Source organism: Corylus avellana, chromosome 7, assembly GCF_965113065.1.
Source record: "Corylus avellana chromosome 7, dhCorAvel1.hap1.2, whole genome shotgun sequence".
NCBI classification, from domain to species: domain Eukaryota; kingdom Viridiplantae; phylum Streptophyta; class Magnoliopsida; order Fagales; family Betulaceae; genus Corylus; species Corylus avellana.
In genome coordinates, this window is record NC_142496.1 from 21707576 (window position 1) to 21951160 (window position 243585).

The following is a 243585-nucleotide window of genomic DNA, read 5'->3' on the forward strand; positions in this document are numbered from 1 at the left end:
AACGCCGCCATATTAATTAAATTTATAACAGTATTCTAGAGAAAAGTACCACAATTAGGAAAAATAATAAGGGTTTAGGAGAAGGTTTTGTCAGAAAGATGTTAAAATGGAATCAAAATGAATTACAACTTATTCTTCAAAGTACTGATATATTTGATTAGTTATTGCACTTACAAAATGTTAAAAAAGGAAGAAATATATATTTTTGGAACAAGTGGCTCATATTCTACTACTGGCCCATTGTGTGTAATTAGTTTATGTGGGCCTGGAGACAAATAAGTTGTGGGGGATATTTTGAGATTTTTCAAAATGCTTACAATTAGGGTTTTCCTATAAATATGTTATGTTGTAATCTTAAATCATTGAATAGTAAAATATAGCGGCACTCTCTCCTTTAGATGTAGGCACATTACCGCACCACGTAAATCTGTGTCTTGAGTCTTTCTTGATCTCTCTCTTCGATTTTATATTATTCATCATTGTTGTGCACGGTATATATATATATATATATATATATATATAACTTTTTGTTTTCACTAAAAGGAAAATGTAGAGAAATTCTTGGAAATGAATATTTAAATAAAATAGTAAAAACTAATTAATTAATTAATGAGTCGGATATAGGTGCATGACGTCACTTTTACCAAAGCCAAATTCCTTTTCGACGTCGATTTTAGAGCATGTTGGAACATGACGTCTCTCACTATCTTTCGTTTCCCTATCCCTTGTTCTTCACCACAATCCAATTACGTACAAGGGTGTTTGGTGTTCGTTGGTATCTAAAATGATGTTGTGCTCAAGCAGCCATAACTTCTGGATTTGTTTAGATTGTTAAATGAAATATGAAAAGCTCAAATTTTAAAATATGAGAATCTCATGTTTTAAAAAATTTAAGAGAATCTCAATCCATCTTTTTATGAGTTTTAAAGGGATCGGAGTTCACTATATGCGGTGTCACATTACACTACAAAAAAATAGATGTTTTTTGACGTGGCAAACAGTAACTTATGTTTGCCACGTCAAAAACTTTTGACGTGTCTAAGCAGACACGTCAAAAAATATATTGTTGACGTGTCTTATTTTAACACGTCAAAAAGTTTTGACGTGTTAAACTAACACGTCAAAAGTTTTTGACGTGTCAATTCCACACGTCAAAACCTTTTGACGTGTCAAATTAACACGTCAAAAACTTTTGACGTGTTAGTTTAACACGTCAAAAAGTTTTGACCTGTCAAATTAACACGTCAAAAGTTTTTGACGTGTCAATTCCACACGTCAAAAACTTTTTTTAATAAAAAAAAAATGTAACATTAATTTTGATCTAAACAAATATGCATTAAAAAACAATTAATGTTAATTGGCATAAAAAATTAGTTTTTATTGTCATTAGTATAAATTATGGTTTATTATCATTAGTATAAATTATAATTTTTATTGTGATATATATATATATATATATATATATATATATATATATATATATATATATATCACATGCATGCCAATTAATATATAAATATATGCATGCATAAGATAATATATATATTTATTATAAGTTTTTGACGTGCCACACACGGCACGTCAAAAACTTTTGACGTGTCATGCATGGCACGTCAAAATGTTTTGACGTGTCAAGCATGACACGTCAAAAAAATATTAATTTTATATATATATATATATATATATATATATATATCAAAACTAATTTTAATTTTGATATAAAAAAATATGTATTAAAAAACAATTAATGTTAATTGGCATAAAAAAATTAATTTTGATTGGATAGGAAAATTATAGTTTATCATACTAGTATAAATTACTTGGTATATATATATATATCATGCATGCATAAATTGATCAGTCTAGTAATATTAATATGATAGCTAGTCATATTAATTTTGTAAAAATATATAAAACATACTTGATACATTTATTTTATAAGACCCGCAAATCTCATATGAACTCGACAAACACAACATATGTGGTCGGTTAGTTGATACATCTAATTATCTATACATCTAGAATATTAATTAATTTATTCTCTAATTAATTTTAATTGGATAGAGTAAATATATGATAGAGTAAATATAATTTTAATAAAATTTAAATAAATAAAATTTATAATAATTTAAATAAGATTATATATATATATATATATATATATATATATATATATATATTATAAGTTTTTGACGTGCCACACATGGCACGTCAAAAATATTATATATTTATAATATTTTTATAATATATTATAAATTCATTATATTATATAATTAAAAATATAATAATTTATCATATTATTTTTGTTTTATTATAATTATATATGAAATTATATATATATATATATATTAAATCAGAAATATACATATATAAATAAAATATATTTTTTATTAGTCTTTTGACAAAAGGCTAATAAAAGTTATTATTTTAAATTCTTTTAATTATATATATCACACATATAAACGATATTATATATATATATATATATATATATATATAGATAGAGTTTTTGACGTGCTGGGTTTTGGCACGTCAGATATATAGAGATAGATTTTTTGACGTGCTGGGTTTTGGCACGTCAGATATATAGAGATAGATTTTTTGACGTGCTGGGTTTTGGCACGTCAGAAATTTCTGACGTGCCAAAACCCAGCACGTAAAAAATTATTACTGTTTCAATTTTTTTTTTTTTTTTTAAATCTGGTTTATTTTTGACGTGTAACTTTTAGCACGTCAAAAAATTTTGACGTGCTAAATGTTAGCACGTCACTAAAAAAAAAGCGGGATTTTTAACTTTTTTCCCTCTTTTTCCTATCTTCTTTCCCTCTTTTTTTCCCTTTATCATTCTTTTATATATTTGGTCTTTTTTCTCTCATTTCCAGACTCAAGTCTCTCTCTCTCTCTCTCTCAATCTCCCTAGCTTCTCTCTGCAGCCGGCCAGCTCCCTCCAGAGGGAAGAAGAAAAAGAAGAAAAATAAAAGGAGAAGAGAAGTAGATCTGCAAAAAAAAAAAAAAAAAAAAGGAAAAGAGAAGAAGAAGAATAGAAGATAAGAAGATTTTTTGGGTTTGGGTTTTTGATTTTTCAGGTTAATTTTTAGATTTGGTTTTTGATTTTTGAAGATTTTTTGGTTTTGAGTTTTTGAAAATGAAGGAAAGAAGAGAGAGTAAGAAAATGGAGAAAAGAAGACGGGGCAGTAACGAAAATGGAAAATGGAGAAAAGAAGAAAGAAGAGAGAGAGTAAGAAAATGGAGAAAAGAAGAGAGGGAGAGAGTTGGGGGGGGGGAGGGGGGGCAGTAACGAAAATGGAAAATGGAGAAAAGAAGAAAGAAGAAAGAAGAGAGAGAGTAAGAAAATGGAGAAAAGAAGAGAGGGAGAGAGCTGGGGGGTAACGAAAATGGGTGGGGGGGGGGAGTAACCAAAATGGAGAAAAGATAAAAGAAGAGAGGAGAGAGCTGGGGGAGGGGGGGGGGAGAGAACTGACCATATAATTTTAATTGAAAAATAATTTAAATTAATAAATTTTTTAATTAAAAAAAAATTTAATTAAAATATTTTTTTAATGGTCAAAAACTCCTGGTCAAAAATTATCACCATTTTTGTAGTGTTATTTCTCAGCTTAGAGTGTCCTTGGTAGTTGGTTCTATTTATAGTTTCCTCCCCCATTTAAGAAGAGTTTCCTTCATAATTACATCTGGTCGTCCAAATTATAGCAAAACCTGCCTTTCCAACTCACTGTTTTTCTCTCCTAACACATGCAGGCTCATTCGAATAGCCTCAATCTCATTTGAACAAGGTTATCTCTTACCCTTCATGAAATCCTCACTCGGGACTTTTGACTTGACACGTGGCATAATATGGCATTGGACGCAGCATGCTGGCATGGCATTTGGCGCAACACGTAGCATCAAACATGGTTTTGCTAGTGTGGCATGGTAAATCTGAAAAAAGAAATGCAAGGGGTCAATAAGTTCCTTAAATTTGGCTCATATTCTCTTACAATCAACCATTGGATTTGTGGGGTCCACCATTGACTTATGTGAAATTTACATAAGTTTACAAATTCAATGGTTGATTGTAAGAGAATATGAGCAAAATATGAAAAACTTATTGACCCCTAACATTTCTCATTTGAAAATTGGTTGTGCTAACATGGCAAGCTTGTTCGATCGAGAAATTTATTTTTTTTAATTTTAAAATTTTCAATCTATTTTATTTACATTTTCTTGTATCTTTTATTTATTCTTGGTATTACAATTACTTCATTAACGATGTAATTGAGGGGGAAGTAAACCTGTAGTTTTGCAGGTTAAGTGAGCAAATAGTTGATACTTTGATAAAACATTACCAAAAGAGAATTTAATTGAGAGAAGCAGCACATTAAAGGGGGGATTAATGTCATTGTTCATGAACTCTCACAGCACTGTTACTTAAATGTAATATCCTCAACTCTAGTTTAGTTCTAATCATGTTTAGTTAACTTAAGCCAAATGTGATGTCAGACGTATTGCTTAGAATTTGTCCGTTTGAATGTTAAAACGATTGTATGTTTTGCTGGGACAAGAGAGAAACAATGAGACAACAACTACCTTAACTTCCCCTGTTTTGCCTCTCTTTTTTTTTTTCCCCTGCAGAAAATTATAGCAAGTTTCTTTGTTTTCATTAGGCCTGATTTACTTTAGTTTTCCTAGTCTTTCTTGTGTGCTATACTTTCTGGAATATCCAGCCAACACTATCCAGATATTATCTTTGTTATCACTTGATGTTTTTAGTTTGACTTTGATATTTATCTATTGCGATATGATTATTGGATATCTTGTTTTTTATAAGTGAAAAGTCTTCTGTTGTATGCTCTCTGATGAAAGTACAATGTTCTCCTGTATTTTCATTTCTTCCAAATGTGAATAAGGTGACGTGTCATAGAATTAATTACTAATTAATTTTTCTCGAAGTGTTACAAAACATGGAAGATGAGAGAATGTGTATACCTAGCTTTGAGGGTAGTGAGATATTTTTATAGGAGAAGCTCCTTGTCCAATATGGTAGGGTTGATACAATGAAGTGTGATTTTCCTTATAGGTTGCCTTAATGACCGTTTGGGGATTGAAGAGGTCAAGAGGGTGTATAATTTTCTTGTGGAGAAGATTGTAAGAACTACTTTGATTAAACTTCTGTGAAGGTAATTATATGATTTGATGGCGTGATCATCTTACATGTAAAGGTTGCTTAGTGGAATTCACCTATAATTTATATCCCCCAAAAGGCACCATTTTTGAACGAAGAAGAAAGGAAAATGAGTGTTAACATCTCACTGGGTAAAAGCACTAGGACAACAAAAAACACAAAATGAGGTCAACTGCGGGTATTAAAATATTTCTTTACACAAAAGGAATAGATCAACTACGGGTAGTAAAATCATTACTTTATAAGGCGCTGTCCACATCAGAAAGAGCTCAGCCTCTGCTCTGTCAACTCTCTGTATCAACTACGCATGCTTAAATTAAGGAAGGGCTTTTCTTCTGGAAGAACAAAACGAACTTCATCATACGGCATCGTGTGAATAATGTAAACATTAACAATTGACATTTAGTCCGTCCAAGCTACTGACCAAACCCTGATTTGGTGATAACTACAATAAGGGCCATTCTTCTTTTTGGCTTAGAATTTGTTTATCTGAATGTTAAAACGATTGTATGTATTGCTTGGACAAGAACTTTTAAAACAATCAGATAACAACTACTTTTAACTCCCCTGTTTTGCCTCTGTTTTTTTTTTTATTGTTTTCTGCAGAAAAAGTACAGCAAGTCTCTTTATTTCGTTAGGCCTGATTTGCTTTAGTTTTCTGGCTACCCATTGGAAGAATAATTGATATAAATTGAGTTTCAACCTCTCCTGATCATGATGGGGCCCGAAACACAGACAGACGGTCACACATGCATGAGACTTGTGTGTTTCGAAGTCAGGGTCGACACTCACACGCATGGCGGCTAGACTTGGCCTGTACTCATGGAGATTGTTTCTTTAGATTTGGATCGAGGATAGAGAAAACAAGTCAAGTGGATACTGTTCAGAGATTGAAAGCTTAAAGGTTGAGATTAAAAGAGATGGTTGCTTGGAGTAATTAGATTTAGAGTAGGGAAAAACTGGGAACCTGCTCAAAGATTGAAAGCTTCAGGATGGAATCATGGAAATAAGAAATTGTGGAAGTCGGATATATACTTCATTTTCAGTCCCTTCCATTGACATGTTACACTTGAAGAAGCAAAGTCATCATCAGTAGGATTTCTTACACTTGTTTAGGTTGAACTTTAAAGTTGGGAATCACACAATAACTATTTTGTGAGCAGTCTATTTTTTCTTGTCAAATACTGTACTTGGTAAAAGCAAGAAATTTCATCAATGACATTGACAGCTGATTAGTCTGTTAACTTTTATGGTTTTGCCCATCTGTTTAGTCAGCGTTCTTCCAAGTTTATATTGACTCGAATAAAATTTGAATAGAAGACTCAAAGAAAGCAACTTTCTAACATCTTCCTCCTGCAAAGACATAATATTTGCACCAACATATATTATGTTGTTTTGCTTGTGAATTTGCTCCTTCCATCAGTTTTTTAATACAATTTTTTTTTTTTTTTTTTAATATTCAGTCAAAGTTCAAGAATTGAACCCTGCTTCCACTTGAGAAAATCTTAAAAGAAAGCAGTTGGTGGATTGTTATAAATCCACATCGTTTGTGTTCCATCCTGTTCAAAATTCAAAACCAAGATACATGGGTTTCCCTTCCCATCTAATGCTTCAGTCTACCACCTCATTATTTGTCCTGATATTTTTCAAATGCATATTCCTTGGAGTAAGTATTGCTTCAGACAAGGAAGCCTTAATCTCATTCAAGTCTGGCATAAGTCTAGAGCCTCCCAACCCCGTCTTCTTGGGACCAAAACTCATCCCCATGCAATTGGACTGGAGTTGTCTGCAACAAGCCAGCCAACAAAGTGGTTGGCCTTCATTTTCAGGTTTTGGACTTAAAGGGTCCATCACCCCTCGTATTGGCAATCTCTCCTTCCTCCTTTCCCTTCAACTCCAAAATAACCAATTTACAGTAAAGCTTCCTACTCAAATTGTCAATCTTTTCCGTTTGAGAGTTCTGAACATGAGCTTCAACAGCATAGAAGGTGGGCTACCGTCAAATATAAGCCAATTGACCAAACTCCAGATTCTCGACTTGATGGCAAACAAGATTACCGGGAGAGTTCCAGAAGAGCTTAGCTACTTGAAAAAGCTCCAAGTCTTGAATTTGAGAGGAAACCATCTATATGGTGCAATTCCGCCAGCCATAGGTAACCTTTGCTCGCTCACCAATTTAAATTTGGGCACCAACAATCTTAGTGGCATGATACCCAGTAACTTTGGCCGCCTTCAAAATTTGAAGATGCTGGATCTCACCATCAACAATTTGGCTGGCACCATTCCTCCATCAATATACAATGTATCCTCTTTGGTTTCTTTGGTCTTATCTTCAAACCATCTTTGGGGTGAAATTCCCGGAGATATTGGGATTAAACTCCCAAATCTTTTAGATTTGAGATGCTGCTGTAATAAACTCATAGGAAAAATTCCATGGTCTTTGCACAATGTCACCAATATAGAAAACATCCGCTTGGGAATCAACCTTCTAGAAGGAACAGTACCGCCAGGCCTGGGAAATCTCCTGTCTCTTAAAATGTATATTATTGGTTATAATAGGATTGTTAGCTCGAGTAAGGATGGTCTCAGTTTCATTACTTCTTTGAAAAATAGCACTCTCCTCCACTGCTTTTCCATCAATGGCAATCTTTTTGAGGGTGTGATTCCAGAATCAATAGGCAATCTTTCTAAGGTTCTCTCAGAGTTATACATGGGAGGGAATCATATTTATGGTAACATACCCGCCTCCATTAGTCACCTTAGCGGCCTAAATTTGCTAAATTTAAGCTATAATTCGCTTTCAGGTGAAATCCCACCTGAAATAGGCCGTTTGGAGGAACTACAGATGTTACTTTTGGGCAAAAATCGAATTTCTTGCAGTATTCCAAATTCCCTTGGTAATTTCAAAAAGTTATTCCATATAGATCTTTCAGGAAACAGTTTGGTGGGTAAAATACCCACTACTTTTGGGAACTTCAGAGTCTTCTTTCCATAGACTTATCCAACAACAGGTTCAATGGGAGCATTCCCAAAGAAATTCTAAGTCTAAGTAGTTTGAGCACTCTTTTGAATCTGTCTAAGAAACTTTTGAGTGGACCTCTACCTCCAGAAATTGCTCTCCTAGAAAGAGTTGTTACCATTGACTTCTCTAACAACCGTTTGTCTCGTAATATTCCCAGCTCAATCAAAAACTGTAAGAGCTTGGAGGAGTTATTCATGGCCAGTAATATTCTTTCAGGTCCTATTCCAAATACTCTAGGAGAAGTGAAAGCCCTGGACACTCTTGATCTCTCCTCCAACCAACTTTCTGGCTCTATTCCTGCTGAACTACAAAACCTTCTAGCCCTTCAATTCTTGAACCTATCTTTCAATAATTTGGAAGGGGTAGTTCCAAAGGGTGGAGTTTTTAGAGATCTCTCTAAAGTCCATTTGGAAGGCAACCCAAAGCTTTGCTTGCATTTGGCATGTGTCAATTCACAAGGTCGTGGAAGAAAGGGAGCAATAGTTTTAGTTATTACCAGTATCCTACTAACATTAGTCCTATGTGTCATACTTGGCTCACTCTTCTACATAAAGAAAAGCAAATCAAAGATTACAAAAACTTCTGAACTGCTGAAAGGAAAACATCAAATGGTCTCATACAATGAGCTGCGTAGGGCAACTGGAAACTTCAACCAAGAAAACTTCCTTGGGAAAGGTGGCTTTGGGTCTGTGTATAAAGGCTATCTAAGGCAAGGAACTCCTGTGGCAGTTAAGGTCCTTGATCACACAGAGAGGACAAGCTCTTGGAAGAGTTTCTTGGCAGAGTGCAAGGCTATGAGGCATGCTAGGCATCGGAATCTTGTTCGATTGATTACATCCTGCTCTAGCATAGACTTCAAGAACATGGAATTTATGGCTCTGAATTTATGAGTAACAGCAGCTTAGAACTTAGAAGACTGGGTTAAGGGCAAGAAGAAGCACCCAAATGGGGATGCCTTGAATGTTGTGGAGAGATTGAATGTGGCCATTGACATTGCTTGTGCATTGGATTACTTGCACCATGACTGTGAAGTTCCAGTGGTGCATTGTGATTTGAAGCCCAGCAACATTCTTCTGAGTGAAGACATGACTGCAAAAGTAGGAGATTTTGGCCTTGCCCACTTGCTGATGGTAAAAACAGACAATCAACCTTCTATTAGCTCTACACATGTTCTAAATGGATCCATCGGATACATTCCCCCAGGTAATTAGTACTATAAAATCTCTCTCTTCTGTTGGGTGATAGATTACTTTTTCTAAATTTTGTTAACATAATGAATCACCTATGATGCAGAGTATGGTTTGGGAGAGAAACCATCAACGGCTGGAGATGTATACAGCTTCGGGATAATCCTACTTGAGCTCTTAACTGGGACGAACCCAACGCATGAGAGCTTCATTGAAGGCCTAGACCTAACCAAATGGGTGCAGTCAGCTTTCCCCACCAACGCGCTACAAGTACTCGACCCTAAGCTGCTACTGCTTATGAGCAGCCTTTACCATGATGGCCAACCCATAAGCCTTGATATTCAATATGGTTGCATGACCAAAATCCTTGGGGTCGGGATATCTTGCACCGTGGAAACTCGTGATGGCCGTATTAGTATTTGAAGTGCTCTACGGCTATGTTTGGCAACAGGCCGGGCCGGCACTGTAGCTAGAACGGCACTGTTTCAGCTACAGTGCCAACAGCAAAAATTGACTTTTTGCTTAATATTTTTTTTTAAAAGCCAGCCACCCCTTTCTCCTCATTTTTTCTTTTTTTTTAATATTTTACTTTAAAAAAAAAAAAAAAAAAAAAAAAGCAAAAAGTCAATTTTTGCTGTTAACACTATAGCTGGAACAGTACCGTTCCAACTACAGTGCTGGCCCGGCCTGTTGCCAAACATAGCCTACAAGAACGCAAATCTGCAAGAGAGACCCTTTTCAAATCAGCTTCTATATATTGATTTGTTTGAAAAGATTCTCCATCAATCAAAATCACTTTGACTAATTTTTTTGTAAATTTTCCAAGCTAATGTTTACTTGAATAAAAATATAATTAAATTTCGAAACAATTTGAATTCACTCAATAGGATCGGATATGTCTCTCAAAATATATATGGCCCGCCAAGTCTTGAAAATATTTGAAAGAGTGGTTCAATTAAAACAAGTAAGCAAAGGCGCAAATAGGCCCGCCAAGTCTTAAAAATCAACTCACCCGCACCCCGGGAACCGGGTTTACCAAATCCTGAAATTCCCAAAACTTACACTTACACTTAAAAACTCAAAAACTCCCACACTCGCGCGTGCTTTCATCCAAAAGCGCGTTTTTGAAAATAAAAGATTGCCGCTCTCTCTCGCCCATTACATATAGAGCCTTTCACAGCTCAATATTCCTCCTCAGATCCCCACTGCTCTCTCTCTCTCTGAGACCCAAGTCGCACAACTGAGAGAAATGGCGGAGCAAGAGCAGTGCGTGCGGGTCACTCGCGCTATGAAAAGGAGGGCGGCGGTTGCCGGAGCCGAGGACCAGTCCGCTCTCAAGAAGCGCGTGGTGTTGGGGGAGCTACGGAACTTGTCGAACGTTGTCGTTCCGGTGAATCAGAATGCCGGGGTGGAGCCGCTGAAGCCGAAATGTAAATCGAAGGCGAAGGCTAAGAACAAGGGGCTGGCAACAACCGCTGTGAAGGCGACAAAGGAGATTGACACGGCGTCGGGCGGTGATGGGAAGTCGGATGATCCGCAACTGTGTCGAGCTTATGCTTCTGACATTTATGAGTATCTTCGCAAAACTGAGGTAAGAGGGTTTTGGGTATTTTTTTCAATTTTGTATTAGAAATGGGTTTTGAGATTAAGGTTTTGGGGTATTTGAAGTTGGTGCTAATTGTGGAGAGGGGTTGGTGTTTCAGATGGAGCCAAAGAGAAGGCCGTTACCTGACTACCTAGAGAAGGTTCAGAAGGGTGTGACCGCTAATATGAGGGGAATATTGGTGGATTGGTTGGTTGAGGTTGCAGAGGAATACAAGCTTCTTCCAGATACTCTGTATCTCTCCATTTCATACGTTGATAGATTCCTATCCTTGGATGTGGTCAATAAGCAGAAACTTCAATTGCTGGGAGTTTCTTCGATGCTCATTGCCTCGTAAGCCTCCAAATCCTTGAAAAATGTTTGTGATTTCAGATACTTAGTATGGGCTTTCCTCTTACTCACGAATCTTGGTTTTCTTATTCCGATGAGCAGGAAGTACGAAGAGATTAGCCCTCCAGACGTGGCTGATTTTTGTAGCATAACAGATAATACATACAATAAAAAGGAGGTGATTACTTTTACTTCATCCTTTTAATTAATACTCAACCTTCTTTCCCATTTTGGTCTTAGTTTGTCATTAGTGCTGATTAAATTGTGATCCTAAAGGTGGTGAAGATGGAAGCTGATATTCTCAAGATGCTGAAGTTTGAAATGGGCAATCCTACTTTAAAGACATTTCTAAGGTAAGGATACTGTGAAAATACGAGTACTTTTTTTTTTTTTTTTTTTTTTTGTCATTGATGATCTACAAATGCACTAGTATTACCAGATAAATGACTCATTTGGCTGATCTAGATACTTTCTTCCCATTTTGGCTTGCAGAAGTTTCACTAGTGTTGCTCAAGAGAATTACAATGTAAGCCAAACCTCTCTCTCTCTGTGAACCTTTGGTGAATGTTCCCATTTGGAAATTTCTGTTATTGACTCAAATTGTTTTGATCTTTCTACAGACTCCCAATTTGCAGTTGGAGTTCCTGGGCTATTATCTGGCAGAGTTGAGCTTGTTAGATTACAAGTGTGTGAAATTTCTACCTTCCTTGGTGGCTGCATCAGTCATTTTTCTTGCAAAAATCATGATCCAACCAAAGATGCATCCTTGGGTAAGAGCTTGATTGCTGAGACATAATGGTAGTGTAAATTTTGTTTGGAAAGTACTTACAAGTATGCTTTTTTACAGTGCCCAGCATTGGAAAAATATTGCGGATATAAAGCAGCTGATTTAAAGGAATGTGTTCTTATCATTCATGATTTGTTTAATAGTAAAAGAGGAGGTTCTCTGCAAGCTATAAGAGAGAAATACAAGCACCATAAGGTAAATCTTATGCCTAAAAATTTGTAATTGAAGTTGACTTAAATTTTCACATTGTTCTGTAGTCTAATTCCATAAAATTGTTTTCTTGGGAGCAGTTCAAAAATGTGGCAGCTATTCCTTCTCAAGAAATACCAGCTTCTTACTTTGAAGATCTAAAAGAATGACAGATTGGACTTGGGTTTAACTATGGATATCCTAGTAGTAAAAGATTTTGAGTGTGGGCTAATATTGATTGATGGAAGAGTTCTGTGGGATATATCAATTCTCATGAAGGAGGGCAACATTCTTTTGGATGAATACATGGTAGCAGGTTCTGGGATGGCTAAATTCCTGGTGGAGGGGGTGACCAGATTCTGACTACACATGGATCACTAGGGATACATTGCAGCAGCTTCATCATAACCTATTGGAGTACTACTAGAGCCGTCAGCAGCCGCACTCGACATGGTCGAACACTGATGTTGGCGGCCAGCCGGCCCAGTCTATGACTTTGTGGTGGGGTGATTGAGAGTTGCTTCTTCTAATTGTTATTAGAGCTATTTAACTGGAAGAATCCTAACCATGAGGGTTTGAAACTTTGAAGGAAGCATTAAGCCTTGGCAGATGGATGAAAGCTTTCTCATAGCCAACACAAGCAGAATATGACAAATGTGGATTGCCTTGTGTTACAACATTAAAATTTTCACCTTTAACTGGAAACTGTTTGGGGCAGCAATCAAAGGTCTCTGACTGTGGATACCATGTATCAACCATGGGCAATGATGTCCCTGGAAATTCAGACAGCCATGGATGGTTGAAGCTTGAAGATTTAGTTAGGCAGATAGTGTTGATGAGTGAATTTCCATGCTTGAGCTGTTGAGCACTAATTCAAATGTTGTAGATCCGATCATGCCATTAACATAGTTTAGTCCCAACACTTTGTATATTGTTCAACCAACTAGTTTCACATGTTTTAGTGCTACAATTTATACCATTTAAATTTGGTCATTTTGAGTAATGTTACCATTTACGCTTATTTATTACATTGATAATTTTTTATATCAGCTACTTCAAAGTAAAAGATCACTTAAATTGCATTATGTTAATTGATGTGAAATGAAAAATTGGATTAAGGTCATTTGTAGATTTATTGGGGCGAGATTGTTGCTTTAAACTATTAAAAGAATCCACTTTATACTTAGGAAAATTATATCTAAAATCCTTAGGTAAACGCGTTTTTTTAAAAAATTCTCTGAGTATTTTTTTTTGAAAATTTAGTCCTTGGGTCACTCGAAACTACTAAAAAACTCTCTACCGTCAATTTTTGTTAACTTTCGTTAGTCTACTCAAAACTTACCGTTTTATCTGATTAAAATATTATTTTTTTATTAATTTAATTTAAAAAATTCAATCTTAAAAAAAAAAACAAAAAAAAAAAAAAAACAACAACCACCCCTGGCCACCCCGCTCCCCCCCAACCCCAGCCACCCCAGGCCACCCCTTGCACGTTTTAGCTTGAATTTAATTTAGGATTCGCGTGATCATCATCATCATATATATATATATATAGTTGTCTTGGCAATCTAGTGACGGTCATTTCTTATGAAGGTTCTGTTTTCCTGTACTATATATAGCTTTGGCTACACCTGATCATTTCCCCACCCTTCCCTTCCGCCCTTAACAGGTCGAAGCAGAGAAGCCAAATCCAACAATATTTCTAAAAGCTTGCGATTTATTGGGAGTGAAGCCTGAGGATGCTGTACATGTAGGGGATGACCGCAAGAATGATATATGGGGTGCCAGAGATGCAGGTTGTGATGCTTGGCTTTGGGGAAGTGACGTTCACTCTTTTAAGGAGGTAAACTGTCATACACATCTCTTATTTTTCTGGGTATTACTTGAAAAAGAGTTTTAGCCTCTCAATTTTGATGTTTGTAATGACAACTTTAGGAAGAGAACATCAAGGGCAGTCTTCAGTTCATTTTCTTCTATTCTTCTTGCGATTCTTTCAATTGTTTTTCGAAACCAGTTGTTCTGTGTGTGAGAGAGAGAGAGGATGTGAAAATCTTTGTTTCTTGAAATTGCCTCAAATACACTCTTGGAAATTCTATAAGTTCAACTCATCTCTGTTTTAGCTTTCCTTGTTGTCCTTCAAAGCTTCTTCCCATTCTGGAGTTAAATAACAAAGAAGTAGGGTGAGAGGAAGAACGAATGTGAAAGTTCTGAGGGAAAAAGATTCATTTATGATTTCCAGGGAAAAAAAAAATTATAAGATAGAACATGCTATTCAGGAATTTTGAGGAAATGTCCTTAACCCAAAAATGTATATAAAAAAAAGGAGGAAATGATCTTTATGTAAATGGGAAAATTGCTTTGAAATGCAGTAACTAAGTGCATATGTGCGGATCAAGTGTCTTAGCAGAATCATGGGCTGGAAATTTTATTTTATTTTCACTCCTTATAATTGAAATAACAAATGAAAATTACTCTTCAAAGCCTGTTTACTGTTATGGATTTCCTGCAAACTTCCGATCACGTCATTGCGTCATTCGAAGTGTGGCCAGGGGTTGGGGGGGTGGCTAGGGGTGGCACCGCCACCCCTGGCCACCCTTCAAATTTTATTTATTTATTTATTTTTTTTAAGATTGAATTTTTTAAATTAAATTAATAAAAAAATAATATTTTAATCAGATAAAACGGTGAGTTTTGAGTAGACTAACGGAAGTTAACAAAAATTGACGATAGGGAGTTTTCTAGTAGTTTCGAGTAACCCAGGGACTAAATTTCCAAAAAAAAATACCCAAAGAATTTTTAATAAAAGCGCGTTTACCTAAGGATTTTAGATATAATTTCCCTTATACTTATCACAATGTTCTACTAGTTGCACAATCATTACCAAAATTGTTCTTGTATCCAAATTTACAGTCACCTCGGCCTAAATTTGGGCAACATGAGTGTTGTTTGTCCCATAATTCCACTTTGCTACAATATACAAGCCGAATCTTATTTTACAGGCAACTCACTGAGATTCTTTTTGTTAAAATTTAGTTTTTTTTTTTTATATATATTTTGTTAAATGAGATATTTTTTATAAAAATTTGAGAAATACTTTTTTGCATTCTCAATTCATTTTGCATACATCTTTATTGAGTTTGCATGCTCTACTCATTATTAATTATAAAGGAAAAACAAAACATTAATAATGAATTGAGCATGCAAACTCAGTAAAAATGTACACAATATAGAATAGCAATTATTTCAAATTAAGAATATTTTTATTTTTTATTTTTGGTCTTCATTACTCATGAGGATATAAATAATTTGCACTCTTCATGGGATAAAATTACTTGGACCATCATGCAAACTTCAATAGTAGACATGGCAGAATAGTATCTCATCATTTAATAATTATTATGATATAATAATCAAATGGGATAGGCAATCTCCCACAGAATGGAAATTTAAAGTGTAATATTTATTGCATAAGCAAATTACAATCTGTTTTATCACTCTTCTGATGATAGATACAATCACAATATAACCAAATTCTAAAGCACCAATTGCTCACAATCACAAAAATGTCTCTATCATCACAAGAGTTGCTTTAGAATTTAAAGGATAGTGATCAATTGAGTCATGTGTTTTCCTTTTCCAATCTAAGAGCTATGGGTTTGACTAGTTCAGAAAAAAAAAAAAAAAAAAAAAAAAAAAGAGGTTTATTTGTATTTGGGTGGTATTTATTGGGCCTTTCTACGAATTTTGTAATGCTGATATCAAATTATCAAAACTTATAATGTAGATATTATATTTTGAGAGCCCTTACTATCAGGTTTATCATGATAACACCCATTTTGTAGTCTCTAATTACTATGTGACACATCATCAATTTTAAAAAAATTCAAAAAATAAAAGTGAGAACTATCACTCCAAATCAGAGAAAAAAAAAAACCATAGCTGGCAAGACCCACGGCGTGGGTCCGGCGAGACCCATGTCAGGACTAGCCAGCGGTGAACGCCTCAAACCTTGCCGGCCGTGACCCGCCTCAAAACTCGTTTCTAATGTCTCAAAACCCGTTTTTAATACCCCAAAATCCGTTTCTAATGCATCAAAATATGTTCTCTAATGCCTCAAAACCCATTTATAATGCCCCCAAATCCGTTTCTAATGCCTCAAAACCAGTTTCAAATGCCTCAAAACTGGTTTTTGGATTCAAAACTAAAACTTAGAGGTAGAACGTTAACTTTTAGAGATTTTATTACCCTAAAATTTAGTGTATTTTGGTCCAACTTATTTTTGTGCACTTTTTATGTTTTTGCTTATGTGTCGGTTATTGATTGGGGACTGTAAAAGGGGTATTATCAGGATGATCTTAATAAAAGGTTTTCTCTTATATTTTTAGTTCATTTTAATTTCACTTTCTACTTAACTTGATTTTTCAAACCGCTAACATGTGAAATATCTCCTTGGATTATTGTAAAATTAATAAAAATATAAATTTATCCTCAATCAAAAATTAAAATTAAAAAAAAAAAAAACCCACAACGTGGCCATGGATAGGCAAATGCTCACTCTTTTTCAAAAGAAATTTTTAAAAAATAAATTTTTTAATCATTTTAGTATTCTCTGTTAAGATTTAATAAAATAATAATAATCACATTATAATTTTAATAATTCTAGATCAGTAATAAAATAAAGTATGTAAAGGAAGCTTTTTTAAAAGTATTTTTCAACTGCGGGCGGGCTCAGTAAATAAAAACACACTCTTCAAGGGCCCGCCTAAACAAAAACCGCACAAAGTAAAATGAAATCCCAAAACCCTTCAAATTTCAAATGGGAAAAAATGTCCCAAATCCAAAAACCCCCTGAAACATTCAAAAAAACACATAAAACTGAAAAAAAGAGACACACGACAACAAGCGCCAACTCTCACTTTCAAATAACTGAAATGGCGCTCCCTACAATCTACAAAGCCCCCATTTCCACTCACTCCCTTGACCCCTCTCTACTACTCTCTCTCTCCCTCTCTCTCTCCTCCACTATCTCAACTGGGTCTACCTGGGACCATGGTGGCGGAGCAGGAGACCAGCGTGCGCGTCACGCGCGCTGCGAGGAAGAGGGCCGCTGCTGCCATGTCTGACGAGCAGACGCCGACCAAGAAGAGAGTGGTGTTGGGGGAGCTTCCGAACTTGTCGAACGTCGTCGTTCCGACGGCAAACCCGAGTTCTGGCGCGGGGCCGCAGAAGCCGAAATGTAAAACGAATGCGAAGAACGGAAAGAAGCCCGCGACGACGACGGCAAATGCGAAGCCCGCCGGGACAGCGGCAGGAGACACGGATGCCAAGTCGAATGATCCGCAGATGTGCGAGCCTTATGTTTCCGAGATTTATGAGTATCTTCATAAGATGGAGGTAAGTGGGCCTCGGTTGCTATTTCGATTGGTTTGTTAGGAAATGTGGATTTGTAAGTATTCTTTTGATTTGGGTTTTAATTTAGCTTCGTTTCGGGCTCTGGTTCCTAAGGAAATTAAATGAGAAGCTAGAGAAATAAATCATTTCAATTCGAGTTTTATGCTGTGAAGTGATATATCATATGCTGATGTAACAAACAAGTCCGATAGGTCTTCTCTCAGTTCACAGGACAATCAGTTTTCTCTCATGTTATGATAACTTTGAGATTGAAACACTATCGTTTTATTCGTTTAATTTTGGAAATGAACAGTGGCATTAGGGTTTTTTGGTCTATTATGAATATTGGGTTACTGCAATTACGGGGTTAATTTTGGCGACTGCTTATTGGGATCGATATTTTGGGTATGATTTGTTAATGGTTGTGCGCTGAATGGTTGTTGGTTTACTATACAATCAGTTATGTCGATGAGGGTTTGGGTGGACTTGGGTTTTTGATTAATGGGAGCTAAATGTTTTAATGACTAATTGAAATACTCAGGTGGATCCGGAAAGGAGACCGTTACCTGCATACATTGAAAAGGTTCAGAAGGATATCAACTCTAATATGAGGGGTATACTTGTGGATTGGTTGGTGGAAGTTGCAGAGGAGTACAAGCTTGGTTCAGACTCTTTGCATCTCTGCATTTCCTATATTGATAGATTCCTGTCTTTCAATTCTCTGAGCAGGCAGAAGCTTCAGCTACTGGGTGTTTCTGCAATGCTTATTGCCTCGTAAGCCCCAAACTCTGTTCAACTCTTTGAGATTTTGAGATATGAGATTATTCTTCAAATATTACGGGCTTTTCTCACTCACTATATTTGACTATTTGATATTTGACATACAGAAAGTATGAAGAGATTAGTCCTCCTCATGTTGAAGAATTTTGTTACATAACAGATAATACTTATACAAAAGAAGAGGTAATATTAATGTTTATGCTTCTTTTCTGGATATGCCCCCTTTATTGGTATGCGTTTTACCGAGTTTGGTTTGTGTATTGGATTTAAAGGTGGTGAAAATGGAGGCTGATATACTCAAGTCCCTGAAGTTTGAAATGGGCAGTCCTACAATAAAGACTTTTCTAAGGCAAGGACACTATCAACATACTATTTTAAACTATATCAGTGAGTTTTAAAATCCATTAGACTGATTGTTGTTGCTTCTTTCCATTTTGGTTTGCAGACGATTCACTAGATTTGCTCGAGAGAGTTACAAAGTAAGCTAAATAAATCCTGTCTTTGTCTCTCTTATATCACTGTGCAAAAAAAAGAAAAAATGGTAATTTCTGTTATTGACTACTTATTTTCTTGTTTCTTCTACAGACTTCCAATCTTCAGTTGGAATTCCTTGGTTACTACCTTGCAGAGCTAAGTTTATTAGATTATGCTTGTGTAAAATTTTTGCCTTCTTTGGTTGCTGCATCTGTTATGTTTGTGGCGAGATTTATGATCCGGCCAAAGATGCATCCTTGGGTAAGAACTGAAGTTAGTTAAGACTCAATGATTGATGTTTGATTTCATGTATGGAAGGTACTTATCGAGTAATTACATTTGGCAGTGTTCAACGCTGGCAAAGAACTCTGGGTATAAACCAGCTGATTTGAAGGAATGTGTTCTTATTATACATGACTTATATCTGAGTAGAAGAGGAGGTTCTCTCCAAGCTGTAAGAGAGAAATACAAGCAGCATAAGGTATTTTGTCGCATTATTAGAAGAAAAAGGAAAAACAGAAGACTTAAATTTCAATATTGCTGAAAATGTAAAATCTGACATGATTTATTGATTTCCTGGAAACAGTTCAAATGTGTGGCAACCATGCCTTCGCCTCCAGAAATACCAGCTTCTTATTTTGAAGATGTTAGAGAATGACAGGTAGATTGGCAGTTAGGACATGGCTTTTCAAAGAATTAGTTAAAGATTTAGCTGCTTGAGAAGACCTTGCAAACTAGGAAGGAAGATTGGATTTTTGTTGCTGTGGTTTGTCATGATTGATGGAGGCTCTACGAAGTGAAGCCATGAACTGCAAAGGCTTCACTGCTGCAGTGATCTGATTCTTGGTGATTTCCAGTTTGTATCTGAATGCTTTGGTAACACAAAGTCCCACTAACACTAGGTTTTTTTTTTTTTTTTTTTCAAATCTCTTTACAAGGGAGATAATTTGTAAATTTTTTTTTTTTTTTTGTAGTTGGTTGGTCATTTTGGCAAGCTGATTTTTTTTGTAATCCAATTACTGAAAATAAAATTTATCAGGCGCTAAATTGGATTGATATTTTGTTCATTTTAATAAGATGAAGTATAATTTGTCAATCGACCAATTGTTGGGAGGGCCTATATTTAACTGTTTCTAACGACCAGTAGAGAGAATTGTTGTGGACGTGTGAAGGAGAGATGAGAGAGTGATTTGTTTATAATTCAATAAAGCATTGGTATCTACAGTGTTTTTCAATACATTGTAAATACCTTTTGGTGTAGGTTAAATATAGGGTTTTTGATGTAGGTGTGTTTTTATGATCTTTTAAAAAATTTTCCTAAATATAGGAAAGGGAATAATATATAAAGCATCTGCTGCTAGTGCTCAAAGAACTATTTAAGATCCAAGTACCCAAAAGTACCTTCAACCATCGTACAAAGTTACCAACATATGTCCGGTTAAGACTAGGATCAGTTTTTGTTTTTGATAGCCCAAAGTTGAATACTCTTGTTTTTTGCTACCCAATTCTCATCCAATAGAAATTGTTTTCAATTTGACAATAATTTTTGGTTGTACCAAACACGAACAATAGGAAAAACATAATTGGATAAATAAAGGATTACAGGAAATGATTATTACCACTTTTGATCTAAACAGAAGAAGTAGAAGATCTTAAAAATGAAAATGGGATAGGCTCTCCAACAACAGACTCAAAACAAATTAAAACAGCGCAAAAATAATTACAAAAATTAGGAAATGAGACAAACAAATAACCTGATCCTCTCAAGGGACCGCCCAAGGCGATTATAAAAGCAAAAGGGACACAAATTAAGGCAAACCTATTTGAACCCCCATTAGGAACCAGTAACAACCACTGCAAAGAGGCTAAAGCCGAAATGCACTGTCATAGTCCATTATAGGGACAACTAAAAAGAGAGGAACCAAGACATAACAATGCTGAAAATGCACCGTCTTTTTTAGGATGATTTAACACACTAACACTTAATTCAACTCAAAAAATTTCAACTTTATTCAACCAAACTAATAAACAAACATTAAATAAAAATTTTAAAAACTCAAGAAAATTTAAAAAATTAATAAATATATATATTTAGGGGAGGTGGCCGGACCACCCCTAAGAGTCTCGGGGTGGCCGAGCCACGCCCCAAAAGGTGGATTGGGCACTCCCGACCAATTTTCGCTGGTGGCTGAGCCACCCATGTTAAACTGGGGGATAGCCGAGCCACCCCCGAAACCAGTTGGGGGTTCTCCATCCGTTTCGAGGGTGGCCGATCCACCCCCGAGTGGTTTTTCGAAGCCGCCCTCGAATGTTTTTTTTTTTTTTTGTAATATATATATATTAGATTCTTTATTATTATATTTTATATTCTTCAAACAACCAAAACATAATCTCAACTCTTTTTTTCTTCGATATTTGCAATTTTGAATTAAGTTGAGTAAAATAAAAAAAAATCACACACCCAAACAAGCCATAAGCATCTCTAGACCAGGGAAATGACAATGGAATGAGATTTACCATAATGTTTTACTATGACAATGGAGCTTTCTATCATAATGGTAAAGAATCCCATAAATAATGTTACAAATATGAAAGACTTCTTTTTCCAGCGCTACACAGAAAAATAATGTAAAAAGTCCGAGAACCGGTGGATGAACTCATGAGATATCTTTGTTATAAAATTGAAGCATACAATGAGTCATTTCCACAAGAGATGAACTGGAGCTACCATTTATATTAGAAATCCATAATAAATCTGTTCCGAGTCCGAGGTGCATATCACAGATAGCACTGTACAAATGAAAGAAATGTTCCCCCCGTTTCAAGGCCCTCCCATAACGGTGCTTAAAGATGAATGAATTTGATAAGAATATTCAAGTTCTACATTCGGAAATCTAAAACACAAACTATGTTGTTAGCAAAACAAGCAGCAACCTTATCACCTTCCTTGTTCCAGCAAACTTCAAAAATCCCACCATTTCCAGTGTATGTTTTCACAATTTTTGCTTCCTTCACAGACCATATGTGCATGCATTTATCCATAGATCCACTGGCCAAATACTCACCATTAGGGCTGAATGCAACAGAGTATACAGGATCCCTGTAGCAAAAGAACCCCATTTTTCAATTATATAGTATTTTGAGCAATTTATGAAATCAAAAAAGTTTTGCTTCGTAGAGTCTCAGGTGCTCTATCAATTTAGAGGAATTTAGATAACCATAACCAACGAAGCAATGCTGAAAGATGGAAAAGCACACAGCAGAACATGCATGAGCATCTAAGCCAATAATGCAGAGGTATGGATTACTATAGCATTTGATGCTGCAATCATTTTGTCAATGTTTTAGTGGAGGTCAAAAGCGCATAATATCTCTCCAATTTTATAATCAAAGGGGATCTCATGGGAATTCCAACAGGATTTCATCTAAAGTGATGTGCCCTGATCTTGCTGTTTGAATTACTAGACTAATGCTTTAAATGTGACGGGATGTAATGTATCTGTAGTTTTAAGTTCGGTACCTGTGACCATTCAAGCTGGAGATGAGTCTCCCTAGTTCCACATCCCAAAGCTTTATTGTCGAGTCAAAGGAAGCGCTGCTCAAACAGACAAAAAGGGAGAAACAAAAATGAAAATAATAAGGGAAAAATAATTCTTTGCCCCACAGTGCCCGCACTCACAACATGAGTGGTTAGGAGGCTCTTTCATTGCAATAATGACTAGAGAATATTAATCTATAAGTGAGACTAGTTTTTGTATGTATCAGCCCAAGGTTGGAAGAAGACACTGTTCTCAAAGAAAACAACAGAGATAAACCGGCAAACTGAAAAATCTAATAAAAATAAATTTAAAAGGACTATCCATCTAGTGTTTCAGCCACATTCTCCATCCAAGTAAAGCAATATGCGTCTTCTAAGCATTGGAAAAAGTGGCAAGGCTTATATATAGTAGACACATAGTATAACTCAATTTGTTGTTTTTTTATAAGTAATTCAATTTCATTAAAAACACAGAAGGGACCAATCTTAGTACACAAGAAGTATACACGAGAATATAATATAACTCAATTTTAAAGATCACATGCCTCCTAGCCAGACTCTTTTTGATGGGGGCAATAATTCATAATTGGCTTTCTTGGGTTGGAGGTATAATGACAGTCTCAAAGATCCAAGACCACCACCACCGCAGAAAGGCTGGGGCAATGCATGGCCCACCTCCTTTAACTGGATATTGTAGTCAGTTCAATATGGTGCAACAAAAACATAAATATATTACTGTTGCACGAGTATGTGGGTATTGGCTTGACCATCAGCAAAGAAATAGAGAATACATGCTACAATAAGTGACACAACCGAAGTAGACTAATTAGTTAATAAATTCTTCAAATGTTTTATTAATGATGTGTCATATTTATTTTTCCCTCTGCTGTGACAGGGTTTTTTTTGTTGAGTTTGAGAAGAATGGAGGGTTTTTTGGTTTTGGGGTGGTGGTGTTGAAGAATACATCTAATGATGACCTAAAATTGGAATGTAGGAGACATCCCATATTAGAGTAGAGAACAACTGGCCTATAACAAAAATAGCTCATTTATACATCTGAATAAGTACATTTATTAACTATTGGCATGGCAAGCCGACACTATAGAAACTAGTACTGCCCCATCCAGCAACATATAATTCCCTGAATTAAAGTAAAATTAGGTCCTCTTTGAACTAAACCTCTTTACTCCACCATATTGTTACACTCAAATGTGAGACAAGAGCACACGTACCTTGCCAGCAATAACTGCTGATTAGGATTGTTAGTGCCTGGTCCTGTGGGACTCCATCGGATAGTATATATCTCCTAAAAAAAAAAAATCAATTCATCACTAATAACAATCTAGGAATAAACCAGAAAAGCATGTAAAGAAAGCAGGGGAAATTAAATGACAAAAAAGAAGGAAAGCAGAACCTTAATATGCTCCTTCAAATCATGCAAATACTTGTCCTGTTTCATACTCCATATCTGTCAAAATTTTGTAGTAGTTGTCAATCCAGTCCCAGAAAAAGCTTGAAAGACAATTATTAGAGATCCCATTAAACATGGTTGTTCAATACTTTAAAAAAAGACATGTATCAAAAGTATGCGAAACAAGAACTAAATTAGAAATTTGAGTAATCAGGAAAACATGGAGTGGAGGCTAGGTTTTGAGCAAACAAAACCTAGCAGGCAAGACATAAAATGTAAGGATCAATCCTAGCAGATTAAATGCCTAAATGTAACACCAAAAGTCGAAGTTCATAATCATAGGCAATCACCTTTGCAGTGTAATCATCAGAGCAAGAGGCCAACAGTGAACCTGTTGGATCCCATTTGATAGCATTAACTTCACCCTGAAACAGCACAAAAACATGAGTAAAAATCATTGTGTTAATATCAACTTCCACAACAATTTCTTTTTTAATAAGTAATCGCAATTTATTAAAAAGTGCAAAGGGCGAAACCCAAATACACAAGTATAGAAAAGAAACACTTAGCTAGGAGTCACAGACTAAGCTTTAACTCTCTGTTTTTTTTTTTTTTTTCTAGGGTAAATTACACTCCCCTTCTAAACTACCACCCCAATTACACTTACACCTCCAAACTACGACTCACAACTACTCGGACTTATAAACTACTAAAATGTTTTGAGTTGTCCTTTCTGTCAAATTCGACAATTATTTTGGAAGGAAATGGAAAACATCAAACGTGTTAGACATGTGTGCCTGAAATATTTTGAAGTGACTAATTTGTCCCCATCATGTGGAAATGCTTCACTTTAAAAAAAAAAAAAAAAAAGCTACGCAAAGTCTATTTAGATGATGGTGGCCGCTGCTAGGGACCTCCGTTCAGATGAGGGTGGATTCACGGCCAGCCCCCTCTATTCCATTAGGGGATGGCCGAGCAGCCACCCCCATGTTCAATCAAGGGTGGTCACAGCGGCTACCTTCATCTATTCAGATGGGGTGGCTTTTGCTAGGACATTCCCCATGTGTTTTGCTAGGGGTTGGCCACCTTTGCATCAGCTTTTATGTTTTTTTTAATCAATATTTCTAAGACAGTATGATCTCGCACAAATAGGAGTAAATTAGTCACTCCAAAATGTCTCACACGCACCTGCAAGTCACACATAACGATTCTCATTTAAAATAATGGCCAAATTTGACACAGAAGGCATCTTGAAACATTTTGGTAGTTCATAGGTTTGAGTTTCAGAGAGTCATAGTTTGGAGCTTGGGGGGGGGGGGGGGTGGGTGTACAAAATGTAATTTATCCTTTTTATCCATTTTCCAGTGTCAGAAAATGATGGGAGTAAGAACAGAAGACGCCTTGTAAACACCAGGTACTTATTTATTCATCATTTTAGCTAGGCAAGCTTCAAATTGAGGACTTGCCCTACCCCACCCCTTTACCACTAGAACCAAGTGCCAGGAGCATCCAAGTAACGAGGGACAAGCACTCAAGTACACATATCAAAGAAGGCAAGAAATAGAGGTCAATACTTTGTCCCCACCATGGAACCTAACCTAAGTTGGGTAATTGTAGATACTCAACTATTCAATTTTAATGTATTTTTACTGATCGACTCTATAAAAATAAATAAAAAAGCACTTTCCCCGCATTGGGAGGCCTGTTGGAAAGAAGAATGAACAACAGTAGATCACAGAAGAATCCATTGAAAGACATAAGTTGGTTTCCATTAATGACTTACCAAGAATCTATCCCAAAAAGAAGGAAAGAAAGAAAAAAACTGACTCCTGAAGAATTCACATATACAAATTCATGCAATGAACATAGCCTTAAATTTAAGTGGGCTCAATAATAAAAGGTTCAGAAACCAATGAGTTTCTAATCCTGCCATCTCCTAGGCGATTTAAGGAACTAGAGACAACTTTATAAGAGTAAGAGCATATACTGCCTAAAATTATGTCATTGCTCATTAAAAAATGCCTGAAGCACCAGGTACACAACAAGGATCCAAAGACAAAAAAGGGCTAAATTGTCTATCAGTTCAGGAGTTTAATTCAAGAGATGATACAGTGTAAACACAATAGGCATGAGAACTTTGAAAAGCTTTCACATCACTAGGTCAAACCTGATGCCCTGAGAAAGTTTTGATTGGTCGATTCTCTCCAACCTTGCAAACATTTATTGTACTGTCAGTGGAGCATGTTGCAAATGAAAGATTGTTTCGCCAATCCACATCAAGGGTAGGGCCTGAAAAGAGAATTTAGCTTCGTTATCAATAAAAGAATGAGCATAAACCCCCCACCCAAAAGAGAGAGAGAGAGAGAGAAGAATAAGAAGAATAAGGAGTTGTCCATGGCATGATTACATAGATATTCCATATACCACAGAAATAATTGAAATAAAAATTGCAAAGTGGAACCTGAATGAAATTCAAATTGTTGTTTCCATTCCCCGGTCTTTATGTCCCACACAATTGCAGTTTTATCCACACTGCCACTAAGAAGATAATCACCCTTCTTGTTCCACTTCAGAGAAAAGATTGGACCTTTATGTTTGTTTAATGTACTTCTTAACTCCCCTATCAAAGACCGCACCAGTCAATACAGAAATTAATGTTATTGCAAATAAAACAAAGGACCCATGTACTTTTTTAACCTGCTAATTTAACCACTGATAGGGTTCAACGCGAACATGTTACAATATTTCAAAGTGAACCAACTCACCATCTCTACTCCATATTCTTGCTTGCCCATCATAAGAACCTGTTGCTAGTAATGTCCCATCCCCCTACATGAAAAGGGCACAAGAAAGAATAAATACACATGCAGTTGTTCAATTAAAAACTCATGCAATTCAACACCTTATGATAACAAATATGAAGTGAAAGGAAAAAAAAAACTAGCTTGAATTTTAAATTGAATAGTATAAAAGAAGCACATCAACTAGACACTCACATTCCAATCAAGTGTTGTTACATCCTTGCTTTTCTCATTCGTTCTACCTCTGAAATGCTTCAGCACCACAACATTAGCAGATCCATTTTGCGCACTAGAGCTACTAGGTCCATCCGCAATGGTCCAAATTCTTGCGCTTGAATCTCCAGACCTAAATATTGGGAAAAGATATGCATATATTTTTTCAGCATGCAAGCAGTTGGGTGCAAAGAGAAAGAAAAAAGTCAAAGAGCTTCTGAGTTGTGGCACTTTGTTATACTTGATAAAAGCAAAATATCTGTTCCAGCCACTCATTGTAAGACTGGCGATAAAAAACGAGGGTTTTAAAATTAGTACAAAAGAAATCTAATAACTTATTACCATTTTGGCCAACATGGTTATGGTCCATATAAGAAGATCAGGATTTTGAACTGGAAGTGCAGACCTCAAGAAATTAGACAAAGAGGCGCCACATGGAGCAGATCAATTCAGCAAACCATACAGCCCCACTTTTTTATTCGATATAAGGAATCAGAAAAAGAAAAGAAGAAAACGTAAATACTATTACAGCTAATTACTAACTCCAGTGCATTGATCTGGACAGGAAAGAAGAATGATATAAGCAACTTTTAACATTAATTGAGATAATTTGGAACACACTGATGAGTTAATTCCTATTGAAAGCATCTCTTTTGAAGACATTAGACTCACCCAGATGCAAGCAGTGAACCAGATGGACTCCATGCACAAGCAAAAACCTGTTGGCAGTGGAGGAACAAATTCAGGGAATTACAATGCAACCAATTAAAAATGGCAAATAAATGCATGTCACAGGGATATGACCAAACCTCAGAGGTATGGCCTTCCAGAATTGTTACATCACAACTAGAAATGTCACAAGGCAAGGATGTTGAGCTTGTAGAGATATCCATTGGCTCTGGCCCTATTTAGCATATACACAAACATATTAAATGCTTACACGAGAAAATAATATACAATTAGCCACCTAACAGAACAGAAGATGTGGGTGTGAAAGGGTTTGCGTAGGTTTCAGAAAGAGAGAGCGATCTATCTTAAGCATACTACATAAAATTATTCTACCACGCAAAAAATGAGGTAAAATGCAAGGCCTACTGCAGCAATAAAGTAGCTATAAGAATGCAAAAACCATCACAAACTGTGCTTGCATGACATTCAAGTCTTATACTATATAGCACACAGTTACATTGTTGCACAAGACATTGCATACATTTAATTCCCTTGTAGACCATCAGAGCATACAGCATCTGACTAGAAAAACAAAAAAGAAAAATAGGAAATGGATATTCGTAAATGAAGCACAGGCAAGACTACCAATTTGTGGCATCGTTGCAGGCTACATTGCAAGCACTAAGTCCACTTTCACCAGGACATAAGCCCTACAATTTACGGGTCCTTGGAAAGATCAGGCACCTAGAAATCCAGTCAAGATATCTGATGTGGGGCCTATTCAACAAGATCACAGTTATGGAAATACCATAGGCCCTTGGAAGTGAAGAGCTATCTAAGGCAAAAGGCTTGGGCCAAATTCATACCACACATCTTGTATCGACATGCACCAATAACATTGCCAAATGCAGACCTGCAGATGCCCAAGCAAGCTCACAGTCACACATAATCAACATGTAATACAATCCTTGGTCCCTCAGATGCTGACGGCACACTACATTCACCTTTGAAATTAAACACAAACAACAAGACAATCCATTGTCTCCACTTCCTAAAATTTAGAATACACCTTCCCGCGCCAAAGCAAATGGACACTTCAAAAATAGTAAAGCCAAATACAAACTTAAACTAGCACAGAACAGAAAAATATCGAAGACAACCACAAAAAAACTTCACTTCTACCAGTATGCAACCGTCTTTCTAACCAAATATGCATATTCTCTATGTACACAACACAAGTTTTGACAAGAACCAATACACTATCATGAAATGTTCCATCCAAAAGTAATACTCCACAAGTTATCAAACTTCCACAGAGTTATCTGGATTGGGATTGTAATGCCATACATGCTTCAGAATGATGACCACATGAGGATAAGACACAATTTCATAAATAAAATTGCAAGAGTAATGGCAGGCATAGATCACCTCCAAAAGTTCCATTTTCTTCATATTCTGTTATGACCTTATCTTCACACTTTTCTCTATTGAAGTGATCCTGTTGTGCCTTTTCCTTATCTTTACCTTTTTCTCGCTCCCTATCCTTCTCTATCCTCTCTTTATCCTGTTCTTGTTCTTTTTCTCTTCCTTTTTTCTCCTTCTCTGTTTCTTGTGCGTGTTCTCGTTCATTTTCCTGATTGTATTCATTATGATGTTTCCCATTTTCTTCAAATCTATCCTTTTGCAGATTTTCCTTCTTAGCTTTTATGATTTTCTGTAGTTCATAGGGATCCTTTGTAATAAGATCCAAAGGTTGTAGAAATGAGAAATCATCCTCCATGTCACCATTCGTCTGGAGACCTAACAGAGATATAAATCAGCAGAAATTTCTGAAGCATGCATAATTCTAGTAAAAAAAGATATGAAATGAAAACAATCTCTCTCATTTTTTTTCCTCGTGTTAACTGAAAGAGATTAATTACATGAGTTTCAAACTTATTAATAAAAATGCTTACACTACTCAAATCTGCCTCCAGCTCAAGATACTGAATTCCTTTTTGAACAAATCTAACGAGAGCACCTGGTGGAACTAAGTTACCATCAATTGCACTTTTATTGATCCCGCCTTCGTATCCAAAAGCGAAAGCCGAATGTGTAAAACCTGGAGGAAATTATGTATAAGTTAAAGAAACAAATCAAAACAACGTGCGGCCCTGGTATGTAAGTTGTTTAAAAGGTAAAACTATATAAATAATATCCCTCCCAATTTTTTTAATTTGTGATACATGGCATTTAAACTTCCAAATCTTGTGTCCGATGAGTGAAAAAGGCATTACATAAAGACATGAAATGTATTCTCATAAAGTACAAAATTAAATCCAGAGCTCCAGTTACACTTCCAAACTCAACAAAGGCCAACATGAAACTACAAAATTATTCATTTCCTTTGTTAAATTAACAGTTACCATGCCTATGCTTCGTACTTCAGAAAACCATATAAATGGAGTGATCATACTCATTCAAGTTATTTAATATTGAAGACTCAACAACTTTTTAGACATTTGACTTTTACAATATAAATTTAGATTTAAAAAAAAAAATTGTTTAGCGGTCAGCAATTCTCGACGCTAGATGTTCAAAATCTATTCATTAAACCAATCACATTTATTTTTGGGCTGCACTTTTGTCTTGATTCCAAGTTCATGCTAGCGCCAGTATTGCATTCCCAGAGAGAAAAGACAACAAAGGGGTTTGGCAAAGACAGATTTGACCACCTATGCATCCAGTGCTTTCTTACAAAGGGTGTTTTGGGGCATTGCTTAGCTGTCACTTGAAAATTAGCACCTATCTAGACTTGACGCAGCAGGGAAACTATCTAGATAAGTGTTACAGCCCTCAAAAATGACTGTCAACAAAGCTTGATGCTGGCATTAGAGTCATACTACAATTAGTGCTAAAACCGAACCATATCCTGACAAGCTGCCCCAGAAACCTTTTACATTAAAGCGTGAATGCCATTGGTGGCCTGTAATAATCTTTTACTTAAAATGTCCCCAAGATTTTCCTCAATAAAGTTGAACTGGAGGCTTTTTTGGGCATCTTTTGGAGGTTGCATTTTCACATAAGCTTATGAAAATAAAATGGAACCATTACAGCTGTGGTGACCACTAGGCCCATTCGGATTCTGGAGGCATACTTTCAAATGCTACGAAGAATATGGAATAATTCAATTCCCATGGGACTACCAGTCGAAACCCTAGGTTTTTCCAGCCCCAAGTAGGTCTCAGGCTACCCAAATTGCAAGCAATCTGAGCAGCTAATTGTTAGGGATCCAAATCCTATCTGATAAATCATAATTTATCCCAAAAGTTTAAGCTAATAAAAAATGATGAGTTTAATCATTTAATTGATATTTAACTATCTTATGTGTGCACTCAAACTCGTTGTCAATAAGTGAGGCTAACACAAAGAATATTTAATGAAAATGGGAGGCGATTTATGGAGACAACGTTCGGAATGAAGACTTAAATACTTATTATAAAAACTAAAGCTAATAGGAAATGATAAATTTAATCATTTAGTTAATATTTTATCCGTATCATCTACTTGAGTTATCCGTATCCGCATTACTCATGTCGATCAAACGCAACATGGCCAAGGGTATGATTGTGATTGACACTCCAAAATAAAGGAATATCTCTTAAAAGGAGACAAATCTAAGACTTGGACACATCATATCCGACATCCACATCCAAGTCCACCTGTCCACATAACATTGCCTCTTATTGTGTCTTAAAACGTTAGATTAGCCCAAAGAGAAATTTTTTAGGGACCATCAAGGAACAAATTGATCTAACCCATAATTTTATCCAATCTTGTAATCGATTGTTCGTGGATGAAAGGGGGATAAATGGACCCCCTTATGACATAACATTATTCAACTGATGAAGGAAAATAATAATAATTAATTATGTTACACAAAAGAAAGAGAAGAGACCCCATTTTGACAATAGGGATTTTCTTTTTTATAAAGATGACTTCACCTACTTAATGCAATAGAATTAACCACACCCCCCCCCACCCCCCCCTTCCCAAAAAAAAAAAAAAAAAGGAAGTCTACCCCTTTATATGAACTGAATTAACACTACATCCTTTTTCTCTAAGTCTTTTTCCTCCTCATTTCTTTCACAATTTGTAGTTTCCTATATTAATGTGATGTCTTTGGTAATTTATTTAATTTTAAAAATTAAGATCTTTATATGAAGGTGATTGTTGAGAAGTATGGGGTCTAGAAAGGGGATTGGTGTTCATAGGAAGCTTGAGGGCCTTATGTGGTGTGTCTTTGGAGGAATATTAGAAACAGCTGGGTGTCTTTCTCCAACCTTGTCTCTTTCAAGGTTGGGGACAGATCCGGTATTCGCTTTTGGCATGATGTCTAGTGCGGAGAAGTAGCTCTAAAGTACTCATTCCCATAACATTCATTAGCCCGTAACAAAGAGGCTCCAACTCCTCTATCCACTAGAATGCGAGTTTCATCGGGGCAGTCTAAGATTGGGAGTTTGAATCCCTTAACTCCTTTCTCAGTCTGCTAGGCTCCTCAAAAACCCATCTGGAAGAAGTGGATAATATGTAGTGGACCCCAAGTAGCAGAAACGGTTTCAAAGTGAGCAGTTACTATAAAACGTTACAAACTGCAGAGCATTGTTTTTCCTATTGGAAAAGTACTTGGAAGGTCAAGGCCCCTCCCCACATTGCTTTCTCCTTATGGACGACAGCAAAGGGTAGAATCCTCACTTTAATTCCTCATTTTAGTCTTAATTCATTTGGACCGTCTCTACATGGATGTTTTGTCATTCTCACAATAAATGTATCAAAAAAGCCCGCATTTCGTAAAAGAATCCTAAGATTAATTCAAGATTTACAACGCCTACTTTCCAAATAATCTATCTACCGCTTTTACCTCACAACTAAATGCCAACGGGCAACGAGGTCATGTAAAACATTGTGCGAATGGAAAGATAGGAAAACCGAACTCAACCAAAATAGTTGATAAATCACCCATTTTTCCATCCACAATCCGCATGCCCTATAAGATATTGCAGTAAAGGCAATCTTTGTGTAACCTAATCTTTCATTAATAAGAAGAACCAGAATTTTCTTTTTCAAAAAAAAAAAAAAAAAAACCCGAGAAAAGCTTAATAAAGCGAATAGAAATAAGCGCCTGACCTGATTCGTGGAGATAACGGAAAACTAGGTAGTTCAACTCGGCGGAAGTGATGGAGATCATCGTCGTGAAGCGCTGGGGAAGGGGGTGCAAATGCAGAGAGAGAGAGAGTGTGTGTGTATGAAGGGGTGTCTTAACAAATGCAATGGGCTTGTCCGACAGTTACTTGGGCCTAATCTATTCATGGGGAATACGGTTAGAGAGAGTGTTTTGAGCCTCTCCTTAACCCAAAAACAAAAGATGTATTTTGAGAATGGGCTGGGCTGGCCTAGGTTAGGGCTCTTGCGAAATATTCGGTCCAAAACTGAATAGTCCTTTTTTTGTGCAACTCAAATTTGTATTCAGATTTACAAAAAAAAAAAAAAATTAAAAACAAAAAAAAAAATTGTATTCAGCCTAAATAAGTCTCGGAGAAATGCTAATGAAAAACTAAAAACTAAAAAAACAAGATCCCTAATTCAAGCAGTAGTGGAGGAGTACAGTATCGTAGACATCCCCAAAATGATAGGTTTTGACGGGTGAAAATGACTAGATCTAGATCTACGAGCTTTTTAACTGCAACAACTTAAATATACACTATTGGAGCTGGAATTACCGCGGCTGTTGGCACCAAACTTGCCCTCCAATGGATCCTCGTTAAGGGATTTAGATTGTACTCATTCCAATTACCAGACTCATAAGAGCCCGGTATTGTTATTTATTGTCACTATCTCCCCGTATAAGGATTGGGTAATTTGCACGCATGCTGCCTTCCTTAGATGTAGTAGCTGTTTCTCAGGCTCCCTCTTTAGAATCGAACCCTAATTCTTCATCACCCATCACCACCATAGTAGGCCTCTATCCTACCATTGAAAGTTGATAGGGCAAAAATTTGAATGATGCATCACCGGCACGATGGCTGTGCGATCCGATGAGTTATCATGAATCATCAGAGCAATGAGCAGAGCTTGCGTCGACCTTTTTATCTAATAAATGCATCACTTCTAGAAGTTGGGGTTTGTTGCATGTATTAGCTCTAGAATTACTACGGTTATCCGAGTAGCAGATACCGTCAAACAAACTATAACTGATTCAATGAGCCTCTAAAACAAAGCTTCTAGAAACGGAGTAGAAGGCACCAAGCACTACTACTAGAGGGAAGAGAGACAAGGACAGGGATAGTGAAGGGGAGGAGGGACGATGTTTCTGGTAGGTGGTGAATAATGAAAAATGAGTTTTGAAAAGTAACACTTATCATTTTCGCTAAAACTTTGTTCTAAAATACTAGATATTCACCATTCTCATAAAGTCTCTCCTTCCCATCTTTCCTTCATGAAATTGTTCTTACAAAAAAAAAAAAAAAATGTGCACGTATCTCGCTTACTCTAATTTATGTGCTATAGATTGTTAAGTTATGAGGGAACCTGCACCTTTATATTCTCAAAGAGAATCTAGACCTTTTGACAAAATCTAAGCTTGAGAATAAATTTTGCTTAGTTTTATTAATCACTCACCCCTTTAAATAGGAAAATACGATGACATACTATATCTCTTTCAACATAACTCTTAGTTGAAGATAAACTCCTTATTGACGCCTAAACTTGGAGATAAACTCATACTAGATTTAAGCAATAGAAACCTATTGCCATAAAAACACCACACCTTAGTACTACATAGTCAAACTCTTATGTGAATTATCATAAGATGGGGTAATAACACAAATGTAGTTAGCACTTTTCTTAGGTCCTTTCAAATTTAACTGTAAAACCCCATCCCCTCAAGACTAAGTTTTTTATTTTGTTTCTAAGAAGCATAAAGCATTATAAGGTTTATCAAATTAAACATGAATGGGTTTATATATATATATATATATATATATATATATATATATATATATCACATGATCAAATGAGTTTGAAAGAAAACATTAAGCCAGAAAATATAAAATGAAAAGCTGAATAAAAGAAAAATAAACTCAATAAATTTTAGGTGGTTCGATCTATAATTTACGTCTAGAGTTAAATCCTGCGATTTCATGAACTATACGACATGCAATGACACGTGACTTCATGTGATTATATGAATATATATAGAGAAAACATCACTGCTTGTATTCGACCCTTGATGACAACATCTTTTGAAATAATTTATAAAATCAACAACACACATAACAAATAATTTATAAAATTGTAAAACTTTTGAAAGAGAGAAATGGAATAGATTAATGCTTACACGAATGAAGTTTTTCTTGGTGCTTGGTTTTTCCAGCTTGAGAGGAAATTGACAGAGTGTGTTAATTCTTGAGGAGTTGGGGCTGAAACGAAGGTTTGTGCGTGGTGAAATGCAAAAGCAAGTGGCGTGGGATTTTGAGATAAAGAGAGGTTTAAAGCTAAGCAGATTTTTTGGTGTTTTCAAATTCAAACGTGGATAAGATATATATTTAATGGAACGTATGTATGCATGCATGGATGATAAGGCTTGGCTTTTATCCATTTTACTTAGGGGTGGGTTATGGGTAGGTCGGTGTCTGGGCATTTTCGACCAAAAATAATTTCAACTTTTTCGGTTAATCAGTTAATAGGTGGTCAGTTAAATCAGAGAATTGTAGGTTACAAGTTTTTATTTTAAGATTTATTAACTTTCTTGTAACTACAGAATCAATAAATAATATGTTTTATAAATAAAAAGAAAAGGTAAATTCATGGAACACAAACTAAAATGACAACCACAAATTAGTTAGATAAACACAATAAAGAAAGTTACTAGATAAAATTTAAAATTCACTTGAAAAATTGGCTAACCAACAAAAAAAAATACTGCTTATTAAACTGAACCGATGTCGAAACAATATTTTAATTCTACTTACCGACTGCTGGAAGTCAATTGTCAATCGGTGACGATTCGGTAGCAGTGGGTAAGCAATTGGTAGGCGATAAACGATTAATCTGCCCGCCCCTTCTAATAAGCCATCTTAAGCCTAATTAATCTGGCCTCCATTTCTAATGAGCTCATCATCGAGGGCTATTCTACAAGCTAAGATAGGATTTAAAGTAGGGGTGTCACATGAATCATGTAGACAATTTTCAATCTTCAAATTTATTTTTTGTCATGTGTCTAAAATTGAAAAGAAAATGAGACAAAATTGAAGGAATATAAGCCGATAATGATCTAATCTCCTCAAGCTATCTACAATGGCTTATGCATTTTGAATATCTATGTAAAATGATTAATCAAACTTCTAAAATGCACATCCTTCCGGTTTTCAAATGTATTGTACATTTTGTCTACTATGTTTATCCAAATTAGAAAGCATCGTAGATTAATGATAACTTTTTTTTTTTTTTTATAATTCTCTCCATTTTTTTGTTTTTTTGTATGAATGAATAATATTTTATATCATCATAAACACCAATACAACTCACTTTAATAGTGCTGTACACTACAGAATCCAGACACTATACAAGTATCTTCCCATTGAAGAAAAAAAAAAAAAAACAGAACCACCAAAGACAACCCAAAACTTTCCTTTAAATCCAACTCTGACAAGCAAGATTTCTTCCGTCAGTGTTGGATACCTTCCACAACAAAGAAAGAAGATTTAAATGATTTTAAAAAATAAAAATAGAAAATCATAAAAAAAAAAAATAATTAATTACATTTTTTTTAGATAGAAATATAGAGAATACGGAATAGTCTCTCAGAAAATGTTTGTCAAATGATTGGATTAGACGGATCAAAGACCCAAAAAATTCATCACAAAATCAACTTTAACATTTTTCAAGTCCTTTGCCAAACACATCCTAAACTATGACCTGTCCATTTTCGGTTGGAGTCCAGCCTGGCTAAGGGGCTCGTCATGGCCCATGGGCCACCAATACGAGAGAGAGAGAGAGAGAGAGAGAGAGAAAAGCAAAGTCAGGGAAAATCCCTTTAACCACCGGACTTTCTTGTGTATCGATGCCATTTTCTGGAAAGACATCGGAAAAACCGTTGGGTGTTTAGGCTCACGCATGATTTGACCATTCAAAATCAAACATGTATTTCAATCAAAAATTGTTGTGTTTGTTTATTATATACAAGCATCTTTCCTTAAAAAGGTTGTAATATTTGGAGATGTTGTCCAGCATAATGTAATAGATTTCAGTCTTTTTCAGGTGTAAACTGAGGGATTTTTCTGGGGTAGATCGATGAAGAAACTATAAAAAGTAAATTGACTACTTTCCAAAGCCGACAAGCACCACCAGAACAAAAGAAAAAGCACAAGGGCCAGTATGTGTACTCTACATCTACATGTCAGAAATTGGAGTTGGAAGACTGACCCATAATTGGGGGTCTGAAAGCAAGAACAAAAAGCAAATTAGGCAGGAAAGTTCTCGTGAAGCACAAAGAATAATATAAGGGCCCCCTCGTGAGATGTGTCCCTTGTTTGCAGGGTATACTCAATAATAACCCCACATTTGCCTTTTTATTCCCTTCACTGCCAAACAAAGCGTATAAGCTTTCCCAGTTTCCCTTCTTCTGCCTTTCTGTCTAGTTATCCTCTCCCCGCCCCCCCCCCCCTTTTTTTTTTTCTCCTCTCCATTTTCTCAAGAAAAAGAAGAAGAAGAAGAGGATCTCCCAATATGCAAGTGGGGTGGCTGCGGCAGTTAATGGTCGTGGCTTTTATCTCGTTGTTAGTCTGCGGAGATCAGAAGGAAGCGGCGGTGGCGGTTGGCGTAAACAACCGTTCACCAAATACGCGAGAGAAGCAGCAGCAGCAGCAGCAGCAACGGCAGCGTTTGAGGCATTCATTTGACGTGTACTTCTCAAGCAAGAGGAAAGTACCGAACGCATCAGACCCTCTCCACAACCGGTGAAGCCAAGCCATAGCTTTACTTTTGCTGTTATTATTATTGCTTAAGAGTTTTTTTCTTTTGATTTTTTTTTTTAGGGTTAATTGGAAAATGTGAAAGAAAAGAGGGATTTGAGAAGAATCACATGCACGGTCATGTTGTTCTGTGCATTTTGTCAATGATGAGGGTTGGGTTGTTGCTTTTCCCTATCCATGCTTTCAACTTTTTCCTGCTTCTTTAGGACTTTGATATCCATATATATTCTGTAATATTATTTTTATATATATACCAAAAAATGCGTTAAATATATATGTTATGTACGTATAATGTGATTCGAATATATCAAGTGATCATGAAACTTGGCCTTTTCTGATACGCTTCTGTCACCATTTTCCACACCATTTGTCTTTTGCAGCTTGTCCCTTTTCTCCCTTTTTCATTTTTCTTCTTCTTCTCCTTTATTAATAATTGCTTCTACTTTTCTTTCTCTGCCTCAAGCTCTCCTGTTTGACCTTTGCTTCCTACACCACAATTTCCGGCGTGAGATATTTCCTCAGTTGGTGGCACAGGAGATTTATAATTTTATATACAGTCCGATCATTGATTAGGATGCAGGGTGAAATTTCACTATTCTGCTCCCTCTTCATTGATAATTTCAGGTGTAGAGATCTTCAAATGGTGTTCAAATGACAATTAATTTCGTATGATTATCTTTTTTTCTTGAAAAATCTATAGGGTATTGCCAATTTTACTACAAGAGTCATGTTTTTTTATTTTATTGATATGGCATTTAAAATTTTTAAATGATATAATGCTATATGCATCTTTAAATGCAATAACTTCTTGACATTTTTTTAATATCTCTTATATATTATAATATTTTCTGAAATTGAACTTCCATGAATTGTTGGTTAACTTGTAAAAATATGTTGGATGTATAATCTAGATTAATGATATATAAATAAATCAAATGTTATTAAGGGATCATTAGAGTCATTGAAATTTGTTCACCTTAAATATAAGGGATTAGGATTCTTATGGTAAATTGAGATGTGATAAATTTCTATGTGGGCTTTGTTTATAAAAAATGATTAATGTTAATATATATATATAACCTCATCTTAGAAATTAACTATTAGATTTTTTGACTTATGTGGATTTCACACAAATTCAATGGTGGGCTTTATAAATCTAATAGTTGATCTATTGAATTTAAGAAAAATATTGACGTGAATCATTTCTCTTATTTATGATTCTATTCAATAAGTTTTTCCAAGTAAAGGTTAGGTCCTAAAGTAGAATGCATGGATGTTTGTTAGTTTGAGCATGTTTAAGATTGAGCTAGGGAGTTAAAAAAAATATTTTAGTACTTAAAAATTTGTGTCAAACAAAAAGGGGCGTGATATACATTTTTTCCCGTTCCTTCTTTCATCCTCTCAATTTAAAAATTATTATTGGATTTGCAGGGCTATGCTCACTGATTCAATGGTAATTTTTAAAATTTGGAGGATGAGAGATGGATCGAAAAAGAAATGAATCCTTAAATTTGGAAGGATGGGGAGATAGACAAAAAAGAAATGAATCATTTCCCAAAACAAAGTGCTTGTCCGTTTGGTAAAATAAAAAATTAAAATACACTTCAAACTTTTTTTTTTATAAATATATTTTTTACTCTAAAAATTTTATTTTTCAGCACAATTTTAAACATATTTCTAAATTAGAATATGATGTAAGTTAATTGTTGGTGAAGGAGGATGGAACCAATTGAGGAAAAACGGTTGGTGACGGTCGATAGTGACAAGCTACTGGTAAATAGACATAATTGGTTGTCCATTTCACACTAGGGTTAGCTTTGCCCAAAAAAAAAAAAAAAAGTAGAAATGAAATCAAATGTGTTAAATATACCGGAACTTCACTTACTTCCCATTAACTTTGGCGCATTTTGCAAATACCTTTCTAATGTTCAAAATCTTCCACTTTGGTGTATTGAATTTTGATTTCCTTTCAGTTACCCCAATTCCGTTACGAATTGCAGTTAAATTAAACGGTCAAATATATAAAAAACCTTTATACTCCTACATTTTAAAAAAATTCCAAATTTACCCCTAAAATTCCAAAATTTCAAATTTTTATAAAAATTATTTTTTAATAAAAAAATAAGTGTATTTTAGTTCGATACACCAAAGTGAAAGATTTTGAACATTTGAGAAGTGTTTACAAAATGCGCGAAAGTTCATGGAAGTAAGTACAATTTTCCTTTATATATATATATATATATAGTTAATTTGTAAAATAAAATTGGCGGAATATATAGAAAATATTGGCAAAGCTAACCCTAGCATTTCTCAGAAAATATCCCTTCAAGATTTGAAACTTAAAAAAGCCCTAAATTGCTCAAAGTTGTCTAGCCACCTTATTGACGGGATCACCTAAAAAGAAGGAAGGAAAGATCCATCTATTATTAACAATTATTCTTTATAACATGTTCTGTTCAATTGCAACAATTATTAGGTTTGATACGGACACAACATAAATTTAATTTATGGTCAACTTCTCTCCCACGTGTAAAAAAAATTTGAATTTTAAACCAAACAAATTGTCTTTTTCCCAGATTTTCAGAATCACAATATCCTTTCTATTAATTTTTTTTTAAAAAAATAACACGTAGAAGAGAAGTTGGCCATAAGTTGAATTTATATTGTGACCTTAACATTTTCCTTTATATTGTGTTATAGTTCTTAGTACACATGCAATACTTTATTGTCTTAACACTATATTCATAACATCACGAATATCACATATTTCTTTTCCATTGGCACCACTTTCTTTCTAATATAATGTGTTCCCATTAGATTAAAATCGAAGTATAAAAGTTATTAACTCCAAAATTCATGAAACTCCTTCAATTTTTTTTTTTTTTTTTTTAAATAAAGGAATCTACCACTTGGTCAAGATGATCAAGATCAATTGATGATAATAAAAGCTTTCTAATTAATTAGTTGCGTTGAAAAATCAGGAAAATTTTGGTATATGATTTATGCAACTAGGTATCTAGGGAAAGAGTAAAAAGTTTCAAGAGAATATAAATCTAACAAGTAGAGCTCATCGAGAAGCAAAATTGAAGCTAGTTTGACCGTTGAAAAAAAGTAGGGATGATCGATGACATAAGACCCCGAAGGCTCAGAACTCAGAAGCCGTGAGATTCCAAAGACCCTAAAGACCCTATCCTGCCATCCTCCTCAGTCTGGTCAAAAGAATCAAAACAAGCTCAGATATTCTCAAACCAGTCAAATCAAATAAGAAAGGCATTAATCTTTCCTTCCACTGTGGCGCATCAGGACATATGCTAACGCTCAAAATAGTTTTCTTTTTTTTTTGGCACTATATGCTAAAAATATTTGCCAGTGTAAATGAGCCATGAGCCACATATATATATATATATATATATATATATATATATAATGTTTTTATATTTGGCATGAACCATAGGTCCATAGCATGTTACCAGTACACTCGTACACTCGTAGAGGGTCTCAAATTTTGTAGCGATTAAGAACATGATTACGACTGTGTTTAAGAAATAAAGCTTTTAAGTAAAAAAAATTTTATTTTTAAATTTTTACCAAACATTTTGGCCATTTTTTGGCTTTTTAAATTCTTAAAAGCGCTTCCAATTTTTTACCAAACGGATACTTTTTTCTTCAAACGAATTTTTAAAATGTTAAATGCACTTTTAGACTCGTTAAACGTACACAAAAACATGCCGTAAGTCATTATTTTCTTTTGTGGGAGACCAAATTTATTTTATCTCATACAATTAATATAACTCTTTTTTGTGTGTGTGTGTGTGTGTGTGTAAGTTGACTGAAATTTGTGCATAAGTTATGCGAAGAAATACTTCTTGTGTGGTAAAGGGGCTTAATTAAGGGTCGGGCGCTCTATTTGCAATCTTTCAGCCTTCTAAACTCTAGAGAGAGATAATGAGAAATTAAGGATTTTTGCAAGTTTTTAAACTTCCATTTTAAAAAAAAGGTTATTTCTATATCCTAACCTTATAGAAATAACCTAACCTTCGAGTTCTTTTCGAGATTTAGTCATATTTAGCTCATGTAGTGTTTTATTTCATAGATGTGTATAGGGTTGGGTATCGGTTAAATTAGTGTCAGTATACCCATTTTCGCCCATTGAACCGATCAAGTCGATTAAATTCGTTAATTAACCGACTTTATACTGATATGTATTAATTTTGACAATTTCTGTTAATTTGGTTAATTGTCAGTCCGTTAAATTGGTTAACTTTTATGGGCCAAGCCTATTTTTATGAGCCAAATCCCAAATGGGTATTTTTTTTTTTTTTTCTTCCCCAAATGGCTTTTTAAGGGCTAAGCAATTGTTTATTGGACATGTTTATAAGCACCCTTAACATATTCATTATCTTAGATTATTACAAATTGTCACTAATATAGATAAAATTAAATAAGAATTGATTAATATTGCTAGGACATTACCCTACCATACTTTGGCGATTATATTTTCGGTTAAGTCGATTAAGTCATTTTTGGTTCGATTCAATTCAGTTACTAAAGCCGGTATAAATTTTTATTTGGACTATTGACAATCGGAAGTCAGTAGAGTCAGTAGGCAATCAGTAGATGGTAATCAGATATTTTGCCCACCCCGAAATGCTTGTGTTAGAAGTTTTGTAGGTAAAGTCGGGTTATTGTATGGAAAACTGTAAATTTAGGAATAGAGAGCTTGAGTTGTGTTGTATGGTATGTTCCATTTCGAGTTTTGTGCTACTTAAGAGTAAATGTTTAGCTCATAAATTTGTTGTTGTGCTTAAATTCTTGAGACCTTGAAGCGTTAATTAGGACGAAATTTTAGTGTTTTTTTTTTTTAATTGAATAAGGAAAGGGTTATAGGAGAAGATCCTTATCACTTTTGATCCTAAAGGAAGAAGAAGTGGGTAATCATAAAAACGAAAATGGGGTGGGCTCCCCAACAACAAACCCAAAACAAACTACAAGAGTGCGACAATAATTACACAAGATAGAAAATTGGACAAACAAGTGACACGATCTTCTCAAGGACCGCTCAAGACGGTTACAGAAGCAAAAAGGGTACATACTAAATCTGAACCCCCGCTAAGAACTAGCAACAACCATTGGAAAGTGATTGAAGCTGAAGGGGCATTGTAGTAGTCCATTGAAGGGACTACAACAAAGAAAGAAACCAGTACATATCCGGTTACAAAAGTCTCCACAAAAAGATCAACATGCCAAAAAGCAGGGAGACAACAACCCACAAAAAACACAAGCAGCAGAAAACACAACAAATTCATGTAAGGAATATTTTGTCTATTATGAACAACAAATTGATCGTTATTATTATAGTTTTTAGTTTTATTGTGTTTAAACTTTATGTATGGAATATTTTGTCTATTATGAACAACAAATTCATCAAGAGCTTCTTTATCAATTATTAATTTCTGAGTTTTGAATGTCTACCTTCATATTTTATACCAATCCTACGTAAGATTTGAAAAATACTTATAAACACACTAAAAACGTTTGACAATGAATAGTTGTATTAAAATTAAAATAAACTAATAATTCAAACTAATCAATCTTTATAATTTTTTTTTTAAAAAAAAACCAATACTTAGATTCATAATGATAGCTTGGAATTAATCCACCAATGGCATCAGCGGAGCAGATGACATAAATTATAGGATACTCTTCATTTCATTTGAAGTAAAAAATATTTAGTTAGTTATAGTGGAATGGTATTTTTGTCCATTCAAAAAGTGAAAAGACAAAAATATCCTTTTACTATAGCCCGAGGATCCTGTGCCGGATGACGCAGAGTTGAAAATTGTTCAGTTTGTTTTGCCGGATGACGCAGAGTTGAAAATTGTTCAGTTTGTTTTGTTTAGAAAGTTTAGTTAAGAGTAGCTCAATCAGTTAGAACCACGCCTAATGAAGTGAAAGTAATTGTCATTCTCTCTTGCACGGACATGTAAAATTTTAAAAAAAAAATTAGGCGCCGACGACGAATAATGGCTTTCCATGCATGGAATAGTGATATATATATATATATATATATATATATATATATATATATTCTTTTAACTATTTAAATATTATTTTAATTATATTTTATAATATTATAATACTGCCGTGTATGAATCACTACCCTCCATGCATGTATGTGGAGGGTCATGAAAAGAGTATAACGACAAATTCCAGCAATCTGACTTCATGGATGACGATTGGAGAAGCTCGATCGGCTCTTTCTGTCTCACATTAAAAAGGTAATGGCCGATGGCCGATGGGATTATCTCTTTGCTGCATGCTTTGCCATGGAAAACTTCTACTCTTACCTTGCTTTCTTCCTCTCTGTTTTTTTCATCATCATCATCAAACTTGTAAACTCCCACAACCAAAAACTACCACCGGCTCCATTTTCTCTGCCGATAATCGGCCATGCCCAGCTCCTTAAACAACGGCTCTACCAAACGCTGGACACCCTGTCGTTGCAGTACGGTCCAATACTTTACCTTAAATTGGGTTCCCGGTCTATCCTCGTACTATCTTCTCCATCCCTTGTCGAAGAATGCTTCACCAAGAATGACATAATATTTGCAAATCGCCCCCACACAATGGCAGGGGATCATTTCACTTACAACTCGACTGCTCCCGTCTGGGCCCCATATGGCCACATGTGGCGGAACCTCCGGCGCATCTTGGCTGTTGAGATCTTCTCTCAGATGAATCTCCAGAAGTCTTCCGTCGTCCGACAAGAAGAAGTTCACTCCCTTCTCCGCCAAATATACAGAGCCTCCAACAGAGGACCTCAAAGGTTGGAGTTAAGGTATTTGTTCTCGCTTTTGATGTTCAATATAATGATGAGAATGGTTGCAGGCAAGCCGTGTGTCGGAGAGGAGGCGGCGGCAAGCATGGATTTGGGAAAGCAAAATCTCAAGGAGTTTAAGGAGAATTACTCTGCAAACTTGTCAATTAATATATGTGATTTCTTTCCAGTTTTGAGGTGGGTTGGTTACAATGGGTTGGAGAAGAGTATGATCAGGCTGCAGAGGAAGAGAGACAGATGCTTCAGGCTTTTGATAGAAGAGATTAAGCAAAACAAAGCGAGTTTGTTGAATAAGAAAACTCTGATTGAAACTCTTTTGTCTCTTCATGAATCAGAACCTGAACTCTGTTCTGATAATGTCATAAAAAGCATGGTAATGGTAAGTGATCATATAAATCTTTCCCATTTTTGCTTCATAATGGTGGTTTTGACCACTCTTTTTTTTTTCTTTTTTTTTTTTTTGAAATGGGTTTTTGACTACCTTCTGTACGTCTTGTCTTCACTGTGTTTTTTACATCATTTTTTTTTTTTTTTTTTTGTTTTTACCAAAAGTAACTATCCAGCTCTGTACCAGAACAGGATGCTCATGAAAAGTCCCACATGATCTCAGCAATTACATGACACCTTTAATCATACTATTTAGTGTAATTTTCTAGGAGTGTTTTTTTTTTTTTTTTTCCTGTTACTATAAAATTTGTACCACTCAATTTATTAAATTCAATTCATTACAGCTCCTATAGGTAGGCAAATATTCCAACATATTTCAGTCTGGACCTCAAAATTTATTCCAACACCACTAGAGTATTTAATGTTAAAATATTGATTAAATGATTAAATTTACTTATTCTTGTAAGTTTAAACTTTTAAAACATTTGTTAATTTAACATGGCATTAGAGTCAAAGGTCTTGACCGGAATCGAATTTTGAATATGTCAATTTGCCCCTCATTTAAATTAAATATTTTACGTATTAAGTTTTACCTATTAAAAGGAAGTTTGAGCCTACACATGAGGGAAAATATTAAAATATTAATTAAGTGATTAAATTTACCTCTTTTTATAAACTTAAATTTTTATAACGACCGATAATTTAACATTTAATATGTTTCAGACGATGTTTGTTGCGGGAACAGATACAACATACACAACCATGGAATGGGCAATGTCACTACTCTTGAATCATCCAGAGGCATTGGAAAAGGTTAGAGCTGAGATTGACAACCAAGTTGGGCATGGTCGTTTGCTAAATGACCTTGATCTTCCCAAGCTTCCCTATCTTCGCTGTGTCATCAATGAGGCACTCAGACTATATCCTGCAGTGCCACTTTTGTTGCCTCATTTCTCCTCAAAAGACTGCACTTTGGGGGGATTTCATATTCCAGGAGGGACGATTTTGTTGGTGAATGCATGGGGCATTCATAGGGATCCCAAGGTGTGGGAGGAGCCCAACAGGTTCAAGCCAGAGAGATTTGAAGCGTTCAACGGAGAAAAAGAGAGGTTCAAATTCATTCCGTTCGGAACGGGGAGGAGGGCGTGCCCCGGCGCCGGCATGGCCATGCGGACAATGTCATTGACATTGGGTACTCTCATTCAGTGCTTTGATTGGGAAAGGGTTGGAAAGGAGATGGTGGACATGAGCCAAGGCTTAGGATTTGTTCTGGCAAAGGCTGAGCCTTTGGAGGCTGTCTGTAGTCCACGCCCATCCATGATTAGCATCCTCTCCCAACTTTGATTATATCGTACCCGAGCTGTAAATAAATAAAGCTACTTGTAAACGTATCTAGGTTCCGCTCCATTACAAGTATAGTGTCCGAACTCGACTTGTTTATCGTTCCGATTATATTGTCAGATAAACATCTTTTCTTCTGTCCCTTTCTTTCCCCAACATGTCCCGTTGGTTTCAGTCTTTTATTTTAAATTTGTTTTCTTTTTTCGGTAGGTTCAATGTACTGAGGTGAGGTTGTAATACAACTTTCTCTTATCAATATTTGGCTGGATGTGACAAAATTTGTGGACAAAATTTTGGGTTTGATTCTATTTTATCTGCCTATGATTTCAATGCGACGTTTCATTCTTCAAATGTCTTGTATGGAGACAATTTGACACGTCATGATTGAGGCCTTGGTGAATCATTGATAAAGTATTCCCTTACGATATGAATGTTGGAGAACCAGACATACTTAACTCCATGAAGAAACCAAATAAGCATTTTTGCATGCTATAAGAATGGGCCATACGTCACAAATTAATGTTTATAGCGTACGTCACAATTGGGATAAAGGCAAGCAACCCAAAAAACACAAAGACATTTGAGACGTGATGGGTCTTTCCATAGCCCACGATAGAAAGGGGCGTGGCTGTATGGGCATCCAAAACACCTATTGATCTCTTATGATGGATTTGAGGCCTTTTTGTAATTACTATAAAGGCCTAATAAGTAATGAGTTAGATTATTCTCGGACATACCACATGGACCAAGCCCATACCTGAAAAAAATAACAATGAGGAATTAATAAAATAGTGGTTTCGTTTATGACATACATCTACAAGATCAAGCCCTAAAGCTGCATTGATATTTATAATATAACGTGTTCTTATTTATAGGAGAATCATGTTGGATACGAATAAAATTCTAGTCTAAATAAATTAGTTAGATGATAATCTTTAATTATAGCTAGATTTCAACGATAGTCTTTAAGTGTGACTTAGTGATATTTTTCAACTATAAGTCAATAATAGTTTTTAACTGTGACTATTATTCTTGAACTCCAAGATATACTTTAACAATATATACCATCATCGGGGCTATAGTAAAAGTAGTGAATTGAAGGATAAGATATTGAGTTATATGTTCAATTGGGTCTAAACTTTGGATCCGTGCAAAGCACATCCATCACACGGACCAAATAAGACTGGACTGCGTGGCCCCAAAGAATTAGTAACACATATGAGAATTCAAATTTCAGCCTTAATAGACTTTCACCACCGAAAATTGAGACCTGCACCACTAGGCCAACCTACTGGGGTCTTACTTCACTATACTAATAGCTAAGTTATTAGTCCTCTTCCAACCATGAACTAGCTTTTCTCCATGGAATTCATCCCTCTCTTCCTCAATCTTTCTCCTTTCTTATTCACTGTCAACTATTCCTCTCTCGATTTCTCTCTCCTTCGCAACATGAGCACAATAAGACAAGTGTGGTGGTGGCAACACTCACAAGTACAAAAATGGTGGTTTTTTTTTTTTGGCTTTGTGTAACAGTCTGAGTTACCAGCGAGTATGGTGACAATCTTCGGTAAAATACCATGGAGTGTATATTAAAAGTGAATTGGACTTGTACTTAATTATTCTATTAGAATTTTTTTGGTTGGGATCCCGATCAATGTAAATGAGCCAATATATATATATATATATATTTGGCATGAACCATAGGTCCATAGGTATTGGTATATGCTCGTAGAGGGTCTCAAATTTTGCAGCGAGTAAGAGCATGTTTGAGATTGTGTTTGAAAAATAAAAATTTTAAGTCAAAAAATGTTTTTTTTTTTTTTTTTACAAAATCTTAAAAACACTTGTAGATGTAGTCTCAAATTTTGCAGTGACTTAGAGCATGTTTGAATTTGTGTTTAAAAAATAGAGTTTTTAAGTAAAATTTATTTAATTATTTATTTTCCAAAAGCTTCATTTCTAAGCTTTAGCCAAAAGTATGTTTTGACCTTTTCTTTTCTTTTCTTTTCTTTTGCTTTTTTGACTCTTAAAAGCACTTTCAATTTTTTATCAAATGGATACTTTTTTCTTCAACCGAACTTTTTGAATATTAAACGCACTTTTAGGCTCCTTAAACGTACACCAAAACATGCCCCAAGTCATTATTTTCTTTTGTGGGAGACCAAATTTATTTTATCTCACACAATTAATATAATTCCTTTTTTTTTTTTTTATAAGTTGACTGAAATTTGTGCATAAGTTATGTGAAGAAATACTTTATGTGTTGTAAAGGGCCTTAATTAAGGGTCGACTCTCTATTTGCAATCTTTCAACCTTCGCAACTCTAGAGAGAGAATGGGAAATGAAGCGTTTTTGGAAGTTTTTAAAGTTCCATTTTTTTTTTTAAAAAAAAAAAGGTTATTTATATATTCTAACCTTATAGTATTTGGGGTGCTTTACGAGATTTAGTCATATATTAGCTCATGTAGTGTTTTATTTTCATAGATGCATGCGTACAGGACAGGGTATCAATTAAATTGGTGTCAGTATACCCATTTTCGCCTACCGAACCGATCAAGTTGATTAAATCCGTTAATTAATCGACTTTATACCGATATGTATTAATTTTGGCAATTTCTGTTAATTCGGTTAATTGTCGGTCGATTAAGTCGGTTAACTTTTATTGGCCAAATCTCTTTTTGGGCCAAGCCTATTTTTATGAGCCAAATCTCAAATGGATTGTTTTTATTATTTTTTTTTTTGTGGCCCAAATGGTTTTTTTAGGGCTAAGCAAGTGTTCATTGGACATGTTTATAAGCACCCTTAACATATTCATTATCTTAGATTATTACAAATTGTCACTAATATAGATAAAATTAAATAAGAATTATTAATATTGCTAGGACATTTCCCTACCATACTTTGGCGATTACATTTTCGGTTAAGTCATTTTTGGCTCGATTTGGTTCAGTTACTAATGTTGTTATAAATTTTTATTTCGACTACTGACAACTAGAAGTTAGTATAGTCGGTAAGCAGTCGATAGCGGTCAGTAGGCAATAATCAGATATTTTGCCCACCCCGAGATGCTTGTGTTAGAAGTTTTGTAAGTAAAGTCGGGTTATTGTGATGGAAAAATGTAACTTTAGGAATAGAGAGCTTGAGTCGTATTGTATGGTATGTTCTATTTCGCGTTTTGTGCTGCTTAAGAGTAAATCTTTTTTTTTTTTTTTTTGTAAAAAAAAAGAAGAAGAAAGTGTTGTTGTGCATTCTTGAGACCTTGAAGTGTTGATGAGGATGAAATTTTAGTTGATCGTTATTATAATAGTTTTTAGTTTTATTGTGTTTAAACATTATGTATGGAATATTTGTCTATTATGAACAACAAATTCATCAAGAGCTTCTTTATCAATTATTAATTTCTGAGTTTTGAATATCTACCTTCATATTTTATACCAATCCTACGTAAGATTTGAAAAAGACTTATAAACACACTAAAAACGTTGGGGAAACTTCAGAAAACCCCCCTGAAGTTCCAGCCGATTTGAAAAATCCCCCCTGAATTTCCAAAGCTCTCACTTAGACCCCCTGAACTTTGGTTTTCTCTCACTTTGGACCCCTTTAACATTAAACTACGTCGTTTTGGATGTTTTATACCCATTTTACCCTTCCCCAAAACTATGTCGTTCTAAGCATAATATATATATATATTTAAATTAAAAAAAGTAAAAAATATATATATATATATATAAAATTAAAAAAAAAAAAAAAAAACCGGGGGTGGCTACACTATCTGGGGGTGGTCGAACCACCCCCATGGCCAAGGGGGTGGTCCGGCCACCCCCTTGGCCAAAAAAAAAAAAAAAAAAAAGGGATGGGGTGTTTTTGGGGGTGGCCGGACCACCCCCAAGGGGCTGGGGTGGTTTCGGCCACCCCATACCGGCCGTATAGGGTGGCCGAAACCACCCCCAGCCCCTTGGGGGTGGTCCGGCCACCCCATATGCACCCCTCCCCCCCGTTTTTTTTTTTTTTTTTTTTTTTCCCTTTTGGGGGTGGCCGGACCACCCCCATGGCCAAGGGGGTGGTCCGGCCACCCCCAGACCGGCCAGGGGGTGGCTCTTCCACCCCCTTGGCCAAAAATGGGGTGGTTCGGCCACCCCATTTTGGCCAAGGGGGTGGCTCCAGTTTTTTTCTTTTCTTTTTTTTTTTTCTTTTTTTTTTTTTTTTTTTAAAAAAAAAATTTTAATTTTTAAATTTTTTCTTTTTTAAAAAAAATAAAAATTAATGCCTAAAACGACGTCGTTTTAGGCTGGATAATTTTAGGACACAAAACGACGTAGTTTTGGGGAAGGGTAAAATGGGTATAAAACATTCAAAACGACGTAGTTTAATGTTAAAAGGGTTCAAAGTGAGAGAAAATTAAAGTTTAGGAGGCTTAAATGAGAGTTTTAGAAATTCAGAAAAGGTATTTCAAATCGGCTGAAACTTCATAGGGTTTTTTGAAGTTTCCCAAAAAAAAACGTTTGACAATGAATAGTTGTGTTAAAATTAAAATAAACTAATGGCTTTCCATGCATGTGGAGGGTCAGGGAAAGAGTATAACGACAAACAGCAATCTGACTTCATGGATGACGATTGGATAAGCTCGATTGGCTCTTTCTGCCTCACATGACAGTCAAAAGGTGATGGCCGATGGGATTATCTCTTTGCTGCGTGCTTTGCCATGGAAAACTTTTACTCTTACCTTGCTTTCTTCCTCTCTGTTTTTTTCATCATCATCATCAAACTTGTAAACTCCCACAACCAAAAACTACCACCGTCTCCATTTTCTCTGCCGATAATCGGCCATGCCCAGCTCCTTAAACAACCGCTCTACCAAACGCTGGACACCCTGTCGTTGCAGTACGGTTCAATACTTTACCTTAAATTGGGTTCCCGGTCTATCCTCGTACTATCTTCTCCATCCCTTGTCGAAGAATGCTTCACCAAGAATGACATAATATTTGCAAATCGCCCCCGCACAATGGCAGGGGATCATTTCACTTACAACTCGACTGCTCCCGTCTGGGCCCCATATGGCCACATGTGGCGGAACCTCCGGCGCATCTTGGCCGTTGAGATCTTCTCTCAGATGAATCTCCAGAAGTCTTCCGTCGTCCGACAAGAAGAAGTTCACTCCCTTCTTCGCCAAATATACAGAGCCTCAAACAGAGGACCCCAAAGGTTGGAGTTAAGGTATTTGTTCTCGCTTTTGATGTTCAATATAATGATGAGAATGGTTGCCGGCAAGCCGTGTGTCGGAGAGGAGGCGGCGGCAAGCATGGATTTGGGAAAGCAAAATCTCAAGGAGTTCAAGGAGAATTACTCTGCAAACTTGTCAATTAATATATGTGATTTCTTTCCAGTTTTGAGGTGGGTTGGTTACAAAGGGTTGGAGAAGAGTATGATCATGCTGCAGAGGAAGAGAGACAGATTCCTCAGGCTTTTGATAGGAGAGATTAAGCAAAACAAAGCCAGTTCCTTGAATAAGAGAACTCTGATTGAAACTCTTTTGTCTCTTCATGAATCAGAACCTGAACTCTGTTCAGATAATGTCATAAAAAGCATCGTAATGGTAAGTGATCATATAAATATTTCCCATTTTTGCTTAATAATGGTGGTTTTGATTACTTTCTGTACGTCTTGTCTTCACAGTGTTTTTAACATCATTTTTTTTAAACCCAAAGTAACTATCCAGCTCTGTAGCAGAACAGGATGCTCATGAAAAGTCCCACATGATCTCAGCAATTACATGATACTTTTAACCATACTATTTAGTGTAATATTCTAGGAGTGTTTGTTTCCTGTAACTATGTAATTCGTACCACTCAATTTACTAAATATTCAATTCATTACAGCTCCTATAGGTAAGCAAATATTCCAACATATTTCAGTCATTTACTGTACCTCAAAATTTATTCTAACGTTACTAGAGCATTTAATATGTTTCAGATGATGTTTGTTGCGGGAACAGATACAACATCAACAACCATGGAATGGGCAATGTCACTACTTCTGAATCATCCAGAGGCATTGGAGAAGGTTAGAGCTGAGATTGACAACCAAGTTGGACATGGGCGCTTGCTAAATGACCTTGATCTTCCCAAGCTTCCCTATCTTCGCTGTGTCATCAATGAGGCACTCAGACTATATCCTGTAGTGCCACTTTTGTTGCCTCATTTCTCCTCAAAAGACTGCACTTTGGGGGGATTTCATATACCAGGAGGGACGATTTTGTTGGTGAATGCATGGGGCATTCATAGGGATCCCAAGGTGTGGGAGGAGCCCAACTCGTTCAAGCCGGAGAGATTTGAGGCGTTCGACGGAGAAAAAGAGAGGTTCAAATTCGTTCCGTTCGGAACGGGAAGGAGGGCGTGCCCCGGCGCCGGCATGGCCATGCGGACAATGTCATTGGCATTGGGTACTCTCATTCAGTGCTTTGATTGGGAAAGGGTTGGAAAGAAGATGGTGGACATGAGCCAAGGCTTAGGATTTCTTCTGGCAAAGGCTGAGCCTTTGGAGGCTGTCTGTAGTCCACGCCCATCCATGATTAGCATCCTCTCCCAACTTTGATTATACCGTACCCGAGCTGTAAATAAACAAAGCTACTTGTAAACGTATTTAGGTTCCGCTCCGTTACGAGTATAGTGTCCGAACTCGACTCGTTTAACGTTCCGATTATATTGTAAGATAAACATCTTTTCTTCTGTCCCTTTCTTTCCTCAACATGTACCGGTGGTTTCAGTTTTTTTTAAAAAAATTTGTTTTCTTTTTTCTGTAGGTTCAATGTACTGAGGTGAGGTTGTAGTACAACTTTCTCTTATCAATATTTGGCTGGATGTGACAAAATTTGTGGACAAAATTTTGGGTTTGATTCGATTTTATCTACCTATGATTTCAATGTGACGTTTCATTCTTCAAATGTCTTGTATGGTGACAATTTGACACTTCATGATTGAGGCCTTGGTGAATCATTGATAAAGTATTCCCTTACGATATGAATGTTGGAGAACCAGACTTTTTTTTTTTTTTTTTTTTTTTTTTATGAGTTCATTGCAAGAAACCAAACAACAATACAATAAACTACAAGAGACAACAGTAAGGGGAGGATCCTTCCCACTAGCTAGAGGGGAAAAAGGGAAAGGAGTAGAGGAAAAGGGAATGCTGCCAGAGTGAGATCTGGCTGCGGCCCAACGTGCCACTGAATAGGCAGAGAAGTTTGCACTTCTATTAATTTTCCTAGCTTCCCAGGAGGAAACAATAGGAATAGTTTCTAAGGAGCTGAAAATAATTGGAGAGACCCTCCAATCAAAAACGGAATTTGGATGTTGGAGAGATTGAACCACCACTTCAGAGTCGCCTTCAAGAATAAATCGATCAAGGAGAAAAGTAGTCGCAAGAGAGATAGCTAGCTAGGCTGCCAGAGCTTCCCCCCACATTAGGAGTACATGAGGGACTAATCTTGGAAAGCATATGAATAATATTGCCTTCAGAATTGCGGCAAACAGCTGCCTGGGCTGAGTAAGAATCCCGAATAACAGTATCAAAATTAATCTTAACCTACTTGAGAGAGGGGGGGGGGGGGGGGGGGGGGGGGGGAATCCATTTTTCCACCAGGGCTGGTAATGAAGAATTCCAAGCTTGGAAATGCTCGAGAGAAATTTTATTAATATGCGTAGACACACTACGAGCATCAAAAGAGGCTCCATTGTGAAAAGCTTTATTTCTGTAAAACCATAGAATATCACATGCCACAGAGGTGAAAATTTGGAATTTATGGTGATCCACCAGAGGGATACCAAGAGAACCTCCCGGAGAAATAATAATTTGAATCCATTCCAACAAAGAAGAGAAATTAAAAGCGGTTGAATCCAACGGCCAGAAGGATTGACGCCACACTACACGAGCGAATATACATTCAAAGAACAAGTGTTTCATGGAATCATCTGCCACTTTGCAGAGAGGGCAAGAGAAATCATTAATAGAAGGAAACAATTGACCTATACGCTCCTTAGTTGGAAGAATATTCCATACAATTTTCCACAAAAATAACCTGAGCCTATCATTGAGATTTAATTTCCATAGAGATTTCCAGAACTGAGAAGAGCCATAAGATGGAGAGACATTGAAGATTGTGTTAGTAATAAATTTATAGGCCGAGGAAGTAGAGAAGCGCCCAGGTGTAGAGGAAGTCCATATATAAGAAGGCTCAAGATCTGTAGAGATGCGAATTTTGAGAATCTCTTGAGCTGATATAGGATCAAACAAAGCATGAATGGATGGAGCCTTCCAACTAGTAAGAATGGGATCGATTAAATCCCTTATTTGGAGAGAAGGGAAATTTCGGTTGGAAGGTAATTTTGGCATAGGCTTGAAAGAGGGAATTGAAGGAACCCAGTTTGAGGACCAAATAGGAGAGGATGATGTCCGAGAGACCTTTAGGCAAGCCCTATCTAAGATAAATGGTTTAATTTTCTGGATACCTTTCCAAAGCCAAGATGCTGAAGAAGGGTTTGGAGATGACAGAAAATTCCCATATTTGATATATTTATTCTGAAGTTGTTTGACCCAAAGACAATCAGCATTTGACAGAAGTTTCCAACCCAGCTTGACAACAAGAGATAAATTGAATTCATGCATTCGACGAAAGCCAAGGCCTCCAGCTTCTTTTGGCAAACAAAATGAGCTCCAAGATTTCAGAGAGAGATTTTTGGATTTATCCTTAGGGAAACCCCACCAAATTTTTTTGAAAATTCTGTCCAGAGAAGAGCTGAAAGAAATTGGCAACAGAAAAGAGCTCATGGCTTAAGAGGGAATAGAAGAAGCAACCGATTTAATGAGCACAGTGCGACCAGCTTGGGACAAAGTTTTCGCACGCCAACCCTCAATTTTACATGAAACTTTCTCCAAGATATCTTTAAAGGTTGCAGCTTTAGAATTGCCAAAGAAGAGTGGTAATCAAAGATATTTGGAAGAAATTGAGGCTCTCTTGTAGGGAAAAATACCACTTATACTATTAATAGTAGAAGATGTCGTATTTTTACTGAAATGAACAAAGGATTTTGAAATGTTAATTGCTTGCCCAGACCATTGGCAGTATTTATCTAGACAAGATTTGAGAATTATCGCCTCTGAGGAAGTTGCTCTTGCAAAAAGAATAAGATCATCCGCAAATAGAAGATGAGAAATGGGAGAGCAATTTCGAGCAATTTTGATACCTCTCAGAAGATTATGAGATTCTTGATGGATCAGAAGATGAGATAAAACTTCAGTACCCAGAATAAAGGGAAATGGTGATAAGGGATCCCCTTGACGAAGACCTCTAGCAGGTCTAAAAAGACCAAAAGGACTTCCATTGATGAGAATAGAGAATGAAGGAGAAGTAATACAAATCTTAATCCAGTTAATCCAAGTTGCATGAAACTCAAGCTTAGATAAGATAGCTAGAATAAAACTCCATTCCATTCGATCAAAAGCCTTTTCCATATCAATTTTGATAGCCATTAGACCTCCTCGGCCTTTCTTGGAGTTAATAGTGTTAAAAAGCTCATGTGCCAAAATAGAATTATCTTGAATATTCCTGGAGGGAACAAAAGCAGATTGATAAGGAGATATAAAGTGATGAAGCAAACCTTTGAATCTATTTGCCAGAATTTTCGAGATAATCTTGTAGATGATATTGCACAGGCTGATGGGTCTAAATTGATGCACCGAAGAAGCACCCAGTTGCTTGGGAATAAGAGCAATAAAAGAGTGATTTTGCTCTTTCAGAAGATGATTTTTCCAAAGAAATCCCAAATACTTGAAAGAACCACATTTTTGACAATACTCCAGTATTTCTTATAAAAAAGGGCTGTGAATCCATCCGGACCCGGAGCTTTAGTAGAGCCAATGCTAGATAACATAGAGAATATTTCTTGTTCCGAAGGAATGGCACAAATGGAATTATTTTCCTCAGGAGTGATGTAGTTGTTAAAAAGGGACAGAAGCTCTTCATCTAAATTAGGGCTAGAAGAGGAAAATAAATTCTTGAAATGAGAGGTAAAACAATTACCAATATCTTGTCTCTCTGAGATCCACTCCCCCGAAGGGAGCTTTTGAAAATCAATCGCATTTCTCCTTCTTTTGATGATAGTAGAAGTATGGAAGAACTTCGTGTTCAAATCTTTACAAGTAAGCCAAATTTCTCTGGATTTATTTCTCCACAGAGATTCTTCCTAAAGAAGAAGATCATCCAAATGTTTTTGAAGCAAAACTTCTTGATCAAAAGAGAAAGCAGAAGGCGGAGACTGCTGGATAATATCAAGCTGACAAAGAGAAGATGCTATATGTTTTTGAATATTTCCAAAATGATTGATGTTCCAGTTTTTTAGAGCTGCTTTGGTAGCTTTGAGTTTCTTGGATAAGATAAAGGAAGATGAGCCATTGAAATGAGTAATTCAAGCATTGAAGATAACTGAACCACATTGTAACAACCTCGATTTTAAAAACTCTCATATAAACAATATTAAATAGATTAAAAGAATAAATGAATAAATTAGATCAATGATATATGGATTAATGATATTGAATAACTATTTAGTGTTACAAGTATATTACATTGATTTTTGACATCTTTTGTATATCCATTCAATTCTAAAATTTAGCTTCACTAATATGTTTATGAGCATAATTAAACACAATCTAGTAAATAAATTATTTATATTGGTGTTTAGTGAAGTTAGAAATTAATTTGAAGCTTTGTAGTTTTTGGCCTAAAAAGCAGTGTCTTAATTTTCATACTGTCTAAATGGGATTAAAACTGCTAAAGAAAGATACCAAGGCTAGCCACCTTTGTTGAAAGCTTAAAGTCTTCTAGTAATGATGATTATAGTAAATATCATGATTATAATGATTTAATAAGGCAAGTGGCCAAGTGGGAATGCAAATAGTTAAAGCCTAAGTTGAATTAAAAACCTTGTATAGGCCAAAAATAGACTCAAACGAACTCGGATGTAGTCGAACCAAAAATATAAAATGTTTGTCTCGAAATTCTCTATCTACTCTCAAAATTTCATGTCAATCAGAGTACGTTTGGACATTGAAAAATGGATCGGAATGCACTGCCCTCATTTTGGACGAAAATACTATTTGGTATAGAGTATGAAATATGGACTAGGTTCATTCTTATGGTTAAATACATCTCAACCCTTAGATCAAAGGTTTAAAAATAAATCCTAACCATTCATTCTCTTATAAATAGAGCCTAAGCTATAGTCACTTTCACTTGCTTTTTATTTACAATCTTAGAACAAATAAAATTGTTTGCTCCTCCTTTCATTTTATTTCTTAGTTCTAGTCAAATACCATATAGCCTAGATCTTTCTTGTAGTGTTCAAGTGTTTTTCTAAAACTAGCTACCTAGAGAAGATTTGGTGGAGTTTTACTTCTAAGGATTATTGGGTAAGTGTTTCATGTATAAATATCATGATTTATTGCTTTTATTACTTGTCCTCATTTAATTGTTTAAAGACCCAATAAAGTGTATATTGTAAAATAAAGTAATGGATACAAGTGAATTTATAATAAAGAGCTAGTGGACAAAATCAATTAAGAACTTATAATATTATCTATATATTATTTACTTTACAGTATTTAACATTTACATTCAGTCATTTCTTTTATGTCATTTAAATTTCTGTTCATATTTCTGGCGGTAAGGACCATTTGATCTCATCCCCGAAATATGCATTTAACATTTACATTCAGTCATTTCCTTTATGTCATTTAAATTTCTGTTCATATTTCTGGCGGTAAGAACCATTTGATCTCATCCCCGAAATATGCATTTAACATTTACATTCAGTCATTTCCTTTATGTCATTTAAATTTCTGTTCATATTTCTGGCGGTAAGGACCATTTGATCTCATCCCCGAAATATGCATTTAACATTTACATTCAGTCATTTCCTTTATGTCATTTAAATTTCTGTTCATATTTCTGGCGGTAAGGACCATTTGATCTCATCCCCAAAATATGCATTTAACATTTACATTCAGTCATTTCCTTTATGTCATTTAAATTTCTGTTCATATTTCTGGCGGTAAGGACCATTTGATCTCATCTCCGAAATATGCATTTAACATTTACATTCAGTCATTTAACTAGTATAAATGACTATCTTAGATTAATATAATAAAATGAGTAAATAAAGATGAAGTAACGGATAATAAATAAATATAAAAAGATGAGGGTCTTTAAACAATTTTATTATTGGAGGATGAACTAAGTATTGTTTGTATGTATGTATTATGTGTAGAAGTGGAGCAAAATACTACACTAAGGAGAGTAAGTATGGATATACTTACTGAGTACTAGCTTTGTTTTATTGTTATAGGAATTCTTATTTTGTCTTATTGATATAATTTTGCAATACAACTGCTGCATAATGTGTCTAATAAAATGGGCTGATAAGATAGCCACCTTAAGAACAAGCTGGGTGGATTGCCGCGAGGAACTGTCGGTATCTCAGTGGATGGGGGTATATAACCGTCCAACAGGCCTAATATATAACTAAGCTGGGGCGGTGTAGTTGCCAGCACCAAACAGGTAAACCTCTAAAGTGTGAGGGACATAACGGACGTAAGCGGGCTGAGAGCTCATGAGAAGAGGTTTGAAGAAAGATTATCATAAAACACAAACTAATCTGTCATTACGCTGCATTCACAACTCATTCATTATTATATATTTTAGTCTTTAATCTTATTTGTTCAAACTAGTCTTTTTAGTCTTTATATCTAGGGAAATAGATTACTCACTTGTTTGCCTATGTAAATATGATAACGTCATCTTTACATAGATCTTGATGCAGAGATAGAAAGTGAGGACGATGGTCCTTTTACTGGTTTTGATGGTTGATAGACCATCTGCTGCAGGATTTATGCTTACTCTATGGAGCAAGTCTCATTTATGTTAATCGCTTTTATTATGTATGGTGATGTGTGTAAACTTAATAGATATTACTATGTTAATTTAGGTGCCGTCTGTGGCATATATTTGGTACACCTAGTGTGTACATATGTTGTAATGAAAACTATGTTTCTATTTTATTTAATAATATATCACCTCGAGGTATTTCAGTCAGCTCAACTGTGTTGTGTAAGTTATTCCTAGGTCATAGAAAAAGAAAAAAAATATACATACTCCGCTGTAAGATTGTATTTTCTAAAGTTGCAGCGTCACGACTTCGATATTTGTTAGTCTAAATATCGGGGCGTTACACACATGATGGATCATAGGTCCAAAATTCTTCAAATCGAAAAGGCCGAGGGAGAGAGATGTCTGAAGGAGATGTATCCAAAATGATAAGGTTATGATCCGAAATTTGTGCAGGAAGATGTTGCACAGAAAAATGAGGGAACAAATGAATCCATTAGAATTAGCTATTTCTCGATCCAGACGTTCTTTGATAAGATGATGCTCTTTTCATTTATTAGACCAGGTAAAAGGATTACTAGAGAATCCTAGGTCAACCATACCAAAGGAATCCAGAAAACTATGAAATGGATCATTAGAGGAACAGGCAAAAGGTCTACCACCATATTTTTCGGATTGTGAGAGAATCATATTAAAATCACCAATACACAACCAAGGCCCAAAATAATCCTTACCCACATCCAACATAGATTCCCAAAACCCAGATTTTTTTTTTAGGAGGACCATAAATACAAGAAAGTAGCCAAGGTTTATTAGGAGGATTAGAGTAGCACCAAGCATTTATTGTATTAACTGAAGTCGAAATACATTCTAAATCCACACCATGACACCATGCTAACAAAAGCCCTCCTTTAGAGCCAGAGGGAGGAGCATGCGACATCGAAAAAAAACCTAAGCTATTCAGAACCACAATAGCATGTGAAGTATGAGTTTTTGTTTCAGACAAAAAAAGGATATCTGGAGAATGTTTTCGAATCTTACCCCTTAAGCTACGAATTGCAGAGGCATGGGATAACCCTCTGCAATTCCAAACTAAAACCTTCATGCATGGGGAGGAGGCCTCACCGGGCTCTCCTCCAAACTCTCCAAGTCCATAGGAGTTGAAATAACAGGAACTTGAGACGGTAAAGAGATCGCCTCATGATCATACACAGCATCATTAAAAATACGACGTCTTCCTCTCCTAGCCTTGAAAAAACGACGAGAATTCATCGGGGGAGTAGCCACAAAAGCTACTGGAGAGAAACTGTCTTCAGCAATTGTAACAAGGGAGGATACTACCAAAGCCAAATCTGCACAAAAATCAGGAGCAAATGGCATCGGTGGCTGAGGCATATTTCCCAAAATCTGTCCATGAAGCCCATGAAGAGGGCTGGCCATGAAAGCTTGAACTGGACCTTTAGGAGGTTTAGCGTTTTGAAGCTCCGTAAGAGAAAGAGCTGCAATCTCCAGATTTGAGAGAGTATCCATGAGACATTTTGCCTACAACAAGACTTCTTCAGCTGAGCAAGAGAAATATCATCCTCATTATAAACCCATTTTGATTTTCCTTTTGCTCTTGATTGGATTACTAGGATTGGATAATCAGCCAGAGAGATCCTTGATGACGAGCTGGAGATATATGGAGGTTTTTTTGGGGGAGAAGGAAAGTGGAGTGTTGATGGGGTTATTGGGCGAGCACTTTCTGTAGGAGTAGAGCTATCCAATGAGGAATTAGGAGAAGGGCTAGCCAAGAAAGGGAAATAAACTTGGATAGGAGGGGGGGAGGAAGGTGGAGAAGGGACAACTGAGCTTCCACGGGTAAGGCTATATGGTTTGAAACGTGAAGGGTGAAGAGTATGTGTAGGTATTTTACGTGAAGGGGAGCTGGAGGAGATTTTGGGTGTTTGAAAGTGTGTGGGCTGTGTTGAGAGAGATTGAGTTTGAGTTATAAGTGGGCTTAAGTGAAAAGGAGGGGGTGGCCCACTTAGACTTGGGTTGCTTGAGTTTTGGGCCCAAGTGGAGAGAAAATGTTTGAAGAGGTTTGGGCTGGTTTGGTTTCTAGTTACCATGGGATGAGACTTTGTAACTTTGTCTTCACTAGAGGGAACCAGCTGGGGGTCGGTGGGAGGATAAATATGAAAATAAGGAGGATAGCAGATAGAGTCATTAATGATGGGATATTGGATACATGAGTCATCAGATGTCCTAGGGAGTTGAGATACATCACCTTTGTCCTTAAGCTTGCACATAGATTGAATGTTAGAAGGATATTTCCAAGTATGCTGCGACGTGGGAGAAGGAGGGCCAAGCAAAGGGGTTGAGTTTTCCACATGTAGTACTGGCTCCAGATTAAATGAAGAAGAAGGAAGACCCACTTGATAGGAGGCCACGTGTGGCACTATATTGGATGAATTAGAAGCCACATGAGGAGCCAAAAGAGCTTGTTTGGAAGCCACGTGTGGGACCATTTGAGCATGGTTCTTGCATGAAGCAGCGTCATTCTGAGAGGGCTCAATACTGCAAGAGGAGTTTCCCACATAAGCAACAGAGGACAAACCTGAATCTGAGTCTTCATTCTGGACTGGTGTTACCAACCTTGGGCTGCTATATGTAGTCGTTCGGAGAGAAATAGCATATTTTTCTGGGGGAACCAGATTTTGAGGAGCTGGACAAACACCTTTCTTATGTCCAACAAGCCCACAGAAAACACAATAATCATCCAACCTTTCAAATTTAAAAGCAATCCAATGAGGTTCCAAACCCGAACGTGAAAGATAGAAACCCAGTGCAAGAGGTAGGGATGTGTTAATTTCAACCTTGAACTGGATATATTGTCGACATATAAGACCAACAAATTTGTTAATATCCAGCTCTAAAAGGATCCCTATCCCTTTGCCAATTCTGATGGCGTTTTTGGTTGTCATATATTGATGAGGCAAATTATGCACTTGAACCCAAAAAGAACATAAGAGAAGTTTTACTTCATCTATTGCAAGATTAGGAGACCAAGGTTGAAGAAGAAGGAGAGATCCTCTAACATTCCAAGGGCCTTGATTGATTATACGAGTGAAATCGCTTTCAAGAGGAACCGAAAAAAGTTACTTATTTGGAGCCCAAACCTCCATAGAAAGAGGTGCTGTAAAACTCCAACTCGAAGAGAGAGTTTGACGTACATGGTATGTATTTAGAGGTTTGAGAGCTAGGAGCTTACCAATAAACGCAAAACCTTCTTGAGAGGTTGGGTTACCATCATGAATTTCCAGCTGGTCCGAGTTCTCCCATCCCAACGCCTCAGTCTCGGCAATAAGAGTGTGAAGATCAACTTCTGACGTTACCAAGTCTTCCATAGAGTTGCAGAAAATAACAGAAAAGAAAAGTAGAAAAGATACAGGGTGATCAGTGGGTAGTGTTTAAGAAAGATATAGAAAGATGCAGGATGATCAAGGGGATAATGTTTAAGGAAAAGTAAAGGAATAATGGAGTTAAGGGAGCTGGAGAGGACAAGGTGCTAGGAGTTTTCCATAATGGAAAAAGGGAGAGCTCTGGATGAGAGAGCGAGAACCAGACATATTTAACTCCATGAAGAAACCAAATAAGCATTTTCGCATGCTATAAGAATGGGCCATACGTCACAAATTAATGTTTATAGTGTACATCATAATTGGGATAAAGGCAAGCAACCCAAAAAACACAAAGACATTTGAGATATAATGGGTCTTTCCATAGCCCACGATATAAAGTGGCATGGCCGTATGGGATCCAAAACACCCATTGATCTCTTATGATGGATTTGAGGATTTTTTGTAATTACTATAAAGGCCTAAGTAATGAGTTCGATTATTCTCGGACATACCACATGGACCAAGCCCATACCTGAAAGAAATAACAATGAGGAATTAATAAAATAGTGGTTTCGTTTATGACCTATATCCACAAGATCAAGCCCTAAAGCTACATTGATATTTACAATATAATGTGTTCCTATTTATACGAGAATCATGTTGGATACAAATAGAATTCTAATCTAAATAAATTAGTTAGATGATAATCTTAATTATTGCTAGACTTCAACGATAGTCTTTAAGTGTGACTTAGTGATTTTTTCAACTATAAGTCAATAATAGTTTTTAACTGTGACTATTATTCTTAAACTCCAAGATATACTTTAACAATATATACCATCATCGGGGCTATAGTAAAAGTAGTAAATTGAAGGATAAGATATTGAGTTATATGTTCAATTGGGTCTAAACTTTGGATCCGTGCAAAGCACATCCATCACATGGACCAAATAAGACTGGACTGCGTGGCCCCAAAGAATTAGTAACACATATGAGAATTCGAATTTCAGCCTTAATAGACTTTCACCACCGAAAATTGAGACCTGCACTACTAGGCTAACCCATTGGGGTCTAACTTCACTATACTAATACCTAAGTTATTAGTCCTCTTCCAACCATGAACTAGCTTTTCTCCATGGAATTCATCCCTCTCTTCCTCAATCTTTCTCCTTTCTTATTCACTCTCAACTATTCCCATCTCTCGATTTCTCTCTCCTTCGCAACATGAGCACAATAAGACAAGTGTGGTGGTGGCAACACTCACAAGTACAAAAAGGGTGGGTTTTTTTTGGCTTTGTGTGACAGTCTGAGTTACCAGCGAGTATGGTGACAATCTTGGGTAAAATACCATGGAGTGTATATTAAAAGTGAATTGGGCTTGTACTTAATTATTCTATTAGAATTTTTTTGGTTGGGATCCCGATCCATGTAAATGAGCCAATATATATATATATATATATATATATATATATATATATATTTGGCATGAACGAAATGTTTTTTTTTTTTTTTTTGCAAAAGCTTAAAAACGCTTGTAGATGTAGTATCAAATTTTGCAGCGACTTAGAGCATGTTTAAAATTGTGTTTAAGAAATAGAGTTTTTAAGTTTTTTTTTTTTTAAAAAAAAAAAAGTTTTTTTTTTAAAAAAAAAAAGTTTTTTTTTTTTTTTTTTTTTCAAAAGCTTCATTTTTAAGCTTTAGCCAAAAGTATGTTTTGGCCATGTTTTTTTACCTTTAAAAGTGCTTTTAATTTTTTTATCAAATGGGTACTATATATATATATATATTTGGCATGAACGAAATGTTTTTTTTTTTTTTTTTTTTTTGCAAAAGCTTAAAAACGCTTGTAGACGTAGTATCAAATTTTGCAGCGACTTAGAGCATGAAAATTGTGTTTAAGAAATAGAGTTTTTAAGTTTTTTTTTTTTTTTTTTTTCAAAAGCTTCATTTTTAAGCTTTAGCCAAAAGTATGTTTTGGCAATGGTTTTTACCTTTAAAAGTGCTTTTAATTTTTTTATCAAATGGGTACTTCTTTCTTCAACCGAACTTTTTAAATTTTAAATGCACTTTTAATCTCCTTAAACGTACACCAAAACATGCCGTAAGTCATTATTTTCTTTTGTGGGAGACCAAATTTATTTTATCTCACACAATTAATATAACCCCACCCCCCCCCCCCCCCCCCCCCCCCCAAATTTGTGCATAAGTTATGCGAAGAAATACTTTTTGTGTTGTAAAGGGGCTTAATTAAGGGTCGACTCTCTATTTGCAATCTTTCAACCTTCGAAACCCTAGAGAGAGACAATGAGAAATGAAGGATTTTTGGAAGTTTTTAAAGTTCCATTTTTTTTTTTTATAAAAAAAGGTTATTTATATATTCTAACCTTATAGTATTTGGGGTTCTTTATGAGATTTAGTCGTATATTAGCTCATGTAGTGTTTTATTTTCATAGATGCGTACAAGACAGGGTATCGGTTAAATTGGTGTCAGTATACCCATTTTCGCCTACCGAACCGATCAAGTTGATTAAATCCGTTAATTGATCGACTTTATACCGATATGTATTAATTTTGACAATTTCTGTTAATTCGGTTAATTGTCGGTCGATTAAGTCGGTTAACTTTTATTGGCCAAATCTCTTTTTGGGCCAAGCCTATTTTTATGAGCCAAATCTTAAATGGATTGTTTTTTTTTTTTTTTTGGCCCAAATGGTTTTTTTAGGGCTAAGCAAGTGTTCATTGGACATGTTTATAAGCACCCTTAACATATTCATTATCTTAGATTATTACAAATTGTCACTAATATAGATATAATTAAATAAGAATTGATTAATATTGCTAGGACATTTCCCTACCATACTTTGGCGATTACATTTTCGGTTAAGTCATTTTTGGCTCGATTTGGTTCAGTTACTAACGTTGGTATAAATTTCTATTTCGACTACTGACAACCAGAAGTCAGTATAGTCGGTAAGCAGTCGATAGCAGTCAGTAGGCGGTAATCGGATATTTTGCCCACCCCGAGATGCTTGTGTTAGAAGTTTTGTAAGTAAAGTCGGGTTATGGTGATGGAAAAGTGTAACTTTAGGAAGAGGGCTTGAGTTGTGTTGTATGCCATGGTATGTTCTATTTCGAGTTTTGTGCTGCTTAAGAGTAAATCTTTTTTTTTTTTTTTTTTTTTTGAAAAAAAGAAAGAAAAAGAAAGTGTTGTTGTGCACTTGTGCGTAAATTCTTGAGACCTTGAAGTGTTGATGAGGATGAAATTTTAGTTGATCGTTATTATTATAGTTTTTAGTTTTATTGTGTTTAAACATTATGTATGGAATATTTTGTCTATTATGAACAACAAATTCATCAAGAGCTTCTTTATCAATTATTAATTTCTGAGTTTTGAATGTCTACCTCCATATTTTATACCAATCCTACGTAAGATTTGAAAAAGACTTATACACACACTAAAAACGTTTGACAATGAATAGTTGTATTAAAATTAAAATAAACTAATGATTCAAACTAATCAATCTTTATAATTTTTTTTTTTTTTTTTTTTTTTTTTTAAAAAAGCCAATACTTAGATTCATAATGATAACTTGGAATCAATCTACCAATGGCATCTAGAGGATGTGAATTAGGATCTTGTCCATTTTATTTGAACCGAAGAATATAAATTAGTTAGAGTGAAAGAATATTTATCAAAAAAGTAAAAAACACAAACTCGGCGGTTCATTAGTGGTGAGGATGTTCCCCGCCGATGACTAATGGCTTTCCATGCATGTGGAGGGTCGGGGAAAGAGTATTGTTGAAATAATGATTATGCGGAAATAAGCGGAAGCAATATAGAGAAAATGAACACAAAGAACTTTTGGGCGGTTCGATGTTAGACACCTACGTCCACTACTCATAATACCCCTAAGGGCTACATTGTGCTCATTAACTTAATTTGTCTACAATACAAATGTCCATATTTATAGGGTAATGTCTAAATACAAGTTTAGTAATCAAATCCCCTTAATTTGATTATAATCTTAATATATGGTTACAATCAACTCAAAAATCGAGAATATTTCAATATCAGCATAATTATGAAAAATATAATATATTTTCCATCGAACAGCAATCTGACTTCATGGATGACGATTGGATAAGTTCGATTGGCTCTTTCTGCCTCACATGACAGTCAAAAGGCCATGGCCGATGGGATTATCTCTTTGCTGCATGCTTTGCCATGGAAAACTTTTACTCTTACCTTGCTTTCTTCCTCTCTGTTTTTTTCATCATCATCATCAAACTTGTAAACTCCCACAACCAAAAACTACCACCGGCTCCATTTTCTCTGCCGATAATCGGCCATGCCCAGCTCCTTAAACAACCGCTCTACCAAACGCTGGACACCCTGTCGTTGCAGTACGGTTCAATACTTTACCTTAAATTGGGTTCCCGGTTTATCCTCGTACTATCTTCTCCATCCCTTGTCGAAGAATGCTTCACCAAGAATGACATAATATTTGCAAATCGCCCCCGCACAATGGCAGGGGATCATTTCACTTACAACTCGACTGCTCCCGTCTGGGCCCCATATGGCCACATGTGGCGGAACCTCCGGCGCATCTTGGCCGTTGAGATCTTCTCTCAGATGAATCTCCAGAAGTCTTCCGTCGTCCGACAAGAAGAAGTTCACTCCCTTCTCCGCCAAATATACAGAGCCTCAAACAGAGGACCCCAAAGGTTGGATTTAAGGTATTTGTTCTCGCTTTTGATGTTCAATATAATGATGAGAATGGTTGCCGGCAAGCCGTGTGTCGGAGAGGAGGCGGCGGCAAGCATGGATTTGGGAAAGCAAAATCTCAAGGAGTTCAAGGAGAATTACTCTGCAAACTTGTCAATTAATATATGTGATTTCTTTCCAGTTTTGAGGTGGGTTGGTTACAAAGGGTTGGAGAAGAGTATAATCAGGCTGCAGAGGAAGAGAGACAGATTCCTCAGGCTTTTGATAGAAGAGATTAAGCAAAACAAAGCCAGTTGCTTGAATAAGAGAACTCTGATTGAAACTCTTTTGTCTCTTCATGAATCAGAACCTGAACTCTGTTCAGATAATGTCATAAAAAGCATTGTATTGGTAAGTGATCATATAAATATTTCCCATTTTTGCTTAATAATGGTGGTTTTGATTACTTTCTGTACGTCTTGTCTTCATAGTGTTTTTAACATCATTTTTTTTTTTAACCCAAAGTAACTATCCAGCTCTGTAGCAGAACAGGATGCTCATGAAAAGTCCCACATGATCTCAGCAATTACATGATACTTTTAATCATACTATTTAGTGTAATATTCTAGGAGTGTTTGTTTCCTGTAACTATGTAATTCGTACCACTCAATTTACTAAATATTCAATTCATTACAGCTCCTATAGGTAAGCAAATATTCCAACATATTTCAGTCATTTACTGTACCTCAAAATTTATTCTAACGTTACTAGAGCATTTAATATGTTTCAGATGATGTTTGTTGCGGGAACAGATACAACATCAACAACCATGGAATGGGCAATGTCACTACTTCTGAATCATCCAGAGGCATTGGAGAAGGTTAGAGCTGAGATTGACAACCAAGTTGGACGTGGGCGCTTGCTAAATGACCTTGATCTTCCCAAGCTTCCCTATCTTCGCTGTGTCATCAATGAGGCACTCAGACTATATCCTGCAGCGCCACTTTTGTTGCCTCATTTCTCCTCAAAAGACTGCACTTTGGGGGGATTTCATATACCAGGAGGGACGATTTTGTTGGTGAATGCATGGGGCATTCATAGGGATCCCAAGGTGTGGGAGGAGCCCAACACGTTCAAGCCGGAGAGATTTGTGGCGTTCGACGGAGAAAAAGAGAGGTTCAAATTCGTTCCGTTCGGAACGGGAAGGAGGGCGTGCCCCGGCGCCGGCATGGCCATGCGGAGAATGTCATTGGCATTGGGTACTCTGATTCAGTGCTTTGATTGGGAAAGGGTTGGAAAGAAGATGGTGGACATGAGCCAAGGCTTAGGAGTTCTTCTGGCAAAGGCTGAGCCTTTGGAGGCTGTCTGTAGTCCACGCCCATCCATGATTAGCATCCTCTCCCAACTTTGATTATATCGTACCCAAGCTGTAAATAAACAAAGCTACTTATAAACATATTTAGGTTCCGCTCCGTTACGAGTATAGTGTCCGAACTCGACTCGTTTAACGTTCCGATTATATTGTACATCTTTTCTTCTGTCCCTTTCTTTCCCCAACATGTCCCGGTGGTTTCAGTTTTTTATTTTAAATTTGTTTTCTTTTTTTTTTTTCTGTAGGTTCAATGTACTGAGGTGAGGTTGAAATAAAAACTTTCTCTTATCAATATTTGGCTGGATGTGACAAAATTTTGGGTTTGATTCGATTTTATCTGCCTATGATTTCAACGCGACGTTTCATTCTTCAAATGTCTTGTATGGAGACAATTTGACACGTCATGATTGAGGCCTTGGTGAATCATTGATAAAGTATTCCCTTAATTACGATATGAGTGTTGGAGAACCAAACATATTTAACTCCATGAAGAAACCAAAGAAGCATTTTTGCATGCTATAAAAATGGGCCATACGTCACAAATTAATGTTTATAGCGTCACAATTGGGATAAAGGCAAGCAACCCAAAAAAGTGAAAAACACCAAGACATTTGAGACATGTGTCGTTCTTTTATTGGACTGAGGATGGGTCTTTCCATAGCCCACGATAGAAAGGGGCATGGCTGTATGGGCATCCAAAACACCTATCGATCTCTTATGATGGATTCGAGGCCATTTTTGTAATTACTATAAAGGACTAAGTAATGAGTTCGCTTATTCTTAGACATACCACATGGACCAAGCCCATACCTGAAAAAAAACAACAATGCGGAATTAATAAAATAATGATAGAGATATATGTGGCTACAAGATCATGCCCTAAAATTGCATTAACATCTTATTTCTTTGAGTGATATTTACAATATAATATGTTCATAGGATAATTATGTTGGATACAAATAGACTTCTACTCTAGTTAAGTTAGTTAAGTGATAATCTTTAACTATAGCTAGATTTATTCAATAGTCTTTAAGTGTGACTCAATGACATTCTTCAATTATAAGTTAATAATAGTCTTTAATTATAACTATTATTCTTGAACTCTATGATATACTCTAACAATACCATCATCGGGAGTAAACGTAGTGGATTGAAGGACAAGATATTGGGTTACATGTTCAATTGGGTCTAAACTTCGGATCTATGCAAAGCATTTCCACCATACGGACCAAGTAAAAGATTGGACTGCGTGGCCCCAAAGAATTAATAACGCATATGAGAATTCAAATTTCTGCCTTAATGGACTTTAACCACCGAAGATTGAGGCTGGCACCACTAGGCCAACCCCTTGGGGTCTAACTTCACTATACTAATAGCTAAGTTATTAGTGCTCTTCCAACCATGAACTAACTTTTCTCCGTGGAATTTATCCCTCTCTTCTTAGTTCCTACCCCTCCCGGCCTCCCCTGAACCTTTCTTTCTCCTTTCTTATTCACTCTCAACTATTTCTATCTCTCGATCTCTCTCTCCTTCGCAACATGAGCACAATAAGACAAGTGTGGTGGTGGCAACACTCACAAGTACAAAAAGGGTGGGGGTTTTTTGGCTTTGTGTGACAGTCTAAGTTACCGGCGAGTATGGTGACAATTTTCGATAAAATACCATGGAGTGTACATTAAAAGTGAATTAGGCTTGTTATCAATTATTCTATAAAATATTTTATAAGCTTAACATTCTTTAAAATTTTCTCAGGATCAGGATAAAACAAATCCCATGCCAAACAAATATTGACCTATTCCCTACATGTTTGGACCCCTGAGCCCTACCTCCCAACAAAAAAAAGTACGAACGAAATTAAGAACGAAAAGATGGACCGTCACACATCAGATATAACTAGTAACTTCTAAGTTAACCTATCACTTCAATTCACCCATAAGCTACGCCATCTCCCCCCTCACTCTCTTCCCAATTTCAAAATCCCATATCCCAGAATTGAATCCATACCCTTCGGCCACGCATAATGTCGGACTCAGAGTTGATCACCGCGCCACCACCAGAGGGAGACTCAGCAAAGGAACAAGCGCCGGAGATGGAAGCGGAGCCTCAAGAGAAACACGGCCAAGAGCCGACCAAGAAGCCCAGCAACAACAGCAGCCTCACATTCAGCATATGGCCCCCGACGCAGCGCACCCGCGAGGCCGTGGTGAACCGCCTGGTTGAGACGCTGTCCAACTTCTCTGTTCTCTCCAAGCGCTACGGCACCCTGCCACACGACGAGGCCTCCGCCGCCGCTTACCACATCGAGGATGAGGCGTTTGCCGCTGCCGAAGGCTCCGTATCCGCCGAGGACGATGGCATTGAGATCCTCCAGGTCTACTCCAGGGAGATCAGCCGCCGCATGCTGGAGACTGTCAAGAACCGCGCCGCTTCGGGCTCTGCCGCTGACACCACTGCGCCGCCGACTGCGAGCCCGTCTGTTGCACCCACCACCACCACTGCCAGTGAGGATGAGTCGTCCGCTGTGACCGAATCTTGATCTGTCCCTAGGGTTTAGGGGTTTATGGTATATTAGGGTTTCTGTTATCTGAGATAGTATCTGCTATATTCGGATCTGTTTGATGCTTATTTCAAGATGATGACCCTGCTTATATTATTTATGTTTGCCCGATAATTATTATGAAGTTCGATTTTTTGTTTTTATGATATCATTTAGTCTCTTCTTTTATGTACTTTGAAGTAAATAATAATGTGCTTTAGTCCTTTCCCCCTTTTTTTTGGTTGGAAAATAGGAATTTTTCTATTGTTAATGGTTTAGTTTAGAAGCGCTGAACAATATAAGTATGGGAAAAGGGGATGGATTGTGAAATTGGAGAGAGGCAATTGCAAGAATCCTGGCATTCATGCGTGTGTTCCATTTGCATGTGTGTATAATCATGTCCATTTATCTTTTGCTTCCCTCATTTTTGCATTCTGTACCAAAAATCTGTTAGAAATTAGGCCATTTTGTGTTGTTTGGTTCTATATCTGCTGTAAACAATATACTTAAGTACGGGAAAGTGTACGCATAATTAAGTTGGATAAGTAGAGGATGAAGAAGCTTCAAGGACCTGGAAGTGAGAGTTTGAGGTGTCTTGATTGGGAATTTAGGTACCACCTCTGGTTCATTTTTAGAATACATATTTTTGGGGTTTGTTGAGATTGGTTTTTTGAGCAAGATACACTTCAAGGATATAAAGTGATAGATGATGAATTGGATCTCAAAATTCCTTATCTAAAACTGATTTTCTTTATTCATTCATTTATGTTTAGAATTTTTTCTATAATATTTTCTTATTGGAGCCATGTGTATTAAAAAAAAAAAGTTGCATGTGCTTTGCTTGCTACCTGTGTGTGTGTAGTCCTATTCAGGAACACATGGTATGTGTTTCTTTCCCCTCCTTCAAGTAAGGTGACCTTATGGTTCATCTTCTATGCTGAGGACAGGTTGAGTGGTGCATCATGTGAAGTAATTATCTAGGATATTTTCTTCTATTTTAATCATATCCTACAAGTTCCCTTTAACCTCTCAGAACTATGGTTTTGGTTGTATCATTTCCTAGCATCCATTAACAAATGTGTAGTCCTATTCAGGAAGACATGGTATGTGTTTGGTTCCCCTCTTTCAAGTAAGGTGACCATATGGTTCATCTTCTATGCCGAGGACAGGTTGAGTGGTGCATCATGTGAAGTAATTATGTAGGATATTTTCTTCTATTTTAATCATATCCTACAAGTTCCCTTTACTCCCTCAGAACTATGGTTTTGGTTCTATCATTTCCTAGCACCCATTACCATTTGTTATTACATAGCTTATCTTTATGAATTTCTCAGGTCATTCTCAATTTTTTTTTTATAATTATAACGCTTTTGGTTTCCGTACAAATAATCTAGAATACTTTTGATTTCTATATTTATCCATGATTACCATTTAATTGCATAAGCTCTTCTGTACTGTTCTTGCAATAGGTTTTTATATGGGTCTTTTGCTGAACTTTAGTTAAATTTTTTTTTAAACTACATTTGTTTTGTTTTTATACGGGCATACATCTATGCAGACTTTTCATCTTTAAATAAAATTCAGGATGTTATCAATGCTGTTGAGCTCACTTAGAATAACCTTAAGTCTATGTTCCTATCTTGCTGTTTTGTTGCTGTATAAAGATGCTAGCATAAGGTTCTCTCTCTCTCTCTCTTCTCACGTCGGTGCGTGTAACCGTGTAGCGATCACCTTTTCTGTAGTTCTTCTCTAGGAACGGCCTTAGGCCAATTCTTGACCTCTTTTTCTCTTCTATGGGTGTCTCTGGTTGGCTCTTTGCGGAGGCTAAACTGTTTGAGTTCGTGGTAGATGAGGGGGTCTCCATTCTTCGGATTTTCGAGAGAGGGATTCTCATATATTCTTCTTTGGCAAAGCAAGCAGTTCATGGTTGTTGTAAACAGTAGGGGATTTTCTTCAAGCGGAGGGGTAGAAGGTTTTCATGAAAAAGTTTTGTGTTGGTTCTAGAGAATTTCTTGCTCAATGGGGTTTGAGCAAGCACATGTGTTTCTTGGCTCTTGCGGAGTACGGAGGTGGCAGTCAGAAAGGCTACCTTGTCATCCTAAGAGGCAGAGAAGGCAAGGGGTGGGGTGGTTTTGCCTGCAAGGCCATGCCATTCTTCTCTAGTAACGGGTTGCCAATATCTTATCTTTCCCTAATCAGATGGAAAGGGTGTTTTGGGGCATCCACTTCTGCAGACTTGGGCTAGGGCTCTCCGCTGGCCCAACCTATAGCAGTTGTGGTAGCTCCATCGGCTCCTCCCCAAGAGTCGGTTGTCTCCTCTTATGGCGAAAGGAAGGCGAGTCTCAACTTCCTGGAGGTTTCTCTACTAGAGAAGAACATCATTGGCCACCCATCACCTTCTCCTTGCTTACCCAAGCTATGAGTGTCGCCTCAAGTGCTGGCCAACGATGAAAGAATGTGGCTTAAGGTCGATGGTTTTGTGGATAAGGTGAGCTAGTGGTGGTCATCTTATTGGTTTCAAGGCCCTCTAGCTTTATTCTGTCTCGTAAACTTAAGACTTTGAAAGCTGATTTAAGAACCTGGAATAAGCAAGTGTTTGGCAATGTGGAATCTCAATAAAAAAAAAAAAATCTGTTGGAGGAGTTGTGTGTTCTTGATGATTTAGAGGAAGAGAGTCTTAGATGGTGAAGAGAAATTGAGGAAGACCTTTGTCATTAGGGAATTGGAGAAAGTTACCTTAATGGAGGAGATAAGTTGGAGGCAAAATTCTAGGTGTGGTTAATATCTCACACCTGTTGTTTGTAGATGACACTTTGGTTTGTTGTGGGGCCACTTGGAGCTTGGTGGACAATGTGCAGAGTTCATTTTCACCTGGCACCTATGTGCAGGAGAGAGAGGCTTGGTGGGGAGTTGTGGATGCTAAATTTGGCAATTCATGGGGTGGGTGGTGTTCTAATAAGCGTGTTGGGGCATTTGGGGTGGGATTATGAAAGAATATTAGTACGGGTTGGTGGAAATTTTCAAGTCATACCAAATTTAAGGTGGGAGACAGCTCCAAGGTTAGATTCTGGCATGACATTTGGTGTGGGGATGATGCCCTAAATGAAGCATTTCCAGATTTATATGGTATTGCTTGTGTGAAGGATGTCTCGATAGCGTACCACTTGGAGCTTTTTGGTGGTTCCAATAAGTGGAATGTTAGCTTTGCTAGAGTAGTTCATGATTGAGAGGTGGAATCTTTGCCTTGTTCTTCAGCTGCTTGTATTCGGTTAGTGGGAGATGAGAAGGTGAAGACAAGCTTTGACGGACCCCCTCAAAAAAAGGGTTGTATGATGTTAAGATCTTTCTACAATGTCTTGGTTCGTATTGATGGCTCTCCTTTCCTTTGGAAGAGTATTTAGCAGATTAAGCTCCTTTGAGAGTGGCTTTCTTTGGTTAGTTAGTGGCCCCAAGAAATATCCTTACCATAGACAATCTTAGGAAGCGGTATGTCATTGTGATTGACAAGTATTATATGTGCAAGAGGAATGGGGAGTATGTGGACTATATTCTTCTTGATTGTGAGTTGCTTGTGCCTTATGAAATGTCTTTTTTTAGGCGCTTTGGACTGTCTTGGATTATGCCTAGCTGAGTAATCGACTTGCTTGTTCGTAGACTGTTGGTAACACCCGGAATGCTGTTGTGTTAAAGATGGTGCCTCCTTGCCTCTTGTGGTATGGTGTCTTTGGAGAGAAAGTAATGATAAAAATTTTGAGTCGCAAGAGGACATTGGAGGTTTATTTTTCTATTGTACTCTTTATCTTTGGACAGCTGTATTTATTTTTCCTTTGGTGCTCATCTATCATGATTTTCTTATTCTTTTTTTTTTCCTTGTAGCTAGCTATGTGTTTTCTCTGATATACTTGCTCTGTATTTGGAAGTGTCTTACGCTTATAATGATATTTCGATTACTTAAAAAAAAAATGTTGTTTGTTTATTAGGGAAAAGCATAGCATATGCTTGTGTACGGTCTTGATTGGGTGGGGTTTCTCTGCATGATTCTTGCATCATAACATTGTCGAAATATGGCAATTAGCCGTTTTGGGAACTATTCATTGAATACTTTTCCCTAGGCACCAAGGCAGTCCTACTGAAAGATTATATCTATTGGAGAACTTTCCCCTTGTGTTGCTTATCAAAAAAAAAAAAAAAACAAACAAACAAACAAACTTTTCCCTTGTTGCTGCATCACTCTTTTACGGGACTGCAACTTTCCTTTCTGTGGCATGCATAAATTACATTCTCATTTCTCAGATTGAGCTTGCTATCACAATGACATTTTAGCTAATCTTGCACAAATCTTTCTTGTCCAGTTCTAATTGCAGTTCAAGTATTTTAAAGGTCTTCTGCTTTTCATCTGTGATGAATTCTTCTCTACACGGTAGGAAATAGAGACGGGCATCTTGTGGTTGGTGGATATGCTTCCATATCTGTGCTTACACCTTAGATGAATATGTCTGTGCTCTTATCAGTTCAATGTCCTTATGTAAATACACTATGGTCCGATATACTTCAGGTGAATGTCATCATATTTCTAATAAGTTCTCCAAAATTCAGATGAATGTCATCATGGATAATTGCACTATTACTCTCTTTTATGTTCTTCAAGATGGATGAAAATTATCTGTGTGCTAGATTCTTTATGCCAAACCACGACATCATACTTGTAAGTTTGGCTTTCCCTGTCATCCATCTTGTATATGCCTCTACGATTAGCTTGTTTGCCTTTTGTACTTTGGAAATAATTGGTATCCGTGTAGATTTTATTATTGTGAATGACATATACTCTCTAGATTGGGCATGATGATGTAAAACTACGTGGATATCTTAGCAGCTTGTGTGGACAGGCATTAGAATCTTGTCAGCTGCAACTGTTAAAGAGAATGTGTTTCTTGAGGGTTGAGGTTCTCTTTTACTGGAAATTAAGCTTTCTTTTTATGATCACAACATAATGATTGTTTTTATGGTCTTCGGTAAAGTACTAGGTTTTCATTTGTATTACTAAACATGGTTTACACTCGTACTTGTAGCTTGTGCAAGATGTTAAGCTATATCTTTGTGATCTTAACAAGTCAATTGAGTGATGAAGATTAATAAACACTATAAATTTTTTCCTTATCTTTGTTATCTTAACAAGTCAATTGAGTGATGAAGATTAATAAACACTAAAGAAATTTTCCTTATCTTTGTGATCTTAACAAGTCAATTGAGTGATGAAGATTAATAAACACTATAGAAATTTTCCTTATCTTTGTGATCTTAACAAGTCAATTGAGTGATGAAGATTAATAAACACTAGAAATTTTTTCTTTTTCTTTGTGATCTTAACAAGTCAATTGAGTGATGAAGATTAATAAACACTAGAAATTGTTTAAAACGAAATAGATGAATGTTAGGCTTACAAAATATTTTACAAAAAAAAAAAAAAAAAAAACTCTTACAAAGTGATGAATATGATTAATTTTTTCAAAATTTGAATTCATCTCCTTCTCGGTTATGTTATGTTACATCACTTTTTAAGAGTTTTTTTTTTTGGTAAAATATTTTGTAAGCATAGTATTAATCATTTTTTGATAACCATTAGGCGTCAACCCTTCCACATTTTACACATCATCTTGTTGGTTGGTGGTGATTGGAGTTACACACTTGATTCATTCATCATGTCCTAACCCTTTAGGCGACCTAAGTTTATAAGTTTTTTGCCAGTCCCAAAATAAACTCAAGGCTATCATTTTGGAGGGGAAGAGATTTACCCATTTTCAATTTTCAAGGCTATCATTTTGGAGGGGAAGAGATTACCTATTTTCAATTTTCAGGGGTGAAACTAGCATTTGAAATTTGAGGGTAAAACTAAAAAAATTAAAAATTTGAAGGGGTAAAAATTTAATTTTTAAGGCATTATAAGGGTATTTTTTAAAAATAGATTGGGAAAAATATGGTGGCAACCATTTAGTTCCTCCCCTACCTATGGAGGTTACCGGGTGAATTTCTAGCAATGTCGGGATAGGCAGAGGTCTAGGATAGTACGCTGTCGGAGTGAGACCAGACCGAAATGAACGGAGTGTATGACTTCCAACAAGTCAGATGTCAATATGTCCAATTTAGGCACGTGGCTAGTGGTGACCGGAGCTTTACCCCTGCACCAATAGGCTTGACTCAGTCAGAATGCCGGAGCCGAGAGGTGGGCCTGTGGGTGCGTAACGTTCTCTGAGAAATTTCAACTTTTGCGAATGCCACCAAACATTGCTTTAACACTTTGCATATTTCATGTATATGCCGCGCCCCTTTGACCAGGATGTTGATCCTTGGAGAATATGTTATATCCATTCACACCAATCCATAGCATTCAGGATATGTTAGGTGAATTTATTCTTTTCCCTAAGGGCCAAATGCGTCACAACAACAATTAAATAGAGAGATTTATGGAGAAAATAATCCTTGGAACAAGGTAAGCCTACAATATGAATTAGTAATTGATATATAATTTATAATTCTAAATGTTTAAGTTATTGGAAAATGGTAAGCTTTTTTATTTAACTATTATTTGAACATTCTTGAGCCTAAACTCATTTTCAAACATGACATGCAAATAACACGGAGGTCAAAGGTTCGACATTCTCATAGTTATATCTATTATAATATTGAACTTGTTGAGTAATAATTTTTTTCTTAATGGATCAAAATCTCCAACATTCTATTTAAACACGGAGCTAACAAGCCCGAGACCTGCCTGGGATAAAAAATTATTTTTTCCTTTATTTTCCTATATAAAAAAAAGAATCTGAATTTAACCTAAAATAAGGGAGAAAAGATAGGTTTAAATTCAATACGATTTGATATTATGATAAACTCTCTCTTATTAAAAAGAAAAATAATGTTAAAAATTACATTTTTTATGTTATAAATATCCGACAAGGATGATAGTTATAAAATAAACATGAAGTTTTTAACATTTTTTTTTTAAAAAAAAAAAAACAGCAATAATATTCATATTTCATTACAAGGGTATCATAATTATAGAGAAACTAACAATTTACGAAGTCAAGGGTAGTGGGTGGGGGAATATCTGTCCCTATGTCCTTTGTGATCGTTTTTTGAATTCAATACCGGTGAAGTGTTGACATTTTGTAATTTCTGAATATTACTCTTCTTTTGTCTTATCTTGAAAAAGGAATCCCAGAAAGAAGAAGAAGAAAAAAGTAGGTGAATTTTTTCAAGTTGACTAGATTAGATCCTCCATGTTATGATCATTTATGATGGTTCAATCATCAAACCATTCTGAATTCATCAAACCATATTCATCAGGCAGATTATATATCTATATACTATATATATATATATATAGAGAGAGAGAGAGAGAATTTGCAGGTGATATCACTGAACATATTTGTATTTTGTTTTTGCCAAGATTCAGACATTTTACCTAGTTGATGTAATGTATGGTTTCTACACAATTTCATTGTACCTGGAGCATATATGCTCAAACAAGCCTAATACAAGCACTTCAAAACTCAAAAAGTGTCTAATTTATCAACTATGATTACAGTTTATATGTATGAGAAAATCCTTAACAGATCAAAAAGAAATAAATAATAAGCCACAAATTATGGCTTTGTGCAACAACAACACAAAAGAAAAAGAAAGAATGAGTCGGCTAATGACCAGGGCCTTTCTTGCTGGGTCCAGAAGCCAACCTAAACGCCAAGCTCCTTGCCAAAGGACCATTACTGCTGGAGTTGTTAGCAGAAACCACAAACGTCGAAGCCATTCCAACAGACTGATCAGCTCCGTTGCCACCGCCACCACCTTCTTGTTCGCATGCCGCCATCGATCGGAGGGCTCTGCACTCGCCGACGCCAAATTGCGCCGAGAAAACCAACGTGGCTATACCCAATACAATCAGAAGAGTCTTCATTGATGTTGTTGTTGAGCTCTTGTTCATTGACATCTCTTTCGGAAATGGGAATTTTTCGTGTATCTATCTCTCTCACTTTCAAGAGGCCTTTCTTTTCAAGCTGTTTTTGGTTTGTGCTGCTACAACTAGTATATATACGCAAATGGCTTGCTTCATTGCTTGCGATGGACGGTGAGGACCGTCACAGGATTTCTTTGACTTGGCCTTTTTTATTTTTTGTTTATTTTTTAACGAATTCTTGTACTTGGGAATTCTTTATGCTGTACGAAATTGACTTGAGCAAACACGAGGGCATCTTACATAGTAGATGAAGTCATTAGGGAAGAAACTAGGAAGCAGAAAAAGAATTATGTAGGAAAGAAAGCAAGAAAGCTGTTCATAAAATTAAAATTAAAATAAAAATAAATAAAAAAAAAAGCAAGAAAGCTCACTGCACTTGGTATCTGCTGGTTTTGAAGGGTTTACTTTTTCATGGCCAGATTGTTTCACACGGTTTCGATCCAAACCGTGTACCGCGTAGGAATGTTCATATGAATTATGAGATATATAAACATATGGATCTGTCCACTTTGATTCTTTTTTGTTTTTAATCAACCGTCTCCCTGTTAAAAGGAAGAAGACGGTGGATAAGTGGGGCAATGCCCTCAAATTCGGCAATTTGGCTAACTATCTCTCTCTTTACGATGTTACATGGATTAAAACACGGAAAATATGGTGAACTCCCTAATAACATAAGCAAATGAAGATTATAGTGCAAAAAATACAAGTAAAAAGTAAAAAAATAAGTCATAAAATGACCGTCTTATCTCAATAAGAGATTCAAAAACCGATTTAAGCACGAAAACAGAATAAACAAGTAGAGACATGACCGTCTCGAAAGCTTTTAACCAATTAACCCTAAACCATATCTTCAAAGTGGACACAGACAAGAATATAACTTCGACCCTACTCAATAACTTGCAAGAAAGAAAAGTTCAGAAGTAATGTATATGTATGCCTGCATGTAATGGGTCACGTGTGGAAGCTATACATTGCTGAAAACAGGAAGAAAAGCAGGGCACTCTGTTTTTTTCTTTTGGGATTGATGCCAATTTTAATTAAAAAAAAAAACCCAAATGTGAATTGGTTTTGCAGGAATGCTAAAGTACCTGTCTTTCTTTTAGTATTTTCTTAAACTAGTTCAAAGCGATGGGCTATTTGTCAAAGGGTGGAATTAGTGTCTTCAAATTTTCAACATGCCATTTCAGAACATGCTCTTAGAATGATGTAGAATATTGGGAATTTGCTACCTTTCTTATTTACGGATAGGAACTAATATATATATATATAATTGAATAACAAATGGGGGTTGATTAATTCAAACACTTGAAAATATATTTTCATGTTGGAACTGATGGCTCATATTAATATCAGTGGAATGCCAAGTAGACAGGAGCGCCCCTGCGATACGGTACGGGATATTTTAGAAATTTCTTTAATAAATCCGTACAAATAGGGTTTAGGGTTTTTCTATATATATGTGTATGATGTAACCCTGAATTATTAAGAGTAAAAATACAACCGCCTCTCTGTAGATGTAAGCAAATTGCCGAATCACGTTAAATTTATGTTTTTGACTCTCTCTCTCTTAATCTCTCTTTCTTTTCAATTTTATATTGTTCATCAATTATTGTGCACGGTAACAACATTTCACCTGATGTATTCCTGTTTCTTTCTGCTTAGTTATCAACTATGTTGATGATGTTCTTTTATTAAAGTTTCAAAATGATTTTTTTTTTTTTTGAGTAATAATAGAAATTACATTTTTAACCTGTAATTACTTTATAATATTGACCTGGTACTCACAATAATGATTAATCCATTGAAAAATAGATGGATAAAAAAAATCTTGATTTGTTAGCTATAGTTTGATTTTCTTTTTCCAAGCTACTATATATCGGCGATCAAGCTAGTGTGTTGTGATTGCTTCCCTTTGCTTCTCCAGTTCTCCTTAGGTGGCGTGCGTGCGTACCATTGGCGGGGCCACATTTAGACTGAAATTTTTTTATACCCCTAATAATCTGCTAATGTTCACTAGTCACCCTAGGAAAAATAATATTATTCGGCCCCTCTAAATCATGGAAATTCTTTTTATACCTTAACTAATCTCATGATACTTGTAAACAATATCTAAGCAATTAAGTTATAGCATCTCACATACATTTCCGTTGAGGTAGATATTCCATTCATCCTCAATTAGGAAAAAAAAAAACTACCAAAAGTGAATGAAGCATATAAGCATTTATATAGAGCTTATCAACGTGAGATGAACGCCATAATGCAAATAAACATTTATGTTTTGTTTTGGTTTTTTTTTTTTTTTCTCTCCTTTTTTAAACATAGATAAATGAGAATCAATTATTAAACACAAATTAAAGCTGTCAAACCCTAAAAAGAGAGCAGTGCAGAGTGGGGGGGACTGGGAGGGAGTACTTATGACTTCCTCCTCCCCGCCCCCTTTCTCGTTTCTCCTTTCCCCTCGTTTTTCTCCCCTCCACTGTAGATCGACCAGGGTGCATGTGTCAATGATCTTCGAGGTGTTTTTTAGCCGCACATGGTTGGCCGGTGTTAGCGCGTGGAACGCTTGAGGGTGTGTTGAGTTTTTGTTATTGTATTTTCGTTGTTTTTAAATAACAATGTATCATCTCTAAATCTACTTTTAGTAGCAATCTATGGGGCGAAGTTTTATTCGTTTTCTTAGGTTTTGTTTTCACTTTTTACGAATCCTTAAGAATAATGAAATTGGTTTCCGGTCGGTCTTTTGTTTTTTAATGGTTCATTTTCTTAGAGTAAACCATAAACTGATGAAGGAGGAGTTATCATGCATGCATAAAGAAGAATTGTCACTATGGTAGAGGGAACGGAGGGGATTGGGATTGATAAATTAAACATTAGTAGCGGAGATAAAAAAAAAAAAAGCCATGGAATCAATGACCTAGCAATGAATAGAGACGTAATTCGTCAAAATTTGTTGTAGATTTGAAACTGATTGAGACGATGACCTTTCGTAGATATTGTCTTATAATAGCTCGAGAGGCTATTGTGTATGTCATAGATAATATTTGAGTTGTGAACATTCTAAATTGGATTAAAAAAAAAAAAAAAAAGATAAATGAGAATCAATTAAAAATAAATGTATATCAATAGAAGTTGGATAAAGTATGGCCCCAAAATAAAAGTTGCAGGTTTCACACTGTAATCCAGCACGTGAGCCTCCATAGTATCAGAAATCATGGCATCTCCTCGTGAGGCATGAGGTAATTGTATGCTTCAATCTTAAATATCGGTGGAAATGTTGATATTCATATACATCGTGGGTCATGTGCTTCATATAATAATGACTTTGAAAAATATATAATTTAAATCAACGTACAATAAATTCTACATGTAGGCTGTAGCTCGTGAGCTTGGATCTTCATTTTTCACGTTTGGGGCGCAAGAAGCGAGAAATCCAGCAAGGAAAACGGGTGACAACAGTAGACTAGAGGACCCTGAAGTTGAACCCTCCGGCAAAGAGCCGCCGAGGCCGGAATTTGCCAGTTTGACAGCCATGCATGCCTTTTTGCGGTTTCTGTTGACCTCTCTCCTTCACGGGAATGGCTTCAGACTCAATCCTCTTTAGATTCTTGCAAAATCTCACTTTAATATAAAAAAAAAACCTTCTTAAATTCCATGATTATTATATTTTAATCTTCAACCCGAGCTTAAATAATGATTAGCCATTAGAGAGAAAGGCAACTTCTTTTCATTATTATTATTATTATTATTATTATATACTTCACATACAATAAAACTTCACAAGATGATCATAACTTAGAATATAGATCAGATGTATAATCATTTAAAAAAAAAAAAAAAAAAAAAAGAAGGAACATCTAAGACTCCAAACACTAATGGGTTGAATGGTAAACCTAAAGAAAAGTACTGATACCCATATTTATAATTTAGGCTTCATTTTTTTTTTTTTTTTTTTACATGTTCATATAAAAGAGAGGAGTGAAGATTCGAACTAGTGACTTCCACTTTATAAAACGTAGTCCTCAGCCGATTGAGCTACCTCTTAAGGGGACAATTTATAAAGCATGATCTCATACGAAGTCTTTCACATTACTTGTCTAAATTACTAGCACTTTAGACACGTAATCGCCTTGCATCTTTATTCATATTTAGGGATATTCCTCTTTCTAAATGCCGGGTACATTTAAGGAAATAGAAACCTTTTATCCCAATATTTGATCCCAAGTTCTTAAGGTGTAACTTAATTAATCAGTTCATCAGTCACCAGAATTAATGCCCTTTCACTGTTAAAATGTTGATTGAATTAATATATAGTTTATAGCAAGTTGCTATATATGTAGAAATAAAATAAAAGAAACCCCATAAGAGTCCAAAAGTCATCCTTCAATTCTTCCACTACAAAATCAAAGGCCATGTCCGGATGTCCCCCCTCTCGGCTGCCTCTTCACCTATAAATACACCTAAAAAGCATCCTTTGAGGCTCATCATAAGCAGCTAGCTAGCGACAACTAAATTTCACAATTAAGGAACAAACTAAACAGCAAGAATGAAACACTTTTGTTCCATGATCCTCAATTCCATCTTCACTGTGATTTTCCTCCTCCTCATCCTCCTTTTATCTTCCACAGATCATGTGGAGGGCTTCAGGCCATTAATGGATCATCCTCCTCCTACTTCCTCAATCAACTCCTCGTTTGCAGCCGAGGCATACAGTGGCCCCAGTAGAAGAGGAATTGGCCACAAATGATTCCTCAAGTCAAAGCCTGCCTGCGTTTTGTCGTGATCAAAATATGTTTGATGTCTTTAATTCCTTTTCCTTTTTTCTTCATTTTTCTTTGTATTACAGATTTTTTTGAAGAGACATGTCATAGTTGTGGTGCATTAATTCTTTGTATTACAGATTGTACGAGGAAGCCTAGTGTTCGTTGTACGTATCAATTACTCTTTGCTTATGCTGAAAATGAGAGAGGAGGGAGGGAGACATGCATGGGTTTTGAGGAATTGCGAAAGTGAAGGTGTCATTGTTTGAATTTGTTATATAGAAAGAATTTGTCTTCCCTTTAATTTTAGTGTTAAATACAAATAGTACTTTACTACGTACTTTATCAAAAGCTCCTTCAATTGTCGAAAATAACAAATTTAATCCATGTATTTTTCACCTTTATCAAAATGGTCCTCTCTTGAAACAGTTTTTTTTTTGGCAGTTATTGGACCGGTCCACTTCGATATAATCATGAACTAAGCCTAATGACAATATAATTTGCTAATCAGCCAAGCCTAAATTGATTAGGAAGACCGAACTGAACCTATCAACGATAAACAGGGGAACGCCAAGAGTGGTCGCATTCCGTTACAGCTAGAAAATGACAAAGGCATGAGCTAAGGAAGTGGGGGAAACGCGGGAGGCTCAATCGTTGAAAAGCTCGTTCATTTTTTTATTTTAGCCAAACACTCTCCATTTCCATTTTCCATCTCCATCTCTGAAAAGTACGTTCATTTTATTCTAGCCAAACACTCTCCATCTTCAAAAGGCATCAAAGTGACTCCTGGGGCCAAGAGGGCCAAGAGCATGGTCCACATCAAAGTGACTCCTGGGGGCCAAGAGCATGGTCCATTGGGTAGTCCAGATGTTCACGTTGGTTGCCCATTGACAGAAGGAGAACAGTCGTTGTACGGCCCAGAAGATGGCTTGCTGGGCCGTCACACGTCCATATCCAGGTTGATTGGGCTTTTTAAGCATACTGCTTTGTAATCCAGGGTCCACTCCAGATATTGAATAAAAATAAAATTGATGGAATAATTGGCCCATGCAGGTCTCGAACCTGCGACCTTCGCGTTATTAGCACGACGCTCTAACCAGCTGAGCTAATAGGCCACTTTTTCTCATTCCTTTATTAAATAATTTTTTACTTTTTAAAATTTTCCCAATAGAGTACCAAGCCTCTTTGTTCACCACCACTGGCTTTCGTGCTAGGTATCACAGTATGTGAAATTTAAAAAACCAATTGTTTACCTCTTTTTGGAAAATAATAAAGGCTCAAATAGGTATAAATTAGTTTTTGTAAATTTGAAAAATAGGTGGCATATGAGGTGTTTAAAATTTCGCATGGGTCAGTTAGGCATGTTAAAATGTGCCAAATTCGCTATATTATGTGGTATTTGGGACACGTGTTGGGTCTTAAAAGCTATTGACATATTATGTCGGTTTTAAAAAAAAAAATGAACAGAAAGTGCAAAAGTCATTATTTAAAATTACGACAAGTATCACTTGTAATACTCTTTGGAACCGAAATATCTCTTTGATTTAGGCCTTTATAATAAGTACCAAAAATACACTAGTCACTACCCTTTTCAAGGAGGGTGGACGGGCAGAAGGGCAACGGCCGCGCTTAACTTTTTCTCTTCTGTTATTTTATGGGGTTGTTTGACAAACAGCACCACCTCCCCCAAAATACTATTCGCTTTAATCTTTAAAAAAATCAACATCAAAACATTCTTACTTTTATATCATATCATTCACTTTTTATATCACATTATTTACTTTTTACTATTATACAAATAAAAAAATTACTACAAAACAAAATATTTTTACTTTTTAATACTAATTATTATTATTATTATTTTTAAGTGAAACTTTAATTAGCATTAAAATTTAAATATGATAGATATAAAAAATAATTGTTCTAAAAGATTCGAAGAAGTCAAATACTTCTTTTAAAGGTAAATAAAAGGAGTAAAAAAAAAAAAAAAAAAGTAAATAAGGGGGGAGGGGGCCTCTGATCTGAGCAAAAGCTAGTAAAGATCCGGCTACAGACACAGTGAGGCTAAAAATGCCAAAAACGTCGTTGTCGTAAGCGATCCTGAAAATATTTGGTTGGAATATCTGTTGCAATTTACAAACAACATTTCAGTGTAGCTGTAATCAAACGTGGACTTATTCCCGGCCACTCAACTTTCCTTCATCTTTATACCTTCAATTATTTCTTTATGCCCTTGCCCTTATCTTAACAGTGTTTTTTTTTTTGGTCCAATCAATCACTGAACAGTTCTAACTTCACAAGTTAAGCTCAGGTAAAATCCTTTTAGGCTTATTAAATTGTATTAATCAATAATTATTGTGTCTCAGATTATCATAATTTTGTTATTATAGGGGTAGAGTGCTTTGACTTTTCGGTACTTTTGTGAGGAAATATGGATCAAATGATATGCCTTGGTTCCAGACATGTGAGGAAATGATAAATAGAAGATTTTTGGTATATTTTTCAGAGTAATGTTAAGGATTATTATTATTATTTTTTTTTAATCTTTTAAAGTTGATGTGACTTTTAAAATCATAATTAAATTTTAGATGAATCATACTTAATTTTTGATCTGATGATTTTGAAAGTCACATCAACTTTAGGAGAATAAAAAGATGATCTCTACCATTATTCTATATTTCAGGAAACGGATTGTAAATTCGATTTTGTAAGGAAACAAAAAAAAAACAAAGAACTTACCTTTTCTCTCTAAGCAATAAAGGGAAAAGGGAGGGAGGAGGAAAAAAAGAGTTCATGGTTTTATTCCTTACTTAAATGACATTCATACGGAAAGTAGTAATTTGTGTTTGTGTGTAGAGATAAATATATGTTAATTTTAATATGATTCATTTAATTAAATGAGTCAAACACATAAATTATAATTCGTTAATTTTATGTTAGGTTCGTATTGGATTTGCAAGTTATATAAAAAATTGATAGTCCTATTATCGCGTATTGGGTTTAGGTTGTGTCGAGACATAGGTATAAGATTATTATTATATATGTTAATCTTAACTCAATCTATTTAATTAAATAGGATAAACTCCTCAGCCATATAACTCGCTAAGTTTGTGTTGAATTTGCGAATCATGTCAAAAATTTGAAAGCCTCGTTCATACCAATTTCTAAACTAATAAGCTGGTAAGAAGAGTAACAATTTTTTTTTTTTTTTTTGAATGGAAATCTTGTCATATTTCATTGATAAAATATCGAGAGCATAAAGCTCATCATACAACGTAAAGCTCTAATAACTCATAACCAAAAACTATGAGGTTATAAAATAATAGATATAGTCATAAAATTCTTACAAGTAAGTATTATCTATGACTTTAGCTTTCACTAACTCATGTATAATTACAGTTATGAAACAGATCTGTTCCAAGCAGTGGCGGTCATGGGGAAGCCACATTAGGGCCTATGAGGGTTGTGGCTCCCACGAGCCTTTCATTTTTTTAAAAAAAAAATTATAATTAAGGAAAATTTTGAAAATGGCATCTACATCTTTGTCATTTTAAAAAAAAAAAAAAAAAAAAAAAAAAAAACACTTTTAAGTGATGCTCACTTGGTCTTTTGAAAATCAGTGTCTTTTTTTTTTCTAATCACTCTAAAGTTTTTTTATTGAATTATTGGTAACCATCTAATGAGTAAATAAGGCAAAAATGATATATTATTTTGGTTGCATCACCCATCAAGCACTATTTGCTATTTAGAGAATATTATAAGATTCATATAAAATTAGCTTGTAAAAAATTTTGAAAGATATATGTTTAGAAAAAAAAAAATTAAAAGTTTTCATAATCAAAGCAAAAAAGTAAACACTTCCACGGTATATAATTTATTCCATGATTACTTGTGTGTGTTTGTTTGTTTCTACTCTATGATTGTTTATTTGTTGTTTATCAATTTGGTTGTCTCTTATGTAATTGTAATTTAGATTTAAAAATTTAGGTTCATGAATCACAACGTCAAAATTAAAAACTATCCATTCAAAATAAAAGAATTTGACTTTCCAAAAAGTAATACACCATTGGATTTTAATGATGAAACTTCAAATCTTAAAGGGCTGCTGAAGAATATCATTCTAAAACTCTAGTAGTGAAAACGTAACGGAAAAACATTCATTTTTTTTATTATTTTAAATTGTGTTTTTCATATTTTTAATTTGGCATTTAGAATAGTAAATTTCTGACTCCGCTACTAGTTCTGAGCAAACTAGTTCTACAATATTGGTAGCCCAAATTTTTAAACTTTATTTTCCGACAGTGAGAGATATCCCGCACACCGATCTACTCCTCCTCGGCCTAAAAGGTCAAGAAAACAACTCACGTCCTCGACCCAAAGACTAGGACAAAAATAACGAAAAGTTAAAACAAAAAACTAAAAAAACAAAATCCCCAATACAAGAGCAACGGTGGAACACAGTATCATGGACATCCCCGAGAAGATACGAATTGGCTAGTGAAGATGAGTATATTTAAGTTTAAAAAACTAGATCTAAGATCTAGATGTACAAAATAAATCTAAAACAAAACCCTCAAAAATGGAGTCTAGAAAAGATTACCCAAAAAACACCCTACTACTAGAAAAAATAAGGGAGTAGGGAATAACGAGTAAGGAGTTACTATTAACTTTCAAAATATGAAGAAACATTGGTGGTGATGTTGAAAAATGTTTTGATGTAACAAAAATTGTGAAGAAGTTTTGAGGTTTTTTTTTTTTTTTTTTTAAAAAAAAAAATTCTAAAAAAGAAGAAAGTCAAACCTGAGAGTTGAGGATTTAAGAGTGATTTTTGATTAGTTGTGCAACCCACGTTTTGTGCATCAAAATTCCAAAGGAGTCCTTGCTTCCATAAACCAACGGAGGCGGAATCCCCAAGACAAGCGGTAGAAAACAAAAGAAAAACAGCATAAAAGCTAATGTGCTTTGTTTGTTAACAGTAGGACAGGCACAGCGCACGCCGGGACAAAATCGTCAATTCGAGAAAGAACCGAACCGCATTCATTTCTCATCTTGTCGTCTTCGAAAACCCCCAAAGTGCTGGCAGGTTGCCTACTCTCCCCCCCCACCCCCTATAACCATCCTCCCACCCCCCTCTACCTCTTCCCCTCGTTATTTCCCCCTTCTCCCCTACACATCACATGCTCCAACCCACTCACAAATCATTCGTTTACTTTACCAATTGACTAATCTTACCATTACCCATTACCATTACCCATTACCATTAGCATCTTCTCTCAATCTTCACTCCCAACTCACAAACAAACCCCAGACAGGCGCACGGATTTATAGGGATGAAGCGTGCAATGGCTGACGGTGAGGCTAGGGAGAAAGGGGAGGACAAGAAGATGAAGAAGATCAGAGTTGAAGGAGAAGAAGAGGGAGGAGGAGGAGGAGGAGAAGAAGAAGAAGAAGAAGAGGGAGAAGAAGGGGGAAGAGGAAGTGGGTTTGTGAATCTGGATGAGAATCTGCTGTACGAGGTGTTGAAGCATGTGGACGCGAGGACGCTGGCGTCGGCGGGCTGCGTGAGCAAGCTGTGGCACAGGACGGCGCAGGACGAGCGGCTCTGGGAGCTGATCTGCACCAGGCACTGGGCCAACATCGGCTGCCCCAAGCAGCAGCTCCGATCTGTGGTTCTCGCTCTGGGGGGGTTCCGTCGTCTCCACTCCCAATTCCTCTGCCATCTCTCTAAGCCACAATCATCGGGCTCGTCTGCTTCTTCATCGGCTTCGTCGTCGTCGTCGTCTTGGTCTCCCTTCGCGCCGATGATCGGGTCGAAGCCGCCGACTCGGTGGGGAAAAGACGAGGTTCATCTCTCGCTTTCGCTTCTCTCGATTCGCTACTACGAGAAGATGAATTTCAATAACAGAGGCAGATGACTCGTAATTCTCCATAAATATTTCTAATTGCACTTTTTTTATCTTCTTGGCTTCGCTAAATGTAGCATTGGGTTTCCTTTTCTGGTTTGGATTTGATTTGGGTGTTGAGATCTAGTTTTGTATGGTTACTATGCTTCAGCGTTTCCCTGTTGACTTTTGTGATTGTTGTATAAATTGAAATGGAATTGTGAAATTTGTGCATAAATTCATAATAATGTAATAATTAGGCGTATCCTTTGATTTTCATTCCTTAGCTCAATTGGGTTTCCGATAAATTCGTGTTTGGATGCGAGGAAAAATGGGGATGAACCTGACCAGAACTTACTCAAGTGTTTTTACCCGAAGTACATACATACAGGTGGATAGGAGGGTTTGGAAGATGCATTTACCCAAATAGGCACAAAGAGACAGAGCCAAATGGTGCAGTAAATGTCTGGAACTGGCGACAACCTGTCTGGATCGTCCTATAGCCTAGTTTGCTAGAGACACATAGATGAGTCCGTATGAGATTAGATCTGTTAAAAAAAGCCAAAATCCTCAGGAGGACGAAGTTGTCTTATAGTTCGTCCCTATCCTTTGAGAGGAGCAGCCATGGCTTTACCCTTTACCCTTTTGGTTGCTTGCGGTGTTTTTATAGTTTATATCTCTGGACTCTGGGGGTTTTGATTTTTGTCTCTCATTGCTTGTATCTCTGTTGAATGTATTTGATAATAGTATTTCAGTTAGGGTCGACCATGCGCTCTGCTGTGATTCCAGAATGTGGCAGATTACCTACTTGACCATGAGTGCCTCTTTTTATGGGCCTAGGTGCTTGTATAAAGCATACTTCTTTGGTTGAGCTTAATTTATAGGGTTGAAATCTACATTCACAGCAGGAACCAATACCTGCCCGAATGAGAGAGAAAGGAGTGCGGGGTTCGGGTGCCCCGGGCAGCCAAGTGCACTCATCTTTTACCCAAATTTCTTAGAATTTTGGACAAAGAATTTCAAGTGATCTCGATCCTCAACAGCTCAACTTGGAGTAATGTTAATGAGATTGCTTTTGATTAATCGAGTTTTTAAGCAAAAAAAAATGTTTTCTTTTTTATTATTTTTGGACTTTTAAAAGTTAAAAGTGCTTTTAATTTATTTTATTTGGATTTTTTTTTTTTTTCATTTCAAACAAATTTTCTGAGTGTTAAATCACAATTGGACTCAATTTTTGGCTCCCAAGGTTTTTTTTGTTTTTTCTTCTAAAATCAAAGAGTCATAGTACAAGATAGTATTAGGTAGATCATAGAAACTGCCAAAAAAGAAAAATACAAAACACAAAACTTGTCCTTTTCCTAGATCATAGATTCTAAATGAGTAATGCCAGAAGCTTGGGTTAGGGTGTCCAGTAGTACTTCTCATCCTTTTGTAGAAATTAATATGAAAATATCTTTTTTTTTTTCGTTTATTCTCTTATAATTTTTCTCTACCCTTTTGCCTTTTGGTCAGGGCCCTGGCCTCCGTGTAAAGACTTCATTCATTTATTCAAATGGGAATTCCATGTAAGGACAAAAGGGTATAACGTGGCAGATTAATCGAGATGCCGGTACTTCATGCTCAAGACCTTCTGCGCATTTAAATTTAATGCCTCGTTTATTCAACACAGACAGCTTTGAAAACTACATGTGCAACAGGAGCTAACATTTGAAATTAATTTCTCGGTTTAAATAAATAAACTAAAAGTATTTAGGTATAAAATTACTTTAACAACCTCCATATTATGCAAATCTTCTGACCTTTTGGGCTTGGAAACAGGATAAGCTGTAGATCCTTCCATTCATTCTCGAAAAATGCTATATTTACCAAATTTTATCTCTAAAAGTTAATTCTCAAATGACGTATTATCATTTCATGAGATTGTGTGACACATCAGTTGAAAATTAACTTAAAAAAAAAAAAATGGTAAATAAAGCATTTCTCTCATTAGATTGGGTGGTCACACTCGTCTCAGTGTGGTGGTAGGAGGTGACAGACAATTTTTTTGAGTTGACATGACAAAATAGGAGTGTACTAATTAAGGTAGCATCATTCCTTTTGGTCTGCTACAACCATTAGAAGACTAATTGTGTTCAAATCACATAGGCATAAAGGTAATCCTCGTGACTCAATATTTGAATAATCATCCAAGATGCATGTGACGATGTTTTTTAGCTTCATGCCATTGCAAGATTGTGATTTTGAAAGTGTGAATGGATTTTGGTCTCCCGTGCTTTTAGAGTCAATATTATATATATATGCAGGGACTAGGAGGCGCAGAAAAAAACAAAAAGAAGAAATTGAACTAGAATCACCCTCTTTCAAAGTCTGGAGAAAGTGGTGGTGTTTTTCTCTGATTCAGATTATAACAGTGTTTTTTCTGCTTCCACTTATATGAGTTTGTCTCTATGTTTCTTTTTTGCTTCTGAAACCGCCTTACGCGGTACTTTTGAGAGGATCGAAACACTTGTTTGTCTCAAATTCAATATTTTGTATATATTTTTGCACTGTATTTTTTTGTTTTAGGGCTAATGCTGGGAGCCCACCCTCGGTGTTTTGATCTGTTTGTACCATTTCCTTATATGATTAGAAAAGAAAAAGAAAAAGAAAAGTCTAAATTCCTTCAACTCATCCACGTGTTTGAATGCGCAATGCAACTTGATTGCATGCACTACTATATGTATTCATAGGACGGCAACCTGCGGCAATTACACAAATGATATAACCCAAAATCCAAAGCATTAACCATTGAAATGGCCAGAATCCTCAAGCCTCTCGGCTTCTTCGTTGTTCTCTTACTAAGTTCTGAGCTTTTCATGCCGGCAGCTCGTCCTCCGGATGCTGATAACAAGCCTCGCAGTTCCATAATCGAAGGGGTTGAGATTTTCTTTGACGGTCGTTTGGATGTAAAAGGGATCAAAACTGGGGGACCAAGCCCAGGGGGAGAGGGTCATGGGATCACGAATGCTCGGAATCTAGGAGTGGTCAAGAACTCTGGACTAGGTCCTGGTGTGGGGCACTGAGTGGCTACAAGCCACCAGCACCATTCATGTTGATTCTTTCTATTTCTTTTATCATGCAACAATGAAATTGTTTGATATCTGATTGTTTTTAGTGAACTTTTCTTTTTGGATCATTGTTCTTATCCTTCGGGATATCGGCTTTTGAATTTTACCAAGTGGGTTAGAAAAATAAAATGCTGAGGGGTAGGGGGCCTTGGGCCGGAGGGCTAGTAGGCCTTGGTGGGTCTACTTGAACTTCTGGTATTTCACATCACCGCACCTCAAATAAGTGAAGTCTCAATCTCTTAATAAAGTTTGGAGAAGTTTTAAATATTTGCAAATATGATAAAAAAAATTCAATGGTCTCTAAGGGATAGTTTAATTAGTTAAGGACTACATTTTATGAAGCATAAGTCATTAGTTTAAATCATTCTCTTCCTTTTATCTCTCTTTATGTGGACATATCAAAAATTAAAAAGTAAAAAGGAAAAATTACACTTTACTCCCTAAAGTTTGGGGTGTTTTTCAATTCGACCTTCAAAGTTTTAATTTTGGCAATGCACTCTCCAAACTTCCAAATTTTTGTAATTCAACCAATGTTATTCCAAAATTCTCATATAGCCCCTAATTTTTATTTTATATATATATATATATATATATATATATAAACAAAATTGAGGGTGCAAAAATGGCCAGATGACCTCAATTTTTTTTTTTTAAAAAAAATTAGGAGCAATATGGGAAGTTTGGGATACAATTGGTCAAATTATAAAAATTTAGAATTTTGGAGGGTGCGTTTTCAAAATTAAAACATTAGAAGTTGAATTGAAAATCGTCCCAAACTTTAAGGAGTAAAGTGTTCTTTTCCCAAATAAAAAAAATCAATGATGTCGATAGCTAGGCGTTGGTGTTGGCCTATTATTGATGAACAAAACTTCCACCACGACTGGAAAATGAACTAAACCACTACTATTGGATAACATGAACGGAAAAAACTCAGTGGGTGCTTATACTTCAACCCCATTATTGACCAGATAACACAATAAAGATGAGTGTTTTTCTTTAGTTGAACATTTCAAGAGGTCTTTCCATCAACCAATTGTGATGAAATTTCGCTCCACAACAATTCTATCAGCACCCAATTGAATAATTTGTCTTGGTATCTGTCAATTTTTGCATCACTTTCATTGACAGTTAATGGATTGCACTCGAGTAAAAAAAAAAAAAGAAAAGCACAAAGGAAAGTTGTAAGTAATGGTTGAATGTTCTTTTCGAATGGCATTATTGCCCCCACTGGCTTGTTGCATCTCCTTAGCGTTGACTTGGAAATCACAAGTAAATGAGAGTCTTGCTTCAAGGTTCACTCATTTCTTTTGAGCTATCGTGAAGTTCATTCATGGCTGCTCTAATCTTGGTCAGCCTCTTCTCTTTGGGATTATTTGTTCCATTGATATCATCAACAGCTGATACTCTGAGTAAAGGTTCATCTCTCTCCACAGAGAAACCAGAAGATGTTTTAACTTCACCAAATGGGGTCTTCTCTGCAGGCTTTTACCCCGTCGGCGACAACTCCTTCTGCTTTGCCATATGGTTTACCCAGCCATATTCCCAGAGTCCTCACCCCACCATAGTTTGGATGGCCAACCGTGACCAACCGGTAAACGGAAGGCGCTCAAAGCTCTCCCTCCTTAAAAATGGTAATCTTATCCTAACCGACGCCGGTAAGTTCACCGTCTGGGCCTCAAACACTCTTTCAAGCTCTTCAGCACAATTATATCTCTATAACACCGGTAATCTTGTTCTACGTACTTCGGAAGGTGATATTTTGTGGGAAAGCTTTGATTTCCCCACAGATACCCTTCTTCCCCAACAGCAACTCACCAGAAACACAAAGCTTGTCTCCTCCAGAAGCCAGAGCAACTATTCCTCTGGTTTCTACAAGCTTCTTTTCGACTACGACAACCTTCTCCGCCTTCTCTACGACGGTCTTGAGATTTCCAGTACTTATTGGCCTGATCCATGGCTTGTGAGCTGGGATGCCGGAAGGTCCACGTACAACAGCAGCAAAATCGCAGCGATTGATTCATTGGGGATGTTTATTTCGTCTGATAATTACACTTTCATGTCAGCAGACTATGGGGTTGTGCTTCATAGAAGATTGAAACTTGAACACGATGGAAATATTCGACTCTACAGCTGGGAAGAGGAGGAGGAGACGTGGGTTGTTTCATGGCAAGCCATTCAGAAACCTTGCAGGATTCATGGCATTTGTGGGGCTAACAGTATGTGCAGCTATGGTGCTGGTGATGGTGGAAGGAAATGCTCCTGCCTTCCAGGATACAAGATGAAAAATCTGACAGATTGGTCTTATGGGTGTGAACCGGAATTTGATCTCTCTTGCAACAAAAAAGACTCTGGCTTTCTGCTGCTATCCTCTGTTGAATTCTATGGTTATGATTATGGGTATTTCCCAAATTACACATTCGGTGAATGCAAGAATTTGTGCTTGCAATTGTGCGACTGCAAAGCTTTTCAATTCAAATTTGACGAGGGTAAAGGTTTTTCGAAATGTTACCCCAAGACTGTATTGCTGAATGGATATCGTTCGCCGGAGTTCGAGGGAGACCTGTATTTGAGAGTGCCGGAAAGCAATCTCCTCTCCTACACCAACAATTCTGCAGAGGACTTCCGCTTGGATTGCTCGAGTGAAGGTACAGTGCAACTGGACAGAACGTACGGAAAAAGCAGAGGAAATCGGACACTGAAATTGTTGCTCTGGATTGCATATGTAGTGGGAGGGCTTGAAATCACCTGTATCTTTTTGGGGTTGTCTCTCTTGAGGCACTGGAGAAAGGGAAAAACACCATGATTTAGCTTGCTTTGGTCGTAGTGGCTTTAGATCCACGGTGCTCTGTTACATATTTATAGTGTAATAGAGCATGATTGTGTAATGTATGATGCAAAAATAAATAAGAAAAATGTAATATGTTAAATTAATACATTAGCAATCATGGGAAATTCAATAAAGAAGATTGTGACATGAGAATTGTGATGCAAGCAAATATAACAAGAAATCGTCTGGATTTCAATATCCTCCTCAACCTTGTCGCGAAAGTTTGAGTTTGGAAGAAAAACTGATTGTGTTTTTTTTTTTTTTTCTTTTTTGGGGGGGGGGGGGGGGACTGTTTGGAAGAAGAGAATAGAAGATTTATTTATTTATTTATTTGTTCCTTTTATGTTACATGGAGTTTGGTTGGGCCTAATCTATACCTGGCGCGCCAGTACATTGGGATTGGGCCGGTTGCGAATAGAAATGTACAAGGCTACTTTATGCCATTATTTTTTTTTAAGCCGAGAGAGAAGGTGATGCCATGCAAATTAGAAGGTATAAATTTAGACTTACGTGGTGCAGAGAATGCTAGATTTTTACATGTTTTGAAGGATGCCAATAATGTTGCGCATGTGCTTGTAAAATTGGCTACCAGCCATGTCATGTTCTCTACTTGGTTAGGGGATACCCCTCCAAGTATTGGTGACATTGTAAGAAGGGAACAATTTCTTCTTCTTGTGTGATCTTCTTTGGATCTTTTTGAATAAATGAATATCTGTATATTCCTTAAAAAAAAAAAAAAAGTACTTTAAGCCTAGACTTTTAACAGTATGTTTGAGATTGTAATTTTAATAAGTACAATTTTGATAAATTACACACAAAGACCGTTACTCTTAGAGAATAACTTCAATAAGGTTGTCAGGTTATGGCACAAATCCACTCTTTTGTACCCACCAATCAAGAAAATGACACTAAGCATGGAACACTTTAAAAAAAATAAATACAACCATTTGATTATATCAAATTTAATTATTTATTTTTTTTAAAAAAAAAAACAGATTTAGAGGACGGCAAAAACCCACTGCAAAGGGAGTTGGCTCATGGCCACTCATGGCCACATTTGGGTTGGCTGGGGGTGGTGCTTGGCCAACCCCCCCATGGGCTAGGGGTGGCAGTAAGCTGCCCTGCGGACCACACCTGAGCCACGCCTGAGGTGGCTGGGGGTGGCCGCTTCTATTTTTTTTTAAACTTAATTAGTTTTGTAATTTATTTTTTTGCTCATAATGGGCTTAGGTTTTACATCCTGATTGATGGGCACCAAGGTATAAAAGTTGCTCTCTGGACCTTAAGCCATGAAAAATTGGTCTGAATTTTAAAACTGCTGTAATAAGAATAAAAAACGTTGTTTGTTTGGTAAAGTAAAGTAATTTACAAAGATTTTGTAATTAAATTATTTGTAAACTTGAATCTTCAACAGTTGACTGATTTCTTCGGCTGGCTAACCGTTACCGAGTTAAACAAAACGACGCTGATGATGCACTAATCTGGAAACTGAAATATTCGAACAAAGGCGGCGCGTATACTCAACGCCTATACATTTTCACTTCACCGTTTTCAATAGTAAACCCAATAGTAAACTGTAAACCCATAGAGAACCCACAAGTCCTCCACTCCTCGCAGACAAACTTTCCACGAGAATCGCTCAGATGGGAAGCTCCAAGACTGGGGTTACCGACTCCTCCGCCACTGAATCCGATGGCGCCATCACCAAGACCGATTCTGACATGGACATTGACGACGCCGGCGACCGCGATTACCCTCCTAACACCGATTCTTGCCCCTTCTCGGAAGGAGAGAAGGTCCTGGCTTTCCATAACCTTTGCGTTTACGAAGCCAAGGTACTCTCTTTGCTTGAAGATGGTTTTTGGAAATTTGAAAAAGTACGAAATGGAAAACATAGATTATGATCGATTTTTGCTTTATTTTGTTTTGTTTTTTTTTTTTTAAAAAAAACGAAGTATTCGTCTAAAAATAAAACATAAATTGAAAGCAAAAGCTTCACCTACTCTTGATTGGCTCGGATTAAGTTTTATTTTCTTCAAAAACCATGATCAATTTTTTGTTCATATTGCAAGAACTACTATTATATATGATCACGAAATAGACAAAACTAATATGATCACGAAATAGACAAAACTAATATATATGATCACGAAATAGACAAAACTAATATGGAGACAGAAAAGGAAATAGAGATGGAGATAATAACTGAAGAGTTGGAAAGGAATGAAAGAAAAAGGATGCAAACAAGAGCAGTGCATCAAAAAGGAGAGAATTATGATGGGGGGACCATTCAAAACTGAAAAACCCATGGGAAAATTGGTTCTTTGAAACAGCGAGCGCAGATCAATGGGAAAATAGGTGTAAAACCACCTATGTTAGCAGCGAAAGAGGGTATTGTAAAGTGGTTATCGAGCCTAGTTGGACAATTTCTAGATAAGCCATTACCTTTTTTTCTTGTTAAGAAGTGGATAATATGTTGATTCAGTGAGGAAGGGTATGAGAATGGTACGTACATTTTCATATTCAATGGTCAGAAGACTAGAGATGCAGTGTTGGAAGCAAAGATTTGTCATATTGCAAATAAGCCATTAATCCTAAGAAAATGGCAACCAGGTATGCAATTACTAAAGCTCTCATTGCCTTCAGTACCAATTTGGATAAAACTAATTCATTTGCCAATGGGATATTGGAATCAAATTTGTTTGAGCCATGTGGCGAGTGGAATTGGAAAACCACTATATGCAGATTCTATTACTGAGGAATAGATGAGGTTTGAGGTTTGCGAGGATATTAGTAGAAGTAAATACAGAATCAGAATTTCCAAAGGAGATTGAAATACAAGGAAATGATGGGAGAATGATTACTGTGGGAGTTGAATATCCTTGGATACCGTTGAAATGTAATAAATGTCAAACTTTTGGGCATGCAGTCTATTCATGTCTGAAGGGAGAGAGGAAGGTATGGATACCAAAGAATAATGGGAATCCGAATGGGCTAAAGAGGGAAATGGAAGTAATGTAGAGGGAGAGTACGATGAGGGTTAGAAGTAACATGGTTTTGATAGAATCATAAAGAGGCCAACTAGAGAAAATAGAACGATAATAAAAGAAAGGGAGGAGAAAGCTTGGTCTAATTCATTTGTTGAGATTAACATTTAAAGATGAAGAAGGAATGGAAGAAGGGGAAATATTGCTAGTTAAGGAGCAGGGAAGGAATATACAGAAGATTATAGAGGAAGCTTTAACTGAAGAAAACATAAGGATGTCAATAAGTAGAGATAAGGGGAAGAATAAGATAGGGGAAGGAGAGGAGAATATTCACCAACACAATGGAAATAGTAGTATTGAACACAAGAGGTCTTATTGATCTCTTAAAGCAGAGGAAGGTAAGAAGTTTTGTAAGAAGACTAAAAGTTTCTTTAATCTGCATCATTAAAATAAGAGTGAAAGTTGATAAAGCTGTGAAGATAAAGGAAAATAGAGTCCCGGGTTGGAGATTTTTGCATAACTATGAAAATCATCAGCTGGGAAGAATATGGGTATGATGGAATTTAGAAGAGTTAAAAGTTAATCTAATCAGTAAAAATGACCAGGTAATCAGTGCTGAGAAAGAGGAGATGCGGTGGATACAAGCTTTTGTGTATGGTGCAAATACAAGAGTGGGAAGGAGGCCTTTGTGGAATCATCTGTTTTCTGTGAAAACTAAGATGAATGGAGATCTGTGGCTATTGGCCTAGGGATTTTAATGTTGTAAAGAATATGAGAGAAAAATGGGGTAGAGAGAAATTGAATAACTATGAGTTGGCGTTTAGTGATTGTGCTAACAAGGTTGAAGTAATTGATCTGGCATTTAGTGGATGCTTTTTTATGTGGAATAATAAAAGAGAAGGCGAGGAATTTGTAGCAAGGAAATTAGATAAAGTTATGTCAAATGAGGTATGGTTGGAGAGGTATGGGAAAACTGAAGTTGAATTTTTGGAAGGAGGAATCTCACATCACTCACCTGCTGTTATTTCAGTAGGTAAATTGCAGGGTTTTGGTCCAAAACCTTTCAAGTTCTTTGGCTTTCTGGATTGGGTTGCTGAGGGATGGAATTTAAGGATGGAAAGGGTTCCTATGTTTAAGTTGTATGCCATTGTTACTTATCAAAAAAAAAAAATGTTGTATGCCATTGTTGAAAGGGATATTTAACAAAAGAATGTGGAGCTATATGGAGGGATTAAACAGAAGGTGATGCAAGCCAGAATGCGTTTGGAATAAGCTCAAAGGGAAGTAATCTCGTCTTCTGGTAAATCTGAAAGTTTGAAAAAAGAAAACGAGTTTGTATCAAAGCCAGAATGCATTTTGATTTGAGCTCAAATCAAACAGCATTTGTACAAAAGAGAAGCATTTCAGAAAATGTTCTGCTGGCTCAAGAAGTAGTGAGAGGTTATCATAAAAAGGGGGGGCAACCGAGGTGCACTATAAAAGTTGATATGATGAAGGCATATGATTTAGTGAATTGGAAATTATTCTGCAATGTTTAGCATGTTTTGGAGCTCCCTCTAAGTATATAAAGTGGGTTAGAGAATGTATTACATCTCCTCGGTTTTCTGTGGCTTTGAATGGTACAATGGTTGGCTATTTTGAAGGAAAAAAGGGATTAAGGCAAGGGGATCCTATGTCACCATATTTGTTTGTAATTGCTATGGAAATTATGTCAAGATTGATGGATGAATATAGTGGGAATGTAAAAGCATTCACTTTCCATCCTCGTTGCTCGAAGATCAAGCTCACTCACTTATGCTTTGTTGATCATCTGCTGTTGATCTTAGCGATAAATTTGAAGTCAGTTAATACCATTAAAAAGGCGCTCCATGAGTTTCTGTATATGTCAGGTTTAAAAGCAAATCCAGAGAAGAGTACATTTTATTGTTCAGGTGTATCTCAGCTGATGAAGGAGCAGTTAGCTGATTGTCTACAGATGAAAGAAGGGAAGCTACCAGTTAGATATTTGGGAGTTCCTCGATTTCAACAAAGTTAGGTGCTGTAGATTGCTCAATGCTCCTGGACAAAAATAAGAAGGATGGGGCCATTTGTTTTTTCAGTGTGGATACAGTAAGAAAATATGGAGAGAAGCTATGAGGAGATGTGACTTAGCTGATCTACCAACAGAATTGGAGGAAGTTCCGAGCCGAGAGTTGAAAGAATCAAAGAGAAGAGTTTAAAAGAGAATGTCTGCAAATTGGTTTATAGTTCAGTAGTGTACAATATATAGAGAAGTGGAAATGAAATCAAGCATGGGAGCCGGCCAAGAATAGAGGAAAAGATACCGCAAACAATTATATGGGAAGCAAAAGCAAGGATCTTGGGAAGGGGAAGATTTAAGAAAACAACAGACTTTAGAAATTTGTTGTAATTGGGGTATAAGTGAAAATATATTGTCATAGTAGGAGTCGTGTATAAGGGGTGGGGTGGGGGAGACAATGTAATATAAGAGTGTATGCTGCTACTATGTGGCATCAGGTGGTTCGGCTGATTAGTTGGAGAGTCTGTAAATGTGTGTTTTTCCTTTGAGGAAATATCTCATTCATAAAAAAAAATAAAAATTGTATGAACATTAATTGATTGGTTTCAAAATTGGTGCACTTTAAACCTTTGGTGGGTCACTGTTAACAAAGAAAGCAGAAATCCCTATGACCTGTACTTTGAACCTATTTGGAACCGAATAAATTGGCGTCTTTATATTAAAAAGAAAAAAGATGTGAAGGTTTTGTTAGGATTTTTTTGGGGTACTAAAACTGCTTTTCAGCTTTTAGTATTCAGGTCAAGTGGTTTTAGTTTCCAGTCTCAAGTGCAGCTTACTCAAGTTTTCGTTGCTTAATATAGACACACTTTGAAAGTATATTGTGGATATTAATAGAATTAGAAACTCATGGTTCATGCTGCGTCAAAAAGATTGCAAACCCAAGTGCAGGCTATCGCAAGTAATAAATTCTCGATAAGATTGAGGTCGATCCACAGGGAATGATAGATACTCGAGTAAAATTTCTATTATCATGTAGAAAAATAAAATGAGTTGATTGTTTGTTTTCCACTAAGAGGTGGAGCAATGGAGTGATTAAATTAACAAAACTAAATTAAGTAAAATAGAGCTAAGGAAAAATTTATGGAAAGCACTAGGGCTTCAAGGATCCACCTAGCATTCTATTACGTATTCTTGAGACATTTTTAACTCAACTAGGTGGAGAATCAACTCTCCTAATTGGAAGATTTAACAACATGGGTTTGATTAAAAATAAAGTCAATTGAGCATGGGTTTGATTAAAAATTTGATTTCATTTACATGTTAAGAGAGATTAAGCATTCACTATAAGTTTGAATCATAACAAATCAAACAATGTAAGCATTTGATATAAACAAAAATAATAATGAACCAAAAACTAATCAACATGAAATATTTCTCAAATTAAAATCATTTCCAACATTCAATCATTATTCCATGAAAAACATTAAACATAGTCTCAAGAACATATAATAAAAATACTAGGCTTCACACATAGCCCTAGCTAAAAGATTAGCCACTCATAATCATGGAAATAAATTCCATCATTAAAGAGCTAAACATTAAACAAAACAAAATAAAATAAAAGATAGACACTAAGAAAATGAAAATGTGCTTCTGGTGGATCAGGAAAGAACCCAGCTTCAGACTCTGTTCCAGCTCTCCTCCTCCCCAGTCTGTCTTTTGTTTCAGGCTCTAGCTCCCTTTAAAAAGAAAAGTTCTTGATGTAGTAGCTTGCTTTTTTATTTCTCTTCTTTCTTTTTGGTTTAAGCAGCTTTTGCATCTAATTCTTCCTACGCTTTGCCGGATCTCTTCAAATAATTTTCCTCATTTTCTCTCTTGCACGCCGAAGGAGCAAGATGTCAGCTTAATTTTCTTTCTTTCTTGCACGTTCCGGAATTCTCTCCCCTTGTCTGGTGCTGTCCATTTGTTACCACGCCTGCTTCAGCTTTGAGCTTAAAGCTTATTTGGAGCTTTAAGCTCAAAATAAGCTTTAAGCTCAACGCTTATTTTGTTTTCTGAAAGCCCTCTTTGAGTGGATCTTTGCTAACACCCTCTCAATATCACAAGGCACCCCCAGCCCTGCTATCTTTGCCGCTGGTTGTACCTAGTTTTCCTAAGTATCATACTTACAGTTTCCTTGGCTGATACTTTGGAGAAGGTTTGTATCGCACCTTGAAGAACAATTATTGCTGGAAATTTCTTATCTGTCTTTTTCATTCAACCATAATATGAAAAACCCTTATATCTATCTATCTATCTATATATATATATATAGAGAGAGAGAGAGAGAGAGAGAGAGAGAGAGGCATCTAATGCTTAATCCTAATTGGACTTGGCCTTTTTCAGCATTTACCTAAATAATGAGTTAACTCACAAATAAAACTCCCAAACATATTAAACCCAAAATAAGAGCTAAAGGATTAGAAGTACAACTCATCTCCTGAAAGTTAAAAAAAAAATACAGAAATACATTTGGCTCTCAATTAAATAAAAATAAATTAAAGAAAATTGACTTTTTGTTGCTTGCATCAGTCTTGAACCAGCTATATATACTGCACAGTTTTTTTTATTCGCCCCACTGTTGAAAAGAAGACAAACTGGACCGTATGGCAAACTATCTGTGTCCTGATTCCTTTGACTAACTGGATAGTATTGTCTAATGATTCATACTATTATCCTTGCACCATTACTCATCAAGCATATATGATGGTTGGTTCATTTTTCCATATCTTTGGGGCAATGTATATCTCATTTTTAAGTTAGTTGAAAGGCTATACATATGCATTGAAGTAATTCTCCTCAACTGTTAAAACCCATTACCTTAAGCATGTTGGATAAGCTTGAATGTGCAATTTTGTGACCCTTTCTTTAATATACATATACACCTTTTTTTCTTTTTTTTTTTGTGGGGCAGGTAATGGACTTATACACCATGTTAAAAACACGTATGATTTGGAAAGTAACCTTAAGTGCTTTTACTGCCGCATCTTCAGATTTTGTTAACCTTTTGTGTTTAAGTGTTAATGCTCTCTTATTTGGTTAGTCTAATATGCTATATGTTTTATTTGCAAGGTGAGAAAAATTGAATACCGGGCAAAGGAGTGGAGCTTTTTTGTTCATTATCCTGTAAGTATTAACTATTTTTGCTATTTCATATTAAAAATTTTCTTCAAGAATGTGTTGAGCCATAGTACTGTCTCTGTTGTCTCTGCATCTTTGATTGCATCATCAAATGGCATCCTGTTACAGTATCTTGATCAGATACACACTTGTATTCTGCAGGGCTGGAGCAAAAAGTGAGTATGCTTTCCCGTGAATGTACCTGGCATCTGCAAAATTCTGAATTCTGATTTAATTTTTCTATGTGGCAGGCGGTTGGTAGTTGAAAATGGAGTTTTTTTTTTTTTTTTTTTTTTTTAAGCATATTATGTTTCACTTTACAGATGATGGTTCCAGCATCTCTCATTTTGCCTTTTTTTTGGATCCGATTTTTTTTTTTCTTCAAGCTCATTACTATAGCGCTTGTTCCTTTTCTTTTTATTTTCTATTCATATCATAATTTTTTTCTGATTTTTTTTTTCTTCAGGCTCAATACTATAGCGTTTGTTCCTTTTCTTTTTATTTCCTATTCATATCATAATTTTTCTTATTTTTAATTACAGATAATGGTTCCAACAATTTGCATTTTGCATCTTTTGTTCAATTGTTTTTTAACTCCAGCATTGATGCATTTTGCATGTTGGTGCAATTGTTTTGAACACCAGTATTGATGCGCAATTATGGATTTGTTGTTGTTGGTTTCTTTAGCAAGTTTTGTTTATATGTTTTCTATTTAATATACTTAAGCTTCTCCTAATTTTTCTTCACTTACTCTTGTGCTTATGAACTCCAAGGAAATCTTAGGCTATGTTTGGTAATGGTTTCAAATTTCTCTCTTCTGAAAACATTTAACAAACAATTCATTTTTCAGAACACAACACAAAGCAGTTTTGAAAACACAATACTCAAAACACTTTTCAGAAGAAAAAAAACACAACAAACTTTTTATAAATTTTTTTTAAAAAATAAAACTTTTCACACATTCTTATAAGAATATTTTGGAAAAATCAATGCTTAATTTTTCAGATGTAGGGTGACTTATTATTTATAAAAGGATTAAAAAAAGAGAGAGAGAGATTGTTGCACTGCCACCCCCAACGGAGGAGAGGGTTGGCTGCGTGGCCACCTCTGTCACACAGCCACCCCTCTCCTCTGCTGGGGGGTGGCGGCACACTCATATATATATTTTTTTAAATAATTTTATAAGAAAAAGGTCAGCTCCACACTTGTTTGTATTTTCTCAAATTAAGCATGTTTAGTATTTGTTTATTTGCAAACACAAAATATTTTGCAAAACATTACCAAACAATTTTCTTATGTGGACTCAGAAATATTTTCTCTAATGTGGACCTCAACAAGAACACTTCTCAACCTTATATAACACAAAAACTTTTTCAAATTAAAATACATAAAAAAAAAAACTTTTCAAAGCCATTAACAAGCATACCCTTAATTTCATTAGGCTTTGTTTTCTTCAACAGTTGGGATGAATGGGTAGGCATGGATCGATTGATGAAGTTCACGGAGGAGAATGTGCAGAAACAAAAGGCCCTCAACAAGAAGCAGCTCTTAGAGAAGAATACAAAGCTACCACATGCTTCACTGATTAAACCAAAAAGTTCCAATGGTTAGATCTTCTTGCTAATTTAGTTACTATTAACTCAAATATTGATATTTTTGATTTGCCAAGCATCAGATATGTTCTTAAGTTTTTTCATTATTTCTTTCTTGTTTCTTTTTCCTCTTACTTTCTACTTGGATGTGGTGCTAGAACTGTATATTGTTTCTTTCTTGGTCTTTTTCCTCATCTTTTCTCTTTTGATATAGTGATAAAACTTGTGCTTTCTGTCTTTCTCTGACGATCGAATAAAAGCAGTGCTAACCTATAAACATTGGAACTCTGGGCATGTGTTTCATTGATTGGTGTTGAACATCAAGGTGGATGAGCCTTAAGTGTTTTACTTCCTGCCCCGCACGGGGGGATATAAATTTTGATTTTAAAGTCTTCTAGGATGTGAGTGTCTCCATTGATTCTCACTCAACATTCTTCTTATCAGTTAGCACTATACAATCAAAATTTAAGCATTTTGCCCTTTATGTGTCGACATTGATTCTGACCCAACATTCTTCTTATCAAACTGAACAATACAATCAAAATTTAACTTAAGCATTCTGTCCTTTATCTTAGAATCCATAGGATTTCTTTTTATACTTAAATTGTATCATTTCCTCGGAAGAGGATATCAAAGTCTGATCATTATCATGGGATTTATATTCCTTATATTGTACATCTATATGGCCTGTAAATAGGCATTTTCACTGTATTATCAAATAAGTCAATAAGATCAATATGTAGCCCCATAGGACACTTCCTAATGGTAGACGTAGGCCTCTAAGACTAAATCACACCAAAATTATGTGTTCTCTTTCTCTTGCTTCCACATTCCTATATTTTACATTATATTATACATTATATTATATTTTAATATTTCTTACATGTATCAGAGCTATTTTTGTGTGGCTTTCAATTGCTTAGTTGTAAGCTTTCTCTCATCGGCGCACGTTTTCTTCTTTGTTTAGGTGTCTTTGAGTACTATAAAAACTATTAACACCCAAAGAGTCTACTCGTTTTTATTTGCATTGTGCTAGTAGAATGAAGTCATTCCATCCTGCCACGCTCCCTCACGCGCACTGATTCATCTCTGCCTTCCACGCGCTTCACACTCCACCCCCACCTCTAATGCGCTCTCACGCTCATTGATTTCTTTTGTCTCAGTTTTAAAAAGAAATAAAAAAGAAAAAAAAAAAAAAGGACGAAAGGCAACTCATTGTGCCAACTCGGTAGGAGTTGACTCGATCCATAAAAAAATATTGCTAATTATTTTTCCTTCCAATTTCAAGCTTCCACTTTAACTTCAAGGGGGGATTAAAAAAATCTGCCTAAGGCAAATTATTTCCTTGCTGAGTTTGAGGGAGATGTTAGAATTTGTTGTAATTTGCATGAAAGGTTTAGAGAAAAAGTGGAGGCTCGTTTCTATTACATAGCCTACCTCACATATTTTATTAAATAAGTTTTGAGAAATATGACAATGACCAAAATGCTCACAAACCCTAATAACTCTTCTAATAGAATCCATAGGATTTCTTTCTATACTTAAATTAAATCATTTCCTTATCAGATGATATCAAAACTTGATCAGGTAATCTACTAATTATTATCAAGGGATTTACATTCATTATATTATACATCTTCAATGTGTGTATATATATATATATATGCATTTCCACTATATTATCAATCAAGTCAATGAGATTAAGATGTAGCCCTATAGGACATTTGGTGGTGGTGGACATAGGCCTCTAAGGTGAACTACCCCAAAATTCTGTGTTCTCTTTCTCTTGCTTTTGCTTTCCTATATTTTACATTATTTTATATTTTAATATATTTTACAATTTATGTGTCTACATTGATTCTAATCCAACATTCTTCTCATTATTCAGCAGTTGCATCTAGTCTTATTCATTTAAAAAGAAAAAAAAAAAAACTGGTTGGCTGCAATCTGCAAATATGTGGTATTTTTTTATATATATTTTTAAATGGGATGTTGTTTTCGTCCTTTTTCTGATCTATTCTGGAAAATGCTATGCAGTGGGAAGAGCCAAGAAGCGAAAGAATGACTCCATTAAGGTATCGCCTGAAGCACTTCCAGCTCACCACACATGATTTTATTCTTTTTGCATAATCCTAAGTAATTTAGATGCATCAGTTTGATATTTCATTCAAATCAATGACAAATTGTTTATTACTTCAATGAAGATTATTTATTTATTTTCAGGTTTTCCATTGTTTGTTTGATATCTTTACTGAGCTAATTGTTTACCTACTGTTAGGAGAAGGACATGATACCCTTGGACAAGCTTGTGAGCATCCAACTTCCACCACCACTGAAGAAGCAATTGGTTGATGATTGTGAATTTATTACTCATTTAGGCAAGGTAACTATATCATATAATTTTTATGGTACACCTGAGATTTCTTACTTTTTATTTTTTATTGATAATCGTTAAATTATAACTTATGCCAAAAAATTAGCTAATAGAACATGGTTAATTTAATCATTTTATTAATACTTTAACATTCTATCAGTGTGGACTCAAACTCCTACTTAATAAGTGAGGCCAAACGCTTGGAATATTTAACTGAAATAGAGATAAAATGTGGAGTCAAGGTTTAAATTCAAAACCTCTATTCCAATGCCACCTTAAATTACTATTTATCCAAAAAACTTAAGCAAAAAAAATGATAAATTTAATAATTTAATTAATATTTTAACAATAATCAACGACCTAATGTTGTGAGATAATTATCAGAACCTTAACCATGATATAAATGAGTCACATGGCTGATTTTGGTTGCCTTTATGTAACGCCCAACATTTTCATCAGTTTTTTTCCACATTGTATAATCCATAAGGTGCTACTACTTGACTTTAAGAATAGCATAAGCATTTAATTGAACTATAACTGTAAGAACAATACTAGAGTACTAACTGAAAGCCGTACATTTATTTACATAGTTGTACAACTCTGTTCATACTTACATTCTATTGTTTTATACTTATTAAAACTATATGTACAAAGATACTATTACAACCCAAATTTAGAGTAAACGAGTATTTTAGTCATTGTAATATTTTTCAACCTATATAATAAAGTATGTGAGGCTACATGAGGAGTAACGAGTCTCCACTTTCTCTCTAAAGTTTACATGCAAACTACAACAATCTTGTTCAAACGAGATTATTTCTTGGTCATTAAGCAATTCTCCAAAGTGTGACGCATGGCATCAAACGCAACTTGCTGATGTGGCATGCATACATAGTATTTGGCGTGGCAACTGGCTTGACGTGGCACGAAACCCAGTTTGTTGACGTGGCATGGCAAATTTGAAACTTGGCCATGCTGACGTGGTAGGCTCGTTTGAATGAGATTTTTATTTTTCAAATCTATTTTTAAAAATTTCAACCTATTTTATTTTTCTTGTCTTTTATTTCTATTTTCTTCTATCTTTTATTTATTCGAGGTATTACACTTTGTTCCAGCCATACTCTGCATGATCAACTGTTCATTCTTAATTTTGTTAGGGAATATATGGTGGATCATTTTATTGTCATGGTTCTATACATATTTTGCATTATCAACCAAACTTTATTCTTAATTACTGCACATGATTATTCTACATATTACAATGATGATTAACTAATTAGGCTTTGTTAGTAATTTGCAATATAATGAGTTGCATATGGCATATTAGCTGAGATGTGACAAAAACTACCATGAAATTGGAAGGAGCCAAATCCTATACCATAGTGTCTGAAGGCACCATAATCATGTGCTGTCATGGGGATGATAAAGTGCATAGTAAGTATATCTGACAGACTTGCAGAAAATAGATTTGGATACCATGGTACATTGACCAGAAACAAAAAAGGACCATGGTATGTTGAACCTGGATAGAATTACATTCAAGTTTGGCTGTGGTTATTAATAAAAGAATGGAGTGGGTTCAGATGGGAATGGCCTTATCGCAGGAAAAGTAGAACTCATTATGTGGCTGCTAGTTATTGGTCACATAGTTAGGTTTTGATTTTCCTGATGTATTAATCACGTGTAAAAGTTTTTGATTCATGTCCTCTCCTGCAGCTTGTAAAACTTCCACGTACCCCAAATGTTGATGACATTTTGAGGAAGTATCTTGATTACAGGTTGAAGAAGGATGGCTTGTAAGTGCATGCCATGTTTTTTTGCCACCTCAGTCTTTTCCTTTTATGGCTTGCTAGTTTTAAAGTTGTTCTTGCTTAGTGGACCCTGAATTTACAGAGAATTATCTTTTGCTGGTCTGACCAGAAAGAAATTGCTACCTGGTGTAGATCTCTTTACAGGTGATATGGTATCCTAGAATTAATTTAATTTTTCTGGTTTTTCCACAAAATGGCTGAACAACTTAGAGCTTGTTCGGAATTGCATTAAGGAGCTTAAAAAGTACTTTTAGTACATTTAAAGTAGTGCCAAACAAAAAGCTAGTCTGTTTTGTAAAAAAAGTCAAAAAGTAATTCTTTGATTTTTTTGCTCTAAAAAAGCCAAAACGTACTTTTAGGAAAAACTTAAAAATGAAGCTTTTTCTATATTTTTTTTCTAGCTTTAAAAGCTCGATTTCCCAATACAATTCAAATGGGCTCTTAGTCATTCTCAGAAGTAAGCAAAGTGCGTTTTCTGTTTCTTTACTTAGTACTTCCTATTGAAGAGTCTTATTTAAATTATAGTAGCTTTTGAACACTAGAGAGCCCAGGGGAGATTATATTTGTGTTGCAAGATTGTTTAGCCACGATAGAGAATTTTAAGCAACTGTTTCAGCTTTGTGCATGTAAATTCCAGATTCCTGCTGATTTTTTCCACTAAAGCAACTTGGTGGAGAAAATATAATCAACATAGCTTTTGCCCAAAAATATTTCTATTGGCTCTTGTCAAATTGCAAAAACCTTAAATCGCTGAGCATCTAACTGTTGAAGTAAGGAAAACAATAAAATTAAAAATTATTGGTTTGCACAAACATCTGTTTCTGACTAATGGTAACACAATGTCTTTATCGTCCCTTAGAAGAACAAAGAAAGATCCAGAAACAAAACAATTTTTGGTGTGCATGATAAACAACACAAGTTTTAACACACTTTTGTCTCTAGCTCGCTTAACTGGTGCTTCTTCACTATGTACCTTGATTGTTTACCCATAAAAGAAAAAAAGACTTACTATAAAATCAAGACGGAGGCTTGTTTAGAAAAAAAATAAATTTATGATAATTGAAGAAGTGTACAATGTAAGATGATATATATATATATATATATATATATATATATATATATATATATAAAGCACTTCCCTGAATTTCAACTTTGGTTTTCAAAGATACCGACAAGATAAGCAAAAAACACCAATTGAAAGAATAAGTTCAATTGTAAGTTTTTGATTAAGCAATTATTATGACTACAAGAAAAATTTATGCTGCTACCATAGTAGCAGCATCAGGTAAGCATACATGAAGGGGAAATTGTGCGGATTTAACAACTGTACGAGAAACAAAGTAATAAATATAAAGTTAACTTCATTATTATAAATCAAGTTATTGAATATTTCAAACATTTCCACTGATTCTGATTTCTTGAAGTGTCTTTGATTAAACTTAGGGTTTCAATAGATTTATATCATTGATTGATAAGGTTGTTAGTTGTACAATTGTCGTGAAGGAAGGATAAACCAAGTTGGTGCTTGGCATCTGAATATCCTTATATATACACATTGAAGTGTTTTAAAGAGAGGTTGTACATCCATATTGTATATTATTGTATCTAGTTCTGTAAGTGAGAGAAATGTGAAAATAGTGCTTTGGTCTGGATGCTCTTAAGTGTTAAACTTTACTATGGATGCACCTTGCAACTTCTATATTTAAAGATTCCACTTTGTATATGTAATTTTTGTCGTGAGCAAAGTTCTTAGTATCATGTTCTTTTAATTGATGCATTTGTGTCTTGGTAATTTCCTATTGTTGGTGTAAATTTTTTTATACTTTTGTCTATCATCATTGTTTTTTTGTCGTAACGTAATTCCATTGATATAGGATAGCTGATTCACTTGGAGAAATTCTGAAAGGGTTACGTTGTTACTTCGACAAAGCATTGCCAGTGATTCTTTTGTATAAAAGTGAGCGTCAACAGTATGATGAAGCAATTTCTGATGATGTCTCTCCTTCTACTGTATATGGTGCTGAACATCTGTTGCGCCTCTTTGGTATGGTTGTCCTTTTATGCTAGACATTCAATTGTTTGCTTTGGAAAATTTGTTATGAGCTCTGTGTTTTAAATCCCATTAAGCATGATTTTGTTATATCTTTTAGGAGAAACTACATTTACCCCCATGACTATCACCTAAATCGCAATGTACCCCCAAACTAAAAAAAGTTGCAATTGACCCCCTAAACTATTTACCCCTTTCAATTAATCCCCACCGTTAGGATTTTTGTTTAAATCCAACGGAAAAGGGTCAAAATGATGATTATAACCTTGCTTTAGATTTCCTTAGAAAATAAATGAAAAAAATAAAACTTGTCGCCAAAAGACCCATGACTGGTTGTGGATCATCTAGATGGAGACCAAGCCATGGGTCTTTGGATCTCCATGGAGGAGACCCACGGCTAGCCTCCAAGGGAGGAGACACCCAGACCGCAGCCAGATGGGACCTGAGAATATATATATTTTTAATTTAAGGGCATTTTGGTATAGTTACACGTCTCACCTGGGATAAAATGGACATTTCATGCATTTGTGGTCCAAGTTAACAGAAAATTTTAACAGTGAGGGGTTAATTGAAAGGGGCAAATAGTTTGGGGGGGAACATTTCAACTTTTATTAGTTTAGGGGGATATTCTAATTGAGGTTATAGTTCATAGGGATAAGTGTAGTTTCCCCTATCTTTAATTTATCCACAAACTTTGCCTATCTTTTATGAAGTTTTGATTTGTAGAATGTTTCTTGTTTATTTGCCATAAATTACTAATGCTGATTTTTTACACTAACCATATGATAACCCTGTAAAATGTGGCAATTTTCATAACTATTGAGCATGTGAATGTCTGTGGGCTGGCAAAATGAGTAATTCTTCCTGCCATGTCTCTATCAAACACTAGCTGGAAGATTACTTACCAGGATATGTTTTTGGGTCACCTTACCCTTTCCTGCTTCATATATATTATCTAAGTTAGTATCTTTTAAAAGCTAAATTAAATATTTGGGGCTCTGTATGAATAAATTTAGCTGGGAAACCATGATTTAGTCGTGATTGTGAAATGACCGTTTTTCATATCAGTCAGTCTATGCTATTACAATTTGATGTGCTTTTTTTCTTTCTTTCACAGAAATGGGTTAAAAATGTATAAAGAAATATTGCTGATGATTAATTAGCCTATAGTATTTCTGTTTACATTTTATATTGGTAAGATAATTCAAAGACATTTTGAATGTTATACCATTGCATTGCAATATGGCTGTGTTTGTTGGATTTGCAACCTAATCAATTTAGTATTGCTGGACATGGGCTATTCATTCTAATTCTGAAAATTCCTACGAGTGCTTAAAATAGCATCTTTCGCCTTATGTAATCGTTTTATGTTATAGAAGTGGTAGCCATCGTTTCTTCATGCTTCTAATGTAATTCTTCTGGTATTTGCAGTTAAGTTGCCTGAGTTTTTGTACCATGCCAACATTGAAGAGGAGACATTGATGGAGCTGCATCAAAAATTGGTCGACTTTCTCAAGTATAACATTTTATCGATATGGAGAAAATTATGATTGGGAAAATAAAAATGCAAATTATTTATATTTGCACAGGATGATTTATGATGGATGCCATTCAAAAAGAAAAATAAAAAAATAAAAAAATAAAAACCGATTACGTCTGCTGATAGTATGTAATAACTGTCATTTACGTCCAGTAAAAGTATTGCAATTCAAAGCGAAGTTTGTCACTTCATTCATACTTGTAGTAGGTCTTTGTCTATGGATAACCAACCTGCCTCCCTCTTGTAGTTTTATTGAAAAATTCTCAAAGTATTATACACATGCTGAGAGATTATACATCTTGTGATGCAGGTTCTTGCAGAAGCATCAGAGTGCATTTTTCCTCTCAACTTACCATGTTCTGGAAGATGTCGAAACGAGCACCAACAAATAAGATGGCTAGGTCAAGAGATGTTCTGGCAACAAATTTTGTACAAAAAAGAAAAGAACTGTTGTACATATTACCATAGAACAACAGCTTTAGGTTGGTGTCTTGCCGGCTTTTTAAATCTTTATTTTCCCGGATTTCTAAATTTGTGAAATCAGATGCCTGTGCTTCATGTTAATTCAATGCTGTGATGTGATTATTTTCCTGTGTGTATTGATAGAAGGTTAAAAAAATGAGGTTTTGTTGTAAAAGATGATGACTTTAGGGTTAGAAAGGTGACTTTAGTGGTCTTAAACTGGAATTTTCTTTGCTGTCTTATACATATATTGTTGATCCTGCTAAGCCATCCCATTTTATTATATTATCTGAGTTCCTTCTTAATATATAATATCTTATATTCTTACTTGATTTAAAACATGTTATGACGACCTGAACGAGTCCAAAAGTAGTTGTTGATGATCATAAAAGCAGATATCTATCTTTGTCAAGGTCCAAATTAAAAATGATAAAAAATAGTTATCTGTCCTGTAAATGATGAAGTTCAAAGATGATATTTGCATTTTCTTTTAATATTTATTAAAAATCAAAATATTACAATAATAAAAATACTTATTATAAGATCAAACATGTAAGAAACAATTATCAATATAACATAATTTAACTGAAAATAAAACAAAGACCAGTAGCACTTTAAGTCTTTAACTGAAAGTAAAAGGATACAAGCAAAGCAAAAGACAATATTTACTGAACGCGAAGGAAATGAGAGTCTTGCTTTTGTTTTTTGTAAGTACGAGTGTTGCTTTTAGGTAAGGTCATTTCACAGAGACAGAAAATGAAGGATATCTGCCCAAGCCCGATGGAGGTTCCATACAATTCCATTGACCTGCAAAAGACAATATTCATTGCAGGGACTTTGTAACTTCAAGATGGAGACCATTCATTGAAACGAAGGGGATGAGATTGAATCACTTCTCAGCCTCAAAGTAAAAAAGAAATAACAAAAAGAGTAAATAAATATGTAATCAGATCATTCCTTTGAGCCTTGGAGGGTGCAGGTAGGTCACTTTGTTTAAAGACTCAAGACGGTTGACATTGGAATATAATTCACTCTGGTCCAAAATGGACCAAAGAATATCCAGTTCATGGTTAGGATTTCTTCTTAAAAATTTTAGAACTACAAATAAGACATCTATCCCACTAACAAAAAATAATAATAAAATATCATTTAAGATTAAAAAAATAAAGGGTAGCTAACCACCCCATTTTAGATGAGGGTGGCTTGAGAGCCCCCCAATGGCCGGCTAGGGGTGGCCGGACCATCCTATGGCCCTTGTGAGTGGTCCGGCCACCCCCAAGGGCCAAACGAATTATTATTATTATTATTATTATTTTCGTTTGGCCCTTGGGGGTAGTCCCGTTGGGCTTGGGGGTGGCTGAAGTCACCCCCAAACCAGCCAAACTAAAAAAGAATAATAATAATGGGTTGGCCCTTGGGTGTGGTCTGGCCACCGAAAGCATAGGTACCATACCACGTCATATGGCCGGCTGATTTGGCTTCAATATGTGGCATTAGGGACACGTGTCACCATTTTACGAGTTCTGACATGGAGATCCGTTAAATATTTTGACGGAAGTACTAAGTGAATTTTTTTAATAATTACAGGTACCAATTGCAACATTTTTTGAATCCGATGTGTCTATTTGACTTTGGCCCTAACCACAGGTACTAAAATTGCATTTAACTCAAAAAAAAAAAAAAAATTGTATTGGCTTGGCATAGCACATTAACAGAATCTACTAAGTCAATAGACGAAATTTGATTATAATGAGTTTTTTTTTTTTTTTTTTTTTTTTTTTTTTTTTTTGTACCTAAATTAAGGACATTTGGATTTATTTTAATACCACATGTAGACTACATTCGTAAATCATATAAACTATAAAGACAGATTTTACAATTTTTTTCTTCTTTTATTCAAAACAAACTGCCTAATTTGAATCATGTAAGCCTTACCAAAATAAAAAAAAAAAAAAAAAAAATCAAACAGTATGGAAAGGGGTTGCTCTAATCACAGCGGTCGTCGGCATCTTTAAAATACAGTCAGGATCTTTAAAATTGAAGATGCACGCCATGCAATTCCTTTGAATTGTAGGGAAGGTTCCATTCCTTATGTCGAGCTTTATCTGCTCCACTGACCACGTCGACCTTTCCTTTCCCCAAGTCTTGGTGGTAACCTTCAATGTACGTCAACTAAATTAATGAGAGTCACTGCTCCTCTCTGTCAAATAAATTATGTCCTTACCATAGACTCTGGGCATGCATGTTGCAACCACCACAGTCAAGTGAAGAAAAAAAAAATCAGTCTTTTTTTCTTTTCTTTTTCCAAAAAAAAAAAAAAAACGTTCATTTTGCTTTACACTGGTAAAAGATACACCTTAATTAGTTTCCCAAGCCCGCACTTTTGAGCTTTCATGGCTACTCTAATTTTGTTCATCCTCTCTTTGGCATTATTAGTTCCATTGACATCAACTTATTTTCCCACTTTGCGTAAAGGTTCATCTCTTTCCACAGAGAAACCAGAAGATGTTTTATCTTCACCAAATGGTGTCTTCTCCGCCGGCTTTTACCCCGTCGGTGAAAATGCCTACTGCTTTGCCATATGGTTCAACCACTCATCCCACAGCCACCCCCACACCATAGTTTGGATGGCTAATCGAGATCAGCCAGTTAATGGAAGGCGCTCGAAGCTCTCCCTCCTTAAAACCGGCAATCTTATCTTAACAGACGCCGGAAAGTTCACCGTCTGGGCCTCAAACACACTTTCACGCTCACCACTACAATTGTCTCTCAACAACACTGGAAATCTTGTTCTGCACACTTTGGAAGGCGATAGTTTGTGGGAAAGCTTTGATTTCCCCACAGACACCCTTCTCCCCCAACAACGACTTACTAGAAATACAAAGGTTGTCTCCTCAAAAAGCCAGAGCAACTATTCCTCTGGTTTCTACAAGCTTTTCTTCAACGACGACAACCTTCTCAGCCTTGTTTACGATGGAATCGAGATTTCCAGTCTCTATTGGCCTGATCCAACGCTTGTGAGCTGGGATGCTGGAAGGTCCACGTACAACAGTAGTAGAGTTGCAGTGCTTGATTCCTTGGGGAACTTTACTTCGTCCGATAATTTGACTGTTATGTCAGCTGACAATCGGATGGGGCTTCACAGAAGATTGACAGTTGATTTCGATGGAAATATTCGACTCTACAGTTGGGAAAAGGAGGAGGGAACTTGGGTCATTTCATGGCAAGCCATTCAGAAACCTTGCACGATTCATGGTACTTGTGGGCCAAACAGTATATGCAGCTATGTTGCTGATTCTGGTAGGAAATGCTCCTGCCTCCCTGGATATGAAATGAAAAATCTTACAGATTGGTCTCATGGGTGTAAACGCAAATTTAATCTCTCTTGCAACAAAAAAGACTCTGGCTTTCTGCTGCTATCCCACGTTGAATTCTATGGTTATGGTACTGGAGAAGTCGAAAATTACACATTCAGTCAATGTAAGAATTCGTGCTTGCAATTGTGCAATTGCAAAGCTTTTCAATTCAAATTTGACGAGGGTAAAGGTTCTGCAAAATGTTCCCCCAAGACGCTATTGTACAATGGATATCGTTCGCCAGATTTCAAGGGAGACCTCTATTTGAGAGTGCCAAAAAGCAATCTCCTTTCCACCAATTCTGTACAAGAATTCCATTTAGATTGCTCAAGTGAAGGTACAGTACTGCAAGTACTGAACAGAACGTATGTAAAAAGCCGTCCAAATGGGACGGTGAAAATCGTGCTCTGGTTTGCATGTGGGTTGGGAGGACTTGAAGTTGTCTGCATCTTTTTGGTTTGGTGTCTCTTGATTAGAGGCCAGCAAAGTTGGGGCGCAGACAAGCAAGGCTATCTCCCTGCTGCCACCGGATTCAGAAAATTTACCTATGCCGAGCTAAAGAAGGCCACAAAGGGTTTTAGTGAGGAGATTGGGAGAGGTGCTGGAGGAACTGTATACAGAGGAGTATTGTCTGACAGTCGAGTTGTAGCAATCAAGCGTCTTAATGAAGCTAATCAAGGGGAAAGTGAATTTCTTGCAGAAGTAAGCATCATTGGGAGGATTAACCACATGAACTTGATAGAGATGTGGGGTTATTGTGTTGAGGGAAAGCATAGGATTTTGGTGTACGAGTACATGGAGCATGGTTCTTTGGCTGAAAACCTTTCTTCTAATTCACTTGATTGGAAGAAAAGGTTTGAAATTGCTTTGGGAACTGCCAAAGGCCTGGCTTATTTGCATGAAGAGTGCTTGGAGTGGGTTTTACACTGTGATGTGAAACCTCAAAACATACTCCTAGACTCAAATTATCATCCAAAGGTGGCAGATTTTGGACTTTCTAAACTCCAAAACAGAAGTGGCCTCAAGAATTCAAGCTTCTCAAGGATAAGAGGAACCCGCGGATACATGGCTCCGGAGTGGATCTTTAATCTGCCCATCACCTCCAAAGTAGATGTTTATAGCTATGGGATTGTTGTGTTGGAGATGGTGACAGGAAAACAAACACAAATGGGTGTCCACCCAATGGATGGTGGGGGGGAGACAGAAGACAGAAGGCTGGTTACATGGGTTAGGGAGAAAATGAACAGAAATAAGGCTGCAACAACGGCCTCCTGGATGGAAGAGATCATAGATCCCGTAATGGAAGGCACATATGAGATGGGTAAGATGGAAATCTTGGTTGGAATGGCTCTGCAGTGCGTAGAGGAAGACAAAGATGCAAGACCCTCCATGAGTCAAGTAGTTAAGATGCTTCTTAGCCATGAAAATGATCATTATAATTAAAAACCAACTCCTGTTTTAGTGCCTAAATATTTTGTTTCTTAGGAGTTGTCTTCGTGTTATATATCCAGCTCGATCTTCGGCCGTGTAATGTTTCTTGTGTTTGATTAATGCAGTTTAATTAATGTAGTATGTAGTGGGTTAATCGGTACTAATGTTTCTTGTGTTTGAATGCAATTTAATACTAGCAGTACGTAGTCGGTTAATTGGTGCCCTTCTCTTGTGGCATCTTTTCTCAAAATTTGGAAAGAAGCTTTTATTTGGCCTAAGAGGTATGGAGGATTTGAGAAAGGAGCTGTTGGGTTTGGTAGAGATGACCATGTAGGAGTTGGTTGCAGAGATGTTTATGATTTCATATGAATTTGTTCGTGATTTTACATGATGAAATAGCTAGGACAAAAAATGTGGGACATAAAGAGAAGTAGGATGAAGAGATATCAATATTGGAGCTTACTGGTGGCTTTGTTAGTTCTTGTTTGGCGAATTTGGTGATCAAAACAGAAGTTTAAAAGCATCAAGATCCATTCATAAGACACTATTTCTAGCAAGCAGTTTTCTCCCATTGCAGGCCCTGTTCGGACAGCATTTCCAGAATGCATGTTTCACACATTTACAGGCCTTATCCGGACAAACCCTCCCCCTATCCGGACAGCAGTTCCAAAATCTTGATTTTGTGTCTTTGAAGCTTGCTGTCCAGATAGGCACTAACCCTATCCAGACATCCTGTAGAATTTATGCCCAAAACGTCTGTTTTATGTGGGCCTAGATCTAAGGTTTTGTAGATGTTATAAATATATCTTTATAGAAGAGAGATGCATGAATTTTAGAACCCTAGAGTTCGTGAGAGGCTGTGCTTGAGTGATCAATTGTTGTGAGCCTTATTATTCCTCGAAGAGGATTTGTGTTAGTTTTGATTGAGCATCATTGAGAAGTCTATCGAAAGGGTCTGGTAAATGAGAATCACGTTGAAGAAGATTGTGAGCGAGAAGACGAGTTTGAGGCTTGTCGATCTTACAGAGTCAAGGTCTTGCATCGGTTTGTAAGTGTTCCTAGTGTTTGTAATCTCTGAATAATCTTTTGATAGTAATTTTTTGGGTTTGGCTGTCCCGGAGAGGTTTTACTTTTAGATCGTTTTCTAAAAGGTTTCATCTTCGTTAGCAAGATCCTTGTGTGTGATTGTTCATATTTTTTGTAATTGTTTGCGTATATTTACATATCTGATAATTTCGCATAAACTGTGATAGATATTTATCTGTTAAGAGTTTTTCATAATTAATAAGCGAGTGGAAGCAGTTTCTAACTTCTTCATTAATTAACAGAATAAACCACTAAATCAAACAAATCAAACAAAAAGTTCGATCGCTTTCATATAAGCATGTTTCTATGACGACAGAGGAAAATTTCGAAATTTCTTAGTCATTGCCTTTGACGTATTAGACCAATTAAGTTGCTTGAGCTTGAGGGCATCAATTTCTCATATTTTTAAGCATGATCAGCTTTCTCAGTACCTTGTGGAGGTGCCGCATGGCACAAATAGAGTTTTTTCTTTAATTCGTTAGTTTTTCTCTATCTCTTTTGTTTTTTTGTTTGCGTGTGTGTGAGATTTTGGTGTATTGTAGCTTTAGGTTTTAAGTGATTTTCTTCATGCTATTTTTTTTGTACTTTATCTTTTGATAGTAAATTTCTTCTGGGTCGCCTCCGTCAATGGATCTAGGCTTGTTAAGCTAAATCACTTAAATATTAGTGTCTTGTGTGGATGGTTTATTTTCTACTTATGGAGTGAACCTAAATTTATTTTGTCACAACACTTATGATGCCAAAGTCAAAAGATGACTATTTTACTCCAATTGGGTCTTTCTTGGACACCATACACACAAATGAGTTTTCCATGTTGTTAGCCTCAATTTGATCCAACTCAAACCTCATAATTACAATAAACAAGTTTAATTTTTTATTGAATTATGAGTAATTCTAGGTAGTTTATTTGTGTCCCACTAAGAATGATGGGCTATTAAAATCACAATTTGATCAAAATTCAATAATAATCGATCACAAGCCCAATGGTGATTTTAATAGCCACATCATTTTTAGTAAAATACAAGTAGGATACACGAAGACCACCTAAAATTACTCTTGAATTAGTCAATACTAAAAGCCTTAACAAATCTAGTCAATAAATTCTCATTTTCATGTGTTTAGAGAAGGCCAAAATATTGTAAAATTATTTTATAGCATAATTGAGGGCCTTAATTAGAGATTATTTATTAACTTTTTCACTATATTAGAGTTTTTTTTTTTTTTTTTGAAAGAACCTTTTTATTATATAATTATTAATTTCGGGCTTTAATTAGAGACTATTTATTACTGTTATTGGAGCCTTAATTATTATTATTATTATTTTTTTTTTTTAAAAAAAAAAACTTATTGTACAATTTCTTATTTGGGGCCTTAATTTATTAGGGCCTTAGACAACCACTTAAGTTGCTTAAGGATTGTGCCGACACTGGGAGGTGGGAGGTAATCATATGTTGTAGATGAACCAGGAAGGAATGTGCGACAGAAATTAAGAGAAGCAGGATGAAAGATGAAATATCAATGGAACTCGAAGCGGACTGACTGATGGCTACCTAATAAATGTCTTTTCTAGCTAGAAGAGTGGAAGCAGTTTCTAACTTCTTCATCACCAGAATAAACCAATAAATTATGAAACAAATCAAAAAAATAGTTCGCTTTCATTCATGTTTCTGCGACAACAGAGGAAGACTAGGAAATTTCTTAGTCAATATTGCCTTTGATATTTCTTAGACCAAGTTGCTTGATGAGCTTGAGGAGGACAACAAAGAAAATGAGACAGCTAGGGTCATGGAGAATCTGTTTGGTGGTCCGGGGAGAAAAATCAATGCTCGTGTACGTGCATGGTTTTTGTATGTTGTGTTGTGTTGATTGGTGGTCCGGGGAGAAAAATGGGCAAATGATCTATAGTAGTTAAATTTGACTATTATGAACTATTTTTTGTATTCAGTAGAGTAACTCTACTTTTAACATTTTTTTTTTTCTTATAGTGTGAACATTAAAGAGATTTTTGTGTTTATTCAGCATTCACACTATAAAAGTTTTTTATTGTTTTCCCTTTCTTTCTTTATTTCACATTCTCTATCCCCTTATTTCTTTCACACTCTCTCACACACAAAAGAATATTTAAAGAAAAGAGAAAATGTGTTGTATAGTATGTATAGAAAATGAGCAGATAAAGTAAAAATTTATACTTTTTCGATACCTATTTTGTTTACTCGATCCTACCGAATATGCTCTAAGAGTGACACTTAACACCTCTTACTATAATTTTATTTATAAGTTACATCCTATCATGGGACAACTGTGAGCAACCCCTTAAGTCATTGATGACCGAATCATATCACCCACAATTACCAGCGATCTCTTTGGTGGTGGTCGATTTACCCTAAACCCACCTTGAGTGGCTGACCAATTTTTTAATAGCGACGACAACCTTAAAGGATAAGCCTAATCACCTCTTAATTTTATTTTTTTATTATTTTTTATAATTAGTCAATGCTAAAAGCCTTAACAGATCTAGTCAATAAATTCTCATTTTCATGTGTTTAGAGAAGGCCAAAATATTGTAAAATTATTTTTATACCATAATTGAGGGCCTTAATTAGAGATTATTTATTAACTTTTTACTATATTAGAGTTTTTTTTTTTTTTTTTTTTGAAATAACCTTTTTATTATATAATTATTAATTTCGGGCCTTCACGAGAGACTATTTATTAACTGTTTACTATATTGGAGCCTTAATTATTTTATTTTTTAAAAAAGAAAAACTAAATTATTGTACAATTTCTTATTTGGAGCCTTAATTTATTGAGGTCCTTAGACAACCACTTAAGTTGCCTTAGGATTGTGGCACTGGGAGGTAATCACATGTTGCAGATGAACCTGGATAAGGAGTACTGTGGGACAGAAATTAAGAGAAGCAGGATGAAAGATGAAATATCAAAATCTTTTCTACAAGAGTGGAAGCAGTTTCTAACTTCTTCATTAATTACCAGAATAAACCAATAAATTATTAAACAAATCAAACAAATAGTTCGCTTTCATGCATATGTTAATTTCTGTGACGACAGAGGAAGACTAGGAAATTTCTTAGTCAATATTGCCTTTGATATTGTTTGAGCTTGAAGAGGGCATCGATTTCGTGTATTCTAAGGATAAAGAAAGGTACATCATTTGTCGAGCTGTTTCTATCAATTCGTTTGTCGATTTATGAAGACAACCAAGAAAATGTTTCGCGCCGACAGGTTCATGATGGAGAATCTGTACGTTTGGTGGTCCAGGGAGAAAAATCGAGCTCGTGGGGTTTTTGTATGTTGTGTTTTGTTCATTACTTTAGAATTTCTCCTTTTGACAAGTCCACACTCACGATCACACGTCAAGGAATTAATATTTAGGAAAAATTACCGTTTACCCTCTCAAAATTTGTAGCATTTTTTAATTTGAACACCAAAGTTTTAATTTTTACAATACACCCTCTCAAAGTTTCAAATTTTTTCAATTTGACCAATTGTATCCAAAACTTTCTATATTGCCCATAATTTTTATTTTTTTTATTTTTTATAAAAAAATTTTTAAAAAAAAATTCGGGGTGGCCATAGCCATCCCTTTGGCCATCTGGCCATTTTTGTACCCCCAAATTTATTTATTTTTTCATAAAAAAAAAAAAAAAAAATCAGGGGCAATATGAGAATTTTTGGATAATATTGGTCGAATTGAAAAAAATTGGAACTTTGTGGGAGTGGATTGCAAAAATTGAAACTTCGATGTTCAAATTGAAAAACATTGTCACCTTTGAAGGGTAAATTGTAATTTTCCCTAATATTTATCTAATTCCAATTCCTTGCTCGTTTATATATAATTATATATTATCATTACTCTAATTGCTTGCACCTCGAGTAAAATAGGCAAATGACTTATAGTAGTTAAATTTGACTATTATGAACTATTTTTGTGTCTAACAAAGTAACTATTTTAATATTTTTTCTTATAGTGTAAACATTAAACAGATTCTTGTGTCTATTCAGTACTCACTACAAATTTTTTTTATTATTATTTTCTCTTTTTCTTTCTTTCTTTCACTCTCTCTCCCCTTATTTCTTTCACAGTACTTTCTCACACACAAAAAATATTTAAAGAAAATAGAAAATTTGTTGTAGTATTAATAGAAAATGAGTAGATAAAGTACTTTTTCGGTAACTATTTTGGTTACTCATACTTAACACCTTTTACTACCATTTTATTTATAAGTTACATCCTTTCATTTCTATCATGAGACAGCTGTGAGCCATCCCTTAAGTCGTTGATGACTGAATCATATCGCCCACAACCAATCAACCATTGTCGATCTCTTTTTGGGTGGTGGTTGATTTACCCTAAACCGACCTTGAGTGGCTGATTACTTTTTTAAGAGCAAGAGGTGGTTGACAACCTTAAAGGATAAGCCTAATCACCTCTCAACTTATTTTTTATAATTTTTCTATTATTATTTTAATACTTTTATGGCGAATCACGGTTGGGATTTTTAAAGTTACAGTTGCACGCCAGCAATTCCTTGTACTCCATTTATTGTTCCATGGCTAAGTCTTGGCGACCTCCAATGGAGGTAAGCAATTAAATGAGATGAGAGTCTTGCTTTTTTATTACTTGAGCAAATAAGAGTCATTTGCTTTTACCCGAGGGATCTCTTAGCGGTGAGATTCCTTTGTTTTGAGCTCAGCATTAACGTTAGTGGGCCAAGATTTTATTTTGTCATAATATTATAGATTTGAAACTTTTGAATAATATGGAAACATATGACGAACTTTGAAAATATTTTCTAATCCTGCCGGCCTGCCACCCTTAGTTTTTAAAAATATTTTTTAATTTTTTATTATTTTAAATTTAAAATAATATTCTATTATTATTTTTGGTTAATGGCAAATGTCCTATTTATAGCTATAACTATAAACTGAAGGACTCCATTATTGTTGGTCCTCTCTGACATAATTACCAGCTCCATCAAGGCATTAACAACCTCCAATGGAAGTCAGAAAATGACGAACTTTGAGGTGATGGAGAGAATCCGATTTCCCGTATAGATTGGGCAATGACCACTGTACGAGAAACAAACAAGTCTTTCATTGTTTTTATTCTTCGAAAAAACGTTAACATATGAAAGTCTTGCATCAACGTTCATTTGTTTTACACTGGTAAATTAGTTCCCCAAGCCCACGCTTTTGAGCTTTCATGAAGTTCATGGCTACTCTAATCCTGTTCGTCCTCTCTTTGGCATTACTTCTTCCATTGACATCAACTTTTTCCACTTTGCGTAAAGGTTCATCTCTTTCCACAGAGAAACCAGAAGATGTTTTATCTTCACCAAATGGTGTCTTCTCCGCCGGCTTTTACCCCGTCGGTGAAAATGCCTACTGCTTTGCCATATGGTTCAACCACTCATCCCAGAGTCAACCCCACACCATAGTTTGGATGGCCAATCGAGATCAGCCAGTTAATGGAAGGCGCTCGAAGCTCTCCCTCCTTAAAACCGGCAATCTTATCTTAACCGACGCCGGTAAGTTCACCGTCTGGACCTCAGACACTCTTTCACGCTCACCGCTACAATTATTACTCTATAACACCGGTAATCTTGTTCTACGTACTTTGAAAGGCGTTAGTTTGTGGCAAAGCTTTGATTTCCCCACAGACACCCTTCTTCCCCAACAACAACTCACCAGAAACACAAGGCTTGTCTCCTCAAGAAGCCAAGGCAACTATTCCTCTGGCTTCTACAAGCTTTTGTTCGACAACAATAACCTTCTCCGCCTTCTCTTTGATGGACTTGAGATTTCAAGTATTTATTGGCCTTATCCATGGCTTGTGAGCCGGGCTGCTGGAAGGTCGACGGACAACAAGAGTAGAATTGCGGTGCTTGATTGGTTGGGGAATTTTAGTTCGTCCGATCAATATAATGTGATGTCAGCTGACAATGGGGTAGTGCTTCACAGAAGATTGACGGTTGATTACGATGGGAATATTCGACTCCACAGTTGGGAAGAGGAGGAGGGTACGTGGGTCATTTCATGGCAAGCCATGCAGCAACCTTGCAAGATTCATGGTATCTGTGGGCCCAACGGTATATGCAGCAATGTTGCTGATTCTGGTAGGAAATGCTCCTGCATTCCTGGATACAAGATGAAAAATCACACCGATTGGTCTTATGGGTGTGAACCCAGATTTAATCTCTCTTGCAACAAAAATGACTCTGCCTTTCTGCTGCTATCCCATGTTGAATTCTATGGTTATGATTTTGGGTATTTCCCCAATTACACATTAACTCAATGTAAGAATTTATGCCTGCAATGGTGCAATTGCAAAGCTTTCCAATTCAAATTTGACGATGATGCTGGTTTTTCGAAATGTTACCCCAAGACGACATTGCTCAATGGACATCGTTCACAAGCTTTCTATGGAGATCTCTATTTGAGAGTGCCTGAAAGCAATCGCCTCTCCTACGCCAATTCCGTACAAGAATTCCGTTTGGATTGCTCAACTCAAGGTACAGTCAAACTGGACAGAACGTATGTGAAAAGCCGTCCAAATGAGACGGTGAAAATCATGCTCTGGTTTGCATGTGGGTTGGGAGGGCTTGAAGTCGTCTGTATCGTTTTGGTTTGGTGTCTCTTGATTAGAGGCCAGCAAAGTTGGGGCGCAGACAAGCAAGGCTATCTCCCTGCTGCCACCAGATTCAGAAAATTTACCTATGCCGAGCTAAAGAAGGCGACAAAGGGTTTTAGTGAGGAGATTGGGAGAGGTGCTGGAGGGATTGTATACAGAGGAGTATTGTCTGACAGTCGAGTTGCAGCAATCAAGCGCCTTAATGAAGCTAATCAAGGGGAAAGTGAATTTCTTGCAGAAGTAAGCATCATTGGGAGGATTAACCACATGAACTTGATAGAGCTGTGGGGTTATTGTGTTGAGGGAAAGCATAGGATTTTGGTGTACGAGTACATGGAGCATGGTTCTTTAGCTGAAAACCTTTCTTCTAATTCAGTTGATTGGAAGAAAAGGTTTGAAATTGCTTTGGGAACTGCCAAAGGCCTGGCTTATTTGCATGAAGAGTGCTTGGAGTGGGTTTTACACTGTGATGTGAAACCTCAAAACATACTCCTAGACTCTAATTATCATCCAAAGGTGGCAGATTTTGGACTTTCTAAACTCCAAAACAGAAGTGGCCTCAAGAATTCAAGCTTCTCAAGGATAAGAGGAACCCGCGGATACATGGCTCCGGAGTGGATCTTCAATCTACCCATCACCTCCAAAGTAGATGTTTATAGCTACGGGATTGTTGTGTTGGAGATGGTGACTGGAAAGCAAACACAAATGGGTATCAACGCAATGGATGGTTGGGGGGAGACAGAAGACAGAAGGCTGGTTACATGGGTTAGGGAGAAAATTAAGAACGGAAAGGCTGCAACAACGGCCTCCTGGATGGAAGAGATCATAGATCCCGTATTGGAAGGCACATATGAGATGGGTAAGATGGAAATCTTGGTTGGAATGGCTCTGCAGTGTGTAGAGGAAGACAAAGATGCAAGACCCTCCATGAGTCAAGTAGTTGAGATGCTTCTTAGCCATGAAAATGATCATTATAATTAAAAACTATCTCATGTCTTAGTGCCTAAATAATTTGTTTCTTAGGAGTTTGTCTTCGTGCAGGCATAGTTGTGGTCGTATCGATCATCCAATAAATGGGTTCGAGTAATTAGGCCACTATACACATTTGATATCATGACTATTTTGTAAAACCTGTAGTGTAATCCAGCTCTTCGGCCGGCCGTGTAATGTTTATGTGTTTGATTAATGCAGTTTAATTAATGTAGTATGTAGTACTAGGTTAGTTGGTGCTAATGTTTCTTGTGTTTGAATGCAATTTACTAGCAGTAAGTAGTCGGTTAATTGGCGTCTTTTTTTAATCGAATTTTTTTCTCCTAATGAAAATATTCAAATGAACTTTACCTTGATAAGTATTGCAGAAGATGTGGCTGCTTGCTTGTACTCCTGGTGTCTGAAACTTGATCTTCAGTTGTCCGAATTAAACCTCTTACAATTAATATTAATAGCCCCCATCAAGCTCATGGGTGGAACAATATTGACCAGGAACTTGTCTCGCAAAACAAGAAATCTAGCAAAACTTAACCCTTTAGTGAAAATGTCTGCGCATTGATCATTAGCAGAACTATACCGAGCACAAAATCTTTGTTGACAATTTCTCTCAGGCTTAATATGCTTAGTTCTAGTATAAAAAATGCGATGGCAACTATGCCAGGCGTGGTGAGTATACAGTATTGTGATGCTCCAACAATGTGTCTATACAAGGTCGGGTCTAGCAATAGTCACCATCAAATTTGGTGAGCTTTTTACCGGAGGTACAAGGGGCAGAATATAGTTTGGTAACATTCCAACTTAAAAACAAGTTAATTTTTCACTTGACGCTACGCGTAATAAAACATTAGAATCATGATAGCGAAAAAGCTAGTGTACAAATTTTTATTTTCTTACTCATCTCAAAAAATATATATAAGAGCTTCTATATAACTTTACATATCAACATTGTCATTACAAATTAATACACATATCTAACATTATTTTATCAAAAGGTTCTACAAACTGACTATTAAGAGTTACCCAATCTCAAAATTTTGAGTTTTTCCGTCAGTCTTAAGTACAAAATTCAAGACACATACGAATCTTCTTTCTTATCTTCTTCTACAATACTTATAAAATTATCACAAATTTTACAAGTAGATATTTGAGTCCACACCTCAGAAGTTTATGTAAGCTAACCATTTGTAATATAAGCCCCATTTTGAAAATACCTCTAACTAGTGTTTATAATAGCAACGTAACTATAGTTTTCCAAAACATAATTTGCCACCAAAATATCGTAGTTTTTAGAGTAAGTACTCATATGGAGAAGTTTATACTTGTTTACCGAAAATCCTCTTATTTTCCATTGCATTTTCTTCATAATATGCATAGAACTCACTCCACATCTCATAATATGGATTGATAAAATATTAGAAAAATTACACTTTACCATCTTAAAGTTTGTGACGATTTTCAATTTGACCTCTAATGTTTCAATTTTTACAATGCATCCCTTCAAAATTTCAAATTTTTGCAATTCAACCATTCTGTCAGTCAAAGCCATTTTGATTGATGCAACAGCGATCACGTGACTCACATATGATCACTGTTGATTTTTTTTTTTTTTTCTCAAAATGCCCTCCATCCCAAGTTACAAGCACACACACCTTTACCTTCTCTCGGATATCACCATGCTGCTCAAGTCCTGCCACAGATTTCAAACGCTTCAAACCCAATGAACCAAATTGACTTGCGCCAAAAAAAAAAAAAAAAAAAGAAAGAAAGAAAAAAAAAAGGGGTTAATGAACTCGGCCAGATCAAGTTCAAGTAGGTGAGTTGGAGTGGGCATGGAGTCGTGGTCGTGAGCATCACAATCAAGTGATAAATCACGGTATGCCAAAGAGCCTGATGAAGGCGATGACCGACGTTGTGGAGAGTTTTTCAATTTGACGGAACTGGGCATGTGATCAGCTATTGAACGATAAACAGTATCTAAACTCTGGATTTCCCAAAATGGGTAGAGAAGAATTGCAGATTGGGCTTTCCATTATCCAAGACCCAATCCTTACAAGCCTTCCAATCATCCATGAGACCCAATCCTTGCAGAAATATTGGGCTTTCCATTTTCCGTCGTTTCTTTTTGGACGTTTTGGGCTGGTCTAATTTACACTTAGAGCTTGAGCTTAAACTTCGTAAATGAATCATTTGACACCGTACTTTTTTTTTTTTTTTAATAGAAAGAGGGATCTTTCCCATTCTTGATCCTGATGGAAAATAGAATGGGGGATCCTGTAGGAATGCTACCAAACACCAGGTGGGTAGCGGCCCATTTTGCTAAAGCGTGTGCACGATAGTTGGCACATTTAGAAACTTTCGAAGCATGCCAGCTTTGAAAGGAGGAAAGAACTAATCTAATGTCTGAAACAAAAGAAGAAAAATGCCAAGAAGAGAAAATTAGGGGCAGATTTACAGCAAGGGTAACCAAAAGAGCATCTCCTTCAAGGAGAAAATGTGCAGCACTTGCAGAGGCTGCCAACCGAGAGGATAGGAGGGCAGCAGAGGCTTCTCCCATGAGCACATCAGTAGAAGAGAGTCTTTCAGTAGCAGCTAGGACAATTTCACCAAAAGAGTTACTAATCACAGCTGCTGCCACAGCAAAATTCTCACGGATGGCTACATCAAAATTCCCTTTCAAAAAACCAATACCAGGATGAAGCCAAAGAGAGGGGAGGGCAGCAGCATTCCATGCCAAACAATGTTGCTGCATGGTAGCTTTGAGCTTTTGCATAACCATCACTGGATTGGGAAGAGAAGCTTCAAAGATCAACTTGTTACGGGCCAGCATTGACACCGTACTTACTCGCACTGCATTGATATTGTATCTAAATATTAGTCTCTACACACTTCTTGACTCTTATAATACTCTTCAAACCTTATTGTTCTATTTAAATTTATTTCTTTTCTTTTTGTTGGCAGTGACCTATTTTCTCCAAAAATCTTCCATGAATCCATTTTCCAGAATCCTTGCTTAGTTCCTTCAAGTGTTTAGGAAATATGAAGAAGATTAGAGTTTTTGAGAAATTAGGGTTTCTCTATAGATGCATAATTAGGTTCTATATTTTTATTCTACATTTATCTTACAATGCTAATGTAGCAGTCCCAACTACAAACTAGCATTCATATTGGACTAGCCAAAATAGCCAAAAGGTAATTTAGGCTACTTTTGTAGCAAAAATATCAAAAAAAAAAAAACTTTGTCATGCATCTAGCTAGCCACTTTGGCTAAGGAATTGGCTAGATGCTATAGTGCTCCGCAACAATGCATAAAAGAAAAAAAAATTTTACAAAAAAAGAAACTAATAAGAAAATCAGTCCGATTATCTCTCCTCTTTGGAAATAATAAAAACAGATAAAGAAATCATATTTTAAATAGAATGAGGAAAGAAAATAGCTAAAATGCTAAGCTGGATATGAATGTTCTAACCCTTGGATTCGTCTATATTTTTTGGAAAAAAATATATATATCAAAATTGATTAAGATTAACATATTGTGGGACTAAAATGTAATTTACATCATTACACTTTTTCGTAAGCCTTTTTTTCTTTTGGATCATTGAGCATCAATTTGAAGGTTCCTGTAAATTAAGATACTGTAACAATTTTAAATTTATTTTTTAATGAATGTTGTCATTAATGTCGTGCTTCTTTACCAAACATGGTCATATGGAGTTTGTTCTTCTTCTTCCACTAAAACGATTTTACAATAATTTTATTTGTCTTGGTCATGACACATGATTTGCCATCGTGAATCATGATGGTTGACGACTCACGATCGACCAATTGGATGGAATGCTTCTCGCTGTGAATATTCTATAAGAGTGCGTTTGGGATTGGGATTTTAGAAGAATAATCTACATTTTTAAAAGATATTGCAAAACGTAAGATGTTTGACATTACGATTTAAAAATTACTTAATTTAAAATAGGAAAAAAATATGCGATTTTTATAAACAGGCTATTGGGTGCTTATTTGAAAAAGCGTAAATTTAAATCAAAATCATAATTTTGCATAACAAATATTTGATAAAAAAATATTTTTTAACATAGTTTACCAAATGCCTTTTCGGTTTTTAAAACAAATTTTTAAAATCTCAAACGGACCCTAAGGTTGATGTTACATATTATTTTTCATCTCATTTTTATTCATTCTTTATGTAAATTTATTATTGGATCCCATAAATTAAATGGTGGCCTCTCCACTATACAAAATTAGGTAAAAAAAAAAAAAATGAGATGATGTTGTGAGTACACTTGTAAGTGTTGAATCCCACATTGAGAAAATATAGAAGAAAAGAGTAGTTAATATACTTAAGTGGACTTTAGCCTATTACTTTAGGCCTTTGAGCTATAGTTGTGTTCAACTATGTATATTAATGTACTGTTCCTAAAAAAACAAAACTTCATAATCACTTGCTATCCCTTAGAGGGTGGTCAAGTTCAAATTTGTCTATTTAAAAGAGGTCAAACCACTTTTAATGATTATGGGATGGTTCAACCATCCCTAAGCCATTGTAGGAGATCAAAACTATTCCCATGCTAAATGGGGATGGTTGAGTACTTCAACTACCTCCAAATGTTTTACTAATCCCTGGCCAAACTTTACTTTGAATAAATATTTGTTGAATATGTGTTTAAGGTGATATGTCGATAAAATATTTGTTGAATATGTTCAAATACTATATGTGATACTTTAAAAACAAGGTGACGATCTAATAATTAGGGGTGAAAATACGGTTATTGGCTAAAATCGCTAACTGTAATAACCACTAACCACTTTTTAAAAGGAAAAATTAAAAGAAAAATCCAAAATCACGTCGTTTCTATGATAATACGATAATACCCTACTACATACGATATCATTTCTAAATTTTTATACATATTTAAACATAAAAATGACGTGGTTTTATGTATTTTTATATATATAAATATCATATATATATAGGCGGTTAGTGGTTAACAGTTAACGGTATTGAAAAAACTTAAAACTGTTAACCGAAACAGCTTAGTGATTAACGATTTTTTCTAACCGCCTTCAAAATTAGTCATTAAAAGGCCGCTAATAATCGCACATCTTTTCACCCCTACTAATATTGGATCAATACTAAAATAATAATGAACATTCATTTTTGGGGACTAGACCATATGCTAAGTCGCAAGACGCCTAGCAAAAACCATGACACCCGTGGCTGACTGAAAAGTTCGGTAAAATTCCAATGCTGGTAACGTGAGCAACCTAAACTTAAAGACTATTAGGAATTAATGGACTAAAAAATTTACTCGACTCATTTAATATGACTTCTCAGCTAAGAACAAGACCGTCATGAACATGAACAAAAGGTGGCATTTCTAGTTTGCTTATTTATGTAGCATTTCTATTTATTCATTTGACACTAAATATAGCAGTAGTCGTTCAAGTCCATTAATCTCCTGTTTTGTGCTCTCATGAAGTTCATGATGGGAACGCAAGCTTTGTTCCTTCTACTCTGTTTGGCATATTGTTTTCCATTTTCATCTACTCAATTAGATCATACTATGACCCAAATCACATCCTTCTCCGTAGAGACAACGCAAGAGGTTCTGAAATCACCAAATGGTGTCTTCTCCGCCGGCTTTTACCCCGTCGGTGAAAATGCCTACTGCTTTGCCATATGGTTCAACCACCCATCCCAGACTCACACCCACACCATAGTTTGGATGGCCAATCGTGATCAGCCAGTTAATGGAAGGCGCTCAAAGCTCTCCCTCCTTAAAACTGGTAATCTTATCTTAACTGACGCCGGAGAGTTCACCGTTTGGGCCACAAACACACGTTCACCTTCATCAGTCGTACAATTGTCTCTCTACGACACTGGAAATCTTGTTCTACACAATTCGGAAGGTGTTAGTTTGTGGGAGAGCTTTGATTTTCCGACAGATACCCTTCTTCCCCAACAACTCCTCACTAGAAATACAAAGCTTGTCTCCTCAAGAAGCCAGAGCAACTCTTCCTCTGGTTTCTACAAGCTTATCTTCGACGACAATAACCTTCTCACCCTTGTTTATGACGGACTTGAGATTTCTAGTATTTATTGGCCTGATCCAGGGCTTGTGAGCTGGGAAGCTGGAAGATCCACGTACAACAGTAGTAGAGTTGCAGTGCTTGATTCCTTAGGGAACTTCAGCTGTTCCGATGATTTTACTTTTGTATCAGCTGATTATGGGGCAGAGCTTCACAGAAGATTGACAGTTGATTACGATGGTGAAATTCGACTCTACAGCTGGGAAGAGGAGGAGGAGACTTGGGTTATTTCCTGGCAAGCCATTCAGAAACCATGCACGATTAATGGTATTTGTGGGGCCAACAGCATTTGCAGCTATGTTAATGCTGGTTCTCATAGAAAATGCTCTTGCCTTCCAGGGTATAAGATGAAAAATCATACCGATTGGGCTTACGGGTGTGAGCTTGAGACGAATTCTTTTGATCTATTTTGCAACAATAATGAGTCTGGCTTTCTGCAGCTATCCCACGTTGAATTCTATGGTTATGATTATGACTACTTTCCCAATACCACACTCGACGAATGTAAGAATATATGCTTGCAATCGTGCAATTGCAAAGCGATCCAATTCACCTTTTCTGAGGATGATGGTTTTGCGAAATGTTTCCCCAAGGCGTTATTGCTCAATGGATATCGCTCACCAGATTTCAATGGAGACCTCTATTTGAGGCTGCCAGAGAGAAATCTCTTGTCCTACACAAATTCTATAGTAGAATTCGGTCTAGATTGCCCAAGGGAAGGTACAGTACTGCAACTCGAAAGAAACTATGTAAAAAGCAGTGGAAATGGAACGGTGAAGTTCATGCTCTGGTTTGCCTGTGGAGTGGGAGGACTTGAGATCATCTGTATCTTCTTGGTATGGTGTCTATTGATCAGAACCCACCAAAGTTCAGGGGCGGCGGACAAACAGGGCTACCATCTTGCAGGAGTCGGATTCAGAAAATATACCTACACTGAGCTAAAGAAGGCGACGAAGGGTTTCAGCGAGGAGATTGGAAGAGGTGCGGGAGGAATTGTATACAAAGGGGTACTTTCGGAAAATCGGGTTGCAGCAATCAAGCGTCTCAACGAAACTAATCAAGGAGAGGGTGAATTTCTGGCAGAAGTAAGCATCATTGGGAGGATAAACCACAAGAACTTAATAGAGATGTGGGGGTTTTGCGCAGAGGGAAATCACAGGCTTTTGGTGTACGAGTACGTGGAACATGGTTCTTTAGCCCAAAACCTTTCGTCCAATGCACTTGACTGGGAGAAAAGGTTCAAAATCGCTGTGGGCACGGCGAAAGGCTTGGCGTATCTGCACGAGGAGTGCTTGGAGTGGGTTTTACACTGCGATGTGAAGCCTCACAACATACTCCTAGACTCTAATTATCAGCCAAAGGTGGCAGACTTCGGCCACTCGAAGCTTCAGAAAAGAGGTGATCTGAAGAATTCAAGCTTTTCAAGGATACGAGGAACCCGGGGTTACATGGCTCCGGAGTGGGTATTGGATCAGCCTATCACCTCCAAAGTGGATGTTTACAGCTTTGGAATAGTGGTGCTGGAGATGGTGACCGGAAAGGGCCCAACAAAGAGCGTGCATGCTTTAGACGGTGGATGGGAAACAGAGCACCAAAGGCTGGTTACGTGGGTGAGGGAGAAGAGGGATAGAGCGGAAGAAATCGTGGACCCAATAATATTGGAAGGCAAATTTGAGCTGGGTAAGATGGAAACTTTGGTTGGCGTTGCTCTGCAATGCGTAGATGAAGATAAAGATGCAAGACCCACCATGAGCCAAGTAGTTGAGATGCTTTTCCGGGAAGAAAATGATGATCAGTGATGGTTTTATATCATGGTGAGCCGAAATCTGTTAACTTCTTATTGGCAATGGTTGTTCTCCTTTCCAGAGGGCACGGCCCATATATATATATATTTTGGGTAGTTGGCTTGCATTTTCACTTTTAAATGTTTTCATGGTCATGGGTTTGGTGGTGATCAGCCAGCCATAAATGGCGTGTTTTTTTCTTTTATTTCTGGATTGTGATAATCACATGCAAATACCATAGACACTTTATTTTTTATTTTTTTATTTTATCTGTTAGCGAATGCTGGCCAACACAGAGGTGTGTTATAATTAAGAGCAATGCCGGCTACGTTTGGATCTTGTTTACTGGATTGAGCCTTCTTTATTTTTTATTTTTTAATTTTTAATTTTATCTGTTATAATTAAAAGCGAATGCTTGCCACGTTTGAAGGTAGGGCTATATTATAATTTATTTTCTCTCCATACAGCAAATTAGGTTCTATATATATATGGGGAAGTAATAACAAGCACACTCTAAATTTAAATTGGCTTCAAACTATGTAACACTTCTGTATTACCTCATTTGTTAGCATTTTCTTCCTTGTTTGGTAGATATGGCAAGTGCGGCAAGTGTCACGTGATGTGGAATCGGTTGTTAGATGTGGTGATTTCATTTTCCATAGTTATGGAGCCATCGGCCTTTTTCCATATCAGGCGAAATTAGGATCCTTTTCATTTCATTTGAACGAGAGAATATCTAGTTAATTATAGTAAAGAAGTATTTTTGTTCACTCAAAAAGTGAAAAGACACAAATACCCTCTACTATAACTAACTGAATATTGTTCAATTCATTTGAAATGAAGAAGATCCTGTTCCAGGGAAAATCACTTAAAGACTCACAAATGGCTTTCCTTAATTGGTGGGTTATTAATGGGGAGGATTTTTGGATATTGTTTACTTTACATAACTTATTCCTAAGGGAAAATGTATAATAAATTCCTGAGTCAACCTTTTAAAATTTAAATCTCTCCAAGTTTTTTTTTTGAAAATTTAGTCCTTGTGTCAATTGAAATGACAATAAAATTTTTACCATTAAAATTTTTTAACAGACGTTAGGGTAACTCAAAACGCATCGTTTTACTCGATTAAAATATTAATTTTTTATTAATTTAATTTAAAAAATAAAAAATAAAAAATGAAGGGTGGCCAAGAGTGGCGCTACCACCCCTGGCCACCACCCAACCCCTATGGGGTGGCCGCCCACCCCTGGGGTGGCTTGCGGCCACCCTCAACGGGTTTGGGGTGGTGGCCAGGGGTGGCAGCCACCCCTGGCCACCCTTCAATTTTTATTTTTAGTTTTTTATTTTTTAGATTTAATTTTTAAAATTAAATTAATAAAAAAATTAATATTTTAATCGGGTAAAACGATACGTTTTGAGTTACCTTAACGTCTATTAAAAAATTTTAACGGCAGGAATTTTATTTTCATTTCAATTGATCCAGGAATTAAATTTTCAAAAAATTTAAATTTTGAAGGGTTAGACTCAAAAATTTATTATACATTTTCCCTATTTGTAATTTTGGGTGCAAGCAAGGGATTCCAGTGTGCGTGATGCTTAGTGAGCTCGAGTCCTAGATCACGGCTGAGCCTTCTTTTAAGCCCACTAGACCTTATAGTAATCTGGATATTCCACTGTTGATGTAATTTTTGTAGTCAGCGTGGCTTTTGTTGTTGCTTGGATTGCCTTTGCATCCGTACTATATATATATATATATATATAGAGAGAGAGAGAGAGAGAGAGAAAGAGAGATCCAACGCATCCCAAATTTTAATTAGACTTAGAAATGGGAATCCAACACCATCCTACGACCCACAACTTCAGAGTCCTAGACTCTTTAAATCCGTGAAAAGATTTTCCCTCAGCTGAGCCTGAATCTAAAGATGGAATCTTAGCAACGAAAATAAATTCAAAGTTAAGAGGCCATGAGTAAAGCATTAAAAAGTAAATTAAACCGGTATCCAAAGCAAACACACAAATCCAACAACATATTACATCACAAGACACCAACTGCTACATTGTGATGATGATGGCCGCAACATAATGAATCAACGGAAAGGACTAACAGAATTCCAAGCATGAAGACCTTACTTACATTTTCGTACAATACCTGAAGCTGGTCTTCAGTTCAGCTAGAAGGTCATAGAATGTTCATCCTCCCGGCGCAAAAGCATCTCTACTACCTGTCTCATGGTGGGTCTTGCATCCTTGTCTTCCTCCACGCATTGCAAAGCGACTCTAATCACAACTTCCATCTTACCCATTTCGTACTTTCCGGCCATCATGGGGTCTACAATCTCTTCAATCCGTGACTCCTTCCTCGTGGCAGCTTCCTTCACTTTGTCCCTCACCCAGGTGACCACCCCCCCTTGCTCGATTACTCCTCCACCGTCGACAGTAAGGATATTTGTTTGGCTCTTTCCAGTTACCATTTCCAGCACTACAATCCCATAGCTATAGACGTCGACTTTGGAGGTGATAGGAAGATTGTAAACCCATTCAGGTGCCATGTAACCTCTAGTCCCTCTTATCCTTGAGGTCATATTGTCCGAGCCACCTCTATTTAGGAGCTTGGAAAGGCCAAAATCTGCCACCTTTGGCCGGAAATTAGAGTCCAAGAGAATGTTCTGTGGCTTTATATCGCAGTGTAGAATCCATTCCAAGCACTCCTCGTGAAGGTAAGCCAATCCTTTGGCAGTGCCCAAGGCAATTTCGAACCTCTTCTCCCAATTGAGTGCAGCAGAAGAGAGGTTATCTGCTAAGGATCCACGCTCCATGTATTCATAAACCAAAAGCCTCTGTTTTCCCTCTGCGCAGTATCCCCACATCTCTATCAAGTTCATGTGGTTCAGTCTCCCTATGGAGCTTACTTCTCCCATGAATTCAGCTTCTCCCTGGGCAGCTTCATTCAGTCGCTTGATTGCTGCAACCCGATGGTCAGACAATACCCCTTTGTATACAACCCCTCCGCCTCCCCTTCCTATCTCTTCACTGAATCCCCTTGTTGCCTTTTTAAGCTCAGCATAGGAGAATTTTCGAAATCCAGTGGCAGCAAGAATGTATCCTTGTAAAGCTTTGTCAGGATTTATTCTACCCCAAAACAAGAAGCACCAGACCAGTAAGAAACAGGTCAGCTCTACGCATCCCAGTGCACTGGCAAACCAAACCAAAAACTTCAGGGACCGGTTCTCATGGCCATTTTTGTATGTTCTACTTAGAAGCTGACGAACTTCCCCATGGCAATCTAACATTACTTCTTCTTTATCAGAGGAAATGTCAGCTTTGGGTAGTTTTAGATACACATCTCCATCAAAATCAGGTGTATGGTGTCCGTTAAGTAATAGTGCCTTGGGGTAACAAGAATAGACACCTGTACCAGTGTCAAATTTGAATTGGAACCCTTTGCAATCGTCGCACATCTTTAAGCATTCCTCTTCACACTCCGGTAACGTAGAATTTTGTTTGTAGTTTTTGTCATAGCCATAAAATTCTACATTTGAGACCATGACAAAGTGAAACTGACTAGAATTACACGAGATCTTGAATTCTGATTCACACCCGGTAGACCAGTCATTGGGATTTTGAAGCTTGTATCCTTGTATGCAAGAGCATGTCCTGCCCCAAACATGATTGTAACTACACAAACTATTTGGTCCGCAAACACCATTAACCCTACATGGTTCCATGATGGCTTGCCATGTGACAACCCAAGTCTTCAGGACCTCATCTAGGCTGTACAATCGAATGTTACCGTCAGGATCGAGGGTTAACCGTCTTTTAACCACCATGCCAAAATCTGCTGCTTTAAATTCCAAATCGTCAGATGAGCTGAAATGGCCTGTGACATTTAGTACTGCTGTTTTGCTGATGTTGTATGTTGTCCTTCCAGCTTCCCAAGATAGCAGCCATGGGTCTGGCCAGTACACGCTGGATATGTTTGGACCATTGTATAGTAGGCGAAGCACGTTATCATTGTCGAAGTAAAGCTTATAGTATCCAGAAGAATAATTGCTTTGGCTTCTGGATGAGATAAGGCTGGCATCTAAAGTTAGTAGTTGTTGAGGAAGAAGGGTATCCGTAGGTGAATCAAAGCTTTGCCAGAGGAACACACTATCTGATGTACGGAGAACAAGATTGCCGGTGTTGAGGAGCTGCAGTTGCAAAGAGGAGGCTGAGGCCGTTGCGGTGGTCCAGATGGTGACTCTACCTGCATCAGACAAGATGAGGTTGCCATCTTCCAAAAGGGAAAGCCTTGAAGCTTTTCCATTGACTGGTTGATCTCGGTTTGCCATCCAGACGACTGTTGGATTTGAGGACTTTGTGAACCATACGGAAAAGCTGAAAGCGTTTTCCCCAACAGAGAAAAATCCAGCGCAAAAATCACCATTTGCTGAAACCAAAACGTCACTTGGCTTCTCAACAGATAGAAATGAGCCTTTGAGGAGGTAATCATATGTGACTGATGAACATGGATAAGGAATTTGCAACAAAAAGAAAAGAAGGATGAAAGATGAAAGATCCATGGAGCTGCAAGACCTTGCAAGGATTCTGGCTAGTGGCCGGCTACTTAATATATAAACGTATTTTAAGAGAAGAGTGGAAGCAGCAATTCTAAGTTCTTCATTACCAAAATAAACCAATAAATGAAACAAATTAAACAAAAGCTTTGCTTTCATGCATGTTTCTGACTTTCTATGACAGAGGAAGACTTTGAAATTTTATAGTCATTGCCATCAAAGTCTTCAAAGAGTGTTCATTCGATTCAAGAAGACAACAAAGAAATTAATTTTTCAACCCCAACATTGGGCCCATGATAGTGGATGAAATCAAGTTATTCACGTAACTCTGAATTTGTTTGGCGAAGAAAAATCAGTGCTCGGAAGTCAGAACATCCAGAACTATGTATGTAGTGCTTATTAGTTTTGAATTTCTCCTCAAATATCTCATTTTTTAATCATGCAATAATATCCACGCTTATCGTCATTTGACGAGTCCACATTCACAATACCACACCATGGATTTTATCTTCCACTTCTTGGCGGTCTTTTGTCGTACTACTTAAACAAAACTAATGAATTTGAATTTTTTTTAAAATCACTTATAAATTTTATTTTTACCCGATAAGTAAATCACTATCAAGTTGTAAAGTTCAGTCACACCTAATAAAAAATTAATATAGAACTTAGCGTCCATGAACTTATTTATAATTCATCTGCTCTATTTGAGCTATTACTCATTTTTCTAATGTAAAACCGGAGTGTTATAATATTTTGAGAAAAATTCACTTACTTTATGAAGTTTTAGGAGTTTTTTAATTTCAACCCTAAAGTTTAAAAATTAGCAATGTACTCTCTAATGTTTCAAAAATTTTCAATTTAAACCTTCTGTTATTAATTTCCGTCAAATTGAACGAAAATCTATGAAATTACATAATTACCCTCAGACTTTTTTTTTTAAATTTCCGTCCAATTTAACGGAAATTCGTAACGGAAGGTTTAAATTGAAAATTTTTGAAACATTAGAGAATTACATTGACTATTTTTTTAACTTTTGAGTTCAAATTGAAAAACTCCTGAAATTTCATAAGGGTAAAGTGAATTTTTCTTTAATATTTTTTCACTCAAATTCTTAACAGCCTCATCAAAACCTACCCATAACATTACTATGTGGCTATGATGCTATAGCGACCCAAGAAAAGCTTTTCTCTACTCAAATCTTTGAAGTTCTTGCCAAGACCCACATAATCAGTGGCGGATATATGTGGGGCAACCCAGGGGCGGGCGCCCACGGTAAAAAAAAATTTAAAAAAATCTTTAAGTAAAAATTTGAAGGACGCCCCTAGTAAAAAGAAAAAAGAAAAAAGAAAAAAGAAAAGCTCTCCGGCCTCCAACCCGCCTAGCAAAGTCCAAAAATGTACCCCCTACAAATTTTTTATTTTCTCCACTAGACTAGAGAGGACTGGCTGGACTGCAATGTCCAAAAAATAAAATAGAAGTTTTTTCCTGCTTTCCGCTCATCACGCACTCACCATTTTGTCAACCAAAATTTACAAGGCACGCTGCAAAAGGGGAAAGGATGAGATAGTGGTGGGGAAATAGTCTTTAAAATTGTTTTTACTTTTTAGTCTTTTTCTTTCTTTCTTTTTTTGAAAAGAGAAACCAAATTTGTATTAATCAATAAAGTTCTTGCTCAACAAGAATAGTTTCCTGGATACATGAAAGGACATTCCAGAGTCCAAACTTGCTCTACAGTGGAACTAAAAGCAAACCTAGCTTAAGAATGGGCAGCCTTGTTGCCACATCTTCTGACATGTTTAGCCTCCCATTGGACTGCCGAGTTAAGCAAGTGTTTAGCCCCTTCAATCAAACGACCATAACTCCTCATACAGATTGAATCACTGCGCATGGCTTGTACGATCTCTAGTGCATCACCTTCCACTTCAATCTTACGAAAACCTCTCACTACAAAAAAAAAAAAAAAAAAAAAAAAAAAAAGGTAATTTTGTGACGTGTCAAACAGTTCTATTTTTTTGCCACGTCAGTAAATGTTAACAAATTTTTTTTTTGACATGCCAAAAGTGGCACGTCAACATTTACTGACATGTTGAATATAACACGTCAGGATTTACTGACGTGTCACTATCTGACACGTCAGTAAATTTGAATTCAATTTTATTTTAAAAGTTTTTATTTAAATAACATAATAATTTAATATTTACTGACGTGTCAAAATTAGACACGTCAGTAAATATTGACGTGTTACTTTGACACGTCAATAAATTATTGACGTGTCAAAGTGGCACGTCAATAATTTATTGACGTGTCAAAATGACACGTCAGTAAATATAATGTTTATACATATATAATATAAAATAAACATGATTTATAAAAAAAAAAAAAAAAAAAATTAAAATATATATATATATATATATATATATATATATATATATATGATAAAAGGAATTCCTGACGTGCCAAATTTGGCATGTCAAGAATTCTTGACGTGCTAAATCTGGCACGTCAAGAATTTCTGACGTGCCACATATGACACGTCAGAATTTCTTTTATCTTTTTTTTTTTCTTTATATATATATATATATATATATATATATATTCTCTCTCTTAATCTCCCTCTTCTCTCTCAATCTCTCTGAATCTCCCTCTTCTCTTTCACTCTCTCTGCACGGCTGCTAGAAGAAAAGCAGATCAAGAAGAAAAAAAAAACAAAAGGAGAAGAGAAGATCGAAGAAGAGAAGCAGAAGAAAAAATAAATAAATAAAAAATAAAAGAAGAGAAGATCATCAAAAAAAAAAAAAAAAAAGGAGAAGAGAAGAGGATCGAAGAAGAGAGATTTTTGATTTGAAGAAGCTCTGATTTGGTTTATTTTGATTTGATTTGAGAGATTTTTGATTTTTTATTTGAAGAGAAGAAGATAGAAGAAAGAAGAAGGATAAAGTTTATATTTTGATTTGGGTTTTTGAATTTTTGAAGATTTTTTGGGTTTGGGTTTTTGAAAGTGGAGGAAAGAAGAGAGAGAGAGAGAGAGAGTGCAAATGGAGGAAGGAAGAAGGCAGCAGGGAGAGAGCTGGGGGGAAGAAGAAACATACTGTTTCAGACTAAAAAAAATATTTTTAATTTTAAAAAAAAAAAATCCAGAAAAATTTAAAATTATTAAAAAAATTAATTTTTCTTTTTTTAATTTTTTTTCTGGATTTTTTTTTAATTAAAAAAATTTACTGACGTGTCAAAATTTGACACATCAGTATTTTCTAACGTGTTGGATCTAGCACGTCAGAAATTGCCAATTCCTGACACCCACATTCTTCACGACTGAAACACATTAGGATTGCCCCGTCAGGAGGGTTTACTGATGTGTCAGACAGCCTGACATGTCAGTAAACCTATGTCAATAAAAAATCCTTTTTTTTGTAGTGTCTTTTGGAACAGAAATCAGCAAGCTTCCGAACACCATATGCTTCCGCATAAGCTGGGTCAAGAGGAGCAGATAAAACACAGGTACTAACTGCAACAAATTTCCCTTCATAATCACGCAGTACAATGCCAATACCAATCTTTCTGCTGCCTCGATCTACCGCAGCATCCCAATTAGCTTTGACTGAACCCATATTTGGTGGCTTCCACCTAGCTTCCATAAAAACGTTTGGTTTGAACAGATTATCCCGGCATGATTGATCAGCAGAATTAGATGCTGCTAGTTGCTCTGTTGCTCTACGAAATAAAGCTAATGGGTCCATAAACTCTCCACCGAAAACGTACTCATTACGCCTAAGCCAAATGAGCCTGGCTGTTATGACAATAAACTGTAGATCTTCCACACCAAACTTATCACGCATTTGCTGAAAAATGTTTAGAAAAGAATCCTCAACCACAATACATTTTTGAATCCGTGCAGGACATTCAAGCCAGACACCTAAAGCTGGTGGACAATTCCAGAGGACGTGGCTTACTGTTTCGGGTTCCAGCTTACAGATGGGGCACGTGGGATCTTCAATCACACCTCTTCTATGCAAATTAGCTTTTGTGGGCAAAATATTTGCGCATAATTTCCGAAGGAAAGATGTTAAGACACGAGGACCTCGCACACACCAAATATCCCTCCATACTTGAGTGCTCTGTTCCGTACTCGAGCTGCTGCTAGCAGTGCCATTTTCCATCATAGACTTAGCAAAATGATAAGCGCTTCTCACACTAAAATCTCCCTTCCGAGAGCCTGCCCACACCATGCAATCACCTTGTTGTCTAGGACATATAGGCATACTACATACAATATCTGCTTCTTCTTTGCAAAGAATATTATAAACCAACTCCTTATTCCACCATTTAGTATTTTCGTCAATCAAGGAGCACACCCTAGCATCAGACTCCAAAATATGAACAGGAGATTGTACTGCATAAGTAATTGGTGAAGGGCTCCACCGGTCGTGCCAGATTTTGATTGACTTACCATCACCTACTCGCCACATCATGCCTTCTTGTAGAAGCTTTTTGGATGACCAAATACTCCTCCATGCGTATGAGGGTCTTCTCCCTAAATTGGATGTTTGAAATGATGCATTAAGATAATATTTCTCCTGTAGAATCCGCGCAACCAAAGAATCAGTATTATGAATAAGCCTCCAACCCTGCTTAGCAAGAAGAGCTACATTGAAACATTCCAAATCTCTAAACCCCATCCCACCTTTCTCCTTTGCCCTTCCAAGTTTCTTCCAACTCATCCAAGCCATTTTAGAATCATTCTCCTTATGCCCCCACCAAAATTTGGCCATCATAGAGTTGATATCAGTACAAAGAGTCTTAGGTAGGAGGAAAACACTCATCAAATAAGTGGGAATGGCCTGAATGATTGCTTTAAGCATAACTTCTTTCCCAGCTTAAGAAAAAAATTTCTCTTTCCAACCACAAATCTTGTCCCAAATCCTCCCTTTTATGCTAGAAAAAGCACTCACCTTCAATCTACCAATTAAAGCAGGAAGCCCTAAATACTTCTCATACCTTTGGGTGGAAGAAACCCCTGCAAGAGATAAGATATGAGCACTTGTATCTGCATAAGTATTCCTACTAAAGAACATAGAAGTCTTAGCCTTATTCAATTTCTGACCTGAAGCTCTCTCATAGATATCCAAAATCTCTTGAATATGTACCCACTCGGACCAATTTGCTTTACAAAATAGAAGACTATCATCAGCAAAAAACAAATGGTTCAAACGAGTACCCCCCCTAGTAATCGGAAGTCCTGTGATTCTTCTTTCCCGCTCTGCCTTCTGTAATAAAAAACTCAGCCCTTCCGCACATAGTATAAAAAAATATGATGAGAGTGGATCTCCCTGTCGAATGCCTCGAGTTGGTATAATATTGCCATAAGGTTGCCCATGAAGTACCACTGCATAAGAAACAGTACGAACACAAGTCATGGTCAATTTGACCCATCTATCACTAAATCCAATCTTACGCATTATCAACTCTAAAAAATCCCACTCCACCCTGTCATAGGCTTTTGCTCATGTCCAATTTTAACGCCATATGACCCTCTCTCCCCTTCATTCTGCCATCCATAGTATGTAGTGCTTCAAATGCCACCAGTATATTATCCGTAATGAGCCTACCTAGTATGAAAGCACTCTGGGTAGAGGAGATAATAGTAGGTAACACCCTCTTCATTCGATTAGCTAACACTTTAGCAATAAGCTTGTAAATGACATTACAAAGGCTAATTGGCCGAAATTTTGTAATTTTAGTAGGGTTGCTAACTTTTAGAATAAGAGCTATATTGGTAGCATTGATATCCTTATCAAAAACATCAAAGTTGAGAAAATCAAGCACTGCCTGACATACCTCTCCTTGCACCGTATGCCAAGAATTTTGATAAAAACAAGCTGAGAAGCCATCTGGACCCTGTGATTTCAATGGATGCATTTGGTATAGAGCAAACTCCACTTCAGCCACCGTAAAGGTCCTAGTAAGTGCTTCATTCATCTCCTCCGTCACTCGGGCATCCATTCCTTCCAAACACTCATGCACCCTTTGTACTTCCCCGGCTGTAAATAATTCTGTGTAGAAATGAACAAAAGCCACACCAATCTCATTCGACTTCTTCCACAAGGTCCCAGACTCATCCATAACCTGTTTAATCTGGTTAATTCTCCTTCTATGGCTTGCCCATGCATGAAAGAAATGAGTGTTCCGGTCCCCATGTTGATACCAATTCTGTTTTGATCTTTGCTTCCATTTGATATCCTCCTGCTCCATTATAAAATCAATCTCATGTTTAAGCATATTTATAGCCTCATAGTTTCCTGGTCCCTCATCTCTCTGCAACAATTCCAGCTGTCGTGTTTTTTGTTTAATTTTCTTGGTAGCATCTCCAAATTTACGTTTACTCCAAGAAGATAAATCAGCTTGACAAGAAGCCAATTTCTGCCTAACCTGCTGCATTTTGGACCCACCCAACACACCACTGACCCAAGCATTTTCCACTACCTGCTGATATTCTTCATCAACCATCCATGATGCTTCTATTTTGAATTTTTTGGAGTATACTGCCTGTCTCTCCTCCTCTTCACCCAGCCGCAAACAAATCGGTTTATGGTCACTAGACCTTGCTGTAAGGACCCACAGTTCAGCCACTTGATTCACTTCACACCATTCACAATTCGCCACAGCACGATCAAGACGTTCTTTTATAAAATCAGCCCCCTCTCTACAGTTGGTCCATGTAAACAAAGACCCTCTATAACCCAAATCAGCCAATGAGCAGTCTTGGAGAGCCTCCCTGAATGCAGCCATCTGCCCCTCTCTTGTCAAAACCATCCCAAATTTCTTAGCTTGTGACACAATCTCATTAAAATCACCTATGACCAACCACGGCTTTGGGCTAAAATTCTGCAAATGGCGCAAGAGTGCCCATGACTCATGTCTCTTCGTCCAATCGGGATGCCCATAAAAACTTGTAAGCTTCCAAGAATTGTTACTGCCTTCCTGCTTGACAATATAATTAATATGTCTTCTTGAAAAGTTTTGTATTTCCAGATGAACATCAGTCCTCCAAAAAAGAGGAAGACCACCACTACACCCCACTGGGTCCACCACAAAAAGACCCGTATACCCCAGCTTAACCCGTAAAAACTCCAGCTTTGGCTTCTTACATTTTGTTTCCATAATAAACAAAATATTGGGATGATTCTCCTTCACCAAAAGGCAAAGGTCACAAACTTTTCGGGGGCTACCAATTCCCCGGCAGTTCCAGCTTAAAAGATTCATAATACTGGGCGGGGTTGTTCAACAGCCTCCGCCTGTGGGGATTCAATTTGATAAGAGTTAGCCACTGTCTTTCTGCCTTTCTTACCAACATTCCCCTCATGTTTTCCACCCACAACTCCAACTGCTTTTCGCTTCTGCACATCAGATGAAACCGAGACCCTCCTTACTCCTGAAATTTCCTTACCCCGGGCTTGCTTCTTCCAAGTGCGTACACTCCCCACCCCTGACCGTGGTCCCTCTGTTATATCTCCTCCACTCGATCCCGTTACGTCAACACAAGGTGTAGACTTCTCTGCATGCAAGCCCTCTATAACCAAGTTAGTAGAAGGGACACTTGAACCATAGAAACTTCATCCAAAAGGGGAATCTTCAGTAAAGCAAATTCAGGAGTAGAAGCCACGTTAGTGCTTTTAAGAACCAGAAAAGTGTCACACGTGGCTGGTTTCACTGTATCAAAAGGAGCGTGGCATTCTGGAGAAATAGGAACTAAAGTTTCCTTACCCTTACATGTAACTATATCTAGCGGTTTGCCCCCATCATGCAATGACGGAATTGGAACATAATCCCCTCCCCACGATCCAGAAAAACCGGAATCATCTCCATCCTCGTTGCCACGTGTATAACGAGTGCTCCTCATGTTTTCTGGAGAAGGGGAACTACGTGAATCAAACTGCCGCTCGTCACACCCACCATCATCAGGAGTTTCCTCCTCCGCCGTTCTGGAATGACCAGACCTCCCACCGCTAGACCTCCCACCTCCAGCACTCGAGCCATTTTGTCTACGCACATCAGCCCTCAACTCAGTACCCCATTCTTTCTTATCCTCTACTGCATTCACCCTTGAATCTTGCCTCACAAGGCATCCCAACCTGCCATGAATCACTCGCCCACAGAAGAAGCAAAACATGGGAAGTTTCTCATATTTAAAAATTACCCAGTAGGACTGATCACCCAAGTGCAAAGCTCTCCCACGCTCCAATGGTTTGGATAGGTCGATATGCACCCATAATCGCAGACAGCGTCCCCATCCTGCCCCATCCCCTGCCAAATCTACATCCTCCAGGACCCCCATAGATTCACCAATCTTGTTGGCCACCGCCTTAGACATACACAACAACGGCAATTCATGAACATGTATCCAAAAAGGAGAGGATATAAATGCCATCTGTGATGGAGGAGTCTTCCCATCAAACTCTTTAATAACTAAAATCTGTCGATCAAAAGCCCACCGCCTCCCTGCCAGAACCCTTCTCTTATCAATGGCATCAGAAAACTTAAATAACCAAAGATTATTTTGAAGTTCTTTGAACACTACAGTCCCTACGAGTCTCCAAATCCTAGAGAGGACTGTTTTAAAAGCCTCCTTATTGGTAAATTTCTCTGACCACAATCTGCCCACCAGACATTGCTCACATTTCTTCCTTACAACAGATATCTCCCCTTCCGTAATCGAAATTCCTTTCTGTTCTCCATCTGTCAATGTAATTCAACTACATAATTGCTCCAAACCTTCGGCTATACTCTTCCTCCACACCTAACTATTTGAACAAAGCCACTCAAACAAACCTCCCCTCCTGTCAAGCATAGAGAGACTTCCCCTCACCTAGTTGTGTCACTCCAAGAATCCACAAAAGAAACCCAGAGAGAAACCTAGAGAGAGACTTCTAGTTCCTTATATCACACACAAACTTAGTTGAATAGTCTTTCACTTTACTTTTTAGTCTTTAATTGATAATAAAACTCACAATAATATTATTGCTTTGAAAAAAAAAATTAATTATAAACAAGAATATTGCTTTAATTATTTGTTTTTATTGGTTTGCAGCATTGTTGGACTAACTCGACTAACTCCTTTTTGTGGTATGTGTGTTTTCAATAAATTCTTCAAGATAACTAAGAACATTCCTAATGGAAGAGCCAAATGTTACTTTTATTTAAAATAGCTCTTCAAATGTTTAAAAAATCTCCTACATTGGATTAGCCAAAATAAAATGTAAAATAGATATTTGATTGGAAGAGCTAAAAAAAAAACTAAATGTAGCAGCACTTTTCAAGGGAGCTATTTTATTTTTTATCGTTTTTCTCACCCGTTTTATCTTTTTTCCAAATCTTTTCCTACTTTTTCTCTGCATGTTCTCTTTTTCCAAAAAAATTTCCTATTTTCCTCTCACATGTTCTCTTTTTCTCAAAATTTTTCTTACTTTGAATAATATTTTAATAGAATAGATAGAAATATAAATAATCGGATGTAGAGACATTTAAAAATAGCTTAGTTAAAGTAGATAAAAGTGAGTTTTGAGAAGCTATTTTACATAAAAATATGACTCCTCCATTGGGAATGCTCTAATTCACTAAAAAGTACTCATTTTTCTTAGACACTTCTAATCATTTAATTGTATTTAGTTTATTTCGCAAGTATTTTAAATTTTTATGTGTTTGTAACATCGTTAGATGAAGATTTTTAATAGTTATTTTGATTTTTGTTTTTTTCTTTATTGGGTAATTTGTTGAGTTTGATTTATTTCGTGATACAGATATGATTTATTTTTTATCATATTTATCATATTATAATAAAAATATAATACATAAAAAGAAAAAAGAAAAATTATTATTATGTTTTATTATTTTTTTGTGCACCTAATTAATAACTCAAATTCCAAAATCCGCCATTGCACATAATATGATGCATCAACGCCACATAGTGTTGCTATTTGTAACCGAGTAATGCTTACTCTTTGTAACGACTCATTAAAAACAAAGGAGTAACCGAGGATGCCGGCTCGCCGACTCACGATCATTATCCACAGCCAACAAGGCCAAAGCAACCACCACCCACGGCCATTCGTGGCCGAAGCCACCAACACATGCACCCTCTACGACCCCTATAGACGAAAATCAAGCCCCCACCGCACCGATGAAACCCCGTCATCTCACCACTACGCCACTAAAACCACAAATACAGGCCCCACGACTCTCACAACCACTTGACAAAACTACCCTTCCCCGAACCACCCCTACCCGAGACACGGAACAATCCAAAACAAACCCATCACAATCGAGAAAACCTAGCTTCTACGCATCATCACGCATAGCCAAGAAATGCCCCAGACAAGGCTAAAACACCCATTACCATTGCACCACCACCTCCGACCCTTCCGTCTCCGGCCATCCAAACCCAACCCAAAATGGAACAAAAGAAATATAGACCCCTTTTAGCTAAAAGCACCCCCTACGCACACTATCGGCGGAAACTATCAACTTCTCAAGTCGTTGTGCCCCTAAAATCCCATAAACACACACATAGGCACGCCTGCTCAATCGTCTTAAGTGTTGTTTCAAAACACCAATTCACATCACAATGGCGCCAATTAAATTGAATAATCGAAGAAAATCAACAAGAAAAAACAAAAAGTAGTAAAAATAAACTCACCTATGGTAACAGACAGTCAGGTGGATCGGGAATTTGAGCACAACCATGAAACAACCAGGCCGGAATGGTGAAAAGAAAGAGAGGTGCGAGAGGAATAATAATATGGAGCATGAAAGGGATCGAGTGAACAAGAATGGAGGACTCCATGCTGGGCTCAGCTTTTAAGGCCCAATACTAGGCCCCAATCTGGGCCTTTTTCCAAAATTTTAAAATAGGCTGGCAGGCAGCCTGCTCACACAGACCAAATTCAAATTGGCCATACTTAACTAAGCTCATTAAACCCTTTCTTTTTTCTTTTCTTTTTTTTTCTAATTCGCTCATTAAACTTGTATGTGTGTCAAATATTCTAGAGCTAGGAACCTTTGCCTAAAGCTCATTACATAAATTGGTTTTATGTTATGTGATAATTTACTTATTAAGTTGTGGACTTACATAGTTATTTCACTTTCATCTGCCAAACACTTCAGTATTTTGCAGTGTAACAGGTTGTCAGGATGTATATTGAGAAATTCATTAAATCCAAATGGATGGGTGTCAAAATTCTCAAAATATCCCTCAATTTTAGGGAAAAAAAAAAAGAAAAAAAAAAAGAGAGAGAGAATTGAAATATGGATACACAAAATTGAGAATTTTTTAAGTTTACGACGTAATTGCTCAAGTGGCAATAATTGATGAGGATTAAGTAAAGTTTTTCCTATACTACAATTGTTTACTAAGCACTGGTTAGAGGGATTTTCAAAAGACAAAAAGCGGGGTCAAACACTCACATTAATGGTTAGAATGCTTATGTCTTATACTTAGTGAGACATCTACTTGTAAACTTGTGATAATTTTACAAATGTGATGACAATATCCTATTTATATCATTTGAAGTTTAATTCGATACTTTGGAGTAATACTACAAGTTCTTCTTGTATCACTCTTGTATCCCTTCAAGAATGATGTGGCTCTTAAAATTACCATTGGGCTTATGATCTTATTATTATTATTATTATTATTTTGTAAGAACAACTTCATTGCAAACAACATAACAAATAACAAATTACAAATGAACAAATACAAGGAAAATGAAAGACAAGGAAAAATATGAGAACACAGTAGTAACCCGACCAAAATAGACTACAAACACCTCAAAGCACTGAAGAAGGCCCAGGAAGGTGAAAGTCACTTGGGAATACAGCTTTTAAAGGCCGCGTCCCATTATGATGGATAAAACCATCAGGAGTACAAGAATTCCTATAAACTTTGATCTAATCTAACTTCTAAAGAAGACGAACAAACTAAGGGATGACAACTTAGATCTAATCTGGCTTCCAAGGAAACAGAATAGACTAAGATCAAGAATAGCGAAAAGGAGATCTCCATCACTAACAAAGTGTCTAAAGCCCAAACAGTTCGGGTTAACATGTGAACAGCAAAAATAACTCAGAAAACAGCAGCTTTGACGGAGGGCGAGGCAATGCAGAGCCTTGTGAATATGCTATCCGGCGCGTGAGAGCCATGCACTGGCACATTAGATCCACACACCGGAGCGTGTGGTCCACGCTTCGGCCCGAAGACGTTCAGGGGAGGTGGGGATGGTGGGGCCGGGAAGCTAGGAAATAGGTGTGGGTGGTGGCATGGCGTGTTGCAGGTTGGAATTGGTGAAGAAATGAAGATCTATTTTTTTTAAAAAAAAAAAAAAAAAAAAAAAAAAAAAAAAAAAAAAACCATCTTCAAAAATCACAGATCTAGTCGAGAAACACATTGGAGAAGGCAACTGGCGAGGAGGGAGACAGTGGCAGCGCTTTTTGAAGAGCCGAGGATAAATGGTCAAAGACGATAGATAAAGCCTCATAAGAGATTAAAGGACTCAAAGAAAAAACTCTAGAGAGAGGAGTTCTCTCAAAGAGAGAAACTCAAAAAAGGGAAAAGGAAAGAGGTAAGGGGGACGAGGAGGAGGGAAACCAAATATCACCGTTGAATTTGAGATGCGATTTATTAACTTTTGATCTATTGGTAATTTTAAAAGTCATATCACATTTGAAATGACTTTAGGAGGACTATAAGAAGACTTTTAGCATTACTCTTGATCATTATTGAATTTTGATTAAATGATGATTTTAAAAGACATTTCATTTTTGTAGTGACACAAAAGGAACTTATAAAGTTACATGATTAGCAGAACTACGATTCCTTATAAAGTTACACGATTAGTAGAACTACGAAGAAAATCCAATTTTTTTCCTCATGGCATTAGAGTTAAAGAGGACCTAGTACAAAACGGAAAGATTTTGTTATTAAAAAAAACAAAAATCCAATGATTTAATCCAAATAAAATGAAAACCTACAATCTAAAGATGACTTTCTCTAAATAACTTCTTGATTTTTCCAACCACAATTCTTGCTTTGTTGGAATTATGGTAAAGAGTTTAAAAAGTGATTTTAGTAAATAAATAAATAATGTGTGAAGCAAAAATAAATCCATTTGGTAAAAGCTAAAAAAAGACATTTTTCGTTGTCTATAAAAAGCTCCAAAACAGCATTTTGAGAAAACTTGAAAATAAAACGTTTTTTGAAAAGCTCTTTCTGATTTTTCCTATTTTTCAAACCGTACCCTTCATAAAGAATATAAGCATCACTAACTAAGAGCCTGGGAATATTCCATTGAAAAACCCTGACAAACAAAAATTCATAGTTAATTTAATTATATCCCCAAGTTTTTCACATGCCCTCTAAATTCCAAGTGACCACTCAATCACATCTCGACAAGCAAACAAAATTATGTTTACAACCTTTTTCGCTTCTCGCTCCCAAACAAAACTCTAGTGTTTCGATTTTCCTTTCAAATTACATGGAAGCAAACAAAATCGGTTTGTCCTCTCTGTCCATCACTGTTAATCAATTTGGGCCGTGAATGAGAGTCCCCACAGAATTCAATGGAAGATGATACAGTAGCTAAATATGTCCAATGGAAGATAATTTAAATGCCCACACCACATGTTTCCCCAAGCTCTCATTCCCTCCCTTTTTTCCCATTCCATCACCATAAACGACACCGTGTCGTCCCCCCCCCCTCCCTCTCTTACCAACCCCCATTTTGTCCCACTGTACACTACCAAAATTATTTTCACTTGTATTCTAACAAAAAAAGAAAAGAGGGGGAACGAAATTAAAAAAAAGAAAAAAGAAAAAAACGAAATTAAAAAAAAAAAAAAAAAAAGTGGGCTCCATTTCTTCTCTTCTCCTCTCTCGTTGTTCCTGGAGAGTCGGGACTCGTTTCCCAATAAAGACGATGAGTACTAAGACTAAAGACTAGTCCGTTTGGTTACTCGATCTTGCTAATCCCAATCCGCTTCACCACGGCGTTCCTAACAGCTTCGGTCTGCAAATTACACAGCCCGTTCTGCTCAATCCCAGACATGTAATTCCTCACTTCCGTTCTGATCATTTCTTGCATCACGGACAAGAACTCGGTGCTGAAGAACGGCTTCTCGTACCCGTTCTGAGCTGCCACCGGAATTTGCTGCAGCGGTACCGGTGACTGCAACACTTGAGTGGGACTCGCAACCTGGTTGGATCCTGTGCCGTGGTTCGAGACCTCGCACAAATCCGATCCGGGCAGAGATAGGCACAGAGAGGTAGGCGGATCCGTATTGGAAGACGAGGCCTCAACATGCTGAGTCGGCGGAACCAGAGAGCTGGTCCGGGCCAAAGGTCTGAAGACGTGTGATGGTGACATGCCGGGCAAACTCGTATCGCTCAAATCGGATCCTGATGGGCTACTCGGGTTCAGGTACAGACCCGATATGGCGGTGCCCGAGACCGTACCGGCACCGACACTAGCCGATCTCTTGAGAGGCTGTTGCGCATGTGCGTCGTCGCTTAAATCATCGGTCATGGATGAGCATTTGCGCTTGAGGGTGGAATTCCAGTGGTTCTTGATGGCGTTATCTGTGCGACCATTGAGGAGGCGAGCGATGGTGGCCCACTTGTTGCCGAACCTGGCGTGGGCCCTGATGATGGTATCGTCCTCCTCCGCCGAGAAGGGTCGGTGCTCCACCTCCGGGGAGAGTTGGTTGCACCAGCGTAGACGGCAAGACTTGCCGGATCGACCAGGGATCGACTTGCTTATCAGAGACCAGTTTCTCGGGCCGTAGGTTTGGACGAGTCGCTGCAACGATTCGTCTTCCTCGGGGCTCCATGGACCTTTTATCCGATCCACATCCTTCCTTGTGGACGCCATGGAATGAAACCTCTAACCTTACTTTTGTGAAGAAAAAAAAAAAAGAAAAAGGAAAGCAATAAATAAAAGGTTTTCTTTAATTTCTAGGATATTTGAAATAAAAGATAATCGTCGGAAAATGGGTTTTGTGGGAGAGAGCTTGGGGGGGTGAGAGAGGCGGAGCCTCACCTTCTTCTTAGAGAGAGAAGGGTGATGTGAGAGTGAGAGGGTATATATAAGAGAGGATAACGATTACTGGTTGAGCCGGTGGTAGTGACCGGTCCTGGCCGTTGAGCGTTTGGGATTCTTCCAGGCAAGGCAGTTACTAGCATACAGCTGTCAACAGACACGCGTCGCCTCGTAGCCATTCCAGCGTACACGTATAATAATCACTCCCTCACTCGGTTCGTCTGAAAACTGACTTACGTACTGTTCCAACTATACACGACGTCAAATTCCCACCATAACCTTCTCCCCCGTTATTAAAAGACAACAGGATTGTAGATACACCATTTACTAAGTGGGCCTGCCTCTATATGAACAATCCCAATAACCAAAAATCTTTCCAATTTAATGAGATCACCCAGATTTTATAATACTAAATATGGCGTATACTATATCCTACAATAAATATGAATATATTTTCCTATAAAAAAGAATTGTATAAAACAATTACATATTTCAAATTAATAACAAGATTTTTTAGTTTTTTTTTTCTGTTTTTATTAATTGGCTATTTAATTTGTAGTTGTATAATTGTAAACTAAATTAACTGTTTAGCTAAAACAGAGCAGAAGAAAGAGGGGCTGAAATCCAAAAGTCGGGTAAACGGCCGTTTGGAAGTTAAAAGGGGAGGTTAAATTAAATTGAAAAGAAGAGCAAACGTGCGCTTAATGAGAAGAGTCTATTCAAAAATTAAAAGATACGGTTGGAGGGTGGATGGGAGGGAGCGGGATGACTTTGACCGAAGCCAGGCTGGAGAGCAATTTCGAGGAAGGGGATATTTTAAGAGATGAAAAGGACGCACGGAAGTGCTGAGCTGGCCCCTAACACGACAAAGTTCAGTAGCAGAATTGGGGGACGAACCGAACTGCTATCTTGTCAGTCCAGCCTGTCAAACCCACTCCCGCTCCACCAGTACCCCCAACGGCCTACTCCCTCCCACCGCCACGTGCCAGTCACGCACTCCTCCTCCCTCCCTGAACTGCCAAAACCGTCTCCACCGTCGTACAATTATCATACGCTATCTTGATTTCTTAGAAATTGTAAATTTTTTTAATTAAATGTAATATTTATTCTAAAAAAATTAGTTCACAGTTTGGCTTACAAATCGTGATTAGCGTGGCTTTTGTAGTCAACACGTTGTAATTAAAAATGAAAATTTTATGATTTAACCAATAGTAGAAAAGGTTGTCTACCATAAGCAAACTATCCCATTAATTATATATATCTTTGTTTTTTTTGGCATTATTTAATTAAGAATTACAGAATAGTGATTACTAGACATAATTAATGTCTGAATGTTTCTGTACCGCACATTCCATATCTTCTTTTTATTACTTACCAACCAAATACTCCATTATGAGATTTTTGGACCACATAAACATTATAATGATTTTAAATGTACATATTTGGATGTTCCTTTGACCTGAATATTATTAATAAGAAATCCAAATATTCTACAAAACGTAAAATCTATATATATTTATTTTTATGTGATATCAAAACACTTTTTTAAATAAATAACTTAAATGTATAGATAAAGTTTCATCCGAAATATTTTCAAGTTGCAAAAGAAAAAAAAATAAAAGGAGGGAGGGGAGGGTATTTGGGTAAACAAGTGGTGTGAGGGGCACGCACAAAGGTGCGTGGGAATAGAAATGGGAAGAGAAACGGAAAAAACGGAAAAGCGGGAAGAGGAAAGCAACAAAAACAGAAAGCAGAAAAGGAAGGAGAGTCCCAATCTTCAACATGCAGTCGTTACGGGGAAACAGCTGTATAGAGCTTATCCCACCCATACATACCCACTCTCACGTGCCACGCGCACCTATCTTTCACCTAACCCTGTCCTTTAGCCGTACCCGCACGTTTTTTGGAACTCATCACGTGACTTAGCCCTGCACACGTGTGCACCTCACGTGAGATATAGCTCCACAACTCTAGCGCTATAAAATTTGAGAAATACTTCTCACTCTAACTCTCTAACACTCACTTTCACTCTGACAATTTTAAATGTAAATTTTGTAATAGTGATTCATTTAAAATTTAATTATAACTTTTAATATCACGTCAAAAAATTGTAGTATGTGTAGTAATTTCTCGTACAATTTAATGTCTATGTTCTTTTTTTATGAGTGGAACAAGAAATTACAACAACAATCTAAAATAAAATAAGAAAATTACACAAACAAAAAAAGACAAAAAAAAAAAAACTATTTATTGCAGTAATTCATCCTATAGCTCTAAAAATGATCCTCAAATAGAAGAAACAAACGAGACTGTTGACTGTTGTTAGTGATGCTGTTTGTAATGATCAATGGCAGAAGTCGTGGGTGCAACAAGAGGCACCCACAAAATTTCTAGTTTTGGGCCAACTGAAAGAACAATTGAGAAAAATAAAAGATATACATCTACAATTAGTAAAAGAGCAACCACCACCACGGATTGAGAGACCAAAAACAACAAGGCCAGTGTACTTTGAGGTTCAAATTTGAATCTAGAACTTCCTGTATAGCAAAAAAAAGAGCCCGTGAAATTGAGGTAGAGAAGCTTCAAATCAACCAGAATAAGTTAAAAAGGGCAGTAATTCATGTAGAACACACGTAACAAAGCGGCACGTGGCATACACACGCTATGGCGGGCGGTGGTAGAAAGAAAAGAGGGATTATACATCCCTGGGCCAGTGTACTTTGAGGTTCAAATTTGAATCTAGAACTTCTTTTACAGCAAAAAAAAGAGCCTGTAAAATTGAGGTAGAGAAGCTTCAAATCAACCAAATAAGTTAAAAAGGGCAGTAACTCATGTAGAACACACGTAACAAAGCGGCACGTGGCATACACACGCTATGGCGGGCGGTGGTAGAAAGAAAAGAGGGATTATGCATCTATGGGTTCATTTGCATTATGCAGCTCTTCTAATGTGGTTCAGCATTGCTAGCTAGCTAGCAAGCATATATTTTGGTCCATGGATGAGAGAATCGCAGAGCATAGGATGGTCCCAAAGGTGGCAGGCTGGTGCTTTTGCAACCATTTTTGTGCCTTGGATCCTCACAATTATGCTCTTGTGGAGGTATTTTTTAGGACAATGGGTGGCATGGTGTCAGTCAACTAAGTCCTTGTGAAAGTACCACCTTTAACTACTCCAAAATTCCGATCACCCATGTAATAAAAAATGTTGATTAAGGAATGTGATTCTTATTATGCTGGGGAGCTCACATGGTTTAGAAAGAGGGAGGATGTTTCCTAGCAATGGAGCCCTTGATTCGGGAGTTGTGGCCACCAATATATTAGTATAAGAATCAAACAAATCTACATTGGATAATTATCATTTATAAACAAAAAAGCTAGTGTCATCAAACTCATCACCAATTCACATATGTAAGTGCAACACATGGGTATGGGTAATTTTGAAAAATTAATATATTTTTCTTCAAGTTAAGGATATAATTATTAACAGATGGAGGACATTGCAGTCTCAACGATAAATTAGTATGATATATTAACAAAAGATATAAATTAAGAAGACATTGTAAGTTATTTGATAGATATTGAAGGACTAAATGAGATGTAATTTCTCCTATTTTTATTGTACATATTACATGCCTATCTATAGGCTTTATAATTTTTTATTATTTTTCTTTTCTGATCATAGGCTCTCAAAAACTTAATTCCCTTAATTTTCTCTTTCCCCCTCTTTGAATAGAAAATAATAATAAACTTAATATGCCTATATATATTAACCCTAAAAACAATCAGAAAAAATGAAATAAAAGTGTATATTCTAAGAGTCAGAAAATGATATATAAATATAAAGATTGGGCCTACATCAGATTCTCTCATATCATATTTACATATTTCTGCATTTAAAAAATAAAAACATAATAGGAAATCATGATTGCTGTTTGCGATGCTGAATCATGGTAGGCTGGTACCACGTCTTTAAAGCACCGTAAAGAGGATGCATTCCATTCCCAATGTTCAGAATAATCAAAACTCAAGTATTTACGAACGAATGATTTCAAGTGAACCAACCGATAGAGATACACATGCCGGGTGCCCAACTGAAGAGAATTCTTTTTTTGAAAAATATATATATCATTCAATAAATGGTAGAAGGGTTACGCGGAACAAAGAGTTAAAACAATTGATGGGTTCTCGAATAACAAATTTAAACGAAAGAAATAGCGCTAGCTAGTTTGGGAAAAAAGAATGGGAAATCGGTGCGTTAATGATGACCTTCATGGAGTAAAAAATGTCCCGATCTTTTATACCTTAGACAAAAGTCAGGAATGGATCGCATAAAGCGATATAGCGTCAAAATAGAAGAGGGTAGAGGTGTGACCTTTGCGAGACCGTTCAACCCTACTCGAGCTTTTGTTACGTAAAAATGACAACCCCCAAGAAGGAGTTGAAGAGGGGGAGACACTATTGAACTTGGATTAACAAAATCTATTGTCGATGAGTGACACTCCATAAACAAAAATCTCCTCTATAGGGTAAAACAACAAGACCCCGGGAGACCATTACCAATAAACACGAAAAAGAAATGCAAAAGATAGAAGTAGAAAGACAAAACAAAAACCAACAACAAGAAGCTACTTAACACTTGGCATGGCAAAGACAGGCTGTGACGGTGGAATGCAAGATGTCATGGGCGTGAAAGCATGTGGTTGAGCCATCCCAATTTGGAGAAAGAGGTGGTCGGACCACCCCTTGCGTTTATTTACTTATTTATGTTTAATATTTAGTATTTTTTTTTATTGTAAATGAAATGCACATATCACATTGATTGATGATGACATGAATAGATTTTGTCAACTTTTCTAACGATATAAACCTAATTAAGAGTGTATAATCACTTTATAAATTCGGTGAGCTATTTGTCCAATCGAAATGCTATTTTGCATTTTCTAAATCCACACCAACAATTGACCAAGCTTTGTGATAAAAGCCAGCTGAGAACCCATCTAGGTCTGGTGCCATAATTCATAAAAAATAAATAAATAAATAAATAAAAACATGGTTTTCTTTATCTCTTTCTCATAAACTTGAACCCCCATACCTGCATTAATGCATTGATCAGGGAATCTAGTACTCTTTATCAACTATGACACTGAAACAGCTTTTGCTTCATCAAAAGTACTTGTGATTTGTCTGACCAACCAATTTCTTATAATACTCTTCTGCCACGCACCCTTATAATCTGGCTCAGATCTTCCGGCCACCTTAACCCCATTCTCATCCCATATAGAAAATTAATAATAAGATTCTTGAAATTTCTAACCTTGACCATCCTTTGAAAGTCTCCAAGGTTCAACCATCTATATATTGCGGGTTTTTTGCTTCAAAAAAGTCTCATTTATTTGCCTAGCAGATTCATGCATATTCATGCATACAAGCCCTCATTGCCATGAGAAGAAATAAACTACTCACTTCGAGCTTTTTCCAGCCCTTCTCTTGCCTTCAATATTTTTTGAAGTGTCGTAATTCAAGTTGACTTATTAATCCCAAGTACATGGAGTGATGATAGAGTTTACGCCGGCGTGCATCAGCAGTGATGCACGCCAGGCGTAATTTTTTTTAAAAAAAAATTAAAATAAGAACAAAAAAAAAAATTTACGCCTGGCGTGCATCACTGTTGATGCACGCCGGGCGTAAACTATATCATTACCCCAAATACATGTAATTCCTTTTCCTTGAGATATTTGATAATACAAATTTACAACTTTATATTATCATTTATTTTAAAATTTTAAATTAATAAAAAGAGGTAAATTTATTTATTTAATAAATACTTTAAAGATAATTAATTTACTTTTATCTGAAAAAATTATAAGACATCCTACTTATTGTTGACTATTGACTAATGTGCAATTGGACCGGACTCGGGAGTAGGCGGTTTCAAGCCGTAAACAAATTTCACTGTGCACTTTCTCTCTCTCGAATTATTGGGGTGCAGTTGTGTCACAAGATCCTACAAGATGGGACTTAATTTTATTTTATTTTTTCCTTTTTTCATTTATCACCCATTTATTTTTAATTTTTTTAAAAATCAACAATTACATATGCAACATCTACTATACAGATTTAATAATTAATTTTTTTTTAAAAAAAAATAGAAAATAACATTTCTCCTCGTATTTGTTAAACAACACACCACTCTCACACACTATTCACTTTTTATATCATATTATTTATTTTTTATTACTATTTAAATTAAAAAATTAGTATAAAACAAATTTTTTTTATTTTTTTATATCAATCATTAGTTTATTTATTGTAATTGTAAACAGTGTCTTGGAAAATGCTTGTTGTTTAACAAACGCCAAAGAATTAGAAACCCCATTTGTGCAATTTGTGCAATTTCGGCACTTGTGTTCCCAAATCCCAAGGCATGCAACGTGACACATGGACAAGCGTCGGAGGGGTAATAGAGCCTCAATGATGACGAGGAATCTGGCACGGGGATAGGGTGGGCCATGGGTTGATTTCGTCCGTTAACGAGTGACGTGGCCGGTACACTAACGGACCTAACCGAAGGAATTTGAAAATCTGGTGCAAACACGTCAGTTGGTGCCAGCTATAAGCCACTCTCGCCAGTTCCAAAAAGAATCATACTATTGGGATCCGCGTCGCGCGTGGGTCCCATACCATGATTTTCCGCTTCATGTATCTGCCGTACGATGTGACCTTCTGACGTATGACACATATTAACTGTTATTGATTTTGGGAAGAGAGCCACATCGTATTTCCTACACCTATTCATTTGTTTCTTCCCGCTCTACCTTTTTCTGGCGGTGCGTCTAGACTCACTCTAGACACCCTTTTTTGTAACAAAAGTCAAACCAAAACCTCCCCCCACCTGTTCCATTTAAGCGATAAGCTCATCATTTTACAATTTTCCTTTATGAAGTTATTGCTAATGTTTTTTTTTTATTTTTTAATTTAATATTATTATTTTTTTAATAAAATATGTTTAAAATTGTATTAAGAAATAGAATTTTTTTAAAAAAAAAAAAACTTCAATTTTAAACTTTTATCAAAAATGTGTTTTTGTCTCTCTTTTTTTTTTTGGAATAAAAAAGTTAAAAAAATACTTTGAATGTTTTTTATCAAACACGTCAGCTTTTGACATTTTTTCTTATTTTTGATAGTTTGAGAAGACATTAACTATAGATAATAATTTGACTAAAACATGTGTATTTTTTCCTTAATTAACAAAATCCTCAAACTAACAACTAATTTACAATGTTATTACAAACTATCAATTGCATCAATGTCTATCTTTAACTATCAAAAATTTACAATTTAATCCTTTTGTCCTGCAAAAAAACAACAATGTTACTAAAAATTCTTAAAAAAAAAAAAACAAATACTCTAATAGATTCAAGAAAAAAATAAAAAAATTGTTTAAGAGAATTTTTTCATTTTTTATACAAAGAGAACATTACAATATTTTGGGAAGAACATTAATGCAATGTTTAGTTCAAAAACATTACAAATGGAATATTTGTTTTGAGGGGACTGACTTTCAAGTTCTATAGCACAAAGAGCTGCAACTGCCTCTGCAGTGGTTGGGTCATAAACCGTCGCTGTATTATTGATGTGATATAAAAGTCAAATGAGATTTAATTTTTTTTGTGAAAAGAAAAATAAAATAAAAAAATAAAATTGTTTGGTAATAGAAAATAAAGAATTTAGAAAAATAAAAAATAAAAAAAATAGAGTGAAGTGTGTTAGTGTGAAAGGGTATAAATTCGGCTCTCTTGTCATTTAAAAGTTTCTTTTATTACAATGTGAAAAGTATCTATAAAACTAAAAACTTGATAGACTCATGGACAGTTGAAAAGACCAATGGATACTTTTTTTTTGGTAACCGGAAATCTCTCATCAATCTAAACATCCTTCCCAACTTTAATCAATCCAACTGGCAAAGCAAGCTTGGAAAGGCTTGCAAGAAATGCCATTCAATTTGGTCTTTTTTTATTTATTTATTGTTATTATTATTATTATTATTATTATTTTATAGGAGATTCGAACTACTAACTTATATTTAATAAAACGTGGTCTACAATTGATTAAGTTATTCCTTGAAAACTGTTGTTGCAATTATTATTGTTATTGTTAATTATAAAATAAAAATTAAAAAAATAATCTCTTTCTGAATAGAGGAAAAACAAATGCTTCAAATATCTCTCGAATGCCGAGTTAATCTGCCACAATTGATTTGTTGCTTTGAAAATCACTTGGTTGGTATTTTTTATTCAATATTTTTAATATATATATATATACACACTAATGTTCATAAGTTACGAGAACTGTCAACTTTAAATTTCTTTAATGCAGGTGTGAATTAAGATCCCTCACTTTTAGTATTTTTTTTTTTTTTTTACACCACCCCCTCACTCTTAGTTGAATAAAAAATCAAAGTTGTATTCTTAGGCATCACATTGGTCCAATAATAGGAACTAGTGGTCGAGCAGGAAATACTCTTATTAAATTTACGAACAGTTTCCCCTCCTCACTAAAAGCTCTCATATAATTACCAGCATTTCATAATGCATTTATATATAAGATTGATCGTGTATATATATATATATATATATATTTGTATTATTGGTCTCTACATATAAAGTCAGGGGTGGAGGAAGGGGGATTCTATTGTCCTATATTGGTTATGGGTGTGTATTTGTATTATTGGTCTCTACATATAAAGCCAGGGGCGGAGGGAGGAGGGTTAGGGGGACATTTGCCTCCTCTCAACCCCAAAAATTATCCTTACGGGGGCAAGAGAAGAGGATGTTTTCTAGTTTCAGATTTTAGACTTCAATAGTTTTAGAGGTGAATTTTATAAAGTTAGGTTTGACACATAAACTTATGAAAAAAGTAGATTAAAACACGGCGTTTAAAATTGTAAGGTAAACGCAAAGTTTTATTAAAGCACTATTTATTACACGCACAGTTTCATTTAAACTTGAGAAATGGAAAATTCAAAACCTTTAAAACGCAACCTTTAGCCATTTAGAGTGAATAGTGATTATTCCTTTTTTTTTTTTTTTGGTGAGACGAGAGACTTGAGACTAGAGTGAGGTGATTTTGTCTTTTTCTGATTTTTATTTTTCTTTTCCTTTAATGCTTTACAGGAAATGGAAAGAGACAAATTTTTTAATGTTAAAAAGTAGAAAAATGTTAGGCTTGTAAACAAATTTTACAATATGATGAGGCACAATATAACATAATTAATTATGTTATGTCACATCATGTTGTAAAAGGGTTATTTAAAAAAATTTTAAAAAAAAAAATTGTTTGTAAGCTTAACATTCATGAGAAAAGTAATTTAGTAGCATTTAAAAAAAAAAAAAAAAAAAAAGTACCTTAGTCAAATTACACACACATATAAGGGTGATTTCAAAATTCACAAAATTTGAACAAGTTTAAGAAAATATAAGTGCCATAGTGATTTCAGTATTTATATTTGTAATTTGCAAATTTGAGTTAGTCAAATTTCTCTTTTATAAGCCGTTAAACAATTCAAATAATTTTTTTTTGGTGTAGTTTTTGTTACATATTTTAATTATATGAAATATATAATTGTAGTTGGTTAAGATGATGGAACACAACAATGATTCCATTGAGCTTCAATCAAATTCTAACTAAGCTTATGTTGAGTTGAGGTAAATTTAGTAAATTTGTCGGCAGATCATTGCTTAAAAACAAAAACTATGATTAACATCCTAATGATAAAGATCAAATTTGAAGAGTTGAAGTTTGGGTTAAAACTAAAATAAAAAATAAAAATTTCGAGGTAAAAATTTAATTTTTAAGGATTATATTTGCATTTAAAAAAATGGAGAAAACATGGTGGCTTGGTAGTTCTGCCATTGAACATATATTCAAAAAGGACATTGTCCACCAATTAACCATAATTTTTTAAAAACGCAATTTGAAAAAACAAGACGTCGTTTTAATCCAGCATGGTTTAAAAATATGCTGATTGGTTGCTTATTTATTTTGTTACTTATATTTTTTATATTTTTTTAATTAATTTGTATTTTTAATCTTGACCTCTTTGAACTAAAATTCAGGCTCCTCCACTGTATAAAGCCCCTTATATATAGTATTATGTGTGATTGAATATAGAGTCTAATTCTCAAAATGGCATTAGTGCTTAGGTTTTGATCACCTTCCCACCTTCTAACTCTTTTTTTTGGGCATCCTCTTTAGCGCCACCTGTCTTTTCGAAGAATCTAATAACTATACCTTTTTCAAATCTTCCTCTTTCACACATTGTTTCAAGCCTGTAATTCTATTAATCGAGACCTAGAATGACGTCCTATCCAAAGCCATCCCATCGGAATTGCCATGCGCCGCTTGAAGGATCTGCCTGTTTTGCCACATGCTGCCGCATTCGAACAATTGTTTGGTGGATGCACCATTCAACAAATCCACTTACGACCGTTCTAGCATTGCCTAGATCATTATCTGCTCCACACTCCACTCATTTTGTTGTTATACTTTGCATTCTTTGTTACCTAAATGGGACATTATTTCACAGTCTACACTTATCCTCACAGTCTACTCTTTAGCTGAATGTTTATATTAATGTTGTTTGGATTGATGACCCAACAAATTGTCCCTCTACTACTGGTTACTATTTTATACTTGACATATCTCTTATCTCTTTGTGAAGCAAGATATAGATTGTTGTTGCTCACTCTAGCACTGAGTTAGAATATTATGCTCTAGCTGACAACAACTTGGACTTGGAGCTTCTTCAGTTACGATGACTATTACAAGATATTGGTATCTCTCTTTCTTATGTTACTCATGTATATTGTGACACCAAGAATAGTTATTGTTCATGCACCATTTTTCAAAAAAAAAAAAAAATCAAAACATTCTAACTTTTTTTACTTTTTATATTACATCATTTACTTTTTATTACTATTAAAATAAAATAAAAAATACTATTAAACAATTTTTTTTTATATATAAAAAAATTTAAACTTTATATCACATCAATAATTTTCTACTACAATAATAATAATAAAAAAAAATTAGGAAAAAATTAAAAAAATTAAAAAAAAAAAAACACAAACCCACTTGCCTAAAAAGGCCAAAACAAGTGAGTAATTATTGACTTTGAGGATATAAAGGATACATTAGAGAAGAAGGTTGTGATGAGAGAGTAGCGTATATTCCATTTTATCGGAGAAGGATCCTCTCCATTTCAAAAGAAATGGAGAGGAGAAGGTCCTCCTTTCTACAAAGGTAGAATAATCCCAAAAAAAAAATGACCATTCTACCCTTGTAAAATAAAGAATCGACTTCTCTCCATTACAAAGGAATACAGAGGATCCGGATGCCATTCTTTCCTCTTTGATTTTGACTTAGGTCCTTTCGGAGTTCCTTTCATTCATGAGCAGGGACCAGTTTGCCACCAGCTCATACTTATCTTTTATTAACCTCTTCTACTCACAACATTACTTCTGACTTTCTCATTCAATGCTCACTCAAGCAAAAATAAATTTAAAAAAAAAAAAAAGTGGGGGCGGTGGGGTGGGGGTGGCCAACGGTTCGTAGTTATCAGTTTTGACGATTGAATCAGTCCTAAAGAAAGAAACAAAAGGCCAAAAAAAAAAAAATAATAAAAGAAGGAAGAATTATTAGAAGTATATCGTGATTCTCGTGCTACATTTTTCGTTCGCAAACAAAAACATCACAGGGCCCACCGAGTAATTTACTACTCAGTAACTCAGAATTGGCATTTTGGAAAATATGGTTGATAAGTTTTAACAAGATTTATATATTTAATGTCAAATTATGAAGTTATGATTAAATGATTTAACACGTTTAATTAAATGAATCGGATTAAAATATATCCATGTCTCGACATAATTTAACTTTGACACGAGACATAAAGACAAACAATATTTGACACGACTTTTAACTCGACACGCAAATACAAATTGCCAGACTGTTGAGATCCAAGTTGTTGCTTATAATAGCACTTCTCTCTACTAGACTTGTATTAAAAATGTAAGTGGTTTAAAAGAAAGTATTGATGGCAGATTTTCTTGATAATGTTGAAAAGGATTGGGAAAGGAAATGGTCCGGGGAAACGACAAAAGTCTAACACGTCGTCAACATCTTCAATCAATTTTGCAACCAAAAACTTCTAGAATCTGTGTTACGTCCTAAATTGTGGGTCATTTAAAAAATTTGCTGGAATCACCGAATCACTTTGGTCCCCCCAATTGGCTAAGACAGTGGTCAATTGGTTGGCACCAAAAGGATAGGTTGACCCACTCATATAAAACACAATACAATCAATTAACCTCATCGGAGATGGCGGTTTGCGTGGAAGAATTAGTCAAAATTCGCTTATCAGGCGGCTACATCAGATGGGCATGTGGCTGAGCTTCATCGAATTAATTGTAGAATTCTGTCCAACCACGGACTCTTGACATTACTGATTTTATTAAAAATTTATGTGCATCTAATATGAGTTTTTAATAAAATTTATTCTAATTTTGTTCTTACTATTTAAAAAAACATGTGCATATCACATGTTTAAGGAGCACATATTATTTTTATAAATTAAGTTGAAGGAAATTTATCCAGTTTGGAAGAAAACTTTGTCCTTAAAAAAAAGGGTTTAATGCCTTTTCAGTACTTAAGTCTTAACGAATTTATTTTTTTCAACCTAAATTTCATTTTATATCATAAATAATACATCGGTTTTAGTTAAATACGGTAATAGTACCTCCATCCACCTTCTGCTAATAAAACTAATGGATTTCAAAGTCAAACCAATTACAACGTGTCACGTGTTATATGACCCAACAAAAAATTTAAAAACTTTTAAAATGAAAATAAAATAGAAAAATAAAAAGGTGTTTTAAAAAAATTGAGGACCGACTCGAGCCACTTGGAGGTGGTTTGACCACTTCCATATCGGCTATGGGGGTGGCTGGTTGTGGGAATGGTTCGGCCAACCCCTAATAGCACTCATTTCGGACAAAAATAGGGATAGCCAGCCACCCCAGTGGTTTTGGCTACCCCAAACCGGTTAGTTTGGGAGTCATCAAACCAATTTCATAACCTTTTAAGAGTGGCCGAACCACCCCTTTTTACTTGCATGACCTTCTCTTTCAGTGCAGACTCTGTCGGTATGAGTGAAGTGATATATTTGGAAGCAGTAGACATATATCACTTGATATATTGAAGAATAATTTGGAACGCAGACATATTTGAGTTGATAGCCAGCATGGATGGCCCTCGATCGGAGCTTATAAACGAAATAAGCAGTCCCCATGTCTTCCATTTGAGACCCAATCTCACGTTTCCTCGCCTTCTTTTCTTGTTTGTTTCTATCTTGTGGTCCTTTGCTCTTGGATTACGCATGTGACCTTATTATAAAACAATTGGATTTGGAGGCATGCATGCAGCAGACTTAATTAGTCCTCCTCTAATACATTATACTAATTTCGTTAGATCAATACAAAGCATAATCCCAATTTTGTGGTACGTAAAGAGAAATTCTATATAAAATAAAAAAATAAATTGGATCACGTTTGGTATATAGGAATAGACTAAAAAATGAATAACTATTTCTCTAAAAATAATAATAATAATAATAAAAGGTAAGCTATTTCACGACCAAATCTACACGTATTAGTATATTACAAAGATACTCTTTCACAAATATTGTACAACATCGCAGCTAAGAGTTACAAATATACTCTTTCACAAGTTCTAGGACACACTTAAGCCAAAATCCAAGCTTTCTAATTAACCTAAAGTCAACTCTAACTTCTAACAACACATGCGAACAGCACCTAATAAACAACCTAATCATGAAACAAAACGAAAATAGTACGAGGAAAGAGCAAAGAGACTATTACTTCCTAGAAGTTGTTGGAAGCCTAGAAACCTTAAAAGATCCTTAATTTCTTCTCTCTCTCTGTGAAGGGTTTTGGAGTGGTTGTTGGAAGACTTTAAGGCGTCTAGGGTTCATTCTAGGCCAATAAATACTAATTAGGGTTTCCTTAATTTTATTTAATGTGGGGTATTACACATTGCATTCACGAGTCTTCGACAAGTGGTTCCAGCATTTTTTAACCCAAAGGGCATTACTATGTAACAATGAAGTCCTTGATTAATAATGAACGGGGTCTTCTCCATATTCGAATCATACATCTGTATTAGGTTATACCCTAGGAATGCATCCATAAAGTTAAGTAACTCATGCTCAGTAGTGGAGTCCACAAGTAGGTCTATTTTGAGAAAGGGAAACTATTCTTTAGGCACAGAGTGTTAGAAGATCAAGCAACAACTTGAGGAAGGGAAAGGCTCATACTTTCATCTTGCAATTGATGGGGTGTTCACCCATTTTGAGCAAGTGTGTGTGCCAACAAGCAGAAAACTGAGGAAGGAAATTATGGATGAAGCTCGCCGATCTCTATATACGATATTATATCTAGAGAGTACCAAAATGTATAAAGATCTGAAAGGATCATATTGATGGAACAATATAAAAAGAGAAGTATGTGGAGTAATGCCTAAATTGTCAGCAAGTTAAGCCACAACATCAGAGGTGGGCAAAAACGCTTAGGCCACTACTTGGGCCCAAGTGAAAATGGGATGAAATCTCGAAGGCCCACATGCAGTCTTCACTTCTGGATTCTATATTGATGCATTTTAATCAACGTCATGGCTGAGCAGATTTGTAGTGAATCTGTTTTTTGTAATGAATGAATAAATTTGCTAAAAAAGTCTCTAAACTTTCACAACTCTCAATTAATAACCTAATAATGGAAAATGGACTACAACGGTTGAGCCCAACTACCATATCAGATTTTTTACGTTATCCATTCCTTCAAAACATCTTGCCCACAAGGCATAGTGTCCAAACAAAAAGCCCATTGTTTTTTGTTAGAATTAAACAATAGTTGTCACGTGACGTCTTTTCAGTCCAATTTTTCTTTTGAGAAAATAATCTAGTATCATTCATTGATAATAACAGAGCCAAAGGCCCAACAAAACAAGAGCTAAACGCTCTAAATTGACCAAATCGGAAATACATTGAGGTGTTTCTTCAATCCAAATTCTGTCCAAACAGTTTCTTGCCTCCTCCTTAGCAAGTGTATGTGCCGCCATATTAGCTTCTTATTTGACATGACACACGTCCCAATTAGGAAAAAATTTTAAAACACTCTTCGCATCATCTATATCTGCCCGTAACCAAGTCTTTTCAGTCCAATTAAGTTAACATAAAATGCTAATAAATGGGGCAAACTAAATTGCGTGGTCGATTGTCATTTTTATTTTATTTTTTAATTATAAGTAAGAAGGCCAACCTCCATACCTGAAGGCTGAAAGGGTGGGGGCATGTGTTTTCAAACTTTTTCTATACGAAGGCATGAGAAGTTTCATAAAAAGTGTTTTGTTTTTTATAAGAGTTAAATACTTAATACCCCTAAGGTTTAGGAACTTTATTTTTACTCCCTTAGGGTTTTATTTTTATTACAGACCCCCTGGGGTTTTGATAAAGGACCAACTTAGTACATCCGTTAGTTGATCGTTAAGACTGACACGTGGACCAATCAGATGTTGACACGTGACACCTATTTAAAAAAAAATTTTAATTAAAAAAAAAAGTATTAAAAAAAAAAAAAAAGGAAAAAGGAAAAAAATTGGAGCCACCCCCAAATGGCCAAGAGCCACCCCCAATTTTTTTCCTTTTCTTTTTTCTTTTTTTTGTTTAATTTAAAAAATAAATAAATAGGTGTCACGTGTCAACATCTGATTGGTCCACGTGTCAGTCTTAACGGTCAACTAACGGATGGACTAAGTTGGTCTTTTATCAAAATCACATGGAGGGTCCTGTGATAAAAATAAAACCCCAAAAGTATTAGGTATTTAACCATTTTTATAAAGTAATTTTGAATTTATTTTGAACGGTGGCTATCACCGATCACCTATGACAACCTGTTTGATAACTATTATCTTAATAGTATTTTTCAATGTTTAAAAAATTGGCCAAAGGGGCACACAAATTTTCCAATTTCAAAATTAAAACATATGGATATAAATATCTCTTCAGTCCTCACTCAACTCTCCCCGTCAACAATCCCCCTCCCCATACTCTTCTCCGGTTCTCTTTATTATTATTATTATTATTATTTTCCAAATTATTCAGGCTCTAGAAACGATAATAGGGATCCTACATCTAAAATCTCACTTTCTTATTTCCTAAACAAAAGTAATGATATAAATATGACACGGATTTAAATGAATTATCTAGCCTTTTATGTTTACAAAAGCCTCGACGCAATTCTAGACAAATACTTTTATTAAAAAAATGGTAGTGTTAAGGTATTTGATTAAATGATTAAAATTATTCATTGTGTTACTTTAATATAGCAAAAACATAAATTTAGTACCTCTCATACCAAAACAGGATTTGATTTACGCACATGCCTTAGCTTTTGAGTCTGGCATATTCTTCTTTCGGTGGTTGAATACGCTTTATTTTTTTAATTAAATTGGGAAAGGAGAATAAGTGATCAAAAAACTAAAAAGGGGTGGACTCAGCTACAACAAACCCCAAAACGAAATATAACAATGTAAGTAAACGAACCAAAGAAAGAAATGGGCCAAATAAATAGTTCAGTCCTCTCAAAGGGACCGCATAAAACGGTTTTAAAGGCAAAAATAGCACAAGAATAATCATAAACCTTAAGAGGTTCATAAATCCTAATTATATGTGTAAGAACTTCAAAATGTCCAAACCTATATGTACCCTCAACAGAGAACACTATCAACAACTCGAAGGAAGTCGATACAGAAAAAGCACAGGTAAGATCCGGATATAGAATACTCTATTAGAGCGATTCCTCCGATATTTACAATCTAAGGGTTGTTTGGTGAAGGAGTTGGGGTCTCCTTTATTATTGTTCATCACAATTTCTCAAAAAAATCAACATCAAAATATTCTAACTTTTCACTTTTTATATCATATCATTTACTTTTTATTATTATTTAAATCAAAAAAATCACTACAAAATAAAACTTTTTCACTTTTTCATACTACTTTTTTTACTTTTTTTATATCAAATATATATATATTTTTTTTGTCACATCAATCTACATCGACGACTACTGTGTCTAAGCCAAAGCCTTTACCAAACACACCCTAAGTGCCTCACACACTAAAAAAAAAAAACCAAAGATACTAAAAGAGAGAGCTATTTGGTTTACACACACTTGCTGCAAGTAGATCCACATACAATCTTTGAATCTACTTCACTAAAAAATCAATGACATCCTCACCAAGATCAACATTGGGTTGTAATAGAGCTTGTTATAACCCAACGAAGCATTAGCCATATTTACATTTTGCCCAAAAAAAGATTAGTCAAATCCCCAATAATCATTTATAAAACTTGATTTCTTGACAATTCACCCACACAATTTGAAACAGAAACAGATATATAATAGAAAATAAACTAGTTTTTCTTACACTAAAAGACTATTTTATGTCAAAACATGTGTTTTGGTGTTCCTATAAGCACTTGCAGTGCAATTTTTTTATTCTGTTCTGTGCACTTCTAAAAAATAAATAAATATAAAAATAACTAAAAGTGGGCAACGATGGGGTGGCAGCATTTAATTGGTTAGAAATGCACAGACACCAGTAGCGGAGACACTGTAACACTGTGGAGTTATCACAGAGTCAACCAATTTCCAATTCTAAATCCCGACACTTTCCACCCAGAAACACAGGAACAGAGACAGAGCAATTCAAATGGCGGCTACAACCTCATCGAACCTCATGTTTACAAAACCTCTAAACAAAAGCAGACCACTTTCAACTTGCTCTCTCTCATGGAGGCTCACGCTTTCCTCCCCATTCGCCGTTTTCCCTCTTTGCAGCCGCCCCAGAAATGCAAAGTCCTTCCTAGTAGTGGCCATGATGGACGCCAAGCCCACAGTCCTCGTTGCCGAAAAGCTCGGCGACGCGGGTATCCAACTCTTGAAGAAATTCGCCAACGTGGACTGCTCCTACAACCTGAGCCCCGAGGAGCTCTGCACCAAGATCTCTCTCTGCGACGCCTTGATTGTCCGGAGTGGCACCAAGGTCACACGCGAGGTGTTCGAGTCGTCGGGTGGCCGACTCAAGGTGGTGGGTCGTGCCGGTGTTGGAATCGATAATGTTGATTTGTCGGCAGCCACGGAACACGGGTGCCTCGTGGTTAATGCGCCCACCGCCAATACAATTGCGGCCGCGGAGCATGGGATTGCTTTGCTTACTGCTATGGCACGTAATATCGCTCAAGCTGATGCCTCCATAAAAGCTGGTTTGTGTTGATTCTTCTTGAATTTCTTGGTTTCTAGAGGTTCAGTTTTCCTATGTTAAATGGAATATTTAATTGAAATTGAGAGAATTCGACGGATTCAAGGTTAAATCTTATTACCTTTAGTTCTAATACCATATTAAATTATTAGTTATCCTAAAACTTTAAGCCGATAGAAAAAAGTAAATTTAATCACTTAATCATTATTTTAACATCCTCATTTAGGCATTCACTCGAGCGGTTCGTGTGCTTTACGAATTCTAACTTGTCTTTTTCATTGAACTATTGAATTTTATGTAATGGTTTTTGTTGCTTAGTTGAACCTGGTATTAGTATGACTGTTAAAATGCGGAGTCAGTTAACGGCTTATTCCCGGACGACATGTTCTATTTTTGAGTTAATTTTACTTGCATTCTTCTAGCAATAAATTTCGAATGCTTGTACATGGATAGAATGAATAGTGGTTAGATTAAAGAGAAGTGTGATAAGCACATGATAGTCTCTTTGCTTCCTAATTTACTGAAAAAGCTTGTGGGAAATCTGTTGTTATGACCATCTTTGTGACCATTGTTAAATATCTCAACTAATTACTTGAAGTGATTCCAATTTCAATTTATGTATGTTAATCTGGGGTATGAATCTTATTAACACATGTTCTTAACTCAACTAAGTCTCATCCATGGCTTTGTGTTGCTTAAAAAATGCCGGAACTCTTATTTTGTAGTGAAATTTGGTGTCTAGGGAAACAAAGGAATGATTTAAAGCATGGAAATGTGATGATTTCAGAAGAGCAGATTTTAAAAAGAATTGATTGGGAGATTCAAACTCGAGTGGTGGGAGCTGGGAAGATTAAGAATTCGACTGTTAATAAAGCTATATGTTGCAGATGGGGATTTCAAGATCGTATACTCTGTAAATAAATTTTGGTTTTGTGTTTATAAATTTGTTGTGGAGTTGCTTCTGATGTAGAAGGTGTTTAAAGTGTGGGTCTATAAGGGTTAGTAGAATTTGATTGTAATTGGTAGTTGGTAGTTGGCTGAGTTGATTGATTGAATCAATAGTTGGTTTTGTATGTAATCTGGCTGGTAGACGTTGAGTTGAGCTGATGATTTTGCAGCAGAGTTTCCAGTTAAATCTAGAGTGTGTTTGTAGACTGTTTTGCTGTTGTCAGTAAAATGATGCTTATTCGTCCAAAAAACAAATTTGATGTCTAGGGAAGTGGCTGAGAAATAAATATGTTGGGGTGTCGCTGGTGGGAAAAATCCTTGCCATTATGGGGTTCGGAAAGGTTGGATCAGAAGTTGCTCGGCGTGCCAAGGGACTTGGCATGCAAGTGATTGCTCATGATCCATATGCCCCTGCGGACCGTGCCAGTGCAATTGGCGTAGAGTTGGTGACCTTTGATGAAGCCTTATCAATTGCAGATTTTATCTCCATGCACATGCCTCTTACTCCTGCTACCTCAAAAATGTTCAATGATGATTCTTTCTCTAAGATGAAAAAGGGAGTTCGAATTGTCAATGTTGCTCGTGGCGGTGTGATTGATGAGGAGGCTCTAATTAGGGCCCTGGATTCTGGTATTGTTGCTCAGGTACTTATCCCTTGTTAAATACCTTTGTCTCAGTTTATATGACCACACAGCGAAGAGTTGGCAAATTATATCTTCTTGCAGGCAGCACTTGATGTGTTTATAGAAGAGCCTCCACCGAGTGAGAGTAAGTTGGTCCAGCATGAAAATGTTACTGTAACTCCTCATCTTGGTGCTAGCACTATGGAAGCTCAGGTGTGTTTGATTTTCTACTCTGGTTGTTGCTCATATTATTCATTTTGTTCATAATTATCTAGTTCTACATTGCTGGTTATTGGAATCAGGAAGGTGTGGCTGTTGAAGTAGCTGAAGCTGTTGTTGGGGCATTGAAAGGGGAGCTTGCTGCTACTGCTGTGAATGCGCCCATGGTTCCTGCTGAGGTATTAAGCCCAAATATCTGCCTATTGTCTTAAAACCGTGGTGGATGATTGACTGCTAATCTGTCTATTGGTGGACCTAAATCTGCTGTTAATCCTGTCACAAAAGGCTGCTTCCGGGCAGAGCAATGTTTTGAATTTATCATGTACATGTCAATCTGAGCTGAAATTTCAGGCATTACTGCATATAATAGGCAAGAACATGATTTATCACATGTTTATGTACATTTGTTGACAAACACATACTTTTCTTCTTTGATGACAGGTTTTATCAGCACTTGCACCATTTGTTGCATTGGCAGAAAAGCTTGGCAGGCTAGCTGTGCAACTGGTTGCAGGTGGTGGTGGTGTGAAGGCAGTGAAGGTTACATATGCTTCTGCTAGAGGTCCAGATGATCTTGATACCCGGCTGCTCCGTGCTATGGTTACCAAGGGTCTGATTGAGCCCATCTCCAGTGTTTTTGTGAACTTGGTGAATGCTGACTTCACTGCAAAACAGAGGGGACTAAGAATAACAGAAGAGCGAATTGTGTTGGACGGCTCACCGGAGAATCCACTTGAGTTCATCCAGGTTCATATTGCCAATGTAGAATCAAAATTTGCCAGTGCAATTGCGGAGTCCGGTGAGATTACAGTTGAGGGAAGGGTGAAGGACGGGAAACCTCATTTGACAAAGGTGGGATCATTCAGAGTTGATGTGAGCCTGGAAGGCAGCCTTATTCTGTGCAGGCAGGTTGATCAACCTGGTATAATTGGAAAGGTAGGGAGCATCTTGGCTGGGGATAATGTAAATGTGAGCTTCATGAGTGTTGGAAGGACTGCCCCTAAAAAGCAAGCAGTCATGACCATTGGCGTGGATGAAGAACCAAGCCTGGAAGCTCTGAAGAAAATTGGGGCTATTCCTGCCATTGAAGAGTTTGTTCTCCTCAAGTTGTAGCTTTTAGCCAATATCATAGTTTTCTTGTAATTGTGTCTGCTGAAGACAGTTGGGATAGATTCTCTTTCAATCAAATTGGCTTTTTTTATATCTGTAGATGCATGCCTCTGGTTATTATCTTAGAGCTCATTGAATTTATAGAATGCTTGGATGATAAGTAAACCCTTTAGTTTTTGTTAGGTTGCGTTTGGTTTAACAGTTAGAAAAAAATAGAGAAAATAGAAAAATAGTAATTTTAAAATCAAAACAGACAAAAAAAAAATGTAAAGAAATAATATTTTAATAATATAAAATAATGTTAAAAAAATTATTGTGAAATATATTTTTATAAAAAATTAAAAAGTAATTTTATTTTTTATACTTAATTACAAAAAATCAAAGCGATCAGCTGCTAGTGCTCATCTGCCGTCTTAAAGACCCAACTGGATAAGCCCCAACTCGATACAGCTGTAAAACACTACACCCTGAACATTCTCTACGGCTGCCAAGTGTCCTTTTACTTTAGCTGAGTGGTCAGCTGCATCTCCACGTAGCCCTGTCTCTTCCTCTTTAATTACTCTACCTTCCTGAAGCTTCATCTCCTTTACAAGTCTAGAAGAAACCTGCTCTTTACCATCTACAAGCTTCCTTCAATCCAGCCGTGACAACAGGGTTGCAGTTGCATATCCATTGGGAACTCCTGCAAGATGAACAGATCAAAGGTATTGAATTCAACCTATTTCTCCATAACCTTAATTTTGGTAAATTTGGATCATTTTTCAGTCTCCATTTTGTGTTCTATTGTGTTGGCGTAGGGAAGTGAAGAATCCAACGAACAAGGCGCAGTAGAAACGAAGGTGGTGGAGACAGTAGATTATCGGTCATCGGCCGGGCATGACGAAGAAGAACCCACCAAAGAGAAAGTCCAGGTGGTTCATCTTACTCGTGACAAGGATCGTTCCAGCGTCGGAAGTGAAGAATCCAACGAACAAGGCGCAGTAGAAACGAAGGTGGTGGAGACAGTAGATTATCGGTCATCGGCCGGGCATGACGAAGAAGAACCCACCAAAGAGAAAGTCCAGGTGGTTCATCTTACTCGTGACAAGGATCATTCCAGCGTCGGAGGTGGCGCGTTAGCTGGTTCAGCTGCTGCGGTGGCGAATACCGTTCGATCTGCCAAGGATGCCGTTTTGGGCGGTGGAAAAGACGACACCAAAAAATGAGACTAGCAACAGGAAATATAAATAAAGCAAATTTTCAATTATGTAATGTTCTAGCTAGACTTCGCAGGTTATTCCTTGGACTGCTACGTAATGTTCTTAGCAACAATACACTAGACCAGCGGTCTGTGTCTTGTCTGACTAGTGATTTTGTGAACAATCTTCAGTTAAGTTTTATGGGAAAGTTTGTAATAAATCCAGGCAACATGTGAAAACTGATAATATCTCAAAATGTTATTTTTTTATTTTATTTATTTATTTTTTTGCATTTTTAACTCTTTATGTTATAAATCCTCAATTTCTCCCAATTTTAAGGAAGTATTTTTCTACACTTCGTTGGAAGAAGTTTTTTTAATTCGATATGTGTCATTTTTTTTTAATAATATGTGAGATGAACATGAATTTTTAATATTATTTATTTTAATTTTGTCTATGTTATATATATATATATATATATATGCATTTTACATATTTAAATGACATATAGAGGTGTTAGACAAGCAAGTCGTGTTCGACTCGATTATTAAATGAGATATTTCATAAACAAAAATACTGCCTCGAATATTAAACGAGGTAAGTTCAACTCGGTTAAGTTCGTGAACAGTTCGTATAAAGTTTGTATTGGTAATTGTTCATCTTAATTGATGATTTTTTTTTTCTTAGTAGCATCATTTTATTATAAAATGATGCATATTCTCTCTTTAAAACCAAGTGTTTTGTTGTCTTGACTCATGTTCCATACTCGACTAATCAGGCTAAGTAAATACTCATATGCAAGCTGGTTTCTTGAACCGTTTCAGACTACTTGAAGTTTAAATTTATAATAAAAAAATAAATTAAATATAAGAGCGCAGCTTGCAAGTTGATTCGGTTCGACTTATTATGAACTCGAGTTCAGATTCGGTTTTTTAGCTTGTCTTTAAGCTCGGATTGAGTTCAAGTAAAATTTAAACGAATCAAACATAAATAAGGGAAGTTCGCTCAAACTCGGCTCGTTTACAGACCTACACATGTCAATTTTTATAGACTGAATTGAAAGAACATCCTCCATCCTATTTTAGAAGAATACTGTCTGTTTTTTTAACATCTGCCAATCGCACCGTTTTGCCCAATCTTATGCTCTGTTCACCATGTTTTAAGGTCCAAGAGCCAATATCGTCCAGTTTATTGATTCCCTCATCTACTGATTCTTCTCTTGTTCTGCGGACGGACCATACAGCTCCTTTTGTGAGATCATTATTCATTGGTGTTTGAAACTCCTACAAGACTACATGGATCTGTCAACAATCATCGCTGTGAACATGTTAAATCCTATAGGTAGCATCAGCAAAGATTTCAAATTGGATGACACCTTAACTACTGGTACTCCTCTGGTTAGTCCCTATAATGCCTCACCATTGAGAGAAATTTCAAATTAGTAAGGCTAACTATAGCAATCTCCAAGACGGATCACCAGAAACAGGACAAAATGACTTTATCAACCAATTCCTAAACGCTAGTCCTCCATATTTCCACAGGGTTACCACTAATCGAGTAAGTACATCCTTTTGGGCCTAGTTTTTTGTCCACACTTCACCTTCTAGTGAACAACGCACCTCACTTCCTAGTGGGTGATGTGCACACTATTCACATGGCACCGTGCACACTATTCACAAGTCACCACTATTCACAAGTCACCGTACCAACAATGAAGACGACACCTTTTAAAAGGTGACGTTCACTCTTTATAAGTCACCTTTTAAATGTCACATTTTAGTGACATTTTTACTATTCAAATGTCATCAACTCGGATTTCAATCTTTATAATTAAAATCTTTTTTAAAAAGTCACTATTTGAACATCACTAGTTGAATAATGATGTTTTTTGGGCCAATTATGTCATTATTCAAATTTCATTAATCCTGGTTTTTTTTTAGTGCCATCTAGCGGTAACTATGGCTTGTTCTAGGAGTGTCAACCCAGTTCGGTTTTCTGGTTTTTGGCCAAAACTGGAACCGGAACCAGGGTACCCCGGTTCTCGGTTTTGGGAAACCGGAACCGGGACCCCCGGGGTCCCGGTTCCCGGCCGGTTCCGGTTTTATCCGGTTCGGTAACCAGTTTTTTTAAAAAATTAGTGTTTGGGGCTTATTTTAGGTATTGGGCCTAAAATAAGCCCATTATTTTTTTCATAAGTTAACTCATTTAAAAAAAAAAGCTATTAATCTTTTTGTCTAAATTAAATAGGCTTTATTGTAATTGTTCCAAATAATTAAAAAATAAACCTAAAAAAGCATAAAATCCTAAAAAAATCAATGTTTTTGCCTATATGAGCCTTAGAAATAAAAATTCAAATTTTTTAAAATACCCTAAAAATCATTTTAAAACCTTCAAAACCAGAAAAGTGAGAAACCTAATTGCCCAAGGTCCTAAACGCTGCGTAAAAGACTAAAAGAATTTATATATATAATAAAATAAGACCTGGTTCCGGTTTTCCCGGTTTTTACCGAGTGCCAAAAACCGGGACCGGAACCGGGGTCCCGGTTTTTTTTTTTTTTTGGCAACCAGAACCGGAACCGGTCCCCGGTTTCCTGGTTTCCAGTTTTCCGGTTTCCCGGTTTTCCGGTCCCGGTTATTTTTGACACCCCTAGCTTGTTCAATTCTGTGAAGGGCCTGGACACTCTTATGAAGACCTGAGCAAGAGAGAGAGAGAGAGAGAGAGAGAGAGGGAGAGTGAGACTCACTGCAAATGGGAAGCATTCTAGGCTGTTCATTCTCTACAGTCTCAAATGCAGCAAACTTGTTGCATTTGGAAGATGACCCACAGTCTTCAAGACTTTGGTGCTGCTTCTACTCAAACGAGAGAAAGAATTAGACCATATTTACCAAACAAGGAAAAAAAAAATTATAACATCACAGAATACTTCAATTTTTTTTTTTTTTTTCTTGACTAGGAGAATTCTAAAAGGTTAAACTGTATACCAAAATAAATTGAGATGAAAAAGATTCATGGAAAGACAATTAGAAACGAGATCAAATCATAATGAAAGAACAATGTTCCTTGATCTCTTAAGAAACAAGGAAATGCTGCTATGTTTAAAAGAACTATTATTTTGCTAACACAAGTTATTATTCTCTGTAGGTGCTTTTATGCTATGGGACATACACAAATTTGGAGCTTCTTGAACACTATGACTTTCTAGTAAACGATAATTCTAACCATAAAGTTTTTATTCCCTTGTAACCAAAAATTTATTCATCTAGTTCATAGCCAAATGAGTCGTTGTATATTCATCAAAACAAAAGACTATTAGGCTTTGCGATTATGGACAACATTTCCTATGTTTTAAAACATGAAAAAAGAGGTGAACAGAGCATAAGATTCAATTTTTTACTTCTTGAGACAAAACGGTGCGTATTGGATTGGATTGACAGAGTTAAAAAATTGAGAGAAAATATAAAAGAAGGATTTATAACACCTTTTCAATGAACCTAATGAGTTAAAAGTAATAAAAGTAAATAAAAATAAAAATTAAGGATGTTAATAATTTTCACGTATTGACTAAGGAATTTATTTGAAACTTTCCTCAATTAAGTTTATTCATGAAAAGTTGGAAATAAATAAATAAAGTACTTCTCTTTTTCTCTGTGCTACCTTGTGTTGTACGTCTGGAAAGGTTTGTTCTTATTATAATTACCATAAGTACTTTTAATTATTATTATTATTATTATTTTTGAGAAAATAAGTACTTTTAATTGGGATTATTATAATGGACAATGCGTATGTTATTGGGTCGTGCGTTGGAATTGCAGGCCTGTAATTGCTTGGATCATACCTCTCATTCAAAGAAAACCTTTAAGGCATGCATGGCCACGAGACAATCTCAAGAAAAGTTTAGATTTGACTTTGAAATGATCAGAATCATGACGATTAAGAGTAGGAAGATGGCTACATATAGTAGGAAATTACAGATTTTTTGCCATTTCTACGATCACAGATCAAACTTGGTACTCATAAAATTAAGATGATTCTGATCTGTGCGTGTGATTAAGCCAAGTGAAAAAAGAAGATTTGCAACGAAATAATGACTTTCAAAATAAAAGTATATACCAAAAGTCCATTTGAAGTTGATTAACGTTAAGATTGATCAAGGTTAATACATTATTAGTTTTACATTATTGATCTTAGGATCCTCTAGAATTCCTGTATTAAAATAAAAAGATTCGGATTTTTGTCATATCAGCATTTACTATCATATTTACTTTTAAAAATTCAATTAATAAAATATAGAAAATATGGTAAATACCAAGTTGGTAAAAATAAATACCTTAACGTCCTTAAGGCGTAGCTCAATTAGTTAGAGATCATATTTTATGAAGTGAAAGTCATTAGTTCGAATCTCTCTTAATTTTCCCTTCCCTTGTGCCGACATATAAGAATTTTAAGATTTTTTTTTTTTTTTAATTGTCTTGCCACTTACTAAGAGCCTGTTTGTGATTGCGTTTGAGGATCTTAAAAGTTCTCTTAACATTCAAAAAGCCTGTTTGAAGAAAAAGTTACTCGTTTGGTAAAAAAATAAAAAACGCTTTTAAGAGTCCAAAAAGCCTAAAAATAGCCAAAACGCACTTTTGGCAAAAGCTTAAAAATAAAACTTTTGCCCAAAAGCTCTTTTTGACTTAAAAACTCTATTTCTCAAACACAATCTCAAACATGCTCTAAGCAAATAAGTTTTATATGGGCTTTGTCACAATATTATAGATCTTAGTCTACTTATTGGCTAATCATGAAAATAAGAGCCTGTTTAGGATTGCGTTTGAGAAATAGAGCTTTTAAGTCAAAAAGCATTTTTTGGCAAAAACTTCATTTACCAAAAGTGCGTTTTGACCATTTTTAGACTTTTTGGACCCTTAAAAACACTTTCAGTATTTTTTTACCAAAATTATACTTTTTTCTTCAACAGACTTTTTCAGTGTTAAACGCACTTTTAGGCCCCTCAAATGCACACTCAAACAAGCCCTAAGTAATAGTAAAAGTCTTTCTTATATTCTTCTTATGTTCCTTCAAAATTGATATGGCTTTAAAATCACGGTTGTATTTGTGATAAATCACTATTGAATTTTGTTCTAATAATAAATTTAAAAACCAAGTGCATAAATTTCTGAAGAATATCAAAAATAAAAAATAAAAATTGAGAATGACTTCTAACGTTACTCCATTACTAATAGAAAGGCAAATGCTTAACGTAACATGCAGCACCAAAAGTTGTAACAGGCAAATTATATTCCATAAAATTCCTATTTGCTATGTCAGGTAATGGCGGTGACAACTCCTAAGAAAAACGAATAGGTTTTATAGAATTTGATTCCCAGAAAGATTCAGATTTTTGTCATGTCTACTAAAATTCTAAAATTGTTGTGTTCCTAGGAAAACGATTTCGTACTGTGTCTTTTCCACCAGCATTAGAACATGGAATAATAATAACTTTGTCGAAAATAGGTTTTATATGCATTATTGATCATCAAAATAAATGAAATAACTCTGAAAAAAGTTAATGACTTACGCTTTATGAGGCGTGGTTCATAGTCGATTAAACTACCCTTAAAAACTTTTAAGAGTAACATTATCTCTATTGTATAACTACTTTTGTCACTGATATTATTATTATATGAGAATATTATAGCTCATTAAATTAATTTAAATTTACGTTTTTATTTTATATCAATTAATTAATTAATTAATTAATATTATATCTAAAAATTTATGAATTAATTTTTTGTGTTAATATTCTGGTACAGCAAAAAACAAATACAAGAATAAACAAATTAACTTCGGTTAATCTGGAATCCAAGAAAAATAAAACTTTTCTAGACTAATTTCCTCCAAAATATCATAATAAGAACAAAAAATTGATGTTCAAAACATGCTCATGTATAGGATAGCTAGCTCTTAAAAATACTCTTTAAGAATAAGGAAACTAATAAAGAAAGAAAATGTTACAAATACTAACTAACCCCTATTTCTTCCCATATATATATATATATATATATATATATATATATATATATATATATATATATTTTCTTCTTATTTTGAGTGATATTAATTAAATATTTTTTTTTCTTCTTTTGAGTAATGTTAAGGGTGCATTTGAGATTGCGATTTCGCAAGAATCATTTGTGTTTTTAAAAGAAATCGCAAAATGCAAAGCGTTTGGCATGCAATTTAAAAAACGCATATTCTAAAAATGGAAAAGCAATTCGCAATTTTTATAAGCAGGCTAAGAGTACTTATTTGAAAATGCACGAATTTAAAGCAAAATCATGATTTCGCATAACAAATATTTGGCGCAATAAAAAAATTCCAAAAAAAGCTCACCTAATATATATATATATATATATATATATATATATATATATATATATATATATTACATGTCCACACAAGGAAAGGGGCAGAGGGATTCAAATTAGTGACATTCGTTTCATTAGGCGTGGTCCACATCCGATTGAGCTACCGGACCACCTATATGTTAAAAACATATCTTCTTTATTATATGTCTGTTTGTAATCTTTGTCTCAAAAAAATAATAATAATAATAATTAATGTCAATGTTATAATGTAGGCTTATAGACAAAAGTTAAAGGAGAATGCTATGTTTTTCTTTTAGTCTTTAAGTGAATATTATCTTCTAAAAAAGCAAAAAATAAAGTTGCTCTTATTTCTCTCACTTGATTTTTAGAAAATAATATCTACCTATGACTATGAGAACACCATAAAAACACTAGAAGAGGACATAACATTTCCCAAAGTTAAATCATATTTTTGTTTGCAAAGGTTTTAAAATTGAGGCTTATAGACAATATTAGTTATTTTACTGTTATAAACAAATGTTCTTATTGGTAATTTGTCCTTGAAACCACAATTATATGTTAATATTATCCAAACGTTCACTTGATAGAAAAAGTATTTTTTAACATGTTTTATCAAATGCTTGTTCGATTTTAAAACGTAGTGATTTCAAAAACACAATTTTTAAAAAAGTAATTTTTAAAATCATACTTATTAAAATCGTAATCACAAACCGACCATAAATAATTATTTAAGATATATTTAAAAAAGAAAAAAGAAAAGAAAGAGATATCAAGAGTCTAAACAAAAACCGAGCTAGCCGCCGTTCAGAATTCTTAAGCATTTTGAAAAGTGCATTTCAATGGTACTCACCACACTAATCCGCCATTGGACTGGTTCCGTTCATACCCTATCAAATGCTATCTTATGTGATCTCTTTCCAACAATACCCAGTGATCGGACTGAAGTGATCTACTTTATATTCAGCTTATTTTAATTAGATTATTATATAACTATCAAACATTTGAGATGATGTAACAATAAAAAATACTCTTTAATTTTTTTAAATAAATAAATAATTTTTATTGTCAATTCATCACATTTGTAATCGTCTATGTTGATAAGAAACATTGATTAAGAGATGAATTATTGGATAACATATTTGACAACGTGTTCCTTTCAAAGGTACTGTGATTGTTTAGTGGTGTTTGCTCTTCCTATCAAAGGCACCATCATTGTTTAGTGGCGTTGGGCTGTTCCCATCAAAGGCACCATTATTGTTTAATTAGTGGCCTTGACTCTTGAGCAACATAAATCAACATAAACTTAGTTTTCTATTTTTGGAGGTTAGGGGGCATGGCCCCTTGGTCCGTCCACTGTCTCATAAAAAGTTAAGATTTGAGTTTGGCATGTGAATCATGCATGATTAAGAGGTGTAAATTAAGATAAAACTTTGGTGCGTTAATGGTGACTCAATTGGGAAGGTTGGCAATTAAGAGAAAAAAGAAAAAAGAACTTGAGATTAACAAACAACATCACTACCAAAATGAAAAATGGCTATAGTAGAGGTTGAGTTTGATTGTGCTTTAACAAATTAAGAACATTCCTGCCAAATCATTGTTGGGACTTCACCTTGGACAATGCTGAAACCCGGTCGGAATCTCATCGAGACTTCCTCGAACACCACTAGGACTCAACTCAATCAAGACCTATTAAAAAATGGTCGGGACTCGCTCAAACCTAACTGAGCTATTGTCAAAACTTAGTTGGGATACTACTAGAACCTGGTCGAGATTCATCATAACTTATCGGGACCCCACCACATTGAGACCTGGTCAAGACTCGTCAGGATATAGTCAAGACATTATCATAATTTAAAGTTTGTATATATATATATATATATATATATATAGACACACACGCATCAAATGCCAGAAGAAAAAAAATTCGAAAAGCATTTTAATTCGAAATAAAGAGAGCCTTAAGGTAACATCCCGCACCAAAAGTTCCATCCTGCAATTATATTCCATAAAATTCCTATTCGCTCTGTCAGGTAATGGGCCAATGGCGGTGATAATTCCCAAGGAAAAAGATTAGTTTTATATACATTCCTCACCAAATTTATGAACATGGTTGTGTTCCTAGAATTTGATTCCTAGAAAAACGATTTCGTACTGTGTCCTTTCCACCAATGGCATTAGAACATGGAATAATAATGTGGTTGAAAATAGGTTTTATATGAATTATTGATCATCAAAATAAATGAATTAACCACCTTTCAATGTTATTATAGTAATTTATTAATTTAAAAACAGACAAACTATTTTTCTTTTTCTTTTTTGCAAGTATGTCCATCATTTTCTTCCTCACTTTAAAAACAGACTCATTTTCTTTCTTGCAAGTATGCCATTATGTCCCTCTTATGCAAGTATTATTATCGTATCACTTGACATAACATGTTTTAACTTGCTTATGTTTTTTTTTTTAAGTGACTGATATAAAAGTTCACTTAAAACACGTGATAAATGAATGTACATAAAGAAAATGTTACAAATACTGACAAAAAAACCCTATTTCCTCACATAAAGATACTTATTAAATAATTCTTCTTCTTCTTTTGAATGATTTTAAATAATTATTTAAGATATAAAAGAAGAAGAAATCAAGAGACTAAACAATAACCTAGCTAGCTGCCCTTTAGAATTCTTAAGCACCTTGAAAGGTGCATTTGAGCAATACCTACCACACTAATCCGTCATTTGACTGGTTCCTTTCCCTATCAAATGCTATTTTAAGTTTCTTCCTGACAATGCCCCGTAATCATTTCCCTTCTTTTAAATAAATTGATACACAATTGTCGTGTATATATATATATATATATGAAATAATGTGAAATTAAAAACTAGTCTTTAATTTAATTTTTGTTATAAATAATTGTCTTTTCACTATCAATTCATTATCACTTAATGGCATTGCTTGATGAACTATTCCCTTACATATATGTTTGACTACTTGTTCCCTATCATTGTTTAGTGGCGTTTGGGAACTTGTGCTGTTCCCATCCAAGGCACCATTATTGGCAACAAAAATCAAAATAAAAGATGCCCTCGTATCACTTGGAAAAGACTTGGCATTTTATTTCCAAGATACCTAAGATTTCTACTACATCAAAGAAGCACCACAACAAAGGCCAAATCCTCTAATCCCAAATACCAACCTCCATGAACCCATCCTCACTAGCAGAGCCCCTGAACATGCCAGTTGTGTTGAACCCACAAGCCACTTCCCCTTTATTCGACACAGCTATCAGCCCAGCTTTCCCTTCATCGAGCCGCTCCTTTATCACAAAGTCCACCGCCTCCTGAAGGCCCAGGCCCTTGTACTCCATCACTGCCGCCACCTCACGCGCCAGGGTGCCCCGTATGATGGCCTCCCCTTCTCCGGTGCACGAGACCCCACAGATATTACACGCGTAGGTCCCAGCGCCTATCATGGGCGAGTCTCCAATGCGACCGCTCATTTTGTTCATCAGCCCCCCGGTCGACGTGGCTGCCGCGCACCGGCCCTGGCTGTCCACCACCACGCACCCAACCGTCTCTGGCGCGTACACGCTGATTGGAAGCCCGTTCATCATGATTGGACTCTCCGCAACGGCGCCGCATGTCTCCAATCCGACGGCTGGAACCCTGTAATCAAACTGATGATCCGGAAATTGGGAAAGTTAGTCGGGTTGTCCCACCCGCGTAGTTTATAGTTTACATCGTTGATTTGTATGATTTGTTAAGAGATCACATTCAACGTACCACGATGGCGTTCGCTTCCTTTGCCAATTTCAGCATTCCCACGTTTTCTTCCGTGATGAAATATTCATTGTCGACAACCTCCACACCCTACAAAAGTCAACAACCATGAACAAAAAGATGATTAAGCAAAATCAGGCAAGAAGATCCACAAGATTCAAGATTCTGATACCAGCTAAATAGTTCCCAAAAAAAAAAAACACAATTTTTTTTATTATTACGGAGACACGTGGAAATAACAACAAATAATAATAATTAGACGTGAGGTGCCTAATTGAATGAAAAGGGGCGGCTAAGATCTTCCTACACGTGCCATGAAAATGAAAGCTGAAGCATTTTTCTATGAAAGTTCCGAGATGGTAAAATGGTAAATTAGACCTGTTGCCTGGCGAACTCTTCGGCACCAGAAAAGGCAAGGTAGGAGTGAGGAGATTTGTCCATCACGAGTCTGGCGAGAGAGACCGGGTTCTTGACGGTGGTCAAGCCCGAAACGGCGCCGCATCTTCTCCCATGCCCATCCATGATGCTCGCTTCCATCTCCGCGGTTCCTTTCGCCGTGAGGGCAGATCCACGGCCAGAATTGAACAGAGGATCGGTTTCCAGTTCTCTGACCTGTATTGCACACACACCCAATCACACACAATGCGACGGTTGCTTTATCAGTAACAAACTCCAACATGCAGCGCCATTTGGCATTCAACCATGACCAAAAAGAGTTTTTTGAAAAAATCGGGTAAACAACTAAAAACAAGGGAAGAGGCGGGTAAATCGCATTTTTCCCTTAAGAGGGTTGTTTGTTTTCCTAGAGAATGCAAGAAACAACAACATTAATTAAGTAGCAGCCGTTTCCTTCTCTATTTTTAATTCCCTTTATGCCGCAGCGGCGTTATAGGAAGACCAATGCCATGGCATTATAAAGTAGCAGCCGTTTCCTTTCAAACGCTTTTGGTGGCTGCGCGGAAGGCGAAAAACAAGCAAATATGAAAAAAGCGGAAATCATAAAAAGATACACATACAACGAGTTCGACGACATCAATGGCAGAAAGGTTGGAACGAAGAGCGGAGATCCCGAGATTCAGGCAGCGAGTAAGGAGTTGTTTGGCCTCCTCTTGACGCTGTTGAGGGAGATTTGGGTCCACTCCAGCGCCTCCATGCACAGCAATAGCCCACCCTCCCATTTTTTTTTTCTCTCTCTTCGTCTCACGCTCCTCCTTTTTTTAGCCTTGTGGTGTGTGTGTTCACTCTGACTTCGACATTGCAGTGGTTTGGTGCCTTAAATAGGCAGTCGCGGACTCCAAGTAGCTATTAATTGGATTTTAATTGTGAATTGGATTCCCCCTATATCTGTGTTTTTGTGCCTTTTCTCTTCCCACTTGTTTCGGGTTGTTCCTTTCCGTTTTTAAATTACCTCTGATTTTACCTTTTTCAAGGAATCTGCCAAATCTATCGGTTATTTTAATTAGACCCCGGTCTGAAAAGTTCATTATCACCCAGACCACACAAGCCGGTTCGATCGTGTGCTTTTTTACTTCTTTTTTAATTTATTTATTTATTTATTTTTTTTATTTTCTATATATATATATATATTCATTTTGTAAAAATGAAAGTTCTTATCTCTATAAAAAAATAAACCTTTTATTATATTAATGATACATTTTTTATTATTATTTCAATGATAATCTTGTCATTTGAAATCAAATAAAATAAATATTTTGGGACGGAATTTCTTAAAAGTTCTTGAAACAAGTATACTATTTTTTTAGGACACAGAATAATACAGAATCCGAGCTAGTTGGAGTATCTTGTTCAACCGGATCCAGTCTGTTCTGGCCCAAATTTCGGTGGAGCTCAGAAAATGGCAGAACCGTGGTTTAGAGAGATAACTTACTTTATTTGGAAAGCTCAAATATTTAGATTTTCTTTAAAATTATGATTTCGCAATAATAATTTACGTCTTTAAAAAATATTGTAAAAGGTAAGATGTTTGATATTGTAATTTAAAATAGGAAAAAAATCTACGAATTATATAAGCAAGCTAGAGGTGCTTATTTGAAAATGTACGAATTTAAACCAAAATCACGATTTCGCATAACAAATATTTGATAAAAAAAAAAAAAAAAAAAAAAAATTTAACATGGGTGAGTTTGAGATTGCGATTTCTCAAGAATAATCAACGTTTTTAAAAGATATCGCAAAATATAAGCCGTTTGCCATTACGATTTAAAAAGCACTTAATTTAAAATAGGAAAAAAATTTGCAATTTTAATAAGCAGGCTATGGGTGCTTATTTGAAAAAGTGCGAATTTAAATCAAAATCATGAATTCCCATAACAAATATTTAATAAAAAAGTATTTTTTAACATGTTTTACCAAACGCCTTTGCGATTTCAAAAATGCTATTTTTAAAATCACACTTATTAAAACTGTAATCCCAAACGGACCCTTACACTTTTACCAAACGCCTTTGCAATTTTTTTTTTAAAAAAACGTAAGTTTTAAAATCGCAATTTCAAACCAACCTTAATTAGGCATATATTTTTTTTAAGAATTGAAATCTACAATAATTATCTATTAAAATTGGACAAAGAAATTGGGAAGGATCCTTATCCTTCTTTTCATGGTGAGTAAACGTAGGGCTGTAGTTATCTGATGAAGGATGTAGCCAATGTATATTAAACGGGAGTACTTGTTCTTCTATTTCACGTTGGTCCTACTTCCTTCCTTTAATTAATAAATTCTTTCTTGATAAGTTTCAAAATAGATTTGTAACTCTATGTGTGTATGACAGACTAGATATGTATTTCGGCAGAAATTTTTTTTTAAAAAAAAAAGAAAAAGAAAAAGAAAAGTCAAATAATAGAGTTTGAGTGGTCTACTTAATTTGCCAAGAAAGGTCTAGGATGATTGGAGGGCAAGTTTGCAAAAATTCTTTGATTTGTCGAAATATCATTGAATGGAGAAATCATATATCCTTTGATTGCATGTGGCTTTCAAATGGAAAAATATAAGCAAATAGAGGAAATAAAATAAAACATAATAAAGGATTTTATATGATTTGGTCTATAACCCATGCCTACGTAATAAAGTTCAAATTTCTAATTTTGCTTTTTTTTCTTTAGAGGAAAGTGGAGAGAAGAATACAAAAATGTATGAGATACTAAATCAAATCAAATTTAAATCTAATTTAATTTAATTATATCAATAAATGCTATAATAAAAAAATAATTTTTTTAAAAAAAAGAAACAAACTTATTAGTTAGTTTTTTTTTTATATATATTCGCATAAAAAAAAAAAAAAAATTAACTAATAACCTCTGCTTTATTAGACATAATTCCAACTGATGCAGATCGAAGTGCCTTGTGGGGACACAAACTTATTGGTTTTAGGAGAGCGGAAAAGCCAAATAATGCAAAAGGAGCAGAAAAGCCCTGGATGCATGTGTGGTCCAGGTGGGCTGTTGGTACGTATCTCCTTGCACCTGGGTCGCAAGTAGGAAGGCGGCGGGAAAAAAATCAATAAAAAAGTAAAAGAAAATGGGCAGTCGCTGCATTCTGGGAACGCAAGTGAATTATGATTTGCGGATGACAAAGAGGTGATAAGATCGGTGATTGGCTGGAGATTTGCTTAACAACGATGACTAAGCTTTTTGGATGTATATAAAAAAGCTTTATTAATTAAATTGAAACGTGTATTTTACAAAGAAAGAGCGTAGATGTAAGTAAGCGCACTCCCAAAATGAGGAGGAGTCATGGTGCGTCAGAGACACGATTGGGTAGTGTACATTGTATCACTTCCACTGCCATTTGTCTTATGTTCCTAGAGACAGATGGGACCTCATTAGGCTCAACTCGTGTTTTGTGCCTAAGCTAACACTGAGCTGGGGATTCGGATTTTTTTTTTTTTTTTCCTTATTTTTGTCTTGTTTAAATTTATTAATATAATATAATGGTGAAAAGAATTTTGAATCTTATGTGCAAAAAAAAAAAAAAAACTTTTTGGTAATGTGAAGAAAATAATTTAACTTTTTCAGAAAAATGAAAAGAGTAGAGAGAAAGGACTTTGCCAAACACAACTTAAGAATTTTGATACAATCTAATAGCTATTTTATAGTTGGGTTGTGCTTAAAAGAAAAAAAAAAACAAAAGGTAAATAATAGCTAGTCCACTAGAAATAGAATAGTACTAAAACATAATTTTTAGAAATATCATTCTTTTTTTTTTTTAGAGCAAAAAATAAAATAAAACATTTGTGATTGTTGCCTTCGAGTAATTCAAAAAGTCGCTTGTCACTCAAAAAAAATTTTGAGATGACTTTTAAAATTATAAAAAAGCTAAGAAAATAGCCATTGGACGGAATGCATTCTACTGTTTTCTCATTGAAAATATATAAGTGAAGATATACAAGTATAATCAAACATAAAGACTGAAAGGATAATCTTGATGTGATGATTATCTAAGAAAGTAATTATAATTAGGAGTCCTAATATAGAAGAGAGAAGGAGTCCGAGAGACGAGAATTAAACTAGGATAATCACAAGTGTTGTCATTGAATGCAATTAGTCTTGTTTAGAGAGAACTGCTTGAGTTTAATGACAACATTACAAATATGAGTTTTTGTATAAGTAGAAGACTCATAGCTGTTGGTGACAACTTGTCACGACTCTACTTGTTTCCACTGACTCTGCAGATCTACTTGTGTTTTTGTTGTATTGTACTTCCTTGACAAAAATTACAATTTGATTAAAATTCAATAATGACCAATCACAAATTTAATAGTAATTTTAAGAGCCACATCATTTTTTGAATAAATGACTCATAGCATTATTTGTTGCCTTCATTGGCCACCATCCATCACTCTGCCATCGACCATTTCCCAGTTTAGCCCATAACTAGCCACTATTTGACTTAGACAAAAATTTGCATGTGAGAAACACATGTTTTGAAGCAAGTCACATTATTTGATTATTATTCCAATAGATTCTTCATAAAATTAAAGCAAATTAGTCTGTAAAAATATATAATATGAAAGAAAGAGAGTGAAAGCAAAATGAGAAAAAAGACTTGTGATTTATGAATATATCGTTAGGACTACATTTTGTTCTCAAGGAGTAGCTCAATCAGCTGTGGACTACGCTTAATGAAGCGGAGAACATTAGTTTATTATAATGTGTAATATTTATAGAGAGATAAAGAAATGGTGAACAAAAAAACCTAAACTAAATAAGAATAAGGAGGTGACTCAATGATAGAAAGTCCTAAAAAGAAATTAAACTGAATAAAGGCCTAATATAGAGAATATTATAAAATATTCTAATAATTTCATTTGTCCATCCATATTTATTAGAAAACTTTGATTTTAACTGTGTAATAGGCATTTAATTGATTTTGAATTAAGTCATGGCTTATTCTTATTCCTATCATGGTCCATGTCATAAGATTTTTTAAGGTAATTAAAGTAACTCAGTCATTTTATTTCTAAATTTAATGTGTATTATAGAATGTTAATTTTGTTGGTGCAATGGGAAAAGTGAGAAAAAGTTGGATGGAAACCATGTAATATGAGAAAAGTGCTTCAAATCTAAGTGTTACCACCATAACTCATTAAATATCCATTAATTGTTCTCAATTATCACAAACAACATGGAGTTATACGTAATACATATGATATCAGCATCAAGAATTTAATAGGGCAACTTGGTGAAGCCTTTACAGGTGATGGCCTCGAATGCTTTATTATGGATTCGGCTTAAGTGCGGTAGTGCAAAACTAGCTACCGCACCATGCAATAGCCCAAAACGACCCCAAACGGGTAATAAAAAAACTTCTTTTTTTTTTAAGTAATAATATAATATTTATTAGGGTAAAGTCTACTTAACCTCCTCAAACTACCACCCCAATGACAATGTACTCCCCAAATTATCAATTACAATAATTTACCTCCCAAACTACCAAAACAATGACAATATACCCCCTAATGCTAGCAAAATGACTAAATTACCCATATAGAATTTTCAATAAGACAAAAATACCCTTAAAATTTTGAATAAAAATTTAAATTTAGTATTTTTATTTTTATTTTAGTAAGGGTAATTTCTTTATTTTTTAAAATTGGGGGTACATTGTCATTGTTTTGGTAGTTTATGGGGTAAATTGTCGCAATTGATAGTTTGAGGGGGTTAAATGAACTTTACCCTATTTATTAAATATTAAAAAAAATCAATAATTAAAAAAATATATTAAAAAACTAAAATAAAAATAAAAGGGGTGACTCCAGCCACCCCTTAGCCAAAAATGGGGTGGCTGGACCACCCTAGTTTGGCCAAGGGAGTGGCTGAAGCCACCCCCATGGCCGGTCTGGGGGTGGACAAACCACCCCATAGCCAAGGGGGTAGCCCGGCCACCCCCAAAAGGCCAAAAGAAAAATAAATAAATGGTTTGGATTTTGGCCTTTGGGGGTGGTCCTGCCACCCCCAAAAGGCCAAAAGCAATATATATGGGTTTTGGGGGTGATCAGACCACCCCCAAGGGCCTGGGGGTGGTTTCGTCCACCCCCATTTATTTTTTTTTCTTTTGACCTTTTGGGGGTGGCTGGACCACCCCCTTCAGACTGGCCAAGGGGATTGCTCCAGCCATCCCCAAAATGACTCCAACGGTAGTGTTGCACTACCGCACCTAAGCCGAATCTCTTTATTATAGATATGTTTTGGACTTTGGTCCAAAAAGTAGTTGGAGTAATTACGTGAATGGCCCAATAATCATATTAAACCGTAGAGTTTGGGTTTAGAGATTCAATTTTCTTTTCACTTGCGCATCAACAAGCCCTCACCCACAAAGCAAAAAAATACGTGGAATTCCATATTCATAGTGGAGTCATCGAAAAAGGTCACAAGGGGTTTTTTTTTTTTTTTTTTTTTTTTGAAATCACAAGGGTTTTTGTTATAATAGAAAAAGAAATGTTATATACGTCAAGAATGTGACAATAAAAATAACCTTTAAAACCATAGCCTAAAATATTTTGAAAAGTACTTTAAAATGTCACATTAATAAAAAGAGTACGCACTTACCATATTTCTCCTGTTGTTAGGCAGACGGCATTAAAGCAATCCGGCCTGCGCATGGTCCATGCATGCGAGGCCAGACAAATTAGCAGCCAACGTCGATTGGACAACGTGGCTGAATCTTCAAGATACTCTCCTCAATTCCCTTTTTGTCCCTCCATTTCGACGAGAGGCCCGGGGGGAAAGTGGAAACATCGCGTTGTGAGGTCCCCAAAATCGCATCACGTGTTCTGTCTCTCTCAGGATCTTTCAAGATTCCCCAACTTTTTCTTGCATTTTCCAAAGATCCAGCCTGAAAGTGGTCTCTGTGGACTCCACTCCACATTAATAAATAAAATATAAAATATTAAGAATCCTCCCTCGATTTTTCTTCTCTTTTGCACCTTCTCAAAACCAGGTGGACAAAAAATAATAAAATATTTTAAACAATTACTTTTTGGATGAACAGGCATTGAAGTGAATAGGCATTTAAACAATTTTTTTTTTTTTGACATAAATTAATAAACTGTTTTGCTCTCATTTTCTCTGAGTTTTCTTTTGTTGTTCCTCGTCATTCTTGTCTTGTTAGAGTATGATGAAGATTGTATTATCTTTTATAAAGATTATATTAGATTAGTCTAATTTTAAAGATTTGATGAGATTGAATCACTCTAAATTAAGAGATTTGATTAAAATTATATTTCATGCGCAAGCTTAATTTTAAACTTCTCAAGGAGTAATGATATAAGGAAGACTATAATCCTCATAAAGTTATTTCAAATGTGATGTGGTATTTAAAATCACTATTAAATTTGATATGATCATTATTGAATTTTGATCTGTTGATAATTTTAAATGACATATCACATTTGGGATGACTCTAAAAAGACTCTAGTCTTCTTTATATCATTACTCATTCTCAAGTGAATAAGATGATCATCATGTAGCATTAGGGATTTATAACCACGTAAAATTATTGTCTTTATTTTATTTTATTTCCTCTATTAACTTTATTTTTATCTTTGATTATCTTTTCTATCATGGTATATGAACTAAATGTTTCGACTTCTAACCTTGTCTCAGTCACTTATCCATAATTTCAATTAATTATTTCACATGTTAGGCATCACATATTAAAATAGAGTTCAAGTCCATACGTGAAAAAGAAGTGTTAGAATATAATTAAATGACTAAATTTATCTTTTCTTATCAACTTAAACTTTTATGATAAATATTGATTTATCAAGTATGGTTAGATTATATTGAATAAATAAGTAAAATTGTAGACTTTTGGGTTAGTGATTATATAAAGGGGAGTGCGGAGTGTTCTCAAGCTGTTTTCCTTATTTTATGTAAATATTATTTAAAAAAATAAAAAATAAAAAATCTCACCTTCATTTCTTTCACCCAATTTTTAAAAAATAATATCTGCGACAAAAATAGGGATGTGTGCCTCAAATTTTAGCTGTGACAGATTGATAGTGATAGGGTTGTGAGTGGTGTACTGGCATTCGTCTTTTTGTTAATAATAATAATACTAATATCATTCTCAAGGAGTAATGATATAAGGAAGACTATAATCCTCTTAAAGTTATTCCAAATGTGATGTGGTATTTAAAATCACTATTAAATTTGATATGATCATTATTGAATTTTGATATGTTGATGATTTTAAATGACATATCACATTTGAGATGATTCTAAAAAGACTCTAGTCTTCTTTATATCATTACTCATTCTCAAGTGAATAAGATGATCATCATGTAGCATTAGGGATTTATAACCACGTAAAATTATTGTCTTTATTTTATTTTATTTCCTCTATTAACTTTATTTTTATCTTTGATTATCTTTTCTATTATGGTATCTGAACTAAATGTTTCGACTTCTAACCTTGTCTCAGTCACTTATCCATAATTTCAATTAATTATTTCACATGTTAGGCATCACCTATTAAAATAGAGTTCAAGTCCATACGTGAAAAAGAAGTGTTAGAATATAATTAAATGACTAAATTTATCTTTTCTTATCAACTTAAACTTTTATGATAAATATTGATTTATCAAGTATGGTTAGATTATATTGAATAAATAAGTAAAATTGTAGACTTTTGGGTTAGTGATTATATAAAGGGGAGTGCCGAGTGTTCTCAAGGTGTTTTCCTTATTTTATGTAAATATTATTTAAAAAAATAAAAAATAAAAAATCTCACCTTCATTTCTTTCACCCAATTTTTAAAAAATAATATATGCGACAAAAATAGGGATGCGTGCCTCAAATTTTAGCTGTGATAGTGATAGGGTTGTGAGTGGTGTACTGGCATTCGTCTTTTTGTTAATAATAATAATACTAATAACAACAACAAACATAATAATAAATAAAAATATAAACAAACATTATGACATTATATCCGGTTCAAGATAAGATATCGCACTATGTTGATTGTCGAGCTTTGGTTGGCAATCGGTCAACTTGGTTGGTTTGGTCGGGCCTGCCTCTTCTTTTTTATATTTTACATTTTTTTTTTTAGACCCAATTGTACCCAATTTAACATAAGCCCGGAAATATTATTCTCTTCAGCAACTTCAACTCATTCAACAATTAAAGGCCCAGTTTGAAAAAGAAAAGAAAAGAAATAGTATGCGAAAAGAACGAGTAATGCTATAAGTCTTTTTAGAGTTCTCTTATAGTTATTCTAAATGTGATATGACTTTTAAAATCACCATCGAATTTGAGATGTGATTTATTGATTTTTGATCTATTGGTGATTTTAAAAGCCACGTCACATTTGAGATGATTTTAAGATGACTTTAAAAAGACTTATAGCATTACTCGAAAATAACATAAAAATAAAAACATGCTTCTATTAGGATTAGGTTAATAAGTTGTACTTGTATTTTATTGGACTGATGTGATAGTACTTATCAACTATTAGATTCATTATTGTCTTAAAAAAAAATTCTAAGATTGATAGCATTGCCACATCAGCTGAATATGGTATTACTCTTTAACCACACAAAAAAATAATAATAATAACAATAAATAAAATACAAATACAAATACATCATGCATATTACAATTAGCTGAATCAAGGATTTCAAGGTACCCTCACTAGTCACTCCCGTCATGACTCTCATGATCAGTCACCGCCATCGATTATCAATCATTCAAGTTTACAAGGTTAGAAGTTACAACATTCAAATTTACAAACTAATATTATCTTTAAGAAATTAAAAACATAAAATATAAATTCATCACCATAAGGATACATGAATTAAAGTACCAATAAATACCAAAAATAGATAAATGTATGCCTCCAAGTCTGCTTACAAGTTGAGCACGGTGCTACACGAAGAACCCATTCCGCTCGTCACAAATCGGCCGGCCCTCTCACCACCATGGTTAAACCACCATGCAAATTAAATTACTAAATTAGCCTTTTGATTCTAGATATTCTTCTTTTACATGCCACTTGTCACCGGAGTATCTAGAATCAAAGGCTTTTTTTTTTTTTTTTTTTTTAAGTTGTTATGTGTATGAATTGTTACTTGTTTGGACCACATTGCCCTATAATAGCACTCATTTGGATAAGTTTTGAGGCATAAAAAGAAAATGGGATTGAATTGTATAGGTAGACATTGGTGAATGGACTTGACTAGTCAAGGGTACCATTCCTATTCATTTTGGATCTCCCTTCATTAATAGGCCAACATTTTGGTTGGATATTTTGATTGAGCTTTAGGTTATTGGGCCATTTTAAGGTTGATGGATTTATAGGATGGAATGGCCTTTTGTTGGACCAAACCTATTGGGCTGAAGCCCTTGTATTACAAAAAAGAAAAAGAAAAAAAAAAAGAAAAAAAAGGGAGATGACATGAAAAAGACTATGGTAGTTTCGACCTCATAAGTTTGATTTGTGACCAAATGAGTAAAAATCACATAGAGCACCTTTCAGCCAACGTGGGAATCAGACCTTTTGAGGAATTAAATTAAATCTTGTTGATGAGCATGTTTTAATTTAGTGAGCGGTGTAATATTTGTAAATCTGTAGGCCCCCTTTCGACCCAAGAATGTTATATATATATATATATATATATAGAGAGAGAGAGAGAGAGAGAGAGACACATCATTTAAGGGTCATGAGGAGGAGAGAAAATCTCTTGCAGAAAGGGGAAGCACAGCCGGCCACACAACCCGACTCCGGCCGGCGGGGTTAAACAAAGCAAAATTTATTCGGCCAAAGAGTAAGTGAAAAAGGTTAAGGTAAAAGTGGAAGTAAAGGTGAAATGAAGTTTATCTCAGATTGTTTTATTAAAGGTATGGCTCAGCAGGGCAGAATTAGAATTTTTAATTTAAGAAGGCAAAATTTAAAATATATATATATTTGGAGGATAAAAATTAATTTGTAAAGATTTATTTTATAAAAAATACATATATATTTTTTTAAAAAAAATCTTTTTTTTGGGACCACCCAACCCCAAGACATAAGTATTCCGCCCCTGGGCTAAGCTGACTTGGGTATAAATAGTAGTACATATATAACAGTATTGTTTCCAGTAGGGCTGTAACTTCTTAATAATGATGTGGAATGTTAGACCAATATAAGTAGTAATTTCATAACTTCTTAATAATTACGTGTGTATAAGTTGTGAGATTTTCTTTTAATTCTTAAGTATGATATTATATATAAGCCTGAAATTGACAAGAAGGCATGACCAACACACACACACTCCAGAGAATTAATTACTTGTATCGAGTAAATATAAAATAAAACAGAATTAACATCAATAATGAGAGTCTGTTAGCTGCCACATTAGTCAAATGCCGTAGAGTTTAGGGCATTTGAATTAACCTAAGAAGATATATACAATAATATTGTTTGGATCCCATGGCTGATAGCGTTTGTCGCTTGAGTTGGGGTTGGGGTTGGGGCCACTGGTCCATCCTGTATTACAAATTGTTTCTGCAGATAAATTGTTCCTTCCATTGTCCATACATCAGAGTTTGCATATATGAACTAAATGCACAACTTGTCTTTAGCTGCATGGCTGTATAGCATGTTTAGCATATATAAGCTGAGACAGCGACACACAATATATATCTTGAATATAGTAGAACCCCACCCCATTGGATTCTCATCCTTTGCTGCATCACCATTCTACTTGAAAATGCAATAACAACAAAGTACTTGAGGTGCATCTTCATGTACATGCCAATGTTGTTGTTCAATACTCCCAAACAAGCAGAAGCAGTTTCTTATGCTGTCAATGTTTGTTACATGTAGCCATTGTTAGGTAGTGGGTCTGTTATGAAGTATTATCAATTAAGTTATTTAGTTCATTAATGTTTTATAGGTGTTTTATTATTTTAATATTGTTGTGTGTGTAAGACTCTTATATTATGTTTATCTCTTTTATCTTGTTATTTGTGTAGGATTAAATTTTTCTATTTGGGTAGGATTAGATTTATCTATTTTAAATGGAAGTCCTACCTCATGTGAAACTCTATTTTCTATTGTCTTTAAATACTGCATTATTTATGAATAAGAAAATCAATCAAGTAAATTATTCAAACCCTGTGTTTATAAGAGTGGAGAGCACCTCCAATTGCTCATAGGAGATTTAAGATTATTCGAAAATCATATAGGAGGTTCAAGATTCCTCGAAAATCCTACCATATCAATCTTTCTACTTTACTTAGCTCTCATCACGTTACGTGCTTACGTAACAAAGTGGTATCAAAGCCAACTTTCCGTAACCCACCACTTCAAGTTATGGAGGATTGTCTATATCAATGTGTTGGTCTAGTGCATGAATGTGGAAAAAATCCAAAGAAAAATGGAAGTGCATTAACTCCAAAGAAAAGTGAAAGAATTCCAAAGAAAAATGGACGAGTCGTTTGGCAGATTGTCTATATCAATGTGTTGGTCTAGTGCATGAACGTGAAAAAATTCCAAAGAAAAATGGAAGTGCATGAACTCCAAAGAAAAGTGGAAGAATTCCAAAGAAAAATGGACGAGTCATTTGGCAAATTTGAGAGCACTTTAGCGGAAATAAAAAATGAACGCCTACGTGAGCAGCAACAAACGATGTTGCGGGTGCAAAAGCCACATGCCCCACACCGCCACTACCACCACGACAACGCCAAAACTCAATCGTCATATTAAAAAATCCGACCACGCCACCATCATCACATCGAAGTTCCACCACCAAAAATTCATCTTGCACAATTCAGTCCACCAGCAAACACAATTTCACCATACCAAACCAGTCTTTAGTGGGACAAACTCCATCAGGTTCTCATTTCACAACAGAGACAAGAAATTTGGTGATCAATGCAACCGGGCTCTGATACCACTTTGTTACGTGCTTATGTAACGTGATGAGAACTAAATAGAAAGATTGATATGGTAGGATTTGCGAGGAATCCTAAACCTCTTATAGGATTTTCGTGGAATCCTAAACCTCCTATGAGCAATTTGAGGTGCTCTCAAACTCCAACAAACACAAGGTTTGAATAAATTCTTGACTGGTTTCTTATTCATAAATAATGAAGTATTTAAAGACAATAGAAAATAGAGTCCCACATGAGATAGGACTTCCATTTAAAATAGATAAATCTAATCTTACCCAAATAGAAAAATAGAATACTACCCAAATAACAAATAACAAGATAAAAGAGATAAATATAACATAAGAGTCCTACGCACACAACAATATTAAAATAATAAGACAACTATAAAACATTAATGAACTAAATAACCTAATTGATAATACTTCATAATAGACCCACTACCTAACAATGACTACAAGTAACAATGTTGGACCCATTTGTGACCTGTCTATCTCACACATTAATTAACGTCTCATACTTTGAACCCATGTAAGGTGTGAAATTCTTAGTTCTACCTAGCTTAGGGACTAGTTGAGGTGATAAAGACATTCTGAAATAAAAAAACTGTTAACCGCTTATGGAGGTGTGGTTAGTGGTTTTAGGATTTGAAAAAACTACTAACTGCTACCCGCCTATATATAAACATGAAACGGAGTCGCTTTGGATTTTTTTTTTCTTTTCTTTTAAAAAGTAGTTAACGGTTATTAACCGCTAGTTTGCCTAGGCGGTTAGTAAATTTTATTAACCACTTAGGTGGTTGCGTTAGTGGTTTTAGTCAATATCCGCTAACTATTGTAAGAGATATTGGCTATAGCCACACATACCGGGGGGCTTTAAGAGTTTTCAATCCCAACATTTAGGCCTGAATGGAATAAGATTTAAAGAGTTGGTTGCTAGTACTCTTAATGGGTGAACTTGACAAGGAATTAAATATTGTTGAGGTTGATCTCTACCATCATACTAAATCATCCATTAATGGTCATGGTTGCTTAGCATTTTATGACATTTGTAACCAAAGCTTTGCTTGATTACAACTTAATTGGCATTTCTTGGCCTTTGATGGGTAAAAACTGTTGATAATGGCTTAAATTGTCAACAAGTGTGTAGATAATTGTTGAAAAATATTAATATTTAAGTTTGTGAGCTCAAGTCATATTTATCTATAACAGGATAAGATTAGTTTTAAAAGGAGTCCAAGAACAACTTGGAATTGAATTTTTGGAGAAAACGTGTGTGGATAAACATGTGGGCCGCAATGCTTATCTTCATCATGGAAAAAATTTTGTATTCATGATGGTTTCGTTTTCCCAGCAGCAATTGGATTAGAATTGTTTCTCATCTTTTCTTTTTTTTTTCATGATTAAGCCTCTATAAAATGACATGTAGTCCTTGGTTAAGTGGGGGATCCGAAAAATCCAAATTGGTGAGAGCACTTTGTGGCATTTACAAAGTGTAGAGAGTCTTTCTTTACTGGGTATTTGAGAGGGACAGCTGAGTGGGGTATACAAGGGGTTAAGGGCTTGGGTTTGAGATATTAAACTTGAGCGGTTCAGGCTTGTACCATTGTACTCAATATTTCTCAATAGTAAAGAAGGGGACCGGATTACGTTCCGTGAACATAGGCATATTGCCGAACCATGTAAACTCTTTGTGTACGTGTGTGACTGGTGTGTGTTCTCGTGTGTTTTTTTTCCAAACTTGTCTTTCGCATAAAGGGCTGGTGAAAAATTGGTAACCAATTAATTATCAATTTTCCACAAAAACTACAATGAAGAATTTAAGATAAAATACACTATTAAGTATATATGATCATTTTTGTTTTAATGTCGAGGAAGGTCACAGTTTCAAACATCTGAGAATAGAACCAAGTCCTGTAGTGTATATGTTGGAGTATCTCCAACATGGTATGCATGGGGCATGAAGGCCTTGGCCAATTGATTGGACAATATTCTCTTTAAGAGTTTGTTCAATGTTTTGGTGCAAAATAAAAGAAAAATATTTGTATTCCATAAATTAATTTCCTTCACTTCTCCAACAAGTAGAGGGCCTAGACGTTAAAGATATTAGGTGAAGCCTCATGTCAATTCTCCTATCAAGCCAGATGCTTCATGCCACATGTTAGTTAGTGATTGGTCGTGAGTGGATCTAGTAATTTATGTCAAACAGCTATCAACATTGACCATTTTGGACAAATTTCTTGCCCATAGATCAATTTGGTACTTTTGATACCCTAGGAATGAGTCATGATTAGCAGCACGCGTCGTGCGTGGCACGCCCACGCACGACAGTGCAAAAATTTTTTTTTTTTTTTTTTTTTTTTTTTTTTTTTTAAATTTTTTTTGCACGCGGCGTGCCATGCACGCCGCGTGCTGTCCATCTTTACCCCCCTAGGAATTAGTTTGGGAGTTGTGATCCACAACGATTATAAACTCGAATTATTAGTAATTTGATCAAATAATGTGAGAAACACTATATAGGATTCATTTATCTAAGTAAGTGGTCAGATAACTCAAAATTTATTTAGATAGATGAGTTTCAAACTCGATCTTTCACATTATTGTTAGGTGAATAAGCAAATCTCATAATCTAAATACTTACTTTATCTCCTCCTCCTCTTCTTCTTTTTTACTAAGTAAGACAATTTTGAAATGATTGGCCAACTTGAACATGGCCATGGGTAAGCCTGGTCTTGGCCGCAACACCAAATGTACCTTCGCGTTGTTTATTGATCAACACTTTGAAGACTTTAAAGACTGTAGAGTTCATAAAAGAAGAGATGATCACTAAAACCAATTACTCTCTCTCTCTCTCTCTCTCACACACACACACAAACACACACGATTAATAATCCATACCTTATCATTGTCTTTTTCCCTTTTTCTTTTTGGGTTGAAATACACTACAGTCTAAATTCCTAACTACTAAAAGCAAAGAGTAAAGAGCAAAGGACCAACAAAGACACGTCAAACAAAATCAAAAGATATTGTCGCCCGATTTCAACATTCCCCACCTTTAACCTTTTTTCCTTTTTGTGGGTTGCGTTTTTGCTGGATCTAATTATACCCAAATTAAATTCTTTTTAATCTTCTCCTACGCCTCCTTTAACTGACTAATGCGGCTTAGTGATCTTCAACTTTCTTTTCTTTTTCTTTTTTGTAAGTAAAAGGAGAAGAAATATAGGCAAGGACAAGTGTAACATTCACCTTTAATCCACGGCTCATGATATGGTCAATATGGGTGGAAATTAACTAAGTTTATATTAATATATACAACTCCAACTTTCAAGGTAGTTTGAATATAACATAGATCATCCAATAGTGTAATTGAGTTTATCAGAGATAGATTTCTTACAAGTTTTTTTTTTTTTTTTTTTTTTAGCAGTGGAGAATAAAGCTAACTCATGATTCCCTTTAATCTAAAGTGGTAGAAAGCACATGCAGCCCTTCTTCTGCGTCTCTTTTATATCTATTATCAACAACATTTGTGAAGCAAAGTCGTCGTTTTTTTTATTAATGTTTTATTTCCCAACCCATCTACTTGGGCCAAAAAAAAAAAAAAAAAAACTGTTGAAAATAAGCAAGAAGGCAACTACTCCTTGACGTTCACCATCTATATATGCACACTAGCTAGTTGGCATCTTGCTTGGAAGAAAAGATCATCATACATAATTATGTCATTGAATGCACCATGAATGTCTTTTTCTACCATGTGTAGCTCTGATTGGCTCAGGAAAAAACAGATGAAAGAATTTGTAGCGCTTATTGACTTTGCCCTATTGGGTGCGCTACCGCTTTCCCACCTGCCTAACAAGTCACTGTTTTATTACTTCAAATAGGGTTTGTAATTTTTTTACGCGACTGGTAAATTCGACACAAACTAATTATAAAAAATTATTGAGTTAGAGTTGAGATGTATGACTCGTTTAATTAAATGAATCGAATTATGATTGATCTATATAGTCTTATATAAAAACTTCGACACAATCCAAATTCAATATGCGTCATTTAGGATCAATAATTTTTAACACGACCCGCAAATTCGACATGAATCCAATATAAAATTAATGAGTTATGATTAAGAAGCATAATCTGTTTAATTAAATAACTCGAATTAAAATTTATATTGACACAATCCAAATCCAACCCATGTGGTCGGTGGGTGTGAAAAGAATGCGGAAAAAATTATCAAATTGGACGGTAATACAGCTGGTCAGCTTACTCTAATCCCAGTCATTATATGCCAATTTCAACAGAGTAATTCAAAATTGGGCTCTACCCACGAGGTCAAAACCCTAAACAATAATCCCTAAAAAACGCTGGTGGCCGACAACATGTTCCTCCCTTCACATGCATAAAACAAAAGAAATTTCCCCTCTCGCTTCTCCTCAAACTATTAGCCTCTCCCTCCACCATCCATATCCATTTGAGTTTGACACAGCCAGAAAATATATCCCATATAAATGCAAACATCAAAATCTCCATTTTTTTTTTTTTGGACGCATAAGGTGTCTTCCATCTGACTAAATCTTTAATGTAACGTAAGTTACCAAACCAAAGATTTTACAGCTTTATATTAAGAGAAATAAACTAGATTTTTTTTTTTTTTTAAGGCCTTTGATAAATGAAATAAAATTCTCTTTTTTTATTTTTTATGGTCAAAGATTAAAAGTTAATGCAGTAGTACTCTTGGTTTGCTATGTTCAAAGTCCTTTACTTTCTCCGGATAAAATGCCAACCATCTCTGCTTCCAGACCTCACAACCAATCCTCTAAACAGATTGAGCTGAAGGAAAATGTATGACCTACGGATTGGAGTACATGGCCAGCAATGCGCAGAGATGGTAGGCAATTTAACTTGCACATGAAAGGAACATATATATTATTGTTAAACATACTAGACTACGTAGTCCGCAATAAAAAAGGAAGAAAAAAAAAAGAGATTTTAGGGGTGGTAGCTAGCGAGGAATGCTGAGAAAATCTGCACTTTGATGGTTGATTGTCTGCAGAAGCTGCTCCTCAGCTCTGCTCTTTTTCGACAGAGGCTCCGGTGAGGAAGAGACTGATGATGACGCCCACGAATCGTTAGAGCTATCGGAGCTGAACGACACGTCTACAACACCCTTTGGGCTGCCGGGAATAGATCCAAACTTGCGCTTGTTGGATTGATTGCCGTGCCCTCCTGACGCCAATTCCAATATCAGTTTGCAGCAGCCATCTATCTTGTCCTGCTATATATATATTATATAAGATCGCAACATATCGGATTTGCTTGTTCAATAATTGGAAACATTGATTTTTTGGTTTTATTTCTTACCTTTTCGATTCCGAGAATACCCAATAACTGGCTTTGGTATTCGGCAAGAAGACAGGGTTCTACGGTATTAACAACATGCAGCATTGTAGCAGCAGCCACAATAGAAGGGAGATAAGACATGAACCTAGAATCTGCAATTGAGGATGAGAAACCAAAAATTGAAGAATTAATGCCTATTGTTTTTGAAGTAGGAATCTAAAGAATACATCAATGAGTAAAGGGGGAAAGATTTGGATGGTTTAATTTACCCGTAAAAACAGAGAGAAGGATGCGCTCACACCTCCTTAAGAATTCCCAACAGAGATGGTCCTTCAACCCAAGTCTCCTTGTGATGTAATCAAGAAACGAAAGCGGGGTAACAGGATTCATCTTCCACTGTAGCGTTGAGAGAACCAGAATCTCCATTCTCTTAATCGTTTTTGCCTCAAATAAATACCTACTCTCCTCCACCTGAACAAAAGAAAGACAACCATATGGCCATATCGATGAGCGAGTCAGACAAAAACACAAGCATTTCACAGGCAGCTAGCTAGCAAGATTTATTCAAAAAGTAAGTACCTGAAAATCAAGCAGAAGCGGCACTTGGGTCTCTTCGACCTTGGCAGCGAGAGAGAGACAAGCCACAGCAGCTAGCTGGGTCATCCATGGCTTCCCTAGCTCACCCCGGAAGCCGGAAAGGAACCTATCGAGGTAGTTAACAGCGAGAACCGCAGTGAGAGCAGAGAAAGAGTAATGGGCATTAACCTTCAGCATCCACTCCACCGCCTCCCGGCGAGCCCCAGCTAAATACGGATCCGTCTTGATGATTCCATAGAGTTCGTTTTGCTGTTCTTTCGAGAAGAGGGAGATTAGCTCCTCATCATCCCAGAACAGGTCTTGTTCTAGCAAGACCGGAAAAGGGTCTGGTTTATGGGTATTCCGGTGGTAGTAGTTATCTTCTTGCAAATAGTCCTCTCTAGCTTCTTCTTCCTCCCAGTGTTCCTCCGAGCAATACAGAGTGTCCAATAGGAAAGCAGGGTTTTTCTGTGCGCTGGATTCTTCTTCTTGACGATGATGATGATGAAGATGAAGAGGAAAAGAAGGAAGAGGAGGAGGAGCCATCTTCTTCCGAGAAGAAGAGGTTCGGGTCTGCGTTCATTATATGCCAGAGAAGATAGAGAAGACGCCTGAAGACCCAGCCTGAGGCATCTCTCAGCTCAGCTGTGAAAGACTAGGTAGAGAGAAGCGCAAAAAAGATGTAATTTTTATTTGAGAGAGTTTGTGTGGTTTTTTATTGGGAGCCTCTCGTGCCTAATATCACCAGACCTGAAATCATGGCCCATGCAATGCAATAACTCGACACGTGACACTTGTACGTCGTACCTCCTGGGCCACGCAGGATGTGGGGCCCGACTCAATAGATTGCATTTCGTAGGTAATCATCAACCGTTAAAATCGAAGACCACTGTTGAGGAAGAAGAAGAATAAAGAATGTTTAGAGAGCTTTTATTTTTTTTGTGTGTGTAGGTATGAGCGGATTTTTTTCTTGTTTTTATTTTCTAACTTTGACATTTATGGAGGCTTATTTTCTAACTTTGACATTTATGGAGGCATAAAGGCAAGGGAGAGTCGATAGGGAGAGTGGATTGGGAAAGGGCGGGAGCCCTACACAGAGCCCAACACAATGAAAACAACCACAGAAAGCAAAAAAAAAAAATATATATATATATATACAAAAATTAAAAATATAAATGAGCTGTCACTTGTGGGACTGGCTCCGGCCTCCGGGTACCCTTCCATATCCACAGTGTCAGCACGTTAGAGATTTTTTTTGGACCATTATTTAATCTCTAGTAGTATTGCATAAATAAAAGTATTTATGTAACAATTTAAATATATATATATATATATCAAGTATGTATATAAAGTGCATTGTGAAAATGGAAAGTGGGTGGTACAAGTCAAAGAATTTATGAAATTTAATGAGTGTAACAGGCGATGTACAATTTGAATTATGATTTGAATAACAAGAGGTACCTTTTTTTTATTTTTATTTTTTTTATTTTTGACATATTCACACAAGAGAAGGGAGCATGATTTGAACTAATGACCTAGTCTTCATAAGGCATGGTCCTAGCCGATTGAGCTAGCTTTTGAGGACATAACAAGGGGTACCTTAATTGACTGTAAATCACGTCTCATAAAATAATAGTCATTAGTTTGAATCTATCATTCATCTTCTCTTGTGTGGACATAAAATAATAATAATAATAATAATAATAAAAAATTAAAAAAAAAAAATTAATGATAGAGAATATGATGGGTGGAACAACTTAAATGCTCTAAATTTATCCGTACGTTGTCACAGTATAGAAGATACTATCAGATAAAGCTTATATTATCTGCTAATAATAGTTATATGTAGTAATAACTACATATCAAATCCAGTTTTAGATTTAGTTTTTTAAATATAGATTTAGTCTCCTTAACTAGTATCGCTCAGCCATGCCCCAACCCACCATGCTCCCTGGCTTCTCAGTTGCCCATCGGCGCAAAACAGCTCCGTCTCATCTACCATGCATCAGTTAGTGCGCTTTGTCTCTCTCGAGTTGGCTGTTATAGCTGTTTGCTGTTTTTTATTGTGTTTTTATTGTTTTGTCTGAATAAGGGTTTGACTTCTCCTTATATATATTTTCATTAACGATATGTGGGGTGTAGGTCTTGGCCTTTGGGTCAAGAATGATTAGTTTTGGTGTGAGGATTTTACTCTTATGGTCGAAAAAATAAAATTTGAAAATGTGAACTACTTATGTATTAGATTGAGTCTATCTGGAACAAATCTGTTATATAACTGAAGTTTGGACATGGGTAATTAGCAGATGTTGAAGTCATAGATAGGACTTGATTGTAAGATTTTTATATTTGTCTCTATGACATTATAACCTCATAACTTTAACTATGATTTATCAGAGCTTTATGTTCTCTAATGTAAGGACTTTATGTTCTTTATTTTTTTTCAATGAAAGATTTTTTTTTAAAAATATAATAAAAAACTGCATTCCCATTAAATGTCTTCTCTTGTTGGTTGTTACTTGTTAGGTAAAAAGTCATTCAACCAACTATGCGGAAGATCAAAGAAATTATTTAACCCCAAATTTTGGATGATTTAACGTTCAATCTCAACTTAATTGTACTAGGTAACACCCCCCCCCCCCCCCCCCCTTTTTTTCTTTCATCAAATTAGGTTAATTAAATTTTTTTCAATCTAATTTATAAAATTGTTATGTATCTTTGAGAAACACATAATTTATTAATAAAATAATTAAAAAACTATGTATTTCTCTAACGCTCAACGAATATAAATGGGATTAAAAGGATTTTTTCCTGCCAAATTTAGACGAAATTTTGTCCGAAAGGGAATATCTTATGTTGATTTTAATCAAAATGAACTTGAACAATGAATAAACCATTGAAGAGTTCTTTGTGGAAAGAATTTGCTTTGAATGGCTTTTATTATTTCTGAAGGGCCTCTGAATAAAGTCGCGCGGTAGCTCATAGTCATGGCTGAAATCATCAGATCAACACAGTCGTTCCTCCTCATTTCCACGACGTTTTCAGCCAAAAGAATTAACTTTATCACCCTTATATATATTATTTCTGCAACCCCTCTTCCGTTCTTCTTTTTGTTGTTTTCGGTGCAATTATTTCCCTCCTTTTACAAAGTCATAGACTGATTTTTTTCTTTCTTTTCTTTTCATTTTAGATACAGGTAAATACTTGTAATTTGTTGGAGTAAATTCTGTGTACCGGTAGACAAAACACAGTGGCATACTGTTTGGAAGCATACCTAGACATCTATGAATTCCTCTTTTGTACGGAAAGAAGTCTGCCTCTGTAAATTTTACAGAAGAGAGAGAGAGAGGTCGAAATTTCTTTCTTTCCCTTTTGCATGCAAGAGAAAAGGGTAGAGTATAGAGAAAGAGAAGCGTGTAGGGATTCTGCTGTGATACGTTGCTTTCTCGTCTCTTCTTTTCTTTTCTTTTCTTTTCTTTTCTTTCCCTCTTTATAGGCTCAATCTCCAAGAAATGAGCTAGAGAGTGAGAGGGGACAAAAAAGGACTTCTGCGAGCAGGTGAGACTGATACAATGGAGAGACGTGAAAGACGTGGTGGTTGTTGAGATGGTGGTGGTGGCTTCCAACTCACCCCCGTACAAGTACAATATTTTACCTCTAAACTCCGCCAAAACCTAGCCAAGGTTGGTGGCGTGACAAGATAGAATTCAATCCGAAAATATGCTGTTAGAGTTTAAGAGATTTAATTCGTTTAGTTAAATGGATAGAGTTATAATTGATATATATAGTTTTATTTTTATGTCGGCAAACACGAACCCCATCCATGATATTGAAGGCTACTAATTTTTTATACCAACTTGCAAATTTGACATGAACCTTATACAAAGTGAATAGATTAAGATTAAAGAATCTAACATGGTTAATTAATTTGATCGAATTAAAATTGATATAATTTTAATTTTCTCTCTTATGGTCTTTCTCTCATTCTTTCACTTTTTAAAATTATCATTAAATTTATCGAGCCATATGAATCTTACACACAGTCCTGTAGATGCTCTAAAAAGATGAGAGAATAATGAAAGAAAGATGAATAGTATTTAAACTGGTGGTTCATATTCTTTTAAGCATAAAGAATAATATTAGAATACTGGTGATTGGCTGAGTAGACGGAACGAAGTGAACAAAGCGAAACAACGTTCACAAAGTGGAGTCTATTGGCTCATGAGCAAAATTAAGTTTGCAGGAAGAACAATTAGGTTGTGAGGTGCGGGAGCAACACCCTTGCGGTACGTTACGAGATATTTTGAAGATTTTTAATTGTAACCTTAAATTATTAATAATAAAATATAGTTACACTCTTTATAGACATAGACACATTGTCGAATCACGAAAATTCATGTCTTAACTTTTTGGATTTCATATTAATTATTATTGTTGCTTACAATAACAAAATAAATAGTAGTTTTGATAATTTTATACACATTCAACGATATGACCTATAACCTGACAAACAAACGAACACGAAAGGGTAACTGTAATGAATGTATAGGATGGTAACCCTTCAAAGCAACCTACTCTTTTTTCTACCTTTTCCTTTTATTTTGAATATATTTTTATCCCTCCTTCCCAAAACAATAACAATAAGAGCTGCCTTGTCATCATTCTGGTCAAAGTCAGATATGCCCACTCCCCCAAGAATCAGAAAGTGGATGATTTTCTTGCATTTCAATCACGCCAGCAGAAAGCAAAGTCCTTTATTGGGACTCATCAACCGTCCCTATGGACCTAACACTGTTGCTGATGGGACCAAAACAATCATCACTGCCGTTCAATTTGTCAAGGATCTGGATTTTCTTTTTCTCCCGCGCACACATTATTCTAGCCATGTATGTGTGGGAAAACTCATTATGAAACGTGAGCTGTGGAGTGTGAGGGTCCACGTGGATCTTCCTCCAGCTGGGTGGAGGAGGGCCCCACCTACTAGTAGTCTCATCTTAATGATCATGTTTTTCCCGTAATTATAGCATAACTTAACTAAAAATTAAAAAGAAATCCCCATTATTGATTGTAAGTTTGTAACTACTGGAGGGAGAGGCTGTAAAATGATGAGGAGGAACTGGAAGGGGTTGACTTCTATCATTACCTGCAGCTTTTTTTTCGTGAGAAAATTCGTTTTTCTCTAAACCTTGAGGAAAAAAAATGGTAATTGTTAATGGTGAATTAAAGTGACAGAATGCCATAAGACCAATTACCACCAGTCTATGCCATGGATGCTAGTAGTCCATAATCCATATAACAATTACTAGTACAGCATGCTTGAATATGTGGCTTCCATTTCATCAAAATATCACACTTGAAATAGGGGAGCAAAAATTACCTCAATAGCCACATCAAATTTTTTTTTTTAGGTAAATGAGTGGAGATGAAATTACAAGAAAAAAAATTAAAGCAAAGCGGGTCTATTGCAATAATCCGTTACACAACCCATAAGAGAAATCTAAAGATGTAAGGAGAGAAAAAAGTTGTCGGTGGTGATACGGATTATGAGTCAAGAAGCATTCGAAAGATTCTTTTAACTTCAAACTAATTATAGAAAGAGTTGTAAGATTAAAATATAATCGTACAAATAGATAATAAGTCCCCCACCAAGGAGTATAAAAATGCAAATTTGAGAGATATTGACCAGCCACTAAAGGCTAGGGGGTAACCACATTCTATGGAAACCTCCCCCCCCCCCCCCCCCCCCCCCCCCCCCAAGGTAAGTATAAGGTGAATTGGGAGTTTGGGTTGCAACTGTGGACTATGGAAAGGGGCATAGGTGTATTGGTATTTGGTGAGGGACCACAAGGGGCATTTGATTGCAGCCAGTAGTTTAACAAAGATGGAAAAATTGGAACATGTCGCAACAGAGACTTTGGCAGCGTTTTAGGTAGCTGTCTTTAGTAAAAAATTGGGATTTCAACACATAATTTTGGAGGCAATATGCTTTAGGATTAGGTGGTAAAACGAATCATAATTGGAGCAGATTTGGACAGTTAGTGAATGATACATGGACGGTTATAACTTTACTGTCTAGTTGGCAAATTAACCATATAAGTTGAGTTGCTAGTAAGCAAGTTATAGATCAAAGTTGATTGGAAGAAATTCATAGTTATATATTTGAAATTGTTTTGTTAGAGCGGCCTTTGTTTGATTAATGAATGAGACCTAAATAGGTCCCTATCATAAATTGTGAAACAAATAACATCAAGGCCAATATATTTTAAGGTACGGATAAATATTATTTGCAACATAAGAGCTCTAAAAGTATTCAGTTAGAGCAGTAAAAGTAGAAACCCGTCAAATCTACCAAAATAAACCGAAATTAGTGTTTTGTAGAGAGATTTTTTTGCCGAGAGTCTCTTGATATGTGTTTTTTTTAAAAAAATTATTTATTTATTTTTTAAATTTATTTAAAAAAAAAAAAGGGTTAGAGCTCTTCTCATTTATGGGTTCTCTCACAATTCCTTCGAAAAAAAAAATGATCAGAATCAAATCCGGGTTTGGGTCCTTGAATATGGGTAACTTAACGACACTCGGACACAAACAAAATCCTTGACTAACAAATACTCTGGGTCAAAGAACTCCAATTCCGATGCTGCGTTGCCCACAACAACTAAAATAAAATAAAAAAGGAATTTATTAAAATTAGCAGTAGACAAATGATAGGGATGAACACCAAGATTAATTTAATTGCTTTCTTCAATGGTGGGCTGGCTCCCAAGAAGTACCCGAGGAGATGATAAGATGGTTAATTACAATATTAATTTCTTTCCTTCTGTGCTGCCCTATCGCATCTTGATATTTCTTTTCTAAATTTTTATATACTTTCCATTTATAAATATCAATGCCAAGCAAAGGTTAGGGTCGATGAACTTGAGAATATTCCAGCCACTCACTCAATAACCTAGCGTTAAAAAAGCCTAATGGTTGCAAATCTTCCCAATGCAGCAATGCCTTTCACTGTTTGCCACTCCTAAATGGTTTTTATATTTACCTCAGAGGTGATGATTCCACAAAATGACAACGACCCTATTATATATATATATATATAGTTGCCATCGTAGTAACCATAATGTATCATCGTCCACCAATTTTTGCTTTTGTGTGCCTGTAGTTTCACCTAATTTGATCTAAGAATTAAGGAACAATAATGCCCGAAATGAATGACAGTCGTTTCAATGACAATGAAATGACATGACAATATAACATCATATACTATTTAGATGTGTTAAAATAAAGTTTTAACCATAAAATGACTTTCTCTTCATTTGAACTTGTCAAAAACTCAAATTTGACAAAAGAGAGCATCAGCTACTTGTGGATGGCAATTTCTGTTCTGACAGAAGATGCATTGACTACCTTAAATCAACACACAGAAAAGCAAATGTTTTTTGTCTTCAAAACCAACCACATTTATGTGGACATTTCACTGTCGACAAACGATACTTTCCCACCGTTTTGCTTTGACTTATCAAAGCCTATGAATGAATACCTACTGGACACCACATCCAGCTATGCTTAACTCTTTTGACTCACAGATAGCTAGCTCTATCAAAACCTTAGAGCTAAAAGATAGCTTAAGCTGCACAAAACCTTGGTTTTTTTTAATTCATTTTCACTCCCAATACGAAGCCTGATTGGTTAAGGCCACTTCCCCTAGGTTTGGTTCATGAAATTCTTTATCTACAAAAGCACTTGCTTTAATGGTATGGCTAACATTTCCATGCGCCCCACCTTTTGACGATTATATTTCCAATTAATGCTGTTTGGCACAAGTGACTGTGGTCCATACTTAAAGGTCAGTCAAAGACAAGATCACATGAGCACATGGATATGAGGCGCCAAGGGATAGAGACCTACAACAATTTTGTTGTGTGGATAGCTAGCGAATTCACCTGCCCCAAGCAGATTTTGGACAATCCATCCACAAACTAGGACAAGTGGGCTTCATATGAGCTCTTTCACACTTTCTGTCCGAATTACAAAATTGTTGAAGATCCGGATCCGACAATGGTAACCATGTAATTAAATAACCTCTCAGTATTCTGATTAAAGCTTCAAACAATGAGAAATTATTTACATTATGAGACACATAATGTAATGAAACATGCTTAATGTCTCAGCCAAAAGAGAAAAACGAAGCAAAACATCAAACAAGCCTTATGGAGATATTTGGTTCAATAATTCTTGCAACAACTTAACGACTGGGTCCTAGGACTATTAGAAAAAAGTTGTTCCTACAAGTAAGCAAAGTGCAAAACCAAAAAGGAGAAGCAAGTCAACAAACAGTTCACTTCAATCATTTTCTGTGTCTTCATATATGTAAACAAACATTAAGGGCTGGTCACGGATCATCTACTACATTGACAATTTGCCGATCTAGGCTATATATATAGGTCACTGAAAACAATGTGAAAGTTCTTTGCCCCTTATGGGGGAAAAAAATAAAATAAACATACATGGCCATATGTAGTGATACCAAAAATTCTAAGAATCAACAGGACTAACACACTAACCACTACCGCGTTTGAAATGTTCCCGAATGAACCTTGCTGCATGGGATGGGTACTTATCTCGAATGTATGCTCGAAGGCACTTTTGATAGGAAAAGTCTATCCATCCACCATCAGTTCTTATGACAAAGAGGCATCTTGAGCGTCTAAATTGGGGATGCCGATCAACCTTCAGCAAAAGAAGTTAAATAGCCATTTAGTTTGTTCTCACAGAATAAGACAAAAGCTACCTTAAACATGGTTAGATGATGATCAACTTTGGAAAGAAAAGAGATGGGCAAGAAGAAAAACAATAGAAAATTCTACTTGACAAAGATACTGGAGGTAAAAAAGTGGCACCAGTTAAAAGGTAATATACACCGATCTACATGCCAACTAGATGTGGGCCAATCCAAAGCAAAATGTGCATAAGATAAAAAATCAACTAGTGCCCAAGAGTCAGATGCATCGATCAATTACTTTCTTGGCTATTATGAAAGGGACATAAACAATAACAGATTTGTTGCAAGAATTCAAAGCGAACCCCCAAAGTCAAGGATGAAGAACCATGCTGAGATATAAATCAAAGAGTCTACCTGTTCCTCAATTGCTTGAGACATGTGGACCAGGGAATATCACACAGTTCATTCAACTTTCCACAACCATTTTCACTCTCACCGATGCGTTGACAAGGCCAAATATACAGTTGATTTACACAATGAAGTATGTGTTCAGAATTTTGAGACATCAAATGCAGAAATGACAGACAAGAAACGAGACAGATTGAAAAAAAAATTAGAAAAATCATATTCATCATTGAACTAGACCACAAAAGAACTTCTAATTGCGATATCATGCTCAACAAGAATGCTTTGGCCGCCATTAAGGCATGAGACATCAAACAGGTACACCACTGTACGTGCATAAGCACCTAATTCTTGGCTTCCAGCCTCTAATTATTTTTTTTGGAAGTTATAGCTTGTACATATGCAGTTGAACATAAGGCAATAATTTGAATAGAGAGGCAACTTAGAGCATCACATAAAATAGTTGCTTCAAAAATTTAACAAAGCTGTTGACAAGGAACATACAACTTCTACCTCGAACCTGGTAGATCACTACCTCTCTTGAGAACCTATCTATTGTTGGGTTTGATGAAGTTGTTACAATGGGTCATGAATTTTATGGCAGCAGTTCTTCAATTAAGCCATTTGGAGCCCTGAAAGTTCAAACATTCTTGTATATGGCAAAGTGGGAGGAATAGGTTTCTTTTGGTGCCAAAAATGGAGGTGGATCTTTTCCTCAACTTGAAGAATTTTATATTGCTGACTGCCCTAAGCTAACAGGAGAGTTGCCTGTCCATCTTCCTTCTTCAGCCAAACTTCAAATTGAAAAATGTCAAAAGCTGGTAGCTTCACTCCGAAGGGCTCCTATCCGTGAATCGCAGCTAAGGTATAGTAATGAGGTTCTGTTTAAGGAATTGCCAATTTGAATGCAGAAGCTCGAAATTCAAAGATGAAAGATTCTTTCAGCCAGAAGCAAGGTGTATCTTACACCACCATCGAGTACATCGTTGTTTGGTTTTTTCAATATCATGTAGCCTGCTAGTATCGTTTTCCTATAATAGTCTATTGCTCTTACCAGAAGCTTCATATTTGATTTGCAAAGAAGGTAGAAAGTGATAGGGGCTAAAAACCTATATGCCAAAAAGGCACACATGCATGTGCAAAGAGACACAAATAGTGCATTCATTGTTCCTCTGCCGCAAGTCAGCCATCAAAGCATTCTGAAGCTTTATACCAATATGGGGTGGATTTCATATTATTAATGATGTTAAAAATATGAAACACTCACTCTTTCAGCCAGAACCAGGGTGAATCTTACACCATCATAGAGTACTTAGGATTTTTACAATATAATGTAGGCTGCAAGTATCATTTTTTGTTAAAAGTCTACTGCTCTTACCAGAAGCTTCATATGTAGCTTGCAAAGAAGGCATAAATTTGATAGTTTGAATATCCATAAGATGGTTCCAACACAAATCACTATGAATCTATGCAATTTGGGCATAACCTCAAGTCAACTAAACCCTCATCCCAACTAAAATGAGATCGGCTTGTAGATCCTTGTCAACTAATCAAGTCTGGCCACATGTTTTGTTTTCTGCTATTATATCTGATCAATTTGGGCACAGTATTGTACAAAAAAATAATAGATTTTCTAACAAGCAAACTTCTTAGTACAGAAGATTAACAGAAACGGAAGCAAGTCACAGACCTTAGGAGAATTAATACCAACCACTAAGAATGATACTGCCACTGGATCAAACAGCATTATCTGTGGCATTATAATTTGACACGTTACATAAATGTTTCATCACTTGGACCACTTGACAACAAGAATAGAGAATTGACAAAGATGCATGGACCAAAGACAACCAAAAACCAACATAAGGAGTGCAGCAGCTCAAGTCAAAGTTGCTGCAAGGATGAAGCAAAGGTGAGAAAAAAAATGTGGGACCAAGCTTAGAGAAACATGCATGTTGGCATAATATATAAACAAAAATATTAACCAGAAAAATAAGAGGAAGACACATTTCAGTGGCCAATGATCTCAGATAATATATTGTCATATGTAAGGATGTTCAAAATTTTGAAAACAAAGTAACTAAATGAATGCAGCAGTTAGACCAAAAAATAAAATTGTTTAGCATAGTAAATTAAAAATTCTATAACATATGATGCAAATTAAAGCTTACCATAATAGAATCAAGTCCACATCCAATTTTATCTTCAGAATGTGGATGATGAGCAAGAAGCTTCTCTACCACAGCTTTCTCATCTTTGGCTGTTAGACGTTCCCCATCCATATACCTACAAAATTAGTCAACAAGAGACGAGCTTTACCGTGCATGCAAATTGCACAAACAGAAACATTGAAATTCACATAACAGCTTCTACTGCAGATATCTAATGTTGCACATAGCATGGCCAGCATTAGTTAGACTCTGCGCTATCAGTTTTCAGACTTAACTTGCAACCCTACACACACTTTGTATCACTATCAAACAACTTTTCTACATCCAAAGATAAGACTTAAACCCAAAAATTGATGATTCATACCCATTGTCTTGAAAATGGAAATAAAGCCTGTCAATCAAAGATAGTCAATATAAAAATCTTATGGGTAGAAGGGCGTAGCCCTAGAGAGGGCAAAACTACCTTAGGCCAAGGCAGGCCATTGATCCTCCCTAGGATTTGAAGAAACCCCTTCAATTTTTTTACTCGGAAAAAAAGGTCCTTTTAAACTAATACCATGTCCCCATAATCCAAGGTTTGAGGACAACTTGCAAATGGTTGGGGTACTAAAGCTTTTATTAACAGCTCCCATACAAACTCACATGGTAGTTTACATTTTATAAAAATGACTACCACGTGGCAGTCCACATATTATTGGCGGACCGTGGTAAGTGCCACTTGAATTGTCACATCAGTTTGTAAACATGGCAAGTGTCATGCGGAGTATCACGTGGAACTTCTTAGTGGCTGACGTGGAAAGTATCATCTCAGTTTGTAAGGAACTTATAGTAAAAGCTATAGTACATCTAGCAACACTCATGTCAAAAAATTATTGGAAGCCTCAATTTCTAATTCTAAAGAAAGGAGAGCCAATTTTAAGCATGGGGAGGCCAAAGGGGGTATAAATGAAAATAGATACAAATTTTTTTCTATTTTGAGTACACAATAATTTAGCAGAATTTTCCTTGCTTACAAAGGAAACATGAAACAATAATTGAATCTATTAGGTTTTAATGTCAGAAAATTCAGTATCAAAACATGTGGTATGGGTTGTATTATTTTAGGTTTTGGTTTAGAGTTGAGTCTGTATGAAATGGGGTTCAAGAAAAGCTGGAATTGAAGATTTGCAGACTTCGATCGCAACAAATTCCAGAGATATTCGATCACAGTTCATTCAATCAAAGCGTGCATCATTTCACATACTTTTATTTTATTTTTTGATAAGTACATCATGTTCGCATACAAAAACCTGAAAGCTTCAATTGTAGTTTGGATCGCAGTTTGTTCGAAAGAAACTAAAACCCTAAAGTTTGATCAATTGAACTTAAACTTGACTCGATCAAACCAGCCACAAACAGTTTTAATTAGACTTTGTTATTATAACCCAATTTTCACCCAACCTATTTAAGCGTAATAACCTACGATTTTCATAAGGGTGAGAGGCCATTGTTTATTGTTATTGAAAAGAAACTTAAAACAGTTTTGAGCATAAACATCTCCTTGTTAGTTGCAAATCAACCACAGAAAAACCTTCGGCCACCAGAGTTCTAGGTTGTGGTGAACAAAGTCTGTTCGTAAAGCCAGAGGTTCTAGAGCCACTGCAGTGAGAGGTGAATGGGTTATTTTTTAAGGTTGCAAGCTGAGTCTAGGATTACAAAGGTTTTGTAAGTTGACTAGTTTGTAGCATAAGTCTTCTATAGTGGATACCTTTGGAGTTGACTAGCCCTCGGAGTAGTTATTTATTTTTTTAAGAGTTCTGCAAAAGTTTTTACTTCAGTACCAAAATATCTATGTGAATTTTCTTTTATGCTTACTTTGATTTTGGTAGCTTAATATGTGGTGTTTGACTTAATTGTTGTTCTAATTGGTGATCTGAATTATGATAAGGCTAAGATATTTTCTAGATTGTTTGAGATTGACGTTAAATTAGAATTCTTCAGAATCTGTCTTTTGTGGTGTCTCTAGAGGGAACACAACGATAGAAGTTTCGAGGACCATTAGCAGAGCTTAAGTCCTTAATTTTTAATACTCTTTATATTTGAACAGCTGCGTTTGTAGCTCCTTTTGTGCTTAGCATGGCCTAATTGTGCCAAAAGACTCCATGCATGCTCCACTAAGGTGGAGCGGGCCTATAACTCGAAAGAACTACGCTCTTGTAATTGGTTCATTGCAATTAGGGGTTGGGTGTCAAATTTTCCAGGCATTATTGATCATATATTGAACATGAATCGGGGGCTTACTTTTCAAAATAATAGGGAAGTTGAAAAAAACATGCCAGCCTTTGCCAAGGGGTTACTATGTAGTTCCACCCCTCTGCAATAGCTTATTGGTTACTTGCCAATAAGTACATAATATTAATATACAAATATAATAATAAATAAAAATATAAAATCCAAGACTCTTTGAGTCAACTCAATTCCAAAACTTGATGTGATATATGGATGAACTGCACAATTGTTGTAAGACACAGACCTCAAAGAACATCATTACAATAAATCTGGACAAGAAACTTACTAGATCAAAGATTCAAGTTGTTTTCCTTTTCTCTAGTAAGAGGTCTCAAAATCTCAATCAACCATTAGAAGTTCAAGTGCTTTCGTTACAGTTATTAAGTCCAAGTGCATTTAGAAAATTAACAATCAAAGGCTATATAGTATGTGTATTTGTTAGATTGTAGTTTGCATTCCTATGTCAATTAGAAATCCAAATTAAACCATCATGATCTGATCTATTAGAGTTTCAAATCAAATATATGGGATCTTAATCTAGGCTCTTAGATGGTTATATTTGAGTTACTACATGGAATTCGGAAAAAGGTATAAAACTCTCTTTTTTTTTTTTATAAGTAATGTTGTATATATCAAAAAGTGCAAAGGAGTGCAACCCTAATACACGGGAAGTAACAAGAGAATGCCTAAGACTAGGGAGAAAATAGAGCAAGAAAATCTGAATAGCTAATAACTACATGAGTTAAATAAGCAGATGTCCAAGTGAAGAGGGAAAAAAAGAAATAGGACTTGAGCTCCTCCAAAGTCCTCTCAAGATTATCGAAATTCCTATTGTTTATTTCCCTCCATATGCACCACATAAGGCAAAGGGGCACCATCTTCCAAGCGACCACACTCCTTGAATTACCCCCAAACCACCATCAAGCCATTAAATCCACCACACTATTAGGCATAGCCCAGGAAAGCCCAAATCAACTCAAAATTGTGATCCATAAGGCTCGAGCCACCTCGCAATGGAGGAGGAGATGATCAACGGATTCCCCATCCAATTTACAAAGGCAGCACCAATTAACCACGATGACTTGTCTTCTCCTAAGATTATCCAATGTTAGAATCTTTCCCAAAGACGCCGACCAAACAAAGAAGGCAACTTTGGAGGGAGCCTTAGTCCACCAGATGCACTTCCAAGGGAAAGAGGGATTGTCTTTGTATGCGATGATTTTGTAAAAAGATCTAACATTGAAAATCCCTTTGCGAGATGGGGTCCACCAAAGCTTATCCTCCCCTTCTCTTCTTACTCTAAGGGAATAAAGCAAGGAATAGAAGGAGGCCAATGTATCCACTTCCCAATCATGAATCAACCGAACAAAACTAACATTCCACTAAAGGGTGCCAAAAGATCCATATTAGTAGCCATAGTCGCATCCTTCACAGAGGCAATGCTATAAAGAGCAGGAAAAGCTACCTTGAGACTAGTCTCGCCGCACCACAGATCATCCCAGAATCTGATCTCCAAACCGTCTCCCGGATCAAATCTAGGTATAAAACTTATTTCAGAAACCAGAACCATATTTGTCTGTTTTTGGAGCATGTATGGCTGTATGAGCGAATGTTTTAGCATGTTTTATTAACTTTTACTTATGTATTGTTCTTTTCTAACCATATATTCTACAGTAAAAATATCTCCAGCACATGGTGTGCTCTTAAAGTGCCTGTACTGCAGGCTTCAAATTGACAACTGAATCCATTTATTCATGAATGACAACTAAGAGGCATTTCTGATAATTGTAACTTTATTCCATCTTTTGAGATTTCCACTACAAAACTCTTTGTTTCCTTTCTGTATTTAGTCCTAGTGTTTTGAAAACATCATGTCCACGTGTGACATCTTCTTTTGGTCGGATATAGTATTCTTATTGGAGTCACCAAACTCTCATTCTTATTATATTTACTTCCATAAAATCTACTTATATTTCATATAACAAGCGACATAAAACAGGCACAAGAAATGGGAGGAAGGGGCGCTATCATCACAAGGAATTAGTAGTGACAAAAAGCTCAGCACACGCTGGAACCAGAACCTTTGTATCGGTACCCTGTTAATTATTTCAGGTCTCATACATGAGAAATTAGGAAACTCTTCTTCAAAAATAAGGTAAAGACCCTAGTTTGAAAGGCATTCCAACATTGGAGGATTAGTAAATTACTAAATTTGCTTGTAGTACCAAATGGATAGATTCATACATAAAAAAACTCAACACCGACTGTGCCTCAGGAATTTTAGAATGCCACTATGAGCTTATTACGAAGTTGGGGTTTGTAATTATGGCCTTATAAACAAAGTTGCTCACTGCCCATGGTACATTTATCACTCTTGATTAGTAATCTTCTTGCCCCAAAGATTTTTATCTATCAATAGTCGGCAGCCTCTACGGAGTATAGTCATCACTGCTCTGTGGAAGTCCCGAATTAGTCTTCACTCTTCAGTCCTCCCTGATAAGGTGATATCAGAACCCTCCCCAGTCCCCACTAATAAGGTGATACCATAACCTCCTCTCCCCCATTACCTAGTAAAGCTTCAAAACTGATCGGATACATGAGTAATTCACTAAAAAAATAAATAAATAAAACGGGGACGGTTGATGTAAAACTCGGCGTGTAAGGTTATTGCATGGTACAACTTTAACAGAAATTACACCAACTTTAGCTTATAGTCCCTCCCTGTTTACTTAAACTTTACAAACTCATTCCTCCCAGTAAAACTCCAAGTCTACCGCTAACCAAAGCAGGAATATGACTTTCCTCACTTTTCCTACATTTTCTCGTAAACCAAACAAACGCTGGAATAGAAAAAACTACGGGACCGAAGTTTTAGGCGTATCTAAGGGAAGAGAGACCAACCTGTCCGAGTGGAGAATCTCTTTGGTGAGCGTAGTGATGGGCTCGATGTCTCGGAGGATCTCCTTTTCTTTGTCCTTCCACTGGCCGTAGTCAGGGTCTTCCCACCGAGGGTGCTTGGGAGGGTCCCTGGCACTCCAGGCCGCGGTGAAGCTGTCTGCAGGAGATAAACTCTCGTCGGCCCGATTCGGTTCGGCGGCGGTGCACCAGGGGCGGCGCGGCGTCGCGAAAATACTGGCGGCGAGCCGGTGGTGATGGTGGAGTCGAAGGCGGAGGACTGGAATGCCTCTGAGAAGCAGAGGGGCGGCCATAAGATTGGAGTGGGCTTGGGAATTGGGGGACTCCTATAGTCCTATTGATGATCATGGTGGTGATAGTCGACAGTGAGTGACTTGTCTGGTGAGGTGGGAGTACTTTTTTTGGACGGATAGGGTAGCATGGAAACCGTCGTCGTTTCGTCATCGCAAACTCTACTAACTAAGAAGCGTTTCCAAATTAATAGGAATGAAATTTAGAAGGGATTTTTTTTTTTTTTTTTTTTTTTAAAATAAGTAAAAGAACTATATCAACATAACAATGCAACAATTAAATATTAACAAAATAACACTCTATAACTTCAAAGAGGATACCAAAATGTTGTTAGCTGAGCTGGTTATAACGTTCATTGTGAAAATTTGCAAAGGTTTTTAACTTTAGATTAACATAATAAACAGGGACGTTGCCAGCCTTGAGAATGGGCAGGGACCATGGCTGAAAAAATTTAATGGGCAGGGATTCCCCAGCCTTAAGGTGGTTCCGCCCCTTGCAGCAAATAAGACCCCTTGAGTAGTACCTACGTCTTTTAAGCAAATGGTTGGGGTTTTAAAATCAAAGGACATGGAAATCATTCGGAATACACCATTAAAATAATTAGAATTATCTTGTTATTTTGCTTATAATACTCAGTGAAATGATTGTAAAAATCACATATCATTAGTCTTCTTTCACAAATATGATTTGCTCCACTCAAATAACGAATTCTCGCTTCTTCTTTCTTTTATTTTCTCATGAACAATCATCATGACGTTGGAACGAGTGTATTATAAGTTTTTCTTTTGTTGTTATGCAGCAAGAAATAATAATGGTTTTGAAGTGATGTAAATAAATGGTTATTTGGGAGAAACACACTTTGGGTTTTCATGGCGCTTCATGTTGGTGATGAGGGAGACAGAGCACATGCTTAGGATTATGTTGTACATTCAATGGTGATTTAATCGGAGGCATGAGAACATGATGTAGGCAATAATACATCAAAATATATATGCTAAAACTTCACAAAATATCTTCCCAATTTTTATCTTGTTTTGAAATTATTTTTCGAATTTTAAAAACTCTCAATTTAGGATATTAAACTTTCAATTTTTTATAATGTTTTATATTTAATATTTTCAAAATACCCATGTTTATTTTTATAAAAACTTGCAAAGATTAAGCGTTGGTTAGGATCTAACTGAATTTACAAAAATACCTATACTTGAATATTTGTAAATTTTTTTATATAAAAAAACATGGGTATTTTGAGAATTAAAAAAAAAAATTACCGGAAAATCCTAATGGAGGAGAACATTGCAAAAAAATTGAAAGTTGGTATCCTAGATTAAGAGTTTTTGAACTTCAAGAGTAATTTCAAAATGAGTAAAAGTTCAAAAAAAAAATTTATAAAGTTTGTATAAATGGTATGGATAATGTTCAATTGAGGTCAATAGATGGCGGTTGAAGTAGTTTTGAAGTTGGGTGAAGGTAGAAGGGAAAGAGAAGATTAGCTCATGGTGGGTGAATGGGATTTGAGTTTCAGTCTCACTCACTGCCAAGGGTTCAATGATTCTTAGATGGTGTTGTTACAACCTATATCATGGATAAGCATTATCTTAAATTTTGAAGGAATTGGAAAAGAAATCTTTTTTTTTTTTTTTTGGTTTTTTGTTTTTTCTTTTGTGATTAAATTGTTCTTAAAAGTTAAAAAACTACCCGTCTCCAAATGGTAGTTCAATTAGCTGTAGACCACGCCTTATAAAGCGAATGTCACTAATTTGAACCCACCCTCTTGTGTGGACATGTCAAAAAAAAAAAAAAAAAGTTAAAAACTACCCAACAAGACCATTCACAATGGAGGAGTCAAATGATACTTTTATCTAAAATAGCTAATCAGATTTATAAAAAAATCCTATGGATTAGCTAAAAAAAATGTTACATATAACATTGTTTTTCAAATGAGCCATTTTATTTTTTATTGTTTCTCTCACATGTTTTCTCTCTTTCTTAAAACTTTTCTTACTTTTCAAGGGATCATTATGAAAATATTATTTCACAATTTTTAATAAAAAGATATTTCATAAGTATGATTGACATTACTATGAGAATATGGTTTTCATACTTAACGTTAGCAAATACAACATTTAAAAAATATAACCGTTGAAAAATATAATTATTATAAAATACAATCATTTCAAAAATATTATTGTTACAAAAATGATTATTTGAAAAATAATAATGGTTGAAAAATTATTGTGCTAAACGAATTGCCATTAAAAAATAAAGAGTGAAATATGAATTTTAGAAAAGAAATAAAGAAAGAATCAATAAAAAATAAAAAAATAATATTTAAATGATATATATAAAAATATAGCTAATCGGATGTAGGAGGCCTTTAAAAATTCATTAGCTAAATTAGTTAAAGTGAGTTTTGATGAGTCATTTTTTATAAAAAAAATTGGCTACTCCATTGTGAGTGTTCTTATGTCATCTAATCAAATTAAATCAATAGTTAAAAAATCCACAATTTTATTTTACAACTATTAAATAATGTTGAGGTGTTAATTCCAACCCATCCTTGAGTTTTTTTTTTTTACCATTGATGAATAGTTATGGGATAAAAATATAGTTTTTCACATGAATAATACTACATACTCTCACTTCTTCACACCCATTCTTCTACACCCATAGGTAACTTTTAAAATTACTGGATCGTATTGGATGAATCTTTATTGGATTTTAATTTAAAGGTGATTTCAAAAGCCGCCTATAAATGTGAACAGGTTTGAGTATATGTAGCATTACTAGTAGCAAAAGAGTAATACTATAAACCATAAACCACATTTTTATTGTGTAACTATCCACGATGCTAACACAGAAGTTTAAAGAGGAATTTCTTTCACTTTTATAGACTAGGTTAAAAGAAATTCCTTCAACCTAGTTTAGAGAAAAATTTTGTCTATCTAAAAATTAGTTGAGACTAACACATCAACATAATAAAATTGTTGTAGAATAAAAATTTAATTTATAACATTACTCAAAATTTGCGAGGATTTTAACATTAAAAAAACATGTGCATTTCACATGTTTAAGGGACACGTGTCACTTTTATAGACTAAATTAAAAGAAATTTATTTAACCCAGTTTAGAGGAAAACTTTATCCATCTAAAAATTAGTTTGGACTAACACATCAACATAATAAAATTGTTGTAGAATAAAAATTTAATTTATAACATTACTCAAACAATATATCACTATCGCACTAAGTTGATGTAACATTCTCAATCCACCATTAATGGACGGACTCGTGGATATGAAGCTAAAATGGTTGATTGGTTGTTGTTATGGGTGGATTGTATTAAGAAGTCACAACTGCAACTTTATTAGTTAGGTTATTTTGTTAGAGTTGGTGACGGAAAGTCCAAATCTTCTTTCCAATTTTGGTTTTTTTGTTTTTTTTTTTTAAATAGAAGAAACTACACTTATTATTTCAATTTTACACCCAAATTGTAATATCTTTTAAACTTTAAAAAATTATAATTAACTCACAAATTATCTAACCATTAAACTTAGCTCATTCCATTAGGATTTTTTATTAAATCTAACCAAAGTTTAAAAAGAGGACAATAATCCTCTTGCATCAGATAAAAATACTAATTAAAACAAAAAACCATCGTGGGAAGAGACTATGTGGCCGTGAGTCCGGCTAGGGAAGTTTTTTTTCTTTAATGTAAAGACAATAAAGAGTATAATTTTAATTTCACAAAAAAGAAAAGAAAAGAAAAGAAAAGAGTATAATATACATTTTATGTCGTGCATCACACCTGACCTATTTTTAAACAAAATTGGCTAAGAGTTTGTTTGAGATTGTGTTTTAGAAATAGAGTTTTTAAATCAAACAGAACTTTTGGGCAAAAGTTTCATTTTTAAGCTTTTGTTAGAAGTGCGTTTTTGCCATTTTTAAGCTTCTTTGACATTTAAAAGCGCTTTTAATTTTTTTACCAGATAAGTGTTTTTTTTTTTTTTTTTTCAAACAGATTTTTTGAGTGTTAAGAGTAGTTTTAAGTTCTTCAAATGCAATCTTAAACAAATTCTAAGTGATAGGGTTAGATGGTTTTTTAAAATTTAAAAAGATATTATAAATTTAGATATAAATTTGAGGAATAAATATAATTTCCCCTTTTAAAAATCGTTCTTGTGCTCTTGTTTTGTCCTTTTTTTTTTTCTTTTTCTTTTTTTCTTTTTGGTTTGGAGGCAATTAGTTGTTCAAAGAGAAATGATAACAAATATTTTCTCAATCATCTTCCTATAGTGAATGGATGAATCTAATTAACAAAAAAAAAAAAAAAAAAGGAGGATAAATTTACCATTAAATTTTTGTATGATATTTCACAAATTTAATAATTAGATTTAAAAAAAATAAAATAAAAAATGATTGAGAGAATGATATGTAGCCGATGGGCCACCTCTTAACAATTGAAAGGCCCAAAAGATTCTCTTCCAAATATGGACCATAACCAAATAGAAGCAACCCAACTAAAATTCCACTTTTAGACTCCTCTTTTATTTTTTATTTATTTATTTTTTTTCACAAAATAAACCCCTAAAATGAAACGACTTTCCAATCAATCTCATCTCCCCATAATACACCACTCATTAAAATATTTTTCAAACTAAAAATTAAAAATACTTACCCAAATACAAGTATAACCAATATGTATTTTTTTTAATCAACGCGGAAGACGGGGAAAAGGGGGAGACAAGTATAACCCATGCGATTACTCATTTTTTGGCTCAATTTCATTAATACGAATTTTAAAAATATGCAACAAGAAATAAGCTAGAAATTTGCGTAAAAACATAAGGACGCCCGCTCCTTATCCTTGCTCCGTGTTTTAAAAGGATATTATGTTTCTATTATTTATGTTTTTTTTTTTTTTAATTACCTTGTTAATACCTAGGTTTTTATGTTTTTATTTTGGGTTAAATAGTTTATTATTACCTGAGTTTGCAGTTTTTAATTTTTTCTCACCTAGGGTTCAAACACGGTCATAAATGGTACCTGACTTATAGAAAAAGGCCAACTTAATACCCCCGTTAGCCAAAACTAGCAGAATGCCACGTGTCGTCACAGAGATATGCCATGTGTTGAAAAAAAAAAACTAAATCTAAAAAAAACAAAACAAAAATTGAAAAATTCATGGGGTGGCCGCCCACCCCATTTTGGCCAAGGCCACCCCCAGACCAGTCTTGGGGGTGGCTGAATGACCAAAATGGGGGTGGCCATAGGCGGGGTGGCCGGCCACCCCCATTGGCCAAAATAGGGTGGCCGACCACCCCATGAATTTTTTATTTTTTATTTTCTCCACCTAAGTATAACCCTTTTATTTTTTTCATTTAAATTTCAATTCATATCACAGATGATATATGACTTATGGGTAAATACCAGTTTAGTATCTTTATCATCATTCCGTCAGTCAAACTAACGGATTGTAATGTGAACTGGTTTCGACCACCCCATAAGCCGGTCTGGGAGTGGCTTGGCCACCCGGCCCACCCTCAATGACCAAAAAGGGGGTGGTTCAAAGGCCTTCGGAGTGGTTCGACCACCCCCAGACGGGCTGCAGGGGTGGCTGAAACCACTCTCATGGTAGTCCATTAATTTGGTTTTTACCTATAAGTCAAACACTATCTGTGATACACATTGAAACCTAAGTGAGAAAAATAAAAACGTGAAAATCTAAATATTAAAAAGATAATTAACAAATTTTTTTAAAGAAATATATGAGAAGGGAAAAATGGTTTGAAAATGAAAGTTATGGGTTTAACTTGAAACAATAGATGGTTTTAAAATGAAATTTTAATTAAAAAAAAAAAAATGAAAGATGAAAAAAAAAAATTATAGACATTCTTTAAAATGACTAGTATTAATCCACAGCATGAGTTTTTTCAAACATAAAGCAACAGATCAAAAAGACTAATCTACTCGCCACTTGGAGATGTGTGTAGTGGTGGATCTAGGAATTGGAGTTACCCGGGGCGTAAAAAAATAATTTTTTTTTTCTCCTTATGTATTATATATATTTTTTATAATACGGTAAATACAATCAAAAAATAAATTATACCATAATATATGTATCACAAATCAAATCAAACTCATCAAATTACCCAAAAAAAAAAAAAAATCAAAGTAACTATTAAAAATCTTCATCTAATGACGTCACAAACACATAATAATTTAAACTACTTACAAAATAAACTAATTACAATTAAATGACTGCTAGTGTCTAAGAAAAATGAGTACTTTTAGTGGGCTATTAGCATACGGCTATTTCTTTTAGAAAAGCCTCAAATCTCAATGCATAAATTACATTAGAGTCTAAGACTACATAAAAGAGACTAGAGTTTAAATTTAACCAAAAAAAAAATCACATTTATCTATAAACTATGACCAAAAACACTAAAAAATTCACCCACTATCTTTTTTTAATAATAACTATTATCTACTATCTCTCTACTAATAAAATATAATTTTATTCTCTCTTTAATAAAAAATGGCCCCATTTCTCTACATAATAACCATTTGAGCGACAGAAAGAAGGCCAAGAGTGCCCCTGGTAATTTTTTTTTACCAGGGGCACCCATTAAAATTTTGATGGAAAATACTTAATAAAAGTTTTTTAAAAAAAATTTACCAGGGGCGCCTGCCCCCAGGTCGCCCCTGTGTAAATCCGCCACTGGATGTGTGCTTATATATAGTAAGTTGTAACCCATCTACAAAGCGGTAGAATGCAATCTTAGAATTATCATCTAAAAAGGATCACCACCTACCTAGAGCAAAAATGTTAGCTTAGAATCCCGGTTCCCATTGGACATATTCACTAGGTTCATGATCACAAGTTTGTATGTATTAAAACCAACTTCATAAACAATTTGTAAAACCAACTTCATAAACCCCAATGTTGAATGAGATTTGTTGATATTAGTAGCTTTCTTGAGACGTTCACCCTCAGCACCAGAACTCTTCTGCCTGTGAGAGAAACATATAGCCAACAACGCCAAGACATTAGTTGAAATTTATAAATACAATTATTTCAACTCTTTTTATGATATGAGATATTCTTCTTTGCATCAATTTACCTTTCAGATCCAGCTAAATCAACAAGATTAAGCCGAGCAAATTGATGATGAGTTACACCTTGGGATTCCCACTGATAATAAACAATGAATTCTCAAACCAGGATAACATTTGGAAAACAGAGATGAAGTATACAAGAAAATGAAGGAAAAAAAAAAATATTTACATTTGCTCACCTTACTTTCAATTATGCAAGTAAATACACTATGTGAATGACTGCTGGCACGATTCATATTACTAGCAGCTACCTTTCTGTTTGCTTTGCCCTATAAATATAAGAAGAAGAAAAAAAAGGGAAGAATATAAGAGTTGTGTACTTAACCAATAGAAAGAACGTCTATATCAACTGGATAAATTGTCTACGGCCTTAGACTTCGACTATGTCTCGGACATATATACCTCTTTCTAGACAAAGTGAAGAAAGTGTAGACAAAATGTGTAGTCTTTATATGATTAAATTAATTAAAGGACAACCATTTAGACTCTCCAAATATTTGAGAGCACTATTTTACTATAAACAATTGAAGCAACTGATAAAGGGGTTATATACTAGAACAAGTTGTTGAATAATATCCCAAGCACTTGTAACTTCTACTTCCTTCAGATTTTCTAGTCTTCTCTTATCTGTAACATAGACATTAAAAATGTGGGTTTTCTGTAAGCATAAAAGGTTGGTCAAAGCTTTTGAAAAATTTATCCATACTTGCAAGTTGCTAGTTGATGGGTCCAAAAGATCAAGAATTTGTTCATTGTATATTTCCAAGAATGAGCATTTACAAGTGAAACTTAATTTTTCTTCTCTAGGGGTCACTTTTTCCTGCATACCACAATCACACCAATAATAATTGAATTTAATCAATTCCTTACAACATTGTCTGCAGGACTTGTTGGCGCGGGGAAAGAATGTATAATGACACATATAAGACTTGGATTGGCGGCGAAAACATAGATCTACTTGAAAAAAAAAAAATCAATCTAAGAAAGCTTGCAGAAACCAACAAAGTCAAAATATCGGGGAGGACAACGAATTGCGAGGTGGGGTAGGCGGTCAAAGCGATGGAGGAGGCTGAACGCTATTGCTGAAGTCTAAACAAAATCTAAAAAAAAAAAAAAAAAAGAAAAAAAAAAGGGAAAGGAGGAAGGATGGAAGAAACCATCATTCCTCCCTTTTCGATCGCACCAGAAGGGACCGGATGCATAGAGGCCTTTTAAATTTTTTTTTTTTTTTACATGTCCACATAAGAGGGGAGGAAAAATTTGAACTAGTAATTTTCGCTTTATAAAGCATGGTTCTCAGCCGATTGAGCTATTCCTTAAGGACGTAGAAGCTTTTTATATATAAAAGAAATACGAAAAAAAAAAAAATGATTGGGGATGAATTTAAGATTCTATTCTTTAAAATTTGAAAAAAAGAAGCTCTTTAAAGCATCGTTCGTGCCCACTTATTTGCGTAATTGAATTTGGTGTTGCATTATCCTCTTCCATTGGTCATTCTCGAGTCGCGACACGTGAGAGAGCCCATCCTCGCTCCCACTTCAGAAGACTATTCTATTTTTGTTTTTATTTTTTTGTTTTTTTATGGGTCTTAAAAAAGAACTTTTTTTATTCTAAAGGAATAAAAAATAGCAATTGTACGAACAGAACTCAACAAAAGCCAAATGAAATCTGATTTCAAGTCCGTTTCTGAAAATTGCAAGGAAGACGGAGATTGAGAGGCTGGCTCTTGAGTGGCTCGAAGCTCCTTTGCGGTGGTGCCCAGGATAAGAAATACGAAAGGCTGAGGGACGCATAGCTCGCCCGTCCGTTTCTCTACTCGCCCTGGATGGGCCAGTCAACTTCGACGGCTGCAATCTCCAGCCGCCGCGAAAGCATTCAAAGCCATCGGTCCAAGGCCAAATCATCGGCCCTGATCTCCCCGATGCACACAGACGATGTTGAAGACTTCGAGTGGATCGTCGATGGAGGCACCGACTACATCTCCGAACTGCCAGACGAGTGCCTGGCTTGCATTTTCCAGTCTCTCGGCTCCGGCGACCGCAAACGCTGCTCTCTCGTCTGTCGCCGGTGGCTCCAGATCGAGGGACAGAGCCGTCACCGTCTCTCCCTCAACGCCCAGGCAGATCTCCTCTCTAAGATCCCTTCCCTCTTCTCCCGATTCGATTCCGTCACCAAACTCGCCCTGAAATGCGACCGCAGATCCGCGAGCATCGGCGACGAGGCGCTCATCCTCATCTCGCTCAAATGCCGCAACCTCATGCGCCTAAAGCTCCGAGCCTGTCGCGAGTTGACTGATGCCGGTATGGAGGAATTCGCGAAGAACTGCAAGGGTTTGAAGAAGCTCTCGTGTGGATCTTGCACCTTCGGAGCCAAGGGAATGAACGCTGTGCTCGATAACTGCTCGGCTCTCGAAGAGCTATCCGTGAAGCGCTTGCGTGGCATCACCGATGGTGCCGCGGCTGAGCCGATTGGCCCTGGCGTAGCTGCTTCATCGCTCAAAACGATTTGCCTGAAGGAGCTCTACAATGGACACTGTTTTGGTCCTGTGATTATAGGCGCCAAGAATTTAAGAACATTGAAGCTCTTCAGGTGCTCCGGCGATTGGGATAAGCTTCTCCGAGTTATGACGGATCGTGCCTCTAGCTTAGTCGAAATTCATCTCGAGAGGATTCAGGTCAGCGATCTCGGTCTCGTGGCGATCTCCAGTTGTTTGGATCTGGAAATTCTGCACCTCGTTAAGACCCCGGAGTGCACGAACGTCGGGCTCGTATCGCTCGCGGAGCGTTGTAGGCTCTTGCGGAAGCTTCACATTGACGGATGGAAGGCGAATCGGATAGGCGACGAGGGCCTAATTGCCGTCTCGAAAGGTTGTCCCAACCTTCAGGAGCTGGTTCTCATAGGTGTGAATCCCACAAAACCGAGTTTGGAATCTTTAGCATCGAATTGCAAGAACCTAGAGCGCTTAGCTTTATGCGGAAGCGATACTGTTGGTGACGCCGAGATTTCGTGCATTGCTGCGAAATGCGTAGCGTTGAAGAAGCTTTGTATAAAGAGTTGCCCGGTTTCAGATCAAGGCTTGGAAGCCCTTGCGGGCGGGTGCCCGAATTTGGTGAAAGTGAAGCTCAAGAAGTGTAGAGGAGTAACGGCCGAGGGCGCTGACTGGTTGAAGGCAAGTAGGGAATCCCTTGCCGTGAATTTAGATACTGGTGAGCCTGAGCATCAGGATGCGAGTGCGAGTGACGGAGCACAAGAAAATGCCGTCGAATTTCCGCCTCCAGTGCCCAGTCAAATGGCAGCGGCGGCCAGTATTGCGTCAAGCAGTTCCGGTCGATCGAGTTCGTTGAAGTCTAGGTTAGGGCTTTTAACTGGGAGGGGCTTAGTGGCTTGCACTTTGAGAAGGTGGACAAGTGGTAGCGGCAGTGCCCGGGGTAGTTAGATAAGGAATCTGAGCAAAAAGTTTCAGAATTGAATAGCATGCTTGCTCTTGGCTCTGTTTACATTGTTTTGCGTTGTATTACTTGATTCCGTCTTTTCTTTTCTTCTCTCTCTCTCTCTCTTTTTTTTTTTTTTTTTAATGTAATTTAATTTTATGCAGTGTGCTGTTTATTGCCTTTTAAACTGAATCTTCGCTGCTGCAGGTGGTAATACACACTTTTTATCATTTCTGTTCATTTGGTGAACTCACTTTTTTACTCTGTTTTATTGAATGAGTGCGGCACCATCAGTCCTAGTCTTGAAATCTATGTAAGACATGTTCCTGATTATTTGATTAGTACCCGGGAATCAGACTTGCGAGAAAATGTCTAAAATTTTCAGTACTCAAGAAGTATTACTTCATGTTATTGGTTGTGTACTGTATGGTTGATATCTATTCTCTCTCCCTGTCTCTCTGGGCAATAGCTACATTTCAAAGACATCATTATTCATTATTTCTTGAGGATGAACACCCTTGGCGGGGCTTGATCGAACCCACTAACAGGTTTGGTGAGAGGATTGAAGTCATAATACTCCTATGATATGATGCAAGGAAATTACTTGTGTGCTGATGTAATTATGGAAATAGGCAGATATCCTGCCTACATACTTGTTACAATGTTACCAATGAGCCTAACAGGTAGCTAGAAAAGGATATTGCATAGTGTAAGACATTTGCTGAGGGAGGAGCACCTAGCAGCTGGTCGTTGGTAGTCTTAGAGAGAAAGGAGGGTTTCAATCAGCAGAGTGCTAGCCTGGCATCAACTTCTTGATGGGAGTTACTGTGTTTATTTATAAGTGACAGGGTTCATTGGCCTGCTCTTGGTGCTTATTTCAGGTCAAAAAGAATAGAGGTAAATTAAGCTTCATGTCTGCTTGGTTTTGTGTGTATATTAAGGGTTCTTTTGTATGAGGTAAATGTATTTACCATGTTAATCTTTGCTAGTATGTTATTGTTCTATTGCATCTTACATTTCGGTTTTGTCTTTGCTCTAGCTGGCTTACTTCCCTGGCATATTTGTAATCAAGAGTTACTTACATCGTAAATGTTCTGATTGCAGCAATGATGCTGATGATAATGATGCTTTTGGGGAATCCACAATTGGGCCGAGCAAATATTTCTTATGCAAGGGAGAGGCTTTGATTTTGCTTTTGGTACTCCCTTGCACAACACACACCTTTCAAGCATGTCCATGGTTTGATCTTTGTATGTGTGTGAAGTTATATGTCACAATTATTACCATTTTTTTTTTCTGGGTCAATTATTACCAAGATTGAGGCTTGAGCAACTACCTAAACAATAGCAGATCATATTTTCATTAAGCAAAAAGAAGCTACCAGGGCCTTGAAATTTTGAGCATCATGACCAACGAGAAAAGGTAACTTTTGGTTTTTAAGGCTTGATTTTGCAGCTTTGAGATATGTTTTCTCTGGAGAATCCAGCTTAGTACACTGCTAAGATATACAGTATTATGTTCCATAACATGTCTGTTTAATGAAGAATTTCCTCCTAAATTTGGATAGAGGGCATTTCGATATTTATTCTTGTTCACAGGCACACAACAGGCCCTTTCAAGCATGCCCATGATTTGATCTTTGTCTGTGCATGTGTGTGGGTGAAGTTATATTTACCCAAATTTTTTGACAGGTATAAAGTAGCTCTACTACACAATTTCGAGAACTGGCCTACTTGTAGTTGCTGTCTACGAGCTCTGTACAAAATTTGACATCTTTTTTCTGAAAATAGCTTATGATAACCCAGGAGCAAAAAGTTTAGAAGTAAAAGATATGCTGGTCTATGTCATACCAATTAGCTTTTAAACTCCTCCCATAATAATTTTCATACTGCAGCTTGTAATATACTTGACACGTTGAAGGAGCTCAAGTTCTTTTTTATTCTCATTATACTTGGACAGCTGCGTATTTAGCCCCATTGGTGATTAATTTTAATGATTTTTTGTTCTTTTTTCTCCTTCTAGATAGGCTTGTTTCTTATGTACTTTTTTGTGTACGAGAGCCACTTATATAAAAATATGTATATACTTTACACGAGCAATGGTAAATCTCAGTAGTTTGTATTTTTGGCTCTGAATATCCAGTATGCAATTAATTCCTACATTCCCAATGTGTATGTAAGAATGGCTTGACCAGTGGAGAAGGTGCAATATGTTAAGTTTAATGTTTTAATGAAAAAAGGAAAATGATGATAACAAATGTCAAAATTGGTTTTGCTGTTTTAGGGTTTTATCAGGCTGAATTTTAGAGAAGATTCCTTGAGAACTTCAAAGTGTTCAGATACTGCAAAATCATATTATGAAAATAGAATACGAGTATCAAAACCAATTTGTAAGAGATGGGATGGTGATTGGTGAATGCACTGAAGGTTACTGTCTTATAGCTTTCCTATAGATTTGGCCCAAAGCATGCACAGATGACAACCGTACAAATACAGAAGCTGTTTAACTTGTAGTGGACAGAATGAATAAACCAACTTTTCTTTGTGCTTACTTTACTTGCTTATCTGATCACTTTCTAGGCCAAAATGGCTCGTTGGGGAAATTACAATGTACGTTGCCTGTCGAAAAGAAAGAACAGAATCTGCTTAACGTGTAGTGGACAGAATAAATAAACCAAATTGTCTTGGTGCTTATGCTTGCTTATCTGAACTCATCCAATGTCGATTCTTTAGGCTCGGGTTCGTTTAGATAAAAGTCAAAACTTCGAACTTACGCCAATTAGGATAGCTAATGGCTTAAGTCCAAAATCTAGCAATTAATAATTATAATATTTAAATCTAGCAAGAATGTTAATTAATGAATGCAATTAATAATTATAATATTTAAATCTAGAAATAATGTTAATTATAGATCTATCCATAACGATGATTGCAATGTATCAATAACGAAGAATAACATCAAAGATTTAAATATTGACAATGAGGGAATGACCGCATCATGTATGTATGAAATGAGGAAAGGATGAAGCGAATAAAGGAGAGAAGATGTGACTAACTGGTTTTGCAGTGGTGGATTGCTTTACTCCAGGCTAATGGTGACCCGACAAGTTTCCACTGGTAGCTCAAGTAGAAAAAGCTAGCGCGCCACATGACATTTTCTCTCAGAAAGTGTGCAACATGTTAGGTAGGGGTGGGAAATGGGATGTTTGTTCAAAATAGCAAGACTTTGTAATATTGCACATGGTCCACATGGAGTGATTTAGACTCTATAGGGAGCAATGACGACCAAAAATGCTTTGAGAGAGATTAATCAAGGTTAAGTGGATTGCTGCACACCACCTTTGCCGTCAAGTTTCCAAAAGACTCGTCGATTGTGCCATACCACTCAATACATGGTCACTTCATGTTTGATGATAGATTTGTTGGATCATATCCTTACCTACCAAATCATTGTTTCCCTTCTTTCCTTACGAGACAACTCGTTGGCTTGTTTATGATTGCAAAGAGATCAGCTGAAAGCTAAAATAGGCCGTCGGTGGTTGAGCTCTTGCAGAAATTGGTGTCGAGATAGACCATCGCATGGAGCCGATTTGGGATTCATCCCCCTTATGCTCCATAACTCTGCAGTAAAATATCGGTTGGGCTTTTGACCTTTTGTAATAAACACAGGAAATATGTCTGACTAAGATATGTATAGGCTAGGTGATCGACCCTCCCAAGTCCCAAGTAAAATATAGGATGGGTGGCCGATCAGAATTTGTATAAGTTAGGTGACTGGCCCTCTCTAGTAGAGTATGGTATGGCTGACCATTTGTTTAGGAAGGGTGATTGTTTTATTCAAACATATACCATTTATAAATTACAAATTATCATAAATTGTAACGCTCCTATTAAGTAACCCTTATGTTAGTAACCGAAACCACTACTAACTATAGTTACACTTAATAAATATGTTGTGGTTAGTGTTAGAGAATATGTGGGCTTGTCTCACATTGCTATTTGCTAATGTATGAGAATCTCTCTCCCTTTAGTTTCTATATATTGGAACATTCTATGTACTATCAAATTATTCAATAAAAGCAAGATATAGTTTATTGGGCTTTAGTGTACGGCTATATACCAAACCACTTTAATCTTATGTCTTTTTATTTATTATTCTACTTTATATTTCCGCATTATAAAATCTTACCGTTAGATGGTTGGTTATGGCTTAATAAATCTGTTGTGGTTAGTTAGGTGGTTGGTTATGTGCTAATAAGATAGGAGTTCTAACACGACTTTGTATTCATATGGTCACATCTCTTATAAGAATTTAGAAGAAGAGTGTGGGGACGATTGATTTAAAGTTAGGAAAATATTTGGATTATTTAATTATTATACTTTTTATTATATATTTTTGCAAACTTACATGGCAATCAACCTTTTATGAAAATAAATTTGAGTCTTACATAAATTGTTAGGTAACTAATCACATTTTTAGTAGTTGATATAGTAAATACCATGTTGTAGATTATTACATGTCAATTTATATTGGACACAAATTTTTTCAAACCAGTTTAGAGTAAAATTATTTCTACCTACATTAACAAATGTCAAGTGTACTCTAATATGTTTGAGTTTCTTAAAAATCAATGTTTATGTTTTTAGGTTAAAATAGTAATAAATAATGGTTAAGAATGTTAAAAAAAATACAGAACAAGATCTTCTTCAGTTCATTTTGGATTGGAGAATATCCAGTTAATGGTCAGGATCTCTTTAAGAGATCCTAAGACCATAAATAAGACATTTGTCCTATTAATTAAAAAAATAATAAAATATTATATATATATTTTTTAAAAATTATAAAAAATTAAGAAGTGGCTGGCTACCATTGGGGGTGGCCAGACCACCCCCAAGGGCCAAATCTAAAAAAAAAAGATAAATTCGTTTGGCGCTTGGGGTGGCCGGACCACCCCCAAGAGCCAAACAAATTTATGTTTTTTTTTTTTTAGTTTGGGTTTATGGGGGTGGTCCACCCCCTATAGCTCTTATTATTATTATTATTATTATTATTATTATTATTTATTTTTTAATTTAGTTTGGGTTTATGGGGGTGGTCCACCCCCTATAGCTAAGATGGGTGGCCAGCCACCTCTTATTATTATTATTATTATTGTTTATTTTTTAATTATTTTTTTTAATCTGAAATTTTTATTTTTTTGTAGTGGGACATGTGTCCTATTTGTAGCTATAAGATTTCTTCAGCCCTGAACTAGATATTCTTCAGTCCATTATGGATTGGAGATGATCCTATTCCAAAAAATACGTGCATCTCACAAGTTAAATGACGACATTTAGAGCATGTTTGGAATTGCGTTAAAAAATGTAAAAAATACTTTTAATACTTAAAAAGTTGTGCAAAACAAAATGTTGACATGCTTGGTAAAAAATTTTAAAACTACTTATTTAATTTTTTTTACTCTAAAAATTGTTAAAACTCACTTTTGAAAAAAAGTTAAAAATATAAATTTTTTCTAAAAAGTTCTTTTTGACTTTAAAGGCTATACTTTTCAACATAATTCTAAACATGATCTTACTAGAGTGTGTTGGAGAAAAATTTTCTCCAAACTAATTTAAAAAAAAGTTTCTATCCATTCATATTTTAGTGGTTGATATAATAAATGTCGTTTGAACTAAATATCATGTGCTAAAGGCTTATGAAATGTATCGTAATTAATCAACACTAACTAACAAATCATAGGGAGAATTAAGAAAAATTTAAAAAATTCATGCATTAAATTGAAATCGACGATAAATTTTGCCAAAACGGAAAAACAAAGAACAAAAGAAAACGTGTAATCGTGTCAAACCTAGTCTTCAAAAGTGAACTAGCACTGGTTTCTTTCTCTTGAAATCTGTGTGCGTTTGGATCAAAGACAGAGAGATTAGAGAGAATGGCATTTCTAGGGATTGATTTCAGCTGCGCTCTGGGATCTCTCCGCAACGGTCAAATCCCACCCAAAGACTGCTTGCTGCCTCTCATTTCCAAGCTCCTCGGCTATTGCATCGTCGCCGCTTCCACCACCGTCAAACTCCCCCAGGCACGTCAAATAAATATTTATATATTGGTAGTTTTAGTTTGGTTTTGATCCTGTTGATTGAAATTACCTATCGCACAGCGTTGGATGCGCTGAATTAGGGGTTTGACTTGACCTGTGGGTTACTTGCTTGCCTTAGTTTTCGAATGAGCGCATGAGATTTGGTGCAACGATTGTGAAAAGATTGCGTATTGGGGGGTCGGGCTTATGATTTTTGCATTCAAAGTTAACCGTTGGGAACCCATTCTTCAGTAGACTCCAGACGTAGAAGGATTTGCCTTTTCTTTCTTTGATAAGTGCTATGAATTCGAAGGAACGCTCTGATATTAGTTTTCAATGTTATGAGCAAGAGCTCATCTTTGTAGTCCTTTGTTCATGGTTAATTGGAGTGAAATTATCCCTAAACCATTTATTTAAAGCATACAACTCTTTCGAAAGCTATTAGTTATAATCTGTAACTGACTTATGGAATTAAAATAATTGGAATTTGAAAATGAATGCGACTAACTATAACGTAATTTTGTAAAGGAATTTGTGATCCCCAATAATGCCATTGTTCTTAGTTCACCTTAATGAACCTGGTTCTTGCAGCATGCTTTATTAATGCTTTTGGTTAGTTTGATATCATCCATTATATCGTGCTTTTGTTCTGAAATTGCAGATATTAATAATTTTGAAACATAAAAGTGTTAGGGGCCTCAGTGTTGTGGCCTTTGAGCTTGAAGTAGTGGGCTACACCATTTCTCTGGCATATTGTCTACACAAAGGGCTTCCCTTTTCAGCTTATGGGGAATTGGCATTTCTTCTGATCCAAGGTACGTTCATGCCTTTATTATTTTTGTTTTCAATCTAAAGCATTGCAGTGAATATGGGTGTGTGAAACAAAAAAAAAAAAGAAGTCATGCTAGTATGTGTAAAGGACTGTGCTTGCAGCATCAAAGAGTGTCTAGAACTGTAGATGTTTTGCTTTGCCTCTATAACTGGTCCTGGTTAGGTTTAGGGTTTCCAATTGAGCATTTGATCAATGCTCTTATGATGTTAAATTACCAACTAAAAAACAGTTTTGTCAGCTGTGATTTGGAAGGAGAAAAAAGGAGAGGGGGGGGGGGGGGGGGGGGTGTGGGGAGGATTGAAAAGCATGGTCCAGAAAAAGGAAAGGCATAGTACAGAAAATGTGTTTCAACTGTGACACTGGTCACAATCCCTTAAATTGTAGCATGGTTGGTTCATGTTAAATGATGAGTGGCATAAATAGTAATTATAAAATTGGAGCTAGAACCCCTAGGGATTAGCTCAGGTAGTAAGGGCCTTAGTCTCGGTGGCATTTCCACCTGGTTTAAGGTTTGAATTTCCTTGGGTGGAAACAATTCCTAAGTAGTATTACTCGATCCGTGTGGAGAAATTACCCGACAAGGGTGGGTACACAAAGTGGCCCCTCCCTTGAAGGGGTTCCTCGTCATAAAAATAAAAAATAAAAATTTGGAGCTGGATTTGAACCCAGAAAATAATTGGCCTAAATTCAAGTAACCTGAAACCTTTTTACTTATTACATCAAGTGTTACTCCATGCTTGATGCTAAGTAATTTTATTCTTACTTTTGTCTTTAGTGCCTTGTAATTACATAGCTGCCTTATGTTCTCTTCCAACATTGATTTATGCTAGTCCTGTTGTCTCATTGCATGGGCTGAGTGCATTAGAAGCTGGATTGGTATTATTGTGGTCCATTATAGCTAAGATATATTTATGTGTCAGTTTGCCTATATTCTACAATTAGGCAAGAAACCTAGATTTTGACACGAGAAGCATCTGTTGAACCCTGTTCACTATGTGTTGGTTGGCTCTATTGGACCCTCTGGATGAGGTTACTTTGCGACATGAAAAGCTGGTATCATATTCTTCATGGATCTAACGTACTTCCTCTTTTGCTTATCTGTTGCAGCTCTAATTTTAGTTGCCACAATCTACTATTATTCTCAACCTGTGGGTATCAAAACATGGATCAGGGCGTTGCTGTATCCTTCTTGCGTGCAATATAATATTGGACTTGTCTTGAATTTGCATTTTTTGAGACCAAAAACATGGTCAGACTCTTCCTTACTATGATGGTGTTTCAGATATTGTGCTATAGCACCAACTATCCTAGCTGGTCAAATCGATCCTGTTCTCTTTGAAACCCTATATGTGAGTAGCATCTTTTACTTTCTAGTCTGCACTTGAACATATGTTGTTGGGGTTTGTCACAGCTCTCACTTTTTGCTTGCATTTTTACTCATCTTTACACAGATGCTGATTTGAAAGTACACGCATTTCAAATGTTCAGGCTTGTTTATAATTTTTTTGCCCATCTGGCAAGGTGTATTGAGTTTTTCTGATGCGGAAATGATCTGTTACAGGCCTCTCAGCATGCTATTTTTCTCTTCGCCAGGATCCCACAAATATGGAAGAACTTTTCTGTGAGTTAAATATTGAAGGCCCTATCATGCTGTTAAATTGGATGTTATTAGTAGGTGGCTCTCATATAATTTATTAACTTAATTTCTTGCTTTCGAAATTGTAAAGATTCCATAAATTCCCCTGTTAAATACTTCTAAAAAATTACTGGTCCACTCTGTTCTCAAACCCAATACTCCATGCCTTGTTTAAATGCTAATAAATACACCAATATGTCTTGTGTGTCAACATGCATTAGAGTGTGTCTGAAACCAGCAATTTGGATAGAGGCTGTTAAATTCCATGTTAATATTGTCTAGTGTTAATAAAACTGATACCATCCTCAGAGGCACACTTTCTTTGAGTAATAGGTTATCTTGTGGTTATAGAGGCAAATTTTTACTCCATCCACATAAATGGTGTTTCTGTAAGTAAATATCAAAATTTTGACCATAAATCACCAATTCACCAACTACTTATCTAGGGGAAAAAAAGGAAGTTTGGTTCTAAAGAGAGACAAATAAAATAGGCTTCTCTTATTGTGGGTAAGAAGTTTTGAGGATGATTTGATCACTTTCCAGAACAGGCAATAGTGAGTTTTCATTTCATTCTGTTTACTAACCACTTCATACAATATTTATCTATGAATTTTCAGTTACTTTGAGTATTCACACACGTCTGTAGCCTCCTTATTCATGTTTTGGTGAACAACCATTATCTGAACAGAACAAAAGTACAGGGGAACTCAGCTTCTTAACATGTTTAATGAATTTTGCCGGTTCCATGGGTAAGTTTATATTTTTAGTTGAACTACAGCTGCTAAGTGTCTAATATATGTGTTTGACGAAGTCATGAAACTTTATTGTTTGTTATGTAGTGAGAGTTTTCACCAGCATCCAGGAAAAAGCACCAAGCAGTGGTATCCTTCTTTCATTTTCTTAATTACTTCCTCTTTCCACATATTCTTTTTCAAATTTAAGTTCAAGTTTTTTCAAATTGGATCCCATTTTTCTTTGCCCAACTAAGGGTATTTTAGGAAAAGTGATTGTTTTATTCAAATATATACCATACGCAAATTATTATAATTGTTGGACGAACTTAGTATGTACAATGATGATGGATAATATCACATAGAAGACAATATTCATTT

At 35.8% G+C, this 243585-nt stretch overlaps 22 protein-coding genes, 1 non-coding gene and 1 pseudogene across 26 annotated transcripts in view; 17 read left to right on the plus strand and 7 right to left on the minus strand.

Annotated features, from left to right (window-relative positions):
• The first annotated feature begins 6767 nt into the window (after window positions 1–6767).
• On the plus strand, window positions 6768–9814 carry LOC132185101 (uncharacterized; annotated as a pseudogene).
• Window positions 9815–10605: 791 nt separating this feature from the next.
• On the plus strand, window positions 10606–13293 carry LOC132184560 (putative cyclin-A3-1). The gene is made up of 8 exons (XM_088518250.1): window positions 10606–10982; window positions 11095–11327; window positions 11427–11502; window positions 11601–11677; window positions 11817–11850; window positions 11945–12094; window positions 12172–12306; window positions 12402–13293. Exons 1-8 carry the CDS (start codon window positions 10641–10643, stop codon window positions 12468–12470), a joined length of 1116 nt encoding a protein of 371 aa, XP_088374376.1. The 5' UTR covers window positions 10606–10640; the 3' UTR covers window positions 12471–13293.
• Window positions 13294–17194: 3901 nt separating this feature from the next.
• On the plus strand, window positions 17195–19910 carry LOC132183787 (putative cyclin-A3-1). The gene is made up of 8 exons (XM_059597207.2): window positions 17195–17694; window positions 18233–18465; window positions 18579–18654; window positions 18744–18820; window positions 18917–18950; window positions 19057–19206; window positions 19292–19426; window positions 19532–19910. The coding sequence occupies exons 1-8, from the start codon at window positions 17350–17352 to the stop codon at window positions 19601–19603; spliced, it is 1122 nt and encodes a 373-aa protein (XP_059453190.2). The 5' UTR covers window positions 17195–17349; the 3' UTR covers window positions 19604–19910.
• Window positions 19911–21654: 1744 nt separating this feature from the next.
• On the minus strand, window positions 21655–32836 carry LOC132183788 (WD40 repeat-containing protein HOS15-like). Of its 2 annotated transcripts, XM_088518278.1 has the most exons (14): window positions 32744–32836; window positions 29533–29678; window positions 29006–29369; window positions 27718–27812; window positions 27581–27627; window positions 26891–27041; window positions 26660–26723; window positions 26356–26514; window positions 26062–26183; window positions 24245–24319; window positions 23898–23951; window positions 23716–23789; window positions 22466–22540; window positions 21655–22045 (listed from the first exon to the last, which is right to left on the minus strand). In XM_088518278.1, the coding sequence occupies exons 1-14, from the start codon at window positions 32802–32804 to the stop codon at window positions 21826–21828; spliced, it is 1707 nt and encodes a 568-aa protein (XP_088374404.1). In that variant the 5' UTR covers window positions 32805–32836; the 3' UTR covers window positions 21655–21825. The 2 variants fall into 2 exon arrangements, with proteins under 2 accessions (XP_088374404.1, XP_088374405.1); XM_088518279.1 differs by lacking the exon at window positions 32744–32836 and having other exon boundaries at window positions 29006–29377; window positions 29533–29619.
• Window positions 32837–43862: 11026 nt separating this feature from the next.
• LOC132184877 (cytochrome P450 81C13-like) lies at window positions 43863–46397 on the plus strand. Its single transcript, XM_059598661.2, has 2 exons — window positions 43863–44804; window positions 45536–46397. Exons 1-2 carry the CDS (start codon window positions 43869–43871, stop codon window positions 46154–46156), a joined length of 1557 nt encoding a protein of 518 aa, XP_059454644.2. The 5' UTR covers window positions 43863–43868; the 3' UTR covers window positions 46157–46397.
• Window positions 46398–50813: 4416 nt separating this feature from the next.
• LOC132192042 (cytochrome P450 81C13) lies at window positions 50814–53055 on the plus strand. 2 transcript variants are annotated; one of them, XR_009441316.2, is made up of 3 exons: window positions 50814–51746; window positions 52124–52856; window positions 52953–53055. XR_009441316.2 is itself a non-coding variant. In XM_059607230.2 (2 exons), the coding sequence occupies exons 1-2, from the start codon at window positions 50856–50858 to the stop codon at window positions 52742–52744; spliced, it is 1512 nt and encodes a 503-aa protein (XP_059463213.2). In that variant the 5' UTR covers window positions 50814–50855; the 3' UTR covers window positions 52745–53055. The 2 variants fall into 2 exon arrangements, 1 of the variants encoding a protein (XP_059463213.2); XM_059607230.2 differs by having other exon boundaries at window positions 52124–53055.
• Window positions 53056–66656: 13601 nt separating this feature from the next.
• LOC132184240 (cytochrome P450 81C13) lies at window positions 66657–68647 on the plus strand. The gene is made up of 2 exons (XM_059597796.2): window positions 66657–67586; window positions 67966–68647. The coding sequence occupies exons 1-2, from the start codon at window positions 66696–66698 to the stop codon at window positions 68584–68586; spliced, it is 1512 nt and encodes a 503-aa protein (XP_059453779.2). The 5' UTR covers window positions 66657–66695; the 3' UTR covers window positions 68587–68647.
• Window positions 68648–70396: 1749 nt separating this feature from the next.
• LOC132184641 (MFP1 attachment factor 1) lies at window positions 70397–71247 on the plus strand. The gene has a single exon (XM_059598351.2). It carries the CDS (start codon window positions 70568–70570, stop codon window positions 71081–71083), a length of 516 nt encoding a protein of 171 aa, XP_059454334.2. The 5' UTR covers window positions 70397–70567; the 3' UTR covers window positions 71084–71247.
• Window positions 71248–84895: 13648 nt separating this feature from the next.
• Window positions 84896–84969, minus strand: TRNAI-AAU (transfer RNA isoleucine (anticodon AAU)). The gene has a single exon. It is a non-coding gene; the product is annotated as a tRNA-Ile (tRNA).
• Window positions 84970–88985: 4016 nt separating this feature from the next.
• On the plus strand, window positions 88986–89962 carry LOC132184447 (F-box protein GID2). The gene has a single exon (XM_059598088.2). It carries the CDS (start codon window positions 89185–89187, stop codon window positions 89767–89769), a length of 585 nt encoding a protein of 194 aa, XP_059454071.1. The 5' UTR covers window positions 88986–89184; the 3' UTR covers window positions 89770–89962.
• Window positions 89963–94038: 4076 nt separating this feature from the next.
• Window positions 94039–95774, plus strand: LOC132183639 (putative receptor protein kinase ZmPK1). Its single transcript, XM_059597000.2, has one exon. The coding sequence runs from the start codon at window positions 94174–94176 to the stop codon at window positions 95644–95646; it is 1473 nt and encodes a 490-aa protein (XP_059452983.2). The 5' UTR covers window positions 94039–94173; the 3' UTR covers window positions 95647–95774.
• Window positions 95775–97159: 1385 nt separating this feature from the next.
• On the plus strand, window positions 97160–113955 carry LOC132183641 (protein MRG1). The gene is made up of 10 exons (XM_059597002.2): window positions 97160–97505; window positions 103789–103842; window positions 103999–104012; window positions 105297–105442; window positions 107466–107503; window positions 107707–107811; window positions 109519–109598; window positions 111488–111657; window positions 113095–113179; window positions 113514–113955. The coding sequence occupies exons 1-10, from the start codon at window positions 97314–97316 to the stop codon at window positions 113593–113595; spliced, it is 966 nt and encodes a 321-aa protein (XP_059452985.2). The 5' UTR covers window positions 97160–97313; the 3' UTR covers window positions 113596–113955.
• A 2097-nt stretch (window positions 113956–116052) lies between these two features.
• LOC132183638 (putative receptor protein kinase ZmPK1) lies at window positions 116053–118633 on the plus strand. Its single transcript, XM_059596999.2, has one exon. It carries the CDS (start codon window positions 116059–116061, stop codon window positions 118462–118464), a length of 2406 nt encoding a protein of 801 aa, XP_059452982.2. The 5' UTR covers window positions 116053–116058; the 3' UTR covers window positions 118465–118633.
• A 5913-nt stretch (window positions 118634–124546) lies between these two features.
• On the plus strand, window positions 124547–127400 carry LOC132184415 (putative receptor protein kinase ZmPK1). Its single transcript, XM_059598041.2, has one exon. It carries the CDS (start codon window positions 124763–124765, stop codon window positions 127169–127171), a length of 2409 nt encoding a protein of 802 aa, XP_059454024.2. The 5' UTR covers window positions 124547–124762; the 3' UTR covers window positions 127172–127400.
• Window positions 127401–132663: 5263 nt separating this feature from the next.
• LOC132185098 (putative receptor protein kinase ZmPK1) lies at window positions 132664–135078 on the plus strand. Its single transcript, XM_059598919.2, has one exon. The coding sequence runs from the start codon at window positions 132664–132666 to the stop codon at window positions 135076–135078; it is 2415 nt and encodes an 804-aa protein (XP_059454902.2).
• A 1835-nt stretch (window positions 135079–136913) lies between these two features.
• LOC132184783 (putative receptor protein kinase ZmPK1) lies at window positions 136914–139647 on the minus strand. Its single transcript, XM_059598536.2, has one exon. The coding sequence runs from the start codon at window positions 139623–139625 to the stop codon at window positions 137235–137237; it is 2391 nt and encodes a 796-aa protein (XP_059454519.2). The 5' UTR covers window positions 139626–139647; the 3' UTR covers window positions 136914–137234.
• A 13375-nt stretch (window positions 139648–153022) lies between these two features.
• On the minus strand, window positions 153023–154700 carry LOC132184841 (transcription factor MYB44). Its single transcript, XM_059598619.2, has one exon. It carries the CDS (start codon window positions 154532–154534, stop codon window positions 153617–153619), a length of 918 nt encoding a protein of 305 aa, XP_059454602.1. The 5' UTR covers window positions 154535–154700; the 3' UTR covers window positions 153023–153616.
• A 17761-nt stretch (window positions 154701–172461) lies between these two features.
• LOC132184954 (D-3-phosphoglycerate dehydrogenase 3, chloroplastic) lies at window positions 172462–176091 on the plus strand. Its single transcript, XM_059598751.2, has 5 exons — window positions 172462–173096; window positions 174308–174684; window positions 174766–174876; window positions 174966–175061; window positions 175324–176091. Exons 1-5 carry the CDS (start codon window positions 172544–172546, stop codon window positions 175993–175995), a joined length of 1809 nt encoding a protein of 602 aa, XP_059454734.2. The 5' UTR covers window positions 172462–172543; the 3' UTR covers window positions 175996–176091.
• A 444-nt stretch (window positions 176092–176535) lies between these two features.
• On the plus strand, window positions 176536–177448 carry LOC132184510 (uncharacterized). The gene is made up of 2 exons (XM_059598164.2): window positions 176536–176696; window positions 176790–177448. Exons 1-2 carry the CDS (start codon window positions 176682–176684, stop codon window positions 177195–177197), a joined length of 423 nt encoding a protein of 140 aa, XP_059454147.1. The 5' UTR covers window positions 176536–176681; the 3' UTR covers window positions 177198–177448.
• Window positions 177449–186498: 9050 nt separating this feature from the next.
• On the minus strand, window positions 186499–188550 carry ASPGB1 (N-terminal nucleophile aminohydrolases (Ntn hydrolases) superfamily protein). The gene is made up of 4 exons (XM_059598402.2): window positions 188336–188550; window positions 187698–187931; window positions 187323–187409; window positions 186499–187216 (listed from the first exon to the last, which is right to left on the minus strand). The coding sequence occupies exons 1-4, from the start codon at window positions 188495–188497 to the stop codon at window positions 186719–186721; spliced, it is 981 nt and encodes a 326-aa protein (XP_059454385.1). The 5' UTR covers window positions 188498–188550; the 3' UTR covers window positions 186499–186718.
• Window positions 188551–205410: 16860 nt separating this feature from the next.
• On the minus strand, window positions 205411–207339 carry LOC132184095 (cyclin-D3-3). Of its 2 annotated transcripts, none has more exons than XM_059597591.2 (4): window positions 206620–207339; window positions 206310–206511; window positions 206062–206192; window positions 205411–205972 (listed from the first exon to the last, which is right to left on the minus strand). In XM_059597591.2, the coding sequence occupies exons 1-4, from the start codon at window positions 207160–207162 to the stop codon at window positions 205703–205705; spliced, it is 1146 nt and encodes a 381-aa protein (XP_059453574.2). In that variant the 5' UTR covers window positions 207163–207339; the 3' UTR covers window positions 205411–205702. The 2 variants fall into 2 exon arrangements, with proteins under 2 accessions (XP_059453574.2, XP_059453573.2); XM_059597590.2 differs by having other exon boundaries at window positions 205411–205975.
• Window positions 207340–214933: 7594 nt separating this feature from the next.
• Window positions 214934–223460, minus strand: LOC132183602 (DCL-like protein). The gene is made up of 3 exons (XM_059596957.2): window positions 223075–223460; window positions 217906–218020; window positions 214934–215337 (listed from the first exon to the last, which is right to left on the minus strand). Exons 1-3 carry the CDS (start codon window positions 223380–223382, stop codon window positions 215167–215169), a joined length of 594 nt encoding a protein of 197 aa, XP_059452940.2. The 5' UTR covers window positions 223383–223460; the 3' UTR covers window positions 214934–215166.
• An 8686-nt stretch (window positions 223461–232146) lies between these two features.
• On the plus strand, window positions 232147–234036 carry LOC132183946 (F-box protein At1g47056). Its single transcript, XM_059597418.2, has one exon. It carries the CDS (start codon window positions 232324–232326, stop codon window positions 233932–233934), a length of 1611 nt encoding a protein of 536 aa, XP_059453401.1. The 5' UTR covers window positions 232147–232323; the 3' UTR covers window positions 233935–234036.
• A 5693-nt stretch (window positions 234037–239729) lies between these two features.
• The window catches only part of LOC132185675 (Mannose-P-dolichol utilization defect 1 protein), a 9169-nt gene continuing 5313 nt past the window's right edge, over window positions 239730–243585 (plus strand). Inside the window, exons 1-7 of the mRNA XM_059599445.2 lie at window positions 239730–240008; window positions 240667–240820; window positions 241945–242017; window positions 242120–242186; window positions 242399–242458; window positions 243162–243222; window positions 243313–243354. Of these exons, the coding sequence (XP_059455428.1) occupies window positions 239862–240008; window positions 240667–240820; window positions 241945–242017; window positions 242120–242186; window positions 242399–242458; window positions 243162–243222; window positions 243313–243354 (604 nt within the window). The 5' untranslated portion in view covers window positions 239730–239861. The remainder of the gene's footprint in view (window positions 240009–240666; window positions 240821–241944; window positions 242018–242119; window positions 242187–242398; window positions 242459–243161; window positions 243223–243312; window positions 243355–243585) is intronic.

Coding starts and splice junctions, on each gene's coding strand:
- LOC132184560 (XM_088518250.1), top strand. CDS start 10,641: ATGGCGGAGCAAGAGCAGTGCGTGCGGGTCACTCGCGCTATGAAAAGG. Junction 11,678..11,816: donor ACTTTAAAGACATTTCTAAG/GTAAGGATACTG, acceptor TTTGGCTTGCAG/AAGTTTCACTAGTGTTGCTC. Junction 11,851..11,944: donor TTGCTCAAGAGAATTACAAT/GTAAGCCAAACC, acceptor ATCTTTCTACAG/ACTCCCAATTTGCAGTTGGA.
- LOC132183787 (XM_059597207.2), top strand. CDS start 17,350: ATGGTGGCGGAGCAGGAGACCAGCGTGCGCGTCACGCGCGCTGCGAGG. Junction 17,695..18,232: donor AGTATCTTCATAAGATGGAG/GTAAGTGGGCCT, acceptor TGAAATACTCAG/GTGGATCCGGAAAGGAGACC. Junction 18,951..19,056: donor TTGCTCGAGAGAGTTACAAA/GTAAGCTAAATA, acceptor TTTCTTCTACAG/ACTTCCAATCTTCAGTTGGA.
- LOC132183788 (XM_088518278.1), bottom strand. CDS start 32,804: ATGATCTCCATCACTTCCGCCGAGTTGAACTACCTAGTTTTCCGTTAT. Junction 24,320..26,061: donor AAACTTTCTCAGGGCATCAG/GTTTGACCTAGT, acceptor GTGCTGTTTCAG/GGTGAAGTTAATGCTATCAA. Junction 22,541..23,715: donor CAGCAGTTATTGCTGGCAAG/GTACGTGTGCTC, acceptor CTGTTTGAGCAG/CGCTTCCTTTGACTCGACAA.
- LOC132184877 (XM_059598661.2), top strand. CDS start 43,869: ATGGCCGATGGCCGATGGGATTATCTCTTTGCTGCATGCTTTGCCATG. Junction 44,805..45,535: donor TCATAAAAAGCATGGTAATG/GTAAGTGATCAT, acceptor AATATGTTTCAG/ACGATGTTTGTTGCGGGAAC.
- LOC132192042 (XM_059607230.2), top strand. CDS start 50,856: ATGGAAAACTTTTACTCTTACCTTGCTTTCTTCCTCTCTGTTTTTTTC. Junction 51,747..52,123: donor TCATAAAAAGCATCGTAATG/GTAAGTGATCAT, acceptor AATATGTTTCAG/ATGATGTTTGTTGCGGGAAC.
- LOC132184240 (XM_059597796.2), top strand. CDS start 66,696: ATGGAAAACTTTTACTCTTACCTTGCTTTCTTCCTCTCTGTTTTTTTC. Junction 67,587..67,965: donor TCATAAAAAGCATTGTATTG/GTAAGTGATCAT, acceptor AATATGTTTCAG/ATGATGTTTGTTGCGGGAAC.
- LOC132184641 (XM_059598351.2), top strand. CDS start 70,568: ATGTCGGACTCAGAGTTGATCACCGCGCCACCACCAGAGGGAGACTCA.
- LOC132184447 (XM_059598088.2), top strand. CDS start 89,185: ATGAAGCGTGCAATGGCTGACGGTGAGGCTAGGGAGAAAGGGGAGGAC.
- LOC132183639 (XM_059597000.2), top strand. CDS start 94,174: ATGGCTGCTCTAATCTTGGTCAGCCTCTTCTCTTTGGGATTATTTGTT.
- LOC132183641 (XM_059597002.2), top strand. CDS start 97,314: ATGGGAAGCTCCAAGACTGGGGTTACCGACTCCTCCGCCACTGAATCC. Junction 107,812..109,518: donor TTATTACTCATTTAGGCAAG/GTAACTATATCA, acceptor CCTCTCCTGCAG/CTTGTAAAACTTCCACGTAC. Junction 113,180..113,513: donor AAATTGGTCGACTTTCTCAA/GTATAACATTTT, acceptor CTTGTGATGCAG/GTTCTTGCAGAAGCATCAGA.
- LOC132183638 (XM_059596999.2), top strand. CDS start 116,059: ATGGCTACTCTAATTTTGTTCATCCTCTCTTTGGCATTATTAGTTCCA.
- LOC132184415 (XM_059598041.2), top strand. CDS start 124,763: ATGAAGTTCATGGCTACTCTAATCCTGTTCGTCCTCTCTTTGGCATTA.
- LOC132185098 (XM_059598919.2), top strand. CDS start 132,664: ATGAAGTTCATGATGGGAACGCAAGCTTTGTTCCTTCTACTCTGTTTG.
- LOC132184783 (XM_059598536.2), bottom strand. CDS start 139,625: ATGGATCTTTCATCTTTCATCCTTCTTTTCTTTTTGTTGCAAATTCCT.
- LOC132184841 (XM_059598619.2), bottom strand. CDS start 154,534: ATGGCGTCCACAAGGAAGGATGTGGATCGGATAAAAGGTCCATGGAGC.
- LOC132184954 (XM_059598751.2), top strand. CDS start 172,544: ATGGCGGCTACAACCTCATCGAACCTCATGTTTACAAAACCTCTAAAC. Junction 173,097..174,307: donor TGATGCCTCCATAAAAGCTG/GTTTGTGTTGAT, acceptor TTTGATGTCTAG/GGAAGTGGCTGAGAAATAAA. Junction 174,685..174,765: donor ATTCTGGTATTGTTGCTCAG/GTACTTATCCCT, acceptor ATCTTCTTGCAG/GCAGCACTTGATGTGTTTAT.
- ASPGB1 (XM_059598402.2), bottom strand. CDS start 188,497: ATGGGAGGGTGGGCTATTGCTGTGCATGGAGGCGCTGGAGTGGACCCA. Junction 187,932..188,335: donor TTGATGTCGTCGAACTCGTT/GTATGTGTATCT, acceptor TGTGCAATACAG/GTCAGAGAACTGGAAACCGA. Junction 187,217..187,322: donor AGGAAGCGAACGCCATCGTG/GTACGTTGAATG, acceptor CCGGATCATCAG/TTTGATTACAGGGTTCCAGC.
- LOC132184095 (XM_059597590.2), bottom strand. CDS start 207,162: ATGGCTCCTCCTCCTCTTCCTTCTTTTCCTCTTCATCTTCATCATCAT. Junction 206,193..206,309: donor CCTTCTCTCTGTTTTTACGG/GTAAATTAAACC, acceptor CCTCAATTGCAG/ATTCTAGGTTCATGTCTTAT. Junction 205,976..206,061: donor GTATTCTCGGAATCGAAAAG/GTAAGAAATAAA, acceptor ATATATATATAG/CAGGACAAGATAGATGGCTG.
- LOC132183602 (XM_059596957.2), bottom strand. CDS start 223,382: ATGGCCGCCCCTCTGCTTCTCAGAGGCATTCCAGTCCTCCGCCTTCGA. Junction 218,021..223,074: donor GAGATTCTCCACTCGGACAG/GTTGGTCTCTCT, acceptor CTAATTTTGTAG/GTATATGGATGGGGAACGTC. Junction 215,338..217,905: donor GTGGACTTGATTCTATTATG/GTAAGCTTTAAT, acceptor CTTTTGCTGAAG/GTTGATCGGCATCCCCAATT.
- LOC132183946 (XM_059597418.2), top strand. CDS start 232,324: ATGGGCCAGTCAACTTCGACGGCTGCAATCTCCAGCCGCCGCGAAAGC.